Source organism: Lynx canadensis, chromosome E1, assembly GCF_007474595.2.
Source record: "Lynx canadensis isolate LIC74 chromosome E1, mLynCan4.pri.v2, whole genome shotgun sequence".
Classification (NCBI taxonomy): domain Eukaryota; kingdom Metazoa; phylum Chordata; class Mammalia; order Carnivora; family Felidae; genus Lynx; species Lynx canadensis.
Genome location: NC_044316.2, coordinates 41,739,395 through 41,971,582, shown reverse-complemented (window position 1 = coordinate 41,971,582; position 232,188 = coordinate 41,739,395). Strand labels below are relative to the sequence as shown.

Here is a 232,188-nt window from a genome sequence, read left to right as displayed (position 1 = left end):
GACTACTTTATCAACTTAGGGTAGTGTACAAGCAGGGTGGAAGGAACACACTACCTGAATTTTGGGGTATGCAGTGTCTATATATTCTGTATCTCTCTGTGCTGCATCAGGCTTCTCTGTTGAAATTATAAGGACCAGAGTCCTTATAATTCAAGCTAGGGGACCCACAGAATGAAAGTGCACTGGGGGCCAATGGCAAACATATGAACAAGCATGCGGGGCCATAGCTGTAACTTGCTATTTAGCCTCCTGAGCAGCCATGAGTGTATTTGTATATCTCGGCAGAGTAGACAGGGAACATACCAGAGTAGATGTCACCAAAGTGTCATATTAAAACCTCATGTGGGGCGCCTGGGGGGCTCAGTCAGTTAAGCATCCGACTCAATCTCAGCTCAGGTCTTGATCTCAGGGCCATGAGTTCAAGCCCCATGTTGGGCTCCATGCTGGGCATGAAGCCTTCTTAAAAACAAAAACAAAAAAACACCTTATGAACATCGAGTCCTCATGTACATATAGTCTATCCTGAATATTATTGCCTTTGGTATATTTAGTGCCTTATGTATCTTATGCATGTTTAGGATGTCATAACTATTTAGTAACTTTTATGCATTTAGTGTCCCATGACTATTTAATACGCAGGCATCTTGTGAATATTAGTCATCTCTTAGTCCTACCACACATGCTCTACTTGACCTCGGCCTAGGTCTAACAAACATGTTGCTTACTAGCTACTCACCTATACTTAAAACATCTTAAAATGTTTCGCTCATGTTTTAATTTTTTTTTTTTCAACGTTTATTTATTTTTGGGACAGAGAGAGACAGAGCATGAACGGGGGAGGGGCAGAGAGAGAGGGAGACACAGAATCGGAAACAGGCTCCAGGCTCTGAGCCATCAGCCCAGAGCCTGACGCGGGGCTCGAACTCACGGACCGCGAGATCGTGACCTGGCTGAAGTCGGACGCTTAACCGACTGCGCCACCCAGGCGCCCCATCGCTCATGTTTTAAAAACTACCTACTTATTTCTCTTCTATAACAGGATTGAATAACCTCAAATCGTATCCCCACCTCCCCTTTGCCCACAGTGCTGTAAACTCCTGGTTCACCCCCGCTGCCCCAAATCTGCTCCTCCTTCAGACTTTCCCATCTCCAAAATGGCACTTCCAGACCTCAGGGGGAACCTTGACAAACACTCTCCTTACCCTCTTCATAAGCAGTTTGTCCTCAACACCTCACCTCTCCACTCCTGAGACACACTTCCACCCCCATCCAAGCTGTCGCCAGCCTTCTTCTGAGGCAACTGCAGTTCGCTGCTGCTGCTTCCACTCTTAGCCACTTCAGTCCTGTCCCACACAGCGTCGCAGACTGATCTTTCTCAGAAGTCAGTTGGATCATGTCACTCTCCTGCTTAAAACCAGTCACCGATTCCTCATTGCCCTGAGGGTCAAGTCCGAAGTTCTTAATGTGGTGTCTGTGGACCTGTGAGATGTGGCTTGTGCCACTCCCCAGCCTCACCTCGGCACCCTCTTCCTTCCCAAGGCTCCTCCACATGATCTCTAGTTTCTTCCTTTGGGCCTTCATATTTTCTATTACTTTTACCGGGAACGCCCCTCTTGCTCGGGATTCTGTCTCCCTCACACACACACAAACCAGTGCTACTCATTTTTCAGGCTTCAGCTTAAACGTGACTTACTTAGAGAGGCTGACCTCCCAGCCTATTGAGGGCCTTCATTGTTCTGTCTCATAACACCCTCTCGTTTTGTTTCCTTCATAGCACTTATTCGGCTGTGGATTTATTTAAAAGCTGCCTGGCTTCCAAGCCATAAAGTCTCATTAGGGCAGGGATCTGTTCCGTTCACAGTAGCCCAGCCAGCGCTTAGCATAATACCTCACACATAGTAAACACTCACTAAATAGTAGTTGAATGAGTGAAGGAATGTGAGTAAAATGTGGATTTCCTTAGCCTCATGTCGCCAACTTTAGTCCCTTTCCGTGGATTTTGTGGCCAGAGTTCTGGGTTTGAATTTTGACTTTCCATTTATGAAGCATGACTGTTAGTGAGTTACTTAACCTCCTTGATTCTCAACATTTCTCATGTATAGAATAGGGAGAGAGATGCGCACCTCACAAGCTGCAGTGAGGACCCAGTAAGATGAGGTCGGGGAGAGCCTTGGCGTGGCGACTGACCCCAGTGCGGGCGCTCAGTCAGCACTTGTGCCGTCACTCCTTTCTCGTCCTGCACCCCTGCACCGTTACTCTGCTCTCCATCAGGCCGCATTTCCTTCTTCTCAACTTTATTAGGTCCCAGAAGGTCTCACTCACATGTCTTCGGGGAGCCTCCTTCAGCAGTTCAGCCCTTGGTGGGTGCTCATTCTTCAAACCGTTCACCTGCTCATTTCCAGTCCTTGGAACGTATAATGGTGACCTTTGTTGGTTTTGTTTTTAAATCTTCCATGTGTCCTGTTTCTCCAACTAGACTCCAAGCCCTTTGGCCACAGGATTCCCATCTCAGGCTTCTTGTCTCCCTCACAGTACCTGACTCAGTGCCTTACAAAGAGATGCTCAATTCCATGTTTGTGAGTGCCCTCAGGGTATCAGGCACTGTGGTAGTTTTCACATTCATTGTCGCCTAACTTCATCTTCCGTGAGAACCCACCAGGTATGCATTACTATGTCTGTTGGGAAAACAGAGGCTCAAAGTATAGTAATCTGCCTTAGGTCACCCAGTGAGCAGAGAGCAGTCTGTTAACTCTGTGTGTTTGCTTGATAGCCTGGCACATCACAGACGATCGATAAATAGTTGTTAGTGCACTTCCCACCAGACCATATTGCCTGTCTCGGGAAGTATTTATTCATGCTGAGGATGGTCATTATCATGTTCTCACTTCCTCCCTACCAAGAACTTGGCTGAAAATCCCCTGTCCTTGAGCCTCTCCACTAAAGCCCTCCCAGTGTCCTGTACCCCAAGTTCACACTCAGTTTCCTATTTGTGCTACATCTCATTGCTAAATTCTCATAGACCCTGACCCGGCCCGCCTCTTGTCTCCCCACAAGCCCTGTTCTCCATATCTTTCCCCCAAGAAAGCTTTTCTTCCTCATGGCCCTCCCTTCTCCCATCCCCCTTCCAGTCCAATTTTACTTCCGGTTGCAGGGATTAAGAAACACACCCCCACCTGGAAATGCCCTCTGAACTAGAGCACTTATGTCCAGGAGATGTCTAAGGTTCTTTAGAGGGAGAATTATTACTACTCATTAGTTGGATAGCTTGAACGAGGCACATCTCTTCTCATAGCCTCAATTTCCTCACATATAAAATGGTAAGACTCGCTCACATTTATCAAGCACCTACAAAAGGGACATAAGCATTGGATATATTAGAAGTCAATAATAGCAGATGCTTACTCAGCACTTTTTGTGTGCAAATGCTTCACATGTATTTACTCACTTAATCCTCACAACAACCCTACAAGAATGTTGTTTTTTTTTTAACGTTTATTTATTTTTGAGAGAGAGAGCGGGGGAGGAACACAGAGAGAGGGAAACAGAAGATCCGAAGTGGGTGCCATGTTGACAGCAGAGAGCCCAAAGCAGGGATCAAACTCACTGTGAGATCACTGCCTGAGTCCGAGTTAGATGCTTAACCGGCTGAGCCACCCAGGCACCCTGAGAATGTTATTATTAACACTATTTGACAGACAAAAAATGGAAGTCTCCAATTTAAGTAATTTTCCCTAGATCACCCAAGCCAGTGGGTGGTAAAACGGGGCTTCCAAGTGCAGCAGTTCTGTCTGCGGAGTCCTTGTCTTAACCACTGCCCTATACTACCTCTTATTTCCTCATAAAACGAGAGGGGCTAGTTAAAAAATAATCCCCTAGATTTTTATAGCTCTTTTCCAATCCTAAAGCACTGTTCATACTCCATACCCTATTTGATCTTCAAAACAACCCTAGAGGTAGATATTATCAGAGCAGTTTATGGGGTAAGAGCTGAGACTTACTAAGAGGGTCATGTGTCCAAGGGCACACAGGGGGTGAGGGCAGAGTCAGGACTCGAACCCAGGACCGCTCATTCCCAGCGCCTCTCCCGCTACATCTCTGATGCCACTGTCCTTTCTGAGTCTCCTCCGGCTCCAATATTGTACACTATCCTTTCCTCTCTCTTTTTTTTTTAAAAGAAACCCCAGTGTTCCTCAAAGAATCCCCTGCCCTGTCACCCCCACACCTTCTCTGCGCAGTGCGTGCTCACAGACAGCACCAGGGGGTGCTATAGACTAGCACACAGGGACGTGCTGCCCTGGGAGCCCCTGCTGGAGGAAACAACCAGAAGCTTCCCTGACTGTTCCTTTCTTTTTAATTTGTTTATATTAAAAAAAAAAAAAGTTTTTTTGTAAGCACTACTTGTACATAGTACAAAATTTTAAAGGTAAAAATGAGTATACAAGGTACCTGCTCCCCAGTTACCCAGCTCATCATCCTGGGGGGCAAACCCAAGAAGTTTTCTAGTGTTTCTTTCTAGAGATATTCTGTGCTTATGTAAGCAAATATGTATTCTTCTTCCCACACAAATGATAGCATACAAACATGCACGCGTTGTTTTTTACTGCTCATGCAAATGGTACCATACTATGCACACTATTTTTCCTGTAGCTTCTGGGGGTAATTTATGTAGCAGATCAGTCCTCGTCATAATTCATAATACCTGTATTGAATTGAATGGATAAACCATAATCAATTTAACCAGATCCCTATTATTTTCTATCTTGTACCATTACAAGCAAAGCTGCAGATAAATACACTGTACGCAGGTCACTTTGCACATGTGCGTATCTGCAGGATAAGTTCGCAGAAATGAGATTGCTTGCCTCAATACAAATTACACACATTTGTAATGCTGATCAATACTGCTAAATTGCCTTGCACAGAAGCTGCCTGTTTATGGCTGCATCAGCAGGGCATTGGAGGGTATGTTTCCTACACCCTCACTAACACAGAATCTTATCAAGACTTCTGATCTTTGTCTTTCCCATAGGTGAAAGATGGTTTCTCACCATGGTTATAATTACATTTCTCTTGAAATGAGGATCCCCTGACCTCTGGGATTCATTCATGCAATCTGTAATTAATTAGCAGGTGTCTCCCATGTGCCAGGCACCATGTTGGGGCATCTTCTCCTCCCGCTGTCCCTGGTCTGACTTTCACAGTCTTTTCTGCCTGTCCCATGCTGGCCTGCCTTATCATGTCTCCCAAGCAGCCATTTTCCTTGCTTGGCCATCCTCACCAGGTCAAGCAGGGGCGACCTCACTTGACCTCTTCTTTAGAGGCTTAAGAGTGAGGAGAATGTGGTTTCTTGCCTTTTCTCTGTTCTCAAGACTAATTCCTGTAACCCAATTAAGCAAAGCTGAGAGGTGGGGACGTGTCTTAAGGTCAGAATTAGCCCTGAGACCTGGGGCTTCACAAACCATCCAGTCCAATGGGTCAGTCACTGCTTCAGTTTTCCCATCCTTCCCCTCTAGGTGTGAGGAAGATGAACAAAGAGCAGGTACCTGGACACTTGTCTGCGTTCAGGGGTGTTATTTGCTCAACAAGTGGCCGGTTGAAACTTCCTCAGATTAGATGTCAGCTAAACATAAATGCATCTATGAGCAGTACTATTTAGATGAAAGTGGGGAAGAAAAAGATGTTAGGATCGGTGTTCTTTTCTACATGGGAAACCTCTGAACCGTTTCTCAACTCCCCCTTTTTTTGCAGTCCCAGAGCACTTGACCCTGTGATGCACTTAACCCTGTTACAGTTTAGCTGCTCCTTTACTTGCTTTCTCCATAAGGCTATATATGAATCAGCTTAGGGCTGGCGTCTTTGTTCATCTTTGTATCTATCCTCTGAATAAAGATGGAATCAAGACATGGGAATTTTGAATGAATGTCTTCCTGCCCTCCAATACCCAAGCATGGCGTCTGTATGAAGGCCCGCATCATTCTCTCTTTTTTTTTTTTTTTTAACGTTTATTTATTTTTGAGACCGAGAGAGACAGAGCATGAACGAGGGAGGGGCAGAGAGAGAGGGAGACATAGAATCGGAAGCAGGCTCCAGGCTCCGAGTCATCAGCCCAGAGCCTGATGCGGGGCTCGAACTCACGGACCGCGAGATCGTGACCTGAGCTGAAGTCAGACGCTTAACCGACTGAGCCACCTAGGCGCCCCCCCGCATCATTCTCTAGTAGCTGAGCTAACAGGACCTCTACCTCTAGTTCATCCCACGCACGACTGCTGGAGTTTCTCTCCTAAAGCACACTGGTAATCCAGTCACTTGTGGAGGTTCCCTGTGGCCTACTAAATGAAGTGCAAATTCCTTAGCTTGGAATTTAGGGGCCCCCGTGGTGATATGGCTCTGGTCTACCTTTCCAGTCCTTTCCACTACCTCATGCTCCAATCAAACTGAATTACTCAATGCTTCTCAAGTGCGCCTACATTCCATCCCTGTGCTTCTGCCCCTGCAGGGCCTCCTGTGCCTAGAACACCTTCCTCTTTGCTCCCCTTCCATCACTTATGCCTGCTTCAATCTCTCTCTCTCTCTCTCTCTCTCTCTCTCTCTCTCTCTCTCCCCACCCCACCCCACCCTTTGTTTAAAAAGTAAGGGTAATAAGTTTCTAGAAAGAAGATAAATTTACATATCCTTCTGGGTCCTTTCCAAATGTAATTGGCCCCAAAGACTCCTGTTCAGATCCCCCAGATTTCCAGCTCAGCTCCTCAGTCGGGCTTTGTCGTTTATATTTCTCTCATAACTCATGTCTGCTGACATCCTCATTCCTGCCGCACCTCAAACTGAAGACTGGAAAGCAGAGACTGTGTGACCCATCTTTGGGTCACCTACAGTTGGTCAATGTTTGTTAGAGAGCAGGCTTTCCTTGACGTGTGGCCTGTTTTCTTTCCTACTTTGAGTTTGAGAAATGAGAAGAGTTTGGGACCCATTTCCACAACCGCTGCAGCCATCCCTGTAGACCCTCTTCTGAAAGGGATCTTAAAGCAGAGCCACCCCAGTAAAGTGAGGAAATCCTATCAGCCCTACAGAGAACAGCAGGACCCTGTGCCTAGGGCTTGGGAGAATAGTGTCCTGTTTGCCCTTTTTCGGAGTGAAGGGAGCGTGGTGAATATGTCTGATGGAAGGAGGAGCATTTGTTCACTTTGAGTTCTTGGAAGGAGAAATGGAAAGCCATCTCTCTCCTTCCCCTGAGGCAGACAGGCACAGATGCTTCTCTGTTAAAAGGCCTGTCAGCAATGTTGGGTGGTGATGTGTGCACTGGCAAGGCCACAAGAAGTCAACCTGGTCCTTCTCCAGGGCTTTCTTATGATGCCTTCTTCAGGGGACAGAGTGGTACCTCAGAGTTTGAACACGAGTTTTGGTTTGTGCTCCACCATTCAATGGCTTGACCAGGTCCCTCAGTCTCTCTCGGCCTAAAAATAGCAATAGCTTTACCTTTACCTTCCACATGGACTGTTCTGAGCACCAAAAGAAAAAATGTACATGAGAGCGTTTTGCAAATTATACGTATTTTTTTTAATTTTTTTTTCAACGTTTTTTATTTATTTTGGGACAGAGAGAGACAGAGCATGAATAGGGAGGGGCAGAGAGAAGGGGAGACACAGAATAGGAAACAGGCTCCAGGCTCCGAGCCATCAGCCCAGAGCCTGACGCGGGGCTCGAACTCACGGACCGCGAGATCGCGACCTGGCTGAAGTTGGACGCTCAACCAACTGCGCCACCCAGGCGCCCCTATACGTATTTTTAAGTTTATTTATTTTTGAGAGAGAGCATGCATGTGCACAAGTGGGGGAGGGGCAGAGAGGGAAGGGGACAGAGGATCCAAAGTAGGCTGATAGCAGAGAGCCCGATGCGGGGCGCAAACTCCCGAACTGCGAGAGCATGACCTGAGCCAAAGTTGGACGCTTAACCAACTGAGTCACCCAGGTGCTCCTGTAAATTTTATTTTCAAAATGTTATTTATATCCTGCCTTGCTGTGCGATGGGTTTACAGAGGCTTACAAGATACAGAAGATGCAAAGTAGCATAAATTAAAGATGAGAGTTAAAAGCAGAAGAAAAAAAAGAGTGAAGATGTAATAATAAGCCCTAAATGAGGTTAAATGCATACCTAGTTTGCTCTGGGTGGGTCTCAACATTGTTGGGAAACTGTACGGTGTTCTCTGAATCAGTGGAAGGGGTCACTTGGATGGTGGTGTTCCAGGGAGTCCAATATGGAGGTTGAAGGCTCGTAGTAGGGCTGACAAATTCTGGACGGGCCTTGGGTCTCCATGAGTGGGGACTTGTCCCAACCTCACCCTCTGCATAGGTTCCACCGCTTTAGTCCCAGATCCACTCAAACCTGGAGGCAGCCAGGTCCTTCTAAACATCTTATCCTAATCCCTATTCACCCCACACGGCCAGCATTACCTCCCTGTGGGGACAGAGTTACCTACTGCCGACTCAGACACTCATTTAAAAAAAACCCACAGGGGCGCCTGGGTGGCGCAGTCGGTTAAGCGTCCGACTTCAGCCAGGTCACGATCTCGCGGTCCGTGAGTTCGAGCCCCGCGTCAGGCTCTGGGCTGATGGCTCGGAGCCTGGAGCCTGTTTCCGATTCTGTGTCTCCCTCTCTCTCTCTGCCCCTCCCCCGTTCATGCTCTGTCTCTCTCTGTCCCAAAAATAAATAAACATTGAAAAAAAAATAAAAAAACCCCACAAACCAGTTTTATTGATATATATAATATACATATCACAAAGTTCACACTTTAAGTGTACGTTTAGGGCACCTGGGTAGCTCAGTTGGTTGTTTGTTTGACTCTTGATTTCAGCTCAGGTCATGATCTCACGGTTCATGAGTTCAAGCCCTGCGTTAGGCTCCCAGGCTGATGGTGCGCAATCTGCTTGGGGTTCGTCTCCCCCTCTCTCTGCCCCTCCTCTGCTCGCTCTCTATCTCTCCTTCTCATAATAAGGAAATAAACATTAAAAAAAAATAAAGTATACCGTTCAATGGTTTTTACTATACAGACACTCTTAACCTCTTGTAGTAAATGCCATGCCCGTCTGGTCTACTTTGCCACACTAGACCTCAGTTTCTTTTCCTGCTCTCCCTCTGCCCTAATTCTTAACTCTCTGAGTCAGGACTCAAATTCTGGAAAAGGTGCCGCATAATTCCAGCATTTCCCACCTCGGGCCCATCTCTTTGGCTGGGTGCCCTTATTAGGTCTGCTGTACCAAAAGTAAACTGGCTCTGGGGATGGTGGGGAGTACACAGAAAAGCCGCCAGCATGATCTCCACGTTTTGCAAGATTGAGGAACGCCCAGGAAGAATCCAGGCGGCAAGAGGTTGTGGGCAAGACCAGCCCAGGGAGCTGCAGCACTTGACAGATCACATTGTTAGACCGTGACTCACTCCCGCCGCAGTCTGGAAAACTGAACCTCTCAGCCTGGCCTTCAAAGGAGGGCCGCTCGGACTGAGGGCCGCTCTGAGCAATCCTCTGAGGGCCAGGTTGGACAAGCAGAGTTGGGACCTGTTAATTCCAGAACTGGACTGTTTCACACTCCTTGCCCCCACATTGGGAATACCATGTTAAAAATCCTATGTTAGAAAATCAAATGTTGAGGGGCGCCTGGGTGGCTCAGTCAGTTAAGCATCCAACTCTTGATTTTGGCTCAGGTCATGATCTCACCGTTCCTGAGTTCGAGCCCCACATTGGGCTCTGTTCTGACAGCGCTGAGCCTGCTTGGGATTCTCTCTCCACCCCTCACCCCCTCTTGTGTGTGTGTGTGTGTGTGTGTGTGTGTGTGTGGTCTCTCTCTCTCAAAATAAAAAAATAAGAACTTAAAAAGAAAAAGAGTAAACTTGTTCCTTTCCACAGGCTGAGGAGGGGGTACCCAATGAAGACCCTCTGCCCTTCTAGCACAGCACACAGTCCCGCTTTCCTCACATGCCACGGCTGGGACCTGACTGGAATGTTGAGAGCATGACCCGGAACTCCCTGTCCGATGGGGGAGACAAAGTTTGGTCTCTAGGAACCCACGTTCCATAGAGGAACTTTTGACTAAAACAGTTAAACATTATTTCATGGAGAGTGTGTTCCCAACTGCAAATCCTACAGAGTGCTGAAGCCACAGAGAGGGGACTGGGGTCATGTCAAGTGTCTTTCTGAAGCTCCTTCCTTAAAGCCCTTGTGGGAACCATCACATATATGTGGGCATGATTTCTTTCTTTGTTTTTTTTTTTAAGGTTTTATTTTTAAGTAATCTCTACACCCAACATGGGGCCCGAACCCACCACCCCAAGATCAAGAGTCTCAGGCTCTTCCCACTGAGCCAGCCAGGTGCCCCTGTGGTCACAATTTCTAACACTCCTCCATACAAAGCTATGTGGAGAGAGTGTCCATTGCCCAAGGAAGTTAAGGCTGGGCTGAATTAGGGGAAACTGCCTTTGGGTTAGGAAACAGGAAAGACAACCAATTCAGTGGCCTTTCCACCGCTCCAAGCCACTGTCTTTGACACAGGGACTGGACGTGTTGGAGTGTGGGCTATGCAGTCAAGTGGGACAGCTACAAGATGGTGAGAGACGCTCCATCTAATCAGGGAATGGGATGAAGGAGTAGAACCAATTCAGTGGCCTTTCCACCGCTCCAAGCCACTGTCTTTGAACACAGGGACTGGACGTGTTGGAGTGTGGGCTATGCAGTCAAGTGGGACAGCTACAAGATGGTGAGAGACGCTCCATCTAATCAGGGAATGGGATGAAGGAGTAGAACCAGGTTTCTCAAAACAGTATTTTCTCTTCTATGGGAATAGCCAGTGCATCTGGAGAAGACAAGGAGAGCTTCCTATTTTAGGGGGAGGTCGGATGGTTGGGAGACCATCCCATAGCCAGTAAGAACACCTGCGTGGTCACTTTCCCCAGCTACACAAGTTCTTGGCCCCACTCACATTCTATAAGGTGGTCACTGGTACTACCTCCATTTTCTAAGTGAGGCTCTGAGAAGTGAGATCACTGGCAGCCGGCTCACTGCAGATTTGGGACTGGAGCCCAGGTCTGATCACAAGTCTGGTGGTTGTTCCACTATGCTGCGTTGTCCACCTTATGAGGCTGGTGTCTAGGGTCATTATTGATTCCAAGGTTGCCACTGTAGGCCCCTATTCTTGACCCAAGCCAGTGCCCTATTCATTATTTTGGGCAAAGTTGGAAAGCTCATACTCAGGGCGTATAAACCCCTGGCCCCTTTCCCAGGCTCGCCAAGCTGTTCTTAGTCAAGATGTTCTTAGGCTTAGTTTTGCACCCCCTCCAGCCCCCACCCACACCCTTCTAGCCCCAGCTGACTTGGAAGCAGGGAGAAAGACACAAGGCCAGAAGTCTTTTGTTATCCAACGATGGAGAAATGGCTGAAATCCCGGCATCTCCCCCAGAAGACAGAGGCAGCTCTGGATTTCCTGTTGCTCCCAACACGGGCCAGATAATTGGAGACAGATTTTTGGGCTTGGGTTGGGAGGTGAAGCTTAAAGTATAGTCATCGGGCCTCCTGTGAGTCCATGTGCGCGAGCTACTTTGTTGGGGTTTCTTTGTTGGTACTGTGTGTGTGTGTGTGTGTGTGTGCGCGCTTGTGTTTGAGACAGTATGTGTGTATATCTAAATGTGTACATATGTGTTTGTGTGATCTGCCTGTTTCCCTTGTACTTCTTTGTTAGTGTACTGGACCTTGCACATGTGTATCTGTGTAAGAAAGTGTGTAAGTGTGTGTCTGGGTCTCTGTGAGTGGCTGCCTTGTTTTATTTTCCTTTGTGAGAGTCAGCCTAGCCTGGGGAGACCTCAGTAGTTCTTTTTGGATCTTATTACTCAAGACTTAGCGATTAAATGTAAAACAGTAATTAAGATTAAAAAAAAAAAAAGGCAGGAAGGCAGATGGCCTTCAGCAAGAGGCTATGAGGGATAGAAACAGCCGGAGGACAGTCAGAGGAAAGAGCAAAGGGGAATCTTCTTACAGGGCAGAGGGTCTCTTTTCAGGGGTACAGATAAGCCCCAGTTCCCCCCATCTGTCTAATGGAGAAAGGCATCACATACCAGAACAGCTCTGCTTTCTCTGCACTTGCAAGGTTGGGCAAGGGAGGGAGCTGCTATTACCTTCCTGCCTGAATCAAGCCCCTTTCGTCTAAGCCTCTCTATGCACATTCACAAATGTAGGTTCTTTTTGCTACAAATGAGATACAGACCAGTTGGGACGCAGCCTAAATCATAACAGCAGTTATGGCCGGTCATGATATACCTGCTGCAGGCTCCACCCCTGGGCTGGGCACTTCACACACATTTGGTATCAACAGTTTAATGTATGTATGTATGTATGTATGTATATAACACCACTTATGAGCTGAGAATTGTTTTTTGCAGAGGAAATGACCTTATGATAGAGCAAGGACTTTAACCCCCCCCCCATGAATCCCCCAAGTGGTAATTTATTTGCTCACTCACCAAACGTACTTCCTAGCTACCTTCATTAGACACTATGCCAGATATCAGAGGGGACGCAGAGATGGACAAGTCATAGTTCCTGCCCTCACAGAGGCCACCCTCTAAGGAGGAAATCAATGATGCTCCGAGCAGTGCCAATGTCAGTGCCAGAGCAAGGTGGCTGTTGCAGGGCTGAGGACTTTTCAGATGGGGGCAGGATTCATTCCCAGAATGAGCTGTTCCTTATAGAGACATTGGAAATAAGGACTAGCTGGGGAGAAGACATGCCGGAAATGAAGGGCAGTGGATGTGTGCTCTGGGGGCTTGTGTGGGAAGAGATGAGGAGGACAAGGCCTGACTGTGCTCTTCATAGCCCCGCATTCGCTGGGTGGACTTGGTGTCCTTAGATGGTCCAGCCCCTCTGGCGGGAGGAAGGAGGGAACTGGGGAAGATGCACACAGCTATGCCTCTCGGGACTGGTTTCTGAGGTTCCCAGGTGGCTGGTTGGGGGGGCGGGGAGGGAGCACACAGGGAGGGTAGAGTCCCCTACTAGCTCCTGGTGGCCTGATCAATTCCCTAGTGTAGCCGCCTCAGCAGGCCGCCAGCTTCCCGGCCTAAATCGCTTCCAGTTTGTTTAGTCAAAACCCTTGGCCCGGACATCAAAGTCATTTGGAGTTTCTGGGGGTTGTTGTTCTTAGAGGGAGGGGCTGCTAGGGCCTTTGGGTCTCAGAGACATCAGGTTGCCTGGGGGAGAGTGACAGGACAGTTTCCATAGCAGTTGCCCCCAGGACACTATCTCTCCTATGCCTGCCTCTACCTGGTGCAGAAAGAGAGGCTGCTTCTTCCCTGTCCAGGGCCCCACAGAGGAGCCTCCATTCCCGTCAAATTTGTGCCAGACATTTTAGTCTGGGCTTCCAGGGGTCAAGTCTAGGCCACATCCCCCCTCTGCCCATACCAGCCCCCATCTTAGAACCCATGGGCTCACTCCAAGCACACAACTCTCCACTGTCCACCTCACCATCCTCTCCTCAGAAGAGCCTTCCCGCCTTGCTTTTCTTTCTTTCTTTTTTAAGTTTATTTATTTATTTATTTAGAGAGAGACAAAGACAGCATGAGCGGGGGAGGGGCAGAGAGAGAGACAGAGGGACAATCCCAAGCAGGCTTTGCACTGTCAGCACAGAGCCCAACGTGGGGCTCGAACCCACAAAACCATGAGATTGTGACCTGAGCTGAAACTAAGAGTTGGATGCTTAACCAACTGAGCCACCCAGGTGCCCCTGCTTTTGTTTTTTAAGGTTTTGTTTTTGTTTTTGTTTTGTTTTGTTTTGTTTTGAGATGGGGAGGGGAGCAGCATGAGCAGGGGAGAGGCAGAGAGAGAGAGGGAGAAAGAAAATTCCAAGCAGGTTTGCTCTGTCAGCACACAGAGCCTGGAGGCCGACACAGGACTCGATCTCACAAACCAAGAGATCATGCCCTGAGCCAAAATCAAGAGTCACTCAACCAACTGAGCCACCCAGGCACCTCACCCCCTTTTCTTTTAATCTGATTGGCTGAATGTGCACCCAGCTATTTGAACTTATACTGGGCTCCATTTGGCTCTGGAATCTGCACCTTTCTTACTTCTGAATTCCTGCAGGTTCTAGTTGGTCCCCTTTTTCTGTGACTTGTTCCTCAGTGCCTAGCACAGGTGTGCACCCAGAGAAGAGGAGATACTCTCTATCCAGGCGAGCTTGCTCCATAGGGGCTCTTAGCAAGCGTGCAGAGCCCATGGCCTGGGTGGGGGCAGAGCTCCCAGGAGTCTCCCAAGGAAAAAAAAATCTGCACCAGGTGAAGTGGAAACCAACTCCAGGGCTTAGCCATTCGCTAGGGCGGGAACAAAGGAAGCAAAGAAACACAGGGAAGGGAGAGAGAGAGCTGGGGAGAGAGGCGTGAGAACAGGTAACAGGCCCAAGTCTTCAGTAACCAGTTGTTAAACACAAAAGTTTCCAAGCATGATCTATAAGGACAAGTCTACTCTGAGTTGACTACCTTCTTTCCTAGGGGGTTCCTAGGGGCCAGAGGGGTCTCTAGACTCTCTCCAGTTTCTGTTCTCCCTCCACCACCTCAGCTGCCTCTGTTTTCTCCTCCTATCATTTTCTTGGGCTGTGCCCTTCCTGCTTTCTTAACTTCCCATCTGCTCTCTCAATGCTCCCAGACAAAGGGAACCTGAGTGCGCCAGTGGCCAGTTTTCTCCCATTGGCTAATAATTTACAGTTGCTTGCTAAAAAACAGAACAGTAGCCTGGCTGGAGAGAGGAGGTAAACTAGGAGTGGACTTAGCAATCACCTCTGCTGTGGGATGATGGGAAGGCTGAGTCTGAATCTCCTGCACTTTTGCACACACTGGTGAGCCAAGAGCAAGGTCTTTACAGGGACCCCCGTCTAGAAACTTGGCCAAGCATAGATAGGCGAGCTCCCTGCTCCGTGACATTCCCACAGGGAGCCTAATTGAGGGTAATCCAGAATGCCTGGACACAGGCTCCCTATCCTCAAACCAATGTCTTCAGTCCCCTAAGGAGCTTGTCTCCTAATTATGGGGGGGGGGGGTGCATTTTGAACCACTCCCCAAGGTGGCCCCTTGGCTCAGTCATACAGCAGGTGCCTCCCTTTTCACCCCAACCCCTCACTCTGTACCCACCCCCAATTTAGCAGGCTGTTCATTAGTTAATAATGTTAATGTGGCTGCAGCTAGTGATTAAAACCATTGGTTTGACTGAGACTTAGCGATCAACATCCCTGGCATAGTTGCTAATCCCTCGGAAATATGTGTTTAATAATCATAGGGGAGGAGGTCAGGGTGGGTGGTCCTGGGAGCTGGGATCCAGTGTCTCCTATTCCCCCAGCCCTCCGTTCCCATGGTTTCTCACAGGCAGGCACTCCGGGATGTGTCCTAGCAGGGGAGCCACTTGGGAAGACTGGCCAACCTGCAGCAGATGGAGGCGGTGCCTGGTGCGCAGCTGCCTCTGTGAGCGGGGCAGAGATGGGCTTGTGCCAAGGGTGTGGCTGGCATGGCATGAATGCCCGGGTCAAGAGGCTTTAGCCACGTGGAAGGATTAAATCTGAGCCCTGTACTGCTCACTCCTCCATGCCAAATGCCCAGGGAGGAACCACGGGTTCCAGGAATCACCTCCCCAAAGCAGCTCAGGCGGAGGCTTCCTCGGTCTCTCCCAGTCAGAAAGCCTCGATCAGGATTCCATGTCCATTGCCTTAGGCTTCTCAGGCCTCCTGATCATCCCATTCAATTGTTTAATTTATGTAAGGCCTTTAATAATCATAATTATAATTGTTATATTAACAATTAGGCACATAAAAATGTAATCTATTAATAATATATTATGTGCAAGAATATAATTATTATGGTTAACATTTTTTGACTGCCTACTTTGTCAGGCCCTTTATATTACCTCTTATGTTCATACACCCTGCCAAGCAGCCTTATTCCTGTTTTATATATGAGAAATCTGAGACTCAGAGTGGTTAACTTGCTCAGGTCATATAGCTAATAAGGGCAGGGCCAGCATCAACCCTAAGTCTTTGGCTAACTTCACACCCATTCTTTCCCAAGCCTAACACTATAAGGAACTGGAAAATAAATAATACACTGACAGTGCTATTGAAACACTTACAGGGGAACCTGGATGGCTCAGCCAGTTAAGTGTCCGACTCCTTATTTTGGCTCACGTCTGATCTCACGGTTCATGAGATCAAGCCCTGCTTCTGGTTCTTCACTAAGCATGGAGCCTGCCTGGGATTCTCTCTCCTCTCTCCACCCCTCTCCCCTGCTCTGCACGGTCTCTCTCACGCGTGTGAAATTAATAAATAAACAACAAAAAAGGAAACACTGATGGCGCACCTGGGTGGCTCAGTCAGTTAAGCGTCTGACTTCAGCTCAGGTCATGATCTCACTGTCTGTGAGTTGGAGCCCCATGTCGGGCTCTGTGCTGACAGCTCAGAGCCTGGAGCCTGCTTCGGATTCTGTGTCTTCTTCTCTTTCTGCCCCTCCCCTGCTCACACTCGGTGTGTGTGTGTGTGTGTGTGTGTGTGTGTGTGTCTCAAAAACAAATAAATATTTTTTAAAAGAAAAGAAGAAAAAACACTGATAACACAGCTCCCAGGACATGGTACTGAGCGCGTGTGCACACACACTAAAAGTTAGATTATGGCACAAAATAGCTTTTGGAGGGCTGATGCAGGCAGTGTGGGTGAGTGCCCACAGACTGGTACTGGCAGTAAAAGTCACAGTTTGGAGGAGGGAGAGGCCACCAAGGGCAGTAGGGATCACTGAAGACTATGGAGAGAGGAGAGCATTTAATGGATGGGCAGGTGTCCATGGTGGAGGAGCAGGAGAAAGGTACACAGGGTGGAAATTCAATGGCAGCAAATAGATCAGACTGGTCTACACCGTGCTGGTAACTTCTATTCTTCCATTCACCATCCTGTAAGCAGCCTGCCCCTAACATTTGTGGGGCATGGGACAAGAGTACAAAAAAACCCACAACAAAATTTCTAAATATTTAAGAGGTACAATCAAGTGAACAAATGTAAATAATAGATCCTATCCTCTTACCTTGACAAATCCACTTTCATAATGACTTGGAGTTTTGCACTGGAACAGGGTAGGGCCGCCCCACCTCTCACCTACCCACCTTGTTTCCACCAGCAATTCCTTTCTGCTCTGCTCGGCAGGGACACCTCCGTGGCCCATGTGTGCAAACCCTACTCACACCCACAAACAGCCAACCCTTGACAACCCCAGGTCTGAGGTACGCACACTTGAGCTCCGCCTGCCCAAGGTTGAGGGGGCAGGGAGTCTAGGGTCACTTAGATGGGGAATTTGGGGGGCGCCTGGGTGGCTCAGTCGGTTGAGTGGCCGACTTCCGCTCAGGTCACGATCTCTCGGTCTGTGAGTTCCAGCCCCGCGTCGGGCTCTGTGCTGACAGCTCGGAGCCTGGAGCCTGTTTCGGATTCTGTGTCTCCCTCTCTCTGACCCTCCCCCGTTCATGCTCTGTCTCTCTCTGTCTCAAAAAAAGTAAATAAACGTTAAAAAAAAAAAAAAGATGGGGAATTTGGGAAATCAGTGAAGCCCTCAGTTCAGGTACAAAATTTAAGGAACACCAAAAAATTCAGTTAAATAATATTTAACACAATATTTTAAAATCAAATTAAATGCAAAATATTCATAGTAAAATATCAAAATTTTAAATAAAGACAGGGTCAGTATACTGTTTTTGTTGTTACTACTGTTTGCTTTTGGTTTTTGTCTTTCCCTTCCTGCCTGCCTGCCTTCCTTCCTTCCTCCCTTCCTCACTTCCCCCTTCCCTCCTTCCTTTCATTCTTTCTCTTTCTCTCTCTCTCTCTCCCTTTCCTCCTTCTTTGCCTCCTTCCTCCCTTCCTCCTCCTGCCCGCCTTCTTTCTTTCTTTCTTTCTTTTCTTTCTTTCTTTCTCTTTTCTTTCTTTCTTTTTTTTTTTTTTTTTTTTTTTTTTTTTTTTTTTGTTTTTTTTTTTTTTTTTTTTTTTTTTTTTTATTTTTTTTTTTTTTTTTTTTTTTTTTTTTTTTTTTTTTTTTTTTTTTTTTTTTTTTTTTTTTTTTTTTTTTTTTTTTTTTTTTTTTTTCTTCTTTCTTTCTTTCTTCTTCTGCCTCAGATATCAGTATGGTTTCACACAGCACTGGGCCAGGAACCCAGAGCATGGTCTAGGAGGAGTGTGGAGGGGACCATGCAGGTTCAGAGGAGACGCATCCCATGGACTTTGTGCTGTGGAGTCTCAGCACTGGGTACCCTCTTGCCTAGAGCCTAAGGGTGATAAGTACTGTGAGTTCCTGACCAGCAGCTAGCAGAGGATCTGACATTTAGTAGGCCCTCAGTAAATGCTTCTTGAATAAGCTTGAATAACTTCTTAAATAACTTTTCTGAATTGTCACAGTTATATTCATTACAAGGTTACTGAGTGAGCTGGGTTTATAGTCACTCTCAATACAGTATCCCTGTTATCTGGCATGTTGGCTGGGTCAGGGACACGAGTGAGGGAACAGAGGCAAGGAACCTGTCAAGACTTAGAGAAGACTGACCTAGGATCCTAGAACAGTTTTGGGCAGCAGGAGGCAAGGCTGTGGTTGAAGAGAGTGAGCTCCAAAAAGAGGAGATCCAGGGGAGACGGTGGCCAGGAGTCTCAGAGGCTCGGCCGGAGCAGAGTTCTGAAGATGGCGAGGTGGGGTGGTGGTGGAATAGAGACTTCGGTGGGGGAAGTGGGGTGAGGGAAGAGTGGACTCCGGGAGAACCAAGGAGCAGGCCAGGGAGTGAGCAGGAGTGGGATGCAGGGAAGGTAACTATGGAGCCTGGCAGGAAGAACACAGGGTCTGGAAGGAGTGGCCGGTGTTGTGTGTTTCTGCACAGTGAATAGGGGCCTGAGAAGGGGGAGTAGAAGCCCCAGAGTGGGGATCCCAGAAGCCAAGAACAGGTCAGTTCCTCAAGAAAGGTTCTGGGCAGCCCCCTCCTCCCTTCCCGGACTCGGGTTACACACTGGTGTTTCCTATTTCAGGCCCTAAGCCCTCCACCACGTCCTCCCTCCCCCTTGCCACTCCCCCCTCCCATTCCCCAGGGAGGGACAACACTTGATATATGAAGTGTTTCCACCTCGACTCTTGGGAATCCCACAAAGGCTTCAGTGTGTGGCGGCCCTCCTCCCTTTCCACTCCCAGCCCCTCCCCTCCCTCTGTCTGGGAGTCTGGGAATGCCTCTTTTTGGGGTGGGGGAGGCGGCAGAGAGCAGGAGGACAAGCAATGGGTGTGGAGGATTCTCCCTCTCCAGCCATGCCCCCCATAGCAGCGGGCGTGGGTGAGTGTTGGGGGTGCCCGCTGATGATCCCTGGTTTTTCGGCTTCTCACCAGGCCAGGCTCCAGAGGTGGAAAAGGTGGGGGTGGGTAAGGGTGGGGGGCTTGGGTTACATTTGCCTCTTTGCCCACCTTGCCCGCCTCACTCACTTGCTGCCGAAGCCCCCTCTCCAATGGTCAGGGGAGTGTTGCAACCCCGCTCTCCTCCCACAGGAACCCAAAGGAGAAAGAAGGCACATTCAAATGCACTCCAGGGCCAGGCATTGTGCCAGGCCATTGTACCATAGTCATCTCAGCTCCTTCCGGGCAGCTTCTGAGGTAAGACAAGTGACGTTGGAGGCAGTATGTCACGGTGTTCAAGACCTGGGACTTGGGCGGCAGGCAGACCTGGGACCAAATCCCAACTCTTGGCCTCATGAGCGGGGGCACGTTTCTATACCCCCAAAGTTTCAAGTTCCCCATCCCTAAAGGAAGAGTAGAAGCCTTTCACAGCTAGTTACCAAGCGTTAATAGCAGGGGCCTCCTGGCTGGCTCGGTCAGTGGAGCATGCAACTCTTGATCTCGGGGTCGGGAGTTCACGCCCCACACTGGGGGTGAAGTTACTTGAAAAAAAAAAAGAAATATTAACTAAGATATTGTGCGTGAAGTACCTGGCGAGTGGAATGTAGGATGCTGACTGGTAGGGGGCGGAGCAGCCCCTGAGCTTTCACTCCCCAAGCAGTCTCCTCTTGGAGGGCAGGAGCCCTGGGCCCTATGGAGTGGGCTTAGACCCCGCAAAACGAGGCCAGGCAGGGGATATGGTGTGCAGGAGAGAACTCCCTTCCAATTCCTAGGAGCCAACTTTGGAAGTACAGATGGCACTCTTGACTCCAAAAGAGCCTGAAGTTGGGGCGCCTGGGTGGCTTCAGTCAGTTGAGTGTTGGACTTCGGCTCAGTCACGATCTCTCGGTCTGTGAGTTCGAGCCCCACGTCGGCTCTGTGCTGACAGCTCGGAGCCTGGAGCCTGCTTGGATTCTGTGTCTCCTTCTCTCTCTGCCCCTCCTCTGCTCACGCTCTGTCTCTCTCTCTGAAAATGAATAAACATTAAAAAGAAAAAAAAAAAAGAGCCTGAGTCAGGGACCTGAGGACACAGACGTCCCACCTCCCATCCCCAGGCAGTGTGGGGGGGGGGGGAACCCCCCAACACAGTGGGTGGTCTCTCTGGCACTCCTCTCTGACTCCCAGAGAAGCTGCCGCTGGCCCTGGGCCATACCGCCACTCACAAGGGCCAGTCACACCACATGTGTCCAACACTCGCGTCTTCCCACACAGCGTCACAACAAAGAGTGGAAATGGCACACGTGGGGGGTTTGGAATAATGTTTCACACGTGAATGAGTGAGCTTATGTGCCGAGCACAGGTACGAGACACCCATGTGGGGCGGGGGCGGGGGGGGCGGTAAGCTTTGGGTACCTGTACATTGCATCTTATCTACATGTGAGGGGGTGCCTGTGTACATACACATTTGTGCTCACACAACTCCTAGACTCACCCTGGGGTCCCCGGGGGCATGTGTGCGCCATGTGCCAGGTTGTGTGTGTGTGTGTGTGTGTGTGTGTGTGTGTGTCCACGTGTGTGACTGCATGTCAGACAAACTCCCTGGAGCTGGGGCTCTGCGGGAAGGGTCAGACGGCAGTCTGAGACACTTTTCATGTGTCAGGCAAATCAGCTCCCTTTCAGGAAGCCTTCCAAGGAAAATAAACTAGCCCAGCTCCTGGGGCAGACGGGGAGGGAGCTGGGGATCGGGAAAGAGAGAAGGGATGACTGCGCGTGGAGGAGGAGGTCACAAAGCAAGGCAGTCAAATGACACCCCTCTGGCTCCACCCTTGACCCTATTCTGATCTCTGGAAATTGTCTTCTTTTCACTTTGTCCTGGGAGAGGTTTGTCCTCTTTCTCCTCTTCACATCCTTTTTTTCTCTTCTCTGTCTCTCCTGCCCTCCTTTCTTTTCTCTATAAGTTTATTTATTTACTTTGAGAGAGCGAGCAAGTGAGCACGTGAGTGTGCATGCACACGCATGCACAGCGAGGAAGGGGCAGAGAGAGAGAGAGAGACAGAGAGACAGAGAGACAGAGAGACAGAGAGGGAGAGAGAATCCCAAGCAGGCTCCATGCTGCCAGTGCAGAGCCCTTCGAGGGACTCCATCCCAGGAACCAAACCCCAAACCGTGAGATCATGACCCGAGCCAAAATCAAGTCTGAGGCTTAGCTGGTTGAGCACCCAGGTGCCCCTCCCCCTGTTTTCTTCTCTCCCTTCTCTTTCATCTGCTCTTCTCCAATTTCTCCCTCTCCCTCCCATCTCCTACTACTCTGGCTGCCAGCCAGTCACCTCTGCTTCTCTCTCACCTCTACAGAAGGGGCCAAAACTATGGTGTACCAATGAGAACAAGTGGTCAGAAAATCCCCATCAGGAGCAGTACAGGTGTAGCAGTCGTTGGAGGGTTTTTTGTTGTTTTGTTTTCTTTTGTTTATATGGACTGTTTTCAACTTTTGTCTTTGGGTGCCAGATTGGCTGCAAAGTTCTCTGGCTGTTGCCTTCGGCTATGGAGGGGATCTTTTATTTGTCAACTGACTAATTGACTACATCATTAACCACATGTTTATTAAGTACGCTGTTAGTGCCAGGCACTGTTGTCGGCTCTAGAGCTACAACAGTGGGCAATAAGCAGAAGAAGCAAAGGGACTCTGCCTCACAGAAATTTCACACTGATAGGGAAGTCAGAAATTAAAGTGACACACATAACGTAAAATTAAAACAACCTTGAGGGTTACAGACAGAGGAATACGCATATATATACGTGTTGTGACAACCTCTAAAGGGGGAAATGACATGATCAGAAAGATGGGAAGGATTTGCTAAGGAAGTGATTAGCCTAGATTTGCAGAAAAAGTAAAAGTTAACCAGGCTAAGGAGTGGAAGGGATTGTGAAGTGAGACAGATTATTGGATTGTAGTAGGCAAAGGGAACTGCATGTGCAAAGGCCCTGAGGCCAGAGGGAGGAGAGGGAGTTAGGTCAATTTGTGCAATTGAACTAAGGCCTGTGTGGTGAGGAGGGGGAACTTGAATGGAGCTGGGGCAATAGCCTGTACAAATCATGCACGCTCTCTTAGGCTATGTTGAGGATCATTCATCTTGACAAAATGCCAAAATGCTTTGTAAGTATCATGTATTTTGTAACTTTTTTAAGTTGAGAAAGTATAAATTCATTAAGACTTTTAAATGAGTATATATTTTTTCATACAACAGCATCCATACATATTTGAAAAACATTAACACACAGACCTGGTGGGAAAATTCTACTCTACAGGTCCACATATGGAATCCTCCGGGACCCCCAGGTTGAAGGTCACTGTGCTGGGGAAGAGAAGCAAGGAAGGGATAGAGACTCACCCCAGTACGTTGCCAGGCCTAGGTTCAAGAGAAGAAGGCAGGCTGAGCCCAGCTCTACTCCTGGAGAGTCTGACCTTGGCCTCTGCCACCCCCACCATGTGCTTCGCCACTAACAGCTGAGCTGGCTTGTGCTTGATGGGTGGAGGGGCAGGCAGGCGGGCAGGGGATGGGAGAAGGATGAGACAGCTGAGGAAGAAAGAGAGAAAAAAGGAGTAGTATCCTACTCGAAGCGTGGCCTTGGACCCGGAGCGTCAGCACTACCTGGGAACTTGCAGGAACTTCAAATTCTCAGCCCCCACTCTAGATCTACTGAATCAAAATCTCTGAAGTGAGGTGGACTTCATGGCATTATGTTTTAACAAGGAACTCCTAGACACTGTTAAAGTTTAAGAACCAGTGATACAGAGGGCATCACTGGTGGGGGGTACTCGGCTGAATCAGTGAAAACAGGACTTGAGTCTTCCATTCAGCCATCTAGCCACCGTCTATTGCTGGGTACTCCATGTGACCCAGGCGCTTTTCCTGTAAGTCTTTCTGATGGAAAGGTGCTGAGACGGAAATAACACAGCTCCCTCAGGCCTAGTCCCGGCTCTCAGCTCTCCCGGGTCACTGTCTGACCTCTTGTTCTGGGGTGGAGAGTACCGCCCCCCCCCCATCATGGCCCACATGTGTAGGGTGAGGGAGGGGAAGTGTCTCAGGAGGGATGTCAGGCCAGGCTTCCTGGCAGACCCAGCTGTCCTTTCCAATCCACACTGCCCCCCACCTCCCAGCTCCTTCCCAAGGAGCACGCCCAGCAGCTGCAGGAACCACCCAGCCTGGCCCAACTCTAGCCCCAGTGTCCCCCAGCTCAGGGGAAGTAGAGTTCAACCTGTTCTTCCCTGATGGGCCCTCCCAGACCTCCGCAAAGGGACCCAGACCCACCACAGCTGGAATCTAGGACATCCCTGGAACCCTTCTCTCCTTCCCCACAAATCTCCCCTACTTGAGGGTATTGGGAAAAGCTGCCACAAGCCATGTCCTCACCCCTGTGCCCCTGCCTGAGCCCCAAACCCAGCTGTCAGCTCCTCAGGTCACAGCCCACCCCCACTGAACGCCATCCCACACTGTGGGTGGGATCTCATCTCCACACAGGCCAAGCAGCTGGCTGGACCACCTGCCTCAGGAGAGACCAAATGGAAGGCCGAGAGGAAGGGCAGGGGTGGGGGAGGCTCTGAGGGAGAGGAAGCAGGGGTGAGAGGGCTGGGGCCAGGAAGTCTAGTATGTTAAAGCTGAAAGGGATATTAGGGATCAGCTAGTGCAGCCTGGACATTTCACACCCCTCCCCAAGACAGGAGAGATAGTTGGGGCATCCCTACAGAGAAACGTGCTCTCCCCCAACTGACTGTAGTCTACTTTATTGTTTACCCTCTTCCTCCAGGAGCTTCCTATAGTGAACTCCATATTTCTTCTCCCCTATCATTCATTCTACTACTCCTGACTGCCCATAACTGGTACTTGGTTCATTAGCTTGTCTCATAGTCACCCCATGTCCATAATTTTTTGTATCTTAGATGAAGATCCATCAGCAGACTGGAGGTTTCCTAAGGACAAAGGCTATATCTCTCGTCTAGATGTTCCTGGAGAACAAATGATGTCTCCCTTTCACTAGAACACAAGTTTCCTGAGAGCAGAGGCTGTATCCCGTCTTAGACTAGGGTTCCCCAAAGGCAGGAACTGAGCCTCCAGAATTTTGTGGGCCTCCTACTCACCTCTCTGATTCTGTTCCACAGAGATAGCCCTTGTTTAGTTCCTTAGACATGTGGCCTGGAACCTAAAAGCAGTGAGCCCCTTGGACAGGAGTACTCACTTCAGAGGCTATCTATGCCTGAAATGGCCGGTGCCATTTGGAGCCATTGGGGCCAACGCTTTGCAGGCATGACCTGGGAATTCTCAGACAACTGTTCCCATTCCTTGCCCATCCCAAGATCCTAAATTTTTGTCAGAGTAATTACAAGGCTTGGGGTTCTATGGTTCCTGTCCCAGCAGCCCTCCTGGGAAGTTCTCTGACGTTTTGAAGGGAGCTCTACCTGAGCTGGAGACCCTGTGAACTCAGGGACTGTTGTGGGGTTGGGGGTGAGAGGAGAGGCCTTCCTTCCTCCTGTTTGCAGAGGCTTCTGGGGATGGCTGAGGCAGATGACCCCTCTCCAAAGCTCCCAAGGCCCCAGCCCTTTATTGACTTTCCCTCTCCCATTTGCTCCATTCCCTCCTCACCATCTCCCAGGATGAAATTCAGCAAAGGCACCAAGCTAACCCTCTCTCTCAAAAAAAAAAAAAGGGGGGGGGGGGGCTTCCCTGAGTAGCTCAGCCTGTTAAGTGTCAGACTTTGGCTCAGATCATGATCTCATGATTTGAGCCCCGCATCGGGCTCTCTGCTATCGGCATGAGCCTGCTTGGGATCCTCTGTCTCTCTCTCTCTCTCTCTCTCTCTCTCTCTCTCTCTCTCTCTCTCTCAAATGAATAAACGTTAAAAAAATAAAACAAAATAAAAGCTTCCCCCAAAATAAAGCTAACCTTCTCTATCGAATTGGTCATAGAGCCTTCCTCCCTGGCCCTCAAAGGGGTTTCTGGGATTTCTGTCACAGCTCCCAACCTACCAAAGTCCTAGTTCATTCTGGAACTTTCTGTATTATCACCCTGAGCATCCAGCAGGCCCAGCCCCAGCTGGAGATGTGCCAGTAAGTACAATGAGACCTCAGTTCTGTCTCAGAGGATCCTGCCACGGCCTCTTTCCACACTGTGCTGGGCCATATAGTGTACAGGGCACCTTCATACATGTTATCCTAAGAACACACCTGTGATGGGCTGGCTAGCACTGCTTCCTCTTCCAGTCTCCATGACACAGGGTTAGAGCTTGCCACATTACACTCTATCCGTGTATGTGATAACCCCACACCACCCCATACTATTAAGGATGAGCTTCTAACGGTCAATGTCCTTATTCACTTTTAACGCCCTGGTCACTAGCAGAATATGTGGCATATAGTAGCCATTAAGTTTGTGGGATGGATGGATGGATACAGAGACAAAGGAACATGATCTGTACAACAACCCTATAAGACACATAGGACAGACCCTATCCCAATAAAGGAAGCAAGGCTCCGAGGAGCTAAGAAATGTATCCCAGGCCCCACAGTTAGTCCGTAGAACTGGGACCCCAGGCCAGGCCCTTTGTTTCAGTTTCAGTGCACCACCCTATCCGCAGTGCTAGCTTGGAACTAAACCCAGGCCCCCAGACTCCCTACACCCGGAGCACTGTGTGTGGCTGCACAGGTCACACACTGCACCACTCCCGGAGGTGCTCTTCACGTTACTAAATGGCCACTCCTGGAGCTGCTGCAGGATGTGGCCCCCGTGGCTGCCTCCCCACTCACTGCTCAGCCCTCTTTGTGCACACACTCAGATACTTAAGCCAACAGGAATTCATGACCTCCTTCTCTTCTCCTGCTGTAAGAGTGCCTGCCAGCAAGGAGCTTCTGGGGGGCAGGTGAGGATCCCTGAGGAGTACACAGCACCCCCTCCCAGCACCACCGTGTGCCTCCCGCCTCCCCAGGTAGGAGCACTTCTGTGGAACCTCACCGAGTCCCCCACCCCCCACAGGCCCCTTACCTGTGCCCACACCCACCCCTCCACACTCGCCTCCCCACACACATGTGCACCATGCAAGCCAGGCACAGGGCCCCAGATCTCCAAGCTCCTGATGGAGTCTCAACCAAGCAGGGGGCTGAGGGCTGGGGGCCGCCTCCTGCAGCAGAGCCCCGTCCCCCTCCACTCGTGTGCAGGGCCCTGGCCCCTCCCGGGGAACAAGGCTGGGATTAATAAGCGGCGCGGCTCCCTCCCCTAATGGGCTCCAGCTGCACAAACATTCCCAGAATTCAGAGCCTGCTCTGTCTGGGGCGGCCCAGGCCTCAGCTCCAGCATTCCTGGCCCCCTCCCCCTCCCAAGCCTGGGACAGCTGCTCCGGAACTCCGGCAACTGGCTGGGGATCGAATCCCAATCTGGCTTTTCCAGAGGTGGGGGGTATTGGAATGACTGGGGGTGGGGTGGAGTGGGGAGCAGAGGAGGAGGGAAGAGGTGAACGAACTCTGAAGGGACGTCTCAGTTCCGGCCCTACCCGCCCCTCCCCCAGCACTGCTTACCCTCTTAGCAGTAGGTACCAGGGGCCCAGCTCAGACTTACCTAATTTGTCTCACCAGGCGGTGCCCTTGGCTGGCAATGCCCAGGAGGAGGTGACAGGACAGAGCTGGAAGGAAAGATAAACATCTCCCCTTGTGTTTTAAGAGATCCAGCTGTGTCTCAGATGGAATCTATGGCCTGGCAGGAGCTTCATTCAAACAGATTCTTATCAAGACGGGAAGAGGGGGGTAGCAAAGGGAGCAGAAAGAAGAAGGAAAGTGGGGTCCTCACCCTCCCGTTATCCTCTCAGGGAGGGACATTTAGGGACCCAGAGGCAGGAGTTCTAAGTACATAAAGATGTGCCACGTTGATGACAGCTCTGAACCTGTCTTCTCTTTCCCATCTCTGGATCAAGGGCCAGAACGGGTCATTCAGCTGTCCTTACCCAGGTGCCACCAGTTTAGCTAGTTTGTGGGACACCAAGGGCTGAGGCCAGGTGAGGAGTCTTGTGACTTGACTTTGTGCCAAGGTCCATCTGACTGGGGGGACTGGTGGAAAGCATAGGTGACCCTAAAGGAGGCGTGTGACTGTCCATGTGTGCATGTGTATCGATGCCCAAGCCTGAGCAGCTGTGTTAAGTGGTGCCGCTTGACATGTTCGGAGTGCACACACCTCATCTGCCTTCTGTATGTCCCACATCCATTAGGACAGGCTGCCTGCTAGCCACCCCCTCCCCTGTTGGAAGTGTCCCTACGTGGGGCATGTGCTGGAGAGAGGCTGAGAAAAGAAGGAATAGTAAAAAGGAAAGGGAGGTCAGAGAGGGGAGAGCCCTGCGGGAGGCTGTGTAAGCAACAGAGGGCACCAATTTGGGAGTTGAGAAATGTGGGTGCTGGCCTCACCTCTGCCATGAACCAGTTGGGGCGTTTGGACAAGTCACTTCCCTGACCTGGGCCTTAGTTTCCTTATCTTGAATATGGGAAAGTTAGACTAGAGTGTCTTCTGAGTTCCTTCTTAGATTCCACTGTCACTAGAACTGGGTTTGGGGCTACAGGGAAGATGCCCATCTCCTCAGACCTGTGGAGAAATGGGCTCTGGGCAGGCCACCAAGAGCAGTCAACAGGGACTGCATGGAGGGTACCCAAGTCTCCCTGGAGAGGCAATCCAGAGGAGGGGAGTGATGGCAGGCTCTCCCAACTGGAAGTTCTTGGCGGTGGTCCTGTGTGAGGGCAGAGAAGGGCCACTGAGACAGGGAGCATGGGGTCAGTCACCCTCTCGCCCTCATGCAGCAAATATACACGTCCCCTCTCCTGCTGAGGAACATAGACCTCTCTGGGTCTTTGTCCCCACACCCGCTTGTGTCACATCACCTGCTTCCTCCTGGGCCCAGCCATTTCTCCATGGAGGCACAGACAAATGGCTCTCTGACAACGTTGAAGCCCCTTAACTCATTACTGTACATGAGTCGGAAGGAGTGCGGTGAGACCTTCTTGCATAAATGGAGAAACTGAAGGCCTCTGGTTAGAACGGGAGGTTAGGAATTGAACCCCATTTAGGATTCTCTCCAAGTGAGCCTCATTAGTCATTCGTCTGGCATTTAGTGAACAACTATACTTTACAGTTAGCCCTGCATTAGAAAATGAGGAATACAAAGAAATAACATTTCTCCCTGGGGTATGATGTTAGAAAAAACAAATTCCTCCTCCCTCCCCACCCCCCACCGCCGAAACAAAGATAGAATTGGAATCAACCCTAGGTTGACCCAAGGAAACAGTAATCAACATGCAGTTGGGTTTCAGAGCTGTTGATGTGGGCACTGGAGAAACAGTAGACCAAGACACCTGAACCTTCTAGGTGGAAGATTATAAAGCTGAATTGTAAAGCTGCAGGTGTTTCGCAGGGACACTGAGGATTTTAAGAATGAAAAGAAGGAAAGACCATGGATGCAGAACTTATACCCTCTCTCCCCCATCCCTCCCTACTTCTTTCAGTTATCTATTGGGTGACAATCCACCCCAAACCGAGTGGCTTAAAACAACAGCAATCTTATGTGCTCACGATTCTGCAGTTTGGGCAGGGTTTGGTGTGGACGGCTTGCCTCCGCTCCCTGCAGTGCTGGCCGGGGGAAGTTCATCTGGGCCTGGAGCATCTGAGGTGGCCTTACTAATGTGTCTGGCGCCTCTGCTAACGTGGCAGGGAGAGATGGGGGTGCTTCTCTTTCCTGCCTAGTCTCTCATCCTCCAGAGTGTCTCTCTCCCTCTCCGAGTAGCCTCTTTCTGTCCTGCAGCGTGCTTACGCTTCACATGGTGGCTGGCTTCCGAGACGCCAAAGTGGAAGCTGTGGCGGGCCTCCTAAAACCTACACCTGAACTGTCAGGACATCAGTTTTACTGCATCCTATTGATCAAGGCAAGTCAAAGGCCACCCAGATTCAAGGAGAGTGAAAACTAGATGAAAGGCTCCGAATGGAGAAGGCATTTCTTTGCAGACCGTCCACCACATTCCCCTCCCTGTGCTCCCCTTTGTTCCCCCTGGCTCACTGAAAGGCACTGTCCTCCTCCCTGGGCTGTCATCCTTCACCCCTGCTTCTAATCTGTGCCCGAGTGCTGTTGTTTCTGCTTCCTAAGCACCTTTCAAATCATTCCCACCACCGCTACTGTCCTCTCTTACCTAGAATATGCAATAGCTTCCTAGAAGTTCTCCGTTTTCCACTCTTGCTTCATTACCATGTTGCTTTCCACACTGCAGATAGAGAGATCACCTATGGGGGGCTGGTAAAGTGGGGGACGGACAAGCCAGGGAGACCTGTGCTTCATGATACACCTTTTGGTACCATGTGCGTACCTTTCCAGAAACTAAAATGCCTTTAAAAAGAAAAATTTTGGGGTGCCTGGGTGGTGCAGTCGGTTAAGCGTCCGACTTCAGCCAGGTCACGATCTCGCGGTCTGGGAGTTCGAGCCCCGCGTCGGGCTCTGGGCTGATGGCTCAGAGCCTGGAGCCTGTTTCCGATTCTGTGTCTCCCTCTCTCTGTGCCCCTCCCCCGTTCATGCTCTGTCTCTCTCTGTCCCAAAAATAAATAAACGTTAAAAAAAATATATATAAAATAAAAATAAACCTTTAAAAAAAAAAAGAAAAATTTTTTAAACGTTTGTTTATTTTGAGAGAGAGAGAGAGAGAGAGAGAGAGAGAGGGAGAGAAAGCATGAGCTGGGGATGGGCAGAGAGACAGGGAGACACAGAATCTCAAGTAGGCTCCAGGCTCTGAGCTGTTAACACAGACCCCAATGCGGGGCTTGAACTCACGAACCATAAGATCTTGACCTGAGCCAAAGCTGGACTCTCAACCCACTGAGCCACCCAGGTGCCCCTAAAATGCCTTTTAAAAACCGATTCAGGGGGCGCCTGGGTGGCGCAGTCGGTTAAGCGTCCGACTTCAGCCAGGTCACGATCTCGCGGTCCGCGAGTTCGAGCCCCGCGTCGGGCTCTGGGCTGATGGCTCAGAGCCTGGAGCCTGTTTCCGATTCTGTGTCTCCCTCTCTCTCTGCCCCTCCCCTGTTCATGCTCTGTCTCTCTCTGTCCCGAAAATAAATAAACGTTGAAAAAAAAAATTAAAAAAAAAAAAAAAACCGATTCAGGGGGCGCCTGGCTGGCTCAGCCAACAGAGTGTGGAATTCTTAATCTCAAGGTCATGGGTTCGAGCCCCACATGGGTATAGAGATTACTTAAATAAATAAAACTGAAAAACAAACAAACTTCAAAAAAAAAGAACCGGATGAGGGGTGCATGCGTGGCTCAGTCGGTTAAGCGTCCAACTTCAGCTCAGGTCATGATCTCACAGTTTATGAGTTTGAGCCCCTCATGAGGTTCCACACTGACAGTGTGGAGCCTGCTTGCGATTCTCTCTCTCCTTCTCTCTCTGCCCCTCCCCTGCTGGTGCACTCTCTCCCTCTCTCTCAAATAAATAAACTTAAAAAAAAATTTTAATAAATAAAAATTAAAAGAACTGAAAGACTTTAAAAAAATCGGTTCAAAGTCAAATTTATTAAGAGACAAAAGAAACCAAATCCTCACTGTGTCATTTTTCTCCTGAAAACCCCTCAGTGACGGCCCACAACACCTTCAAGTTTAGATTCCTTAGCAGAGCTCACAAAGCCCTTCAGCATCTGCCCCACCTAGCCCCCACAGCCTCACCCCTTCCCACTTTGCACTCTGCGCTCCAGCTGAGCGGAACATCTCTGACCTTCCTGCAGTTCCTTGAAAGCACCATTTCCTCTTTTGCCTTGCAGGTTTTACACAGGCGGCTGCTCACAACACTCTATTCATCATTCAGGTCTCCGCTTAGATGTTGTTTCCTCCAGGAAGTCTTCCGTGGTCCATAAAGTTGGGGTTTGACGCCTCTTCTGTGAATTCCCATAGCACCCTAGACTTGACTAGCACTGTGCTCATCACGCTGTGTTGTAATTACCTGGGGTTTCACCTCGCCCTCCCACTAGAACATACCTTTCCAAAGGAACAGGAACTAAATCTGCATTGCTCACTGCTGCTTCCCTAGCACCTTTGCAAAGGTACTTTCTACATACTGATGGAAGAAAGGAAGGGAAGAAGGGAAGAAGAAAGAAGAGGAGAGGGAAAGAGAAGGATAGGAAGTTGGTTTAAAAGCTGGAAGAGCTCAGGATAAGACCAGGATTCAACTATGCGGATGGACCTCATAGCCATTAGATACAAACAAGGGAATATTATATTATTTCATTGCTAGAAGTTCTTGAACAGACACAAGTAATTGATTGTGATAGAAGTCAGAAGAGTGGTTGCCTCTAGAGCAGAACTCACTGGAAGAAAGTGTCCTATATCTTAAATAGTGTTTATGTGAGTGTTGACACACGTAAAAATTCATTAATCTATACTTAACATGCACTTTGTGCATTTCACTCTAGGTTATATCTCAGTAAGAAAATAGAAAGGGAAGGAAGGGAGGGAGGGAGGAAAAAAGGGAGGAAGGAATAATGTGGGCAGATAGTCACATAAATTGCCTAGTTGGTAACAGTGATAAAGGAGTTATCATCTAGGATTATGATACAGAAGTGGGATCTGGGATCTGGGCAGAAAAAGGTGTGTGTGTGTGTGTGTGTGTGTGTGTGTGTGTGTGTACACATTATGTGCTTGCAAGTGAGGAGCCTGGTTTCCACTGAAGGGAGGAAAGTAATCCAAAAAATGTTCCCATCTCTTCTTCACACATCTATCTGTCCCCTCTCTCTCCAAAGCCTCCAGTGGTTTTTTATAACTACAGCATAAAGTCCGGGCTCCTTGACCTGGCACTAAAACATTCCACTATCTGCCCCCTGCCTACCTCCGCTTCTAGACTTCTCTCTTTTGCCTGGTGCCTCTCTCCCCAAATCTACCATACTTTGCTGCTGTCATGCACTCCTTACCTGTATCGGTTCACCAATCCATTGAGAGGTCGGCTATCATTGCCCTTTGCTTGTGACACTCCTACTCACCGTCATGGGATTCACTGCTCCTCCATCTTTCCTTTCATGGCACTTTGCTTGTAGCCAAATAGCATGTAACTTGACCTCTTGCAGATCACAGCTATTTATATATATGTTTCTCTTCTTGTCCAGAATGTCTCACATGGGTGTAGGCAGGCCGCCATCCCTCAGATTGATTGACTGATAAACCCTCCAGAAGGCAGGGACAAGATCAGTGCTCAGACCTACAGCTCAAGCTCTCAACTCCTATCTGAATGTCAGAACCACATCTCCAAATGCTTACCGGATATCTTCTGCTTGAAGTAAATGCGTTCAAAACTGAGTTTATTACCTTCTTGTAATAAACAGAGAAAATCATGCTCACCAAGTATTCTATGTGCTCCCCTCTACTTTCCAAACTTCTGTAGTTAGGAGAGGCCATAAGACTGGTTCTGGCCAATGAAATGTGCGTGGAAGCAACGTACATCATGTCTGGGCTGGGGTAATAAAAAGCCCTGTACAAAATTCTCTAGTATCTCTCTCTCCTCCTTTTATGTAACTGAGGACGTGACTAAAGGAGCCATGTGTTGTAGGTGATGTGGCTACAAGATGGTGGAGCTTGGATCCCTGAGTGACTGTATGGAGTAGAGACCCCTGTGGACCAAATAGGACCTATAGTATGAGTGAGAAAACAAAACAAATCTTTGTTTTGTTAAGCCAATGAGATTTCGAAGTTATTAATTACTGCAGCATAATCTACATGATCCTAACGGATTCTCTACTCTCAAATCTGCATGTTATCTTTATTCCTTCCATTGGTGAGTGATGGCTCACCCATCCAATTATCCCAGCTGGTAACCTCAAGCTGCTTCCTCCTTCACTTTCCTTTCGATTTGACAGACAGTGCTTGGGCTAGGCCTCATCTGACCCCTCTCTTGGATCAGAATCAGCATCCTGCCTGATTTCTCTGACTTTAGACTCCTCTTTCCAGCCATCCTCCTTATTGCCTCCAGAGTTCTCTTTCTAAAACACAAATCTGATCACAGTACTCACTGAGCTTAAACACCTCTACCTGTTATTTCCTGTAGGATAAAAACCAAAAATCTGAGGCTGGCACCAAGTACCTTGATTAGTCAACCTACCTTGCCAGTCTCCCCTGCCACCTAGTACTCTTAAGATCTAGCCACATTGGGAGCGTCTGGGTGGCTAAGTCAGTTGAGTGTCCGACTTTGGCTCAGGTCATGATCTCATGGTTCATGAGTTTGAGCCTCACATAGGGCTCACTGGTGTTAGTACAGAGCCCACTTCAGATCTTCTGTCCCCCTCTCTCTGCTTGTCTCTCAAAAAGAAAAAAAAATCCAGCCACATGGGATGACCAGTGAGTCCCCAAACATACTAGGCTTTCTTGGCCTCTCAGTACAGGTATATGTAGATCCTACTACCTGGAAAGCTCTTCCTTCCCTTGTCTTCCTGGAAAATTCCCACCCCTTTTTCAAAAACCCAAATTAAATGTACTCTCAATGAAACTTTATTCATAAAGCCAGGCAGAATTATTTTTATCCCTCTTTTGTGTTGCTCAGAAACTCTGGACCTTCCTCTATTTGCATTTATCACTAAATTTTAAGAATCCATTTACAAGTTCGCCTCTCCCACTAGGCTGGAAGCTCTTCCGTGGCAGAAATGGTATCATTCATCTTTGTATTCCTCAGGGCAAAGCAGGTAGAAGAGTATTAAAAGAATGAGTGAATAAGTAGATGGATCAAGGAAAGAATTCTTTTATATCTGTCTCTTACTGTTTACATCATTTGTACCCTAGAATTTCCTCAATGTGCAGTACATTGGTTATCTACTGCTGTGTAAAAAAAAAAATTACCCAAAACTAAGTATTTTTATTTTAAAAATTTTTTAAAAATGATTTTAATGTTTATTTTTGAGAGACAGAGACAGAGTGTGAGTGGGGAAGGGTCAGAGAGAGAGGGAGACACAGAACCTGAAGCAAGCTTCAGGCTCTGAGCTATCAGCACAGAGTCTGACGTGGGGCTCAAACTCACGGACTGCAAGATCATGACCTGAGCCAAAGTCGGACACTTAACCGACTGAGCCACCCAGGTGCCCCAATTTTTAAAAATTTTTTTAATGTTTATTTATTTCGAGAGAGAGAGAGAGAGCACACACACATGCTCATGTGCAAGTGGAGGAGGGGCAGAGAGAGAGTGAGAGAATCCCAAGCTGGCTCCACACTGTCAGATGGAGCCTGACACAGGGCTCAATCCCACAAACGGTGAGATCAAGACCTGAGCCAAAATGAAGAGGGGGACGCTTAACCGACTGAGCCACGCAGGCGCCTCTAAAACTAAGTATTTTTTTTTTAAAGATTCTTGGGGGTGCCTGGGTGGCTCAGTCTTAATTAAGCATCTGACTTCCACTCAGGTCATGATCTCGTTGTTGGTGGGTTCAAGCCCTGCATCGGGCTCTGTGCTGGCAGCTCAGAGCCTGGAGCCTGCTTCAGATTCTGTGTCTCCCTCTCTCTCTACCCCTCCCTCGCTCATGCTCCGTCTCTCTTTCTCTCTCAAAAATAACATTAAAAAAAAATAAAGGTTTTTACAAAATGTTTATTTATATTGAGAGAGAGAGGGAGGGGCACAGAGAGAGGGAAGGAGAGAGAATATCCCAAGCAGGCTCCATACTGTCAGCCCAGAGCCCGACGCAGGCGGGGCTTGATCTCTTCTACCGTGAGATCATGATCTGAGCTGAAATCAAAAGTCAGATGCTTAACCGACTAAGCCACCCAGGGGCCCCTAGAACTAAGTATTTTTAAACAACAGGCATTTATTAGCTTGCAGTTTCTGTGGGTCATAACGGCGAGCACAGCTTAGGTGGGTGCTTTTGGCTCAACAAATCTCGCGAGGCTGCAGTCAACTGCCAGCTGGGGTTGGGGTCTCATCCAAAGACTTGACTAGAACAGAGTGGGGGGAAGGGAATCCGCTTCCAAGCTCACTGACATGGGTGTTGGCAGGCCTCAATCCCTTACCACGCAGGGAGGAGATTACATAAAGACGTGAACACCAGGAAGCAGGGATCACTGGGGGCCAACCCAGAAGCTGCCTACCACATGCAGTCATGCAGTTTTTCCACTTTAAACGACATGAGGAAAAGAGAAGGACCAGAGAAATTCCTAGTGCAGGATCTTGAGCCAGCCTAATACCTTTGAAAGCAAAAATCCTAACCCCTGAGAGGGAGTCAACAAAAATTTTACCTAGCTCTGACGAAAACGGATGTATATGTGTGTATGCACACACCCAGGCATTTGTGTACCCAGAAGTCCTGAGAGAAAGCTAGTCATTTTTACACATGTACAGTAAATGGCAGAGATTGAAATCAAGGACTTTGTATGGTGACCCTGAGACAGAAGGCAGGTATGGTGGTCCAGAAGGAAGGGCATGTTGAAATAGAAGAATGTCCCATTCTGCTTTTCCCCCTAGACTGAGAGTCAGCAAACGTAGGATCTGGACTTGACGTGGTGCAAAGAGACTGTGGGATCCCAGGGCTATTTGTTTAACCCTCCTGTTGCTCCACTTCTTTATCTGTAAAATAAAGGGGTTCGGTCATATGATTTTTTTAAAGATTCTTTTGTATTTTTTTTTTAGTGATCTCTAACACCCAACATGGGGCTTGAACTTACAACCCCAAGATCAAGAGTCACATACTCCTCCAACTGAGCCAGGTGCCCCTAAATATTTTTATTTTATTTATTTATTTTTAAGATTTTATTTTTAAGTCATCTCTACACCCAGTGTAGGGCTCAAACTTACAACAGTGACATCAAGAGTTGCGTGCTCCACTGACTGAGCCAGCAAGGCACCCCCGGTCATGTGATCTTGAAGAGCCTTTTAATCTCTATTATTCTACAGTATAAGGAAGAGGTTAATAGCATGAGCTCTAGTGTCAGACTACCGGAGTTCAGGTCTAAGTGATCACACTTACAAGCTGTTACCTTGAAAAAATTACTTAACTGCTCTGGTTTCCAGCCCATTCTTAGGAATAAATGAATTAATGCCTGTCAAATACTTAGAACAATGCCAGATACATAGCAAGTACTTAATTAACTGAATTATTACTATCCATTTGTTTCAGTTCTCTAGTGCTGCATAACAAAGTACCCCAAAACTGAGTAGCTTAAAAGAACACCCATTTTATTATATCCCATAATTTTATGGGTCAAGAATTTGGATAAGGCTTGGCTGGGTGATTCTCCTGTTCCACAGGCATCGCTGAGGATATTTAGTGATATTCAGCTGCTAGGTGGGCTGGTCTGGAGGATTTAAGACGGTTTCACTCACCTGTCTAGTGTGTCAGTAGGGATGGCTGAAAGGCTGGGCTCAGCTAGAAATATTAACCAGAGCACCTCCATGTGGCCTCTCTAGCATGGTGGTCTCTGGAAAGCCTGACTTCTTAGATGGCAGCTCAGGAATCCTGAGGGTGAGGGTTCCCATGTACAGGCTGAAGCTACATGGGTCTTCGTGACCCAGCCTGGGATGTCATGTAGCATCACTTCCACCATACTCAACTGGTCAAAGCAGCCCATATTCAAGGTGAGGAGACACAGACTCCACCTCTCAATAGGAGAGTCAAATAATCTGAAGTTATGTATTATAGCCACCTCACTTTCTGACCCCCAAGGAAGTTTCTCATACGAATCCTACAGGGATGTCAATGGACCAACCTATCCCTCTTTCTCTGTCAAGGAATTCGGATTATCTCTCCCTTCAAGGCAACAATTCACACTCCTCCCTAGAGATATGCACGTATACACTCACACATGTATAGCCATACACACACGCGCGCGCGCACACACACACACACACAGTCACACAGGTCTGGTACATACATGTAGCCAAGGCCGCCTCCATTTGTAGCCATGTCTTAGGTCAGGGAGACCCCAAGTCCTGCCCTACAGTTCTTTACCAGGAAGTTCACTGATTATTCCTACTCTTATTGGTGTGAAAGAGGGCATTCGTAGGGATGGAGTCCAGTCATTGATTAGAAAGAGACCATGTGTGTGTATCTGTGAGTGTGTGTGTGTGTGTGTGTGTGTGTGTGTACATGGCTCTTGCTTCTGATTGGCTCAAGTCAGTAAAGAAATGAGATCTGCTGTTGAGAACAGGCAGGGGTGGCTCAGATGTGTGTGTCAGGGCCAAGCTAGCGTGAGATTGAAATTTTGCTGGGGCTCAACCCAAATCCTCACTTAGATCAGCCCTGCCACTCTCCTCTACACTCATCCTATGTTCCAGGCATGCTTTACTTCTCACTGTTCCCTGACTACGCCATGTTCTTCCATGGCTTTGCCCATGGGGTTCCTTTTGCACAGAAAGCCCTGGTCTTTTTCCCAACAGCCACAGTGTCTGTCTTTTGTATCACATGGTATTGTGATCATCTGCTTATATGGCCACTTTCTTCAAGAGCAGAGCCCATGCTCTATTCTTCACTGTACCCCCATGCCTGGCAAAGAATAGTTTTCAACACTGGTGGAACCAATGGCTGAATACCCAGCTATTGCTCCCAGATTCAGCAACTATTCCTCCTCCACATCTGTGTGCTGCCTGATTCCACCCCAACTCCCTGAGCCCCTATGAGAAGGGGCAAAGGTCTCAAAAGCTAGGGTGGAAAGTTGGGGCTGGATTCTTGAGGCCCTAGAGAGACTCTGCAAAGTCTCAGAAAACAGGAAAGGACATGGCGCTGAGCTGTAGAGGTGTGGCCAGCAGACCCAGAGGCACTCACATTCCTAGTGGGAAAAGCCAGAGAATCCTGCAAGGTTTTTCCAGTGTGGAAGAGGATGTCTTAAAGTTTTCAAGCCTCAGTTGAAATAGTCCGTAAACACACCTGGTTCTGCTGGGTTAAGTGTTAGGGTCTGTAGGGAATACTCAGACCTGGACCTGAGCCAGCACCTTCCTGGAAGATGATTCTGGCTGCTGAGGTGGGGGCAGGTGCAGCTGAGAAAAGAGGTCCCCTGGACCAGTGCTCCTTACACTTGAATGTGCAAACAAATCCCCAGGGAATCTTGTTAAAATGCAGCTTCTGATTCGGTAAGTATGAGGTCAGATCCAAGACTCCGCTTTTCTAACAAGCTCCCAGGTGTTGGCACTGCTAGGGGGCAGGGGGGTGGGTAGAAAGCAGATGGAATCACACTTTGAGTAACAAAGACCTAGAAAACTGGCATTAAGATCCAGACATTGAGGGCTCAGGGCTCGGGCCTTAGAAGGAGAGGCCACCATCAGCAATGTTACAAAAATGTTCAGGAGATGATGCAGGAGATGATATAGTATAAAGTCAGCCTGACCTTTATCTGGTATAGGTGCCAACCTTTACATTCTTTGAGTCTCTGACCATGACAGACATCACTAGTGGATTCCAGCACTATCTCCCATTAAACCAAGAGGAAGCCTCAGAATCCATCTTAACACAGTGCTCCTGGGTAGCCACTACCAACGCATTACAGCTGGCATGAGAAATGACCCCATTTGCTATTTCTGGTATTGTGGTTAAAAGTCTGACTGCCTGCGCTCTTCTTGGGCTGGCTAGATGCCCTCTGAACAGCTGTTTCCACGAAATTCAGTTGCTTTAATATGCTGTAATTTGAGGTAAAGACAGCACTCATTTCGTAGTTCTTTTGAACATCAGATGCTATTATGAATGTATAGTGCTTAGCACAGTGTCTAGCACATAGAATGTCCCCTGTAAATGATGGCTACCACAAGGAGGCTGAAAGGATTGGCTGCATAATTGGGGGAGATGCGAGTGGTGAGGCGGGAGAGGAAAGCAAGGGAGAGAAGCCAGAGAGCTAAGAATGGCAAAGGTTAGGTGGACAAAGGCTGTGCCAACCCTGGGAGGGCTGGGAGATTCCTAGCTCTCTCTGGATGGAAATGGGCCCCCTCCTGGCACAAAAGCTGTTTGATCAGAAGGGTTGCATGGCTCAGGTCATCTTGAGGTATCTGAGTTCAGAACTTCTTGTCAAGGAAAATCGTGAAAGGCTTTGAAATGGTTAAAAAGATTACTCAGGTGGGGGGGGGGGGCGGCGAAGACTACTGCGTGTCCTTGCAGGTTATCTTTGAGTTATATTGTCTTTCAGTTATTTTACAACTCCGGCAACTGTAATCATGGACACTATTTTTGTCCATAAAATGTAAACCGTGTCTGGTGAAGATGTAACTGATATTACCCAGTGAATATTGCCCAGTTTTACATTAAGCAAATTTATTCCAACATTCTTTTTAAGTTTGCTTGTTGTTTGTTTAGAGCGGGCACAAACAGGGGAGGGGCAGAGAGGAGAGACAGAACCCCAAGCAGGCTTTGCGCCATCAACACAGAGCCTGATGCAGGGCTCGAACTCAGGAACGGTGAGATCATGTGAGATCATGACCTGAGCCAGATGCTTAACCAACTGAGCCCCCCCCCCAGGTGCCCCAACACTGTCTTTTTTAACACTTTTATTTTTAAGTACTCTCTACACCCACCGTGGGGCTTGAACTCATGTCCCCGAGATCAAGAGTCACACACTCTTCTGACTGAGCCAGCCAGGCGCCCCTGTTTCAATGTTCTTGATGGCCTAGATATCTTTCGGTTCTTTGGATTCTCCTGAACATCTTGCTGATTACTTCATTAATTGATGAGTCAAATGGAAATTTTGATGTATTTATTGTATCTTTGTATAAGAGTAATGATTCTGTCTGGTAGAAAAAAAATTTTTTTTAGCATTCTCATTAGCAGTGAAGATTGAGCAAGAGGCTTCCAGGACCCTCTGTCCTAGACAAATTTTCTCATGTGCTTCAAACAACACATTACACATGTTAAGTTTATAAGGGATTATGTCCAATTTCATTACTTGTTTTATACTATCCAAATAGATACATCATGATTTGATATTTGAACACGGACACATTCTCAAACACTTATTTAGAGAGCTTGTTTAACAAAACATTAAAAACTCAGAAGCACCACAAAAGTACCATCTATCCATTCATTCGCTTAAACTAGATGGTTGTCTCCATGTGGGCAGGGACTGAATTTGTGCCTCTCTAGAGCTTAGCAAGTTCCTGACTTGTGGTAAGCACTGAACACACGAAATACTAACTACTGAGCCAACGCAATGAACGAATAAGCTTAACTAGCATTTATTAAGCACTTGCTATGTGCCAGGCACTGCTTTAAACATTGTACTTGAATTAGTTTATTTAATTCTCCAACCAGTCTTGCAATGTAAGTATTATTACTATTCCCATTTACAGATAATGTACAGAGAGGTCAACACCTAGCAAGGGGCTAAGCCAGATTCAGGCCCAAGGAGACTGGCTCCGGAGCCTGATGTTGGACACCCCTATGTGCCAGGCATATTGCTAGGCTCAGTGAGAGAGAGAAAAGACTAAACACAGGCTCTCCTTCAAAGAGGTCATAGTCAAGAAAGGAATGACAAACAATACTGTGATGTGCTGTGACCATTGAGAACACAGTGTGGGGACAGGATTGGCCAGGGGTATGGCTGTCTGCAGAGGGGCCACCTGACCTCAGGGACATTCTGAGTCAACAGTAGTTAATATGTAAAGCTAGGAAAAGGGAAAGGCATTCAGGCCACAGGAACAGTACATGCAAAATCACGGGGCATGGTTGGTCTGAAAACACAAGAGTTCCAGAGGATGGCACATAGGAGTGTAGGGGAGGACAGTGGGAAGTGAGACTGGAGAGCTAAGAGCCAGATCCAGACCTTGGAAAGCCTTCTGAGCTGAGTTGCTGAGGGAGAGAGGGAGTTGGGACACTCTTTGGAGGCCTTGTAGGATTTTAACCAAAAGACATTAAACCCAGTACACAGAATTCCCTTCAAGCCACATCCCACCCCAGAGAGTTCCCTAGGAGACCTAGACCAGTTGGGAAATGCAACAGGACTGTGGGTCACACCCAGTGCCACCTGGGAGCAGTGGCTGGGAGTACTCCCTCCCTCACACCCACAACTCCTGCTGCTGTGCTCACCCCCACACACAGCATGGCCACTTCAGGCCCACTCCCTGTCACATTCCCCCTAGAGGGTGAGGCCAGAGAGATGAGAATTAAGCACCCTCCCTTCTTACATCCCTTCCTTGCCCACCCTCTGACTCCACTATCGTAAGCAGCTGCAGAGCCTGGCACACCGTAGGCCCCAGTCAGAGGAAGAACGGGAGACTGGCGCTTCCTGGGGGGGCCAGGGCTCTGGGCTGTACCCTCCCCTCCCAGCGGGCTGAGGCTGGTGATTAGCTGGGTTAATTATATCCAAGCCATTTCCGATTGGCACAAGCCCACCCACCCACAGAGCCTGCCCAGAAGGCGTGCAGGCCGGGCTGAGGGTCGCAATGCCAGGGCGCCAGCGACCCTGGGAGGGGGTCCTGACCCTTGCAATGGCCAAAAGGAGGGTGGTTGTCCTCCCAGCTCCAGGACCTCCTGCCCTCCCCTCACCCCAGGCCTCCTTCTCAACACTTCCTACCCCATCCTCCCTTTTGCATGTCCCCGCACAAATCCCTTTCCTGCCCCTCCTCCTCCAGGTTTGGAATGAAATCATGGGGCTCTGAGTTCCGCACGAGGCCCCTACATAAACACTCTGATTGGGGCTAATTATAAGGGCCAGGTTGGGAGGCTGGAGCCTTCAGAAAGCTTGGCTCTCAAACAAAGGGCCCAGGGCTCAGCCCTCAGCCCAGACCGGCCCCTCCCCAGGCTTCATTAGGAATAAGGAGGGTCCTGGGCCACAGGCAGTCCTCTCTGAACTCAATCAATAGTTTCTGGGCTTGTTCCATGTCCCAAGTCCCATCTTGTCCTTTCTCCAGGCATCAAATCCGGGCCCTGCCCAGATGGTTTGGAAAGGCTGCAAGCCTGCAGTGGAAGGCAAGGCAGCTGGGGAGGGGCTCTCAGGCAGTGAGGCTGGGGATGGGGCAGAGCGGGGGGGGGGGGGGGGGGGGGGGGGGGGGGGGAGGCGCAGGGGAAGCCAGCTGTGACAGCCCTAGCCCTAATTAGCCGGCTTCAAAGCTGGCTGGAGAGAGAGCCCGCCTGCGTGTGTGCCCTGCTCACTCAGGCGGGTAAGACATTTCTGTCCTAATCAGAGGAGAGGCTGGGAGAAAAACACTGCCCACCACCCCCAGGAGCCTCTAGACTGTGAGCTCGAACCCAGAGTCAGGTGCAAAACCTGGGAGCACAGGAAATCATTCTGTTTTGTTAAAATTATCAGCAACAATAGAGTAAAAAGCCCTGAAGAAATGCACATCCTTTGATCTAACGATTCTTTTAGGAATTAGCCTAAGTATCAGGGAGATGCTACAACTTATTGAACTTTTATGTGTTGGCTTTGTGTATACCATCTGATATAATCTTCATGGCAAGTTGCCAGACAGGTACAGCCACCTTTTTACAGATGAGGACAGGGGCTCAGAGGTTAGGAGACGTCCACAGGGCTCATAGCTGGCAATGTCTCGTGCCAGAGCCTGTACTCTCTATCATGATCTGCCTGTGTCTCTTTTTTGCCTGCTTTTCTCCCTCTACAACAAAGGTATTTACACACTCATTCCACTCTGCTGTACTTGATAATTTGTTACCTTCCAGAGAGGCAGGAATGAGGGAATAATCTGGTTTGGGGGTGTTTCTGGTTTTGTAGACCTGATGGTTTTCCCTCCTGAACTCCCCCCCCCCAACCCCGCCGCCGCCTTTCCATAACATAAGTGATTAGACACTTGAGGGAATACCAGAGTTCCCCCAAGAAGGTGAAGGATGCCCACTGGAGAAGTGGAGATACCCAGTCATCAGGACTAGAAAATGTCTAAACCAGGAATTGGAAAACTAGCTTGGGGATGGGGCGATGGAGGGGGGGCACAGAGAGTTCACCAGCCACCTAAAGTTACATGCAAAATTGTTTGTTCACCAGAGTCTGCCCATTTTCTCCCAGGAAAATCTCCAAAGATTTTTAAGGTTCTCAGATGGGTCAGTGGCCCCAGTTTAAAATTCATTTTGAGGAAAGGAAGGGGAGTCCAGAGAAAGAAGGGACCATCTACAGTGAGCAGGTAGATGATCAAAGGCACAATGCCTCTGATATAGCAGAATCTGGGCTCAGCTTCCCCAGACATGGGCCCCATGGCACCCTGGGACGGCATCTCCCCACTTCTGGAATCCAGCCCAGATCTAGGGCCCCAACACCCTATAATACAGAAGTCATCAGCCCCAGATCCTAGTGATCTTCATTCTCTGGGGATGTTCAGAAGAATTTTGTCTTGGAAAACTTTACTGTCCTCTTCTGCGGCTAGTTCTTAAATGACAATGAGTTTGTAACTAATAGAACCATCTTTAGGAGGGGAGGCTGGGAGCAGGTGTGGAAAAGCCAAAGTCTGATCCACGATCGAGGAGTCTGGAGGAGAAATGCCCTGAACCTAGAGAGCCTGTTGCTCCTTTGTGGGATGGAGTGAGGGTGGGAGAGCAGGTAGAAAGCAGCTGCGTCTGTGATGTGACTGGCCTCAGGTGAAAGGTCTTCCTTTGGGCCCTTGACCCTCCACCAGACAAAGCCTTTCTCTTCCAGAGGGAGGCCTCAACCCACTTACAACTACTCATAGGGTGGCCCAGAACTCTGCAAAAGCAGACCTCCGAGCCCATGTGTTTAACCGTGTTTTCCAATCAAGGCAGTGGAGACCCCTCTCCAGATATGGCAGTGAGCTCAGGTAATCTGCCTTTGGGTCTCTGCTCCAGGCACGGTCTCTCCTAAATTCCCTGCACTTTGGGGTAACACTTCCCTTCCTCTGAGAGCTGATTCGTTAAAGCAAGGAGAGCAGACTACTTTCCATAAGGTAATTAGCCCTTGCCCCCCTCCCCGGCCTTTGGGGAAGGGGAGGGTATCTAGAACTGTCCTGTCCAAAGGAGGCCATTATCATCTACCCTGTGCCCCGTCCCCCCCCCCCATAAAACCTATTTTTTCCACTTTCTTGGGCCCTCTTCTGCGTTGGCAGGAGACTTTCAGGGAAGGGGGTTAAGAACAGTCTTTACCAAAATTCCCTCTCTTTCACCCCCACTCAGGGAAGGAAAAGAGGTCATTGCTGTTAGGCCACCAAGTGTTCCTGCTATCAGCGTGAGGGTCCACTGACAAATGTACCCAAAGCACTAAGAGCTGGGCTCCTGGGCCTTGGGGGGTGGGGGGGGGGGGGGGATGCAGGATGGGCTCTTACCCAAATCTTCAAGAGACCAGTTCTCCTCTTTCCACTGGGTTCCATCTCAGCCACTGCAACCCCCCTCCCTTTCACCATTCTTTCCAGGAGAGGCACTCACAATTTGTAATTTAACTCTTTCCTGCAGCCCTTGCGGGGTTCCTTTAGAATTTTGCAGCAAACGGAGCTCCAGCTCCGGGAGTGACTCCCTTGCCTGCTTCTTTGATAGTTGAGAGAATCTCATGTTGGGCCTTCACACACATCATCATTTGAGAAAGAGTTAGTTTTAACATATAAGGTTGACCACCCGCACAAACCATTTGGGGGAAGGTTATATATTTTGGGAAGGGGGCTCTGCTGAAATCCCCAGGCTTCATACAATTCCAAACAAAGCCCAACATACGACTTCAATTACCACCAAACATTTCCAGATCCCCTCCCCCAACATAAACTAACACACACAAACACATCGAAGTAGGGGTTCTAACTTACTTTCTCCCTTGTCCCAAAGACTGCCAACAAAGGGTGGTAAGGCACCATTTCCCCATCATCATTTAGCTAAAAAAACAAGGTCTGGGGGCAGGGAACCTCTTCTCCACCCCACCCCCAACCAAGTAGGCCAAGGGGAGAGGGAAAGAGGGGGTGTGGTTTGGTTAAACTAATAAAATGTTACAACCCTGTTAAATACAATTAAAGGGCTAGATCTCTAGAAGATAATTAAATGCGCTTTATTATGATTATTAGCTTTTAATTTGCACTATTATCAAGAAACAGGCGATGGTGAAAAACTGAGTTATGTGGCATAGTTGTTCCACCCTACCCTTTGGTCTTCAATCCTTTGGAATTAAAATTCTAAAATATTCCAAATAGTTGAGGGAAATGATGTGTATTGGATACGGCAATTCTCTTACCAGCGTCAAAAATACTTTAAGAAAAGTGTTGCCTTTTATTTTGGGGGGTTTAGGGGGAAGATAAGAAACATCTGTTATAAACATTCTATCAATCTTGTGATATAGAATGTCATGTAAACACTCAACCCCACCCCCACAGCACAAAGAGCCTGCCCAGAGCCTCCTTCCAAAGCAAAGATACCCACCTTTCCCTACCCGGCCTTTCTGGACAAGTTTGAAAAGAAACGTCTTTTGTTAAAGGAAAACTAAAAATCCCACCAGTCCATCAGTCCCCTCCCTCCAACCCAACCCATTTTTATTGCTTTCGGGGAGGAAAATTGAGGCAAAACAAAAAAAACAAAAAAACCCCCCAAACCCCACACAGAACACACAAACCAACCCGCAAACTTCTAATCTCAGTGCGAGAGAAGATATTCGGTTGGGGGAGTTGGGGGGGGTGCCGCGGAAGGAGCCGACTACAGGGGAGACGGGGGAGAGACGCAAGGGCATCTCCAAACGGTTGACTTTTGCGAACTAATGCTCCCCCTGAAAATGGAGGCAGTCAGGATTGATACTCAAGGTAGCAGCGGGGTGGGGTGGGGTGGGGTGGGGTGGGGGTGAGGGGTCGGGAGTGGTTTTGTTTCAAAACACTTTTCACAAAGCACTACAAAGCACTTTCTGCCCACTCCAAGCGCCTGGGGGCAGCCAGCTGAAAAGAAGTAAAGTCAAAGAGGAGAAAGATCTTCCGGCTTGCAGGGGAGCAGGCCACAGGGGTGAGGGTCATTCCACACCCCATCTCGCCCTATCCATCCCCACCGTCCCACTGGCGGGTTTGGGTTCCCCCCACCCCCACGTCTTCATCTCTTTTAGGAGTGCTCCAAAGATGGAGTGAAGGGGACAGGGCACGTGGGGAGAGAAAGGGAAAGGGAATAAAACAAGAAGAATCCGAGTCTTGTTCAAAAATACCCAACAGCTTCCACAGGCCCAGCGTCAGCGAGAAGGCTCACGTATTTGGCTTTGGGAGTTGAATGTAACCTACTTCCAACTCCTCGCGGCAAACACCTCTTCCAGCAGGCCCAGCCCAGCCAAAACACCACAACACTAACCCAAGTAGGAGATGGTGTTTGCAAGGGCACTGAAGAAAGGCGAGGGCCCCCTTAAGCGCCTCCCTCCCCTCATTCCTCAGCCCTGGCGCCCCTTGCTGCTCCTTCTCCGCGCCCCCCCCCCCCGTTTTTCTTTTAAATAGAAAATATATAATTAAATGTACAGACTATTTACAGTTTTAATTACAAACCTGATGGGGGTGTTGAACAGAGAATTCTCTTTAAAAAGCAACCTAAAAAAGAAATGGTTTCGATTGTTCTTTATTTAAAAAAATAAAATAAGGAGTCTGTAGGAGGCCCCCCCCCCCCCCGGGCAGAAGCAAGCGCGGCGCGGGTGGCCTGGGGACGCGCGGCGGCGTAGGGACACCCCCTCACACGGTGGTCTCGCCGTGCCGGCTGTTGGTGAGACGGGTGTAGAACTTCCTCCACGAGTGCAGCGTCTTGCCGGACCAGATCCAGAAGCCCGACGTGATGCCCACGATGAGCGTCATGAGGTATTTGATCATGTAGACGGTGAAGTCGGGTGACATGCGCGGCGTGTAGTGCGCCGGGCACGGGATGGCCAGGCTCTTGCAGTGCTGGCTCACCCACGAGCGCTCCCAGTGCTCTCGAAAGGCCTGCTCGTAGAAGTAGCAGGCGATGACGATGGTAGCAGGCACGGTGTAGAGCACCGAGAAGACGCCGATGCGCACCATGAGCCGCTCCAGCTTCTCCGTCTTGGTGCCGTCGTGCTTCATGATGGTACGGATGCGGAAGAGTGACACGAAGCCAGCCAGGAGAAAGGACGTGCCTATGAACAGGTACACGAAGAGCGGCGCCAGCACGAAGCCCCGCAGCGGGTCCAGGCTGTTGAGGCCCACGAAACACACGCCGCTCAGCAGGTCGCCGTCAATCTGGCCCATGGCCAGGATAGTGATGGTCTTGACCGCCGGCACGGCCCACGCGGCCAGGTGGAAGTACTGGGAGTTGGCCTCGATGGCCTCGTGGCCCCACTTCATGCCCGCCGCCAGGAACCAGGTGAGAGACAGGATGACCCACCAGATGGAACTGGCCATACTGAAGAAGTACAGCATCATAAAGAGGATGGTGCAGCCCTCCTTCTTGGTGCCCTGCACCACTGTGCGGTAGCCGTCCTCGGAAAAGCGCTCGTTACACACGACGCGCTCCTGGAGCACGAAGCCCGCGATGTAGGCCACCGAAACCATAGTGTAGCAGCCGGACAGAAAGATGATGGGTCGCTCCGGGTAGCGGAAGCGCTGCATGTCTACCAGGTAGGTAGTGACGGTGAAGAAGGTGGAGGCGCAGCACAGCACCGACCAGGTGAGGATCCAGAGGCGCGCGAAGCGCGTCTCCTCCTGAGAGAAGAACATGGAGCCGTCGGGCCGCGCCGGCTCACAGGGCGCCGCGCAGTCGCGCTCGCCCAGAAACTTGTAGCTGAGATAGGATGGCACCTTGAGGACGCGCGGGCAGTGGAAAGGGTGCTCCAGCGTGGCGTAGCGCGGGGGCGAGCCGCCGCCGCCCGGGCCGCCCGGGGTGCCCCCGGCACCCGGCTGCAGGCCGGGCGGAGGCGCGGTAGTGAGCAGCGCGGGCGTGCCGTCTTCGGAGTGGTTTTGGCCCACGCAGATCTGCTCCGCGCCGTGGCGCGGAAAGTGCTCGCAGCGCAGGCGCTCGGGCCACTGGAAACCGAACTTGTTCATGAGCGCCTCGCAGCCCTGGCGCGCGCGCTCGCAGATGGAGCGGCACGGCGGGATGGCCTGCTCCAGCACGGTGCACACGGGTGCGTACATGGAGCACAAGAAGAAGCGCAGTTCGGGGGAGCACTGCACCTTCACCAACGGGTAGAACTGGTGCACCTCCAGGCCCGCGTCCTCCTGGTTCGTATGGCCCAGAAGGTTGGGCATGATGGTCTGGTTGTAGGCGATGTCCGTGCACAGCGGGATGGAGATGGGCTGGCAGAAGCCGTGGTCTGGGATGGAGATGCCCTTCTCCCCGTGGAACTGGGCCGGCCCGGCGGCGGGCAGCAGCAGCAGCGGCAGCAGCAGGCGGGGCAGGGCGCTGCGGGGCCGCATGCTGGCCGCCGCCCCCCACTCGGCTCCCGGGCGCCCCCCCCGCCCCCGCCCCCAGGCCCGAGACCGCGCGCCTTCCCAGCCGCCGCCGCCGCCTCGCTGCCGCCTCCCGCGCCTCTTTGCAAAGTTTGCTGGCGGCTGCAGAGTTGGGGAGGCCGGGCGGGGGAGGGGGGCGGCGCGCCTGCCGGCTCGCTCGCCGCGGTCCGACTGAGCCGCCGGAGACACCGCGCGCTGCTTGCCCTCTCTCCTCTTCTTCCTCCTCCTCTCGCCTCTCCCCTCCCTTCTCCGCCCAGCGACTCCTTTGTGCCTTCCTCCAGCCCTCACCTCGGCCTCTCCGATCCCAATTAGTCGGTTTCAAGGGGGCCCCCGCCAGCGGCCCCGCCCTCCTCTCAGCCCCCCAAAAAAGGGATCCTTGAAACCGCCCCGTCGAGCGCTAAGCACCATCCCAAAATGTGCTCTCGGCCAATCAGATTTAAACTCCAGGACCAGCCCCGAGGGCTGGATTGGTCGACCACAACATAATGAGATCAGAAACCAGATGCCAACAAAACTTTCCCCCCCCTTTTTGCTTTTTAAAGAGACAAGCTATTATTATATTAAGGGCTGTTTGCCCAGCACGGGATTTCTCCGGAGTCGCGGCGGCGAGATCCGGAGACACACATTCTCCAGAACTGCGGCAGACTCAAGCCACTCAGCCCTGGATCATTCTTCTTCTGGGGGGCCAAGGCGGTCTGCGGCGTAGGGCCACTTTAAATCCTTACCTCCGCCCCTGCTCCTAGAACCCCACCTATTCCAGTCCAATTTTTCAAATCAACTGAAAAATCTCAAGTTTAAAGTGTTTAAAAAGAGAGAGAAAAACTTAAGAAACTAGCAGTTCACAAAGACTTTTCTCTCCACCCCGTCTCAAGGAATCCAGACAAAAGTTTCACTTCACGCCTTACGTAGACCCCAAGGAGTTTGCCTTGCCCCTCCCCCCCTTAAACACACCCTTCAATAACCCTCTGAAAAATGAGAGCCTGTCTCTTTAAGAGGCTCTTAAAGGGGCCTGGACTCCGGGGCGTAATTGCCCCGTAGCGAGCACAAAGGAGCCCATTATGGTTCTTTGTGTTCGGTGGCACCTCAAAGTGAGAAAACTCAGGAACTTAGAGGCCCAGAGCTGGAGGATTGGGGCGGGGGTTGAAGGGGGCGACGTGAAGGAGAATGGCCCAGAGCTCCGGCTTCTCCCTCCTCCTTCTTCCGAGGCAAATCTTAATTATGCAAAGTAAAGTTTAGTTGCCATAACGAGGAGGTCTTAATCGAAAGTTAATGGTGGGGGGTGGGGGGTGACGGGCAGTTTTGAGTGAGGAGATGACTCTCTTAGACCGTTTGGGGGGAATTTTCCTCCTTTCTCCCTACCTCTGCCTCCGCCCCCTAAAAGCTTCCAGATACAGTCTCCTGGGAGAGAGGGAGCTTTACCCAAACCTTAAGTGATTCCACACTAGAAAGAGGTGGCGTGTGTGGCGAGAGAGAGGCTGGGGGCGGAGGGGGGGTGGCGTTGTGGCGGATTACCCACCCCTCCCCCCATCTCTCACCTGGTCGGGGATGTGTAGTAGGCTAGAAGGGTTCCTACTAGTTTAGCAAGGTCTTTTTTTTTCTCCTTCTAGGATGTTAAATTTGGGAAGAGGTTTGGGGGAGGATGGGGGGATTTGCATGTAAATCTCCAGGGCCTGATGCTGGATGATGGATCAATTATTTCTGTTGTCTCTCCGGAGGGAAAGGCGGGGCGGGGGGGGGGGGGTTGGCATTTAAAAAGAAGAAAGAAAATTGAGTTTTGGAAACCCTTTTGCTTCTCGGTACAAACCAAATCCTCCCAGCCTGGCGAGCTGTTTCCTGCTCCGTTCTAGAAAAGGATTGCTTTAAAAACAACAACAGAAGAAATTTGAGAGACGGAAAGAAGAAAGGAATAGGTGGGCAGAAGAAAAAAAAATTCTAAGTAGATACATACGACACATCCAGGTCTGACAGGATTCTTTTTTTTTTTTTTTTTTTTTCTGGATTGAATGATAAACCGATTTTCAAGTTATTTACAACATAAAAGTGTTCCTTATCGGACCCTGGAGAAGTTGCCTTTTCGCTACTTTAGGAAGAATATTTTCCTTCAGAATCAGAGGCATGCACCTTCACTCTCCATTCCATTTCCAGTCCCCCCCCACCCCCACCCCAAGACCACTTGGTCGCAGAGCTGGCTGGGGATGGGACAGTTGTACTCTAGGAGGCCGGAACCACGCCAGAGGCGCTGCTCCTTCGGATCTCCCCTCCTAGTATACATCCCAGCACATCTCCAGAGCTGGGACCAAGCCTGTGAGCAGAGCAGTGAAAACAAAAATGAGTTAAGACAGGTTCCTACTCTCCACTCAGGAAGCTCACCGTCTGATAGGAAATTGAGAGTAAATCTCCAATAGAAACGCGGCATCTTCAATTTCCTTCCACGACAAACTTGTTTTCCTGCCCTAGGGCCAGTTTTGAGTGACAGTTATCCTTTCGCCAGCCGCCCCCACAAAGGGGGAGCTGGAGGTGGAAAAAAGAAATAATAGACATTCTTTCATTTACCCAGAAAACCAGTCATCCCTTCAACACACTTTTATCGAATCTTCTAATTTCAAACCACTGTGGGAGGTGTTGTAGGCAACACAGGAGGAAATGGCAGCAGCCCTTTGCCCTTCAAGAGTTTATGGCGCCTCGAAGGAAGAGTGATTCTACTAAGACCTTACATGTAGCTAGCATTTTTCCATGAAATAAGAAATCGCGACAATTCATGATTACTCTTGCCTTTCACGTGAAGGTCTGGAGTGTGAACAGGACCAGAACCTGTATCTTCAGATTTCGGGTGTATCCACAGCACTCTCCCGTCTACCCACGGGTCTATCCGTACAGCACTTACTGTATACAAACGTTTACACAAAGCCACCTTTCAACTACAGATTTGTAACTAAAAGAAATTAATAGATTCTCTCAGTTTATAAACACTATATGATGTAATTTGACAGATACAGCACTTAGTTCTGATTGCTTTTTAATTAGCTTGAGCGTTGACCTGGACCTGATCCCTAACTTAGATAGTCATTTTACTTTTTTGAACCTTAGTTTCCCCATCTGCAAAGTGGGAATGAGTCAACAGATTTTTAAAACATGAGACTACACATCCAAAGCAATTTCAGAATGACAAGAATACGTTTTGTAATCATTAAGAACCTTTCCGGGCGCCTGGGTGGCGCAGTCGGTTAAGCGTCCGACTTCAGCCAGGTCACGATCTCGCGGTCCGTGAGTTCGAGCCCCGCGTCGGGCTCTGGGCTGATGGCTCAGAGCCTGGAGCCTGTTTCCGATTCTGTGTCTCCTTCTCTCTCTGCCCCTCCCCCGTTCATGCTCTGTCTCTCTCTGTCCCAAAAATAAATAAACGTTGAAAAAAAAATAAAAAAAAAAAGAACCTTTCAAAACAAGAAGTTACACGAATTAAATGTTTATTCAGCAAACATCCTTGGAGACACAGGGTAACTGCTACCATTTATTGAGCTCCTACTGAGCACTGCACATACATTATGTGTATCCCTACAAAGTAGGTATTGCATTCTTTTTATGGATGAAGAATCTACAATTAAAAATAAAATAATTGGGGCACCTGGGTGGCTCAGTCGGTTAAGGGTCAGACTTCAGTTTAGGTCATGATTTCATGGTTGATGGGGTCAAGCCCTGCTTTGGGGTCTGTGCTGACAGCTCAGAGCCTGGAGCCTGCTTTGGATTCTGTCTGTCTGTCTGTCTCTCTCTCTGCCCCTCCCCGGCTTGTGCTTTGTCCCTCTCTCAAAAATAAGTATTAAAAATTTTTTTAATTATTAAAAAATAAAATAAAATAATTAATTAATTAAAGATGAAGAATCTGACCTTAGGTGAGATTTGACAACTTTCTCAAGGTCCCACACTAAGTGTCAGAGCTGAGACTTAGATCCAGGCCTTCTTGGCTCTTAAAGCTGGCTACTGTCTCCTACACCACACAGCCCCTAATGTGTATAAGAATTGTGTGCTTTTATGCACTTAACAACTATGTATGAAAAACAACAACTCTGTATTGGTCACCAGGCCCTGTTGTCCCTGTTCCTGTGGAGCTTCCATTCTAGTGGTCAGCACTCACATTTATCACATAGTCTCTTACATGGATGCAAACTTGCCACAGGATTCACTGCTATGGAGGGAAAGTCTATGCTGGGATAGCACAATGGAGGAGGGAATCTGAGTTGGGGAGGGCAGTGGAGGACTGTGTGATTGTGGGGAGGATTAAATAGGATGAGGTAAAGACAGCCCAGACCTGCAGGGCCTTGCAGACCATACGTAAGGTGCCAGGTGTAGAAATGTGAACCCACCATCTCCAGGCAGGGATAGGCATTGCAAACAGAGGGAATGGCGTGTCCAAGAGCGTGGTGGAGGACACGGCAGGAGCACAGGTATGCACATATTTTGGCCCTGTTAGAGCCCTGTGTACATCTGTGTGCATCACATCTGGGAGAGTGATGGCAAAGGAGATAAGCAGGGACCTTAGATATTGTGCACCCAATCTGGACTCCTGCCGATGGAGATGCTCTGAAGTGTGGGGAAGGGAGACAGTCACGCTTAAGCTTTAGATAGTGCGTTTGGGCAGCCCTGGGCAACATGACTTGGCTGAGTCAGGGATACCAGTTAGGAATAGATTGCAAAGTCCAGGCAAGACATGGTGAGGGCATCATTTGGACCGAAGCGGTGTCGTTGGAGAGAAGTAAGGGAGGAGGCCCACCAAGGTTTCTGACCTGGATGCCCTGATGTCGTTAAGGAGGCTAGGAAATGCAGGGACCGGGTGGATAATGAACATAGTCGAGCCAGTCCAAGCCGATGGTCCAAGGGAAGGTGTCCAGAACGCAGGTGGATATTCTAAGTCAGGGCCCAGGAGGGAGCTCTGGGCTAGATTTAGATCTGGTGGCTGTAGCCTATGATTGTGGCTGTGAGAGTAGTTGAGATCACCTAGGGGAGGCAGATTGGATGGGAAGACCGAAATTTCGGAGATGCCAACGTTGAGGACCATGGGCTGAGGAGGAGGGAGACTGAGAAGGAGTGGTGGGGCCAGAAGAGAGATTCCAGCCAACATGTGAATGTCACAGATTTGTTTCTTCTGAGCCTGAGAGCCTCAAGTCAGAATTTTTGTTTACCTTGTTTCAGTTGTGACAATGAAATGAGGTAGAGCATGGCACTAACTTGACCTGATGCTAGGCTACAAGCTTGAAAAATAATAGCGATTGTTTTTAATTCAACAAATTATTGAGCACCTACTATATGTAAAGCAGCCGACGTCTGTAGAGACCTATGCTCCAGCTTCAGGAAACTTCGAGTCTAGGGGGCAACAGTCTGCCACCTGCTGCTGAGCGGGACTGCTGTTCAGCCCTGAGGAACATTCTGGTTGGTCTTGGGCTCCTCCTGTAGGCCGGGAGCCTAAGTGTCCCCAGTGCACAGTGCCAGTGCCACTTCTCCAAATCTTGAGGCACTGCTGTGCCTCAATCGTCTCTCCACCTACAAATCTGATATCTGGAATGATTGTTGAGTGCCCCCGCTGCAATGACACCGTGCACCCCGTTTCGCGGGATGGTCTGCTAGAGCAGAAATCTCAGCCTGATGGGAGAATAGAGCACATAGCCAGTGGGAAGGAAAGAAACCTGGTCTGGGGCTCAGAATGTCTGGGCTGCAGCCCACATCTGCTGAGTGACCTTGGGTAGGTCACCTTTCCTTCCTTAGCTTCAGCTCCCTCATCTGTATAAAGGGATCATAAAAACGTTTCTTGATTGTACCTTTGGGCCAGATATGGGGAGCTGTGGGAATAGTATGTTCGGATCATGGAAACTGCCCTCGCTCGAAAGGCTTGTGTGTTACAGATAAGTGAAAGACAGCCAGTCGGCAATATCCAACACACCGCAGGCCTGCTCAGAGCACAGGGATCTTCTCTCAGCTAAGGAAACCTTAGCTCATCGGCCCTGGTAAGGTTAGGCATCTTTTCCTTGTTTCCTTAATCCTGTTTTGGAGGGAAGGGCTGAGGAAGAGAACACAATTTTCGATACTTTGAATCCTCAACGGTTTTATTCTCTAAGCAAAAATACTCCCGATGGGGAAAACAGGTTTGAGCGATCAGAGTCTACTTGGCCACCCCTCCCCCAACCCACAAAGTATTTGTCTCTGCTGTGCAAGAATCTTCCTTTTCTTCCTTTCTCCCAGAGTCTGGCCACCAAGACCTGGAATCCACCTTCAGGTGAGACGCCAAATTTCCTCTTCCAGAACTTTGTTCTCCATTGAGCTCTCAGGGAACCAGCCCTTAGAAATGGGCCTCAGAAAAAATCAGGCCTAGGACTCCCAGAGCCCCCATTCCCTGCCCACTTGGAGGTCCCCTTTTGGGGTACTTCACCCCACCCCCTGCCAATTTCCAAGGCTGCCCCGGGCTCTGGGGACAGAGGAGGAGGGCGACGTGGCAGAGTATAGCTGTTATGCCCTTTATCTCTCTAGCACCCTTCCCCAAGGTGTCTGGATGGCAAAATGGGCCATAAAGGATTAAACAGATGTAACAGATGATCTATTAATTAAGGACTTTAATTCGCCCAGGCCTAGGCCAAGCAAGAGTAAGGTGCCGGCGGCTGCTCAGAGCAGACTGGGGAAAATGAAGCTGAAAAATCAGTGCTGAGTTTGGTTAGTGCGGTTCTTGGGGGAGACTCTGCCTTCTCGGTCCAGGAAATAAGTGTCTCTGGGAATGAATGAGTCAGATATTTTGTCTCCTGGAACCTTCTAGAACCTAATGCCAAAAGGAGAGGAATGGGAGTGCCTGAATCATAGACTTGTGGATGTGGAGGAGTCAGTCATCAGGGGTGATGGGGGTGGGGGATGCTCACGTGGGGAAGGATGACCAAGATAGGTTTGCTTCCCAGGTGGGGTTCCCTCTTGTTCCCATAGGGCACACGTTTCTGTTACTGGCTGCACCCCATCTCCTAACTTCCTCTATCTTTTCCCTCTCATTCTTCCTTTCTTTTCACTCTCCCTTGCCCCCTTCACTTCTCCCAGAATTTCTCTCATTTTCCTCCAGGCTGGGCCACCTCACCCCCTCCCCCTTCTCTTTCCTGTAACTTAAGCTGTAGTTGGGAGTTGGAGGAGCTGGGCTGGTTTGAAAGGAGGCCCCACTGCTTTTCAGGGAGGAATTGAAACCGTGGAGCTGGGGGTGAGGGGGTGAGGGGAGGCAGAGGGGGAGGGGGCGGCTTGAGAAATCAAAGCGGCTGCAGCTCCATCTGGGAAACCAACTTTGATTTACTAGCAAGGACCTGGCTCTCTAACACCCCCCCCCTTCCCTGGACTTTGCTTTGTGGTGATAACTGGGGGCTGGGAAGTCTGACTCCCTCCCCCAGCCTGAAAGCCTGTTCTTCTCCTGGGAGAACCAGCCCAAGGAGGAAGGCCCAGGGGACCCTGGCTAAATAGGGCTGCTGAAGCTTCTAAAGGGGGCCCTGTGTGTCAGGAGCTGGGTGTGGAAGGGTACCCCTGGGGAGGAAGGAGGAAATGTCCTCAGTGCAGGCTGTGAGCCCCACAGACTTGGCCCCGCTCTGGCTCGAAGTGACACTCTCCCCAGAGATGGGGCGCTGGGCTGGGGGCGCTGCCAGGAGAAGGCCAGGTCTTCTTCATGTCTGTGGCCTTGCCCTCTGAACTGGCTGGGGGTGGGGGTGGGGGGGAGGCTGGGGCCTGGGAGTGGCAAGTAAGAACCAGGAAAAGAAAATGAGAAAGAAAAGGAAAATCTATTTTAATAGATTGTTTTATGTTGAAATTCAGTGTGGGTTATGGACAACACTGGCTTCGAGTGGGGACTCCAGGCCACTCTGGATGGCAGGGCCAGCCAGCTCTCTCCTCCCTCTCCTGTCCCCTGTTTCTGTTTCAGCTTGCTCCTTTTCTGTCAAATCCTTGAACCCCCCAGGGTTTAAGGCACTGTCTGACCTCTGCTATCAAAATAGGGTCCCAAAGGTCCTGAACACCAGTGCCGGGGGCTGCAGGGAGAACACAGTGAGCCACAGCTCCAAGAGATGCTTGTGTTTGTCACTGACTGACCACCTAGTTCTTCCTGGGTGGTTTTTTTTTCGGGGGTGGGGGATGCGTTAAATCCCTAGACTCCTGGGTTCCAGCAGAGCCCCCTGCCCCTGCACTCCCACTATCACTGGTATTTTTCAGGGTTCAAGCATCCAGTCTTTAGAACTAGCTCTCAGGAAAGAGAAGAAGGCACTAACTGGGCTAACTGTGCCCCAGACAAATGGAACCTTTTCAGAGCTCACTGTACTATGTGGAATTGCCCATCAGAGCTCCTGTCCCAGGATAATGTTCCTGAAAGCCTAGGGTCCACATGCATCAGAATCACAGAAGAAGGGGCACTGGGGCAGGATTTGCCTATTAGAAATACAGATTCCTGGGTCCTGCCGATGATCAGAATTGATAATCCCCAAGTGATTCTTATGCACACCCCAGAGCTTTCTGCTTTCCAGAGCCCTCAATTAGCTTTCAGAGCCTTGCTTCATCTTGGCAGCTGCCCAGTCTTGCCCCGTCCCCCACTCCAAACTCATTCAACAACCTTTCAAACTCTAACCCCAACGTAGCTTTCCAGCATTAACTTCTACCCCCACTGCCCCAGTGTGTGGACAAGATGGACCGGCCCCCAGCATCCATTCCCACCTCCTTCTAGTACCTTCCAGCACTTGCAGAGGTTGGAAAGCCAAGAAACTCATCTCCTAGCTTTCCTCGCAGCTAAAGGTCTGGATGCAAAGTGCATTGTTCGGGACTTGAAAGTTGGGAGGGTGATGAGACCGCGTTCTTGTTGCTCTGCTATTTCTGCTGGCAGGCCAGCCCCTGGAGATGGGGTCTTCCTGCGGCAGCACCCACAGTGTTCAGTGTCTGGGACGGTGGTGGAAGCCTGGCACCGATTCCTGTGGAGCTTTGGGGTTGCATCCATGATATTAGTTCCAGCCGTAGCCTCTTCATTCTCCCTCCCCCCCCGACTGCGGCAGAGGTAGGGGCTCCTACTGGACCATCGTTTCTGGGGCTTCATTATAAAGTCCCGCTTTTCCAGTCCATCTAACAATTTGGCAGGCACCTATTTCCCCGTGGTCTTCGTCTGCTTGGACGCCAAAACCAAATGCCATAGACCAAATGGCTTAAACAACAGAAATTTATTGTCTTTGTTCTGAAGGTCCCAGATCAGGTTGCCACATGGTTGCGTTCTAATGAGGTCTCTCCTCTGGCTTGCAGGTGGCTGTTTTCTCCCTGTGTTCACAAGGCCTTTCTCTGTCAAGAGAGAAAATTTAAAGTTAATTACCTCCTGAAAGCTCTGTCTCTAAATATATTCACACTGAGGGTTAGGGCATCAACATACGAATGAGGGGACACAGGTCGGTTCATAGCACCTTCTACATAAAGCACCTAGGGGCGCCAGGGTTGCTCAGTAGGTTGAGCATCTTTTCTTTTTAATTTTTTTTAATGTTTATTTACTTTTGACAGAGAGAGAGAGAGACAAGAGCATGAGCAGGGGAGGGGCAGAGAGAGGGAGACACAGAATCCAAAGCAGGCTCCAGGCTCTGAGCTGTCAGCACGGAGCCCGACGCGGGGCTCGAGCTCACAGATCGCGAGATCATGACCTGAACCGAAGTTGGACGTTCAACCGACTGAGCCACCCAGGCGCCCCTAGGTTGAGCATCTTGATGAGGTTTTGGGGTGATGACGGGGGGCGTCCAGAGCCGAAGGCCAAGAAACAATTCTTGAAGACGTCTTTGGTGCAAAAAGGTGATTTTATTAAAGCTCGGGGACAGGACCCATGGGCAGAAAGAGCTGTGCTGGTGTTGTGAGGGGTAACTTGTTGTATACCCTCAGGTTGTTAGGTTGGGTCCCTCAAGGTTAAGTCTCTAAGGAATTTTGGAAGCAAGGTTTCTAGGACCTTGAGGGTCTAGCTGTTGTAAGGAAGATGCCATTTATTACCGTTCAGTAAAACCTCAGTCATGAGACCCTCCAGACGTATATCAGAGCGCCATAAGCTTGGAGTATGGGGGAATTGAGATAAAGGAAGTTTCCAGAGGAATTTTTATATGTTGATGTAGACCTACAGGATCCTGGGGGAGGGGGTTCAGGATAATGTTAAGCCAAAATTCCCTTTTGCCCTTGCCCGTAGCGAAGTGTCATCATTGAGGCAGCTGAACTCCTAGAGGGAAGTCTCTCTGCCTGTTTCAAGGACTCGTCAGGGGCTGTAGGCAGTAAGGGAATTTAATTTTTCCATTACCTTTGTTTCCCACGTCACCATGGCAAGCACTCCAACCCCCTTCCATCTTGATGAGGGTGATATTGGGGCTCTAGAAAACAGAGTCTATAGGTTTCTGGAGATTAGGCTATGGATAAGGTTGCCTTTTTCTTACCGTTTACTAAGTGATCTGTAAACTGAAGGAGACTCCTGTCCTGCACGACCGTGATCTCTATCAGTCAACCATTTGCTATCTTTCCTTGCTCCTGTTCTTGGGCAGCCAGGGGTGTCCCACATATGACACACATCCCACGGGGCAGGGGTGGGGGTGGAGGTGCCGTTAGCCTGTGCTTTGCCCTCAGCTTGCTCCAGGCTCCCTCATCAGTCTGACTCTTGATTTCGCTCAGGTCATGATCTCATGGTTCACGAGTTCCAGCCCCACCTTGGGCTTTGCACTGACTGGGCAGAGCCTGCTTCGGATTCTCGGTCCCTCTCTTTCCCTGCCCTTCCCCCACTCATTCTCACTCTCCCTCTCTCTCAAAAATAAATAAACATTAAAAAAAAAAACCCTCCTAAAATGGTCTTTGTTTCTTGCACCAAATCCTGCCTTCACCTATGAACTAGACAGAACAGCTGGTACTTTCATACTCTAAGTACTTGCTCCACTGGTTCCACCCTTGTAAATCCTTTAAGATCCCTTCCTGTAGCACTTCTCTGGGTGACTGTTTATCTTGTGGCATTTAGCACTTGGTATGTCTGACTACCCCCAACTCACAATAAGACAGTCTCTTGAGGGCAGAGACTGTACCTTAGTTTTTGTGCATACCCTAGTGCTTATAAGAGGTGGCATATAATAGGTGCTCAGTAAACATCTGTTAAGTGAATCGATGCCCTCTATAAATAGGACAGGGACTGAAGAATTCCCCAAGGTGGGCAGTTGAGAGATCCAAGCATCCTGCCTGGACACCAGTCCAATGCCCATAACCCTGACTGCTTTGCCCATCTCTGGAACCCACATTTAGGGAGGCAAGAAGCTAAGCTCTGAGGAGAAGTAAGCAAGCCAGGTTTCTAGGTCCAGGTTTCCATCCTCCAGTTTTGGCAAGATTATCCAATTTCTTGAAGCCATACTGAATTGTAAATATGTTCTGGTCCCCGATCTGAGAAGTGAAGGTAAAAAACAAATTTGATATAATGGTGGGAACCCATGAAGCGGCCCCGGGGAGACCAAAGTGCTCAGGTCCTGGCCTTGGTACTTACTACCTCTCTGGCCTTCAGTGAATCATTTTGCTTCTCTGAGTGTCAGTTTCTCTATCTGCAGAACGGGTACAATAAATCTGCATTGTTCCCTTGAGGCGAGGATTGAACAAGAAAATGGATCTGTATTGACAGCTGCTTTGGGAAAGGAAGTTTAGGGTGGTACGTGCTATTTTGTAACCTGGAAGCAAATGTCAAACATAGATCACCCAGAGAGGCCTGAACACAGGCACATGAGACAGACTTACTCATGGGGCAGCATGCTTGGGGCCGAGCACTGGACTCCACAGGCGGAGAGAGGAGGTTTGAATCTCAGCTCTCTACTTCATTACTACCTTCCCTGGACAGGCCACTTGAGCTTTCTGGAGCTCAGACTCTTCATCGGAAAGAGAGGGGTGTGAATCTGCTCTCTCAAAGGGTTGGGAGGACGAGTCATAAGTGAGCAGTAACTTCACTCAATGGACACTCAATACAAGTCTTTAGTATTTGTTTTCCTCCTCTCCCTAGATGAGGTAGAGGCGGCCAGGAGGAGAAAAATTGGGGCAGGTGTCAGACTCCTAAGACCTGAGGGGTTTGGGAGGCTTCCTCCATGGCTGGGTCACCTCTGAGTAACCCGTGAGGAATTCTGTGGCCTAAGATCTGGCAGTAGGGACACATACTGGAGGGACACATACACTGATGCTGGATTCGGCAAAAAACCTACAGCAGATTTCAGTTTGGGGGACCAAGTAACAAGTCTTCTTTGAGGCTGGTTCTGACTCAGTCACTCTCCAGGCATCCCTCCTTTGATACTCTCCCCAGCTCTTCCGGAGGGTGAGCACCCCAAAAGGCAAGAAACTCATTAGGAAGCAAAGAAAGAGATCAGACCTCAGCTGAGCTCTCCTCTGAATGTCTCCTTTTGTTGGGAGGGGCACTAATGTGGAGGCAGCTTGAGGGAGGGGGGACCCCAAGGATGGAATTGGGAGGGGCAGGTCCTACCTTGTGGATGGGGGTCATTGGGAGGAGAAACAAACACTTCCCTCCTCTCTCCAGGAAGCTTCCCTTCCCCGCAGCTGGTGCCCCAAGGATTCCCCCCGCTCCACCCCAGGCCCTTCCCTTAGAGAGAGCCTGCTGAGCCTGGAATGAGAAGAATCTGAACTACAAACAGACCTCCCAGAGGCACCCCCAACTCTCCCCTAACCACTTCAAGCCAGCGAAAGCCTGGCTTCCTTGAGTGGGAGGCTGACTGAGAAGCAGGGCTGGGGTTTGGGCTACAGGGAGGGGCTGAGGTGGTGGTGGTGGGGGGGGGCAGGGGGACTCTTCCTGGAGAGGGAGAGGAGAGAAGGGTTGAGGGCAGGGGAGGGACTAGGCTATATAAGGACTATATTTTCCAAACCAAAAATCAGAATTGGTAAGAGTATACTTGCAAGGGCCATGGGATTGGGGGGGGGGGGTAGGGATTGAAGTCAAGCCTGTCCCAGAATAATGCAAATTCTGAGGCCCCCACTCCAGTCATCCAAATATAACCCTGGAGGAGAGAAAAAAAAACCCAGTCTGTCCCCTCCCCCCAATGCTCTCTTCCCCTCGCTTGGCCTCTGTCTCTGCTTAACTGATACAGTAGGTTATGGTGAGCCAGGGAGGGTCTTTAGGCTCTCCAGGGGCGAGGTGCTCCCAATCCTTAGTCTGGGCTGCAAACTGAGTCCGCAGAGGCTGTAAATGAACTTGGAGAAGTGGATGGCAGAGGCTAGAATCAGAGGAAAGATGGAGGGACCAGCCAAAAGGACCAAAGGCAGAGGGGCCTCTCCTGTCTGCCACACTTCCCCAGACCCTGGCCTCCTGCCCACTGTCCCCCTAGCATTCCTACCCTCACCTGGACCCAGCCTGGGGCTTTGACGTGAGTTAGCAGGGGCTGTCCGTGTCCATGGATGCCCAGCCAGTGTATCAGACGGGGCGAAACCCCTAGGAGGTGACCAGGGAGGAGAGGCTGCTGGAGCTGGAAGCTGCCTTAGGCACGATGACCTCTTTGCAGGGGCGCTCTCTCCAGCTTGTATAACACAGCTCCTGCCAAGGTTGGTATAGAAAGGCACAGAGCCCACAGCGGGCTGGGGAAGGCCGCTGAAAAGGCAGCTTAAGGGCTTCCTGCTGGGTGAGAGGGATTAGGGGCCTGTGGGGAGGGAGCCAGGCAGCAAGAAAGGCACTGGCCCAAAGCCAGAACCCCTTGGCTGTAGGCCCTCTGGGATGAGGATCCCCAGGGTGTCTAGTGGGCTGGGGTCAGCGCTCTCCACCTGGATGAGGTGCTGGGAGAATAGGGATTCAGCCAGGGCAACATACCGGGATGAGGAGATTCCATGGAGCCCCCAAAAGGAAGGGAGGAAGGAAGGTTAGCCAACACTCCTGGATGAACTAGCACACTTTTAGTCAGAAGGGGGAAGGAGGGACCGAATGGACTACCCAGCTATTTTGTCCCTTGTCCCCTCCTGGGCTGCCTCCCACATGCAAGGTTTCATCTCAGAGGCTCCCAAGCTAGGAGGGGACAGCTCTCTGCTTCTCAGGACCTCCAATGTGGAAGAGAATGAAGGGGCCCCACATGGTCCGAAGTTCCCACAGGAGCATGGATTTAGGGGAAGAGCCCAGGAGGGGCTCTTGTCACCTAGAGACCCTGGGCAGAGGCCTGGATGGGGACAGCCAGGGCTGGTCTCACCCTGGCCCTGGGCTCCACTGTCTAATGTGTGAGTTGGGATCTTGGAGGCCACGCTGTGTGGGGGAAAAGACCTGTTCCACTCGTGCTTCTTGTCCGAGAGCTGACACATGCATTCTGGAAACTGTAAAGTGCTATATAAATGTGAAGTACCCAGACCCCATCATCCCTGGAGTGTGTGTGTGTGTAAAAGGATGGATGTTCCCAGGAAGGGGTGGGAACACATCGAGAACTGGGGACTGCCAAGCCAGGTGCTTTGCATGTCTATAACCTCAAAAGAACTTCAAGAACATTGTATTATTGTTGCCCCCATTTTATAGATGAGAATACTGAGGCTTATAAGGTAATGCAATTTCACATCCAAGTTTATAGAAGTTTATAAAATGGTGCATCCAAATTAGAAGGCAAGATTCTCTGGTCTTTAAAAGGTTACCTGGCCCCAGGGTTCCTACGTTTAGAGGATTTCTTCAGAGGTTTGGATCCTTCTCCTCCCTGGTTGGGCTCAGGCTTAGATCCCCAAGACCTTTCCCACTCCCACTCCAGAACAAGACCTTGAGAAGGCTGGAAAAGGGGATGAAGTCTGAAACAGGGCCCAGCTGACCAGATAAGGTACACGTGGCTACCAGGGCTATTTTCTGGGAAGGGGCTCCAGCAATGGGTACTTCAAGCTCAGGGCATCCCTGGATCAGAGCTGCCCTGTCTCCCAACTCAGCTGGGCCAGCCCCCTTCTTTGTGCTCGGTTTTTTCCCACAGCCCCGCAAGGGGGGTGCTGGGATCCCAGGCCCACCCCCTCCTGCTGGGCAGCACCCCATCAAGCCCCACCATAAAAAGCTCGGCCGTGGAGGAGGAGGGGGTGTCCTTACTCGGAGAAGCCATCGGTGCCCTTCTCCCTTTCTGGGGAACAAGAAGCTTGCTAATGGCTTGGGCCCCTTCCCCAGCCCCTGGCCCCAGCCCTGGCTCCCCCAGACAAAAAGCTGCTTTACATGAGAAGAGCAGGCTGGCCTGGCCTTCCCCGGGCACTCAAAGAGGCGGTAGCCCCTGACAGCCGAGAGACTGCCCCTTCCCCCACTCCGAGGCCTCGTTTAGTTGCAATTAGCAATTCTTTGCAACCCACGGGGCTGAGGGGGGACGAGCCCCTCACCTCCCAAACCCGGCCTCCACGCCTGGGCTCCCTTCCCCTCCTCCCTCCCCACCAGTCTCCTCCTCGCTGCCCCACCCCCAGCTCACGGCTAGTCTGTCGGCTTCCTTAGAGTTCTCCAAGGAACCCAGCAACCAGAGGGGCGCCTCGGGGCGGGACAGGGTTTGAGAGGGCTGGAGGACCCCTTCCTCAACCCACACGGCCCCTTGCCTCCTCTCTTCCCACTTGCCACCCCTCTCCGAGTCAGGGTTAACTCTTGGATCAGTAGGAGGGGTGAGAGATGGAAGGAAGAGATTTTAGGACCGGGAGAGTGTGAGCTGGTGGCGTAGGGCACAGGGTGCTGAGGGAGGGGAGGAGGCCCTGGCTCCAGGAAAGTCTTCCCTGGTTGACCTGACCCTTGACACTGCAGTGGGCTCCCCCTTTCACTCAGGGCACCGCCGTGTAGGGCTGGGAGCCCAGAGCCTGGACTCACCTCCAGCCAGGCAGTGGGAAGATGGTGCCATCTGGAAAATGAAAGGGGAGAAAAAGAATTTCAGGGCCCTTTGCTAGGCTCACACAAATCCACTGCTTGGTGTCCGGTCCCTGTGAAGGGTGGGGTTGGGGTACGAGTGAGGGAATGGGGGGAGAGAGGTCTCCAAGCCTTTTAGCCCCATTAGTAGTTTCTTCCAGGGTAACTGCTTTCTGCCCAAGTCTCTGGTAGTCTCTTCCTGACGCCACCAGGGGGAGCCCTAGGCACAGTGGGCGCTCCAGACTGGGGAGAGGTGGTGATGTTGTCCTGCTGGGTCTGCACTATAAGGCCTGTCCTTCCCTGAACCTACAGGACCTTTCCTCCTCCTTGGATGGAGAGTGAGAATCCCTGGAAGAGAAGACTGATCCTCTACGGGAATTCTGCTTCCGGCTTTAAAGAGTATGTGGAGGGTGGGACAAGATACCAATGTTGTGGTTCAGGTGGTGATCAAGGGACAAGGCCAGGTAAAGGGACTGAGGCTCCCCTGGGGTTCTCAGCTCTCAGTGCAGCTGCTTTGGAGGAGTCCAGGATTTCTGGCTGGTGTGGTCTTTTAGAGGTCTCCAGGATTTAAGAAAGCAATAGGACAGGGGTGACTTAGACGCAGAGCCCAAGGTTTGCAGCAGAGATGAGCTGGGTTGTTTTGGGGCTCCTCCATTTTAAGTACTGATATTACACCACCCACACAAATGTGTGGGGAGGGCATGGTTTAGGCTTGGGAAATAAGAAAGAAAAATCTGGCCCCTTTTACCAACCTTCAGTGGACTCTCAAAACTCCTATCCTTGGAGCCTGGTCTCGCATCACAACCAGGGAGGAAACTGTAGACAGAGGCTCCAGGTGGTTCTAGGGAAGGAATCACTTAGGATTATTTCCTGTGGAATTTGCACGTAGGCCCCTTTCCCATTCGAATCCCCCAACTTCTGTTTGCGGCAGGGGGTGGGGGGGTGGGGGAGAGTGCCCCATAAATGAAGAAGAGATGTGAGTTCCCACTCAGAGCTGAAGGGCCCAAAGGAGTAAACAGACCAAAAGGTAGGAAAGCTGGGTCCTTGCCCCCAGGGGAGGAAGGCAGGGTCAGCCCCTCCAGAATCTGTCCAGGAGATTCACTGGGAGGCCTGAAATCCAGATTCCTCAGAAGGGCTGGGGGAGGTGAAACGTCGGGACACCTGGGATCTTGCCTCTTCTTTCTGCTGAGGTGCTTGGGTCTCTGGACCTGAGAAGCCTGTGAGGTCCTCCTGGCCACCCACTGCCCCTGGGAGGAGGAAAACATTTAAGGGAGGTCAAGTGTTGGGATCTCTGGGCAGGAAGCCTTTGCGAGCCAAGCCGGAGGCAGGAAATGCTCCCCAAGAGTTAGCCTCCCACAGCGACCTCCTCTGAGGAGTCGGGTCACTGCACTCCCCTCGAGGAGCAGCAAGGCGGAGGGTGGCAGACCTGCCATTCGCTGCCCCGCCCCCTTCCTCCCCCCACCCTGCCAGAGCCTCCCTGCTGGCCATTTCCCCAGTCCCCACAGCCCCTCCTCAGCTTTCAGTTTTTGGAGCTCCGTGCTGCCAAGAATCTTGGCCCCACGAAGCCCCTCCCCACCCCCACCCCCAAGTCGGAGGTCCACTGGCCTTGGCTCCCCCAGGAGCACTAGATGTCCCAGCCTCCCTGGTGGACTTGGGGTTCCCTCTGCTTTGCTGCTTTGGCACTTGCTGTCCCCGCTGCTTCTCTCTGCGGGGTGGAATCCTGCACACCTCTGGAATTGTAGGAAGCCTCCCTGGGCTCCTACACCACCTTAATCTCACTTCTCAGAACACACACCGCGTTTTCGCTTGGTTTTGAATTGTTTGAGATCTTGTCTGTCTGTCTGTCTTTCCACTGGGCTGAGAGATCTTATAACTCTGCCCTACAGAAACAGAAAGTGAGCTGGCTATACCATTTGAAGTGTTCTTGTAACTGTTAAAAAGTAAAAGAAGGACGCCTGGGTGGCTCAGTCAGTTAAGTCTCCGACTGACCCAAGTTATGATCTCACAGTTCGTGGGTTCGAGCCCCAAGTTGGGCTCTGTGTGGACAGCTCAGAGCCTGGAGCCTGCTTCAGATTCTGTGTCTCCTGTTCTCTCAGTCCCTCCCTGGTTCTTGCTCTCTCTTTCTCTCTCAAAAATAAATAAACATTAAAAAAAAAAGTAAAAGAAACAGGTGATGTTAATTTTGATATATTTTATTTAGCTCAATATATAAAAAAAAATCACTTCTATATGTAATCCATATAATAATTTTTTAAAAATATTTATTTATTGGGGCGCCTGGGTGGCACAGTCGGTTAAGCGTCCGACATCAGCCAGGTCATGATCTCGCGGTCCGTGAGTTCGAGCCCCGCGTCAGGCTCTGGGCTGATGGCTCGGAACCTGGAGCCTGTTTCCGATTCTGTGTCTCCCTCTCTCTCTCTGCCCCTCCCCCATTCATGCTCTGTCTCTCTCTGTCCCAAAAAAAAAAAAAAAAAAAAAAACAAAAAACGTTGAAAAATATTTATTTATTTATTTAGAGACAGAGACAGAGACAGAGACAGAGAGCACATGAGCAGGGAAAGCACAGAGAGAGAGAGGAAGAGAGAGAGAATCCCAAGCAGGCTTCATACTGTCAGCTCAGAGCCCAACACGGGACTCAAACTCATGAACCGTGAGATCATGATCTGAGCCCAAATCAAGAGTCGGATGCTTAACTGACCGAGCCACCCAAGCACCCCTCGATATAATTATTAATGCTATATTGTATATACGTATTTTTTTTCAAAGTCAGTCTTTGGAATTCAGTGTGTATTTTACACTTATAGCACATCTCAATTTAGATGAGTCGTGTTCTCAGTAGTCATGCGGTTAGTGTTACCATATTGGACAGTGAAGCTCTAATCAGAGATGGAGCCCCATGTCCGTACTAAAAGTAGAGATAGCATGTTGTTTAAGAAGCCCAGTTGTTTGAACCAGACTTCTTGGTTGAATATTGGCTCAGCCACTAGCTGTGTGACCTTAGACCAGTCCCTTAACCCTTCTGTGCCTTAACTGTCTCATCTGTAAAATGGGCCTAACAAGCCTTATAGGTTATTGTGAAGAGTATGTAAGTGCTTAGGACAACATGTGGCACATAGTAGTATTTGCTCAATCAAGGCTGGCTGTCTGGATCTCCGCATGATGAGAACCTTGGCCCCAAACAATTGTTAGCTGAGAGACTGAATGAAAGAAATAGTCCTTTGCCCTGCAGCAGAACGAAGCAGAAGAAGCTGGTTGGGGTGAGTGAGTTTTGTCTGGAGAAATTGGAACAGGACTGGAGAAGAGAAGGCTGTGGGTGGCTGGCAGAAGGCCCTTCAGAGGGCCAGACGGAGGTTTACAGCTGTGCTGCCATGGAATTTGGAAACAGTAACAGAGCAGCATAAGGCCGATATGATTCATTGCTGAAATGAAGCTTCTGGGGTTCTAAGAAGGGAGGTCTAGAGCTCTGAAGCCTTCAAAGAGCAGGGTGAGGTTTAGAAAACCAGCCAGCAGTGGGTGATGGGGAGTTTGCTGAGTGCTTGGCGAAAGGGACTAGTTAGGGCAACTAGTCAGGCCCACCCCTCCCGCAGGTACCCTCCCTCCCTGGCGTCTGGCCTCTAGAAGGCAGCAGTTAACGGCTGCGGGCTGCATTTTGAGGCCGCAGCGCCCTCTGCTGGATTTGGGGGACCTGGGGCAGCAGCAAGAGTAAATGGTACTGGAATTTAGGGGAAGGGGTGACAAAACGCTGTGCGCGCCAAGTTCTGTACCAGATAGAGTCCTTCCTGATCCCCAGATACCCCCCAGGAGATCACACAATCGGAATCCCTTGACGAGGACGGAGGAAGTTGATGGAAAATGATCAACTTCTGGGACACCTGAGGGGGCTCAGTCGGTTGAGCGTCCCACTTTGGCTCAGGTCATAATCTCGAGGTTTGTGAGTTCAAGCCCCACATCCGGCTGCTGTCAGCCTGTAGCCCGGAGCCCGCTTCCCATCCTCTGTCCCCCTCTCTCTGCCCCTCCCCGCTTGCGCTCTTTCAAAAATAAATAAACATTAAAAGAGAGAGAGCGAGCAACTTCTGAACCTCTGAATTGTAAGTGTCCGTCCTTTATTTGCTCAGTTGGTATAAATGTGTACTATATTAATTTCTAGGGCTGGGAGTTAGAGGCAAGTAATAGTAATAGTAATAATAGAATAATAATAATAATAATAGAGGCAAATAATAGTAATCATCATAATAAAATTAATAATAATAATAATAATAATAATAATATTGCTTTTGCAGCTAATGCTTATATAGCCCTACTATGCGCCAGGTGCTATTCTTTGACACAGCTGACAGACAGCGGAGCCAGACGGAACTGAGCAGCATAAGGCTCACCATAAGTCTGACACCAGTGTGTTTACTGAAACTCCATGAGATCTACTGCTTCTCAGAAATAATCAAGACTAGTTTTTTCCTTTACGTGAGATATAGTGAGGCCAAGCGCTTCAGGTATCTGGACGTTTCTCTTTTGGTTTCTGATTCTTTGACGACTGCTAAATAATTTTGGAGAAATTTGAGTTAACATTGATTGATTTGTTGTGCACTAAATGTATGCCAACCACTGTGCTAAGCCCACTGTTGGATTATCTCACTGAAGCCCCACAATAGCCCTATGAGGTGACTACTGTTATTTCCCCCCTTTTACAGATGGGGAAGCGTATTCGTTTTCTATTGCTATAAAACAAATCGCGTCAGGGGTGCCTGGCTGGCTTAGTCAGTAGAGCATCTGACTCTTGATCTCGGGGTTGTGAGTTCAAGCCCCACATTGGGTGTGGAGATTTCTTAAAAATAAAATCTTACCATTTTAACAACAAAAAAAAAATCCCTGCAAACCTCATGGCTTAAAACAACACACATTTAGGGGCGCCTGTGTGGCTCAGTTGGTTGAGCATCTGACTTCAGCTCAAGTCATGATCTCGCAGTTGACGAGTTTGAGCCCCGCACCAGGCTCTGTGCTGACAGCTCAGAGCCTGGAGCCTGCTTTGGATTCTGTGTCTCCCTCTCTCTCTGCCCCTTCCCCGCTCATGCTCTGTCTCTTGCTGTCTCAAAAATAAACATTAAACAACAACAACAACAACACACATTTATTATCTTACAGTTCCTATGGGTTACAAGTCCAGACATGGTTTGTTGGGCCAAGGTCTCACAAGACAGCAGTCAAGATGTCTGCTGAATTGTTTTCTCATCTGGAGGTTTCACTGAAGAAGAGCCTGCTTCCAAATTCGATCAGATTGTTGGCAAAATTCATTTCCTCCAGGGTACAGTATCGAGGGGCCCGCTTCTTGCTGGCTGCTGGCTGCAAGCCACACGGGCTTTCCCAATGTATCAGTCAGTGTCTTCCAGAGAAATAGCACCAGTAGGATGTGTGTGTGTATGTATGTGCGTGTGTGTGTATAAAGACATTTATTCCAAGAAATTGGCTTACGTAATTGTGGGGGCTGGCAAGTCTGAAATCCATAGGACAGACTGGCAAACTAGAAACTCTCAGACGGGAGCTGATGCTGTAGTCTTGATGCAGAATTTCTTCTTTATTCCTCAGGAAAACTGGTTTCATTTTTAAGGATTTTCAACTGATTGGATGAAGCCCACCCAAATTACCGAGCTTAATCTTTACTTAAAGTCAAGTGCTTGTTGGTATTAACCGCACCTACAATTTACCTCCATAGCAACACCTAGATATGCATGTGATTGAGTAACTGGGGACTACGGAGCCTAACCAAGCTGACACATAACACCCACCATCACACCTAACGTGACTGCTTGCTTCACCAAGCCAGCAAAGAGCGTGGGTTGGCTAACAAGAAGTCATTTTGTATGATGTAATCAACCACGGGAGTGACATCTCATCCCCTTTGCCATATTCTCTAAAGTAAGAAGCAAGTCTTGGGTTCTGTCCACGATTAAGGGAAGAGGATCACACAAGGGTGTGAACACAAGGAGGTGATCTTAGAATCTGTCCACCATGGAAGCTAAGGCTCACCGTGGTTAGGGGAAAGGCCCAGCATAAGGCAGTGGTAAAGCTGGTGGCCTGTAAACCAGAAGCTACCCTGCTCTGCTCTTTGCTGGTTCCGTTTCCGTGTGCTAGCCCAGACGTTGTGCCCAGGTTCCTAGCTTTGCCACATACTCTTTCCACAAAGAACTTGGCCTCTCGTATGTTTAACCATCACATACAGGCTGAGGATGCCAAATCTGGGCCTCCCGGCTCCAGACTGTCTGATTCTCATCTGCCTGTATTTCCACTTGGGTGTCGGCATGTCTCAAACAGTGTGGTGGAAAGACCCTGGTCTGGTCTCAGCCTTGGCTCAGCCGCCAGCTCTTTGAGGACGCTGGCAAATCCCTGGACCTCTGCCTCTCAGTTTCCTGGACTCCTCCCACTCACACCCCCAATTACTCTCTCTCCATTTACTGTCTCTCTCACATCTGGCCACCATGCTCCAGCCTCACTGCCTTTCAGTGAAAACCCTGGAGAGGCTCTCTGCTTCCACCATCTCCTTCCAATCCATTATGCTCAGCAGCTGGCATGATCACGTCCCGTCCTGAAAACTTTTCAATGACTTTCCCCCGCTCTTGGCATCGACAGTGAGCTCCTCAGTCTGACCTGCCAGTCCCTGGGTGGTAGGGTCTGGTTCGTATCTCCACCCCCTTTCCTGGCCACGCAGTTCCACGAAAGCAGAGACTATGCAGCCCTGTGGCCCCAGCACCTAGCTAATCACATCCCTGATAAATTACAGAAATTATGTATGAAAGAGTAGGGTGAATCAGGCAACCCTTAAGGTTCTGTTTGTGATTCTTTTCTTCTTCTTCTTCTTTTTTTTTAAGTTTATTTATTTTGAGAGAGACAGAGAATGAGAGAGAGAGAGAGAGAAAGCGAGGGAGGGGCAGAGAAAGAGGGGGACAGAGGATTCAAAGCGGGCTCTGTGCTTACAGTAGAGAGGCTGATGCGGGGCTCGAACTCATGAATCGAACCATAAGATCATGACCTGAGCTGAAACCGAGAGTCGGACACTTAACTGACTGAGCCACCCAAGGGCCCCTGTTTGTGATTCTTCTAATCTGTCTGCTTCATCGAATAACACTAATCTCAAGTAGCCAGGTGTTACTGTAAATAGATTTTACTGGATCCCCAAAGGGGTCACACTAGGCCTTATTGCCATTTCTGTGACTTTGTTTCTATTCTTTTAGTGATGACGCTACAAATTACATCTTATATTTACATATAGGGCATGTTGTTTGGGCCCGTCTCCTGAAAGTTTCAGTGTGCATCAAAGTCTGAAGTTAATCAATACCTTTAAAAAAAAAAATTTTTTTTTTAATGTTTATTCATTTTTGAGGGACAGAGAGAGACAGAGCATGAGCGGGGAAGGGGCAGAGAGAGGGAGACACAGAATCCGAAGCAGGCTCCAGGCTCCGAGCTGTCAGCACAGAGCTCGATGCGGGGCTCGAACTCACGAACTGTGAGATCATGACCTGAGCTGAAGTCGGATGCTCAACAGACTGAGCCACCCAGGCATCCCTAATCAATACCGTTACTTACCTTTCTCCTGGACCGTGGAATACTTTAATTTCATTTATCATTTATGTTGCACATATATATATTTTTAAATTTACATCCAAGTTAGTTAGCATACAGTGCAACAACGATTTCAGGAGTAGATTCCTTAAGCTCCTTACCCATTTAGCCCATCCCCCCTCCCACAACCTCTCCAGTAACCCTCTGTTTGTTCTCTATATTTCAGAGTCTCTTCTGTTTTGTCCCCCTCCCGGTTTTTATATTATTTTTGCTTCCCTTCCCTTATGTTCATCTGTTTTGTATCTTAAATTCCTCATAGGAGTGAAGTCATATGATATTTGTCTTTCTCTGACTAATTTCACTTAGCATGATACCCTCCAGTTCCATCCATGTAGCTGCAAAGGGCAAGATTTCATTCTTTTTGATTGCCGAGTAATACTCCATTGTATATATATACCACATCTTCTTTATCCATTCACCCGTCGATGGACATTTGGTCTCTTTCCATACTTTGGCTATTGTCGACAGTGCTGCTATAAACATTGGGGTGCATGTGCCCCTTCGAAACAGCACACCTGTGTCCCTTGGGTAAATACCTAGGAGTGCAACGGCTGGGTCGTAGGATAGTTCTATTTTTAATTTTTTGAGGACCCTCCATACTCTTTTTTCCAGAGTGGCTGCACCAGTTTGCATTCCCACCAGCAGCACAAAAGGGATCCTCTTTCTCCACATCCTTGCCAACATCTGTTGTTGCCTGAGTTGTTAATTTTAGCCATTCTGACTGGTGGAAGGTGGTATCTCATTTGTACTTCCCTGTATTTAATTTGTATTTCCCTGATGATTTATTTTTTTATTTTTTAAAAGATTTTATTTTTTAAGTAATCTCTACACCCAACGTGGCGCTCAAACTTATAACCCCAAGATCAAGAGTGGCATGCTCTACCGACTGAGCCAGCCAGGCCCCCTATGTTGTACATTTTAAATTCTCCTTTTTAACCTCACTGGGCATTAGTATTATTGTTTACCCCGTCAATGCTTTTTTCGATTATGTACATATCTTTTCACTTTTTTAAGATTTTTATTTTTTTATTGAGATATCATTCACCCCTTAATTAATTAATTAATTAATTAATTTTTTGAGAGACCGCACACAAGTGGGGGAGGGGCAGAGAGAGGGGGAGACACAGAATCCGAAGCAGGCTCCAGGTTGCAAGCTGTCAGCACAGAGCCCAACGCGGGGCTTGGACCCAAGAACCTTGAGATCATGACCTGAGCTGAAGTCAGACGCTTAACCGACTGACACACTGAGAAGCCCCTCATTCACCATTTTAAATGTGCAACTCAGTGGTTTTTAGCATATTCACACAATTGTACAACCGTCACTGCTATCTAATTCCATAATATTTTTGTCTCCCCAAAATGAAATCCTGTACTCCTTAGCAGTCATTCCCCACTCTTTTCTTCCTGTAGAACCTGGCAACCACTAACCTACCTTCTGTCTGTCTCTGTGGATTTGCCGGAATCACATAATATGTGGCCTTTTGTGTTTGGCTTCTTTCATTGAATATAATGTTGTCAAGATTCATCCACGTCATAACATGTATCAATACTTAATTCTTTTTGTGACCGATTCCATTGTATGGACAGACCACAATTTGGTTACGAATTCATCAGCTTATGGACATTTGGGTTTTCACTTTTTGGTTATTATGAAAAATGCCGCGATGAACGTTCACGTGCAAGTCTTCACTCCTTGCGTCTCGGACGTTCCATGTTTGATCACTTCTGTCTGAATTGCATCCTTTAGAATTTCCTTCTGTGAAGCTCTGCTAATGGCAAATTTTCTTAGTTTTTGCTTGTTTGAAAATTTACTCTTGATCTCTCGGTCAGAAGTTACTTATTATTTTTTTTTAAGTAATCTCTATGCCCAATGTGGGGCTCGAACTCAGGACCCCAAGATCAAAAGTCGTGCGCTCCAACTGAGCCGGCCAGGTGCCCTAGAAATTCTTTTCTTTCAGCATGTTCAAGATATCATTCCACTGTCTTTTAGTTTCCATTACTGCTGGTGAGAAGGCTGCTCTTAAGATTTTCTTTCTTTCTTTGTCATTCTAAAGTTTCACTGTGATATATCTACATGTGCATTCTATTTTATTTGCTCTGCTTGGGATTCTCTGGGCTTTCAGGACTTGTGGATTGATGCCTCATCAGTATTGGAAAATTCTTTGGCATTATCTTTCAAATCTCGCCCTTGCCACATTCTCTTGTCATTTCCTTCTAGAACTCAGATCAAGTTTTGTTAAACATTTTCAATGTATCCTCCAAGTCTCTCAACATCTTTTCTCATTTCGCCCCTCTTTTCTGCATTCTGGGTCACTTCTGCTCCATATTCTAATGCCTTTCTGGGATCCCACTCTCTCTTAGGCTTTGCCATGGAAATTTATAACTCTCTTGTCATATATTTGTGCTATTGTTAAGGAGATTTAAAAAATATTTTATAAAGCATTTGCAGTTGCTTTCAGTGGGAAGGTTGGTCTGAATAACTTAGCCCATCATTACTAGAAATGGAAGTCCCACTGGCCTCTTTATTCCCTCCACTTGGTGTAGTTCTCCCTTCCCTGCTGACTCAAACTGGAGCCATTCCCCAAAGACGGCCTCCAGTTCCATGTCTTCCAGCAGCCCCGTTCTTTCCTGCCCCCTTAGAGCCTTCTTACCCCACAGCCAGAAGTGATTGTCTCCCATTCAGTGGCAGCACCTTGGGGCTTCTCCTGAATTGTTTACTTATCAGATAAATTTATGGATTGATTTATGTCTAGATGACTGGCTCAGGAAATGCAGGAATTGCCCCACCACCGGCTCCAGATCCTGGCAAATCAGGGTGTGTGGTGGGGATGGGAGAAATTCAGGTTCAGAAGGTTTGAGGTAGTTTCTGATTCTGACCAGGCATCTGGGGGTGCATTCTAAGACTCCTCCTCCATGGAGCACGTGGGTGGCTCACTTGGTTAAGCCTCCAACTCTTGGTTTCAGATCAAGTCACCATCTCACAGTTCCTGAGTTCGAGCCGCTTGCTTCGGGTTCCGCGCTGCCTGTGGAGAGTCTGCTTGGGTCTCTCTCTCTCTCTCTCCAAATAAATAAATAAACTTAAAAAAAAAAAAAGGACTCCTCCTACTAACTGCTTCATTAAACCCCTGTTGGCCCTTACACATCTCCTCCTCAGAGTTGGAGATTGATTGGAGAGGGAGCCTGGGGTCTGGAAACCAGGATCTGAGATCAACTTGGGGCGGGCCAGGAAACTCGAAGGTGACTGCATTCTCTCAGCACGTCAGTAGGTGGCAGCACACACATACCCATTTGCAGCCCTAGTAGCTGCTTGTACACTTCCGGGTCCACCGGGACCTAACTGGGCACTAGGAGTGTGACTGCCCTAAGTTGGACATAACTTAAGTGCCAAAACAGGATACGGTAAAGAACCTCCCCTCCAACCCTCTCCCTGTTCCCTCTCCCCTTGGGTCCCCAGCTACAGCGATACCCACCACACTCCAGTCCAGTGTTTCCTGCCTGCTTAGTCTTTGCCCTTGCTGTACCTTCTGAAAGGCTCTCCCTTTCAATCAGCTCTTCTAACCATTCCCAGCTCAAAAAAAGTTTTTTGAATTGGTTACAATGATCTTAAACTTTATATATGATAAGGAGAGCCAAGGAATGTATGAGAAAGAACAGAGTGAGGAAGGACTTGTGTGTGACTACCACAGTAGTGGTAGTCTTGGTAGGAAGGACTACCAAATGTGAGAAGAGACCATGAAGGCTCTGTAATTAAATCGATACTGCATTGATATGGGAGTAGACAAATCGATCAGAAGATCAGAACGGAATAAGGAATCCAAAAATAAGTCCCACAATATATGAAATTCTAATATATAACATAGGGGGTGGTTTAGTTGATTGGGAAACATATAAAAATGATTTCCCAAGAGCATGCTTTCCAAATGGAAGAAAATAAAATAAGAGTTTCATCTTATATACAACAATGAGGCTTAGGTGGATTAAAATTTTAAATGTAAACAATAAATTCATCTCACAGCTAGTAGATAAGTTCTGGAGATCTAATGCACAATATAGTTATTATAGTAAGTGGTACTGTATTATAAACTTCAAAGTTGCTAAAAGAATAAATCTTAACTGTTCTCAACTCAAAGAAATGATAAGTATGTGATACGATAAGGTGTTAGCTAACATTGCTGTAGTAATCATATTGCATACATAAATGTATCAAACCAACACATTGAATGCCTTAAATGGCATGTCTGTTATATCTCAGAAACATCATAAAATCTTGTATGAAAATCTAGGAGTCTGCATGCATGATGTAGAGTGAGAAAATATTGGGGCCCCTGGGTGGCTCAGTCAGTTAAGCATCTGACTTCATCTCAGGTCACAATCTCACAGTTCATGGGTTCGAGCTTCACATCAAGCTCTGTGCTGACAGCTCAGAGCTTGGAGCCTGCTTCAGATTCTTGTCTCCCTCTCTCTCTGCCCCTTCCCAGCCCACTTGCACTCTCTCTCTCTCTCTCTCTCTCTCAAATAAATAAATATTTAAAAAATTTTTTAAAAAAGAGTGAGAAAATATTAACCAAGGTTGAAAAACCTGGAAGCTGTAATAGAAAAAAACAAATAAGGGTGCCTGGGTGGCTCAGTCGGTTAAGCGCCAACTCTTGATATCAGCTCAGGTCATGATCTCACAGTCTGTGGGTTCAAGTCCCACATCATTGGGCTCTGCACTGATGGCACAGAGCCTGCTTGGGATTCTGTCTCTGCTCCTATCCCACTTGTGCACATGTGTGCATGCTCTCTCTCTCTCTCAAAATAAATAAATAAACTTAACAAAGAAAAAAGAAAAAAAATAAATTGACTATGTAAAAGTTAAAAAGGAATCGTTTTGTAATTATATGTATAGCAAATCACCATGTCATATACCTTAAAATTATACAATGTTATATGTCAATGATATCTCAATAAAGCTGGAAAAAGTTAAAATGGTTTGGGGATGGGAAAATAGAACATAAGCACAGTTGTTAGGTAAACGGTAGATTTACTTATTTTTTTCTTTTTTAATAAATATTTTTATTTGTCATTACTTTTGAGAGAGAGAGCGCGCGCGTGCAAGTGGGGGAGGAGCAGAGAGAGACACACACAGAATCCGAAGCAGACTCTAGGCTCTGAGCTGTCAGCACAGAGCCTGATGCAGGACTTGAACTCGATAACTATGAGATCATGACCTGAGCCGAAGTCGGATGCTTAACCAACTGAGCCACCCAGGCACCCCGGTAAATGGTAGATTTAGAAAAGAAATTGTAACACAAATGGCAAATCATGGGTTAATAGTTCCGCTATGCAAAAAGATTTTACAAATCGACAAGAAAAAGACAAACAACCCCATAGAAAAATGGCAAGGCCAAGAATAGGTAATTCATGGAAAAACAGTAATTTTTAAAAGACTCAGATTCACAAGTACACAGGGAAATGAAACACTAAGTAACAATAAGTTGTCACTTTGTACCCACCACACCGACCAAAATTAAAGGGAGCAAAGACACTTCCTGGCAGGAATATGGAGAAAGGTGCACTCTTGGGTATTATTGGACACTATTGAATGGAGAAGGTGGTGCAGCCTCCCTGGAAAATAACCCAGCAACATTTATTAAAAAAAAAAAAAAAAAAACCCTCCTTTAACTGAGCAATCCCAGACCTGGGAATTTGCCCCATGGAAACAGGACCACCCATACATAGGAAGGAGAATACAAAGATGATCAATGTAGCATTAGTTGCAAAGACACTGGAAACAATGAATGCCCATCAGTGAATGGTTGAATAAATGTCCATCAGCAAATGGTTGAGCAAATGGTGACATGGCCATACAATGGCATATTATGCAGTCTTTAAAACAAAAAAAATGAGAGCCGTTCCAATAGTCTTGGAGAGCTTTTCACAAGGTATTGTTGAGTAAGATAAGCAAGGTGCAGGTGTGAATAATAAGACACTGTTTCTTTAAAACTAACAACAACAAGGGGTGCCTGGGTGGCTGAATCAGGGTTGAGCATCTGACTCTTGATTTCAGCTCAGGTCATGATCCCAAGGTTGTGAGACTGACCCTCATGTCGAGCCCCATATCGGCCCCACTTCCGGCTCCATGCTTAGCATGGAGCCTGCTTACGATTCTCTTTCCCAGTTCCTGAGTGGCTCAGTCGGTTAAGTGTTCGACTTCAGCTCATGTCAGGATCTCACATTTCCTGAGTTTCAGCCCCGAATTGGGCTCTCTGCTGTTAGTGTGGAGCACACTTCAGATCTTCTGTCCCCCTCTCTCCCTGCCCCTCCACTCTCTCTCTCTCTCTCTCAAAACTAAATAAATATTTTAAAAAATGATTCTTCTCCCTCTCCCCCACTTGTGCACGTGCTTTCACTCTAAAATACAATTTTTAGATTTTGGAGACTGTGGGGGTGTTATCGCCATGTTCCTGTCTGTGGTCACCTAATCTTAGCGGATCCCTACCAGTAGTTACTTGAGTGACAACCCATGGCATACTTCATGACTTACGTATTTATTACAGAGATTTATATGAACTTTGCATAAGAAAGATAATAAATTGATACTTTCTTTTCTCTTTCAACCTTTCCTCTCTGAGAAAAAGTTGCCAAGAGCAAGTCACGAACCATTCTGGTGGAAATGCTGAGCCAAGCTGGGACGGGTTACTCCCTCAACACTAAGAGAAGCCGACTCCGGGAGAAACTGACTCTCCTACGTTATGATCTGATTGTGAAAACAAAAGTCCTCTTTGTGGAACAGAAAAACATACACTCCCTCTAAACAATGGATTGAAAATGAATTTGATTTATAAATGAGAAGACTGAGGGCGGGATACTGATTCAGAAATTCTGCAGCGTGTAATAGAAGAAATGGCAGGGAACCACTGCCTCCTGTGATTTGAAGGCCACTGTGAAGGAAAACAATGTATTGAAAGTTTTTCATATTAGGACATATATCATTGCATCACATTCATTTATCTTTCTGGATATTTTCATAGCCCTTAATAAAAAATATTAAAATAAAAAAAAGGAAATAAAACACAATTTTTAAAAATTGCTTTAAGGGACCCCGGGTGGCTCAGTCGGTTAAGCCTCCGACTCTTGGTTTCGCTCGGGTCATGATCTTGGGGTATTGTGCGTTCGAGGCCTGCATGGGGCTCTGTGCTGACAGCTCAGAGCCTGCTTGGGATTCTCTTTCCCTCTCTCTCTGCCTCTTTCCTGCTCCGGGGCCTGCAGGCTCTCTCTGTGTCTATCTCTCAAAATAAATAAGTAAACTTAAAAAAATAAAACCACACCAAACTTGTGTGCATTAAAAAATTGTTTATGCTGATATGTGGAAAAAATAAGCAAAAATAAAGAGAAAAAAGAGGAAAAAATCTAGTTCAGATCTTCCATGTTCTTTCACATCATCCCCTGTAAAGGAGAGTTGGCCTCTTCAGAGTTGCACCCTGAACCCACACTGTGCCCCTTACAGGCTCCTTCCTATCCCTATACCTGACTGGTGGACATTGACAATTACATCTACTATCTGTCTCCTTCAATGTCTGGTTGGTCCTGGGGGTCACAGATCATTCTTAGTAAATGTCCTAGCATGGTAATCCCCAGGTTAAATATTCAAGAAGTCTCACTAAGTGATTGTTTCGTCACTCAGCCTGAAGAATCTGCAGAAGGAAAGAGGATGCCTTGGCCCCTTTCCTTGAAGAAATTCTTAGAACAGTTGGCCTCAAATATTCATGAGCATCAGAATCATGTTTTGGCAGGTGGGTGTGGTATTTTGATTTGGCAGAACTGGGGTGGGGCACTGTAATCTGCATTTTTAGCAAGCACTCCCGTGTTATTCTGACCCCATTTTGAGAATCTCCTCTAAAGTCAAGATCTGCATAGACAATTGATTTCATTTCCATTTAAATTCTCAGAGACATCTCAGACTTAGCAGGTCTAAAGTGCAACTCTTGGCCTGCTTAGTTGGTGGAGTGTGTGACTCTTGATCTTGAGGTTGTGGGTTTGAGCCCCACATGGGTGTAGAGATTACTTAAAAATAAAGTCTTAAAAAAAAAAAAAGTAAAGTGCAACTCTTGATACCCTCCCAAATTTTTCCACCACCCACACAACCTTCCCAATCTCAGCAAATGATTCCACGTTCCACCTAGTTACTCACACCAGGAATCTTGAAGTCATTTGTTTTTTTATTTTATTTTATTTTATTTTATTTTATTTTATTTTAGGGAGAGAAAGAGCATGCAAGCAAGGGAAGGAGCAAAGGGAGAGAGAGACAATCTTTTTTTAAAAATACTTGTTTCATTTTGAGAGAGAGAGAGAGCCCGTGCACATGAGCACAGGGAAGGAGCAGAAAGAGATGGAGAGAGAAAATCCCAAACAGTCTTTGCACTGACACAGCGTGGAACCTGACCCAGGGCTCAAACTCAGGACCATGAGATCATGACCTGAGCTGAAGTCCAGAATAAGACGCTTAACTGACTGATTCACCCAGGCATCCCATCACTCTCTTTTTAATTTTTTTTTTTTAACGTTTATTTATTTTTGAGACAGAGAGAGACAGAGCATGAACGGGGGAGGGTCAGAGAGAGAGGGAGACACAGAATCTGAAACAGGCTCCAGGCTCTGAGCTGTCAGCACAGAGCCCGATGCGGGGCTCGAACTCATAGACCGTGAGATCATGACCTGAGCCGAAGTCGGACGCTTAACCGACCAAGCCACCCAGGCGCCCCACTCTCTCTTTTTAAAAGTTTATTTATTTATTTTGAGAGAGAGAGAGAGAGCACACTCTCATGCATGCTCGAATGAGTGGGGGAGGGGCAGAGAGAGAAGGAGAGAGAGAGTATCCTAAGCAGGTTCCGCACCATCAGCACAGAGCCTGATTTGGGGCTCAAACTCACCAACTGTGAGATCATGATCTGAGCGAACTTAAGAGCTGGACGCTTAACTGACTGATTCACCCAGGTGCCCCCCCACCCTGCCCCGCCACCCTCTCCCTTTTAAAGTAAGCTCGATATCCAGTGTGGGGCTTGAACTCATGACCCCTGAGATCAGAGTCAAATGAGTCACATGCCCTACCAACTGAGCCAGCCAGGCACCCCTGAGGGATCTCTTGGAAATGTAAACAGGGTCACGTTGCTCCTCTTCTTCAAATCTATCAAAGCTTTCCCTCTGTGCAGAGTCCAGCTCCTCGCTGTGACTTCACGGCCCTCCTTGGTGAGTGGTTCCTGCCTCTCTTTCCACTTCACTTCTAAATCCTTTTCCCTACCCCTTGTGGTCCCTCTGACCTGGACTGGCTACAGAACATGCAGGGCCCAGTGGAAAGTGAAAATGCAGAGCACTTGCTCAAAAGTTATTAAGAATTTCAAGATGTAACAGTTACACCAAGAATGGAGCATCAACCCGAGGGTGGAGCCTTTCCGAGTACAGAGCTTTGTGCTACAGGCCCTGCCTCTGCCTGGAACTGTCTGCCCCAGTTTATAATACCCAGCTCTCAGCTCAAATGTCACCTCTTCAGAATTGTCCGCTGAATTTAAAGTAACCTCACCCAGTTCCTCTCAATCATATCACATCACTGGGTATTATGATCTTCTCTGCACGTGGCCCTATCTGAAATGATCTCATTTGTTTACTTGTATATTTTCTGTGTCTCCCTGCTTCCCTCCGCCCCCCCCCCCCCACCAAAAAAAAAGAAACTCAATGAAGGACTTTCCCGCCATGTCACTTCTGTATCTCCAACACCCAGAGCAGGGCTGCTTCAAGACTAGGCACATGATAAATGTTCGGTGAATAAAACAAATGACTATGCTGAAGAATGCACTCCAGGAAGCTGGTGAAGCATACTGGCCATCTACCACAGGGGCATCCTACAGCCAGCAGCGTTTTTGCTTTTGTTTTTTATTATTTTTTTAAAGATTAAAAAAAATGTTCATTAAGTAAACTTTACTCCCACCGTGGGGCTTGAACTCACAATCCCAAGACCAAGAGTCGCATGCTTCACTGACTGAGCCAGCCAAGTGCCCCTATTTTTTTTTTTTTTATTTGAGTCGCATTTGAATTCCTTCAGGCATCCTTCCCACTGTCTTTTTTTTTTTTTTAATGTTTATTTTTTGAGACAGAGAGAGAAAGAGCACAAGCGAGGGAGGGGCAGAGAGAGAGGGAGACACAGAATCTGAAGAGGCTCCAGGCTCTGAGCTGTCAGCATGGAGCCTGAAGCTGGGCTTGAATTCACGAACCATCAGTTCATGACCTGAGCTCAAGTGGGATGCTTAACCGACTGAGCCACCCAGGTGCCCCTTTCCACTGTCCTAAATTCTATCCCAATTTACACACTTCAGTTCCTGTCTTTTCTGTGGTTGAGCAGGGATGAACACATCACTTTCGAATCTTTTTAGTTATGTGACCAAGAACAAATTACTTGATGTCTCTGAACCTTTCCTCTTCATCTGCCCAATGAGGACAATTGTGCTGTCAGCTATTTGAATTGAGATTAAAGGAAATAACACCTATACATTGCATGTAAACACTAAAATGTGTATAAGTGCTGCTGTTACGAGTTTAAGAGAGGCAGTGGTGAAATGGGAAGGACACGGCATTCTGGTTCTAGCTCTTCACCTACTACGTGTATGACCTTGGCCATGTGACACTACCTGCCTTAGCCTCCGTGTCGTCTCCCACAAAATGGTTGTGTTAGCAGTGACAGCTATGTTACAGTATTGTTGGGATTATCAGAGAAGGTTCGAGAAGAAAGTAGGAGTTACTCTTACCTTTCCCTGAAAGAGCAGTGGGAAGGAGCCATTGGAAGAGCCCCGGGACAGTCCCTCGTGTAGCCAGCAGGGGTCTGCTCTCCCTCACATTGTACCCAGGACTCCTTGGGAGACACAGCTGGGTCCACAGGGCCCAAACAGAGGCAGCTCTTGGTTTCACCATCCCAAATGCCTGTCTCCATAATGAAAAAGGAACAGAAATCTGATTTCACAGATAAGCAAGGCACCTTCCCCAACCATGCAAAAACAAACAGATAAATAAATAAAATAGCCACCCTTTGTGCCTTCCAAAATGTGCGGGTTCCAGCTGATGGAGTTCAGGACATGCTACCCCCAAATATGGCACTGTGTGTGTGAATGTTTCAAGCTGAAGAAATTTAAGGAATCATAGATGCAGAAAGGGCTTTCTAACTCCCTGAAGCATGTCAGAAAACTGTCATGTGAGAAGTGCTCTCTCTATATCTGGAGAGAAGAAGCACCCTTATCTCTGAAGACTGAGGGATACAGGGAGGAATCTGAATGAACAGGCCTTGCTACATTTCTCCCAGTTTACTATATTGTTCTATCCTATCTTTCTACAGTTGGGTCCTCATTTCCTTATGAAGGCTCCCATGTCACTTAAAACTTATACTAAATAAATCTGTATGCTTTTCTCTTATTAGTCTGTCTTTGGTTACAGGAGTTCCAGTGGAGAACCTAAAAAGGTAGAGAAAAAGGTATTCTCCCTCTCCTACACAGCCTCTATCATTACTTACTGACCCTACACTCTTGCAGGCTGGGGCTTCATAGATCAGTCCCACTTTTGCTGCTTGGCTACCAGGAGTCTGACCTTGGGTGAGGGTGGGATTGGGGAGGTCTGGAGGAAAGGAGGGCCTTCTAAGACTGTCCCAGCTCCTTCCTCCTTTGCCTTCAGTGCCCCGCCCTTTTCCTGTTCCCATCAGCTTCAGCCTTCACAGTGCCAGCCTTTCCCTATGCTGGTTCCCACTGGACAAATGTCTAGTTTGGCATCTGGGAGTAGAGGTTTAGAGGTGGGGCTCTTGACCCAGGCAGACCCAATTTGAGTCCAGACTCCACCTCTTACTAGGAGTTTGACCTTGGGTAAATTCACAGAAGCCTCAGTTTCCTTACTTGGGAAATAGGAAAAAACCTAATCATAGTACCTACTTCATAGGGTGGCTGTGAGCACCAAATGAGATAATGCATGTGGAGTTATTAGCTTGCTGCAAGCACGGCACATAGTAAGCCCCACCCCAAAGGCTGCTAAATAGGGATAAACTTTCAAAATATCTAACAACTGTTCTCCTTGGCCAAGTATAGAAAAATCCGAGGGGCTCCTGGGTGGCTCAGTCGGTTAAGTGTCTGACTCTTGATTTCGGCTCAGGTCATGATCTCACAGTTCATGGGATTGAGCCCCGAGTAGCGCTCTGTGCTGACAGCATGGAGCCTGCTTGGGATTCTCTCTCTCCCTCTCTAACCCCTCCCCTGCCCACACACATCCTCTCTCTCTCTCAAAATAAATAAATAAACATTAAAAAAAATCTGAGTATGTGATACTCTTTTCTATGTTGTCTTATCCCTGCAAGAAGTGAAAGAATAGAGAATTGGCTGGTATGGACCTTTTTTTCAATCACTAAATTGAATTTTTGGTTTTAATTGAAGTAATAGTATTTCCATAGGCTAAAAAGTCAAACTATTCTGCATGACTTTTTATGAAAAAAGTCATCTCACCACTAATTATTATTTGGAGGCAGCTGCTTTCAACTCTTTTAGCTCTTTCTTCCTTATTTTTAATCATGCCTCTGTCCAATATTTCTTCATTCTAAATAATATGCTCATACTAATATTTCTTGATTTTTTTTCAAATGTAGACATTACCTATTGAGTTCCCATTATGGAAGAAGACTTATATCTCCCAAACTAGCCCCCTTTCCTATACCCTCACTATATACTTTTGTTAAACATTTTTATTAGATCAATATTCAGGGTTTTTTTGTTTTTTTGTTTTTTTTTTAGAGAAAGAGAGGGTGCAAGTGAGCAAGGGGCAGAAAGAGAGAGAAAAGTGGGGCTCAAGCTCACTTGAAGTGGGGCTCCTGCTCACCAGAAGCAGGGTGCAAGCTCACCCAAGCAGGGCTCGAGCTCATCAGATGTGGAACTTGAACTCATGAACTGGGAGATCATGACCTGAGCTGAAGTCAGATGCTTAACAACTGAGCCAGCAGGCGCCCAATATTCAGTTTTTATATTACTGTGATTGTAGGTATTTTTCACAGTTAAGCCATGTTACAGAGTAGAATTACTATCTTTAAATTTTTTCCTTATAGGGGGTGCCTGACTGGCTCAGTCGGTGGAGTGTGTGAGTCTTGATCTTGGGGTTGTGAGTTCAAGCCTCATGTTGGTGTGAAGATTGCTTAAAAAAATAAAACCTTAAAAAATTCTTTTTCCTTATAATATTTTCCCTTAAAGTTTTTTTGTTTCTTCCTTTTTCTTTCTTTCTTTCTCTTTCTTTCTTTCTTTCTTTTCTTTCTTTTCTTTTCTTTTTTTTTCCATGGTTTTCTATATTCTTGTCACTGACTTCCCCTGTATACACTTTGGAGAAATGAAAATGTCCCTTTCAGATCCACTAGTATCCCAGCAATATTCTTTCTGGCTTGCCCCTTCTTGGGGCCTCTGTCCTCCTGTGTCCTCTTATTTTCATCTGGATTGTGTGTTTTTAGGCCTGCTGCACACTAGTCATCCTGGAGTGTCTCCACACGGTTACCCTGGGAATCCTTTCGCTTCTTCCTCAGGCTGGATTTGATTTCTGGACCTCAAGTCTCCCTCTTTATTGTTTTACTCCTTTGTTTTGCTGTAGAACTTCCCTTAGTGTCTTCCAGAGAAAGAGTCCGTGGAAAATAGATTTTTTTTTTTTTGAGAGCTTGCAGGTTGAAAAATGTCATTTTCCCCTTTTACAGTTGAGTAATGATTTGGGTGGATAAAGATTTTTTTCTTTCCTTCTTTTTTGGGGGTAGGTGGGTGGGTGGATATAGATCTCTAGGTTCAAACTCTCCTCTCAGAATTTCTAGGGAATTACTCCTTAGTCTGGTGTTTTGGAGAGATCCAAGATCATTCCAATTCCCAATCCTTCATTTGTGACCTATTTTTCTTCTTTGGAAAGCTGTAAGACCTTCTCTTTATCCCATGTGTCCTGAAATTTCACAACGCTGTACCAGGCAGCAAGCTATTTTTCCATCCATTGTGCTGGCCCTCTCAACTTGGACATTCAGGCTCTTAGAACCAGAAAATGTTATTTCTTCAATATGTTCTTCCTTCCTTTTTTCCCCCATTCTTTCTGGAAATTCTGCTATTCAGATGCTGGACTGACACTTACATTTTCTTCCCTGTTCTTTCCTATTTTTCTTCTCACCTATTCAAAAAATCTTTCTTTAGTGCCTATTATGTGTCATTCATTATTCTAGGTGCTAGGGATATAGAAGGGAATAGAAGTGGAAAAAAAAACACCTCTGCTCTAATGGAGTTTACATTAAATATTAGAAAGTGTAACTACTATGGAGAAAAATAAAATTAGGGAAAGAGACCAGGATGTTCAGAATACTAAGCTCTGTGATTTTTTTTTTTAATTTTTTTTTTCAACATTTATTTATTTTTGGGACAGAGAGAGACAGAGCGTGAACGGGGAAGGGGCAGAGAGAGAGGGAGACACAGAATCGGAAACAGGCTCCAGGCTCTGAGCCATCAGCCCAGAGCCTGACGCGGGGCTCGAACTCACGGACTGCGAGATCATGACCTGGCTGAAGTCGGACGCTTAACCGACTGCGCCACCCAGGCGACCCCTAAGCTCCGTGATTTTAAATAGGGTTATCAGGGAAGATCTTACTGAGAAACTAACATTTGAATAAAGCCCAGAGGATGAGGAGACAAACCACATGGATAAGTTATCTTGGGAAGAATGAGGCAAAAGGAACAACATATACATTAGCCCCTAAGTAGGGCAGACTGAGGCAGGAACAGGTCTGGAGGATCAAGGTATAGCCAAGAAGCCAGTGTGCCCAGAGAGGAGGGGCAGAGTGGAATGACGTCTGAGAGGTGAGGTGATAGTGGTCAATGACAGGGAAAGCCACTGAATGGTTTCAGCAGAGGACTAATGTGCTCCAATTGACCTCGTAACCTTATCACCATGCTCCTTGGAAGACGGTAGGGGGTCAGGGTGGAGGCAGACACTTAGTTGCTATTGCAATGATGAGGGAGAAAGTAAAGATGGCTTGGACCAGGGTGTCTTTTTATTGTTTTCTGGGAGATTTCTGCAATTATTTCCTAACTCTTCTATTGAATCTTTCATTTCTGCTTAAAACATTTTAACTTTCAAAAGTTATTTCTTAATCTCTGAATATTCTTTTTTTCTCTTTTTGGCATCTGATGCTTCCTGATGTGGTCCCTTATTTCCTGGGGTAATATTATATTTCTGTGGCTATTGATTGGCATTCTTTTGATGGTTTCTTTTATTATTTCCATTATCTCTGGTCCCTCTGAATTCCCCTTCCTGTTTTTTGTTTTGCTTTGGGGTGGGGGTGTCTCTGTCTTACAGGTTCCCTTCAATGTCTGGTTATCTTTGGCTATCCATTCATACATAAGAGCTAAGTGGAAGCTCTGTGTGGATGGGGCTTCTGGAATGATGGACTTCTCTGCAGGATATCTGGGCTGGAACATGACCTTTGTATGTTGGGGAGACCCCACCCCTACTCCCATTTTTTCCACCAAGTCTGACCACAATGTTAGCTTCTACCAACTCTTCTCACTTTCGGCATGGTACTTCTTTCCTTATCTGTGCCAGATATGTTAAAGTCTCTTTGTTCAGTCTTTCCGGAGGACAAAGGAATTTATAGAGTCCATTTCCTAAACTGCCTTGTAACCAGTCCTGTTTTCAACTCTCTCATCTTGGTACCTGGTGATTCCAATTCCTGAACCTTTCTGGTACACCCTAGTGTTAGTCAACTAGTTTCCTTGGCTTCTCCACTTCAGTAATTTGTTTCTTCTATTCTACTAAAGCCATTTCCATTTAAATTTGTTTCTTCTATTCTACTAAAGCTATTTCCATTTAGCTATGCTTTCCGGCTTCCAAAATCTTTTCTTTTTTTTAAATCTTTTCTTTTTTAAAAGATTTTATTTTTAAGTAACCTCTACACCCAATGGGGGCTCAAACTTACAACCCCGTGATCAAGAGTTGCATACTCTACATACTGAGCCTGTCAGGAACCCCTCCAGCTTCCAAACTGTTGTTTACATCTCTTGCCTGCTGTTGTTCCTTCTTCAGGTCTCCTTGTCCATGTGAGTTTACTGCCCTTCTCATCCTCTTATTGTCATTTTAGTGGGGTTGGGAGAGAGAGAAGGGGTGTATCTGATTCAACCTGCAACATTTTAACCCTCTAGTCTCTCTACAATATTTACATTCTGTGTTCTGCCTCTCCTTAGATAGAGAGTTCTTTTCACAGCTTAAGATTGTAATTTGCTCGAACTGGGGTTGGGTGAGGCACAGGGTAACAAAGGAATGGAAGATACACATCCTTCTTCCAAAAACTTATATTCCACTTGACTCTCTCAGGGTCGGGAAGGGCTATTTTCCATTTTATGATTTCTGTCAACTACTCTTTTCAAAAGCAGGGAAGTTTTCATGTCTCTCCTACATTTTGTGTATTTTGGCTAAGGGAGCTGGAGGCTGGGTGGGGTCCTCAGGAAAGCCATAGGATGGAAAAACCTGATTCATATAACCCACACAAAGTCATTGCCGGTCATGGGCAGTAGAGATTACCAAATTTAATTTCCTTATTTTATAAAAAGGAAACTGAAACCCAGAGAGCTTTACTTGATTTTGATCAACTTTGGTCTCCTTAAAAAATATTTAATCTCTTAAAAATGCCAACTCTTGGGGCACCTGGGTGGCTCACTTGGTTGAGAATCCAACTCTTGGTTTCAGCTCAGGTCATGATCTCACAGTGTCATGATCTCACAGTTCATGGGATTGAGCCTCAAATCTGGCTCCAAGATAACCGCACAGAGCCTGCTTGGGGTTCTCTCTCTGTCCCTCCCCTGCTAGCCTGCACTTTCTTTCTCTCGTTCTCTCAATATAAACAAATAAACATTAAGAAAAACAAGTAAACTCTTAACAGTTAACGGGCCTTTAGGTCTAACTTTCCCTTCCCTTTGCTCCAAACCTGCGGTCGCCTTGCTGTTCCTAAAGGTCAAAGGTCATTTTCGAGGTCTCTGAAATGCACTGTACCTTGTTTTATTTTTTGTAGCACTCGTTAATATTTAAAATTATGTAAATATTTTACTATTTATCTGATTTTCTCCACTGGAACTTAAGTCCTATGAGAGAAGGGCTCATTCCTGTCTCGTTAGCCGCTTAATCCTCAGAGCAAACCAGGATTTGAAAGGAGCTAGTCTGGTTCCAGATCTGCGCTTTCAACCACGATATTACGTTGCTATTCAGTGAATAAAGCTGAGGATGAGCTTCTACACACACATGGAAACAAGAGGGTAAGAAAATATATCTCACTCGTAGAAGCGAGCAGGTGGAAAATATCCGGACCCAAGCGCATTGTGCCCCCGTGACCTTTCTCTCCGGAAGCGCTTGCTGCTCTCGGGCGCGAACGCGCACGCGCGGCCGCCGGGGTCGCTCTGGGCCGCGAGAGTGGAGGGGACTTAAGGGAAGGTTCCGCCTCCAGGGCCGAAAGGCGCCTGCGCTGGAGGGGCTCCCTTCTGGACGCGACTTCTCGTTTCCTCCCTCCCTCCCTGCCTGCGCGCGCCGGGTGGGCGTGGGAGGAGGCGGGGAACTGGGGAGGCGAGCGAGGGGGCGGGTGTCGCGGGAGGGAAGGAGCGAACCCGAGAGCTTCGTCCTGAGAGGAGCGAAGGCGGCAAAATGGCGGACCGCTTCTCCCGCTTCAACGAGGACCGAGACTTTCAGGTAAACACGGGCGTCGCCGAGCATCCGGGAAGGCGCTGGCCGAGCCGGGACCTCCTCACCCCCCGTTCCCAGCTCTTTTCCTTCAGGCTCCGCTCCGGATTACGAACCGGTTCGCTCTGCTCCCGCCTCCCAATTCTTCAGGGGGCCTCCCAAGCTTGAGGCGAGGCCGCGTCTGCTCTCACTTCTTATTCTCTTACCTGTTAAACTTAGGCCGCGGGTTTGCGGCTTCGGCCTGCTTGGGCGGGTTTCGGAAGCCCGACCGCACACTGGGGTCTGTGCTCCCCTCGGGTCCGCCCGGCCTGCGGAGGCGACGGGCGGGCTCCCGGGGGGAAAAGAGGGGTGGGTTGGGAGGGCTTCGGGCGGGTGTTGCTGAGACTACCGCTTCCGAACCCCTGGGTTTTGCTCGCTCGGCTCTTCTTGGGGTCGTCCTTCGTCCATCCTCACTAGGGTGAATCCCTTTCATTGTCTGTCTTTTCATTTCTTCCCATGGAAAAGGGTACTTTAGTTACCAGACGCCTTCTTGGTTGGTCAAACATTGAGATTTCTCCGGGCGTGAACGTTGTTGTTGTTGTTATTAGGCCGTTAGTTTTGCTTGGCAAACCGTAAGTTGTAGGACTGTGGTCGACGTAAGGTTGGCCCCCACCTACCTCGAAAGATTTTTAAGAAGCGTAATGATCATGGACTTCCTAAGCGTTTGATAACTAGCGCCACAAGCTGCCTTTTTCTTTCTTTAGTTGCAAGTGTTGTAAGGAAAAATGTCCTCGTGATAGCAGGCATTATTGAGCAAAAAATAAAGGCCAAATTGGAAGAACTCGTCTTTCGGGTGTTTAAAATACCTTCCAGTTGAGCATTGTTACCGCAGAAATCTCGGCCACTAAAAGGGATTTACTAGAGATTGCCTATTTCTAGGGTAAAGTACATCCTTGGAGTCTCAAAGAAACCACTGCATTACTACCGCATATCCTGGCAACAGCAATTTGGGTCAGGGGATGAACATCAGAACTCAAGTTTTTATCCCGCTGCAGATCTTTCTCTGAATATCAACATGGGATACTCTAGATACGTTTCAGAAGGCGATTTGAAGGGTTTGAATTCCCCGAAATGATTGGGTTGGTTAATAAACAGGTAAAGCAGTTAAACCAACACTGTTAACAGACTAGTGCATAGAACGCTTGTGAGAAGTTTTGCAGCAGTAAGGGATCTGGGGGCTGTTAAAAAGCCTTGTAATCATGCGCCTGCTGTGTAGCTGCAGCACAGGACTGGATCTCAAGGTGTTTAAGAATATAATGCAGGGCCAGGGAAGTTGAAGCAGTTCCTGTATAACCATTTGATTCCTGAGAAAGATTGTTTTTTAGTGAGAACTATAAAACGCGTGTAGGCTGAAAGATGCGTGGGCTTTATTGGTAATTTTTAAAGAGACATGTCGTTAAACTAAAATCCTCAAGTGCTTTTTCAGAGGAGAGAATTTCAAGGTGACCTAATAAAATTGAAAATAGATAATATGGACAATTAAGTTTTGAGGGAAAATGGCTGTCAACCCCAGAAGTTCAGCAGGCTTAAACAAACAGCATTTGCAGAGCCCTGAAAGAAGAATTTGAAAACTGGATAGCAGATTATGAGTGCTGTCACTTGAAAAAAATGAGAAAGCCTCTACCTTTCAAGTAAGAGTTCTTTCTCTTAGGCTTTGGTTGGGTTTATGTAAAACCTGGTTGCTAGTCCTTGGAGGATAGTACGTTTATTTGAAGTTTGTTTCCTGCTTGTATGTTGGAATAACCAACTCCTGCAGTATTGGGTCAGCCAGGAAAATGTTGGTTTTTAAAAATTCAGATGTCCTAATATTAAGGGTAAAATAGGGTATTGGGAATGAAAACCTTTTAGACAATTATAAGATGTTACAACTTCTGTAAATTATTGTACTACATTTCTAAAAAGCATCCATTTAAAAATACTTAAATGTGGCACCTGGGTGGCTCAGTCTGTTGTGTCTGACTGCTGATTTCTACTCAGGTCATGGTCCCAAAGTAATGGGTTCAAGCCCAGCGTCAGGCTCCATGCTGAGCGTGGAGTCTGCTTAAGGTTCTTTCTCTCCCTCTGCGCCTCTTTGCTGCTCTCTTCTTTCTCTAAAATAGAAAAAAATACATAATAAAAATACTTAAAGTAGTAATTTTCTGGATATTATGGTAAAAGGAAAAATAAAAATTGATTTTCATTAATATGGTCTTTCAATTAAAGTTACTGAGAGGAGGTGTAATAGCATGCTTCTGAATATAGTATATCTGAAACAAATTTCAGGGTTGGGTTATTCAAAATTAAATGTGGCCTCCTTTTAAGGTTTTAAGTGATAAATGAGGTGAAGGCATGGAATACAGTTGAAAACAAATCCCAAGTAGGTTTCCAAACAAAGTGCATAGATCCTGTTGCTTTAAACAGATCTTCTTACAGCACGAGAAAATTTTCTGTGCTGTCTTCTCTGGTAAGTTCTAGATGAGTATCATTTTCTTTGCCTTTAATTTGGCAAGATAATTTAGAAGTATAAAATTACACTCTTTGCCAATTTATCATCAAGTGCAAATTTTGAAGAGTTTGTGGTATCTTGAACTTAGTATTGAGTCAGAAGTGGGTTCACTTATTTGTAAACACCTGAAGTTTAAAGGTGTTTTGTATAATACGGTGAGGAGCTTAATTAACTGTGGTATGCCACCTGGAGCACTTATGACTAGAAGGGGTAATCATTATCAGGGACATTTAAACATTTTCAGTAAGTTCATTTTATTTATTTATTTTTGTTTTTTTAAAAGCTTATTTATTTTGAGAGAGTCAGAGAGAGTGTGCACGAGTAAGCAGGTGAGGGGCAGAGAGAGAGAATCCCAGGCAGGCTCTACGCTGATGGGGGCAGGGGGAGGCTTGAACCCACAAAATGTGAGATCATGACCTGAGCTAAAATCCAGAGTCTGGTGCTTAACTGACTGAGCCACCCAGGTGCCCCTCGATAACTTCATTTTAATAATAAACAGGTATTACTTTATAGGCTTTATGTGTATTATTAGCTAATAATCTTCACAATAACCCTATGAGGTAGGTACTATTAACGCCCATTTTCAAATGAAGCAGTTAAGGCACAGAGAATTAAATAGCTGGCCAACCACATACAGTAGATAAATGGCAGAGCCTAGATTCACACTCTGGCTCTTAGACTCTTGAACCTGTGCTCATAATCATTGTGTCTACTGGTAATTACATATTTTCTGTATCTGTAATTGAGTCATCAAATATGGAGGATAAACTTCTAGGTCACAAAGAGTAAGTGAGCTTTTAGAGAGATTACACAAGTACTTTACTGTGTTCTCTTTTGTCCAGATCTGTTTCTTGGTCTCTCAAGGACTTCTAAGGAGACTTCTGACAGTGATGAGTTATACTCTCATAGAGGATATATTAACTTAGTTTAGGCATTCTTTTGTGTAGTCTTTTTAAGTGATATTTTTTAATCTTTGGAAATCTTTGTGATTTAGGCTGATGTATTTATTTTTTTTAATGTTAAGTTTTGACTACGGCTTTAAGAATCTGACCTCAATTTCTGAATGAGACATGACTTCTGCCTACACTTACCAGGTTAAGGCATATTTGTTCACAGTTTGAAATGTTAACACAAACTAATGGAAAATATATAGTATAATTTAAGATATAGATGTATTCAGTACTTTGGATTACAGGTTCTCTAAAGAAAGTTTTGTTTGTACAGTGATGTGCAACCATAAGGTGTTAAGATCTGCTCAACATTTAGTGGTTGTGCAGCTATTAATGGTGACACTGCTGAATGCTATGAGGAAATACGTTCTTTAGTTTGTGTTCTTGCAGAGGACTGGTGATTTAAAGTAGCCTCTCGTTACTTTTTGTTCTAAATATATTCTGCATTAGATTTCTTTTTTTAAAAAAAATTCATTTAATGTTTATTATTGAGAGACAGAGACAGAGCGTGAGCAAGGGAGGGGCAGAGAGAGAGAGAGACAGACAGACAGAAAGAATCTGAAGCAGGCTCCAGGCTCTGAGCTGTCAGCACAGAGCCCGACACGGGGCTCGAACTCACAAACTGCGAGATCATGACCTGAGCCGAAGTTGGACACTTAACCGACTGCGCCACCCAGGTGTCCCTCTGTATTAGCTTTCTAGTGAAAAGGAGCTATGATAATAGATAGTTGAGTAATAAAAGAATGAGAGAAGTATCTTAAAGTTCATAATAGAAATAAAATTACCCAAAGATTTTCTATAATCTATGTAAGTAATCATAGTGGTAAATAGCAATAAATCATGTATTACTTTTATGTAGCATGTTTGTAGGATTCTTCTAGGTGTTTCACATGATACCAGGATGTGGCCTTCACTTAATTCTGAAGTTGACCATTAAGTGAGGAGGTTAAAGTTTTAAAGTACTTAGGGCACAGAAGCATGTAAGTATATTTTCTGTGGTGGTGTCTTGTAAAAAAGTTTGCATTCTAATGCAGATATGGCAGAGACATGGGCAAGTGTTCTAATCTCTGTTTTCTAGGTCTCCCATCATCTGGAAGAGATGCCACTAGCTATGAGAATGAATGTCTGCTTTGCTTGGGATACTGAAACTTACGCAAAATTATTACTGTTCCCTTTCTCAACATATTATGTGATAGGTGGAAAGGATTGGAACCAAGGCTGTACCAGTTTCAAAATACTGATGATAAATTGGCATGGTTATTAGCAAATGCAAAATTATTGGTTAGTATATTCTCAGGGGATCAAGAATTACCATGTCAGGTCAGCTTAAGGGAAAGCTCTCTGGTGGTGATTTGAAGGATACAGGGTCTATATTCAAGATAAAAGGTATTTGAAAAGGGATATTTTAAGGAAAAAAAATCACAGAGAAAGACATTTATGAGTTTCATTGAAGGGAGAGTGGGTTTGACAAGAATTGTGATCACAGGGTTTTGTGTGATGGTATGCTTATTTGTTTTAAAAGTAGGCATGGGAGACGAAGAAGAAACAGATCTAGAGGAATATAGTATCAGGCTGATGATTTACAGGGCTGTTCTAGTACCATGAACATAGAAAAACAGGTGTGTTGTGTTCTTTTATCCTATACGTATCACACAGTTCTCATTAGTGTACTACAGAGGGATTCTTTTATCATGTTTTATCAAGTCTTTATGATAAATTATATAACCAGGGTGCTTGGTGGCTCAGTCAGTTAAGCATCTGACTCTTGATTTCAGCTCAGGTCATGATCTCAAGGTTCCTAGGTTCCAGCCCACTGACGGTGCAGAGCCTGTTTGGAATTCTCTCTCTGCTCCTCTGCTCTCTGCTCTCTCTGCTCCTCTCTCTCTGCTTGTGTGTGCATGCTCACTCTCTCCCAAAATAAATAAACTTAAAAAAATACTATAAATTACATAACCAGAACTAAAAACTGTGACTTAAAAATTTTTAAAGATCTATATCATTAATTATCCTTATTCTGCTGCTTTGTAGCTGAGACACATTTCCATGTCCTTTCCATCTGTTTGGGTACATGATAAAATGAAAAAAAGGACAGTGTTTTCTTGGCAAGATTTCCATTTTCTGGGGCACCTGGCTGACTCATTTGGTGGAGCGTGCAATTCTTGATCTCAGTGGTGACTTCAAGCCCCACGTTGAGCGTGGAGTCTGGTTAAAAAAAGAAAAGGAATAGAAGTTCATGAGATCTTGAATTATGTATTTGAAACCCATGTAGAGATTTCATCTTTTTTCTTATGACTTGATAAATTTCTAATATTTTATTAGTGAAAATGGGTTCCAACTTGAGGTTAACATCCTGTTCTTGAATTCTATTAAAATTCCTTCCCTGAAAACTGCTTGGTACTTTTGCTTGTGTGTCTGGCATTATATCTCTTTTTCATATTAGCATTGCCATTTAGCATTAAGTGAAAGCTGACTCATGTTTAATTACCAGAGGAATTACAAATGAGCACCACAAATACTGAAAGAAGTCATTGATTTGATATTGCAGCAAATACCAGAAGATGTTGTAATGATTTTCCAGTTATAAAAAGTGAATTGTCTGTTTAACTGTAGAAGTCTAACCGAATGTGCTTAATGCATTGTATTAGTCAATGCAAAAGTTTAAATATATCCAGCTGAAAGAACGTATTGTATTGTCATGCTTATACTAAATGATTTCTTTGGGATTTAACAAATGCATTTGGTATCTTATACTTAATATAGGAATTTATGGAAGGAAAAGCAGCTAAAGTTGCTTTGGCATTGTACATAGGTTATAGCATGTATTATTTTATTTATTTTTTTATTAAAAAATTTTTTTCAGTTATGTATTTTGAGAGAGCACAAGAGCTTGATCCGGGGAGAGGCAGGGAGAGGGGGAGAAGAACCCCAAGCAGTCACCACAGAGCCTCATGCGGGGCTTGAACTCATGAACTGTGAGATTATGACTTGAGCCAGTCAAGAGTCTTGACGCTTAATTGAGTGAGCCACCCAGGTGCCCCTAGCACCTAATATTTTAGTAAGTGCCATAGCTAGTAAGAATTTAAAACTAGGGCCAAAATAGTAGTTTTCTGTTACTTGCCTTAATTTTTTTAAATATTTATTTATTTTGAGAGAGAGAGAGGTAGAGAGAGGAAGAGAATCTCAAGCAGGCGCGACAGTCAGTGCAGGGCTGATGCAGGGCTGGATCTCATGAGCCAGGAGATCATGACTTTAGCCGAAATTAAGCAGCCATCCAGGCATCCCTGCTTAATTTTTATTTTTACCAACAGTGTTAAGGTAAGACATAGGAGGTAAGACATATCTTGAGTTGTGTGTCTTCGTAATATTAATTTGGTCTCATCTCAGGGTGCCTGGGTGGCTCAGTTGGTTGAGAGTCCCACTTTGGCTCATGTCATGATCTCGCGGTCTGTGAGTTCGAGCCCCGCGTCGGGCTCTGTGCTGACAGCTCAGGGCCTGGAACCTGCTTCGGATTCTGTGTCTCCCTCTCTCTCTGCCCCTCCCCCACTCATGCTCTGTCTCTCTCTGTCTCAAAAATAAACGTTAAAAAAATTAAAAAAAATAATTTGGTCTCATCTCACGAAATTCCAATTATTTATCATCCTTCTCTGACAATTACATTGATTTCAAAGAGGAATTTGAATTTTCTGTCTGTTTTATGGAATTGAAATACAAAATAGCTCTTCAGATTTAAAGTTGTAATAGAAAACATCATTGATCATGTTTTGTGACTTTTATTTTTTTTAATGTTTATGTACTCTTGAGAGAGAGAGACAGCATGAGGGGTGGGCAGAGGCGCGCGCGCGCGCACACACACACACACACACACACACACACACACACAGAATCTGAAGCAGGTTCTAGACTCTGAACTGTCAGCACAGAGCCTGAAGGCACTTCAACTCTGGAACAGCAAGATCATGACCTGGGCAGAAGTCGGACGATTAACTGACTGAGCCACCCAGGCGCCCCTTGTGACTGCTGTTTTAAATAATGATCATTGGAGAAATCAGTACTCCTGTGTTTTGTTTTGGGTAACCTTTTTCCAGTGTTGATTAGGGAGGAGAGGCTTACTTTTTCACCCATTTTGTAGGTAGTACTGATCAAAAATCAAGAAATTAATTTGATGTTTTAGATCTGGACTATACAAGAAGCTAAAGTTGATGCTTACGGGGGCAACTGGATGGTTCAGTTGGTTAAGTGACTGACTTCGGTTCAGGTCATGATCTCACGGTTCGTGGGTTCGAGCCCCATATCAGTCTCTGTGCTGACAGCTCAGAGCCTGGAGCCTGCTTCGGATTCTGTGTTTCCCTCTCTCTCTCAAAAATAAACATTAAAAAAATTTAAAGCTGATGCTTGTGGATTATATGCTGTAGTGTCCGTAATTTCCCTTGTTATGAGTAAACCTAGAAGTAAAATTATATCTTAAAAGGAGCAAGAGTGGTTGAAAATTTAATTGGTTTAATAACTACTTTAGGGTATCATCTACACAAGAGATACCGAGGGGTATTTTACCTTCAGAATATTTTCTAGTATATACTTATTTTTAAGAAGGTTGTTAATAAAATATTTGAATAGTGGCTGTGCTAAAGAGTATGTGTATATTTGTGGAAGAAGCTTTGTTAATAAGTGGTGGTTTTCAAGGAACTTTTGTTCCAGATTGAGAGATAATGAAGAAAATAATATTTATTACTCATAAGACCAGCATGATTATCAGATGAATAGTATACTAAATAAATACAAAACTCAAAGTAAATGACAGAACCCTTAAAGTGGGATAGTTGGGCATGCCTTTATGAAGAAATTAGCATTTAAGCTATATCTTGAAAGATAGGATTGCATCTTTGCAACGAAAAGAATGGGAGGGATTCAGTTGGAGAAAACAGCCAGGGCAAAAGTTTGGAAGTGGAATAAGCAGAATTCTTGGGGTGTGTGTGTGTGTTTGTGTGTGTGTGTGTGTGTGTGTGTGTGTGTGTGTGTGTGGTTTTTTGTTTTTGTTTTTGTTTTCACAATGATTAAACTATTGAGCATAGGGAAAAAAGTAAAAGCTAAGGCTACAACAGCAAGTTTTATTTTAATGTTCTATGCTGGAATATTCTGCCTATTTAAGATGTTTAAATGGGGGATAGACATCGAAACAGTTTTTCTTATTTGAAGATTAATTCAGTTACAATGGTGTTAGATGTGCTATACATACAGTTAAAGCTGTGATAACCAGTCTCCATTAACCAGAGTTAATGTGGGGGGGGGGCAAGAGAGGGGTTATAATGACTGATTTTAAGCTTAGTAGGGGGATAAGTAAGGACTTTTGGGGTGGAGGGAAAAGTTGGATCAATGGATTATAAACTGATGGGATTTAGAAATTGTTGGAGAGATGGGAGGTGGGTGGAGGATGGGGAAAATATAAAAAGCATTAAGAATATACTTACCCTGATGAGCACTGAGTAATGTATAGACTTGTTGAATCCTTGTACACCTGAAACGAATATAATATATGTTAATTACACTTTAACAAAACAAAAAAGAATTTTTGGAGTAGAGGTACTGGAGTGAATGAGTGGGAAAGACAGAACGTTGTGGTTGGGAGAGCACAGTGTTTGAAATAGAGATTATGGAAGGGTTGAGATTATTGGTAATGACCGTGAGAATGAAATGGCTAAAGTAGTTTGGAGGACAAGATCGTAGGAAACGAAGTTAGGGAAGTAAGACACCAGAGTTTTGTAAAATCATCTAACCTGGATGTTAGAATGGTAATATTGTGTAGTTATATACTGCATGGTTTAATAAGTGCCCTCATACACACTCTTATGTAATTCTTTTGGCAACTCAGGTAGATGAGGTAGAAATTCTGTTTTGGAGATGATGAAACAGAGGCCCAGATATTTTAAGTATTTTGCCTAATACAGAGCTGGATTTTGAACTTTAATCTTCTGATTCTTTTGGTAGTATTCTTTCTGCTGTGTTATATGGATTGGCCACTTTTTGAGACGAGGGTTGGTATTGTCTACAGTACACAAAGCATTGTTTTGTTTTGTTTTTAAATATCTTTTTAGTGTTTATTTTTGAGAGAGACAGAGACAGAATGCAAGTGGGTTAGGGGCAGAGAGAAAGGGAGATACAGAATCAGAAGCAGGCTCCAGGCTCCTAGCTGTCGGCACAGAGCCCGACGTGGGGCTCAAACTCACGAGGTGTGAGATCATGACCTGAGCCAAAGTTGGATGCTCAACTGACAGAGCCACCCAGGTGCACCAGCATTGTTTCTTTTTAATACAAGGTAGCATTTTCTACCAGTTAACTGGTAGGAAATAGTTGGTAAGTTTATCATTAAATATTATATATTTTTTTCTGGAAACATCTTGGTGTTATAAACTTAATTTGGTTATTTATGACTTCTTGCTGGCCTATTCACTGTGTATATAGGTCTACCAGACAATTCTATTTCCCAAACATTTATTGAGTGACCATGTGTTAGCATCATAAAGAATAAGAAACGAGATAAGAAGAATAGATGGGGAAAGAGAATGGTACTTTTACTGGATACTGTCAAATTAGGGTACTATAAACTTATCCTTGACCACTACACCATCAAAAGTTGACTGCTGTGATATCTAGTGATGGTACTATCAGCTGCTATTTGTTGGGTACTTATTACATTCCAGGCCCTGGGCCAAGGCATTTTAGAGATATTTATGTAATCTTAAGTAACCTTTTAAACTAGGTGGTGGTATCTCTATCTTTTTACAGGTGAGAGAACTGAGGATCAGAGAAATTGAGACCATATAGTTAGAAAACTCAAATTTGAACCTTGAATGCTCCTAAGATACAGTTTTTTTCCCTTGTTTCTGATTTCTCAAGTATCTGATTCAAACTCACTAACTTATGTTTTAAGACTCTTTTTTTTTTAAATTTTAACATTTAAAAAAAGTTTTTGTTTATTTTGAGAGAGAGAGAGGGAGAGAGAGAATCCCAGACAGTGTAGAGCCAGATGTGGGGCTTGAATTTAGAAACCTTGAGATTATGACCTGAGCCAAAATCAAGAGTTGGACACTTGGGGCATCTGGGTGACAAGGTTGGTTAAGTGTCCGACTCTTGATATCAGTTCAGGTCATGATCTCACGGTACTGAGGATTTAGCCCCATGTCGGGCTCTGTGCTGACAGTACAGAGCCTGGAGCCACCCAGGTGCCCCAGGTGTATATCTTCTTTTCCCTTCTTTGTTCTGCCATCCTACAGTTTCTGTTGTTATCTGGACATGCTAGGCTCTTTTATTATTCTTGTTTTTGCATATACTCTAACCTGCCTGGAATTCCTACTGCTGTACTCAATTTTGTACTCAATTTTGGTGTCACCTCTGACATATTCCTTAGGCAGAGTTAGTTACTCCATTTTCTGTGCTCCCACAACACTTTCGTAATATTTCAGTATTACATTTATTTGTAATAGTAGCAGCTAACAGTATACAGTGCTTCCTCTGTTGTGTGCACCATTATCTCATGTAATCTCCCACTAATGCAGGTCCTATTACCCCCATTTTATAATGAAAAACTTAGCCAGATCTCATGGCTGGCAAGTTGAAGAGGTAGCTTTCAGGTAGTTTTTGAACCAGTCGCAGCTTTTAATCACTGTGCTTTTATCTCTCCTGCTGTATACTTCTTACAATTTATCTTATCACACCGGACTTAGAATTCCTTGGGGCGCCTGGGTGGCTCAGTCGGTTGGGCATCGGACTTGGGCTCAGGTCATGATCTCGTGGTCCGTGAGTTCGAGCCCCAGGTCAGGTTCTGTGCTGACAGCTCAGAGCCTGGAGCCTGCTTCAGATTCTGTGTCTCTCCCTCTCTCTCGGCCCCTCCCCCGCTCATGCTCTATCTCTCTCTGTCTCTCAAAAATAAACGTTAAAAAAGAATTTCTTGAATGCAAAGTCTTTGTTTTATTCATTTTTCTAGCATTGAGCCAGGGTATGGCACCTAAAAGTTGCTCAGATATTTGAATTAATGGTTAAGTAAAGTCAGGTATGTTAAGGAGAGGCTTAGTCTGAGAAGAATGTAGACTTGGGGACTTAGCTTCCTGCTGTGCTGTGGATTATCTAGGTTGAACTGTTATTTTCTGTGATATCTTATAGAGCCAGTTGAGGGATATTTCAGGTATGGAGGCTGTATTATGGTCATTTATAGTTTCACTTTATTACATATTGTATATAACCACACCAATCATCTTTTAATTGTGAGTTTCCTTTTCTGTGACACATTGTACGTATACTTGTTTTTCTGTGGACTAGGGCAGAAATTCTTTCAAACTTCTAAAAAGAGATCTATCATACCAGCCAGTGGTAAAAGAAATAATATATGTTACTGTGGGTCCCAGATGAATTGTTTAACTATTGTCTCCCTATCTTTTTGAATGCCTCAAGAATTGTTTGTTGTATTTTCATGCATTTCTGAAAAACCCCTATGGGTTTTTTTTTTTTTAAGTTGGTAATTTTTCTGTGTTGTGCTTTTTTTTTTTTTGGAAACCATTTCTTTCTTGTTCTAGTTGAATTATCCAGAAAATTTGATATGTCAAACAGGTGTGCATGTATTTTTAGACTAGTATGTGATATGCTCATACCCTTGACCCAGTGTAATATGTTTTCAAGTTCTTAGTTGTTTGCTGAGATTGCTAGCCAATTAGCTTTCCTACCAATTTATGTAGAATTAAGTTTAATAAATGAATTTTTCTCTGGGTATTGACTGGTCTCAACAGTGCTTTAAAATAATTATAATTTTGTTCCTCTTTAAACCTCACAATCTATGTAGTAATGCTATAGTGTAATAATGTGGATTTTACAGCTGAGGAAACCAGCCTAGGCCTGGACAGAGGCTTAGTAATATGTCCAAGGTGATACAGCTAGCAGATGGTTGTGATTTGATTTCTGGTGTCTCTGATATCAGACAGATCTTTGGTTTTATAATTGCATACTGGAAGCCATTGTACATTAGACTGTATGATTATGAAAACAATACTAAAGAATTGGGGGTTTTGAGGAGTTGACCACAATGATGTTTCTGTTAACTAAGTGGAAATAAACTTTAAGTATACTAATAAAATGATACAGTAATTCCTGAGAATGTTCATTTCCTTTTGGATAGGGTTTTTCCTCCTAAGACATTTTTATTCTGAATTGTTTAGGATAATATTAGAATTAGTTTTTTTGGAATGAATAGAGAGGGGGACGGGGATGATGTCTCTTATTTATTTGGTGACAGAGGAGGACTGGTTGTGTTCATAGATGGAATATGAAGCTATTCTGTATGGCTCTGTCTGCTAAACATACCATTTTTTTGTCCATGGTAGGTAAAATCAGCATCATTATGTGTTTTGAAATTAGAAGGTCCAAATTATGAACAAGTATGTTGCTTGAGTTATAAGGTCGGGCTATGATTAATATTTCCTCTTAGTGACATTAGATTATCTCTAAGAGAATAATAAGTACAGTACAACAGATAAGTTTTGCTTGGGGACATTTGAAGCAGAGAGAGACAGGAATGTCTATAATATGCAGCCTAATAACCAGAGCCAGGTGCTAAAAGATAGGGCTAGCATTGAGTGGTAGAATATACTGCCAAAGATAAAACTACTTTAAACTTGGCTCATACCTAGTTTACATGGGAAAAGTCAGACAGGATTTAAAACTTTAGTTTGCATAATCCTTGTGTTAAATAATTGATTCATCAGAGATCTTGGATCCAGTGACTTTGACTATGAGTAATATTTTTTCATTAGTTTTTTGGGGGAAATTGTGTTAAATTTTAATAGTCATTGTCAGATGGAAGAGAATATCACCTCTTTATGCCTGAAATATTGTGTTTTGTTATTTGAGATTGTGATGTTTATTGTGATGTAAACAATTTTTTTAATGTTTATTTTTTGAGAGAGACGGCAAGAGTGAGCACGCATGAGTGGGGGAAGGGCAGGGAGAGGGAGAGAGAGGGTCCAAAGCGGACTCCATGCTGACAGCAGAGAGCCTGATGTGGAGCTCGAACCCATAGAACCATGGGATCATGACCTGAGCCGGAGTTGGATACTTAATCAACTGAGCCACCCAGGTGCCCCTGTTTGTTGTGATTTTTAAAGAATTGTCCTGATAATTTCCTCTTCTCTAGTTTTAATTTTCCCTATGGGATTGTATAAATTCCAAAATAGCACTGGTTAGCAAATAACAAGTTTCCACTTATATGGATAAATTTAGGGCAGTCCCTGTCTCTATTTATATTTAAATGATCATCACAGCTAAATTTGTAATAGAGAAGTTTCCACATTTGTCCTGTGCTTGGAAGCAGAATCCTTGACCTATAAGGAACTAGAGCTACTGTGTATTTTAATGACCTGCAAGTCAGCCAGGTTCTATTCATTTATTATTAGATCTACCACAAGTTGAAGCTTTTTTTTTTTTTAATTTTTTTTTTTTTAACATTTATTTATTTTTGGGACAGAGAGAGACAGAGCATGAACGGGGGAGGGGCAGAGACAGAGGGAGACACAGAATCGGAAGCAGGCTCCAAGCTCCCAGCCATCAGCCCAGAGCCCGACGCGGGGCTGGAACTCACGAACCGCGAGATCGTGACCTGAGCTGAAGTCGGACGCTTAACCGACTGAGCCACCCAGGTGCCCCTGAAGCTTTTTTTTGAGAGAGAGGCAGTTGAAGGAAAGTCTGTTGGGTATATGTATACATCTGTGTACATTTTAACATCTTTTTTTTCTTTAAAGTGAAATTGCTTCTGAGGTGCCGGGGTGGCCTCTGTCTCCCTCTCTTTCTCTGCACCTATCCCTCTTGCACTGTCTCTCTGAAAAATATATAAACATTAAATTTTTTTTAATTTTTTAAATTTATTTTTTTAAATGTTTATTTTTGAGACAGGGAGAGACAGAACATGAGTGGTGGAGGGTCAGAGAGAGAGGGAGACACAGAATCTGAAGCAGGCTCCAGGCTCTGAGCTGTCAGCACAGAGCCCAACGCGGGGCTCGAACTCACAAACTGTGAGATCATGACCTGAGCCGAAGTCCAGCACTCAACTGACTGAGCCACCCAGGCGCCCCTAAAAATTTTTTTAAAAAGTGAAATTGCTTCTAGTCCAATCCTTTTGAACTTAAATTTCTTTTATTTATTTAAGATTTTATTTTTAAGTAATCTCTACACTCACGTGGGGCTTGAACTCAAAACCCTGAGACCAAGAGTCGCATGCTCTACTGACTGAGCCAGCCAGGCACCCCTGAACTTAAATTTCTGATCACCATAAATGAAAAACTATATTTCAACTACGAAAGCACATAATACGTAGAAAGGAAGAGTTGATTTAGGCATTGGAATAAGTGTTTCAAGCAGTCATTAAAAGTAAATTTTAGGGGGCGCCTGGGTGGCTCAGTTGGTTGAGCATCCGACTTTGGCTCAGGTCACGCTCTCATGGTTTATGAGTTCGAGCCCCCACATGAGGCTGTCTGTTGTCAGCACAGAGCCCACTTTGGATCCTCTGTCCCCCTCTCTCTGTACCTCCCCTGCTCATGCTCTCTCTTGAAAAAGCAAACATTAAAAAAAAAAAAGAAAGTAAATTTTAGGAATACTGTAACATAGTGATCTGTGATTTTTCACTAGGATAACTATGTTGTGGTTTATGTCTTTTGTCCTGGCATATTTAGTCTCAACACTCCTTTTTACTCTCAGAGTGCCCTGGTTTGCCTGATAACATTTTGTGATCATCTTAATTCTGATGGGGTTTGAGAAGTCTAAAGGAGATTTTGAAAGTAGGGTAAAGCAGAAGAAATACTTCTCTTAAAATCCCTGTTGAGGCCTTCACATAATCAAAGGCCATATTGACTATTTTTGGAAAGAATGATTTTTTTTTTAAGTTTATTTTTGAGAGAGAGAGCATGAGCACAAGTGGGGGAAGGGCAGAAGGAGAGGGAGGAGGAGAGAGAATCCCAAGCAGGCTCTGCACTGTCCGCACAGAGCCCATTGCGAGCCTCAAATTCACAAACTGTGAGATCATGACCTGAGCTGATGTCAGAGTTGGGTGCCTGGGTGGCTCAGTTGGTCAAGCCCCAACTTCAGGTCATGATCTTGGGGTTCATGAGTTTGAGCCACATGTTGGGCTCTCTGCTGACAGCTTAGAGCCTGGAGCCTACATCAGAATTTGTGTGTGTGTGTGTGTGTCTGTCTGTCTGTCTCTCTCTCTGCCCTTCTCCTGCTTGAACCCTCTCTCTCTCTCTCAAAAATAAATAAAAACATTAAAACGTTAAAAAGTCGGATGGTTAACCAACTGAGCCACCCAGGTGCCCCTCTTTTTCTTTTTCTTTTTCTTTTTCTTTTTCTTTTTCTTTTTCTTTTTCTTTTTCTTTTTCTTTTTCTTTTTCTTTTTCTTTTTCGCTTTTGCTTTTGCTTTTCTTTCTTTTTTTTTTTAAACGTAAACTCTACCCCTAACATGGGGCTTGAACTCAAGACCCTGAGAACAAGAGTTGCATGCTGATGGGGTGCCTGGGTGGCTCAGTTGATTAAGCCTCTGACTTTTTTTTTTTTAATATTTATTTATTTTGAGAGAAAGAGATAGAGTACAAGCTGGGGGAGGGGCAGACAGAGAGGAAGAGAATATCCCAGCAGGCTCTGCACTGCCAGCCCAGAGCCCGGTGTGGGGCTCATGAACCATGAGATATGTGACCTGAGCCGAAATCAAGAGTCATACTCTTAACTGACTGAGCCACCCAGGTGCCCCAAGCCTCCATCAACTCTTGATCTCATCTCTGGTCTTAATCTCAAGGTTGTGAATTAAAGCTCTGCCTTGGGCTCCGTGCTGGAGTGAAACCTACTTAAAAAAAAAGCCTAAGTCTTAAGTTCATCAAGACTTGAAAAAAAATTGAGGGGGTGGGGGGTGGGACGGAGGGGAGGGTGGGTGATGGGTATTGAGGAGGGCACCTTTTGGGATGAACACTGGGTGTTGTATGGAAACCAATTTGACAATAAGCTTCATATATTGAAAAAAAAAAGAAAAAAGTTGGGCACGAACAGGGAAAGAAGCAGGAAATAAAATATTTATTACTGTTATCATAATCATCACCACCACCACCACCGTTACTATTATTACTATATATTTAAACCCTTGGGGGTTTAAAGTCAATTTTATATTCCTTCCTCTCCCCCCCTCCCTTTTTTTGCTTTTCTAGTACAACATTTAAAAGGGACAAATGGATTCAAAGTGAAAAGTAAACCACTTAATTTTCTCAAAGACAACCACTATTTCCAATTACATGTGGGTTCTTTTAGACATACATAATACATATACATACAGGCATTCTCCACTCTTCTCCTTCCCCAAAGGGTAGCATGTAAACACATCTTTCGGCACTTTGACGTTTTTTTCTCTTAATGCTAATATGCTGAGATTATTGCATAACTAAAAAAGGTTTTTGTTTTTTATTTTTAAGCAAGGTTTTTTTTTATGTTTATTTTTGAGAGAAAGTGAGAGCAAGGGGGAGGGGCAGAGAGAGAGGGAGACAGAATCCAAAGTGGACTCTGTGCCAACAGCAGAGAGCCTGATGTGGGGCTAGAACTTACGAACCGCGAGATCATAAAATCTGAGCCGAAGTTGGATGCTTAACCGAGTGAGCCACCCAGGTGCCCCTATTTTGAGCATTAAGTTTTATTTATTTTTAAAAAAAATGTTTATTTTTGAGAACGAGAGGGAGAAAGAGCGCATGCGTGAGTGAGGGGCATAGAGTGGTACAAAGGATCCTAAGCAGGCTCTGTGCTGACAGTAGTGAGCCTGATATGGGGCTGGAACTCACAAACCAGCGATCATGATCTGAGCTGAAGTTCGATGCTTAACCTGACTGAGCCATCCAGGCATCCCAAGCATTAAGTTTTAAATTTATGGAATAGTTGTAAATATAGAGTTTTGGATTACTACTCACTCAGCTTTCCCTACTACAATAGTTGTAACAGTAACCATAATATAATTATCAAAACTAGAAAATTAACATTGGTACAGTAATATTAACTAAACCACAGTCCTTATTTGAATTTTACCACTTTTATCCACTAATGTTCTTTTTCTGTTGCAGGATCCCACCCAGGAATTTGAATTGATTGCATTTAGTTTTTCTTCATCTCCTCTAATCTGTAACATTTCCTCAGTCTTTTCCATGTCTTTTGTGATAGGAAGCAGGTTTTGACTAACTGTTCTCTTTATGGAATATTGTTTCAGAATTATGGAGTCAAGGTTGTTTATTTTTAATCTTTTGAGTTTTGTATAGTATAATACATTGGCAGAAACATGGGACTAAGAAGATAAATATCACTAGGTTGCACACCTGAAACTAATGTAACATTGTGTTTCAACTATACTCAAATAAAAATAAAACAAAATTACATTTATGCCTACCATCTACTCCCCCACCCCCAAAGAATCAGAAGCCTTTAAGAATTAAGGACAATCTGTGTGTCGGTTTTCTTATTTGTGAGATAGGGATGATTAAAAAAAAAAAATCACCTAGGGTTGCCTGGGTGGCTCAGTCCATAGAGCTTACAACTGTCTTCTTTGTTTTTGTTTTTTTATTTTTTATTTCTTTAGTAGGCTTCATGGCTAAGCGTCTGACTCTTGATTTTTGGCTCAGGTCATGATTTCATGGTTCACGAGATGAAGCCTCTCCCCCACTTGTGCACATGCTCGCATGCTCTTTATCTGTCTCTCTGTCAAAATAAATAAACATTTTTTTTAATCCCCTAAATTCAACTGATTGCCAGATCCTGTGCTATCTAATAAGTTTGTTGCGATAAAGTTTCTGAAGATATTTTATAAAACTAAAAGAACCTACACATGTCTATGTATATGGGGTGGTATTAACCATTCTCAAAACTTTGTTTTAAATAAACCTTTTAGGACAGTTTTAGCTTAAAGAAAGATCACTAAGATAGTACAGAATTCCCATAGATATGCACCCAGTTTCCCCTGTTATTAACATCTTACATTAGTGTGGCACATTTGTCACCATACTAATGGACTCATTGATACCTTATTATTAACTCAAGTCCATAACCTATATCCTTAGTACTCCCCTCATGTCCTTTTCTGTTCCAGGGTCCTATGTAGGATACCACATTACATTTAGTTGTCATGTCTCTTTAGACTCTTCTTGGCCGTGACAATTTCTAAAAACTTTTAAAGGGTAAAACTTTAATGTTGTAATTGCTATTAATTTGGGGTCTAATTTACTATTTCAGTTTATTGTAAGAACTTATATATGTTCTATAGCACAGAAGGACCCTATGTCTAATTTTTATTATATATTTGTTTGATTTTTAAAAATTTATTTGAGAGAGCGTGTGAACATGAGCTAGGGAGGAGCAAAGAGAGATACCTAACCAGACTCCCATGCTGTCAGCGCAGTCGTGCTTGATCCCACGAACTGTGGGACTATGACCTGAGATGAAATCAAGAGTCGGATGCTCAATGGACCGAGCCACCCAGGCACCCCAACTCTTCTTTCTTTAAGGAAGGAGCTATTTAGTCTTTAAGGCAATTTCCTCCAAATGTCTATTATCTTTGATCTTTTCCAATAGTTCTCCCTTTGTTTTCTGTATATTTGCCCCCCTTTATATCCTAATATTTATTATTTTTATTATTTTTTAAATTTACTTTTGAGATTGAGAGAGGGAGCACGTGTGGGGGCGGTGGGGGGGGGATAGGGGAAGAGAGAGAGGGAGACACAGAATCTGAAGCAGGCTCCAGACTCTGAGCTGTCAGTGCAGAGCCAGACACGGGGCAAACTCGTGAACTGAGATCATGACCTGAACCAAAGTCAGACACTTAACCAACTGAGCCATCCAGGTGCCCCTATAAGCAGTTTTTATACTTTTCACATGTTGCTACTAATTGATTTGTTTATTGTGGCAAATCAAGCAGACACTCATAAATGTTAAGAAGTAATCTCTGTTCTGGATGCCTGGGTGGCCTAGTCGGTTAAGTGTCTGACTTCGGCTTGGGTCATGATCTCACGGTTTATGAATTCGAGCACAGAGCCTGCTTGGGATCTTCTGTCCCCTTCTTTCTTTGCCCTTTCCCCAATGGCACGCATGCTCGCTCTCTCGCTTTCTCTCTCGCTCTCTCTCACGCTGTCTCTCGCTCTCTCTCTCTCTCTCTCTCTCTCACACACACACACACACACACTAAATAAATAAATAAATAGAAAAAGTAATCTCAGTTCACTAATTTAGTTATGGTTGTGGAATATTTCTAGGCTGTTTAAAGTCAACTTCTATCACTAAAATAATATTTAAATTAAAACAGTTAACTTTAGATGTTTGTTAGATGTTTCTTCAGATGTTTATCAGTTCCTATCACATTTTCAGAACACCACTCAGTTCTTGTCCACATAGTCTTACACAGTTGTAATTAGTGAACTACCTTTTTGATTTCTTCCTCCTTCCATTTAAACGTAACCTGTTTCTGCATAGTTTTAAAACTTTTATTGTAACTCCCTAATTGTTGTGTTAATAAAATAGAATTAAATTAAACTCTTCCTCTATTGGACATTTGCTTCTAATTTTTTAAAAATATATTAGAGAAGTGCTACAGTGAATATTATCTGCATTTAAAATTCACAGAAGCTATGGAAAATGTGGTATCTGGAACCCTGTCTCCCAGTGTTCTTCCACCTGCCTCTTCCTCCTGGAAAAAAAAAAAATCACAAAGTAGCATACCAGAAAGAACATGGACTTTGAAGTTAATAATGACTTTGGGTTTAGAATTTGGGCTTCTTTACTTACTATTTAAGTGAGTAGATTTTGTACTTACACCCCTGAATTCTTCATCTGAAAATGGAAATAATGATACCTACCTTGTTGGATCATTCAGAGGATTGAGAGCATGCCTGTGAAGCACACAGTTCCTGATACTTATTAATAGGTACTCAAAAGATAGCTGGTTCAAATGTACTGTTTAGCAAGACCATGGGAGTAAACTGTTAAAAATGAGTTCCTGAGTTCTTCTAAACAGTATCTAATTTAGACGGTGAATTAGTTATACCAGCAGAGTATTTGTATTTTTTAATGTACATATTTGTTGGTTTCATTGAAAAGATCATTTGGTTATCATTTTTAAATTTCTGAGTTCAAGATGGGAGCAAGGGAAGAGTGGGTGATGGGCATTGAGGAGGACACTTATTGGGATGAGCACAGGGTGTTGTATGGAAACCAATTTGTGAATAAATTATATTAAAAATTTCTGAGTTCACATAGTTTGGTGTCTTTCATGATTATTAATTTTTTCTATTTAAACTAATTAGTTTTTTAAAATTGAAATGTATTACAGTTGGGATTACATTGTGGATGATTAGTCGATGTCTTTTTTTTTTTTTTTTTTTTTTTTTTTTAAATAGTCAACCTCTCAGCAGCAGAAGAGCAACTCTGGTGTCAATAACTGAGAAGACTGGCAAAAAAAAAAAAAAAAGGAGCTGAGCTTATAGCCTGTTATCTCTGATGTATAAGCTCTTTTTTTTTTCTTTTTCAAGCTTATTTATTTATTTGGGGGGAGGGAGGGAGAGAGGGGCAGAGAGAGAGAGAATCCCAGGCTCTGTCAGTGCAGAGCCTGACTTGGGGCTCAAACCCACGAACTGTGAGATTATGACCTGAGCTGAGACCAAGAGTCAGATGCTTAACTGACTTGAGTCACCCAAGTGCCCCTGATGTATAAGCTTTTTAAAAAAAGTTTCAAATATTCAGTTGGAAATCATGATTTCATTTTATGTTTATGCTTAAACATTTAAAATTAAAGTTAATATTTTTGAATCAACACCACTTTAAAATGTGTTAAATATTTTAAAATAAATTCATCAGAAATTTATTTTGAATGGCATTGATTAAGCATTCAAAGATAAATACAAAATGGTTGTGATTTCTATTAAATACAAAATATTTATGATTTCTATTAGAGTATTAGGGAATTTAAGTATAAAATTCAAAAGGAAAAAACACGCAGTTAAAAACAGAGCCTCCCAGGGGCACTTGGGTGGCTCAGTGGTCGAGTGTCTGACTTCAGCTCAGGTCATGATCTCATGGTTCCTGAGTTCGAGCCCCACACATGGGGCTCTCTGCTGACAGCTCAGAGCCTGGAGCCTGCTTCAGATTCCGTGTCTCCCTCTCTCTCTGCCCCTCTTTATTTGTGCTCTTTCTCTCTCTCTCTCTGATAAACATTTAAAACAACAAAAGAGCCTCCTTCTCATCTCTTGTCTCTTAAGCACCCGGTTTTCTCAGAGTTCACCGCTAGTGTCAGCTTCTTATGTATTCTAGAGCTGTCTATGCATATTTTTTAGTTTATTTTTATTTAATAAGTCGTACAGTAATATTGACTTCTATTTTGGTGTTTAGTTCTATAAATTTTATTTTATTTTATTTTATTTTATTTTATTTTATTTTTTATATTTTTTCAACGTTTATTTATTTTTGGGACAGCGAGAGACAGAGCATGAACGGGGGAGGGGCAGAGAGAGAGGGAGACACAGAATCGGAAACAGGCTCCAGGCTCCGAGCCATCAGCACAGAGCCTGACGCGGGGCTCGAACTCACGGACCGCGAGATCGTGACCTGGCTGAAGTCGGACGCTTAACCGACTGCGCCACCCAGGCGCCCCTAGTTCTATAAATTTTAAAACATGTATAGATTCCTGTAAGCATCACCATGTGTTTACACAATAGGATTTAAACTTTCTTAATGCTTAAAAAAGTATTTTTAAGGGGGGAGATGTAGAAATATTGGCTTTTTCCTTTTTTATTAAAAAAAAGTATGATTAAGATACAGAGTAATTCATTTTAGTGTACAGTTCTTCGAATTTTAACAAAATATAGCATAGTCACCAGTGCAATCAGTATATAGCTCCTGGCAACCGCTGATCAGTTTTCTTTTCTCTGGTTTTGCCTATTCCAGAATGCCATATAAATGGAATTATACAATGACTTTTGAGTATGGCTTCTTTCACTTAGCGTAACGCGTTCGAAATGTTACTGCTTATATGAGTAGATTCTTTTTATTGGTGAAGAATGGTTCATTGAATGGGTGTATCATAGTATTTTAATCTATTTCTCAGTTGAGGGACATTTGATTGGTTTCCATACATTCACAAGACAGGATTTTCTGTGAACACAGGTTTTCCTTCTATGTGGACAAATACCCGGGGACGGAATTGATGGATTGTTTGTTCAATGTGTGTTTAATTTTATAAGAACCTGCCAAATTGTTTTCTGAAGTGTCTGTACCATTTTACACCCCACCAACAACCTATGAGAGTTTCCATGCAATTTCTGCAGCACTTGTTAGTTGTTTTGTTTTTTTTTGTTGTTGTTGTTTTAAGCTGTTTTAATAGAGGGGCAACTGCATGGTGCAGTTGCTTAAGTGTCTTACTCTTGATCTCAGCTCAGGTCATGATCTCACAGTTTGTGAGTCTGAGCCCCATGTCGGGCTCTGCACTGATGGCGCGGAGCCTGCTTGGGATTCTGTCTCTCCTCTCTGTCCCTCCCCAGCTTGTGTTCTCTCTTTCTCTCAAAACAAATAAATAAACTTAAAAAAAAAAAAAAGCTATTTTAATAGATGTATAGTGGTATTATCTTGTGGTTTTAGTTTGTATTTCCCTAGTAATGATGTTGAGTGTTTACTTGCCATCTATGTGTCATCTTTGGTGAAGTCTGTTAAATCTTTGCCCACTTGAAAAATTGGGTTTTCTTATTACTGTGTTTAGAAAGTTTATTGTATATTTTAGAAATACAAATCCTTTATGAGATATGAGAGTTGTGAATACTTTCTCCCAGCCCAGGTTTTTTTGTTTGTTTGTTTGTTTGTTTGTTTGTTTGTTTTAATAAGTGTAGGCTGTGTGCCCAGTGTGGAGCCCACTTGGGGGGCTTGAACTCACAACCTTGAGGTCAGGACCTGAGCTGAGATCAAAAGTTGGACACTTAACTGACTGAACCACCCAGGCGCCTTGCAGCCCAGTTCTTCAATTTTTTTTCTTTTATAGATTGTGCTTTTGGCAGTGTAGCTTAAGAAAGCTTTGTCTAGCCCAAGGTTACAAAGATTTTCTTCTATGTATTTCCTTCTAGAAAAGCTTGTAATTTTAGGTTTTATATTTAGGTCTGCGATACATTTTTAAAAAATTTTTATTGTGTGCAGTATGGATTGAGGCTCTTTTCTTTTCTTTTTTTTTTTTTTTTCTGCATATGGATACCGAATTCTATGCCATTTATTGAAAATGCTATTATTTCTCTATTGAATTGTCTTTGCATCTTTGTTGAATATCAGTTATTCATAAATATATGGGTCTTTTTCTGGACTCAAACTATATTATTAATCCTGTTTTGTATTGTGTGTGATGGATCCAGAATGATTTGACAACTTAAGCGGCTAGTTTTAGCAGTTTGTAAAGCATGGGCACCTGGGTGGCTTAGTCACTTGAGCGTCTGACTCTTGATCTTGGCTCAGGTCTTGATTTCAGAGTTGTGAGTTTGAGCCCCGTGTCGGGTTCTGCAATGACAGCGTAGAGCCTGCTTGGGATCCTCTCTTTTTCTCTCTCTGCCCCTTCGTGCCCTCTCAAAAATAAGTAAATCAAGCAAACAAACAAACATGGTTGTCCTAAGTTTAATACTCTAAAGATTTACTTTCAAAATAGTATCCAGTTATTGTTGGTATTAACACCAATAGTGGTAGTGGTAGAAACAATTAAGTAATTGTTTCTAAACTTTTAAATGTTGCTTTAGAAGTTAAAATAAGAGGCAAGTGTTAAAGAGATTGTTGGACAAAATATTGGAGATTAAGAGAGACTTTTAGAGATTGTACCTATTTTTCATTTTTAGTATTTGTTGATGATTGCTTTTCCTCATTTTTTTAAAAAAGTTTTATTTATTTTTTGACAGAGATAGAGACAGTGCCAATGTGGGAGGGGCAGAGAGGTGGGGGAGAGAGAGAATCCCAAGGAGGTTCTGTGCTATTAGCGCAGGGCCCAATGTGGGGCTTGAACCCACAAAACTGTGAGGTCATGACCTGAGCCAAAACCAAGTCAGATGCTTAACTGACTGAGCCACCCTGGCACCTCTGCTTTTCCTCATTCTTGGAATGCCTGCCTCTCCATTTTTAAGATTTGCTTTTTGTCTTTGGAAAACCTATTCCTGTCCTGTTACTCCTTTCTTCTTTTGGATATACTCTACTACACAATTTTATTTTTATCATTTTTATTGTGCTAAGATACATACAACGTACAAGTTACCATTTTAATTATTTTAAAGTATACAATTCAATGGCATTAAGTATATTAACAATGTTGTACAACCATTATCACCACCACTGTCTAATTCCAGAACTTTTTCATCACTACCACACAATTTTAGCACCTAATTGTTCTCTAATGTTTAGCCACCGAGTTAAGTTTTAGGGTTGTAAGAGGTAAACAATATTTAGTTCTTGTTCTTAAGGACTTTACAGTCTGATGAAGGAAATAAGTAACCTAGTAGTTTTGATACAGTGTGGCAAATTATATGTTTAGGATCTCTATGGTTAAGATTTATTCAAGTAAAATTTTACCTTGAAAAAGTAAAATAACTTTTTGTTAACATTCAAGTTGTCCTACCACTCCACACATTGGATTAACATAGGCTAGACTGAAGTCTTTCCTCTTTTGATTTAGGTCAATTCAGGACTTACAAATCATCACGCTCTCTATTTTGTAACATAAAGGGAACCAGAAAGTTGGTATTCTGTTTTAAAGCCAAATTATGAGCTATTATTTGCTAATAGAGTAGGGAGATCAGAGAAAACCATGATTAGAGAGAACTTCCTAGTTGTCTCCTCCTATCCTCAGTTGAACTGTTTTGACTTACTCTAGTTGCAGTGACTGCTTGCTTATGGTCAAATATGGCATTATACAGACATGTTTATCTCTCTTGGCAGATCATTTGAGGAATAGCTGTATTTAGAATACTGTGTCAAGAGATTGTGTTTTTAGATTCTTTGAAACTTGGGAGTTAGCAACTTGATTTAAAGTCCAATGTTTTAGGGGCGCCTGGGTGGCGCAGTCGGTTAAGCGTCTGACTTCAGCCAGGTCACGATCTCGCGGTCTGTTGAGTTCGAGCCCCGCGTCGGACTCTGGGCTGATGGCTCAGAGCCTGGAGCCTGTTTCCGATTCTGTGTCTCCCTCTCTCTCTGCCCCTCCCCTGTTCATGCTCTGTCTCTCTCTGTCCCAAAAATAAATAAACGTTGAAAAAAAAATTAAAAAAAAAAAAAAAGTCCAATGTTTTAGCAGTTTTAATTTAAAAGCAATGTTACCACCATTGAACAGTATTATAACAGATTTTTATTTGCATTCTTCTATTATGATTTATCTTCTTTAGTGCAAGATTGTTTATGAAAAGCTAAAAAACATGGCTTTTTTTTGTTTGTTTATATATTTATTTTGAGAGAGAGAACATGCACAGGAGGGGCAGAGACAGAGAATCCCAAGCAGGCTCCACAGTGTCAGTACAGAGCCCGATGTGGGGCTCAGCTCACGAACAGTGAGATCATAACCTGAGCCAAAACCAAGAGTGACACTCAACCCACTGAGCCACCCAGGCATTTTTAAGATTCTGGAGTCTCCATGATATCATCAGTCAGATAAGGAGTTGATAATCCCAAATGGTTGATAGTGTTTTAGTTAGCAATTTCAATGTTTATCAAAGGGAGAATTCCTATTACTAGGCCTAGACTTCTAATAAATTGTTTTTTTTATAGATTTAAAAAAGTCTGAAATTGTGGCACAGTTTTGATTGTCTACTGAAAAAGAATGAAAAGTTAAAAATATCCCCTAGCTGGATTAGATTATTCATATTTTGGCATTTATTACTTTTGAAAAATAACTGTAGTCTTGTTTTTTCAGGGTAATCACTTTGATCAGTATGAAGAAGGACATTTGGAAATTGAACAAGCATCACTTGACAAGCCTATAGAATCGGTAAGCCTATAGATCAGTGCTTAATTTTGGGTCATAGTTAGTTAGGTAGTGTTCGTGTGACACTTGATGTGAATGAATTTAAACTTATTAATAAGTTATAGTACAGTTTAGAGCTGTTTTCTTGCATGCCCTACAGTAATCAAATAGAATTTGGGATATTATCTAATATTTAATATTTTGGGAAATCAGTCTGAAAGATCTAGAAACCACTTAGAATTTGATGGAAAATATCATTTTGGCCCATACTGATATTCTGTTAAAGATAGCAAGTTAAAGTTTAGTGTTTTTGTAAATTGAATAAAGGAGTAAAATGTATTTTGATCCTTTAAAAGCTACACCTTTCCTTGGCAGCACAATTACGTGTGAAATGTTCCATTAGGAATAGTTAAGGACTAATATATTTACCAGACACTTATGAAACATGATAAATTTGATAGCTTAAGAGATGTCTGGTTTTTGTGAAAAGCTGATTCTTTCTATCCCTTTACATGACTTAGTTTTGGATATTGATATAAAGCAATAGAACAAGGAGATTTATTTTCCTGGCTCTTAATTTTTAAAAAAAAACCTTAATTTTTGAACGTCAGTTTCATTTTGAAAAGCTCTTTATTTTTAAATTACACAGTGCATTGTTAAAATGTCTAAACTTGTCAGTATTGTCAGTATTTAATATGTGTGCTTAAGTATACATATTTAATTAGGGTCTCAGTGAGTTATTGGTAAACTTGAGTGAAAATGATCGAAGAGGAAGTCTTAATCTTAATAGCAGTGAAGACATCTCCCTTCTTCTTTAAGAAACACTAGCTTCTTCTCCTCCCTCAGGAAAATAAGACAGTTTAGAGAGCACAGACATTTTAACTTTAGCTTTTATTTTCAAAACTATAACATAGTAAAGGATCAACATATATTTATGTTCCTAATTAGGTTGGTGTTGTGTGTGTGTTTGTGTGTGTGTTTAGATGTTTACAGAAATTTACACAACTTGGGGTGTTCGACATTTTTCTTCCACAGCAGTTGGCCCATATTAGCTAAGCAGCCATGATCTGGTTTGTATTGCACGGTCTGCCTTTTTTTAATTTCTTCTCTAGGGTTTCTTTCTCCCCCACCTCCCCTTCTTATTTCTGTTCTTCTGGTCCAGTGAACACTGCATATAGTACCTTCTGTCTTAATGTGCTGGCATGATGCTAGACTTAGGCATGGCAGTAATTGATGACGCATGTGATAATGCTGCAGAGGGAGAATTCACACCTGATCTTGAGCTGAAAGCCCAATCTTGTATTTTGACTTGAGGATAAAATGCCAAGCCCACATTGCTAAGTTAAAAATCACTGAAGTTTGTGCCTTGTTCTATGTCATCTTGGGAATTACCACAAGGCAGAATTTTATAATGAAGTCTGTAGGCTGGCTAAGCTAGCATTTTGTACTTGAAAAATGATTTAATTTTTTCATTTTATTTAAATGTCTCTTTGGGTCATAGTTTAAGAACAGATAGTTGTCAGAAGCAAGACCCAAGTACCATATCTACAAGGTACATGATTAATATTCTTAAATAAGCTATAAATCTGTGGGTACTCTGATTCAACAGTAGTAGGGAATTTAATTAGACTAAATTTGCAGCTTAGTATTCATTATTACTATACTCAAAAGATTTTTAAAAAGCTCTAAAGTAAATAATATTTAACATTTTTAAAGCATTTTAGGGCTGTATTTTAAGGTTTTTGGAAAATTCATTCCTTCGGCATGTGAGACTAATGCTATTTTTCCTCTCACACTGTCCAGGATTTTTTCTAGCATATGTCATAGAAAGAATGCTATCAGAAGACCGTCTGAGTGATCATTGTTGAGGAATCTCAAAGAGTAGGAGTGGAATTGATAATATGCCTTATTTATTGAATCGTATTATCTTCTCCACTTAAAATAGTGAATGACATAGTGCTCAGACTGAATATTTAATTTTTTTAATAAGTGTATGTTCAGAGATGTATATTAATAAATTATATCTCTAATGAAAATTTACTCCTGAAACATAAATAAATATTATTTGCGTTGTGGTAGTTTAGGTAATAGGAGGAGGAGCTTCATAGCCTACATTGCTTTAGGTAGAAGTGGGACACACAAGACAGGAAGGATTTTATTTCTCTTATGAATCACTTGGGAACAAATTGGAAGTTTTTAAAGGTTTTAAGGAAACTTTTACTAAAACAATTGGCGTGAAAGTTGGTAGTGCGGTATCAATCTCCCCCTCCCCTCCAAAGGGAAGAACCCTATCATCTAAGGAATTCCCACCAAATAAATATATATTATATCACTGGCTGGCTATATTGAGCTCTCTTGTTCTTAGGGGGAAATGGCATTGCTTTTCACACATAGAAAGAGTCTCTGCTGAATTAAAATCTTTCTCTGCAGCAATATCTATTGAGAGGTGCTGACTGTTTTGCTACAGCATGCAACTCAAAAGTGGCTGGAAATATGCAGCTTTGGGAGTCTACAGATCACTGCAGGAGCTAAAGGTCTAGTCATTTTTTTTTTTTAAACAAAGGTAATCTGCAGCAGCTGGTAACCGTGGAAATCTCTGCACAGGTTTGTGCCAAGAAATATGCCTGTGTGAAGGGTTATTGTGAGTATAGGATTAAGGTCTTTTCCTTTGGTAATAGGGTAAATTTGTTGTGAACTGGCAAGATGGGGAATGAAATACAAAGACTCAAGTACAAAGATTCAATAATGCATTATGCTTTAGTAAACTTCTGAAGCCTGGACTTGTTGGTGAGATAGATGATCCACATTTCAGTTTCAGTCAGGAAGTGTTGAAAACACCTCAAAATCCAGCATTTGTAAAGTATTTCATAATCTTTGTTGCAAAGTTTTATTTCCCCTGCTTTATTTCAGTCAACCAAATATCTTTCAATGAAATTTTTGGTCAAAAATAAAACTGTTCTAAGAAAATTATGAAAGAATTGCCAGACAACTTGATTATCTGAATTACAGAGAAGATGGAAAGTATTAATGTTTTCCCTTATTACAAAAAGAAAAACAACTTTATAGAACGTGAATTTTAAGTTACTGTTTCATGATTTTTTTAGGTCGCAGCCATTATACCCTCTACATTTTTTAACGACAAAGTATTTAGAAAGCAAACCTTAAGTCTAAAGCCAAAGCTCACTTTAGAATTCCACCATAGTTCGAAGAACTGTTTGGTGTGATTTATGATATATGGTTTTTTATGACCTTTGTCATACAATATGAGAGGTGAGATGGGGGCATGATTACAGCTATACAGAAGGCAAAACACCTACATCATAATAAAATATGTTGTCACTGTTGCAGTTGGAAGTAAAACTACCCATCAGCCATTAGTTGGTCTTTGTTCTACCTGAATAAAATCCTGTCTTTATAGTTGTTAGGTTGACTGAGAGGTTTTTAAAAATTAATGTAAGTTTTCAAACTCCAGTTGCTGATGTTTACTTTGCTTCTCTTGGGATTTAGAAGTATATGTATAATTGAGTTCATGTTGCATATCTGTTTAGATCTGTGGACTCCACTAGTTCCAAACTGTAACTATAAGACTGCTGATTTGACATTTAGCAGTGACCATATGTGGACTGCACTATAAATAATGTGCTTCTTGGAGCTGAATGGTGTAGCATTACTATATGGCTTTTCTCTCTAGTCTTCATTGTGTCATCTGTAGTGAGCTATAGATTTTTTGTTTCGGGAATTTTTACAACTTGTTGTTTGCATGGGTTCACCTAGTAGCATTTGGTTTTTGCTTATAGAGTCTTTAATACACAATCAGCAAAGCTTACAATCCACTCAAGAGACCTACCATTTTTGTCACTGTTGAAAATGGGCAAATGGTGTAAATTGAATGTGGCTGTCAACTAAAACAAAATTCATTGTGGAGTTAATATTCATCCAGTCACTGACATAAGTGTAATACAGTTTTCTCTGGAGACAGAATATTCTCTTTCCTGCTATAAAAACTGGAATCAGCCTCATACAATAAAGTAAATTTTAATCTATGTTTTGGCAGGCTCCCATTGTACAGATTGGTGGTGCTGTTGCCAAAATGATCATTGTTACTATGACAGAATACAGCTTTATAGAGCAGAGAAAACTTCTTGGGAAAATTTCTAGTTGATAATAAGTAAAAATGTTGAGGAATGGCTGAAACAATAATGAGGCTTTTTTTGTTGTTTTTGTTTTTTTCTGGTATTGTGTTTTAGCATGTTGATAGTTTATAATACTTACATTTCTTGCTTTCAAAGATTTTCCCATTTAAAAATTATATTTTCCTTTCTTACACATGTAAAAGAAGGGAACAGAGGGTAAAAATGTAGCATTTTAATTATATATTTAAGTTTAGAAATAGGAAAAAAAAAAAGGCCAATTGAGGTAATCTAGGTGTAAAAAAGCTCGAGTTTTCAGCTCAGCTTTGTGGTTTGACCAGAATTAAAGAACTTCATGCCTAACCAAAGAAAATGCCACGCTGCCACCATTTTGGTCTTAAGAACATAGAGTAACAAATAGCTTGTGGGAACTCTGTGAATCAAGTGGAAAACTAGTTTGTTTGCCTGTTTCCCTTGGGCAAAGTTTAGTTGCTTTATCAATTAATTTAAAATTAGTATTTGTCTTGGGGCACCTGGCTTGTTCATGCTCTGTTGGTAGAGCGTGAGAATCTTGATCTTGGGGTCATGAGTTCAAGCCCCACATTGGGAGTAGAGTTTACTTAAATAGGTAGGTAGGTAGGTAAGATGGGTAGAATTTCCCTGCAGTTCTTCCATGTGCATTTAATTTATAAACAGCCTGTCATTGTCATGCCCATTTATTAGTTATAAACCAGACAGTGTTAAAAAGTTTTTTTCAATTACTTACTTTTGGTTCTACGAAATTAAAATATAAAGTTTGAGGTTGAATTATATTTTAAAATAAAAAACAAAGGTTTTTTAGTTATGACTATAGTGACTGAAATAGTAAATTGTTAAATAGTAAATTTACTTCAGAGGTAAATTTAGTTCTTGTTACCCTCATAATGTCTAGATTACCTGTTTGGGCTTTAAATTAGTCCAATTTACTGTTATAAATAACATCCATGGAAATAATTTGCAAAATCACAACTCCAAACAGAGTAGATTATTATTTTCATATGCTTATGAGTGACTCCCTTGTTCTTTCACAGTGACTGTTCAGTGAACATTTTGATCATTTCAGGGATAGGCAAGGCTACTTTGTTGTACTTTGTTGTGAGGTATTTTGGTGTGCCTTCCCTTGTGTTACCCATCATCCCTAAGCCTATTGAATTTTTGACAAGTGTTTATAAAACTTTTTTTCTTTTTTTGGTAGGAAAAGGGACCATACTGAATACTAGCCCTTTCTGCAGAGTCACAGAGCTGCCTTTTTTCCTACAAAAGCAGGTAGTCTGGAATGATAGGAAAGGTCTAGATTTTCTGTTATTAGTCATTCACTTAATCTCTGAGGTTGGTGAGGGGAAGAGGTTCTGGGAGGTATGTCTGTTGTTTCTGTTGCCTTTGTTATAATCATAAGGACATAAAGTGGCATATTAATTTTAACACAGACCCTGACATTTCATTCCTTATCCATACTTAGGAAAGTAGAGTTAATTAAAGGACAGCTTTCATCTAAAGTTTGAAAAATGCCACTACCATTTTGTATCAGCTTGCTTTTTTTTTTTTTTTTTTTTTTTTTTGAGAAGGTGACAGCTATCTTGAGTGGTTTTGTAAAAGTGGTGCTAATGTGTATAATCCTAAAGTTTTCTTTTTTCTTCCTCTCCCTTTAACATTTGCTTTTCCTTTCACTGTTGTCAGTCACAACACGCTGCTCTTGAATCTCTCAGCTGGTCTTGACTCGTGAATTTACTTATGCTTTCACTCTTCTTTAATAAATACATTAATTGCAAGCAGTGAATTGAAAACAAGACAAAAAAAAAAAAAACGACCATTAGTGATTGGACAGTTTCTTACTTTGTGTTACATTTAACTGTTCTTTTGACAGCCCAGTTTTTAAAGCCAGGTTCGTATGGAAATGCTTTCACTCCACTTGCACTGCTTTTGGAAATAGCATACTGCTTCATCTGTCTGTTTATTTTAGTGCATTCATAATATAACACAGTCAGCATAATGTCTCATCTCCACTTAGCCAAAGATTGAATTTTCTTGAATAAAAAAAGGGAGCAACAATTTTTGTCAGCATGGTTTAATATCCTAAATCTTTGTGCCAAGTAGAGTTATAACATTAGCCTATTAAAAGATTAAATGATAATTTAGTCAACTATAAACCTTAGAGTCATTCTGCTATCCGTGTCCTATAGTTCTTCAGATGTAAGAGTTATGATATAAAGTAAGGATTTTATGTACAGGTAAGTTTATATTCATAATAGTATAATAAAGTCCTCTTTTTCATTTTCTGCTAACATTGCTTATTGTAAGACTTTATCATTTGTTTTTAAGTTTTAAGTTTTTTAAGTTTTTTGTGATGTCTAGTAATATGGAAGTTACCACCTCAGATTATACATAACCATGGCATTTTCTAATTCAGTTCCTGGGAAAAAGTAATTTCTAGTGACCTTTTGTTTCATTTATTTATTTTAGAGAGAGAGAGCACACAAGTGGGGGAGAGGGGCAGAGGGAAGAGAGGGAGAGAAAACCCCAAGCATGGAGCCCAATTCAGGGCTCTATCCCACGACCCTGGGATCATGATGACCTGAGCCAAAATCAAGAGTCACTCAACGGACTTTGCCACCTGGGCGCCCCTATATATGTTTAAAACAGTAGTATCTTTTGTTTTAGGAACAGATTATTCTCCTCCTCCTCCTCCTCTTCTTCTTCTTCCTCTTCTTTTTTAGAAACAAATTTTCCATTATTGTTTGCCTCATTTTTGTTTTTAAAAAGGTATCCTGATCTTTATTCTGCCCTGATCAGTGAATAATCAGTTGCTCAGCTGAGTTTTCCAGTTTGCTGTCATAAACTTGTGGAAGGAAATTGTCCCCCCACCACCTCAAAACAGAACGTTGGAAGGCTTAACCTTCCTCTTATAACTTATTGTCAGAAAAGATAACAGTAAAATTGTTTTCTTCTATAATTCTAAAGAACATTTTATCATTGAATATGGAACTAGAAGATAAAAAGCAGTTTAATAGGAGATGTTTGGTTTTAAATAAGATTTATGGCTTTAGCTTTATAGATTGATTTCAGGAAATAATGAGATTATTTTCAAATGGTGATAACTAGGTTGCTACTGTAAATTACATTTTAATGCATATAGAACACTTTGTGTTTATAATTTTAAAATGTTTCTCTTTGGAGGAGTATAGCAGCATTTTATCTGATGTAGTTAATGGTTATTTTAGTTTTGTCTTCATATTTCACAACGTTTGTAAAAAGCTAATGGGACAAAGATATGCAGAGACTTCTAAGACCTTGAACCCTTAAAAGCTGACATTAATTGTTGTTTCTGGTGTCTTTATGTACAGTTTTCATTGAAATGCCTTTTCTGGTGTGCTCCTAGGAAGATGAGACATTATGTATATTGGTTTTTCCCCCTACATGCACTAATGGTTCTTTACTGTTAACTTACTGCTAGGCCTGTTTCATTCTAACATTTTAGCATTTTTGTTAGATTACATGTTGAAATGCATCACTCAGTCTGTGCTTGAGCTCATTTTATTTTTCTGTTTAATCAATTTAATTTCTTGTTTTACTAACCTCACTGTTTTTTCAGTTTAATATTGGCTGCATGCTAGTTAAATATTTATATTTTATATATATATACATATATATTAAAAAAACCAATCAAGTCTAGCCTGGATTTTGCTCTGATTGTGTTTTCATTTCTAGTGGTGGGGCAGTCTTACACTTACAACTTACTTTGTATCATGAAAGCCTGACACATAAGCAAAATAACTAAACACAATGTAGATTTTCTTTAAAACAAAAAAACAAAAAAACTTCAAGTGGTGCTGTCTAGGTGGTGGATATGATTGTATAAGTACCTTGATTTTATGCTTTTTAATGTTAGTTTTAAATTTCATAAATGTATTCTTCCCCCTTTTCCCCCTTCCCCTTTTTCTCCTTTTTAAAGTGTTATGTACAAAAGTTGCCCAGCACACCATCAGAAAGGACCCTCACCCCTATGTTCTTCCCATATAAAATACTGGCCAGCATTTCTTTTTACATTAATGCCCCTTTTATTGGGCACATTTACCCTATTATTAGCACTTTTTTGCATGCATATATGTAGAAGTATCTCTTGCTCATCACCTGTTTAAATGTCACTAGGAAGGGAAGAATATATTATTGGAATATTTTTGGTTTGTCTCTCTGTTCTGTCTGTCAGGATAATATTGGACATCGCTTACTCCAGAAACATGGGTGGAAGCTGGGCCAGGGATTGGGAAAATCTCTTCAGGGTAAGTTTTTTAAATGTACAAAAAGAAAGAAAGAAAGAAAACAATGTTTCTGATTTGATCTTATACCTGAATATATTTATTATCTTTTTAAGAAAAAAGTGTTTGGGCTTTCCCCCCTGCCTTTTCTCCCCTAGAATAGTCTATATTTTTCCTGTAACTGTATTTTAAGTCACTATTAAGATCATAAGTTGCAAGAGTAAGCTGCTGTGTCATGAATACTTTCAGGTCAAACATATTGTGTGTGTATGGCTCAATTGGTTTTAATTTTTTTGATGGGGGTGTGTCATTTAGCAATATTGTATTGTGGCTTCAGTATTATAAAGGGAACCATTCAGTGGCAGAATTTAATTTTTGCCCTTCTGAATTCTCCCTGAAGCTGGTAATTGCCCTGGCTCTTTTTCTCTATGGTCAGAACCCATGTAGTAGTAGAGAGAAGAATTAACCCATATGAAATGTAAGATGAAAGCAGAGGATTGTTTCCTAGGGCTCTCTGAGCAGAGAGGTCATTTCTCAGGTTCATATTAGGCTCTGGAAAATATATGGCTTGAAGTTTCCATTGCATTCATTTTTCTTTTAACTATAGTAATCATTTGGGTAAAAACAAAATACTAATATTTCTGCTTTTGAGGCTCTGGAAAATATATGGTTTTGTTTCCATTGCGTTCATTTTTCTTTAATCATTCCAGTAAAAAAAATACTAATATTTCTGCTTTTGAGTTCTTGCTAGTTGGAAACCCAGCTTCATTTACCTTTTAGGTCCCTCATGTTCGAGAGCTACTTACTATTCTCGGTAGTGTTCTGTGAACACTGCCTCAGAAATGATGGAAATCATTGCACTTCTACTTCTGGTCACGGAGGGTCTCATATAAGGGGATCTTTGGGGGAGAGGTGTGCTTCTGTTGACTAATTCTTTGATTTTTGGAAATAGATTTCCACAATGGGAATGGGAATCTAGCCAATTCCAGTGTGTGTGTTAAAGGGGTTAGGTCAGGGCGTTAAGCAGAATGTTCTAGTCTTTAAAAACGTTTGCTTTTTAAATGATAATTCTACAAGTTCTATTTAGTGGTGACACAAAGGAGATGCTTAATAAATATATTTCAAATTAGTATTTATTAATAAGCACTAACCTATTTTGGGGGGTAGGAAAAAGATTTGATTATCTTTAAACTTGTTTTCTGGTGGCACAGGAACTCATTGCAGTTGATACAAAGAGCTGTCTATAATTAAGAGCCACTTATTTGTATGGTGTAGCCCATGGATTTGTAAGAGTCCAGAAGAAGGGTACGGGTAATCAGGACTGAAAGGATAAAATTTGCCCCAGTAGGTTATGTAGTTGTGAGTGTGGGGTTGAATTGAATACAGGTGATTGCTCAGAGGATGGTCTCAAGACTGCATTTGATCTTTCTCTATTATATTTACCCTCCTATTCAGAGATTCCCAGGAGCATTGTTGATTCTTTTTTTTTGTTCAGGCACACAAGGGAGTAGAATTTGGGGGCATTCCATAGGAGCTAGCAAATCTGTTTGAATCCCAGAATTTTTCATTTGTAAGCATCAGAGTTTTAAAGTACACCTAGCAAAGGAAGAGTGAGAAAGAGTGGCTTTAAGAAAGGAGAAGTAATTGGATACTCACTTGTTTTAGGGTGATGGAAAAATTTAATTTTATTTTAAGAATATTTAGTATATGTGCTGCCGAAGCGAGCACTTAAGAATATTTAGAATTTTGGTTCTGTTTTTATCTTTGAGCTCTTTGAAAAGAGGAATTAGGTTTTATCCATATTTTAACTCCATCTCCATGGTTGCAGACATATAATAAGCATTCAATAACTCATAAGTCCTTTATTCATCTAAAATATAAGGGGAATTTGAAGCCCATCCCTTTTTTTCTTTTCAATGGTGATAGAAAACACATAACATAAAATTACCATCTTAACCATTTTTAAGTGAACAGTTTAGTAGTGTTAACTAAATCCACATTGTTGTGTAAGACCCATCTGTTTTGAATGGCTGGTACAGTATCTTTACTCTTGAAAAGAATGGAACCTTATTCTGTTGCCAACGTTAAAGGCCAAGTTTAATTGTCTTGTCAATGGCTCTTTATTTTTTTAGTGTTAGATTCATCAGTGTGCATGTTTCTCTTGCATAGTTCTTTCTGTAATACCCACATGATCTGACTAGAATGTAGCTACATTTATGGCATGTTGAGGTCATTCATGACAGATTGTTTTCATTGTACCAAACCTTTGCTATAGATAACCACTGAAGAAAGTCCTCGTGATCTGATGAAAATGAAAATGCCTTTTTAGTATTTTATAGACTAGTCACTGCATGTAATTTCTGGGCTCATAGCTTTGTAAATCCTTTCAGTTCTCCTTTTTATTTGCTTTTAGGGCTCTAACATCTTTAACATGCAACCATCCACTAAAATTTAAGCCTCATCTCTTTAGATTTTTTTAATGTTTATAAATGATTTCAACCCATCCAAGGTTTTTACAAAGAATGTCAGTCCTTGGAGGCTACAGTGCAACTATCTTGTTACTATATAGATTGGGGAATAGGGTATGCTGACTCTAGAATGAGATTATCTGTGGCAGGATAGAAAATTGTACTTTGTAAATTGGGTTTATTTTTGTACTTGAATTTTATTTATTATTACCATTCTCCCTTAGTATTAAAATATTTCAAAAGTTAGAAAAGAACTTTAAAAAGGACTTTTATTGTGTATGGCAGATAAGTGATTGCTAGTGGTTTAGAAAAAAAAAAAAAAGACTTAGGGTTGCCTGAGTGGCTCAGTCAGTTGAGCGTCCGACTTCGGGTCAGGTCATGGTCTCGTGGTTTGTGGATTCGAGCGCCACGTCAGGCTCTGCGTGGATGGCTCAGAGCATGGAGCCTCCTTTGGATTCTGTGTCTACCTCTCTTTTTCTCTCTGCCCCTCTCTCTCCCAAAAATAAATTTAAGAAAACATTAAAAAAATTGTTAAAAACAAAAAAAAGACTTGTAGTGGAAAAGATATGTTGATAAGGTGTCTGAAGGGAACAATACAAAGACCTGTTGATGAGAGATATTATGGAGCATTGCTTATTATAGAGGCAGAGGATGTATTTAAATTGGAATAAAGCAACAATGAATGATAGTTGTATTTTGTGGAAGTTGGATTAGATTTGGTTCTTGAAATTGTTTTATAACCTTCTAGCAGCTTTTTTTTTTTTTTTTTTAGGTTTTATTTTATTTTGAGAGAGAGAGTAAGCACAAGTGGAGGAGGGGCAGAGAAAGAGGAAGAGAGAATCCCAAGCAGGCTCTGCTCTGTCAGTGTGGACCCTGACTCGGGCTTGATCCCGTGAACTGTGAGATCACGATCCCAGCCGAGATCAAGAGTTGGATGTTTAACCAACTGAGCCACCCAGGTTCCCTGTGGCAGCTTTGAAATGAAATGTAGTTCAAAATCTTTATTTTGCCGTGAAATGTTTAGTCAGTAGGTGTAGCCTAGAAGTGGAGTACCTAAACTTTGTTACATTGTCTAGGTGCTTTTTGATGGTTTGGCTGCCTTTTTTTTTTTTTTTTTTTTTTTTTTTTTTTTTTTTAATCATAAACAAAAGTTCAGCCTGTGGGAAAAATGGATGGGGTCTGATACTCTTTCATATCTCACCCTGTCTAGAAGATTCAATCAATAACAGACATCCAACAAATATTTACTGAGCTATTCAGGCTGCAAATAAGCATAGCAAACCATGGACAAAGTAGGTAAGACATTGTCCTGTTCCCCAAGACTTGCAGGCTCCACACTGTCAGCATGGAGCCCAAGGTGGGGCTTGAACTCCCTAACCGTGAGATCATGACCTGAGCCAAAATCAAAAGTTGGGTGCTTAACTGACTGAGCTATCCAGGTATCCCAAGTCTTGCTTTTTTAAACTGCTGTAGACCTTTGAAGATTTCTTGAAGCTAGGGTCTACGTTTTATACTTTTATGTATTCTTTCCATACTTAGAATTAAGTATGTGATCATTCTGAATATATAATTGACAAATCACTCCAAGTTCCTCGAAGGTAGGGATTTTTGTCTAGTTTTTTGTAAAAGTACTTGGTGGAGGATGTGAAGGAGGTGTGAGCAGCATTTAGAAATATAAGATACAGGGGCGCCTGGGTGGCTCAGTCGGTTAAGCGTCCGACTTCAGCTCAGGTCACGATCTCGCGGTCCGTGGGTTCGGGTCCCGCGTCGGGCTCTGGGCTGATGGCTCAGAGCCTGGAGCCTGCTTTTGATTCTGTGTCTCCCTCTCTCTCTGCCCCTCCCCTGTTCATGCTCTGTCTCCCTCTGTCTCAAAAAATAAATAAACGTTAAAAAAAATAAAAAAAAAATATAAGATACAGATAAGAGTTTGGCTCTGCCACTAACTTTAAGTAAAGGGACAAGTTACCATCACTGAATTTTTTTTGGTCCAATAAATGGGAATTAAAATCTCTGCTCATTTTCTCACAGTTAATGGGGATGAAGTAAATTAAGTGAAGTCACTTTATAAAAACTATAAAATGCTGTATAAATGCTTATTGCTATTAATATCTCTTGAGTATATTTAGATATTTTAACTAAATTGGAGATAATCCATCTTTAGGTCTTTTTCCTTTTTTTTAAAGTTTATTATTATTTTTACTTTTTAACGTTTATTCATTTTTGAGAGACAGAGCATCAGTGGGGGAGAGGCAGAGAGAGAGAGGCAGACACAGAATCTGAAGCAGGCTCTGGGCTCTGAGCTGTCAGCACAGAGCCTGGCGTGGGGCTCGAACTCACAGACCAGAGCTGAAGTTGGACACTTAACCAACTGAGCCACCCAGGTGCCCCTGTTAATTTTTGTAAAGATGATTTTTTTAAGTTTATTTATTTTGGGGGGAGAGAGCACAGTGGAGGAGGGGCAAAGAGAGAAGGAGACAGAGAGAATCTCAAGCAGACTCTGAACTGCCAGCACAGAGCCCGCTGCAGAGCTTGAACCCATGAACTGTGAGATCATGACCTGAGCCGAGTCAGACACGTAACCCGTCCAGCAGACTTTATTTTTAAGTAATCTGTCTACCCAATGTGGGGCTCAAACTCACAACCCTGAGATCAAGAGTCACAAGCTCCATCGACTGAGTCAACCAGGCACCCACCTTTAGGTCTTAATAAACCTAAATTTATGGTCATAAAAACCATAAATTCAGAAGCCCTGTCTTGTTGCTATTTCCCAGAATTTACAATATGGTTCTTATATGTGCTCACTCTGTGCTAGATAACTGACTCCTGGATCTGTGTTTTTAATGCTGTGTGCATTTTAGGGTCCCTAAACCCCTAATTTTCGTGTATTTTTCAATGATTCTGAGGTCTTTAGTTTTTGCCACTTCTGAGCCTAATTTGCAATACCTAACAGTCCCAATCACTAAACTGTGGCATTGGGAAAACTGGATAGCAACTCAGAAACAAGAGGTTGGATCCACACTGTCATTTCTTACCCCAACATATATTCCAGATGAATAAAATATTTAAATGTTAAAAAAATCTTAAGATCACTAGGGTGAGCAATGAGATAATTATTATTTTAAAATTTTTTTTTCAACGTTTTTTATTTATTTTTGGGACAGAGAGAGACAGAGCAGAGAGAGAGGGAGACACAGAATCGGAAACAGGCTCCAGGCTCCGAGCCATCAGCCCAGAGCCTGACGCGGGGCTCGAACTCACGGACCACGAGATCGTGACCTGGCTGAAGTCGGACGCTTAACCGACTGCGCCACCCAGGCGCCCCGATAGTTATTATTTTAAAAATAATGTTGATGGGGCGCCTGGGTGGCTCACTCGGTTAAACGTCTGATTCTTGATCTCAGCTCACGTCTTGATCTCAGGGTCATGAGTTCAAGCTATGTGTTGGGCTCTGTGCTGGGCATGAAGCCTACTTAAAAATAATAATAATAATAGGGGTGCCTGGGTGGCTTAGTTGGTTAAGTGTTCAATTTTTGGTTTCGGCTCAGGTCATGATCTCATGGCTTTGTGGGTTCGAGCCCCACGTTGAGCTCTGTGCTGGCAGCAAAGAGCCTGCTTGGGATTCCCTCTCTCCCTCTCTAGCTGCCCTTCCTCCACTCATGCTGTCTCTGCCCCTCTCAAAATAAATAAATAAACTTAAAAAATAAAAAAAAAGAAATAATGTTGGAATGAGAACATCTTTTCTAGATTTAACTGCAAGCCCAGAAGTCTTTAAAAAAGGATACATTTTACTATCTCATTGCAAATAAAAAAGAAAAAACAAGTAACAAACTGGGGGAAATATTTGCAATATCTCCTTATAGACAAAGGAAAAATTTCCTTCATGTGTTTATTACCTAAAAGAACTTACTACCTAAAGAGAAAAGGGGACATGATATGAACACTGTTTATAGAAAAATAATGCAAATGACCTTTAAGTGTATGAAAATATTTTCAGTCCTTCTTATAATAGAAATATTCTTTATCTAATTATTCATCTATGTATTTTTAGAAATATGCATTTGTAACCACAAATACAGTTTTTCACTTTTGCTTTGGAAAGGTTAAAAAAAATTAGCCTGGTCATATTTTGGGAAAACAGGTATTTGCATCATAGCCAATGACAATATAAATTGGTAAACCACTGCAGAGAACAATTTGAATTACTTTAAGATTAAAATGCACGGTTCCTTGGGGTCAGCAATTCTAATTTTCTGCTCTTCGTTACTCTTTGAAATGCACAAAATAATGTATGATTGAGATTATTATATTATTTCACGATAATTTAAGATTGGAAACAGTTGGCCATATTTTATTGATTCCAAGACATTTTTTGCATATTTTAATAAAGATAAAATCAGATGCATCTTCTTAATGGCATTATAGTTATAATTGGAAGCTTTTAAATTTTTTTGTGGCACATAAAATGTGTTTTATGGTTAATGACCATTTTGGATTTGAAGAAATAGACCACTGAAATTGTATAAAGGGAAACCATGCAGCTTTAAAATGATTGAAGTACAGTAGTATGTATTCAGTATGTGTAGAACAATTTCCATGGTACCTTAAGTAGAAAAGGTACAGAACAGTGTGTGCTATATGTTAAAACTATCATTGGTGTTATATACATAGATATATATAGATTGTGTTATATACATACTTATACATATATACATATGTGTGTATATGTGTGTGCATATATAGACCGATAGATACACGCCTCCTGCTTAAAATCAGTATTTTGTTTCCCAGATCAGATGATCTGTTTGAAAGCTTTACTTGAGCACCTATTTACATTATTTAAAATGAGTTACACGTCAACCCCTAACCAATTTTCAAAAACACAGCTGCCTATCTGTGAATTAAAAGAAAGTTGTTGGGATATAAAATACTTACACATTTCTTTTTTATTACAAAATAATTAATATGGTTGTTAACAAACAGTTGCTTTCTGTGTAGGAACATGTCTGTCCCTTTTGTTGATATGTAAGAAGCTTCTCCAAAGTTCTAGTGTATATGGAATGTATTTCTAGATTTCTCATGTGTCTTTTTCTTAAAAATATTGAATTAGATTTTTGAGAATGAAATATAAACATATTACTGTGCAAAACCTTTGATTGAAAAATATTGTGTCAAGAGCCATGAACTAAGGTATTCCACTGTGAAACTTTAAATGGGCACACTCTGGGGTATGACTATATATTTGTTCGTATTTGCTTGACTATGCAGAAAAAAATCCTTGTAAAGGTAGATTCTGAAGGGAAACTGAGTTACTTTTCACTGTATTCTCTCTTTTTTTTCAATGTTTATTTTTGAGAGAGAGAGAGAGAGCAAGTGGGAGAGGGGCAGAGAAAGAGGGAGACACAGAATCCAGAGCAGAAGCAGGCTCCAGGCTCTGAGCTGTCAGCACAGAGCCTGACACGGGGCTCAAACTCACGAACCGTGAGATCACGACCTGAGCTGAAGTCAGATGCTTAGCTGACTGAGCCACTCAGGTGCTTGGCTTTTTACTATATTCTTTTAAAATTTGATACAGTATACTTACATTGCTATTTAAAAATACAGAAAATTATTTTGAAAAAGAGTAGGCGGAATTAAAGCAGAGTAGAGCAGGGTGTGTTTCTTTGGTTTTATATATATGTGCCATCCATCCCCTTTGGCTTGCAGTTTCGGTTAGCAAATAAATGATGAATATAGTTGGGTAGGGCCTATATTACCTAGTAATAACAGGGTTATTACTACTTTTATGACTGAAGGAAAACTAGACTTGGATTGAATACAACAGAAATATGTAGTGTTATAATTTAGACTTTATTGTTAAATTAGAACGTTGATCTTTATTTATTTTTTTAGTGTTTATTTATTTATTGTGGGGGCAGAGAGAGCGAATTCCGAACAGGCTCTGCACAATTTGCAAGGAGCTTGACGTGAGGCTTGATCCCATTAACAGTGAGATCATGATCTGAGCCAAAACCAGGAGTCAGATGCTTAACTGACGGAGCCACCGGGGTGCCCCAGAATGTTGACCTTTTAAAACTTCACTAACTTCCTAAGAAAAATCATTCTTTGAGAAAAACGAGCTTTCCTTTATTTTATATTTTAAGTAAACTGTACCCCCAATGTGGGGCTCGAACTCATGACCCTGAGATCAAGAGTCATGTGCTCTTCTGACTGAGCCAGCCAGGCGCCTCCATAAATTTTCCTTTAATATTGTAATGATATAGGTAAATTTTATGGATAGAGTCTTTGTAAAATCTAAGTTGCTATCTTTCTACGTTAGTTTACTCAATTTATTTTCCTTTAGGAAAAGGAAATTACATTGAGTACACATTATATGCAAAACACTGATATAGAATCTAAATGTTTTGTATGTTGCACTTGATATAGGTATTAGTGTACTCATTTCATAAATGAAGAAACAGTTTTAGAAAGGGCATACAGCTAGAGTTTCTGCCATTCAAGTATAAGCACAACTTTGAAATCAGTGGTTTTTTATGTATACCTTTGCCTTTCTCAGAAAAAGCTGATAACTGAAAATAAGAGTAGTTGGGGGAGGACAGACATGTAGCTCCCCCAAATCACAAAGGTATGGATTGTCATACTTGAAATGGGTCTAGCTGAAGGAGCCTGTAGCTGAATTACCTCTTTTTCCTGCTAATGAAATGATCTTCTGAATCTTTACACAGTTTCCAAAAGCAAGCATAATTTTTAGTAGTTCATGTATCACATTTAGTAAGATACAGATTCTATAGAACCTATGACCTTCTGAATGAAATTTCATTAATATAAACAAAAGAGGAAGCCCATTCAGTAAATAAAATTAGAATTGGCAGTCTGCAATAAGAGGTCTGGGTTTTAAGGCTAGACTAAAAAGGAAGAGGGATTAGGGAGAGAAGAGGAGATCATAAGCTCAGTTGCTGTATAGACTATTTGTCTCAGTATAGAGATTGTCACATTTAAAAGGTACATCATAAGACATTAAATATATGTTAAGTTTGTGGCAAAATAACAGGAGAAAAGTGGCAAGTTTTTCAAATGAATATTTGGAACAGATAAGTTACAGAAGTCTATTTTATCATTCGCGTCCCTTTTTTTTTTTAAACTATGAAAAGATAGAGTGAACCAGTTACAGAAGCAGATTGGACATTATCAAGAAAGATTACTTTACTTTTTTTTTAATGTAAAAAAAAATTCATTTTTGAGAGAGAGAGCATGAGTGGGAGAGGGGCAGAGAGAGGGAGACACACAAAATCCAAAGCAGGCTCCAGACTCTGAGCTGTCAGCACAGAGCCCAACACAGGGCTTGAACTTGGGTACTGCAAGATCATGACCTGAGCCAAACCTGAAGCTTAACCAAGTGAGCTATCCAGCACCCCAAGGAAGATTACTTTTTTTTTTTTAAAGGAAGATTAAAAGAGGAACTGGTGAAGAATTACATGGAATTATTTGCACATTATTGAATACTTTGTTCAAGAAACCATATAATGAATATATATAATATTATAAAGACACTACCCTTACTCCTAGAGTTTGCTGTTTATTTTCGGAGTTAAATGCGGGAAATCTTAAAGAGTAAATGCTGTAAGTCCTCAGAAGAAGGAATGACTAGGGAAGACTTCACTGTGAAGTCTTGAGGAAGGAGGAATGGATATTACTAAAGATAGGAAATACTTGTGTACACAAGGTGATTACAGTTGGCCAAGAGTAGGCATGACTGGTTGGAGTAGAGAATGCCCATAGAGCAGTGGATTTTTTACTTTTTTTTTTTTCTTTTAAAGAAGAACCTCTCCACGTATTTTTTTGATGTTGAACCTTAATATATAAAGGCAGGGGTCACCTGGGTGGCTCAGTCAGTTAAGGGTCAGACTTCAGCTCAGGTCCTGATCTCACGGTTTGTGAGTTCTAAGCCCCACATCAGGCTCTTCACTGACAGTGTGGAGTCTGCTTGGGATTCTCTCTTTCCCCTCTGTCTCTGCCCCTTCCCCCCACCCCACCCCTATATAAATAAACTTTGAAAGGATAAAAAGGGGGGGGGTGGATGACACAGTTGTTTTGGTTGAAGCAGAGTCCTGGGTCTCCAGAAGCAGTTTGGAAACCATAAGTAGAAGGCAGTGATAGGAAAGTGGTTTGAATAGGCACAAATCAAATACTTATTGAGTGTTTACCATGTGCCAAGCACTTAAATAGTTAATTCTTACAAGTCCGTGAAATAATTATTGTTATTTTCAGTGTGCAGGAGGAGAAACTGAGGCTTAGAGAAACTTAGTAAGTTACCCAAGAATAAGCAACCGTAAACAACAGTATCAGAATTCAAACCTTGGTTTTTCACACTCTAAAACCATGCTCTTAACTACCCACACTGAATGCGAGGCTTTAATACTATACCAATCTAGAACTTTATTTTGTAAACCAAAGGCAGTTTTTGATCAGAGGAGAGACTTTCATAGCAAAAAGAGATATTAAAGATAATTTTATCTAAAATTCATTTTACAGATGGAGGAATTTAGGCTTAGGGTTCTAAAATGTCTTTGTAATAGTGCTGAAACCCAGCCCGAATTCTCTGATTTATGATCTAATTTTCTTCCCAGTATACCAGCCAGGATATTTGTGGTGGAATTTAAGTACTAGAATGTTCATGATATGTCTGAAGATGAATGGAAGACCATTTAGAAAGTTGTCACGGCATAAGATGATGAGGACTTAGAGTGATAGCAATGAAGAAGATGTAGGTATGAAGGATGATAAAACATCAACCAAAAAGCACAGTGTACAGTTAGTTCATGCATGCATCTGACTAGCAAGCCCTTGTTCGCTGGGTTTAGTGATACTCCTTTATAATAGCTACTAGCATTTTATTAAGTGTTCAATGAGTGCTTGCATATGGATTCTCTAATTTAAATGCTCTTTGAGGTAGATATTGTTCCTGTGTTTCAGATGAGAAAATTCACATTCTGAGCCATGCTTTACCCAAGACCTGGTAGTAAATAAGTGGTAGAATAATGGTGCCAAAAGTATGCTTTTAATCAGTATACTATAATGTACTTAAAGTCTATGTGGTGGCTCACTTCTCTGTTCTGGAGAGATACAATGGTGGTGAGAAATGCAAGTATTACAGAATTGAAACATGTAGTGGTTATTCTGGCCAAAAAAATTCACAGGTAGCTGTGAATGTGGTATTTTTTCCTTAGGGCACTTTAAGGGATGGTTGTTTATTGGTTTTTATAACTTCTGTCTTATTACTCTAATTTTCTCCCGTATTATTCATATTTCTCTCCTGTAGCACTTTTAATATTCTTATATAAATAGTGTTTTTGTGTCTCTTAGCCCTCGTTAGACTATAAACTTTTGAATGATAATAATTGTTCATTTACATGTTCTCTGTTTTCTTTTTTAATTCTGCATAAATTTATTGAATCCTTAGAATATGCCAGATTTGTACTAAGTCTTAAGAGTTCAAAGATGGGGTGCCTGGGTGGCTTATTCAGTTAATCATCCAACTCTTGATTTTGGCTCAGGTCATGATCTCATGGTTGTGAGGTGGAGCCCCACATCAGGCTCTGTGCTAACAGCACAGAACCTGCTTGGGATTCTCTTCCTCTCTCTCTCTCTCTCTCTCTCTCTCTCTCTCTGCCTCTGCCTCTGCCTCTGCCTCTGCCTCTGCCTCTGCCTCTGCCTCTACCTCTTCCCCACTCGTGTGTGTTCTCTCTCTCAAAAAAAAAAAACTTAAAAAGTGTATTAGTGATTTGGGGTCTGAATTCATATAATACTGTTTATTTTCCTTTGTAGTCTTTTTTTTCTTTTGAGAGAGTGCACATGAGTGGGGGAGGGGCAGAGAAAGGGGGAGACAGGATCCAAAGCAGTTTCCTCGCTGCCAGCAGTGGGCCTGATGCGGGGCTTGAACTCCTGAACTGCGAGATCTTGACCTGAGCAGAAGCTGGACACTCAACTGACTGAACCACCCAGGTGCCCCTATTTTTTCTTTATAGTCTTATTCTTAGCCTGATTTTATATTGTTTCCTACTGCATTACTTATGAACTTCTTTGACTAGGTTAATTTGAATGACTAAAATGAAACTGGTTTATGTAGAAATTGGGTTACTTATTTAGGCAAGAAAGTGGAGTGTCCAAGAAACTTTTTAAATGAGCAATATAGAGCATACAGTGATTATGCTGTTTTTGTAAATAGACTAGTCCAACCAGGTAGAAATACTTGAAATTATAAACATTCACTAGTGAACCAGTATTTGATAGATAGGAACTAAGAGGAAACAAAATTGCTTTCAATGCTATATGGATTCATAGAGTTTAGGACTGTAAAAAAAATTTTTTTTTCTAGGGATGCCCTAACATCTCTGGACTCTTCGCAGAGAGTCCAAAGGAAATAAGGGAGATTTTTGAGTAATTTCAATCTACTTGACATTCTGAATTCTTATATTCCATGCAGAGTTCATCTATTATAAATGGGACATACCATGGATTAATATCTTGCTATTCAGTACACATACATAGCCACTATTGTCTTCCTCCACATGGCAATAAATAGTAAAACATTTTGACAGTGTTTATTCAATTTTTCATAAGCTGAATAATTTATTAGATGATTTGAACTATATGTTTAATTTGGAGAAGTTCTTGCTAAAATTATGCTTCTTTAAATTATACTTTTGGCTTGGATTTAATATTTGTGTAACATTGCTTTTCAAACTCAGTCTTATTTTGTTAACAGAATTATATGTGGGAAAGATTTTTGGGTAATACTTGGGTTATTGGTCCTGGATAATCACTTTGTCCCATCTGTAAATAGGATTGTTTCATTATCACCAATTTGTATGTAAAACATTACATTTTTGTCACAGCTTCTATTTTAGAGCATCATTCATTTTATTTTGGAAGTGAAAGGAAAACAAATGATTTTAATTTTCTGAAGCCTTAAGGAGGTAAATGGTTTAGAGTCCAACAACATCCTACATGGTGATTTATGGTTTCCAAAGCTTCTTCTGTTTGTTATATCTTGATCTGCATACCGATCCTGAGACCTTAGGGGAGGCTGTGGAGACTCAGGCTCTGGTTGTCAAAGGTGACACAAATGCTTAGAAATGATCTCTTATTAGAGAACTGAGATTTTGTAGCCCAGCTTTTTTTGGGACTACCTAGAAAAATATAGAAAGAAAAAAATTAAAGATGAACTGGGGAGAAGGTAATGTGGAAAGTAAAGGAGGAGAAGTTTAAATGAAGGTGGAAAGTCTTTTTTGGGTTATTGAGTGATCCTGGAATAGTAAAAAATTCTCAGTGTAGTTATGGAAAAATAACCAATAGTAAGAGAATATAACTCCAATAGGGTGTTGGATTGTTGGATTATTAGAGTGCCATAGGACTCACTACTATCCACATAACTCTCCAAAATATTTTCTACTCAGATATTTTCCACTCCTTATAGCTTAAGAATTGAAGTGAGCCGTGGTGCCTGGTGGGCTCCATCAGAAGAGCATGTGACTCTTGATCTTGGGGTCATGAGTTTGAGCCCCACATTGGGTGTAGAGATTAAGTACTTAAATAAATAAACTTGAAGTGAGCCTTAGAGAATATTAAGTCTAACTCCTTAAACATGTAATGCCTGTTTCTCCCTGACTGCTAACGAGCGACAGTAGATAAAACAAATTGAACAAGCCTCTCATGAACAGTAATGCAAAATTCAAATATTTCTTTATAATAGCTTACATATCTTTTGAGATATGGAAACCTGTATAATATGGCCGTGTGTTCTATTTGATAAAAATATTACATGATTACAAGACAGTAAATTATCAGTATTTTGTGCATTAAGCAGAAAGCACCATGATGACTAAATATATAGACCTGAACAAGTCCTAGACCCACTATGAACATGTTCATTCTTTTGAGTCAACAAATGCTTTTTAATTGAACACTGCTCTATCCCAGATCCTGTGTCAGTTATTCAGGATACAAACAGAAGTAAAACTCAGGGCACAGAAGTGTTACCTAATTTTTTTTTTTTAATGTTTGTTTATTTTTGAGAGCGAGAATGAGAGAGAGTGAGCGCGAGCAGGGGAGGAGCAGAGAGAGAGAGGGAGACACAGAATCTGAAACAGGCTCCAGGCTCTGAGCTGTCAGCACAGAGCCTATCCCGGGGCTCAAAAACTCACAAGCTGTGAGATCATGACCTGAGCCGAAGTTGGGCACTCAACCAACTGAGCCAATCAGGCACCCTTAACCTTTTTTTTTCTTTTTTTAAAACTAAGGACCTAATATTCTTTCTCCCTCTTCCCCCTGAGCCCCATGTTTTGGGTTATTTTAACCTGAAATTGTATTTATTAAATTGATTTTCCCATTAAAAAAATTTGAATTGATCATAATGGTTAGCATGAAACAACCTTCAATGAGTCAAGAGATTTTTAGCCCAAACAGGGGTGCCTGGGTGGCTCAGTCTGTTGAGTGTCCAACTCTTGACTTTGGCTCAGGGCATGATCTCACAGTTCGTGAGTTTGAGCCCTGAGTCCAGCTCTGTGCTGACAGTGTAGAGCCTGTTTGGGATTCTCTTTTCTCCACCCTCTCTCTGCCCCTTCCCCACTCACACTCACAGGTGCGTGCGCATGCTCTCTCTCCCTCCCCCTCCCTCCCTCCCTCCTTCTCCCTCTCTCTCCCTCCCTCTGTCTCTCTCTCTCTCTCTCTCTCAAAATAAGTAAACTTTAAAAAAAAAAATTAGCCGAAGCAATCTTACCTGGAGTAAAAGTTTGATTTTCTTTAGGTGACTTTTTTTTTAATTGAAAGCATCTCACAGTTCCATTTATTAATCTTTTCTAAGGGCTTGTGTATCTCATGTCATCTGTGGATGACATGTCCTTTTCAGGTTTAACATTCTGATTCCATAAAATGTTTACTGAACCCTTTTTTTTTCTTATTTCTTTGTATTGTTTTTTATTTATTTTTGAGAGATCAAGCACTAGCAGAGGAAGGGCAGAGAAAGAGGGAGACACAGAATCCGAAGCAGGCTCCAGGCTCTAGGCTCTGAGCTGTCAGCACAGAGCCCTATGCAGGGCTCAGACTCACAAATTGTGAGATCATGACCTGAGCTGAAGTTGGATGCTTAACCCACTGAGCCACCCAAGCACCCCACTAAAGCCTTTTGCCCTTTGTCCTCATTTACATTTTTTTTAATTATTAAAAAATAATAAATTTTTTACAATTTATTTTTGAGAGGTAGAGAGCAAGCAGGGGAGGGGCAGAGAGAGAGGGAAACACAGAATCCAAAGTAGGCTCCAGGCTCTGAGCTGTCAGCACAGAGCCCAATGCGGAGCTTGAACTTATGAATTGCGAGGTCATGACCTGAGCTGAAGTCAGTCATTCAACCGAGACACCCAGGCGCCCTATGTCCTTGTTTAGTAACATTTAATAGTAATAGTAATTTTTATATTAATATATATTTATAATATATTTTAATTATTAATACTAAATTATTAATCACAGGCTATGTGATTAAAATTTAACTACTTTATCTTGTAAAGCTAGCCCTGATACTTTGGTAAGATGGAAGGATGGGAATTCTTTTAGGTCACAGTTAAATTTCTTTGCTCTTAGAAAACATCTGTATTTGAAAATCAAAATAATCTGGTTGTTGTATAGATCACTAAACAGGCTATGGCAAGAATATAGTTAGTTTGGTAGTATTGGAGAATTTGAATTCTGTTGAGTAGGAAATCTTTTTTCCTTTTCTTTTTTTTAACGTTAAAGTCTATAGGAATAATATGCTTGATGTTTCCAGTTAATGTTTGCAGGGAGATGGCATATATCATATTAGAGTTTAAATGATGCTGAAAGTAATCATTCTTTTTATGATACCAAAGACTATTCTTTTCAGAAGAAATTTGCAAAAATGAAACTTTGGCTTGGAAATAGATATACCATTTTTTCTCTGTTTCTGAAAGCTGTATGTATCAGTGTTTTAATAATGAAATTATATTTAAATACATTAACATAGCTTAGTATATAGAGTCCTTTTTTTTTTTTAAGTTTATTTATTTTGAGAGAGAGAGAGAGAGAGAGAGAGAGAGAGAGAGAGAGAGAAAGCAAGCATGGGAGGGGCAGAAAGAGAGAATCCCAAGCAGGCTCCTCAGTGTCAGCTGTCAGCGCAGAGCCTGAGAACTAGGAGATCATGACCTGGTTGAAACCAAGAGTCATACACTTAACTGACTGAGCCAATCAGGCACTCCTAGAGTCCTCTATTTTGAATGGTTTCGCAAATCAGAAAATATTTCATACATGTGTTTGAGTTGCTTAAAGTAAGAAAGATGTCAGGTTAGGTTCTTGGTCTTAATCAGTTTAATGGCCTTTTGGAAGTGAATATTGTGACTTTTGATGGCTTTTACTTATTTCTGCTTTATTAGGGTCAGTCTTTAAAAACAATTGCAGACATCTTTTTTTTTTTTTTTTTAATTTTTTTAACGTTTATTTATTTTTGAGACAGAGAGAGACAGAGCATGAACGGGGGAGGGGCAGAGAGAGAGGGAGACACAGAACCAGAAGCAGGCTCCAGGCTCTGGGCCATCAGCCCAGAGCCCGACGCGGGGCTTGAACTCACGGACCGTGAGATCGTGACCTGAGCTGAAGTCGGACACCTAACCGACTGAGCCACCCAGGCACCCCAACAATTGTAGACATCTTAAGATAACTTAAGATATTTTTAAGCTTTTTCAGATATATACATTTAAACTTTTTCAGATATATATATAAATGTTCTGTTCCCCGCCCCCATGCCAGAAGTTGAAGTTGGTAAGATAATTTTGTTTCATTATAGGTAATTACTGGGGTTTAGGACTCTGTTGATCATTGCCATTTGCCCAGTGCCTTCCAACAGTGTAGTAGCAATTCAACAAATATTTGTAATGAATATTTGTTGTTGAATGAATCTTAGTAAGGGGAAAGACAGCAGAGAGAAATTGAGGTGTTCTTGTATCTGTTGACTATCCAGCCAGTTTTTTAATCACTTTGGAAGCTTCTTCATTTCTAATTTGTTTCTGTAGGGAAATCCTATATGTCTTCTGATTCTGAAGTGTGACTGATTACCAAATTATGGTTGTCCTTTAATATTTTCTTCTCAATTGTTCTATTCCTTGAGTTTTTCTCTTTAAAAATAGTGTTTCTCAAAAAAGTATTTCTCTTCAGTCCAGTTCTTTGGGCCAGTTTTGTAGATTAATATATCTTTAACTATATTAAAATCAAAAGTGATTCATGAGGGATTATTCTCAGAAACAAGGTGGCTATAGTTAATCAGTGAATTTTTGTATTTGGCCTTATTCTCTTCTCTCTCTTTAGTTATGAGAAGTCATAATAGCTTCACGTTTTTTAAACGTTTATTTGTTAGAGCATGAGTAAGGGAGGGGCAGAGAGAGAGGGGGGGATAGAGAATCTGAAGCAAGCTTTATGCTCAGCACAGAGTCTGACACAGGGCTCGATCCCAGGACCCTGAGATCATGATCTGTGCCGAAATCAAGAGTCCGATGCTTAACCCAGGTGCACATTTTAGCAAGAGATGCTTATATGCACATTTTAAAGTTTGATTTAGAAAATATGAATATCAATTTTTCCCCATCATATGAATACATTAGTATTGGCATATTCTAGATCTGGTGGGGGCCCCCCCCCCCCCCCCCGCTGCCCCACTTCTCCATTTGGCCGGATCACAGAGTATTTATTGATCTTTGGCTGAGGAGGACAATTTCTTTTATAGAAAATATTTAGTGTTTTGATTGAAGTTGCCTCCTTTGGAGTGAAATAAGTAACAAAATGTTAATTTAATGAATCTTAAGAGAGATTTTTTCCTTTAAAAGAAACAAAGAGTAGGGAACCTGGATTTAGTTCAGTTTTTTAAATTTTATTTTTATTTTTTAAACATTTTATTTTTAAGTAACCTCTACACCCAACATGGGGCAGGGACTTAAAACCCTGAGATCAAGAGTCACATGCTGTACTGACTCAACCAGCCAGTAGAACCCCTAGTTCAATTATTTTAAAAAAGAAGTTGAGTTTTCTAGAGAATATCCTATCAGCAAACATTTGGTTGCTACCTACCTTTTGAAAAGTCATCACTATAAGTTGTTATTCAGGTGTTCCACAGTAGTGTCTTTATGATGGGATTTGTCATTAATCACGAATGAATGGAGAGGATTTTTTCCTTGGTTTGGACCCTCTTTAATAATGGAAAGAAATTGCTGCTTGGCCCAGGCAATAAAGTCATCTTCAGACTGTTTTTTGTTTTGGGTGTTGTTGTTGTTGTTGTCACATATACGTATAGATATCTTTTATAAGTAAGCTCTACGCCCAATGTGGAGCTTGAACTCATGACCCCAAGATCGAGTTGCATGCTCCACCGACTGAACCAGCCAGGCACCCCTGTATTTTTTTTAATTGAAGTGTAATGAACACACAGTGTTATATTACTTTCAGGTGTGCAGGATGATTCAGCAGTTAAGTGTAGTTCCCTGCTGTCACCAAACAATGTTCTAACAATACCTTCAGATTATTTTTGAAGCCAGACTGTTTGTTTTCTGTGATGAGTTACCTCTGAGGGGATTAATTGTAAATGTGACAGCCATCTTGATGCCACTTTCTGGAGTCCTGGTCTCCTTCAAAGCTGGGCTTTGTTGTATGCAAAAAGATGTTGGCAAGCCTGGGAACACTTCATTAAAAGGAAGCAAATTTCTGAGGAAATTTACTTGAAGAGTTTTATTCATTCATATCAGAACTCTAATGCACATAAGTTTTCTAAGCATAGTGTACAAGGTTATTTTCCAGACCTCTTATTTATTATATTTTTTTTAACAAGGTCTTGATGATTCCCCTCCCAACCCACAGATCCTCTTAGAGTTCTTTTACTGAAGGAAATGACTTGATCACTCTCCAGTTGATCTGTCTTTGATGTTATTTCTTCAAGAAGTCTGAAGTTGGGCCCTGAATACTGATTTACCAGAATGAATAGTTAAGTGAGAGATTGGAAGCTAGAGCGAGTTCTCACTGTAACATGCCCCCCTCCCCCCACCGCTCCCTGCATTATTAAAGAGGAGGTTGGACATATTCCCGAGTAACAGCGCAAAAATCTCACACCCTGGTCAGACCAATGTGAAAACAACTGCTGGAGCTGGAAGTGTCCTTCCTCTGTCTGCAGCTGAAATTGGGGGAGGGACAAACCAATAAGTATTTTACCCCTCCTTATCTGCCTGCTAGAAGGCCTGTTTCCTGCCCTCATGGTTTCTGCCTAACAGATGGTGTTTCTTTTTTACAGCATTATGATCCTGGACTTGTTGTGGTGATGGTAAACTTAGCAGTGGTAATTTTTTATTTTCAGACTGAATTACTCCTTTTGTCATCAGTGCACCAATATGTTAGGCTTACTTTCTCTGTTGTAGCCTTCATCCTTCTGCTTGGTCTTTTTCATTTTCCTTTCCTTTCCTTATGCAACTTGTCTGATCCTTGTTCATTAAAGGGTAATGTTAAGAAGGGATGTATCTGTTTGTGTTAGAACTGCCAAAAAAATCAGTTAAAACATTAAATTCTAATACTGTCAAAAACTTGATTTCCCCACAATGTAATGGGCACTAGCACTTGCTACTGCAATTTATAAATAAATTAAAACAAAACTTTGACTGCCTTAGGAGGCAAAAGTACTAATGCAGAGTTTATAAACAGGGGTTTACAGAGGTAATGAATTTGTACCAAAACTTTCTTGATTCTTGCAAAACAAATTCTGACAGACTGAAAAAACCAAAACAAAACAAAAAAAAGGAAATTTCTTTGACATTTCTTTTCAATTCTTTCATTGGACCATTTGTGTATTTTACCAGTAAATCCCTGATTGAGACGTTATGAAAGTGATATTGCACCTAGGAAGTCATTTTTATAACCTGTCTTCAATTTGGTCCTTTTGCTAAAGATTGCAGTCACTGCTTATTTATTATACCATTGGGCATAAGGTAGTAATGCATTTTCATTTTGTTTAACTGGCAGTCTTTAACAGTATCTAAAAGAAGTCTGTATTTTAGAACTTTTTTCTCTTTTTTTTTCTGGCATGAAATGGTCTTAACTTCAACTTTCACTGTTAATTATTCTTAATTATCTCCTTATTTATTGTTTGAAAACAATAATGAGATATTGGTGATAAGTAAACTTCTGAATTTGTTTTTCATTATGTTTTAAAGACAAAAATTACACACAAGTATGGAGCAACTGGATATGAGTGGTTGCCAGTCACTTAGAGAATAGTTTCTTCTTTTTTCTCCAGGACTCCAGTCATGAATATAGCATTTATTTATTTATTTATTTATTTATTTATTTATTTATTTATTTATTTATTTATTTTTAATTGGTTTTGGTAATACCTCAGATTTAGCCTGACAAAACTCATCTTTTAGCCCAAAGGTATAATACATATGTGTGTATAACAACAACAAAAACACAAAAAAACAAACAAAAAAACAATTGTTTACACCAGCCTGAGTGAAATGATGAGGGAAGTAAACATTGTGTTTTTTCACTAAAGGTGTGCAACGGATAAGGTAAGTAAGTCCTCTTTTCAGTGGGCTTACATCACAATAAAAAGCGCAAGTTGTGATGTAAAACAGCTGTGGTAGTAAAGTGCTTGTCTGCCCCATTTTGCTTTGTTTGGCTGGTTATGAGTGGATTAAATATACATTAAAAAAAATCTCCAGCATAGATTGATTAGTTAAAAGTCAATTTTCTTCGCAACTAGTCCTTTTCACAGCTTACCAATTGCTATAGCCAGTGTTAAATCCACTCTGGAAAATGGGATCTCAGAGCACCAGTTTAAAAGTAAAACTTGTCCCTAAGGGCAACTAACTGTTGCTTTTTGTTTAAAAATTTTTCACAGCCCCAGTTAATTGTAAAACATCTTTTGAAAACAAAAAAATATTAAACATGCTGAGTTGCAGTTACCTAGTTGCAGGTTTCCTGTATCATGTTTGAAACAGTGCCCTTTTATTTAAGCATGTAATTTGAAGCATTTATTACTGGTTTTAAAAGTGTATGTGGGGGGATGTCAGTAGATAGTAAGAGTGAAATGATTCTTAATGGAAAGTTATTTGGGGGTCTTTTTAAAAAGCAATTTCTAAAGTTTTTGATTTTAAATCTCCTGGTGCCATTGCTTAGAAGTGCTTTGCATTATTTATTTGATTTTGCCATAGTAATCTGGAATTATTTCCAACTGGAACGTCAACCAAGGTGGTTAGTTGGGCTTAAACTGGGAGAGGTAGGTTTGGTCGTAAGCTGTGAGAATGGCTTGTGTTTGGTTCACTGTAGCTTTCTGGTCTCTGCACTCCAAGGCAAGATCTCTAACCACCCAAACCCAATGTATGAAGTGAACTGTTGGCTTAGCTTTGCCTCTTACCTTGATTATGTGTTCCTGTTACAGGGAGAACAGATCCCATTCCGATTGTCGTCAAATATGATGTCATGGGCATGGGTCGCATGGAAATGGAGGTAAATTGATCTCGTTAGTTTATTTTTTTTAATGTTGTATTTGTTAATATTCCAAATTCAGATGCTAATGCAAGAATACATTTATCACAGTACCCCAATGTTTATAGCAGCACTCTCTCAACAATAGCCAAATTATGGAAAGAGCCTAAATGTCCATCAACTGATGAATGGATAAAGAAATTGTGGTTTATATACACCACGGAGTACTACGTGGCAATGAGAAAGAATGAAATATGGCCCTTTGTAGCAACGTGGATGGAACTGGAGAGTGTGATGCTAAGTGAAATAAGCCATACAGAGAAAGACAGATACCATATGGTTTTACTCTTACGTGGATCCTGAGAAACTTAACAGAAACCCATGGGGGAGGAGAAGGAGAAAAAAAAAAAAAAAAAAAAGAGGTTAGAGTGGGAGAGAGCCAAAGCATAAGAGGCTCTTAAAAACTGAGACCAAACTGAGGGTTGATGGGGGGTGGGAGGGAGGGGAGGGTGGGTGATGGGTACTGAGGAGGGCACCTGTTGGGATGAGTACTAGGTGTTGTATGGAAACCAATTTGACAATGTATTTCATATATTTAAAAAAAAAAGAATACATTTATTAGAATGTAGTTTTAATATTTTTGTTTGGTCATTTAAAAATATATTGTACATTCTGGGGTGCCTGGGTGGCTCAGTTGGTCGAATGTCTGACTCTTGATTTCAGCTCAGATCATGATCCCAGAGTCACGGACTCAGCACTGAGCATGGAGCCTGCTTAAAATTCTCAGGGCACCTGGGTGGCTCAGTCTGTTAAACATCTGACTCTTGATTTCAGCTCAGGTCATGATCTCACAGTTACTGAGTTCAAGCCCCGCATCAGGCTCCTTGCTGACGGTGTGGAGCCTGCTTGGGATTCTCTCTCTGCCCCTCCCCACTCACATGTGTGCTTTCTCTCTCAAACTAAGTAAATAAACTTAAAATTTCTCGTGGTACCTGGGTGGCTCAGTTGGTTAAGCGTCCGACTTCAGCTCAGGTCATGGTCTCACAGTTTGTGAGTTTGAACCTACATCAGGCTCCCTGCTGTCAATTCAGAGCCTGCTTTGGATCCTCTGTCTCCCTCTCTCTCTGCCCCTCTCCCGCTTGCACTCTTTCTCTCAAACATAAAAATAAACCTTTAAAAAATAAATAGAAATTCTCTCTCCCTCTTCCCCTCTCCCGCACTCATGTGTTCTCTCCTAAAATAAAAAGTTAAAATATATATTTTTTTAAATTTTTTAAAAATTGATTTATTTTGAGGGGCGCCTGGGTGGCACAGTCGGTTAAGCGTCCGACTTCAGGCAGGTCACGATCTCGCAGTCCGTGAGTTCGAGCCCCGCGTCAGGCTCTGGGCTGATGGCTCAGAGCCTGGAGCCTGTTTCCGATTCTGTGTCTCCCTCTCTCTCTGCCCCTCCCCCGTTCATGCTCTGTCTCTCTCTGTCCCAAAAATAAATAAACATTGAAAAAAAAATTAAAAAAAAAATTGATTTATTTTGAGAGAGAGACAGTGCAGGTGGGGAAGGGACAGAGAGAGAGAGAGAGAGAGAGAGAGAGAGAGAGAGAGGAAACCCCAAGCAGGCTCTGGACTGGCAGTGCAGAGCCCGACGTGGGATTCGAACCCATGAAACTGCGAGGTCGTGGCCTGAGCTAAAACCAAGATTCGGATGCTTACCCGACTGAACCACCCAGATGCCCCCCAAAATATATATATTTTTTACATTCTCACCTGCTGCTTTTGAGGCAGGTAGATGACAGATAATTCCCCTATTTTAACAGAGGCATAAAGAAGTTGGATGTTGCGGTTTTGTTTTGTTTGTTTTTTGTTTTTTTAGAAGAAAGCGCTTGCAAGCAAGGGAGAGGCAGAGGGAGAGGGAGGGAGAGAACCCCAAGCAAGCTCCATGCTCAGCACTGAGCCCTACGCAGGGCTCAATCTCATGTCCCAAGCTGAAATCATGCATTGGATGCCTAACTGACTGAGCCACCCGGGCGCTCCATGAAGCTGAATGTTTTGCCCAGGGTTGTACCACAAGGCAAGATCAGACTTCAAATCCAGACCCTGGTGCTCATTTCATTAGCCGTTGTTGTTCAACTCTAAAAATGTTTGTTGTGGTAGAAGCTTTGCCCATGTGTACAGCTGTCATCTGTGATACCTTCTTTTCATTGCCTAAAATCTTTTCTCCATTCATTCCTAATTCTTTGGCATTAAACGTTGAAGTAAAGTCTGTTATTATCAAAAATGTGCCTGTTGGGAACCACCAGCACAAAAGGATTAATTAGCTATTTTGCACACATATTTCTTGTGAGGTGACAATAAAGCAAGAGGTGGCTGAGTATAATATGAAGTTTTTAATTTTCATGCAATACTGTAGTTGTACAAATGACTTTTTAATAGTTAATTGGGGGGTTCTTTAGGAATGAAGACTAATTATATCTATTTTTGTGAAGCTTGATTATGCTGAAGATGCTACCGAACGGCGCCGTGTCCTAGAAGTAGAAAAAGAAGACACAGAAGAATTGAGACAGAAGTATAAGGTACTTAAATGAAGCCAGTCTTGCATGTTGGGTGCTCACACTGAAAGAGGTACTTGTTTTGGTGAAGAGGATCTCTTTTGATTACAGCATTTATTTGGCATTTGGTGATGATTAGTAGTAGGCCTCAGGTTTCTGTTGCTTGCCTATTTGTTGCCTTTGTAAAAACTATAGAGCTAATACTCTGTTGGGATGATTGCATTTGTATTTGAAAACACAGTGCCTGGTACACAGGAGGTGGTAGTAGCAGTAAAAATTGTTATTTAAGATTCCTTTGGGAACTTGAAAGTATTGCTAAGCCTTTTATTTTTCAGCGGATTAGGTATTTTAAGAATAATAAATTGAGAACTTTAGTATTTTCCTTTTTAAAGGATTAGTTATAGAAAACTGCAGTTTAAACCATATTGTAAGTTAGCTTTCAAATAGACTGGCCAGGGAACATGCCTTTCAAGATGTACTATCCCCAATCTCTACCAAAAAAATAGGTAAATTTGAAGATAAGAAACAAGTTAAGATTATTGGTCATGATCCTTAAAGTGGGAAGAGGGAAAAAGGATTTATTTTTAAAAATCTGTTCTACCATACAAATATATACAACACAAAAACTGACAAGTGTAAGGAGAAATTTTATATTTACCACAATAGTGGGAGATTTTAATGTATCTCCTTCAGTAACTGATTTAAAAAGTAGGAGAAAAAAAATCAACAAAAGACATTTGAAAGATTTGAATAGTACATTAACAAATTTCACCTAATGGTTGGTATAGAACTATGAATCCACAATCACTGAAAATCAAAAATTTTGAACATATATGGAACATTTATTTAATCAACATTTTCTACCATAATCTGTGTCATAAATAAAGTATCAACAATTTTGAAGAATTGAAATCAAGCAAGCCACAAAGCAACCAAGTTTTAAAATAAAAGGTATGATTTAAAAAAAACAAAACCAAACCCTGTTATATTTTGAGAAAATTATTAGTTTCCAGTCAGTGGAAGAAAAATTCAGAGTGGTAACTGGAAAATATTTTGAACTGAAAGATACAAATACTGTGTTTCACAATTTAAGTAACATATTTTAATTTTTTTTAATTTTTTATGCATTTATTTACATATTGTTATAAATATGTGCTTCATTCACTAATTTACACACTCTTTTTTAATTTTATTTTTTTAGTTTATATCCAAATTAGTTAGCATATAGTGCAACAATGATTTCAGGAGTAGATTCCTTAGTGCCCCTTACCCATTTAGCCCATCCCCCCTCCTGTACCCCTTCCAGTAACCCTCTGTTTGTTCTCCATATTTATGAGTCTCTTATGTTTTGTCCCCCTCCCTGTTTTTATATTATTTTTGCTTCCCATCCCTTATGTTCATCTGTTTTGTCTCTTTAAAGTCCTCATATGAGTGAAGTCATATATTTGTCTTTCTGTGACTAATTTCATTTAGCATAATACCCTCCAGTTGCATCCACGTAGTTGCAAATGGCAAGATTTCATTCTTTTTGATTGCCGAGTAATACTCCATTGTGTGTGTGTGTGTGTGTATGTGTATCTTCTTTATCCACATACCACATCTTCTTGATCCATTCATCCATCGATGGACATTTGGGCTCTTTCCATACTTTGGCTGTTGTTGATAGTGCTGCTTATAAACATTGGGGTGGGTGCATGTGTCCCTTCGAAACAGCACACCTGTATCCCTTGGATAAATACCTAGTAGTGCAATTGGTAGGTCATAGGGTAGTTCTCTTTTTAGTTTTTTGAGGAACCTCCATACTCTTTTCCAGAGTGGCTGCAACAGCTTACATTCCCATTTAATTTTTTTTTAATGTTTATTTTTGAGAGAGAGGGAGTATGTATTTTGAGAGAGAGGGAGGGGCAGAGAGAGAGGGAGACACACAGAATCTGAAGCAGATTCCAGGCTCTGAGCTGCAGCACAGAGCCCGATGCGGGGCTTGAACTCATGAACCATGAGATCATGACCTGAGCTGAAGTCGGTCACTTAATCAACTGAGCCACCCAGGTGCCCCCCTCAAGTAATATTTTTTTTTTTTTAATTTTTTTTTGACGTTTATTTATTTTTGAGACAGAGAGAGACAGAGCATGAACGGGGGAGGGGCAGAGAGAGAGGGAGACACAGAATTGGAAACAGGCTCCAGGCTCTGAGCCATCAGCCCAGAGCCTGACGCGGGGCTCGAACTCACGGACTGCGAGATCGTGACCTGAGCTGAAGTCGGAACTCACGGACTGCAAGATCGTGACCTGAGCTGAAGTCGGACGCTCAACCGACTGAGCCACCCAGGCGCCCCTCAAGTAATATATTTGATAGCAAATATATATCCTTAAATGCTGTGTTAGAGAAAGCAAGAAATGAAGTAAATGTTTCTCTCAGGAAGTTAGAGAAAGAATAGCAAAGTAAACACAAAGAAATAATAAAAGATTAAGAAAACAAAAATGAAGCATAAAACAAAGCCAGAAGTTAGCTGTTTGATGTACTTGTGATATTAAGAAAGAAAAGAGCTTAGAAAACCAGTATCCATAATGAAAAAAGACATTATTGCAGATGTAGTAGGCAGCACTAAAAGATAAAAATATTATGAATAACTTTATTCCATTGAATGCAAAAATAAGATTTAAATGGACAAATTCCTAAGAAATAGAACTTGCTAAAGTATACTAAAAAAAAAGAAAAGAAAGAAAACTTCAGTAGTTCTGTACCTATTATATAAATTGAATCTGTAGTAAAAAAGTCTTTCCAGAAAGCCCAATTAACTTCACTTAGTGAATTCTGTCAAAATTCATATAGGAAGTCACTTCAGTCTTAACCAATAATTTCTAATCTTCCAGAGAATTGAAAATGAAGAAAAAACTCCCCGCTCATTTAGTGAGAGTCTAGTACCACCTTGATGCTAAATCCTGACAAGGATACTTACATGATATTCTCATTTATAATACAGATGCAAATCTTAAAACACGAGCAATTACCGAACCAATTTAGGATGTATCAGTTACGCCAGGAATGCAAAATTGATTTAATGTTAGAAATACAGTCAACCACATTAAGAGGTAAAAGGAAAAAAACTATATGATCATCTCAATAAATGTAAAAAAAAAAAAAACACAAAAAACAGTATATAACATTCTTCATTCATGCATGATGAAAAGTCTTGTCCAAATTGATAAGAAAGAACCTTCCTTAACCAGATAGAATGCTTACAAAAACCATATAGGAAACATCATACAGTCTTTAATTGGTCTCAAAATATTAATACCTGACCTAGGTGTTCGTGCTGTGAATAGAAAGTGTAAATCCTTTAGGTCCACCAGTGAACTGGTCTGAAATTCCAATCTCTTATTTGTTTATATCCTGATAGATGGCGAGTTTCTTGATGCGTTTAAGAGACAGCAGGTAATGATAATAGTGAAATTTTTTTAGTTCCTGTTTCAAGGATGAAGACAGCTTTCTTTTTTTTTAAATTCTTACTTATTACTATTTTTTTTCTTAATGTTTATTTTTTGAAGGAGAGTTCACACGAGGGAGGGGCACAGAGAGAGGGGAGACACAGCATCTGAAGAGGCTCTAGGCTCTGAGCTGTCAGCACAGAGCCCGATGCAGGGCTTGAACTCATGAAACATGAGATCATGACCTGAGCCGAAGTCGGACACTTAACCAACTAAGCCACCCAGGCGCCCATATTTAATTATTTTTTTAAGTAATCTTTACACTCAACATGGGGCTTGAACTCCCAACCCCAAGATCAAGAGTTGCATGCTCTATGTTGGGTTCATGGGACAGTGCATACACTGGTGCTATTACTAATATGTTCTCTGCTTTTCTATATGTTTGAAGCATCTTATAATTGAAAACTAAAAATAAATAGATAAAAAGAATCAACATACATGGAATAAAAAAAAAAATTGCATGTTCTATCAGCTGAGCCAGCCAGGTGCCCCATGCAGAGAACTCTTCCTATTTCTGAACTTTTCACAGGGAGAGCTTAATTAGCCTCTTACCATCAAGGTCCTGAGGCCTAATCTTCAAGCATCTAGGGATTTCTCTGTCTTGTTGAGCTCAGCTCTATGTTAAATTTTTTGTGTTTTGGGGTGTCTGGCTGGCTCAGTCGGTTAAGCGTCCTACTTTTGGATCTTGACTCAGTTCTTGATCTCAGGGTCAGAAGTTCATGCCACGCATTGGGCTTGAAACTGGGCATAAAGCCTACTAACAACGGGGGCGCCTGGGTGGCTCAGTCGGTTAAGCGTCCGACTTCAGCTCAGGTCATGATCTCGTGGTCCGTGAGTTTGAGCCCCGCGTCGGGCTCTGTGCTGACCGCTCGGAGCCTGGAGCCTGTTTCGGATTCTGTGTCTCCCTCTCTCTCTGACCCTCCTCCATTCATTCTCTGTCTCTCTCTGTCTCAAAAATAAATAAACGTTAAAAAAAAATTTTTTTAAAGCCTACTTAAAATGAATGAATGAATGAATGAATAATTTTTTAATGTTTTATTTTATCCAGAATTATAACATGGTGAAATCATCTTCATTCCCTTCCTTTTTTCCTTTCTTAGTCTCTTATCCCTACCTTTTTCTTTATGCACTAGTCAACCCTTTTGGACTGGCTTTAGCACTTTTCACTGAACCACTTTATTCAAGGCCACAAAACACCTGTTTTTGCTAAGTCCAGTAGACTTTTTCAAACTTGTATTACATATTTTTTAAAAAAAAATTTTAATATTTATTTTTGAGAGAGAGGGGTGCAGAGTGGAAGCAGGGGAGGAGCAGAGAGAGAGGGAGACAGAGAATCTGAAACAGCCTCCAGGTTCCAAGCTGTCAGCACAGAGCCTGATGCAGGGCTCAAACCCATGAACCATGAGATCATGACCTGAACCAAAGTCGGACACTTAACCAACTGAGCCACCCAGATGGCCCCAAACTTGTATTCCATTTTGTTTCTTGGCAGCATTCAATACAATTGACCATTTTTTCCTCTTTAAAGCCTTTTCTTTTCTCTTGTTTTTGAAGATTTTATACTTTCCTAGATTCCTCCTTCCTATCTCCCTTACTGCTTCTATATAGATTCCTTTTTGGTCCCTTCTTTTCTGCCTGAACTTTAGATGTTAGAGTTCTTCATATTCAGACCTGGGCACTCTTTTTTCTTTCTAACACTGTCCTTAGGCACTGAATGGTTATTACATTATGTTTCCTTATCTTTCATTTGGTTCTTTTTTCATCCTTTAGGTTCTTTTTTTTTTTTTTTTTTTTTAATGTTTATTTATTTTTGAGACAGAGAGAGACAGAGCATGAACGGGGGAGGGTCAGAGAGAGAGGGAGACACAGAATCGGAAACAGGCTCCAGGCTCTGAGCAGGCAGCACAGAGCCCAACGCGGGGCTCGAACTCACGGACCGCGAGATCGTGACCTGGCTGAAGTCGGACGCTTAACCGACTGCGCCACCCAGGCGCCCTTTAGGTTCTTTTTTATCTTTAGGTGTTAGCTTAGAAATCTTCCCTCATCACCCAATTTAAATAAATCCTCCACTCTACCTCATTCTCTTGTAACACTCTCTTTTATCATTTATAATTATAAAATTTTGTTTGTTCACTTTCTTATAGTCTGTCTACAGTACTGGGCAGAAGGGGCCTTGAGGAGAGAGACTGTGTCTATTTGCCCGTTTATATACTGTATTCAACATAATGCCTGACACATAAGTAGTCAGTAAATACGAGTTGAATAAATAATTTCTTTGAAATAAGGGGAAAAGCCAGATTTATTTGGTATACTGTCTGAAATAGAAATATTCTAGGGGTGCCTGGGTGGTCAGTACATTAAGTGTCTGACTCTTGGTTTTGGCTCAGGTCATGATCTCACAGTTTCATGAGTTCAAGCCCCACATCAGGCTGTGCTGGCAGCACAGAGCCTCCTTGGGATTCTCCTTTCTCCCTCTCTCTCTGCCCCGCCCCAACTTGCACTGTCTCTGTCTCAAAATAAAGAAACTTAAAAAGAAGAAATAGTCTAAAGACTACATTTTATGTATTGTTTTCAAGTAGAAGTCTTAGGCAGATGTATCTGATGGGAAGATCATATGTCTGAACCCTGGGATTTTGTCTTTTGGTTTTTTTTTTAAGTTTATTTATTTATTTTGAGAGAGGGAGAGCGTGTGTTCGTGCACACGGGGAACGGGCAGAGAGAGAGGAAGAGAATCTGAAGCAGGCTCCTCACTGTGAGTGCAGAGCCTGACATGGGGACATGGGGCTCGAATTTACAAACCCTGAGATCATGACCTGAGCCAAAGTCAGATGCTTAACCAACTGAGCCACCCAGGTGTCCCTGAACCCTGGTTTTAAGGGAGGTTGAGAAAGTGAGTTTTCTGATTTCTATCTTGGGAAAACCAGCACTGATAAAGAAGGCTATCCACAAGTTGCTTAACAGCCAGACAACATGAAACTACCCAGGCTGCTTAGCAGAAATGATGCTGAATGATTGAATATGGCAAAAATTACAGTGTGCTATATGTTCACTTTGTAGTTTGAATAAATTTATCCAAACTAGTTCAATACTGACATTCCACAAAATACAGCAACCTTTTCTTGTTTACTGATTAAGTAGCTTATGTGAGAAATGGTATATGATAGAACTGCCTTAAAAATGTATCCAGAAGATACGAAACTGAATAGAAGGCCAATGTCAGAAGGCTTTGAAATGAGACTTATCTTTAGATCTGTTAACTAGAGGAGCTACTAATTGTGAGACTAATATATCTACCCTTGCTGTAAAAGGCTAACAAGTAATCATTTGTCTTTTTTTTTTTATTTATTTTAAAGAGAGAGTGAGCGGGAGAGAGGGGCAGAGGGAGAGACAGTATCCCAACCAGGCTCCACTTTCAGTGCGGAGCCTGATAGAGGGTTCAATCCCATGACCATGGGATTATGACCTGAGATGAAATAGAATCAGATGCTCAACTGAGTGAGCCCCCCAGATGCACCAGTAGTCATTTATCATTCCTTATCTATTATATATTCTTAAAGTAAGCTAGAGAAAAGAAAATATTAAAATCATAAGAAAGAGAACACAGGTGGCTCAGCCAGTTAAGTGTCCAACTTGGGCTCAGGTCGTGATCTCATGGCTTGTGAGTTTGAGCCCCACGTCGGGCTCTGTGCTGACAGCTCAGAACTTGGAGCCTGCTTCGGATTCTGTGTCTCCCTCTCTCTCTGTCCCTCCCCTGCTCACTCTGTGTGTGTGTCTCTCTCTCTCTCTCAAAAATAAATAAAAATTAAAAAAAATTTTTTTAAAGAAAGAGAAGATACATTTACTGTACTGTACTGTATCGGTACTATGAGTTGATGTTATCTGTTTACAAGATGAATAATCTGTCAGTACCTACCTTAATATTGTCTTATATGACACACAATGTTGTAGCTGTTGTACTTATTATTAATACTGTAATCAAAAATAAAAAAGGTAGAGGAGCCTCGGTGGCTCAGTTGGTTAAGCATCTGACTCTTGATTTTCGCTCAGGTCATGATCTCATGGTTCATTAGTTCAAGCCCCACATTGGGCTCCGTGTTGACAGCACGGAGCCTGCTTTAGATTCTCTTTCTCCTCTTCCTGTCTCTGCCCTGCTCTGCTCACACTCTTGCTGTCTCTCAAAAATAAGCAAACATTTAAAAAATGAAAAACTAACATGAAAAAGAAATTATAAGGATTCATGTATTGATAATGAAGAAGCAGTAGTATGATTGCTTTATGGTGGCCTAATCAGTGCAGTTACTTCACAGTAGCCTAGACTATACACTAATGAATGCTTATAAAATTTTTACGGCATACCACATGTTCATAATACATTACTGAAACATTGTTACATTAAAAAAAAATATATATATATATATATATATATATTTCCCTGAGTTGATAGGTTGATACTCAGCTTCTCCAGTTATAAGAGAGCCATACAGTACATAATATAATTCTTTGAAAGCAAAGTTATAAAATAGTTAAGAAAACCAACACATTATTACTTTCCATCAAGTGTTACTTACCTTATTCCTAAGTAAGGATAGGCTATCCACTTCCATATAGTCTTGCACAGGATGTCCTACATTATGAGTACTTGGGAAATGATGATGACATAAAAACGTCTCTCAGAATTCTTGTCATATAGTTACTAGATTTTCACACAAAGACAGTAACACACATACACAGCAGATAAGTTTATTAACTATATGGCATGATGATTATATTACTGTTCATTAAGTGGAAGTGGATTATGATAAAGGTTTTCTTCATCTTCACATTGAGAAGGCTGAGGAGGAAGAAGAGGGGTTGGTCTTGTATCAAGGGTAGAAGGAGGTAGAAGGGGAGGTAGGAGAAGCTGGCACACTTAGTATAACTTTATGGAAATACGTCATTATTTCTTATTTATTCATTCATTCATTCATTTATTTATTTATTTTGCTTTTTCATTTTCAAAAAAATGTTTCTATTCATTGTCTTCCGCCATTTGCTTTAATTTCAGTGCCTGTGTCCTAGATGGGTCCATGTGGTAAAAGAAGTCAAAAGCAGTCTTGAATAATCAAAACCCTTCTTCCAGATAGATTACTGCCAACTTGTTCTCTGGCACTGCTGCTTCTACATTTTCTTCCTTATTGTCTGGCTCTGGTGTGGAAGCAGTTGTCTCCATTGAGTTGTCTTCTGTTAATCCCTCTGTTAGCTCTTGATTTTTTCAAGATCCATATATTGCACCCTTCCCCACCACCATCACTTCCCCTCCCGCCCATTTACTATTTCTTCTGTGATTTCTGTGATTGGCTCTATTATAAATTCTGTGAAATCATGCACAACATCTGGACACAGTTTTCTCCGGCAGGAATTTATTATTTGGAAATGTTATGGCTTTCACGGCTTTTTCTGTAACAACAATGGCATCTTCAGTGGTGTAATCCTCCCAAACTTTCATATTCTCTCTTTTGGGGTTCTCTTTCATAGTGTTCACAATCCTTTCTGTAGTGTACTGTGTATAATAACCCCGTGATCTAGAGGCTGAATTAAAGACCTTGTGTTTGGGGGCAGAAAGACTACTTCAGTGCCTTTGCTGAATTCACCAGGTTCTGGGTGGCTGAGGGATTGTCCAGTATCAGAAGAACTTTAAAAGGCAGTCTGTACTGGCAAGGTACTTCCTGAGTTCAGGGACAAAGCACTGATGGAAGCAATCCAGAAAAAGCATTCTACTTGTCCAAGCCTTCTTGTACAACCAAAAGACTGATAGCGGTGTTTATTTTTTCCCTTTAAGGCTAGGGGTTGGGGTAGGGGTGGAGGTGGAAGTTAGCTTTATAGGTAAGGGCAGTCCTGATCATAAACCCAACTGTATTTGCATAAAACAGTAGGGTTAGCCTCTCCCTTCCTGCCTTAAATCCTGGTGTTTGCTTCTCTTTCTTGCTAATAAATGTCATGTGTGGCATCCCATCCCCAGAGTAGGACACTTTTATCTGCATTAAAAACTTGTTCAGACAGATAACCTTTTTCCTCAGGGATTTTCTTAATGGCACCTGGGAACTTGTCTGCTGCATCCTGGTTGGAAGAAGCCGCTTTTCCTGTTATCCTGATAGGTTTTGGCCAGACCTCTTTATAAAATTATCCAACCATCTTTTGCCTGCATTAAATTCTCTAGCTTTAGATCCTTCACCTTTTGCTTTAAGTTGTCATATAATCACTTCACTGTTTTTTAACCGTATCAGAGTCCGTATGTATTCCTTTCTTATAGCAATCCTAAACACACAAAAGCTTCCTTTTCAATACGAGATTGAAAGGTTATGCACAAAAAGTGCAAGGTTTTTGCACCGGCTAATTCAGCTGCAGTGGCAGCTTCACAGGTTTCCTTTTTCTTTCTTTCTTTTTTTTTTTTAATGGTCCTTACATTGGATTCATTTATCTTCAAATGTCAGGCAACCACTGTTGCTGATGTAAATCTATGGTATTTATCTAGCAGTTCACCTTTTTCTTGTAATGTCATGACTTTTTTCTGCTTGTGAGCATTTACAGCATCACTAGTGGCACTTTGTGTGGGTCTTGTGGTGTTATTCAAGGTTTACAGTATTGCACTAAACATGATGAAAAATACACAAGAACTAGGAGAGATCACTTTTTACTGCAGTACCCAATTTGCTAGAGAGATGAACTGCTCATGCAGAGATGATTAACATCACACAGCATTTTAAGTGGATATTCTCAACACTTGAGCTCACCCCAGCAGCAATAGGAGATAGCTGTGAAATTATTACAGTAGTACAGCATGTACTACAGTTCTTTATGCAGTTATGATTTAATACATCATCTTTACATTTGTTCACATTTCTCTCTGCCAGTGGTACCATTTAAGGTCTGTAAGTGTGTACATAAGTTTTGATAAATTTTAACTTTTTGTAATAGGTTTGCATGTGTTTTATGGTAATAAATGATAAACTAGTATCTATAAGTGTTTTATGCATTAATGACACACTGTTTTTTTCTTTGTTCTTTTTTTTTTCTTTTTGGTATTTTTTAGACTATGTGATTTATCTGCAAATTTTTTCAAATTGTTGCAGATCTCCAAAAACTTTCCAATGTATTTATTGGAAAAAATCCTCATGTACGTGGACCCATGCAGTTCAAATTCATTCAAAGATCAACTGTACTCAGCTTGTTTTGAGATGTCTTTTGATGTCTAGCTTTTAAATGGAACTGCTGAGGCAAATTGGACCACCTTTTTGGGTCAGTCCCACAGTTGTGAGCCAAAACCTCATTAAGACCAGTGGATAACCAACATGTCTGTGTTGGCTTTTCAGATTAGCAGTGCAGCTCATTTGGAGAATAGCCTCTTAATATTTAATTCCATAACTGGCCACAGTCTCAAGTAATGCTTTTGCCTTAAAGTCTAAAAAAAAAGATGGGGCGCCTGGCTGGCTCAGTGAGTAGAGCATGTGACTCTTGATCTTGGGGTCAGGAGTTCAAGCCCCACATTGCTTGTAGAGATTACTTAGAAGAAAAAAAGTTAATTGAGTATTGATATAGTTGCTCCAGCTTTATTTTGGCTAGTATTTGCCCGACATATATCTTTTTCTGTCCTTTAACTTCCAACTTTCTGAGTTGTTTCTTGAGTTTGGGGATATCTCTTGTGATCAACATGTAGTTGGATTTTGTTTTTCTGGTGATTTTTTTTTAGTACATCTACATTTCTTTTTTCTTTTTCTTTTATTTCTTTCTTTTTCTTTCTTTTTTTTTTTTTTTTTAATGTTTATGTATTTATTTTGAGAGAGGGAGAGAGAGAATCCCAAGCAGGCTCGATGCTGTCAGTATGGAACCTGAAATGGGGCTTGAACTCAACAAAACCATGAGATCATGACCTGAGCCAAGATGAAGAGTTGGACGCCTAACCAACTGAGCCACCCAGGAGTCCCAGTACCTTTACTGGGTGATTCTTGTGATTTCTTATCTACCTTTTTACTTTATATTTTGCTGATTTTTCTGTCCTGTCTTACCTTTATAAAATTGAAGTTTTCTTATTTTTTTCCCTTCACTATTTCTGTTCTTCTAATAATTACCCTTGGGAGTTTAAATTATGCTTAATTTAACAAAGTCTAAAGTTAACTCCATCTCATTAGAAGGACTCGAGAACATTTAAACTTTGAATGCCCTCTTCTGTTACATTTGGCTATATCAGCTAGCATTTTGCTTTTTATCCTTTTTCAGTCCTGCAAACTAGGTATTGTTTTTGTTATTATGTGTATATATGTGTGTGCATATATATGTATATATATGTATATATTTATATAATTTTTGTTATTATAATATATTTTTTTGTTTTTGTTATATATTGTGTGTGTGTGTGTGTGTATATATATCATATATTTTTATTGCTTACCATTTACTTTCAGTATTTCAGACCTTTTTACTGGCATTTTCCTTTTTCCCTAAAGTATATTCTTAAGGAAACCGTGACATTCAGGTCCACAGTTAGAAACATGTTTAATACAGGGCTGCCTGGGTGGCTTGATTGGTTGAGTGTCTGACTCTTGATTTTGGCTCAGGTCATGATCACAGGGTCATGGAATCGAACCCCGCTTCGGGCTCTACACTCAGGGTGGAGCCTGCTTAAGATATTCTCTCTCACCCCACTAAAAAGGACAACTATAGACCAATTTCCCTGATGAACATGCATGCAAAAATCCTCAACAAGATACTAGCCAACCGGATCCAAGAATACATTAAAAAAATTATTCACCACAACCAAGTGGGATTTATACCTAGGATGCAGGGCTGGTTCAATATCCGCACAACAATCAATGTGATTCATCACATCCAATAAAAGAAAGGACAAAAACCATATGATCCTCTCAATAGATGCAGAGAAAGCATTTGACAAAATACAGCACCCTTTCTTGATAAAAACCCTCAAGAAAGTAGGGATAGAAGGATCATACCTCGAGATCATAAAAGCCGTATATGAACAACCCAACGCTAATATCATCCTCAACGGGGAAAACTGACAGCTTTCCCCCTATGGTCAGGAACAAGACAGGGATGTCCACTCTTGCCACTGTTATTCAACATAGTATTGGAAATCTTAGCCTCTGCAACCAGACAACACAAAGAAATGAAAGGCATCCAAATCGGCCAGAAGAAGGTCAAACTTCCACTCTTTGCAGATGACATGATACTCTATATGGAAAACCCAAAAGATTCCACCAAAAAACTGCTAGAACTGATTCATGAATTCAGCAAAGTTGCAGGATATACAATCAATGCACAGAAATGAGTTGCATTCCTATTCACCAACAATGAAGCAACAGAAGGAGAAATCAAGGAATCGATCCCATTTACAGTTGCACCCAAAACCATAAAATACCTAGGAATAAATCTAACCAAAGAGGTAGAAAGTCTATACACTGAAAACTATAGAAAGCTTCTGAAAGAAATTGAAGAAGACACAAAAAAATGGGAAAAGATTCCATGCTCCTGGATAGGAAGAACAAATATTGTTAAAATGTCGATAGTACCCAAAGCAATCTACATATTCAATGCAATCCCTACCTATCAAAATAACACCAGCAGTCTTCACAGAGCTAGAACAATCCTAAAATTTGTGTGGAACCAGAAAAGACCCTAAATAGCCAAAGCAATCTTGAAAAAGAAAACCAAAGCAGGAGGCATCACAATCCCAGACTTCAAGCTATACTACAAAGCTGGAATCATCAAGACAGTATGGTACTGGCATAAGAACAGACACTCAGATCAATGAACAGAGTAGAGAACCCAGAAATGGACCCACAAACGTATGGCCAACTAATCTTTGATAAGGCAGGAAAGAATATCCAATGAAATAAAGACAGTCTCTTCAGCAAGTGGTGCTGGGAAAACTGGACAGCGACACGAAGAAGAATGAACCTGGACCACTTTCTTACACCATACACAAAAATAAACTCAAAATGGATGAAAGACCTAAATGTAAGACAGGAAGCCATCAGGATCCTCGAGGAGAAAGCGGGCAAAACCCTCTTTGATCTTGGCCGCAGCAACTTCTTACTCGACATGTCTCTGGAGGCAAGGGAAACAAAAGCAAAAATGAACTACTAGGACGTCATCAGAATAAAAAGTTTCTGCACAGCGAAGGAAACAATCAGCAAAACTAAAAGGCAACTGACAGAATGGGAGAAGATATTTGTAAACGACATATCAGATAAAGGGTTAGTACCCAAAATCTACAAAGAACTTACCAAACTCAACCCCCAAAAAACAAATAATCCAGTGAAGAAATGGGCAAAAGACATGAATAGACACTTCTCCAAAGAAGACATCCAGATGGCCAACCGACACATGAAACAATGCTTAACATCACTCATCACGGAAATGCGTATCAAAACCCCAATGAGATACCACCTTACACCTGTCAGAATGGCTAACATTAACAACTCAGGCCACAACAGATGTTGGCGAGGATGCGGAGAAAGAGGATCTCTTTTTGCATTGTTGGTGCGAATGCAAGCTGGTGCAGCCACTCTGGAAAACAGTATGGAGGTTCCTCAAAAAACTAAAAATAGAACTACCCTACGACCCAGCAATTGCACTACTAGGTATTTATCCAAGGGATACAGGTGTGCTGTTTCAAAGGGACACACGCACCCCCATGTTTATAGCAGCACTATTAACAATAGCCAAAGTATGGAAAGAGCCCAAGTGTCCATCAGTGGATGAATGGATAAAGATGTGGTATACATATACAATGGAGTATTACTCAGCAATCAGAATGAAATCTTGCCATTTGCAACTACGTGGATGGAACTGGAGATAGTATTCTAAGCGAAATTAGTCAGAGAAAGACAAATATATGACTTCACTCATATGAGGACTTGAAGAGGCAAAACAGATGAATATAAGGGAAGGGAAACAAAAATAGTATAAAAACACGGAGGGGGACAAAACAGAAGAGACTCCTAAATATGGAGAACAAACAGAGAGTTACTGGAGGGGATGTGGGGGGGGGGGGTGAACTAAATAGGTAAGGGGCATTAAGGAATCAACTACTGAAATCATTGTTGCACTATATGCTAACTAATTTGGATGTAAATTTTAAAAAATAAAGTTAAAAAAAAATTCACTCCCTGTCCCCCCACTGTGACTCTTCCCTGCTCATGCTGTCTCCCTCTCTCAATAATTAAATATGTTTAATATTGCAACCACTTACAACTGAAACAAAAGTTTTACAAGACAGAATTTACCCTTATGTGAACTATATTCTGTATTTTTCTGGTTTTGGGGGTTTTTTTTCCTTTGCCTGCTATAATTTACTAAACTAATGTCATGACTTACTGGTGAATTACAATCTATGATTTCAGAAATACTGCTTTATTAGGAAGGGGTTTTTTTTTATTTAAAAAAAATCTTTTTATTCATTTTTGAGAGAGAGAGACAGGCGTGTGAGTAGGGGAGGAACAGAGAGAGAGGGAGACACAGAATCCGAAGCAGGTTCCAGGCTCTGAGCTGTCAGCACAGAGCCTGATGCAGGGCTCGAACTTGTGAACCGCGAGATCATGAGGTGAAGTCGGATGCCCAACTGACTGAGCCACCCAGGTGCCCCTAGGAAGGTTCTTTTGAATGAATCTCTTGGTGGTAAAACTTTTTTATCTGGAGATGCCTTAATTTAATCACTTCTGAAAAATAGGTCATTTGGTATACATGTGACATGTATTTTCTCTAATAAGCACACGGTCTTCTACTTTACATTGCTTTTGAGTCTGCTGTCAGTCTGATTGTGGGTAATCTTTAAGTTTTTTCTGGGTATCTTGGGATTTGGTGGTCTTTAGTCCTTTTGTAGTTTCATTGCAGTGTATCTAGGTGCACATTTTTATTTAGCCTGTGTGGTATACTTTGTGCTTCCTGTATCTGTGGAGTTATGTCTTTAACTAGTTTGGAAAAATTCTCAGCCTTTATATCTTCAAATATTTTTCTCTCATCTATGCTATCCTGTTTTTCTGGGATTCCACTTGTACATGTGTAAATACTATATACTCTGTGGCTTCTAAACCTCTCTTGCATATTATCTGTCTCTGTACCTCATTCTAAGTAATTTCAAACTGACTTCTACCTCTTTTAGTTTACTACATCTTTTTTTTTTTTAATTTTTTTTTTTTAACGTTTATTTATTTTTGAGACAGAGAGAGACAGAGCATGAACGGGGGGAGGGGCAGAGACAGAGGGAGACACAGAATCGGAAACAGGCTCCAGGCTCTGAGCCATCAGCCCAGAGCCTGACTCGGGGCTCGAACTCACGGACCGAGAGATCGTGACCTGAGCTGAAGTCGGACGCTTAACCGACTGAGCCACCCAGGCGCCCCTACTACATCTTTTTTAAATTGACATATAAATTGAATACTATAAAATTCATCTTTTTAAAGTGGCTTTTAGTATATTCCATAAGCTTGTACAACCATTGCTACAGTCTAATTCCAGAACATTTTCACTTCCCTACTGCATCTTTTTTGAGGTGTGTCTGGCCTGTTTTTTTCATCCATCCTCTAGGTAGCTGATTAATTTTTTGGTTTATTTTTTATGGTTCTTATTTGGTTCTTTCTGCAGTCTGCCTAGGTTTTTTTGTTTTGTTTATGTTTTGTTGTTTTATTTTGTTTTAAGTAGGCTTCATGCCCAACATGGGGCATGAACTCACTACCCTGAGATCAAGTCACATGCTCTACCGACTGAACTTGCAAAACCGCGAGATCAGGACCTGAGCAGAAACCAAGAGTCAGATGTTTAACCTACTGAGCCACCTAGGTGCCCCACTGAGAGGATTTTTTTTTTTTCCCTCTGCCAAGATGCAGAGGTCTTCAGTACTCTCCAGCCCACTCACAGGTTCTTTCATTTATTAATGAGGCTTCTGTGATCTATTCCCCCATCTTGCTCAAACCCCAAGTTCCTGTGTCACTACCCACATGTCCTAAGGAGAGCCTTTGCCCATCACAGCCTGATACCAATTTCAGTTATTTGATTTGTTTTATTTTCTATTGCCTCTTTTTTTTAACTTTTTTTTTTTTTAACATTTATTTATTTTTGAGAGAGAGAGCATGACCAGGGGAGGGGCAGAGAGAGAGGGAAACACAGAATCCGAAGCAGGCTCCAGGCTCCAAGCTGTCAGCACAGAACCTGATGCGGGGCTTGAACTCACAAACTGCGAGATCATGACCTGAGCCGAAGTTGGACGCTTAACTGACTAAGCCACCCAGCCGCCCCTCTGTTGCCTCTTTTGAGGATATTTCTATGGTTCCTTACACTGCAGTACAAATTGTGTTTTTTATTTCTGGTTGTTTGGGGGGTTTTTTAGCCAGGGGTAGGAGTAGGGGATGCCACCATATGCTAAAAGGCAAAGTAAAAGTAAACTCTTTTTGGGGGTGTCTGGGTGGTTCAGTTGGTTAAGCATCCCACTTCATCTTAGGTCATGATCTTGAAGTTCATGGGTTCGAGCCCCGTGTTGACTCTGCTGACAGCTCAGAGCCTGGAGCCTGCTTCAGATTCTGTGTCTCCCTCTCTCTCTGCTCCTGCCCTGCTGTGCTCTCTCTCTCTCTCAAAAAATAAACATTCAAAAAATTTTGTTTGGGGGCGCCTGGGTGGCTCAGTCGGTTAAGCGTCCGACTTCGGCTCAGGTCATGATCTTACAGTTCGTGAGTTCGAGCCCTGCGTCGGGCTCTGTGCTGACAGCTCAGAGCCTGGAGCCTGCTTCGGATTCTGTGTTTCCCTCTCTCTCTGCCCCTCCCCTGTTCATGCTCTGTCTCTCTCTGTCTCAAAAATAAATAAATAAAAAAAAGAAGGTTCTTCTTATGTTAAAAAAAAAAAAATTTTGTTTGTTTCTCATTTCTGGTTGCTTGGGTTTTTTTGTTTTTTTTTTTTTTTAGCCAGAGGTAGGAGTAGGGGATGCCACCATAATGCCAAAAGGCAAAGTAAAATTAAACTCTTTCGGGGGGGCGGGGGAGGGCACTGGGGTGGTTCAGTCAGTTACTCATCTGGTTTCGGGTCAAGTCATGATCTCATGGTTCCTGAGTTTGAGCCCCGCATCGGGCTCTGTGCTGACAGAGCTCAGAGCCTGGAACCGGCTTTGGATCCTCTTTCGTCTCCCTTTCTCTGCCCCTCTCCTGCTCACGCTCTGTCTCTCTCTCTTTCTCAAAAATAAATAAACATGGAACTCTTTTTGAATGTTTATTTATTTGAAGACAACTATTAGTACACACAAATTACCCACCTAATTGCCACTTGTGTTCCATCTAGTTTTTGCTAGTACCGCTAAATAACCGTCTTTATACCATTCACTTAAAATTCTAAGTTCATTTTTTGTTTGTATTTTGTGGTTCTTACAGGATTATGTTGACAAAGAGAAGGCCATTGCCAAAGCACTGGAAGACCTCAGAGCCAACTTTTACTGTGAACTCTGTGATAAGCAATATCAGAAACATCAGGAATTTGACAACCACATCAACTCCTATGATCATGCACACAAGCAGGTGAGGAATAGTTGCTTGCTAGCAAAACAATACTTTATTTGTTAGAATTATTGAATTTTATAAATGTACCCCAAAAATCTTGGTGACTATGGTTTCTTATATCTGCCAGTCTTTATCTGAGGTCTATCTGACTTACTTTTTTTTTCAGTGACAAGTCCTGACATAGACCTCCCTCTTCCAAGAATTTATGTAGAGAATTGTGAGCTTCATAAATCTTGCATAAAGTTTTTGGCTTTGATTATTTTCTGAATTTGTATTTAATTTGGTAGTTCAACTGAGGATCACTAGGAGTTTTATTTCCCTTTCTCTCTCTTTGTGAACATGTTAAACTTTGAATAGTTATCCCAGACTGTGGGTGCTTCATCTTCTGTATACAGGAGTTCATGCTTTATTGGCTACTATTTCCTATCAGTAAGTTATTTTGTTATTTGGTATACCTTGGAAACTAGATAAATCTTGAGAAGGAAAAAGAATTAAATGCTGTCCTAACTTTAACAAAAACCTCTGGTGCTGCATGTTGAAGAGCTTGCTAAAAAGTGAATTATACTTTCTTTGCAGTCTTTTTTGCTTTCACTGACTTAGAAAATAAAATTGTACCTAACTAGATACTGGCATAAAGAAGGTGGCCCAGGGGGGATTTTAGAAGAAAGAAATGGATCTTTAAATTTCTGGCTTATTGAATAATTTTGAGCCATTTGATGTTGGGTGATTTTAGCAGAATTTACTAGGTCTTTGAAGGCATAATAGTTGTATTTGTTAAACTTGTAAGATTTATGAGCATTGCTGGAATGCTGTCTTAAGTGGATCTGTTGAACCAACTTTTTTTTTTTAATACCTTTGCTTCATCTTTCAACCAGCCATAAGATTTCAGTGCACAAGTAAAGAGCAAGCTTTAAGCTTTACTAGCACAAGGATAGTTTGTAAACTGTTATACTTTTTGCAACAATCTCTCTCATGTTTAACCACACCTAACCAATTTAAGATGCTTCCACTGATAGAATTGTATTCAAGACAGCTTTTGAACTTTTGATACACCTTTGGACATTGTGTATTATCAAGGTCTGCTTAATTTGAAGAAGAGAAATATAGAGAGGATATATATGGACAAGATATATACTGGAGTTACTTTACTTTTTCAAAGAAACATCTGTCAAGAAAGAGTTACAACAGCAAATATTGCTTATCCAGTCATTTTTCTGCCTTCTCAGTGTATACATAATTCAAATTTGGGGGTTATTTTTTATGGAATTGAGAAAGACTTGTAGCATCTAAACACACAACCACCTTTTTGGGCTCTAAAAATTTCTTCAATTAAGAATTGTCTACGGGGGACAAAATTGTCTGTGATGGGGCGCCTGGCTGGCTCAGTCGGTGGAACATGTGACTCTTGATCTCAGGGTCGTGAGTTCAGGCCCCACGTTGGGCTTAAAGCGTACTTTAAAAAAAAAAAGAGTTGTCTGATAAATTAGGACTCCAGAAGAAACTTTAGGCACCAAAAGGACATTTAGAAAGGTTACATTTTTAGTTGATGAGAAGTCTCTTGAGTAAAGTTTCTATTAGAAAAAAAATAAACCAGGAAAAGTATAATTCAGACTTGAGCAATGTTTAGATTGCTTTTTAAGGGAAAATATTCTATCCAAGCAACAGAATTACAAATGAAATCTGAGCAGAAATGCAGAACTAGTGAAATTCACATCGACAGCATTGATGTGAGGGATGATAATGTTTCAGTGATGCTGCTTTCAACTTAAGAGTAGTAGTAATTGTTACAGCTCTGGTTCATTTGAATTTGACATGTCTGTTCTGTGCACCTTGGGATGACTTCATTCTCTCTCCATGTCTCTCTCCACATGGGGAGTTTTGTCCTCTAGGGAACACTTGACATTGTTGATTGCCACAATTAGGAAGATGGTGCTACTGGCATGTAGTGGGTAGAGGTGCTTCTAAATATCCTACAATGCACAGGAAAGCTCCTTGCAACACAGAATACCTGGCCCAAAATGTCAATAGTGCTGAGGTTGAGAAACCCTATTCTATTAAGACTACTGAAAAACTTTCAAAGACATATGATATTGCAAAATCATTTGGCCTTTCCTTGGTACAAACAAATCACTGTCATTTTAAGTCCCTAGTTATGTTATAAACATTTGTAAAGTGCTCATCTAGATGATCCCAAATACTCATATTTTTTAGATTATCATTTCATTTAAAAATGAAAATACAAAATTAAGGGTTTCTTATAAGGAACTTATGGACTACCTTTCTCCATTAACATAGAAAAATGTCTGCAGTCCTTGGTCTGGGAAGAAATCTTTAGCTGGTATGGTTAATGAATGCATGTGAGCCTGTTTCTTCACCGTGCTCAAAAGTCCATCTTAGGTATTAAAAAAAGAATGAATGTAGTGTGAGTTTGTTGTTTTCTTTGGTTTTGGCGGAGTTTTCTGTATTTGGTTGAAACATAGGCTTTTTCATCTTTCTTTATACTGCCCTCTTAGTGCAGATAGAGTAGAATCTTGAAACAATGCTATAAATATATAAACAAAAATTCACAGTACTAAATTTTTTTATAGTTCTCTTCCCTTTACTTAGAATTTCTAAAGAGCCTTTAATTGCCCTTGGTACAACACAGCTAAATAACCCCTAAGAGGAGCTATGTCCTGTTTTTCATTCCTCTTTGATGGACATGAACTTACCATACAAATGGAGCTACCATTTTCCAAATTCATGCTCTAAAATCATAAAGACACCCTGTCTTGTCTTCCAGGAAGGCACACAGGATTATTATGAATCTGAGATAATAGGTAAGTACATTCAACCCCTATATCAGTAATCCCTAGTTTGCATCTTCCATCAAATTTTTACTATTAAAATTTCCAGAGAAATAATCTATCCTGTTAGTGGTAAAACTAGTAGTATAGACAGGATTCTGAACACGCCCTTTTCTTTATTAAGCACAAATAATCTCTCAAAAAAGGGCTGTGTGGTCACCCACATTTTGTGGTGATTTTGGGGGGTTGTTATCATGTGCCTCTCCCTATTCACTAGTTTTTCTCAAAATTTCCAAGATTTTTGTGAAGAAAGTCACTAACCTGCAAATATGAAGACCCAGCTTTTTTAAAGATGAAAAAGCTAATTAGACATTTTGGCTCTTTTCAGCAGTTTAACTCTCATTTTAAAGTGATAATTTCAATACATTTTGAAGGGTAATCCTCTCCATTCTTCAAAAGCTAGCCCAATCTGTGATTCCTTTTTATGTAAGTTAGTCCTAATATGCCTCAGAGCTTAATAAACATTAGTATCCATCTTCTATCCCTCTTGGCTTAATTACAGTACAGTTAAGGTTACTTTGAAACTAAACATTTTTCATCTCTACCTCCTTGCATCTTTGATTATTTTGCATAGCTAAAAACATGTCTACTAGTGGATATGATCATGGAAACCATTTTCTTGAGCTTTTCAGAGGGCCTAAATTTCAAACTACAAAGAACATTGTTTCCCAGAAGTCAATTTGTAGCAACACAGTAATAATAGTACCTTATTTTAACACTGGTTTTTTTGTTATTGTTTTGCTTTCTTTGGTGCCTTGCTACCTAGTCAGGATTCTCCCAATCTTACTCTCTTTTATTTGTGCCACTAAGGGTCCTCTTCACCAGCCTCCAATACATAAATCAGAGGTCACAAATTGTCCCACAGATGTATTTTGTCTGGTCTTTGTAGTGTTAGATTTTTCCCATTTAATTTTGATTGGTTCTCTGTCTTTTAAAAATGAGATTTTATATAATTCAGGCTTTGTCTTATCTTGAAAAATTGAAATACCTGAGAACATTGGGCCTGCATTTCAACATAACAGTTGGCTAAAGCTGAATAGTTGCTATCTCTTTAGAAAGTCACATGCTCACTCTTCAATTAGATGTCTCTTACATCAACCTGTGCGATTCACTATATTAACTGCCAAATCCTTCTAAACATTTGAGTTTGTGACCCAGGCCCAGACCTTCCTTTTCTCTCCACACACACGGTTCTAATTGTCAGTGGAGAAGCAGCACATTGAAAAGCTGCCTCCTGGGGCGCCTGGGTGGCGCAGTCGGTTAAGCGTCCGACTTCAGCCAGGTCACGATCTCGCGGTCCGTGAGTTCGAGCCCCGCGTCAGGCTCTGGGCTGATGGCTCGGAGCCTGGAGCCTGTTTCCGATTCTGTGTCTCCCTCTCTCTCTGCCCCTCCCCCGTACATGCTCTGTCTCTCTCTGTCCCAAAAATAAATAAACGTTGAAAAAAAATTTAAAAAAAAAAAAAAAAAAAAAAAAAGCTGCCTCCTTATTCATCTTTAAGTGTTGGGTCCAACTTCTTTGCAATTTCAAAACCATCTGCAGTAGTCGCATCCAGTTTATCAAAATCTGGTACATATAAATTAGCAGCTTTGAGAAATTCTTTTTAGAAAGAATCAGTGTCTTGGTCAGAGGAAAGAATGCTTTTAACCTGCTAAAATAGCTTCTGTGTGAAAACCCCTTTTACGTTTCTTGAAAAGACTGAAGTTTCATTTAATACCAAGGTCTGTTTCAACAGTAAAAATAGTGGTTTTATGAGCTTTAAATAGCTGAACTAAAACAGATGAAGCCTATAGTAAGTACCCCTCGATGACTGCTCTGTTCTGAATTGTACACGATGGGATCTGTGACTGCGTGATTTAGTTAACTCTGTCTAAACTGTTACAATTATTTTGGGGCAGTATTGCTTACTTTTCGTTGACTGTTGTGTATATCTGGTATTACCAAGGAATAGAAGGCTTAGTTTTTCCTCATGACTCAGAAATGAAATAGGTTCTGTGTTGAAGTATTTTCTGAGAAATTCCTTGGTGATGGAAGGAATGATCATCTTTGGACTTCACATGGCCTTCATTCAGATTTGGACTGGCCACTCTCCACTTGGAGTTGCACTGCTTACTGTTGCAGTTTTGCCCCTCAAGATATTCTACTGTATTTGCTTCTCTGTGTGCTTGGCACACGGGGCATCAGGACAATAAGCACATCAAAACCAATTGGACCTCTGGCAAGCCACTACAGGTTTGAGGAGCTTCAGACTGGGTTCCCTTTCTTCAGTGCTACTTTGATACTCATTGCAAGGGAAACACAAATGGAAATGTTTAAAAGGCAATAAAAAGTAAATAAAATAAGAGAGAAATAATTTTAGGGCTAAAATACAAAAGAAACTGAACTCTTCTAAAAGAAGTGTAACCACAGGGGTGCCTGGCCAGGTCAGCCAGTGGAGCATGCACCTCTTGATCTCAGTGTTGTGAGTTCAAGCCCCACATTGGGGCATAGAACTTACTTTGAAAATAATAATAATAATAATAATAATAATAATAATAATAGAAGCGAAACCACTTAGATACTACTGAAGATAATCTACACATATAATCTATATTTCATGTGTTTCTGGAGTGTTTATCCTTAGAAAACCGTAAATTGATTGTTATAAACAGGTGAAATAGATTAGGAAAGCCATAAAGTATTTATGAATCCCAGAGCTTTGTAGATGTTGACTTAAACAGCATAATTAGCTTCTGAAGAGATTATGCCTGGAGAAGCAAAGCAGATATGAAGAGGAATGCATCCTAAGAACTTGAGACATTGTAGTTTTATTTTAGTAACCTGTAGCAGAAAGATCAAAGTTTGTTACTGCTATGTGTGTTATTTTCTTTGGAACTGTTTTGCTTAATAAAAGGATGACATTATTTGGCTAGTCCTCCAAAAACTGAGCATGTTTTGAGTCTGTACACTTGTTGAATCTTATGTACTCACCGTCTCTGCTCTTGTTGGGAATAGACTTCTTAAATCCAGCTATCACAATCTAGTTAACCTTAGGAAATTCTTGTTTCTGTTTAGGGAAACCATCTGCTTTTGTGAGCAGGCAGGGGTAACCCTAAACAGTCCCTTTGGAACTTCATTTGCTGGTAAACTCTGTATTCTCTTCCTGGGAATTTCTAACTCTGTTCTTCATTTTGATACACATTCCCAATATGAATTAAAATGATTCTACCTTATATTCTGCAGTTTTCAACCTGTTTTCTGGCCCTGCACATTTACATTTATTACAGTGATACATTGTGGTGGAGATTAATATATGAGGCTGTATGTTCTGTTGGAGTCTGAAAAGATAAAGCAACCTAAGAAATAATGATAGTCTGTGAGTGACAGTCCTGAAAAGAGAGCTCTGAACTGAGATGCTGCTATTGCATTTGCTTTAGGCCTAAGCAGTTCTTATGAATTATGCTCCTTTAAATTTTACGAAGAGGTCAAACCTTTGCCTCCAGATATGATTTTGAGGGCTATATAGTTGTATCTATTTTTTTTAAGTTTTGATTCATTTATGTTGAGAGGAAGAGCAAATGCGAGCAGGGGAGGGACAGAGAAAGAGGGAGAGAGAGAATCCCAAGCAGGCTCCACACTGTCAGAGCAGAACCCAGTGTAGAGCTTGAACTCATGAACTGTGAGAACATGACTGGAGCCGAAATCAAGAGGTGGATGTTTAACCAACTGAGCCACCCAGGCACCCCTATATAGTTATATTTAAAACTCTTTATCCACAAAACCACAGTAGTTTACCACTTCACACATATTAGGATGGCCAAAGTTAAAAAGACATCGTAACATATGTTGGAGAGGAGATGGAAAAACTGGATTACTCCTACATTGCTAGTGGAATTGTAAAATGGTGTAGCCCCTCTGGGAAACAGTTTGGCAGTTCCTCAAAATGTTAAATATAGAGTTACCATATGACCAGTGTATACCCTTGAAAAATGAAAATATGTGTCCACACAAAAATTTGCATAAGATTGTTCATAGCAGCGTTATTAATAGTACCCCAGAAGTGGAAACAGTGCGTATATCCAACAACTGATGAATGGACAAACAAAATGTGGTATATCCATACCATGGAATGTTATTTAGCAATAAAAAGGAATGACTTAGTGATAAACACAACATGCACAAGTCTTGAAAATATTACGCGAAGTGAAAGAAATCAGTCGCAAAGACCCCCATATTGTGTGATTTTATTTACATGGAAAGTCTAGAATAATCATATCTATAGAGAACATATATTAGGTTTCCAGGGACTGTGTAGAAAGGAGTAATAGGGAGTGACTGCTCATGAGCATGGAGTTTCTTTAGAGGGTAATGGAAATGTTCTAACTAAAATTAGTAGTGATGATTGCATAGCTCTGATAAACCCACCAAATTTTACACTTTAAATGGGTGAATTTTATGCTATGTGAATTGTATCTCAATAAAATTATTTTTTTAATCTCATCCAGCTTAAATTTTGGTGATGGTGACTGTATGTACATATACATACGTGTATGTGAAAAAAACATGTTACAGCAGGCACAGCTTGGTACTGTAAAAATATACCACACTTTGAAGGCTTTTTGCTGACTTCTGAAAATACCAAAGCAAGTATTTAACAATAATTTTATGACGTATTAATTTGATATTCACCAAATGATAAGTATTGTCATAAATGACTAATTAGGACTACTCTTAGCAAAAAGAATGACTACTTCTGTATTTCCCTCTGATTTTTTCAGTATCTATAGTCGGCATTAATGTTTAGTTTTCTCTGTTACTGAATAAAATTTATTTTCATCACTTACTGATAAACATGTGCTAAAAAGAAAGACTTTACATCCAATGTCCAGTAACTTGGTTTCCTTAACCATTCAACTGTAATCTTCCTTCCCTGAGTAGTTGAATGCTGAGGCTTTCTGTGTTCTTTCCTGGTACTTTTCCTTCTTCACCACATGGTGATGTTCTGGATGGTCTCATTCAGAAGCATCAAACACCAAGACTTGCACCCAGGTAACCTGGCCACGTAATAGCTAGAGCGTGATTACTCCAGTTTGGGAAGGGAGAGGAGATTAATGTTGTGTTGTGAAAGAGAGGCAGGAAATGGTGGGGAGAAGAGGCTATGGATTTGGGGTATGCAGGATTGTTGACATAGGGGAAAGAAAGTGGTTGAGGTTCAGAGAAAGCCGAATTAGGGACACCTGGCTGGCTCACTTGGTGGAGCGTGCAACTCTTGATCTTGGGGTTGTGAGTTTGAGCCCCATATGGGTGTGGAGATTTACTTTAAAAAAAAAAAAAGGTCGATTATACTTAGAAAAAGAGATTGCAGTACAAACAGTTTCTTTACTATTCCCCGTCACTGTTCATTATCAACAGATAATACATGAAGTATTTAGATGTGTTCCTTCTCCCGATTTATTTTAAAACTGAAATAAGTTATTGAGCATCTCTTGTGCCATAGACAACTCTATGTGCATTGCAGGGTTAGTTACAAAGACTAAGCTTTAGTCTCTGTTCTGGGAGAGGAGCGTTGTTGTTGGTGAGAAGAAACTGTGGACAGTCTTTTGACCCTACAGAGACAAAATCAGGTTTTCTCTTGAGAGTTCAGTAAATATTAGAACATAGGATTGTTAGTGGCAGTAGGAAATACTCTGCCTGTTTTTTGATGTCTGAAATTCCCTTCATCTGGAAATAATAGCATGTTCCTTTAAATTGAGATAAAAGATTTAAAATACTTGAGAAAAAGAATAATCAGATTTATTCCTAGTAGAATATACCCAAATATAAACTTCTAGCATCAGTTTTTGTTAGAAAAGAGTAGTACCAAAAGATAACAAATATTTTATTAATTCAAAAGCTTATTTTGTTATTAGGGAAAATTATGTGCAGATGTATCTTTGTCTCATTCATTCCCAGGTCAAACGCCATGCCACTCCTTGCTAGTCACACTCCACATTATTGGTAGTGTGGGCAAATTTATCACTCACATTAAAAATCTGGTAAGATTTACCAGATTCTCAATTCTCTGGTTTAATTTGTTCAGAGTTGGATAGTGGTGCAGGAGTTTGCAGAGTTGGGTAATCATGGAGTAGATATTTTGCTGCCAACACAGTGCTGTTTAAGCTGCGTTTTAAGAACTGGAATGTCCGGGGGCGCCTGGGGTGGCTCACTCGGTTTCGTGTCCGACTTCGGCTCAGGTCATGATCTCGCGGTTCGTGAGTTCAAGCCCCGAGTCAGGCTCTGTGCTGATGGCTCAGAGCCTGGAGCCTGTTTCAGATTCTGTGTCTCCCTCTCTCTCTGCCCCTCCCCCGTTCATGCTCTGTCTTTCTCTGTCTCAAAAATAAATAAACGTTAAAAAAAAAAAAAAAAAAAAAAAAGAACTGGAATGTCCTTTACATTGAAGTGGTCTTTAGCACAAAGAACATGGTTATGTGGGTGGGTATTTCAAGCGCTGGATTATTTCTTAAGGTCTCTCCCTATATTGGTCTTTGGGAAATTTAATGGAAACTACAGCTACCATGTGATTGAGAATCAGTGAGAAAGAAATGGCCACTGTGTTCTATGCCACGAATGTATATGCTTTTTTGGAAACATGCCATTGGTTTTTCAGAACAGGATCTTCAAACCCTTTGATTTTGAATGGGGTTCAGTCTCCTTTACCTTGAATGAAGTTCTGCCCAGCTGAAAAATGTATTATATGATTTAAATTGTTACTAATAAGCTTAAATAGTTCAGTGAAGAAACAAATTTACTAGCAATACTTCAGAAGGCATAATTTATAATTTTCAGAGACAAGGACATAGTACCTTTGGAGTTACCTTAAATGATTAATTATATCCACTCAGATCAGACTGTATCCCAGTTTGGAATAGTCTAACTTGAATTTTTACGTATGGAATGGAATTTGCTTGGCCTTTGAAAAGTTTTTGGATTGATGACACGTCAATAAATATTTTTCCTTGCATAAGCTCTGTCTCTTCATTTAAAAAAAATTGGGGGAGGGGGCACCTAGGTGGCTAAGTCGGTTGAGTGTCCGACTTCAGCTCAGGTCATGATCTCACAGTCTGTGAGTTCGAGTCCCGCATTGGGGCTCTGTGATGACAGCTCAGAGCCTGGAGCCTGCTTCGGACTCTGTGTCTCCCCTGTCTCTCTGCCCCTTCCCTGCTCATGCTCTGTCTCGCTCGCTCTCTAAAAAAAAATAATAATAAACATGAAAAGAAAACTTTTTTTTTTTTAACATTTATTTATTTTTGAGAGACAGAGACACAGAGAATGAGTCAGGGAGGGGCAGGGAGAGAGGGAGACACAATCCGAAGCAGGCTCCAGGCTCTGAGCTGTCAGCACAGAGCCCGATGTGGGGCCAGAACCCACGAACCATGCAATCATGACCTGAGGTGAAGTCGGACATTAAACCGACTGAGCCAGCCAGGCACCCCGAGCTCTGTCTCTTCTTTGACAGGCAGGTATGTTGCTCCTCTGTTCTCACCTTGAAGAAGTTACCTGAAGTTGTGTTCCTCTTTAGAATTTAAGAGGAAAGTAAAAGTACAGGACACAGAATTTCATATGAGCATTTAGTTGCAAATGAGCCAGGTTTTTCCATGGACTAAAATAACCAACTCTGGAAAACCTGACTCTGAATTAGGGACTTTTGCCTTTATAAAAATTACTTTTTAGGAGCACCTGGGTGGCTCAGTCTGTTAAGTGTCCAGCTCTTGGTTTCAGCCCAGGTCATGATCTCACGACTTCCTGGGTTCGAGCGCCGCATCAGGCTCTATGCTGGCAGCATGGAGCCTGCTTGGGATTCCCTCCCTCCCTCCCTCTCTCTCTCTTTCTCTCTCTCCCTCCCTCCCTTCCTCCCCCCCCTTCCCCTGCTTGTGCTGTCCCTGTTTCTCTCAAAATAAATAAACTTAAATTTTTTAAGTTACTTTTTACGTAGGAAATTGAGAACTTTCTGATATCCTTTTTGCCATTTGACCTAATTCTTTTTTTTTTTTTTTTTTTTAATTTTATTTTAAGTAATCTCCACACCTAACATAGGGCTCAAACTCATGACCCTGACATCAAGAGTGGTATGCTGTACCAACTGAGCCATCCAGGCACCCATGGCCTAATTCTGTCCAGAAGTAAGGAGCTTAACATTTTAGGCTTTTTGATTCTCTAAAGAATGAGACTTCTTGCTGGATGAGAGTAATAGCTAGGAAAACCATATATCTCATATAACTTGACTATGTCCCTAATAGAGATAGGAAAATATTTATCAAACTTTTCTACAAGTGGTAAAGAATTTATTTGGGGAAAAATCAAGGATCCAGTGTTTTCAGCCAAATTACTCACCAAGCATTTACCAGATGCTTTCTGTAGACTTAACTACTGTTCTGTGCACTACGGTGTTGACTACAAAGATCAGCTACGTGAGCCCCACATTGAGTGTAGAGATTGTTTTTAAAATAAAAATTTTTAAAGGGAGGGGCTCAGCTGATAAAGAATGTGACTCTTCATCTCGAGGTTGTGAATTCAAGCCCCACATTGGGTGTGGAGATTACTTAAAAAATAAATAAAAGTGAAGTTTAAAAAAAGAGCAGCTACAGTCTCTGCCCCAAATAAAAGAACAGAGACAATATTGAACTTTTTTTATTTATGTTTGAGAGAGAGGGAGAGAGTGTGAGCAGGGTGGGGTGGGCAGAGAGAGAGAGGAAGACACAGAATCAAAAGAGGTTCCAGGCTCTGAGCTATCAGCCCAGAGCCCAATATGGGGCTCAAACTCACAAACTGCGAGATCATGACCTGAGCTGAAGTCGGATGCTTAACCAACTGAGCCACCCAGTTGCCCCAGTATTGAACAATTTTGATACATAAAGTGCTTTATTATTTATTTTGACACTTAACCTCATAAACCTGCTAGAATGGCCCTATTTTTCTCATGGGGGAAACTGGAGCTCATAGAGATGAAATCATCACTTGCTTGGTAATTAATGGATTTGAACACAAGTCTTTCTGACTCAAACTTTACACATACTGCTTTTCTGAAAGGCAAGAATAAGCATAGATAGAGCAAAGTATGATGGTTGCTAGATGAGTACTTAACAAAATACTAAGTTCAGAAAGAAAAAAATTTTATGAGGTATCAGTAAAGACTTTGGAGGGGGATTTAGTCTGACCTTGGGTAGAATCTGTTTTTATCATCAAAATACCCTCACCTGAAAGACCTCAAACATACATTTTGGGTTTGGGAGAGTTGCCAAGCCCTATCTCTAAGGTTTGGGTTAGAACTCTGGGGTTCCCAATTTTACATTTGAGACTTTAAAGTTTGTAAAGGTGATTTAGGAATGTTTGCTACACCCTGTTTTGGTGTATAGCTTCACCTAGAATGGGGCTGCACTCAGATTTGTTTTACTGACCTCATCCCATTTTCATCCCTCCCTACCTCCAATTATGTTATGGTAAGAATTTGAGGTACAGCGTCTTCAGGATGATGTGGACATAGTCTTATCCCTTCAACTTCAAGGTTGCACCAAGTGGTTGCTGAATGATTGGAAAGCCTAACCTCTGTCTGATTTAGCTTGGAAACTCCAGGCTTTGATAAAATGCTCATTCTTCTAGAAAGGATCCTGTAGTTTGGGAAATAACTCCTAAAAGTAATCAAATATTTGTAGGAAGGAAGGAAATGACCAGGCACTGGGAAATTTTGCAGGCCTATGGGGTGGCTAGAGTGAAGATGGCAGATATGAGAAAAACATGTTCTATTTAAATTTTGGCTAGAGCGCCTGGTAAATGTTTGGGGCAGAAAAAAACTAAGTTTGTAGCCTGAAATAATGATACCATAATCCTGACAGGCTCTTTCTGTCTCATTCTCCTTGAAAGGAAGAAACTGGAATTCATATTTATTCAAGATAGTTGATCCACCGTCTTGAAGTGGTTTTTATAAAATTCTTAATTCTGGATAGCCAGCTTTAGGAAAACATTTTGCCAGCTGTTGGTTACTTGAACATTCCCAAAATAAAGGTAAATGAAAATAAGATAGACGGTTTCTAGGTAGCAGTGGTCTTTCCTGAAGTTCTGTTAACTATTTTTCCTGAATGTAGACAGGTCCATGTATCCGGAGAGATTATTACTGTGTCAGTCTCTGTGTATGTACACATATATGTGTTGTACAGGTGCTTCCCTCTCCCCCACCCTTTTAGAGTTGATGGCTTTGTCCCTGATTGTTCAGTATAATAGTTTGCAGATTCACTAAGAGAGCCTGTGTAGTAATGCTTGCTTTATTTTTTTTTTCTCTTCCACTCTTGTTTTATTTTTACTTTTTTTTCTTTGTGATGTGACATTTTCAGCTGATGTATTGAAAGCAAATCCTTCTAATTTGGGAGCCCAGATCACAAGAGTGAGTTTTTCTACTAGTGTCTTTAGCTGTATATCTTTTTTTGTGTGTGTCTTTCCACCCTTTTCCCTTCCCAATTCAAAAATATTCAAAACACATTTCATAAATATTAGATATGAAAATTCCTCTGTCTGTTGAACATCATGCCCTTCCACAAAGCAATGTCCACTTTATATCGGGTCAAATTCCTTTTCCTAATGCTATTGTAAAAGCATAGGCTAATGTATGTGTTTTGTTTTGGTTTGTTTTTTATATTATCTAGTGTGTTGGAAATAATTTTAGTTCTGTCTTCATTGCAGATATGTCTGGACTTTGTCACCAGTGTGTCATCAGCACTGTTCTTTTTTGGTTGTTGTTGTTTTGTTTTGTTTTAAGGAAAATTATATACTAGTTTCTGAGAATAAAAGATTCATTCTTTTATCAGGATTTTAAGTAATAAATCCTTTGACTTATCTCTGTTCTCTCCTCATCCCCTGGATGTTCCTCTCAGGGCCATGAAGGAATGGAAAAGCTATACATATTACTCTCTAATTTCAGCAGACTGACCAGACGCAAGTGGTCAGACTGGTGAGCTCTGAACATGCTAGCATTGGAAGATGGTTTGTGTGATAGTCACAGGAAAACTTCATGCTGAAAAGAAATAGCACCTTTTTATGGTGAAATAAAAGTATGCTTTCTATTTGTTTTGATTCACATAACCTCCCCATGTAAGCTGTACATTGCTTTTTAAGATCTTACTCCTGGGTAATTTTCTGTACTAGCCTAACCCCTTTCTGTTCTCTTTGGCTTGTGTTATTACAATTTATCTCATGTTCTGTTTGTTTAGTTTTGCATCCTGGAGGAGCAGGTGATTAAATAGTCCCTTTTTTTCCTCCTAATGTTCTAAAATGTGCTTGTTGTATCTGAAAACATTTAATTTTGCCCAGTAAAGTAAATGGTATGCTGTCCTAATTAGAAAATGCAGGTACTCCAAGTGTTTTATCCAAAGTAATCTGCCATTGTGGTTTCAGTTACTGAGAGTATTAAACAGTGTGTTCTACGCTAGCACTATAACCATTGATTGAGGGTAAATATTCTAAAGGCCTTGTTTTCAGGATCCCCAAATTATTCTAAATCACCCACCCTCTGTTCCCTTTGTTTTTGTTTGTTGTTGTTGTTGTTGTTACACCAGAGGTTGAAAGATCTCAAGCAGAGAGAGTTTGCTCGAAATGTCTCTTCAAGATCCCGCAAAGATGAGAAGAAACAGGAAAAAGCCCTTCGGCGGCTCCATGAATTGGCTGAGCAAAGGAAACAAGCTGAATGGTGAGGATATGTTCCTTTATTTTCTTTTTTTTTTTCCTCTCGAGTTTTTATTTTTATTTATTTTTTTGAGAGAGCATGACAGGGAGGGACAGAGAGAGAGGGAGACAGAATCCCAAGCAGGCTCTGCACTGTCAGCACAGACCCCTGTGTGGGGCTCAAACTCACGAACTGTGAGATCATAACCTGAGCTAAAAGTCACGAGTCAGATACTTAGCCACTCAGGCACCCTGAGGATATTTTCTCCCAGAAGGTTCTACAGATAGTTATAATCCTTAAGATTTCATATTATCATTTAAGATTTAAGATTTAAGAATTATAACCCTTGGGGCACCTGGGTGGCTCAGTTGGTTAAGCATCTGACTCTTGATTTCAACTCAGGTCATGATCTCACAGTTGTGAGATCAAGCCCCTTGTGGGGCTCTGCTAGGCATGGAGCCTGCTTAAGATTCTCTCTCTCCTTCTCCCTCTGCCCCTCCCTCCTGCTCACTCTTCCTGTCAAAAAAATAAAAAAGGAATTACAATACTAATTAGTGTATCTTTCTTTCAAACTGAAAGCATATCTGTAATTAGAGTGTAATATACTGATGAGGAATATGCACTTCTGAGGCCCTATCCTACCTTCTGTCCGACCTTAGTTATCTAAGCTCTATGCCTCAGTTTCCTTATCTGTAAAATGGAGATGATAATAGTAACAATTTACCTCTTACAGTTGTGAGGAGTGATTATCTTTTCATCAAAAGTGCATTATAGGGGAGCCTGGGTGGCTCCGTCAGTTAAGTGTCCAACTCTTGATTTCAGCTCAGGTCATGATCTCATAGTTGTGAAATCAAGCCTCACATTAGGCTCCACACTGGGCATGGAGCCTGCTTAAAATTCTTTTTCTCCCTCTGCCCCTCTCCCCTGTTCATGTTCATTCTCTTTCTCTCTCTCTCAAAAAAAAAAAAAAAAAAGGCCTTAGAGTGCCATGCCATAGAAGATGCTCAGTAAATCGATAAATTCTACAAATATTTTTCCCATTTTTCAGCATTCTTCTGTAGAAAAGTACATATATTACAGTATTCTGTTTTATAGCTAAAAAGTACTGGCGCAAAGATTCAAGTGTTATAACTTCCTTTTAAGTACTATACAGTTAGTAATAACCACTAAAACCTAAGTATTCTATCCATTTATTTCTCTGCAGGTTCCTACCTTCTTGAGTGTTCTTTTTAATCTTCCTTCATGGTTCTTGATGATTATCAACTTGGGAGCTGGTATTTAGCCTTAGGTGGAATTTACCCCACCTGGGGTGGAATTTCCAAGCAACTAGACTTTGGGGACCCAAAGCATCTGAGGATTCATGCAGTATGTGCCCTGATCAGAAAGACTTAGGCCCCCATGTTTTGTTTGTTTGTTTGTTTATTTTTTTCCAAGTTTATTTATTTTGAGAGCACAAGCAGGGGAGGAGCAGAGAGAAGGCAGACAGAATCCAAGCAGGCTTCGCACTGTCAGCGCAGAGCGCGATGTGGGGCTGAACTCATGAACCATGATATCATGACCTGAGCCAAGATCAAGAGTCAGACGCTTAACCGACTGCCACCTAGGTGCCCCCCATGTTTGTTTTTAATGGCTGTCCAGGATCAAAGGAAGTAACTGGTTACAGTAGAAAGAAACTATGACTGTGGGTTTTTTTTGTTTTTTTTTTTTTTAACGTTTATTTATTTTTGAGACAGAGAGAGACACAGCATGAATGGGGGAGGGGCAGAGAGAGAGGGAGACACAGAATCGGAAGCAGGCTCCAGGCTCTGAGCCATCAGCCCAGAGCCCAACACGGGGCTCGAACCCGCGGACCGCGAGATCGTGACCTGAGCTGAAGTCGGACACTCAACCGACTGAGCCACCCAGGCGCCCCTGACTATGGTTTTTAAAAGTTTACAGCCAAGTTGGGGCCACAGATACCAAGTTCCTGGACTTACTAGGTTCATTTTGTCTCCGGATCCTTTTTTTACTTACTTCTCTGAGTGTTTTGGAAAAAGAAGGAAGGGAGAGAACACATAGTATAAGTTGTGAAGCAGAATTAACTGCTGAGCTCTAATGTTGAGTTAAACTGCCTATAAACTGGTTCTGATTCCTTCTTTGGGCAGCTTTTTATATAGTAACATGTTACTCTTGGGCATATCACAAAGCTATCTTCTCAAAAAGTATATACCAGGTCATTTTCTAATTTAGGACATATTTTAATACATGTTTTTCTTCAGAAGTGTCTTGGTAGTTGTCAGTTTCATAAGCAAACAGTTAAAAGATGACCAAGTAATCTCTTGGGAGAATAAAAGAAGGTTTGACCAATCATCAGGTATTTCATTGTCCCAGAATTAATAATGCATGACCCCATCATATGTATTATTGAATTAACATGGTAAAGAGTAAGCAAAAGAACAAAATAAGATCCCTTCTTATTCACCTAGAGGGTCTCTTTGCCATGAGGTAGGTTTCGTGGCACAGCGTGTCTCTTGCTATCTAAATCTTTTGGGTTCCTGTCTTTCATTAGCAAGAGTTTTTAGAAAACAAGGGATAACATATCATCCAAATATATGTAGTCCCTGAATTTAGGATAGCTTGTAGCTAGGGATCAGATAACAAGACTTCATCTAAATAGATACCTGATAAGTTTACCTTAAGTTTGGCTTGAAAGGTACCTTAAGTGTATAGTCCACACACTAAAAATTTCAGACATGACATGAGTTTAAAACACTGGCTTTGAGGCTTCTCCGTGTTCCTTTTTTTCAGAGCTGAGAAAGTGTTTGGTAGCATCATGATCATTGTACAGAATGTCCAGAAATCAAAAAACCAAAGCAAATGCCAGACATACTAACCAGAGACTACCATAGAGTAACACAGTGGAAGTTTCTGACTGTGATAAACTCAGAAAATATCCACATTTTAAAAAGTAAAATTTGAGGAGCAACTGAGTGGCTCAGTCGGTTAAGTGTCCAGTCTTGATCTTGGCTCAGGTCATGTGGGTCCTAGCCTCGAATCAGGCTCTGTGCTGACAGTGTGGAGCCTTCTTGGAATTCTCTCTCCTCTCTCTGCCCCTGCCCCACTCAATGCTCACTCTTTCTCTCAAAATAAATGAATATACTTAAAAAAAAAAAAAGTATAATTTGAAAACACAGAGGAAATTAGAGGGGTTTTTGAGCTGAATGAAATACAATCTTTGTGAATAGATGTTCAGCCACCCATTTGATGGCATACTGATGGGTGGGATGATTCAGTAAGAAATGAGAACAGGAGTGCCTGGCTGGCTCAGTCAGAAGAGCACACAACGCTTGATCTTTAAGCCCCACATTGGGTGTAGAGATTACCTAACAAAATAAATAAACTTAAAAAAGAAATGAGAACAAATACAGGATGGGTCAGCTGTACCAGGTGGTAATGACAGACTATTTGAATTGTGTAATAAAGCTTTACTTTTTAAATTCTAGACAGCTTAGGAAGAGATAGTATTAACTGGCTGGCCCTGGGAGTACAGCTAATTAGTATGTTAACAGTATGAGACTTTGCCTAAACCCACTGAGCAAGTATCTCTTTTTGGCACAGGGCTAGGAAATGACCACCACTCAGTGTCTTCGGGTCCAACCTGCAGTGAATGGTGGACCATGAGAGAGAAGTGTTATATAAGAAGTATGAAGTGTATACCTCTAACCTTTTTTGTTATTTTTCTAAACCCTTGTGCAGTGCACCTGGAAGCGGTCCCATGTTCAGACCAACCACAGTGGCTGTAGATGAAGAAGGTGGAGATGATGATAAAGATGAATCAGCTACAAACAGTGGCACAAGTGCCACAGCCACTTGTGGCCTGGGATCTGAATTCTCCACAGATAAAGGAGGCCCTTTCACTGCAATACAAAGCACTAATACCTCTGGACTGGCACAGGCTCCTGGGTTAGCCTCCCAAGGCATCAGCTTTGGCATTAAGAATAATCCAGGAACTCCACTGCAGAAATTGGGAGTGTCATTTTCCTTTGCCAAGAAGGCTCCTGTCAAACTCGAATCAATAGCGTCAGTGTTCAAGGACCACGCAGAGGAAGGACCCTCTGAAGATGGAGCCAAAGCTGATGAGAAAGGTTCTGACCAAGGATTGCAGAAGATGGGAGAATCTGATGGTAGCAGTAATCTTGATGGTAAAAAAGAGGATGAAGACCCTCAGGATGGAGGGTCCCTAGCCTCAACATTATCTAAGTTAAAAAGAATGAAGCGAGAAGAAGGAGCTGGGGCTGCAGAGCCAGAGTATTACCACTACATTCCCCCAGCACACTGCAAAGTAAAACCAAATTTCCCCTTCCTACTCTTTATGAGAGCCAGTGAACAGATGGAAGGTGATAATAGTATGCACCCAAAGAATGCCCTAGAGAGCAAAAAAAGCAGTTCTCCCAAGCCTAAAGGCTGTATCAAGGTGATAGCAAGCCAAGGAGCAGAAAAGACAGTTGATGAAGTCTCTGAGCAACAGACAGAAACCAGTGCCGCAGAGGCCTCAGAGCCTGGAAGCAAAGCTGAGACAAAGAAGACCTCAGGAGGGGATGTAAGTGAGCAGAGTGTAGAGAGTCCATGTCAGAAGGCTTCAGAGAATCAAATATGTGAGTCTAACCCCTCTAAAGAAACCTCTCAGATCACCCCAGCAGGGAAAGAAAGCCAGGAGGGACCCAAACATCCTACTGGTCCCTTCTTTCCAGTTTTGAGCAAAGATGAAAGCACTGCCCTCCAGTGGCCATCGGAACTCTTAATTTTTACCAAGGCAGAACCCTCCATTTCATACAGTTGTAACCCTTTATACTTTGACTTTAAACTTTCAAGGAACAAAGATGCCAGAGCTAAAGGGACCGAAAAACCAAAGGACATAGGAGGCTCCTCAAAGGACCATCTCCAGGGCCTTGATGCTGGTGAGCCAAATAAAAGCAAAGAGGGTGGAGAGAATGTAGAACATTCCTCAGGAGGCAGAATGGATGCACCTGCTTCTGGGTCTGCCTGTAGCAGTCTGAACAAGCAAGAACCTGGAGGCAGCCATGGGTCAGAGACAGAGGACACAGGGAGAAGCCTTCCTAGCAAGAAAGAACGATCTGGGAAGTCCCACCGACACAAAAAGAAAAAGAAGCACAAAAAGTCCAGCAAACACAAACGGAAACATAAGGCTGACCCAGAAGAGAAAAGCTCTAAGACAGAGTCTGGGGAGAAGTCTAAGAAGCGCAAGAAAAGAAAACGAAAGAAGAACAAGTCATCAGCCCCCGCGGATTCTGAACGGGGACCCAAACCAGAACCCCCTGGGAGTGGTAGCCCTGCACCACCAAGACGACGGCGGCGAGCTCAAGATGACTCCCAGCGGAGATCCCTCCCAGCTGAAGAAGGGAGCAGCGGCAAGAAGGACGAAGGTGGAGGTGGTGGCAGCTCCCAGGATCATGGTGGGAAGAAACACAAAGGTGAGCCTCTAACTTCATCCTGCCAGCGAAGAGCTGGCACCAAACGGAGCAGCCGGTCCAGCCATCGAAGTCGACCCAGTAGTGGAGATGAAGACAGTGACGATGCTTCGTCACACCGGCTACACCAGAAGTCTCCGTCCCAGTACAGTGAGGAGGAGGAAGAGGAGGAAGACTCAGGCAGTGAGCATTCCCGGAGCCGTTCCCGGTCGGGTCGGCGCCATTCCTCACACCGTTCCTCCCGGCGTTCTTACTCAAGTAGCTCCGATGCTTCTTCAGACCAGAGCTGCTACAGCAGACAGCGCAGTTACTCTGATGACAGCTACAGTGACTATAGTGACCGATCTCGAAGGCACTCCAAGCGCTCCCATGACTCTGACGACTCAGACTATGCCAGCTCCAAACACCGGTCCAAACGGCACAAGTACTCCTCTTCTGATGACGACTATAGCCTCAGTTGCAGCCAGTCCCGAAGCCGGTCTCGGAGTCATACCAGGGAGCGCTCAAGGTCCCGGGGCCGCAGCCGCAGCAGCAGCTGTAGTCGCAGCCGGAGCAAACGGAGAAGCCGCAGCACCACGGCCCACAGCTGGCAGCGGAGCCGAAGCTATAGCCGTGACCGCAGCCGCAGCACCAGGAGCCCTTCCCAGCGATCAGGTTCCAGGAAGGGGTCATGGGGTCACGAAAGCCCTGAGGAGAGGCGTTCTGGCCGTCGAGACTTCATCCGCTCTAAAATCTACCGCTCCCAGTCTCCCCACTATTTCCGATCAGGCCGGGGAGAAGGTCCTGGGAAGAAAGATGACAGCAGAGGAGACGATGGTAAAGGGACAGGCCCGCCCTCCCAGAACAGCAACATTGGTGCCGGAAGGGGGTCAGAAGGTGACTGCAGCCCCGAAGACAAGAACTCCGTTACTGCCAAACTGCTCCTGGAGAAGATTCAGTCAAGGAAAGTGGAGAAGAAACCCAGTGTGAGTGAGGAGGTGCTGGCCACCCCTGCTAAAGCTGGGCTCAAGCTCAAGGACCCCCCACAAGGTTATTTTGGGCCCAAGCTCCCCCCATCTCTTGGCAATAAGCCTGTTCTTCCATTGATAGGGAAGCTCCCAGCTACCCGAAAGCCGAACAGCAAGAAATGTGAAGAGTCTGGCTTAGAAAGGGGGGAAGAGCAAGAACAGTCAGAGACAGAAGAAGGGCCTCCAGGGAGTAGTGATGCCCCATTTGGACATCAGTTCCCCTCAGAGGAAACAGCTGGCCCCTTATCAGACCCACTCCCAGAAGAGCCAAAGTCTGAAGAAGTTACTGCTGATCACCCTGTTGCTCCACTAGGCACCCCAGTGCACTCTGACTGCTATCCTGGGGACCCCACCATCTCCCATAACTACCTCCCTGACCCCAGCGATGGGGACACCCTAGAGTCCTTGGATAGTGGCAGTCAGCCAGGCCCTGTGGAATCCAGCTTGCTGCCTATAGCGCCAGACCTTGAGCACTTCCCCAGTTATGCACCTCCCAGTGGGGATCCTAGTATTGAGTCAGCTGATGGGGCTGAGGATGCTTCCCTGGCCCCCCTAGAGAGCCAGCCCATCACCTTCACCCCTGAGGAGATGGAGAAGTACAGCAAGCTCCAGCAGGCCGCACAACAGCACATCCAGCAGCAGCTTCTAGCCAAGCAAGTAAAGGCCTTTCCAGCCTCGGCTGCCCTGGCCCCAGCCACTCCAGCCCTGCAGCCTATCCACATTCAGCAGCCAGCCACAGCCTCTGCCACCTCAATCACAACTGTTCAGCATGCCATCCTGCAACATCATGCAGCGGCAGCTGCCGCCGCCATCGGAATTCACCCCCACCCTCATCCCCAGCCACTCGCCCAAGTGCATCATATTCCCCAGCCCCACCTGACCCCCATTTCCTTGTCCCACCTCACTCACTCAATCATCCCTGGCCACCCGGCCACCTTTCTCGCTAGCCATCCCATCCACATCATTCCCGCCTCAGCCATTCATCCTGGGCCCTTCACCTTCCATCCTGTCCCACATGCTGCCCTCTACCCTACCCTGCTTGCTCCGCGGCCTGCTGCAGCAGCTGCCACCGCCCTCCACCTTCACCCGCTACTTCACCCCATCTTCTCAGGTCAGGACCTGCAGCACCCGCCTAGCCATGGCACATGAGTTGGGGGATGGGAGCCTAGGTAGGGCCAGGGAAGGTGACCCATATATCTTCCCTCGGGGGTGTTGAGCCATTAATACCAGCAAGTAGAAGCTGGGATGGGCAGTGTCTGACAGCCAAAGAATCGAGTTTTGGCTTGCAGGGGTGGTTTTAGATTTGAGGTTTGCTTTGGGTTTACTATCAGGGATTTTTTTTTCCCTCCCCCCCTTTCTGTTTGTCCCTCCCTCTCCTGTGTTTCTAAGCTAGGGAACACCAGTAAGTGCTACCCACCCCTCTGCGGCAACATCTCCAAACTGTCAAGTTTGGATATTCCTCTCTTCCCTCTACTTTTTTCCTCCACTCTTCCCTTCTGTAAATTTTAAAACATTTTTTCCTCTCTGGCCGGAGGTTTGTCTATCTGGTCCTGCCCTCTCAGTGTCTTTGACCATCCCTTGGTGACCTTATGCTATCCCGGGTGAGGTGGAAAGGGAGTCTGACCTGGAACCAGATGCTACTCAGGCTGTTATTCAATCAGTCCACTTCCCACACAAACAGAAAGCCACACATTTGGCACTGTTGTCCTCATATCCCTCATCCCAGAAGAGGTATCTGCATATCCCAGAAAAGAAGATCCTATCATGAATAGAAGCTATGCGGAACATAGAGTCGCCCGTGTGCTTCCCCAGAGAGGAGCTCATGTGTCTGAAGGGTGTATTTTCTTCTGTCATGTTGATGTTTCCTTCTTAATTTATAGGATTTTTTTTAATGTAAAAAATTGCACTGAACTCTATAAACGTAAATGCTGCTTTTTGTAGCTCATATTAAAAAAAAAAAAGGTTCCATATTTGTAGTATACTGCAATAATATTTTTTACATCCAGCTCTTTAAGTGATCCTTGTTCTGGTGGCTTTGTGTAAATATGTTTGCCCTAGTTGAACTAAGAAACTTTAAAGGTTATAAAATGAAAACAAAAAATAAAGTATCTGTTTTCTGCTAGATGCAAAAATGACTAAGCATGTATATTTTATCAAGCTCATGTATTTTTTGAAGTTATGAACTATAAAAATGTTAAAACAAAAAAAACAATTGTTTAACATTTTTTGCTGGGACAGAACGTTTAGTTAATTTGCAGTAAGTGGTGCCCCCAGCACTGGGATTTGGTTGTTTTTTGTTTTTTGTTTTTTTCAACTAATGGGCAGCAGTCAGCTGGGGGTGTCAGAGGGGTCTTCAGTTACGACATCTCCCTCATGTGCTTTGCAGTTTTATACAGAGAAACAGGTGAGCCCACAGAGGAGGAGAGAGAAATTTGAGAGCTTTGTTCTCTGGAAGCAGGGAGATTCAGAGTGATTGTCTGGGGGATTTCCTGGGTTTTCTGGGGACCTTGTTCCGGGCAGTCCATTTGCCTTCCTAGTACTTAGCCCCCCTCTGACAGTTTTTGTTGTTGTTTTTGTTGTTGTTTTTTGTTTTGTTTTGTTTTTAATGTGCCTTCTGGGTTGGCTAGAAACAGAAGTAGAAGTAGACTTGAGGATGATAAGAGTTGGGACAGTTTCTTCCCCTCTTGTTGGGAGGTGAGCATATTTATAGATACTGCAGATTATTTTGCTTCCTAGTTTCCATGCCTTCTGCCCAGCTTAGTTTAAGCAGTGAAGATTTTTTTTTTCCTTATCTCCCATGACACCTACCAGAGGAAGTACCACCTTCATTCCTCTTCTTCCTCTTGCCTTTCACCAGGGCTCTCAGACCTAATTCACGTACTGGCCCAAAGGTGTTTATATTGCAGGTCTCATCTTTGGTGTAGTTAGCAGTTCTCTATCTGGCATTTCCCTACCCATTCCTGTGGCTGGAATTGGTTGGGTGGTTACCGGACAGGAAAAATCAAACCCTACTCACTTGGGCCAAGGCTCTGGGTTCTGCCTTTCTTCTCAGATTCCCAAAAGAAAAAGGTTTTGAGTTTATGAGAAGCAAGTGCTGGGCAAACAAGGCTCCTGCCTGAGCCTCCTACCTGTTCAGTGCTCCTCCTCTGATTCAGAAGCATCACTTTGGATAACTAGCACTGGAAAAATGAAATCATCTGTTTGAAGTGAAGGGACTCATTTTTCTTTGCTTTCAGCCCATGTAAATATTTAAATAATACAGTATTAACATTTTTGTGCTGCTTCCCATTAGCTTGTAGATTGAGCCATACTCTGGCTGCCTCTCTACCTTCCTGGGGGCAGTTTTCTTTAACTTTCAGAATAGTGATTTTAAAACTTAAAAAACAAAATAACCTATCCTTACTTACAAACATTACAGATTGTATTTAACTTTATCACATATGATAGAGATATATATGCTGTAAAATTAGGGAAAGGAACTTTCTAATAAACCAATGATTTGTGGAAACTTAGCAGAGTCTGTCGTGATTGTTGCCCCATCCACTCAAGTTGGGAAGGGATGGAGTTGTGGGTTACAAATAATACCTTGTTTGAAGTGATCAAGGAATAGAGTCTTGTGAACGAGTTACTTATGATGTTTGGAATTGAGCTTCTCAAGACAGGCTGCCCACGTAGCAGCAGATTGTGCTGTAGGAGGAAATTATAGTGGTTAATTTTCTTTTAGTCTTAGGTGGATGTCTTGGAATATGCACCTCGTTTCCACACTTTCCCATGAGAAAGTCTACTTTTTTGCTTAGTTGAAATACAATCTCTGTGTAGTAGAATGTGTGGCATGTAGGTGCTCACTAAACGGCATTGGAATTTCTGGCTTCAATTTTCAGGATTTGGAATGCACTTCAGGGGCAGTGGGATTACAAGTCATCTGCCTGGACTTTGCCTTCCTGATGGAGTTTTGTGTACCCGAACCAGTCTTGAGTTATTCTTCTTAACCTCATAATAATAACAATGCTTCAGAGCTGCGTAGTAAAAGGAAATGTGCCCTAATTGTTACAGCAGATAAAAACCTCTATCTACTCTTCTGTATCAAAAAAATGACAAAAGGCAGAGGAAGTTTAGTTTCAAAAGCTAACCATAGATTTGTAATGATAAATTGAGATTCCTCTCTCTTCCTCAGACTTTCAGGAAGGAGGAGTACAAAGTCTGTTTCTTTCCTAATCTCTCATGCAGCTGTGTTCTCCCTAGACAAAAGAGAAGCTATTCAATTTGAACCTTGGGTTGGATGCTCAGATCTTCCTACCTTCCTAACTGAGCAAAATCCCTGCCCAGAAAGAAGGAATGTTACAAAGTGAAAGTGAAGGACTCCTGGGTGGCTCAGTCAGTTGAGTGTCTGGACAACTCTTGATTTCGGCTCAGGTCATGATCCTGGTTAGAGTTCGAGCCCCACATTGGGCTTGTTTGCGCTGAGGGCACAGAACCTGCTTGGGATTCTTTCCCTCTCTCTCTCTCTCTCTGCCCCTCCCCCCTACTCATCCTCATGCGTGTGCTCTTTCAAAATCAATTTAAAATTTTTTAATTGAAAAAAGTGACTTTCTGAGCAGGCAAGGTGTGCCTACTGGCCTGTAGAGAGTGCTATGTGAGGGCATGTGCAGCCGATTCCAATAAGGGTTCTTTCAACCACCTGCCTCAGCCACCTATACTTGCAACCTGGAAGTACTCCCCTTTCTACACCCTGATGACTAAATCAGGCCTTGTTGACCTTCCCATTCTTATTTGTCAGAAATACCTTCACATCCCCCCACCCCCTTATCAGCTCATGTCTGAATTATTGCAGCATATTTCTGGCTGGGCTCAGAGTCCTATGCAAGCTTACTGGCTTTTCAGAATCTGTGTTGGGTTCATTTTATGTACTGCTTCCCAGTAAAATGCTAAGCTTGGAGAGGACACAGACTGATTTCTATACCTCCTTTTTTTTTTTAATCCCTTAGAATGTTTTACATAGAGTTGAACGCATAGTAAACATTTTTACTATGTGTTGAAAAATAGGAACAAAAAATAGGATTATGCAAGGATTAAACAAGGAAGCATCAAAGATAATGAAGGATTTTTCTCTATATATCCTCCATGTCACCTACCTCAGTGCCAGGCACATAGAAGTTCAGTCATTGTTGACTGAAGCCTTAACAGAACTCTGGATTCATTGAGCAATTCTAGGACTCAGGGTTGGTGAGATGGGAAAATGGGAGCAGTGTGTCAGCACTCTGCCTATTATCTCAGAAGGGAGATCAACCCAGCTCTGGCCCCAAAGGAACACCTGTGAGAAACAATTCTTGAATACCAAACTCTTTCGTTCCCAAATCTGATCCTTCACCTATTTCTAGTTGTAGCTGATGGTACAACTGTCCTGACAGCCATGCACCAAAGCTGTGAATTACTTTTGACACCTCCCTACCCCAGTGTTACTGATTGTGTAACCTCTGCTCTCTCTTTTGTTCCTATCATCAGTATCCTGGTTCAGACCTCACCACCTTTAACCAAAAGGATTGCAGTGGCCACCCATCTATCTGACCTTCCCGCTAAGTCCTGCGTTTCTCAGTTCCTTCTATCCACAGCCAGTGTAATCATCCAAAAGGGAGCACAATTGGTCAATGTATCTCTTATTCCCTGACTTTAAAAATCTTTGGTTCTCCATCTCCTACAGATTAAAAATTCAAATTCTTTGAGGCATTCAAGGACCTTCAGTGATTTGATCCTAGCCTTCCATTTCATTCTCGTGCCTCAGTCCTCCCCTTTGAACACCATACATTGAATCAACTATTTGCCTTTCCCTATAATTGACCTCTATGGTCTGCAGCTCTCTTTTCTCATGTTATTTCCTGTGCCTAAAAAACCCTCATTCTCAGACAAAAGGCACCACGGTGTACTGGTTAAGAACATGCAATAAAAAAAGGTGGGGCAGGGGGGGCACCTGGGTGACCCAGTCGGGTAGGTGTCCGACCTCGGCTCAGGTCATGATCTCACGGTTAGTGGGTTCGAGCCCTGCATCAGGCTCTGTGCTGACAGCTCAGAGCCTGGAGCTGCTTCAGATTCTGTCTCCCTCTTTCTCTGTCCCTCCCCCACTCGTGCTCTCTCTCAAAAGTGAATTAGGTGTTAAAAAAAAAAAAAAAAAAGATTTTAAGACTGATGGATTCAAGCCAAACATGTTTGAATCCTTGTTTTGCCACCCTTTGGCCATATAAATTTGGGCAATTTACCTAAAACTCTACCACAGTTTTTGCATCTATAAAATGTGCATAACAGGGGCGCCTGGGTGGCTCAGTCGGTTAAGCATCCGACTTCGGCTCAGGTCATGATCTCGCGGTCTGTGGGTTCGAGCCCCGCGTCGGGCTCTGTGCTGGCAGCTCAGAGCCTGGAGCCTGTGTCAGATTCTGTGTCTCCCTCTTTCTCTGACCCTTCCCTGTTCATGCTCTCTCTGTCTCAAAAATAAATGTTAAAAAAATTTTTTTTTTAATGTGCATAACAGTACTTATTTCATAGGGTTGTTATGAGCAGCAAAGATATAAACGACTTCACTTAGGCATAATGTTAGTCTACCCTTTCAAGGCATTCTTTACTGTCCCTCTGCTGCAGTTATGTGTGTTCGTGTCCTAATTCTGGGCTAACTTCTTTAACGATCCCTGACAGTTATATTTGTATCCCTCATCACTCAGTGCCTTGAGCAGAATAAATACCCATTAAATACTTCAGTGGGATGTGACAATATTGAGCTATGCAGTCAGTATACCACAGTAATGTAATACCATTTGGTTGAAGACCAGAAGAGGGTAGAAGGTAAGTATAGGACAGGGTTAAGTATTCATTCTAGCAAATGTATGCCTATCGTGAGCTTAGCACTGGGGATTCAGCAGTGAAGAAGATCCAGATTAAAGTTCAAGGAGGTTCCTCAGGGCGCCTGGGTGGCTCAGTCGGTTAAGCGTCCGACTTCAGCTCCGGTCATGATCTCATGGTTCGTGGGTTCGAGCCCTGCGTCGGGCTCTGTGCTGACAGCTCAGAGCCTGGAGCCTTTTTCGGATTCTGTGTCTCCCTCTCTCTCTGACCCTCCCCTGTTCATGCTCTGTCTCTCTCTGTCTCAAAAATAAATAAACGTTAAAAAAATTTTTTTTAAGTTCAAGGAGCTTCTAATCTAGTAAGGGAGAGGACTTTGAGTTGTGGGCCAATGTGGTGAATTACAAGGGGAAGGGAGGAGCTGGAAGGATGGCACAGGATAGTTGGGCAGGATAAGATAGGTGGTGGTTAAGTTTGATTAGAAAATATAGAGCAAAAGGAGGACGTGGCAGTCTTCCTTTACCCCTAGCAGATCTTTTGAATTTCCTTCCTGAGAGCCTGCTTTTTTGGGGGAAGACCTACAGTGCCAATAAGACTTGGCACTACTCTTCCTGTCATCCAGAGAAAATTGCCTTGCCTTTCTGCTCAAAATATTCCTTCTCTCCACTGTGTGACTCCATGTTTGCATCTTTCCTCCTCAGTGCATGCTTCCATTCAGTCTGTCTGTCAACGACACATACTACACGTTAGGCTCTCGGCTAGGCCCTGGGGCTGCAAAAAGGAACCTTGTTCTCAAGGGAGTCATGGACACAATCCAGTGAATGGACCATGACTAAACAGTGTGATCAGTGCTGTTCCCATGTGTGCCAACTCCAGGGTGCCAGCCTGAGGAGCTGAGGGAGGTGTCCCCTAGGCAGGGAGCCCACTAGAATCAAGTCTTGATTGGACAAGAGCTCTGTCACCCAAGAAAGAGGGAGGGTCTGCCTTCAAATGAATAGCTGGCATATAGTCCCAGAGCCTGTGAGCCAGAATATCCTGGACTCCACTCTTTCCCCATCTCCTTTCCCCTTTGGCCAAGATCCACTGGCCACACATTTCGCCAGCACCAGCTGCACTGCTGTGGCCACATTAAGATGTGGCCTGAGATGGAGGGAGAGTGAAGAAGCTTGCTACACCAATATGGCTGACCAAAGCTCTGGAAGCAGGAAGTGGGTAAGTGCCTTATCCAAAAGGATATAAAAACCTCAGTTCTTATCAGGAGACAGCAGCTTCCTTCCTCCTTCCTCCACCTCTGACCAAGTCACACTGGGCGATTACAATGTAGACAGTTGTGGGGGATGGGGGAGGAAGGGCTGTAAAACAGAATGGAGGCGTATGGATCAGTTAGTTCATGATTACCCCAAGCAGATAGGAATGGTGGCTCAGACTAGAATGGTGGTAGTGCAAATGTGAAGACTCAAGAGACATAGTTGAGAGGCAGAACCAACAGGACTTGGTGATAAACTACTCTCAGGAAAAGGGAGGAGTCATGGCTTTCAGCCATTAGCATCCACCCCCAGGGTGGCTTCACCCCCTTTCTGGCAATCCAAGAAACCATATGTATCCAGGGCTTATAGCCCTTTCCTCTGCCCACTGCTCAGCAAGTGAGTTCCAGTTTGATAAGAAAAGCTTTCCGGTGGTAGAGACTGAAAGGAAGAGGAAGAAGCTAGCCCATTCCTGCCTAGGAGGTGGTGGGAGAAGGAAGATGGCCAGAGCTGTGTGTCCACTTCATGCCCTCTGGCTTCTGGAGTGGGTGCAGCTGCTCTTGGGACCCGATGCTGTCCCTCCAGCCTGGGCCTTGAACCTGGACCCAGTGCAGCTCACCTTCTACACAGGCCCCAATGGCAGCCACTTTGGGTTTTCGCTGGACTTCTACAAGGACAGCCGTGGGAGGTGAGCCCGGGAGAAGTTTGGGTGTTGGGAGAGAGAAGGATTCTGTGCCCCCCTCACTGCTTCTGTGAACCTCAAGCTCCCCATTTGTGATAGAGGTTGAGCAAAGCGATTTCTAGGCTCTATTCAGACTGAGTTCTTTTTAGGAATACTGGCAGAACTGGCTCAGGTAAGGGTGTCAGGGAGGGGCACCAAAGGGGAGGTGGGCACCAAAACTACAGCAAGAACAAAGGCAAAATTTGATGCCTTAATTTTCCCGCCAAGGGTCAGTTGTATGACCTACTCCACGCTCACCCCTTAAAATACATTTATTAAATTGACTTGCAAAACCGTGAAATTGTCTACCCACTCCACCTTGCTTTTCTACTCTATCCACCCCCATCCCCATCAAAAGTATAGATATTTTGAAAAGAAACAATAGAGCATTAATGGTTGGAATTAATCAGCTGCAAAATCAGACTTCCAAGATTAGAGTCCTGGTTCCTTGTCTTTATAGTCACTACCCTGCACTAGTTACTTATTGTGTGTAGTAGATGCTGTGATGCTCACCTTCGGGGAGTGGGGATGGCAGATGGCCTTCAAGTATCTGCCTCTTGGGGAATTTTCTCTGCTGAAGAGTCACCTCCCCCAAAGTCAAGTCCCCTTTCCAATGTGGCCTATAACCAGTGACTGATCATGAGGAGTGTGGAGGGAGGAGAGAGGTGTAAGGAAGGGTCCGATGTTCTCACCTCAACTTGGGATGGTTCTGAAGGGTTCTTGTAGCTCCAGAGCTCCCAGGGTGCTGGCCCGTGACTGTCACTGGGCCTGAATCTGCATTTGACTCCTTTCTCTTCCCATTCTTGCTTCTTTCCCTTTGTTTCTACAGATATTGGCTTCATAGGTATTACTTAATAAACATCCTACGAGATGAAAGAAACAAATTAATACTTTTTTTTTTTTAGTACTTGTTATGTGTTATTTGGCTGGCACCATGCAGAAATGTCCCTCATACATTTATTTCATTTACTTCTCCTGACATTGATTGGTAGGTATTGTCCCCAGTTTATACATGATAGAGCTATTATTTGAACCTAGATCTACTAAGGTCCTCAGCAATATCAGTACCTCACTTTAGAGGTGCCCAGTAGCCTCCCTAATTCTTCACCATTGAAACTACTTCTCAGGTAAAGGTCTTAAGCTCTAGGGGGCATGGAAATCCCTGGCTTTCGGTGTGGGGCGTAGAGGTGGGGTATATGGAGTTCGGATGATGTGCAAAGCTTAGGAGGTGTTTTTCAGAAAGGATAACAAACTCCTCATATTCAAATCAAACCAAACGGTTATAGTACCAGATTTACCTTTAACTCACTAGGTTACTTTAGGCACGTGATTTCTCCCACTGGGAGGCAGTTTGGCCATAAAAGGTTGGGCTCCACGGTCTGTGATATCTCGTTGAGGAAAGATGACCCAGTGCCCTCCAAGGCACACAGCCCTTCCAGGTAGTGCTCTCAGCGCAGGTGCCGGGGCGTGTGGTGCCCGGGAATCCGCGCCACACTCACCCAGCTTTCCATCGCAGCGTGGCCATCGTGGTGGGCGCCCCGAGGACCCGGGGCCGCAGCCAGGAGGAGACGGGCGGCGTGTTCCTGTGCCCCTGGAGGACCGAGGGCGGCCAGTGCACCTCGCTGCCCTTCGACCTCAGTGAGTCCTGCTCAAGGAGGCAGAGGGAGGGGTTACAGGGAGCGTGGACAGCCGAGCTTCAGCGCCCCATCCTTCTTGCGCCCTCCAGATGATGAGACCCGACACGTAGGCTTCCAAACCTTTCAAACTTTCAAGGCCGGGCAAGGACTGGGGGCGTCGGTCGTCAGCTGGAACAACAACATTGTGGTGGGCGCCGCGGAACGGGGCACAGAGAGCAGTCGTGGGCAGGGACACGTGGTGGGGGGCGGGGGGGAATCCGAATCCCGCCCGTTCCCCACTCTCCTGTGGTCCTGCTCCAGGCCTGCGCCCCCTGGCAGCACTGGAACGCCCTAGAAAAGACAGAGGAGGCTGAGAAGACGCCCGTAGGTGGCTGCTTCGTGGCTCAGCTCCAAACCGGCTACCGCGCGGAGTACTCGCCCTGTCGGGCTAACACCATGAGCCGGGGTTACGTGACAAATCCCTTTAGTGAGTTCAGCTCTCCGTTTTGTCTCCGTTCCCTGACGGCCACCTAGCTCCCTCCTTCACCTGATACCTCCCAAGCGCCCTCCAAGCCCGGCTTTCAGTCCGGCATCCCCGTGGGCCCAACTCCTGGGCCTAGCTTCTAGCCCCGCCCCGCCTGGCTCAGACTCAAGGCCACGCCTCCAGATTAACCCCGTGGCCCCGCCCCTACCCCGCCCCAAGCGCCCACGCACAATTCTTGACCCGCCCCCTCGCTGACCCCTCCTCTTTGCCTTCTCTAGCCGAAGACAAGCGCTACTGCGAAGCGGGCTTCAGCTCCGCGGTCACTCAGGCGAGTAGGGAGCATAAGCGGCGTGGGGGCAGTTCCCAAACAGAGCCCCTCTCACCTCCAGGGTTTCCCTTTCAGGCTGGAGAGCTGGTGCTTGGGGCCCCTGGCGGCTATTTTTTCTTAGGTACGTGCCCATCCGTACACCTCCCTCCCTCCTCTTGGCCTGGGGAGACCCCAGTCGTCGCAGCCCCCACACCCGCTGTCCCTCGCGCCCTAGGTCTCCTGGCGCGAGCTCCTATTGCCGATATCGTCTCGAGTTACCGCCCAGGCACCCTCTTGTGGAACGTGCCCGCCCAGCGCTTCTCCGCAGACTACAACAACCCAGTGTACTTCGACGGCTACCGGGGTAACCCTGGCCCCTCCCTTCTAGACTTCTCATCCCTCTAAGTATCACCGCCCCCTCCGCCGGTCAGGTCCTGCCCCTGCGGGAGCGCCCTCAGTCCAACCCCCCTGGCCAACTCCAACCCCAGAGGCATCGAAGGCGCCTCCACTCTCTGCTCCCACAGTCTCCCCGCCGACCGCCCAACTCCCATATGCCCCACCTCGCCTTCCCCGCCCTGGATTCGCTGGGCCGCCTAGGGCAGGTCTTGGCCTCTCGATGGCCTCAGTTTTCCCATCTACGCGATGCAGGGTTTGGGTCTCTGGGTCCCCTTCTTCCTCGCCCTTGGCCCCTCTCCCTGCTTCACCCTCCCAGAAAGAATAATTCGTGCCGTGTCTTCAGGGTACTCGGTGGCCGTGGGCGAGTTCGACGGGGATATCAACACTACAGGCAAGAAATCCATTTAGGGGCAAAAGTTGGGGAGCCCAGCCCGGGGAGGAGCACCTCCACTCCCCGCCACGAAATCTCCCCTGGGTGGCAGAATGGCGGGCGGGAGGTGGGTAGGTTGGAAGGACCTCATTAACTGGGGTCCGGCTCTCCCTAGAGTATGTCTTAGGCGCCCCCACCTGGAGCTGGACCCTGGGAGCGGTGAGTGCCCCTTGTCCCGCCACCGGCATCCCAAAGCTCTCGGCCCCATTCCTCAGCCTCACAAGCCCCCTACGCTCCCCCCCCCTCCCTTTCTGCCCTGGAGCGGGAGCAAGAATGATGAGCGCCTGGGCGTTGTCCGTGCAGGTGGAAATTTTGAACTCGTACCACCAGACGCTGCACCGGCTGCACGGAGAGCAGGTGGAAACCGGTCCCGGTGGGGGGTGGCGGACGCTGGGGAACTAGAACCCTAGAATATTCCGCGGAGCGTGGAGGGCAGTGTTAAGAGAAGGTGCCGGCCTGGGGCAGGAATTAAGTAAGCCTCGTCTTCCTGCAGATGGCTTCGTATTTCGGGCACTCGGTGGCCGTCACTGATGTCAACGGGGACGGGTGAGGGGCGCCCCATCCCTACAGACTTCAGTCCCCTATTACCAGAGAGGTTGACTGCTCTCGGTCCCCTCCTTTCCTCGCCCGTTCCCATGTGACCACCGAGGGGCGCGGAAGGGCGAGAATGAGCGAGATTTGGCCCAGGCCCGCAGCATCCCTCTCACCCACCCCCACGGAACCGCCCGTCTGGCCTGCAGGAGGCACGACCTGCTGGTGGGCGCGCCACTGTACATGGAGAGCCGCGCTGACCACAAACTGGCCGAGGTGGGGCGTGTGTACTTGTTCCTGCAGCCTCGCGGTCACCACCCACTGGGCGCCCCCAGCGTTCTGCTGACGGGCACACAGCTCTACGGGAGATTCGGCTCCGCCATCGCGCCTCTGGGCGACCTCGACCGGGATGGCTACAACGGTAAGGGAAGAAAGGTGCCCCACTTGCTGCAGAGGGGTTAACAGCCGCAACAAAGACTGTGGGTTTAAGAGTTGAAAGAGATCAGTTAGGATTTGTTTGCATTGGTCTAGGCAAGAGATGGTGAGCACTTGGGTGTGGATTTCGGCAGTAGAGTTAGAGACGGGTGACTTCACAGATATCCAGAACCTGGACTTTTGGGACTTGATGGGTGACTGGATGTGGAGCTAAGAGAGAGGGAGTCATTGGTGGAGAGGGGTATTGGTGCCTTCACCACCTGGAACTCAGACCAAGCAGCAGGTCTGGGAAGGTGAAGTGGGGGGCAGAGATCAGCAGCTCAGCGCTGGGCCTTTTTGACCTTGAAGGGCTTGGGAGCAGTAGGCAGACTTCCAGAGAACAGTTGGGTTCCCCATTCCCACCAGAGCGGTCTGAGTGAGAGACAGAGGCCTGGGGAGGCTGGATGAGGTCCTGGGCACCTGTGAAGTGAGAAGAGGCAGAGGACAAAGCCCTGGGGAGCAAGAGCATTTAGGGGACTCCCAGATGAAGTGAGTCTGGAAAGGAGACAAAGGAGTGTCCAGAGAAGTAGTAGATCCAGGAGGTCTGATGGCCCAGAACTCAAAGGAAGAGAGCCCTTTGAGCAGGAGGAAGGGGATCGGTGATTTCAGATGCTGCTGAAAGGCATACTTAGATGGAGCTGGAGAAGTATCCATGGACTTTAGCAAGAAGGTCATTGGTGACAGCGGTAAGAACTGATTCAGGGCCAGGTAGAGACAAAAGTCAGAATGCCAGGGGGCTAGGTATGAATGGAAGTGAAGAATTGGAGGCAGCCAGTGTAGACAGCCCTTTCAGTTTGTGAAAGGAAAAGAAAGAAAGAGAAAGAAAGAAAGAAAGAAAGAAAGAAAGAAAGAAAGAAAGAAGAGAAGAAAAGAAAAAAGAAAAAAGAAAAGAAAAGACAAGAACAAGGAGAGTCCTGAAAGGAGATGAGGGTCAAGGGAAGGCTATTTTAATTTCAAAGCATATGGAGTAGGTTGAATGTGGAGGGAATGATCTTGTGGGGACACAGGGTGGGGAGGGAAGTGAGCCGGAGGAGGGTCCCTATGATGGGCCACAGAGAAGACCGGGCTGAGATGTTTAGCCTGGTGGCAGGGTAAAGGAAGGCAGAAAAGCGGGTTTGGACTGATAGCACAACAGTTGGGCTGCTTCTCTTTGTGAAGGAAGTGGGGGGCTGGGAACTTGACAGAATGAAGAAGGTTTGAAATAGGCGCTGAGCAAAGTGGGGGAGGGGGCTGAGCAGTGCCCCCTCGGAACAGTTGGGCAGTACCTCCATCTCCACCTTCCTGGTGGTCAGGAATCCCTGGGGCCCAATCTGGTGAGGTCTGGCCAGGTTTGCTGAGGACTGGCAGTGGGTGGGGCAAGATGACTGAGGATATGACAAGGGTGATCGAATGGTCGGAAAGAAGTAAAGAAAGGAAGGTGCTAAAGATCAAGAGAGAATGGAGGCCCAGAGTCTGGGCATGAGACTGTGGTCAGAGTGGTCTTATATGGATGAATTCTGTGTAACTCAATCAGAAAAATCAATTGGAAAAAAAAAAGAAAGAAAGAAAAATCAATAGGTTTTTTAAAGTTTATTTATTGTGAGACAGAAAAAGCATGGGAGGAAAAGAGAGGGAGAGCGTGAGGGAGGAGGGGCAGAGAGAGAGAGAGGGTGTGTGAGAGAGAGAGAGAGAGAGAGAGAGAGAGAAAATCCCAAGCAGGCTCTGCACTCTCAGCGCAAAGCCTGATGCCAGGCTCGAACTCACAAATCATGAGATCATGACCTGAGCCCAAGTAGGACCCACTGAGCCACGTGGGCACCCCAATCAATAGATTTTTAAAAGAAAAAAAAAAGCTGCATAGAAAACAAAGTCAGAAGACAAAGGAAAGACAGTTAAACATATATATAAAAGATCTTAATTCTTGTCACATGTAAAGAACTCCTACAAATTAATAAGATTATGATGATTAACAAATACATCTTCAAGAGTGATCTTACAAGTTCTTAGTGATGACAAGCCCATAGTGTGGCTCTGAGTTTGCATGGTGGAATTGAAATGGGGTGAAGGTCCCTAGGGGAAGAGGGAGCCATTTCTTCATTGGTCTTGATTATTTACTCTTCTGGGACTCAGTTTTTCCATCTAAAATTAGAATAATAATGCCTGGGGTGCCTGGATGGCTTGGTTAGTTAAGCATCCAACTCTTGATTTTGGCTCAGGTCATGATCCCATGATTCGTGGGTTCAAGCCCCCCATCAGGCTGTGTGCTGACAGCTCGGAGCCTGCTTGGGATTCTCTCTCTCCCTCTCTTTCTGCCCCTCCCCTGCTTGTTTGTGCTCTTTCTCTCCCTCTCAAAATAAATAAATAAACCTAAAAAAAAAAAAGTAATTTCTCATAGTCTTTAAAAAATAATGGGAATAATAATGCCTAATTCAGGATTAAATGAAATCGTGTCAATAAATTTTCTCAATAGCTATCAAAGGCTGCTACTGTGTTTATAATAATCCTAGTTGATGGGTCTCTTTTGTACTCACTCATAAACTCCTGGAGGGGCAGGACAACTGCTTCCTTGCACCAGACTTTTGTATCCCTCTCAAGGTCTCCTGCCGTCTGCCCAGAGAAGGAGCTCAGGGCTGCCTGGATAAGAAACAAAAATTGGAGAAAATTGTAACAAACAGCCCCTCCCTTTCTTCCAGATGTTGCAGTGGCCGCCCCCTATGGGGGTCCCAGTGGTCGGGGCCAAGTGCTGGTGTTCCTGGGTCAGAGTGAGGGGCTTAGCTCACGCCCCTCCCAGATCCTGGACAGCCCCTTCCCCACAGGCTCTGGCTTCGGCTTCTCCCTGCGAGGTGGCACAGACATCGATGACAACGGATACCCAGGTGCCCCTGGAATGCCTCCGGCTAGCCAGGAAGGGCCCTTGGGCACTAGCTGGACATGCTGAAAAATACAGTCAGGGGCCTATGCCCCACTGAGCGTCTGACCCCTCTGTGGGGCTGGGAGGCCAGGGGAGGCCAGGCGAGGCCAGGCCAAAACTCAGTGGCGGCAGTGGTGTGGGAAGCTCTGGGAAAGAGGTGATGAGCACCCTTGCCCCCTCTAACTGCTGATTCTGACCCCTCCAATATCTATAGACCTACTGGTAGGAGCTTATGGGGCTAACCAGGTGGCTGTGTACAGGTGAGTGCTGGCTCTAGGGGCGTGGTGGCGGAGGGCCCACACCATCAGAGGATACCAATTCAGGAGGGGATAATGGCAAGCATGCCCCCATCCCACCAGAGCTCAGCCAGTGGTGATGGCCAATGTGCAGCTGCTGGTGCAAGATTCACTGAATCCTGCTGTGAAGAACTGTGTCCTGCCCCAGACCCAGACACCAGTGAGCTGGTGAGGAGACGGAGGGCAGGGCCCAGGCAAGGTCTGGGACCTTGAGGGATCCTAGCCCCTGAGCCCAACTCATATCTTTGCAGCTTTAACATCCAGATGTGTGTAGGAGTCACTGGGCACAGCATTCCTCAGAAGCTGCGTGAGTGTCGTGGTGGGGACAGGAGGGAGGTGGTCCTGGGCTCCCCTGGAGGCTGGCCAGGGAGACTCTGACCCTCCCCGCTCGCCCTGCCAGCCCTACACGCTGAGCTGCAGCTGGACCGGCAGAAGCCTCGCCAGGGCCGGCGGGTGCTACTGCTGAATTCTCAACAGGCGAGCACCACCCTGCATCTGGACCTGGGCGGGAGGCACAGCCCCATCTGCCACTCCACCATGGCCTTCCTCCGGGTACGCCAGGCTGGGGATGGGCCGGGCTGGGTGCGCCAGCCTGTTCGTCCAGCCCCGGGGCACGGGCTGAGCGCTGTGGGTACGGGGGTGGTCAGTGGGACACGTATAGCAGGGTGCACAGTCTGACTCTTGTCCCCTCCCTAGGATGAGGCTGACTTCCGGGACAAGCTGAGCCCCATCGTGCTCAGCTTCAATGTGTCCCTGCAGCCCGAGAAGGACGGAATACCCCCCGAGCTCGTGCTTCACGGGGACACCCATGTCCAGCAGCAGGTGGGGGTGGGCGGGAGCAGGCAAGGGAGGTGCAGGACCCCTGCTCAGGGTTAGGGTTAGTGTCGAAGTCATAATGTGAACCCCACAATCTTGACGTCACCTCCCATCTGTGCTGTCACGCCAAACCCTAATGAAAAACCTCCAAATCTCAAAATTCCCTAAACCCCAACACAGGTCCCAAGTGTTGTTGATATTACCTCTAAACACTGACAAACACATGAACCTTGATGTCACCATCCTGACATCGTCCCAAACCCTGATGCAAATCCCCAAGCCCTGACGTCAGCTCCAAACTCCTTTTCATTCTTGGACCTAATTCCCTAAGTTCCGATGTGACCCTCAAACTTCCCACACCCCCAGCTCACCCACACATCTTGACATGCCTCTTTTAGACCCGCATCATCCTGGACTGCGGAGAGGATGATCTGTGTGTGCCCCAGCTCCAGCTCACCGCCAACGTGTGAGGAGGCCGTCTGCCCTGTGACACCCCTTCGCCCCCCCCCCCCGGGGGGGGCCTGATACTCTGTCCTCACCCCTTCCCGGATCCTGGGCCTGGACCTAGCCTCCTCTGCTTTTTTTTTTTTTTGTAACTCCTTTGTCCTCACAGGATGGGCTCCCCACTCCTCATTGGAGCTGACAATGTGCTGAAGCTACAGATGGATGCAGTCAATGAGGGAGAGGGGGCCTACGAGGCCGAGCTGGTTGTGCGCCTGCCCCCAGGTGCCCACTACATGAGGGCCATCGGCAACATTGAGGTGAGGCCCCACCCAGGGGCATTGCTGGGGACCTGGGAGGTGCAAGAGCCTTGACTCTCATTTTCCACCTGAGACCCCCCCCCCCACTTCTCTTATGCATTGCTGTAAAACTGATTTTTTTTTTTTTTTTTTTTTTTTTTGCTAATGGCATAAAATCCAAGAGCTCTATTATAAAACGCAAACCCCAAATGGCTCAGGTACGAAATGTTAGCAGAAACTTCTGTTAACATTTGGTGGATTTCCTTTCAGTCTTTTTTCTTAGCATCCACAGACACTTAACATGGGCATGTATTTATTTTTTATTTTGTTGATGTAGTTTCTAACAATGGAAGCATCCTGTATGTAATGTTTTTGTATTTTTATTTCCCAAAATTTCATTAAAAATAATAAGTTGCCCAGGGTGCCTGGCTCATTCAGTTAAGCAACCAACTCTTGATTTGCGCTCAGGTCATGATCTCATGGTTCATGAGTTTGAGCCCTGCATCAGGCTCTATGCTGACTGTGCAGAGCTTGCTTGTGATTCTCTTTCTGCCTCTCCCTCTCTCTCTCTCAAAAATAAAATAAGTAAACTTAAAAAAAAAAATGATCAGGCACGGGGCGCCTGGGTGGCTCAGTCGGATAGGTGTCTGACTTCGGCTCGGGTCACGATGTCATGGTTCGTGAGTTCGAGCCCCTCATCAGGCTCTGTGCTGACAGCTTAGAGCCTGAAGCCAGCTTCAGATTCTGTGTCTCACTCTCTCTGTCCTTCCCTCACTTGTGCTCTCTCTTTCTCTCTCTCAAAAGTAAATAAACATTAATAAAATTAAAAAAAAATGATCAGGTGCTACTGTGAGACACAAGGAAGAACGTGACAGTCCCTCAGACTCCCACCCCAAGGCACCCCTCTCTGCACCCTTGCACACAAGTCTCTTCCAGACTTTCCAAGGGAGCTTAAATATATATGGGATGCTCTGCAACCATCTTCTTTCTTTTTTTAAATTTTTTTCAATGTTTATTTATTTTTGGGACAGAGAGAGACAGAGCATGAACGGGGGAGGGTCAGAGAGAGAGGGAGACACAGAATCCGAAACAGGCTCCAGGCTCCGAGCCATCAGCCCAGAGCCCGACGCGGGGCTCGAACACACGGACCGCGAGATCGTGACCTGGCTGAAGTCGGACGCTTAACCGACTGCGCCACCCAGGCGCCCCAACCATCTTCTTTCTTAAAACTACCTTCCTGAAGGGCTTTGAGAGACTCATCTGTAACCAGAAGAAAGAGAATGAGACCAAGGTGGTGCTGTGTGAGCTGGGCAACCCGATGAAGAAAAATGCCAGGGTGAGGCACAAGTCGTGGGTGCTTGGTCTGCTCCACCAGAGGCTCATACACAGCCGAGCTTTAGGGGCTGGGTTTGGAGTCATATAGCCCCGGGCTGGAATCCTGGGCCTCACACTCCCTGCGTTCTTGGGTGAGTGACTTTCCCTCTCTGAGTGGGCTTCTGAGATAACAATGGTGACTTGGAGGATGGAAACTGGAGGCCACATTCAGGACAAGGCTGCCCAGAGTGGGCATTTGGGCCGTGACTTTGGCCCTCCCTCTCTCTCAGATAGGAATCACGATGTTGGTGAGCGTGGGGGACCTGGAAGAGGCTGGGGAGCATGTGTCCTTCTGGCTGCAGATCAGAAGGTATGGGCAGGGGAGCATTCCTACCCACCACCCTTCCCCTATCTGATCCCGATGCAGAGACCCTGACATGCTCTCCTTCCAGAAGGGTCTTTTGGGATGCCCGCTCTTCAGACGTCCTTGTTCCCTTTCTTCCCCCAGAGACTTGTTTCTGAGTCTTGGAGCCCTAGAGGAAGTTCTTACCCAGGTCTAACTTCAGTGTGGCATGCTGCCTGTGGAGTTAGCGCTTCCTGAAGCTTCTGAAATTCTGGCCCCATCCAGAGAGTTCTGATGTTCACTGGGCTGGTGTCCCTGACATGCTTCTCCTGTCCCCTCCCCTCCAGCAAGAATAGCCAGAATCCAAACAGCGAGGCTGTGCTGCTGGATGTACCAGTCCGGGCAAAGGCCCACATGGAACTGCGAGGGTGAGACCAGGGGTAGATCAGGGAGATGGCGGGCAGCACCCGAAGGTTCAGAGGGCCTGGGGGGGGAAGCCCTACAAGCAAGTCAGGTGCTCAAGCTCACCCTGGGGGCTTGGGCCCCTGCAGGAACTCCTTTCCAGCCTCCTTGCTGATGGTGGCGGAAGAAGGCAACGGGGAGAACAACTCGGACAGCTGGGGCCCCAAAGTTGAGCACACCTATGAGGTACCAAGGACCACCTGGGACCCAGGCTGGGGTGGGGGGTACCCAGGAGCTACGCACTCACTAGGTGCTGAGCTACCTAACATCTGCCATCACCACCCACCAGCTCCATAACAATGGCCCCAGCACTGTAAGTGGCCTCCACCTCAGCCTTAGCTTTCCCAGCCAGTCCCAGCCCTCTGACCTGCTCTACATCTTGGATATACAGCCTCAGGGGGGGCTTCAATGCTCCCCACAGCCGGCTCCTAACCCCCTCAAGGTGAGAGCCTGGGTGGAAGAAACAGCTATGGGTGAGGCCCCAGCCCAGCAACCAGGGCCCCTCTGGGAGGGTGGGGAGATGATCGGTGCTCAGGACCGACTGACTGCTCTTTGCCTCCCCAGCTGGACTGGGGGCTGCCTACCCCCAGCCCTTCCCCCATTTACACGGGGCATCACAAGCGGGAACGCAGACAGGCCCTCCTGCCAGGGTCCAACCAGCCCTCCAGGCTTCAGGATCCAGTTCACCTGGTGAGCAAGCTCTGTGGTCTGCAGCTGGGGCTTCTTCCCTGGGGCCCAGGGGACAGAGGCTCTGGGAAGCAGGGAGAGCGGCTGGCAGTGTGATGTGGGCTTTGGGTGTGCCACCTTGGTCCCACGGAACACTCCAAATGAATATGAAGGGTTGAGCTGGTCTTGTGTCTGGGCCGGGTGGGAATATTTGAATTTTCAAAGGTTCCTGGTACATTAAAGAAAATGGAGAAATGCCAAAGCAGAGTTACAAAAATTCTGGGTATTGAACACTATATGATGACCCACTTCTTCTCGGCCCTTCCTCGCATTTCTGGAACGATGTGAGCAACCCCATTTAGAGACAACGTCAGACGCTTGAATCTGAGGCCCTTCCTGAGAGGGAGCCCGGAGCTCCCTGCCCCCCTGCCCCTTCCTGTTGTTGGGTCCTTGGGGTGAGGGGTCAGAGGGGCTGGGAACTAATGACTCATCCCCTTAGAGCTGCGACTCAGTGCCCTGTACAGTGGTGCAGTGTGAGCTACAGGAGATGGCACGAGGGCAGCGGGCCATGGTCACGGTGCTGGCCTTCCTGTGGCTGCCCAGCCTCCAGCAGGTGGGGGCAGATGCTGGAGGGCGGGGCTTTCTGGCGGTGGGGACCAAGTTTGTTCTGGGGAGAGATAGGGCATGGGGGGGGGTGTGGTGAAGAGAGAGGGAAGGCAAGGCTTATTTTCGAGGAGCCAGGCTTAGGCTCCAAGGTAGCGGGGAGGCTGGGGCCAGGACTCCTACAACCAATAGACTCATGTAAATGGCTTTCACCCCCACCCCATTCAGAGGCCACTGGATCAGTTCGTGCTAAAGTCAAAAGCTTGGTTCAACGTCTCCTCCCTTCCTTACTCTGTGCCCGCCCTCAGCCTGCCCAGTGGAGAAGTTGCGGTGAGTATAGACCCATGGTGGCAGGGGACAGGAGCCCTGCAGGACCCACTGTCTTCCCAAGTGTCTGCACCCTGCAGGATGGGGGCGGAACACCCCTGGGTCCGAGGGGCGGCACAGGTAGGTGGCTGGCTCAGAGATGCGCATCCCACAAGTTTGAGTCTTTGGGAAAGACAGGTGTCAGGGTGACTGAGAAGACACGTGGGTTTGCCCTCAGGTCGAGACGCAGCTGCTTCGTGTCTTGGAGGAGAGAGACATTCCAATCTGGTGGGTGCTGTTAGGCGTATTGGGTGGCCTGCTGTTGCTCACGGTCCTGGTCCTGGCCATGTGGAAGGTAAGTCCTGAAGGGAGAGTGGGGTCCCCAGGAGGGCACACAGTTGGCCCTGCCCTACCTCACAGGGAGGCAGAGAGAGATGGTGACTTAGGGTCCATTCACATCTCTACCATTAGAGTCTCATTCTCCAGAGGACCTCTTCCAGGGCACAGACCTCTGAGAGAGGTGGCCCCTGAAATCCTAAGGCCTTTTCAGTCTGTTCCCCACTGACAGGAAGAGTCACAGGGAGTGAGTCTTGCCTTCAGGAATTCCCTGGCTGCTGAGGAAGACAGGGCTCACCTCCTCCTGACTCTGTCCTTCCCCCTGACTGAGGTGGGAGACCCGGGAGGCCCTGGTGGGTCACTTCCTCCTCTGTGCCAGGAGGGCTGTTCTCAAACTCGCTCAAGTGTTCAAGCTCTGGGAAGCCATGGTACTTTTAGGGAAAATCATGCGTTAAGACTTAAAATCATCAAATACATATTGTGTGCTAGAGTCACAGAGAGATACACAATTGCCAATATTTAAGAAAAAGTCAAGAGTGGGGGTGCCTGGGTGGCTCAGTCAGTTGAGTGTCTGACTCTTGATTTCGGCTCAGGTCATGAGGTCACAGTTTGTGGGAATGAGCCCCATGTCAGGCTCTGAGCTAACAGCGCAGAGCCTTCTTGAGATTCTCTCTCTCTCTCTCTCTCTGCCTGCCCCCCTCAAAATAAATAAATAAACGTTAAAAGAAAGGATAAAAAGTCAAGGGAAAAAAACAAAAAAGCAACTCGTTACATGTATTCTCTCTGAGTGGGGACGGCGGCCACCTGTGTTGGCAGTGGGATCCGATTCTGTGCTGGTCCAGGGACAGGACCTCGTGCCTGGCTGCTTTCTAGAATTCTTCCTCAACTGCTGCTCTGGGGCCCACCCATCATCTTTACACCCTGTCCCCGGCCCTTGTGCGCCCCCAGGCTGGCTTCTTCAAGCGTGTTCGGCCACCACTAGAAGAAGATGAAGAGGAGGAGTGAAGGGGCAGCGTCGCTGTGTCCTGGGAGCGTCCTGGGAGGAAGGCGGCAGGCGTGCCCGCCCCTCCCCTTCTTCAGGGTGCACCCCCAGCTCTATGGGTTGGAGCTGTCCCCTAGACACCCGATGTTCTCCCCTCCAGTGAGAGCTGGCCACTCCCTTCCCTGCTGGCAAATAAAGAGGCTGAGCCCCAACCCCCAGCACGCTGTCTCCTCTTGGCTCAGTGAAGAGAAGGGCACCGGGCATGAGGTGATGTTTGGAGTGAGGGGCTGGGGCTGGCAGAAGGGTGAGTGGAGAGTGTCTCTGCCAGGCAAAGGTGGCATATTATCATCTTTGGGGAGTGCCTGGAAGTGGAGAGTGGGGTGGAACAGGGGAGAAAGGGTGACAGAGCTTCCAGGTGATACTGGAGAAAGATGGGATGTCTGGGTGGCGTGGAAATTGGGGGCATCGGAGAAGGCAGGCTGGTCTCTGGTGGACAGCTTTAAACAGTTTTTGTTTTTTTTTGTTTTTTTTTTTTTGAGGGATAAGCCTCAAGGTGACCTGAGATTGGGAACATAACATGCTCTTCCCACTCCTGTTAAAAGAAAAGAAAAAAGAAAAGAAAAGAAAAGAAAAGAAAAGAAAAGAAAAGAAAAGAAAAGAAAAGAAAGCTTTTAAAGCCATGTTCAGATTGAGGAGGGGCAGGGGAGGCTGACTAAACCCTCAGCCTGAGGAAGGCAGCATCACACCAGGGAGAGGAGATTAGGCATTGCTGTCCAGCTACCCTTCCTCCCCATCAAGGAGAAGTCTCTTCAGTTAGGAAAGAGGCCCCGGGCAAGGAGTTCACGGGCCTAGGAATGGAAGATAGCTCTCCCTCCGCCCGCTGAGACTGGAATCCAGGGATAGCCGTCAGGGTCCACCAGGAGTCCTGAGAAACGTGTTGATTTATGGGTTCAATAAATATTTATTGAGCGGCTACCATGTGCCCAGTGCTCTCCCAGTGCTGAGACGGGGGAATGAACAAAACAAAGTACCTGCCCTTTTGGAACTTACATTCAACCCGGGGTAAAGAGGAAACAAGTAAATAAATGTGTGGTCAGTGGTGGTCAGTGCTGGGAGTAAAAATAAAGGTAAAGAGATTGTGATAGAATTCTGTGGGGAGGGCTGCCATTTTAGGTAGAGTGGTCAGGGAAGGCCTCTCCGATGAGGTGAGGAGAGAGATGGATGAAAGAGACAATGGCTGCACAGGAATAACATGTTTTGGACAGAAAGAGCAGCCAGTGAAAAGGCCCTGAGGTGGGAGCAGGCTTGATGTGTTTAAGTAAAAGCAAGGAGGCCCATGGATTGGAGGCAGGCATGGGTGCAGTTGAGGTCAGGGCTGGGGAGCAGGCAGGCAGCATCTTTCAGCCATTGGTAGGACTTTGGACTAGCTGCTAAGTGTTGGGGGAAGCCATTGACGAACAGGCTTACTTCACAGGAACTTCTGGTATTTGATTTTACCCAAATAGGTAAAGGTAAATTTTGAAAAGAAAACAATTTGACATCCATGCCTGGCAAGTTCCAGAACAGGTTTTGAGTTGGGTGACTGTGACTGCTTAGGAAAAGATTAAGCTGCTGTGATCCTTCAACACCAGCCAGACTCCCTCTCCACTCCACCACTGCAACTGGATGGGCCCAGACAGTTTATCTTGATCCAGCAAAGCGTTTGGCAAGACAGAAATGTGAGCTGGATTTAAAACTGAAGAATTTTGATAAAGCTGAAGAAGATCTCTAGAAGGTTGTTCCTTCTACAAGCTCCATCCTGGTTCTGAGCTGCCTGGTATTGTCATGGAGACCCCTGAAAGGAGGCAGGGAAGCTGCTCTCCACCCCGCAGGTGGCTGCTGGCTGTGAGGGAGCCCCAGCACAATGGGTGACTGAAGCCCATTCAAGGCAGCCTTGACAGATTGTAAAGTTGGGTGGAAACCAACAAGATGAAACTCACCAGGGACGAATGCTAAATCCTGTGTTGAGGTTGTGAAAAATTGGTTACATAAGAAGACTGGGAAATCTGGTTAGATGGAAATTTCTGAGAAAGAGGGAGGAAGGGGGAGAGGGAGAGACAAAAGGAGGGAAACAAGAAAAGAAAAAGAAAAAGAGAAGGAAAGAAGAGAAGGGAGAGAAGGTAGGGAGGAAGGAAGGAAGGAAGGAAGGAAGGAAGGAAGGAAGGAAGGAACAAGGAAGGGAGGGAGGGAGGGAGGAGGGAGGAAAAAAGAATCTGGTATCACAAACTCACAACAAGGTTCTTTAAGTCAGAGGATCAACTAGGAGACCCAATGAGGAGAGAATCCCGTTGTCCTCTGGGGGACAATGTCCTTGCTCTAAGTATCCAATCCCTTTTGGGACACCACACTGTGAGAAGGAGAAGGTGAAAATCAGAGAAAACCAAGAGAGGGATACCAGATTAGTGAGGATTTGGCCACCCAGAAGCTACATAATGATGACAACCAGAAACTGGAAAAAAAGAGAGCTTGGCTGTGAGGCTAGGGAAGGCTTCAAATGTGAGGTTCAAATGTAGCTAAGGAAGAAGGAAAAGACTGCCATACATGAACCAGTGGGACCGATTGGTGATTCCCAGAGAGAAACTGCTTGCACCTCTAGAAGAAATTCCTAAGCATTATGACTGCCCAACGGTGGATCTTATCTGAGTGGAAGTGAGCTTCCACTTCACCCTGGGCCAACAATAGCACCATTATCGCGCCCTTCCTCGTCAAGTATATGCTAGATCCTTTATATCATTATCTCAATTAATCATAACAACAGCCACACGAGGTAGAGATTATTACAATTCTCACTTTAAAGGAAGGCTGAGGACCAGAGGCGAAGTAACTTGCTCATGGCTCAACAGGCAGAAGCTAGAGACCAGGACTGACTGATTCCCATTGCGTGGGTGTTTGTGCAGGTAGAACTGGGCAGTTTCTACACTTTTCGGAAACACTCGTGACGGTCTCACCTCTTTGAGTGTGTGGTGAGCCTTTCTCCCTCCCAAATTTTGCACCAAATTTCAAGGGCTCTGGACCTCCAAGAACCCGGGTGATTGGACCCTCTTCGTTGCACTCCCTTGCAGCTCTGGGTCTGGGAGCGCGGGGTCGGGGCTGCAGGGTGAGCGGAGGGCGGGCAGGGCGGGCGGGCGGCGTGCGGAGCTGGGCGGTGAGGGGGCGGCGCCCCAGGCCCGCGGGGTGGGGCGCCGCCTGCAGGGGGCGCTGGCGGCGGCTCCGGGCGGAGACAATCGCGCTGAGCGGCCGCCGCAGCCAGAGCGGGAGCCCGAGCGGCGCGGCGCGGCGCAGAGCTGGGGCTGAGCGGGGCCGGCCGAGCGGGGCCGGGCGGGAGCCATGGGCCGCTAGGGCCCCGCCGAGCCCCGCGATGCCGCCGCCGAGTGGCCCCAGCGTCCTCGCGCGGCTGCTGCCGCTGCTGGGGCTGCTGCTCGGCGGCGCCTCCCGGGCTCCCGGCAAGTCGCCGCCGGAGCCCCCCAGCCCGCAGGGTGAGTCTCGGCCAGGAGGGGCAGCGATCGCGGGCCTGCGCCCCCTCCATCGGGCCCCCGCCCGCCAGCCCCCTCTTCGCGGCGCTCGTGAATTGGGGGGGTACTCTGTTCCGTGGGTTTGGGTGGGGGGAGCCAGGCGACTTCGGGTCGGCGCTTACGGGGGAGAGGAGGAAGGGAGAGGGAGACTGCCAGGGCGGGGGTCTCGGGGAGACACAATGGGGAGAGCGGGGGTCCCCAGGCTCCGCGCCGCCTCCCCCTCTCGCCTTGTTTTTCTCTCTCCTGGTCCGCGAGGCGCTGCTGCCTGAGCCATTGTCTACCGAAGACACCCGCCCAGGGGCGGGCTGGGGCGGGCGCCCGCTCCGCAGCCCCCTGCGGGTTCCTCGCTCCCGACGCGGACTGGGTGGGGGCGCCAGCATCGGCTGCCACCTTGGACCCGGACGGGGGCTGGGCGCCTGGAGCTGGGTTGGAAGGGGGGAGGGGAGAAGGGGGAGTGGGTGAGGCGGTGGGTGGATTGACTGCTCGAATGGGGTTCTTCGCTCTGGAGCCTGACAGCCCCCGGCCGGCCCCCCAGGTTCAGAATTGGGGGTGTACCAAAGAAACGCTGTCAAACCTTGAGGGGGGAGGGCATGCAGTTTGGGGGGATCTGGAAAAAGGGGTACGCGGTGATTCCCAGCCAAAGCGCATGGCAGGGCTGTGGTGGCGGAGCCATGCTGAGCTGGCTAGCTGGCTGTGGGCTGTGCCGGCTAGGAGGGCAGGTGCCTGGGTTCCCGTCCAGCAGGCCTCCGGCCACTCCTATCCCCAGCCCTCCCCCAGGTCACCCCTCCTCATCTAACCTCTCCATCGCGGTGGAGGAGAGCCTCCCGGCGCCTCACAGGCCCAGGTGGGTGTGTGAGGTGGGGGGTGGGGTGGTCTCCTGCAGCGGGAGAGGGTGGGAGAGCTAGACCATGACTCCCTACCGACGCCTGGGTTCTCGGGGCCTCGCCCACTCCAGCCCTGCGCCCACCTTCCAGCCTCCTGCCCCACCACCCCAGCTACTGTTCCCTCTATCGCCTCTGGGCCCCGTCCCTGCCCGAAACGGTGCTCTCCATTCCTCATCTCCCCACCAAGGAGCTGACAGGAAAAACGGGGGGTGGGGGGGCGTCTGGATGAGGGAAGTGGGGTCCGGATGAAGGCAGGGGGTCGGATTTCCTCCTGGAATGAGGCAGGGCTGAAGCCTGGAGAGGCGGATACTGTATGGAATGCCAAGCTTGAGAAATGGGGAAGGCTCACCTCTGGCCTCAGTCTTCCCTGCTCTCTGCGGGAGGAGAGGAGGGTTTGATGGATAGGAAGGGGCCCTGGCTTCTCAAGAAGCCTCTCCTTCAAGTCCTGTACCCCAGGGGAGGGGGCCCAGGGCATTGGCTGGAATAGAGCCAAGATAGAGGGCTCTCCCAGGCCACTGGCTGAGAGCCCAGGTTGAGGGGAAGCGGGGAGAGAATCTGCTAGGCACCTGCCCACCCCTTCCCACCAATGTCTCCTTCAGGCCTACCCACCCACCCCTTCCCCTCATCTGAGGCTCTGGCCCTTAGAACCCAAAGCATTCCCTCAAATGACCATATTCCAGACTCCTGGGTCCCTTCTTCCCAGCTGCTCCATCCAGCTGCTCCTAGCCGGGGGTAGGGGTGGGGAGTAGCCAAGCCCCTCTGGCTTCTCAGAATTCCTCCTGAGTGGTAGTGGAGGAGGGGCAGGGAGACTGTCAGCTCCTGGGAAAAGCAGAATAGGAAAGAGTCAAGTGTGTGCACCCACCCTGCCAAGTTGGGCTTTGGCCTGGGAGGGGTGAGGGAGGTGGGTTCAGGAGAACAGCTGGATGGGATGCCAGGGCCAGGCGTGTCGCTGGCCTTGGGGTTGGAAGCCTGAGATAAGACACCTGTCACTGTTGAGTGTCAGGCTCCACCCATGAGTCCCCCTTACCTCCCCATGCCCTGCTGCCCTGAGCTTCCAGGGCACTTGGACTCTCCTAGGTTGGACTCTCCAGCACCTAACCCACTCCCCACCCATCTTCTGGGCCCTGCAGTGAGGCCTCTGTACCTTTCTAGGTATGGAAACCTCCTCCCATTATTAGCAGCTAGGTAGGGGTGAGGTATGTTCTTGAGGGAGGGACCTTGCTGAGTGGAGAGAGGTAGATGGTACTGCGGATCAGAGAGGCTGCCTGGGGAGTCCATGACAACTCCAGGCCTGGTCCCTACCGGTCACTCTGTCTGAGCTCAGGACACCTGCAGGCCCACCCTGGACAAGCTGTCCTGGGTCCAGGGGCAGAGGTGGCTGGAAAGCAAAAAACTTGGACTTCCCTTCTCAGCCCTCTCCACACCAGTTTCCCTTGGGCCTGGGTCAGCCCCCCCAGATCTCCTTCCCCTTGCCAGGGCCCCAGCTCTCTGCCCATCTCCTGGGAGGAATGAGGGCGTTGCCATGGTGACTGACTTGTAGCTGACCAGTTGGGAGGGGGCAGGCAGTACTTGGGAGGGGGAGGGGTTAGGGAGGTACTCGGTTGGGCTTAGGGCTTGGGGTGAGTCCCTAAATCTGAAAGGAAACAAGCTTGTGCAAAGGATTCTGGGAAGAGAATGAATGAGGGGAATGACCAGCTCCCTAGTGTCCCCTTTCTCAGCTTTCTCTTCAGAACCAAAACTCTGACCCAGCCTCCCTCCCTCCCCTTCTCATTGGCTGAATCTTGGTCTCTCTCCTCTCCATCTGCAGACCCTTGGTCTTCTGCTTAGTCCTCCTTTCTCAGCCCTCATCCCTCTCCCCTCCCTGACACGTGCCCCATAGGGTCCAGTGGTTAAGAATTTGGGTCTAGAGTCATACTTCCAGGTTTGGATCCCAGGTTTCCCGTTAACTGCAATGCAAGTGTCTAAACTTTGAGTCTCAGCCTCTTAATCTGTAAAATGGACTAAGAACATATTTGATGGAGTCTAATACATCATTGACTGTAAGATGCACCATTATTTCATGTGCCAGTAAGAAAAGAAAAAATGCTGCCAATTGTAATTATGACATCATCAATCATAGGCATAATCTGAGTTCAGAAATGTTAAAATGTGGAAAAAGTGCATGTGTTAGCACCCCCTACCTCACAGGCTGGTGTGAGGTTTAAATGAGGGCCCTACCAATGCCGACTCTTAGGAAACCTTGTCTCACCTGGACCCCAAAGCTGCTTCTAACCCACAGCCCCCTCCTCTGATCTTGGGGCTCCCTCCAGTTCTCTTTCCCCCCGTTCCTCCTCGCTCTCCTCACCCCACAGAGATCCTGATCAAGGTGCAGGTGTATGTGAGCGGGGAGCTGGTGCCCTTGGCCCGGGCCTCAGTGGATGTGTTTGGGAACCGGATGCTGCTTGCCGCTGGCACCACGGACTCAGAGGGCGTGGCCATACTGCCCCTCAGCTACCGTTTGGGCACCTGGGTGCTGGTCACTGCTGCTCGCCCTGGCTTTCTCACCAACTCTGTGCCCTGGCGTGTTGACAAGCTGCCCTGTGAGTGCAGGGGCAGGTGGAGGGGGGGTGGGCAGCAGCTGACCCCATCAGCCCCTTCCCAAAATAGTCCCCGGGGGTGGAGGGGGCAGACTTTCCAGCAGCTGCTGCCCGGGCAGGGGTACACAGAGGGGGCTGAAGGAAGATGAAGTCACTGGGATTCAGATGGAAGGAGTGCCCGGCCTTGGGGTTTGGGGGGAGCTTTCTCTGGTGCTGACAGGCCACCCCTCCCACAGTGTATGCATCAGTCAGCCTCTACCTGCTTCCCGAGCGGCCGGCCACCCTCATCCTCTATGAGGACCTGGTGCACATCCTCTTGGGCTCTCCTGGTAAGGCTCCTCTTTCCCCCCTACCTCATACCAGCTCCTCTTCCTCCCCCCCCTGACCTGGGTGTAGAGAGCTCCACTCTTCCACAGGTTAGCTGGATGCCCTTGAGCAAGTCCCTTAACCTCTCTGAGCCTTAGTTTGTTCCTCTGTAAGATGTGGATATCGATAGTATCTATGTGATCAGATTGAAGTAAGGATTAAATATCATCAAACATGCAAAAAAAAAAAAAACCAGCACAGAAGGTGGTCAATAAATGTTTATTATTATTGGGGCTTCTCGTGATTTCTATTCTCCCTCTACTCCTACCATTAGAATCCCCACTCCCTGCCACCTGTTTCACTGGTGGATCTACATGTACTTCTTGTGCACCTACTGGGTGCTTGGTTATGTTAGAAGGCTGCGAGGGGGTCATTCCATAGCTATTGGACAACTGTCAAGTGCAAGGCCTGGAGAAATCCCACAGTGGTATCTGTCTACTCACGGCTTCAGTCTCTGTGCTGCGCCAGGCATTGTGTCTGGTGCTGGGGAACAATGGGAAGAAAGAACCCGCTCCCTGCCTTGTGGAGTTCACAGACAAGTAGGAAGACAAACAGATCCCTGCAAACCCTGAACTAATTACAAAGCAGGTAGAGCCGTGGAGTAGAGGGCAGCCGCCCTTAGTATTGAGACAACTCTACCCTGTGAGTGTAGCAGGGCAAGAGAATTTGGGGACGGGAGCTATGGACCATGTGGGCTTGGGAGTTGAAGGGGGAGCAAGGAGGCGCCCTCACTGGAGAGGAATCCAGATGCAGGGGCAGAAGTGGACAGTGAGGGTGCAGGGAATGCTCTGGTCTGGCTCTGCAGGTGGCGTGCCTGGTGCAGACTGGTTGATCTGGCTCGTACCAGGGAGCCACAGTGGATTTTGGAGACAGAGGACACCCACCCCCCCCCCCTCCAATTTATATTCTTAGCTTGTGCCCTTGTTCCCAAGTTACTTGTTTGCTTACCTTCATTTCCCTGGTCCTGAACCAGAGGCTCCTGAAAACTGTCTTTGGAGGTTTGTAAAATGCACACAAGGGGCATCTGGCTGGCTCAGTCGGTAGAGCATGCAACTCTCGATCTCAAGGTTGTGAGTTCAAGCCCATGTTGGGTGTGGAGTCTACTTTAAAAAATAATTAAAAAATAACAAAATGCCAAATTATCTCTTTGTTGCCCCCTAGTTTACAGCCCTCCCATGGCTCCCACTGCTTTCAAAGTCAAGCCTCAAGTCCTTCACAAAGCTGACTGTGCCCTGTGGGGCCTACATGCCACTCAGTCACCTGGGGTCCCCAGCCAGCACACTGCCCCATGCCTCTGGGCCTTTCTCTTGTCCGTTTTCCTGGAGGCCCCTTTATATCCTATTTCCTGGTGGAGTCTTACTCACCACGCAAGACTCCACAGGACCTACCCCAGCTGGGTGGGCCGAGTGGCCTTTGTACCGTATTTTAATAGCAAGGTATGATGTTAAGGGGCTGAGAAGTTGGGCTGGCACCAGGCTTCCTGGGCTTCAGTTAGGCTCCAGGATTGTGACCTTGGGCAAGTCACTAAACTTCTCCTGCCTCCATTTCTGCATGTATACAACAGGGTTGATAATGAAAGCACCTACTTCAGGGGCTGTTGTACTAATCATAGGGGTTAACACTGATTAGAACAGTGTCCGGTATATCTTAAAGCTTAATAAATGTTAGCGACGACCACACTGTACTGGAATTCTGTTTATACGCCCCCTCCACCCCAAAACAGGCAGACAGACAGACAGACGCGCGCGTGTGCACACACAGACACACACACACACACACGACCTAAGCTGTGTAATGTAGTAGTCAGTAGCCACATGTGGCTCTTTAAATAGATTAAAAATTCATTAAATTAAAAAAAATGAAAAATGAATCCAGTTTCTCAGTCACACTAGCCACCTTTCAAGTGCTTAATAGCCATGTGTCTCTAATGGGGACTGTAATGGGCAGCACAGAGAACATTTCCATCCATCACAGCAGAAAGTTCTAATGGGTACCAAAATGGACAGTGCTGCACAAGACTGTGAACTTGAAGGCAGGGAATTGCGGATTGTGTTTTAGTCAACTTTGTATCTCTAGCACCTAGCACAGTGTTGCCACACAGTAGTCAATAGTAACTGTTTGAGGACCTGAACCTCAGCATTTTATGGGTTAATGAGGAAATAGTGTTTCAGAGAGAGCAAGTAACTCGCTCAGGGTCACACAGCCAGGACTAGATTTCAGGTCCGTGTCCTTTTTCCTTTCCAGGTTAACATTCTATGAATGCCCAGTTCTCTCCCCAAGTCACAACCCTCCCTGACCTTCCCAAGTGGCCTGACCCAATAGCTCCCTTCTCCTCGGATACTTGCTTTCTGCTCCTGGTCCCTGGGGAGCCTTGTCCCTGGCCAATCCACAGGAGGCCCCCCTCTCCATCCAGGTGCCCGCTCCCAGCCGTGGGTGCAGTTCCAGCGCCGGGCTGCCCGCCTGCCGGTCAGCTCTACCTACAGCCAGCTCTGGGCCTCGCTCACACCCGCCAGCACCCAGCAGGAAATGCGTGCTTTCCCTGCCTTCCTGGGCACCGAGGCCTCCAGCTCAGGTATGCTGGGTGTCAGCATGGAAGGGATGTCCTCCTCCCGTCAGGACTCACCTCTCAGCCCTTGTGTCTCCTTCCCCCACCCAGGCAATGGCTCCTGGCTGGAGCTGATGCCGCTGGCTGCTGTCAGCGTGCACCTACTAACAGGCAACGGAACAGAAGTGCCACTCTCAGGCCCCATTCACCTGTCCCTGCCCGTGCCCTCCGAGCCTCGTGCCCTTACTGCGGGCACCAGCATTCCAGCCTGGAGGTTCGACCCCAAGAGTGGTGAGTGCCTCAAGGGGTGCAGCTGCTGGAGTTTGGGGAAAGAAAGTGGGACTTAGCTGGGGCAGGGCGGGGGTGGGGAGTGGCATTGAGTTTCATGAAACTCCCGCCTCTCCAGGGCTGTGGGTACGCAACGGCACTGGTGTGATCCGGAAGGAAGGCCGGCAGCTCTACTGGACTTTCATTTCCCCCCAGCTGGGGTACTGGGCAGCTGCCATGGCTTCCCCCACCACTGGTGAGAGATGGGGGGGACAGTGGGGACAGGGGGCAGTGGGGGAAGGGGAGGTTGGGAGCATAGCCTCCTGAAAGGCAGGAAGGGCGTCCATGCCTGGAATGCTAAGCCCTTGCCTGGCACAGGACTGGTCACCATCACATCAGGCATCCAGGACATCGGCACCTACCACACCATCTTTCTGCTCACCATCCTGGCAGCGCTGGCCCTGCTGGTGCTCATTCTGCTGTGTCTGCTCATCTACTACTGCCGGTGAGTGCCTCCCAATCCCCCAACCTCCCCTCATCCCATGCGGACAGAAGCCTGCTCTGTGCCTGGTGTTGGGCTGGGCGCTTGGGCCCCAAAGATGCATAAAATACAATTCCAGTCTTCAAGGCACTGACAGGAAAGGACCGCCAGTGCACATGCACAGACCTGAGAGACTGGTGGCTGAAGAGACGTGGGGGGGGGGGGGGGGAGGGGGGAGGACCCACAGGCCAGGCCCCTCCAAAGGGACGGTCGGCAGCTGCTCCCGCCTCAGGCTAGACGTGGCCCTGGTTGGCTTACGTGCTCCCCCCAGGTTCCCACAGCGCCTCCTACAAGCGAAGGACACCCACAGACATCCAAGCTCTTTCCACAGACCTCTCCCCAGGCCCACCTGGGTTCCCCAGCATTTCTCCTGAGTCTCAGGCATTCTCCCCACCCCTCCAACTATATTCAACCCTCGCCTTGCAAATATGGGGTGAGGGAGCAGCTCAGGCCCCCAACGCTTTCCTGAGGTCCCGCCCCCCCCCAATACCTTCCAGGAGACGCTGCCTGAAGCCGAGGCAACAGCACCGCAAGCTGCAGCTGTCCGGGCCCTCTGATGGTAACAAACGAGACCAGGCCACCTCGATGTCCCAGCTCCACCTCATTTGTGGGGGACCCTTGGAGCCCGCCTCGTCGGGAGACCCTGAGGCTCCGCCCCCAGGCCCCCTGCACTCGGCCTTCTCCAGCTCTCGGGACTTGGCCGCCTCCCGGGACGACTTCTTCCGCGCCAAGCCTCGCTCCGCCAGCCGCCCGGCCGCCGAGCCTGGGGGCGCCCGCGGGGGCGAGGGCGCGGGGCTCAAGGGCGCCCGCTCCGTCGAGGGTCCCGGCGGGCTGGAGCCAGGCCTAGAGGAGTACCGGCGGGGGGGCTCGGCGACCCCCGCCTTCCTGCAGGAGCCGCCCTCTCCGCCGCCGCCCTTCGAGCACTACCTGGGCCACAAGGGAGCAGCCGAGAGCAAGCCCCCCGACTTCCTCCTGTCGCAGTCGGTGGACCAGCTGGCGCGGCCGCCGTCGCTCAGCCAGGCCGGGCAGCTCATCTTCTGCGGCTCCATCGACCACCTCAAGGACAGCGTCTACCGCAACGTCATGCCCACCCTGGTGATTCCCGCGCACTACGTACGCCTCGGCGGCGAGGCGGGCGCAGCGGGGGCGGGCGACGAGCCAGCCCCGCCCGAGGGCACGGGCCCCGGCCCCGCGCGCCCTTTCCCCCCGCCCGACCCCCAGCGCCCGCTGATGCAGGGCCACTCGAGCGCGGGCGGCGAGGGCGGCGGGGGCGGCGGCGGCGAGGGCTGGGGGGGCGGGCGCTCGGCGCCGGTCAGTGGCTCGGTCACCATCCCGGTGCTGTTCAACGAGTCCACCATGGCGCAGCTCAACGGGGAGCTGCAGGCGCTGACCGAGAAGAAGCTGCTCGAACTGGGCGTGAAGCCTCACCCGCGCGCCTGGTTTGTGTCCCTGGACGGGCGCTCCAACTCGCAAGTGCGCCACTCCTACATCGACCTGCAGGCGGGCGGGGGCGGCCGCAGCACCGACGCCAGCCTGGACTCGGGCGTCGACGTCCACGAGGCGCGGCCTGCGCGCCGGCGGCCCCTGCGCGAGGAGCGGGAGCGGGAGCGGACCCCGTCCGCCGCCCCGCCGCCACCCCCGCCGCCGCCGCCTCCCGCGCCCCCGCGCCTGGCGCTCAGCGAGGACACGGAGCCGAGCAGCAGCGAGAGCCGCACGGGCCTCTGCTCCCCCGAGGACAACTCGCTGACGCCGCTGCTGGACGAAGTGGCGGCGCCCGAGGGCCGGGCGGCCACGGTACCCCGGGGTCGGGGCCGCAGCCGCGGGGACAGTTCCCGCAGCAGCGCCAGCGAGCTGCGGCGCGACTCGCTCACCAGCCCGGAGGACGAGCTGGGGGCGGAGGTGGGCGACGAGGCGGGCGACAAGAAGAGCCCTTGGCAGCGCCGGGAGGAGCGGCCGCTTATGGTGTTCAACGTCAAGTAGCGGCTCCGCCCGGGCCGGCCCCGCCTCCGCCCCCGCCCCTTCCACCCGGGCCCGCCCCCAGGGTGCGTGCCCCCGGGGCCCGCGGGGGCCCTCGCTCTTAGTCTTCAGTCCCCCTCCTGGAGAGGTGCCCGGGGGCCTGCGGAGCTGTCCAGTGGTATGTACTGGGTAATGTTTCGGGAGGGACCCGTGTCGACCTCCGACCGGGAGGTGGGAGGGGTCCAGACTCCCATTGGGAGGTGCTGGGGAAGGAGGGCTGGGTGGGGGGAAGCAGTGCCTGTATAAACGTGGCTGTACATAGAAAGATCTATTGTGGGAAAGCAGGAGGGGCAACCGGCCTCAGCAGCTAGTGTGAGGGCTGGGAAGGGAGGGGGCCTTCTCTGTGGACCCCAGGGAGGGGAGGGGATGCTGCTTGCTGACTAGCCCACCTCTGGGCTACGAGGTCACAGGGCTGGTGGCGGGGGCGGCTCTGGGGACTAGGGGATAATGTGATGGGATTGCTGTGGGTAACGGCAAATATAAAACTGGTGAGATTAACTCCGTGTGGGTCTTTCTGTGGGGTTGGGGAATGTGGACAGGGGATGGGGGCCCTTGCTCATGGTGGGGCAGGCAGGGTGGCCAAAATCAGACACTATTAAGAAAGTGTACAAACTTTACTGCAGCGCGCGCACACGTACACACACACACACAGACACACACACACACACAAACACACACCTGTGGATAGGGAAGAGCACCTGGCCACAGGGTTCATGGAAACTGGGGGAGGGGATGGCAGCTTGTAACATGGCTTTCGCCACAGCCCTCCCAGAGACAGGGAAGGCCTTAGATTGAGGCCCCACCTCCCATGATGGGCGGGGGACTCAGAATCGGGGAATCGGGAGAATCTGGTGGGGGAGAGGTGCTGGGGAGGCCTGAGCAGTGGGTACTCTCTGAGCAGGGTCCCGAGGGCTGCAGAGTGTCTTCAGTCCTCAGTCTCTCCTCACAGCAGCTGTCTCGGGGCTGGGTCCTTCAAGGGCATGTCCCAGCTCAGGCTCTTCCTGCGCAGACACTTGATTCCCTTGGCCCCACATCGGAAGCCAGCAGGGCAGCAGTGACGCTGATCTGCACAACAGATTCCCTGGACGGCCAGAGGGGGGAGTCAGACTTGGACACAGCAGGACCCAGCTCCCGTGGATACCCAGCCCCGTGGGGGCAGGAGGGGGCTGGCACTGACCTGGCGATAGGGACAGCAAGCCCAGCCCCCTCGGCTATCTCGGCAGCAGGTCTGGTTATTGTGGCAAAAGTGCCGGGCCCCACATTCCACGTTCCCCACACCCACGTGAGGGCCACGGGCCAGGCGAGCAGCAAGGTGGGCAGAGTCTGCCTCCTTCTCACAGGATCGGGCCTTCACGTTGCAGGTGTACCCAGCCGGACAGCAGTGCTGGCGGTCCTCACAGCACACGGCCTGGGAGGGACAGAGTGGCGTTAAAGGCTCTCCCCCCTCTCCCCAGGAGGGCTCCGCTCCCCTGTCCGAGGCAGGCGGGAGGGCACTCACGTGAGGCAACTGGCAGCAGGCCCAGCCCCCACTCAAGCTTGGGCAGCAGGTCTGCCCCACTGGGCAGCTGGTGTGCTGGTCACAACCCATGTCTCTGCGGTGAGACAGGGAAGCCCGGCGGGCAGGCGTCTTCTCCAATCCAGTCACCACCTTGTTCCCCCTCTGACACTGCCCCCCAGCCAAGCACGTGTAGCCATGGGGGCAGCAGTGCTGGTGGTCTGAGCAGCAGACAGCCTGTAGGGGGGTAAGGGGAGTGGCAGATGAGGATGGTCTAGGAAGCTACTTTGTGGGACGGGAAGCCCCCTGCCTACCCGGACTCCCTCTCCTACTCCCAGCTCCTCCGGCTGGGACACAGTCTCACAGAGCTGGTGTGCCACCTGCGGGCCAGACAGGCGACAGAAGGACAAAGCCAACAGGAGTCTACCCGCCCAGGCCAAGACACTGTCCCCCCCCCCCCACCCCAAGCTATCCCCCTACCCACACACCTCTGGGGCAGGACAGCAGCCCCACTCCCCAGACGTGAGTCGACAGCAGGTATTGAAGGAGGGACAGCTAGTGATGTTATCACAAGGGACATCGTTCTCCACGGCTTGGGGTTTCGGCAGGCGGAGGCGGGCTAGGGCCTGCATCATCCAGGGCACCTGCTGGGCCCCCTGTTCACAGGTACCCTTTGCTGTGTCACATTTGAAGCCAGCCGGGCAGCAGTGTACGTGGTCCTCACAGCACACAGCCTAGGGCAGATGGACAGGGGACGGTGGGCACCGGGGCCTAGCTGGCTGCCCCCTTCTGCTCAGTCCAGCCCACCCACTACTCCTGGGTACCTGGGCAAAAGGGCAGCAGCCCCAGGCCCCCGACTGTAGGCGGCAGCAGGTGTAGCCGTCTGGGCAGCTCACCTCCATGTCACACTTCACCTCCTGCACTGTGACGAATGCAAGGAGAACAGGTCAGCAGTGGCACCGGGAACCCTTGGGGTACCCAACCCTTTGCTGGCTCCGTAGCTAGAACCAGATGCCGAGGATGGGGAGTACATTTAGGATGACAGCAGTGATCCTAAGGCAATAGCCAGTGTGGAGGAAGAGGCCTGTACCTGCCCTGTGGCCATCAGCCCCCCACCCCCGTATCTGTTCCTGGAACAATTTGGTGGAGAGCTCCTGCGCATGGTGCAGGCGGAATGGGGTCTGTGGCCAGACTCTGGTACCTGCGTGCGCCGGCAGCTTGGTGAGGAGGTCTGTAGCGTTCTCCTTGGAGAGGCACTTGCTCTGGACCAAGTCACACACAGTGTCCTGGGGACAACAGTGCAGGTGGTCCGAGCAGCAGACGGCCTGGGTGGGGGTGGGAGTAGGTCTTTGTGACGTGGAGTCTCCGTCAGCTCGGGGAGCAGCCAGGAGACAGCGGACGCTGCCTCAGTCTCCCACTAGGGGGTGGCATGCGTCCTGAGCCGCCAGGCTCCCAACGGCCGGCCGGCCGGCCCCACCCCCCGGAGTGCTTAGGTGTCCAGGCCAGGTGGCTGTGGGCACACAGCCCCTCACTCACATTAGGTATTGGGCAGCAGCCATACTTCCCACTAGGCAGCTCACAGCAGGTAGAACCATCAGGGCACTGGGACTGTGCATCGGGGCACAGGACCACTGGAAGGGGAGAGAGGCCTGTGGGCAGCCAAGGCGGTGGGGAACTTCTCCCCAGCTGGGAGCCAGATGAGGCCTTGCCCCACTTCCAACCCCCAACCCGATGCTCTCCCATCCCCTAACCTGCCCGGTTACTCCTCTGTGCAGGAATCTTCTTTGCCAGGGGGTGGGTCCCTGTGGCCGTGAGGCAGCGGGCATGAGCCAGGTCACAAGAGGTACCATGGGGACAGCAGTGCACCTTGTCTTCGCAGCAAGAAGCCTGACAAGAGATGGTTCTGATTCTGTCTTGGCTCCCTCCAGTCCCCTGCTCTGCCCCTACTGCTCCCCGCCGCCCCCCATCTTCCCAAGCCTGTACCTGGGGCATGGGGCAGCATCCCCAGGAGCCATCTAGCATAGTGCAGCACGTGGAGGAGTTGGGGCACTCGAACCGGCCATCAGGGCACTGGATGGCACCCAAGGGGTTGGTATCTGTGGACAGGATGACCCAGGATTCCGCCAACCCAGTCAGTGAGAGCCATTATCCCATCACTGAAGGAGTGGCTGGCACCAGGGCCTGCGGGCTTGGGGGTGGGGGGTGGGGACTAGGGGGCCGGCACTGGGGCTGGGTGTTCTCCCAGGCACTCCTAACCCACTCTCCTCACAAGCCACTCATTGCCTCAGCAACACGGCACAGGGCAGGGGCATCCACTGCCTGCGTTGGCCTTAAACCAGCCCAGCTTGGCGTCTCTCCACCCTCACAATGCCTGGCCCTGGGCCTGGAGGCTGGCATTGTCTCCTGCCCCTTCCTAGCCTAGTGTGCCCTTCTGTCCAGAGCAAAGGCGTTGCTTAGTACAGATGCCACAGGAATGAGGGCACAAGGTCAGGAATCAGGTCACCCAGATGGCTGGGTTCCTGGGCAGTCCAGCCTCCACAGACCACCCATCTGCCCACCCTCCACCTCCACCCCTGCCGCACCTGGTCTTCGGAAGCAGGACCGCCCGTCAGCGCTGCAGTGGTAGCCCCGTGGGCAGCAGTGGCGGCCGTCACCGCATGACACAGCCTGCGGGACAGAGATGCCTGCATTGGCGAGGACTTTTTACCTGGGGTGAGTGGAGGAAACGTCTGTATGCAGACTTGAGCCCCTCTTTTGGGCTCATAGCACCCTCACCTCTGGGAATGGGCAGCAGCTGGAGGTCCCCGAGATGGTGAGGAGGCAGGAGTAGCCAGGAGAGCAATGGGCATCTACCTGGCAGGGTCTGCCCAGATGCCTGCTCAGCGCTGTGGGCCCCTTGCCCTGGAAAGTGAAGAGGAGGCGATAAACTGAAGGACCCAAGCTCGGCCCCCTCCTCTAGCCAAGCTAAGATGACCCTTTGGGAAATCCCAGGCTGCCAGCTCTCACCTGGGCAGAAGGGCACTCACCAGAACAGGACTGCAGCAGCTATAGCTGACTCCTCCTGGGTCCAGGCAGCAGGCCACAGGGCAGAACTGACCATCTGGGCACTGTGTTCCAGCTACCAGCCCTGCCACTAAGGCCACCCAGCTCACCAAAGTCCACATGGTCTGCCTGCAAAATACCAAAAGGCATCTGGCAACTGGCTTGAGCCCAGGTGACCCTTGATTCTGGGGCCAGTCCAGCCCAGGCAGGATACTGTCTGAGCTTCTCCAACAATTCGTTATCCAGGAGGGAAAAAAGATGTGCGCCCTATATGTGTCCTGTGTATGTGTCACACGTGCACCAGCACACGTACAGCGATGAGCATGAATACTGATGCAGGTACATGTGTCAGCCTGTATCCCCTGGGGCACCCGGGTGGCTCAGTCAGTTGAGTGTCCGACTTTGGCTCAGGTCATGACATTGCGATTTGTGAGCTCGAGCCCTGCGTCGGGCTCCGTGCTGACAGCTCGGAGCCTGGAGCCTGCTTTGGATTCCGTGTCTCCCTCTCTCTCCGCCCCTCCCCCACTCACACTCTGTCTCTCTCAAAAATAAAAACATTAAAAAAACAAAACCTGTGTCCCCCAAACGTGGCCAGATGCCTCAGTCTCTGTGGGTAAGTGTGTAAAGATGTAGGTGTGTGGGGGCTTAGTCGGTAGGGCATACGTCTCTTGATCTCAGAGATGCAGGTTCGAGCCCCATGTTGGCTGTAGAGATTACATAAAAAAATAAATAAATAAAGTCTTAGGGAAAAAAAAGATGTAGGCATATGAAAGGAAAATTTGGGGATCTGATCTGTAGCGACATGGGTCACCTCCAGGGGATGAGGAGGTGTCAGTAGTCATGGGAAGACTGAGCTGGGGAGCAAAGAGGGAGTCCCCCCTTGAAGAAAAGCAAGGGTTCCACTTCCCCAGCCAGACCCTCCAGATGCCTCCTTGTCTGATGCTGTGGTCACACCTGCCAAGGCCTGTTGGGGGCAAGGGAGGGGTGTCACATGATGATATGGGAAACCAATGAGTTGAGAAAGTTGTGAAACGGGAAGTGTGGTAGCCAGTGTAATCTGAGCTGCCTTCCCCAGAGGCCACACCTGCCCACTGACTGTCTCCACCCTACCCAGGGAAGGGGATGCACAGACTGGGCCAGCCTTTGAGACACCTGTGTTCTAAGGGGCCACACAACACCACTGGACCCTTTCAGGCTCCTCAAACATACCACTTCCAACCCCTGCCTCTCCCCCTACCCCAAAGCCGAAACTCAGCAGTTTGTGGAGAGGACCCCATGTGCCCACCCAGCTGCAACAGTGGAAAAAAACGATCATCGATCTCTGTGGGGCCTTTCACTTCCTTAATGACTTTTCCCCAAGCTCAGCCAGCCCTGCTAGGTCAATGGGATGGGCCCAGGAGATGTTACCCTGCCTAGAGGAGCAAAAACAGTAATGTTTGTTGACCCTCTTGTGCACCAGTTACACTACATTATTTTCTTTCTTCTTTGAAACAACCATCCAAAGCAGTAATTATTTCCTTTACTTTTCAAAGGAGGAAACTGAGGCTCAGAAATGTTTAGTAACATGCTCATGTCATATATCAAGTCATGGAGATGACAGGCTTTGATGGCTCCAAAGCATACTGGACCTGGGTTTGTTTCACAAAGTGGCACCATGGACAGTGCCCAGGAATGGACCCCCCCACCCCACCCCCAATCCCAGGAGACTAGAGGCCTGGGGTCCAAGCAGAGGAGGGAGACAAGCATTTTCTGAGCAGGAGGACAAAACAAAACAGAAACGACAAGTGCAGGGGCTGCCTGGATACTGCACTTGAGTGCTAGTCCTAGAATTGCCACCACTGATTGTGAGAGCCTCAAAAGTAGCTTCCTGCCTTTGGGCCTCAGCTTCCCCATGAGTCTGTGAGTGGACATTGCACGCTATGGGTGGCGAGGACTTACACTCGCCCAGTCACTGGCACCCTCTCTCCCTCACCTGGCTTTCCTCGGTGCCCCATTCCCAGTTCAAAGACCATTTCCAGGAGGCCATTGTCTGGCTGATCCTGGACCTTGGCCCCTTTCACCCTCTCACCAACACCCACAGCTCCCAGGCAAGGCATCCATAGCTGGTCCCACCTGCTTCCTGGGAGTCCAACCTCAACCCCTCAAAGGCCGTCCCACTACCCTGGCTTAAGCCAAAAGGGGTGCTGTCTGCACAGATCTCAGACCATTGAACACCCTAGTGATTTATTTACACATACTTTCCGTCCTTGGTATCCTAAGGTTAGGGAATATAGCGAATGCTTCTAGTGAATACAAATGTACAGACGCGCGTACACACTCAGGATCAGGGATGGGGGAAGAAGGGGCCTAAACTCGTCTCAGTAGGGTTCTGAATGGCAGCCTCTCTCACCCCCAGCCCACAGTAGAGAGGGAGGACAGGAGCCTGCCTCTTCAAACCCCCAGCTCTGCCATCTTCCACTAGGTGGCAGCCCCCAACTCCGAGCGTCAGGAGAGAGATTCCCAAAAGGTGAGGGAACCCAACTGCGAGCGAGCAGGAAAAGTGGCCGAGAGAGGCGGAAGTTAGCTGGTTCCACCCCGCTCCAGAGGAAGTAAGGGAGAGTCAGACACAACCCAGGGGTTCAGTCACCATTCCCAAGTCCATGCTATCTTTGAAAGAACCAGGGTCTCCAGCCCACTCGCAGCTCTCTGAGCTCCCGGACCAGGGGCCGACGCCTCTCTCATTCCCAGGCGCCCAGGGGCCACCCACCAACACCACCACCAGCACCGGGACGCGGCCGGAGCCGGCTCAAGAATAGAGTGGCCCCAGCTTTGGGGGAAAGGGCTGCAGCTCCCGAGGATGCTGGAGAGGGAGAGAGCCCCATTCTCACGTGGGTCGCTGCAGTCACTGCTTACTCCCACCCCCTAAAACTGTCTCCAGTGCATCGGAAATCCCCAAAGGAGTTTCTCTAAGCCAGTCTTCTCTTGCCTCCCGGCTGAAACTCTGGAGGAATCCCAAGCCTCTCGTCCGCTTGGCCGAACCCCTGGGAAGAAGCAAGCGAGAGATCTGCGCGGCCGCCCGCCCTCCTTACCTGCGACTCGCTCCGCGCTCTCTGGGTAGCCGCGGCCGGGAAGCTCCCGGACTTGGGCCTGGCAGCGCGATGGCCCGCCCACCTCAATTTCCATTGGCCAGGTGTCCTGAATGTCGGGCTTCTACTGGCTATTGGTCGATGTAGAGGCGGGGCCAGCCTGAAAAGCTGTGCTGCTTTCTTACTCAATTCTCTTTCCCCCCTCCCTGCGTCTCTCTTCCCACCCTCCCCCACTTTTTTGCGGGATCATGTGATTGGACAATCATGTGACGTCCGGGCCCGGCTCGGCAGGGTTGCGGGCGCCTGGTAGAGTTTGCCCCAAGGTGGGACAGTGCCTGTCTGAAGACATTGACCAACAAGGGAGCTACCCCTTACACAGTGCGTTCAAGGACGTTTACGGGATGTCAGCTTCTGGATTAGGGACGTCCGTGCACCTGTTTCTATTCTGTTCAACAACCTCATTAAATGCTGGGCAGCCAAGCCCCAAAGGAGTTGAAAGAGAGTTGGGAGGGCAAGGATAAACAGCTCTCAGTCCCCTTCCTTAGGGCGCTGGCAGCGGGGTGTGAGTGGGTGGAGAAGGTGAGACAGGCTCACGTTAGATCTAACGTAAAATGCAAAGTCGTGTGCCAGGTGTTACAGATGTGTGTAGCGAAGAGGTGATAGGCTGGCTCTCGGCAGGGAGGAAAAGATTTAATTCCACCTTAAGGGCACCTTTTTGAGCTGAATCTGGGAGGATTTTAACTGGCAGGTGGGGAGGGGTTGGAGAAGTGCCTAGACAGGGGTGC

At 45.3% G+C, this 232,188-nt stretch overlaps 5 protein-coding genes across 10 annotated transcripts; 3 read left to right on the top strand and 2 right to left on the bottom strand.

Annotated features, from left to right (window-relative positions):
• Positions 1–46,911: 46,911 nt before the first annotated feature.
• On the bottom strand, positions 46,912–48,643 carry FZD2 (frizzled class receptor 2). Its single transcript, XM_030296012.1, has one exon. It carries the CDS (start codon positions 48,641–48,643, stop codon positions 46,946–46,948), a length of 1,698 nt encoding a protein of 565 aa, XP_030151872.1. The 3' UTR covers positions 46,912–46,945.
• Positions 48,644–89,717: 41,074 nt separating this feature from the next.
• GPATCH8 (G-patch domain containing 8) lies at positions 89,718–191,788 on the top strand. 5 transcript variants are annotated; one of them, XM_030296921.1, is made up of 9 exons: positions 116,260–116,340; positions 122,350–122,367; positions 124,690–124,762; positions 144,539–144,583; positions 146,681–146,748; positions 149,208–149,294; positions 167,164–167,307; positions 181,695–181,825; positions 185,537–191,788. In XM_030296921.1, exons 5-9 carry the CDS (start codon positions 146,722–146,724, stop codon positions 189,423–189,425), a joined length of 4,278 nt encoding a protein of 1,425 aa, XP_030152781.1. In that variant the 5' UTR covers positions 116,260–116,340; positions 122,350–122,367; positions 124,690–124,762; positions 144,539–144,583; positions 146,681–146,721; the 3' UTR covers positions 189,426–191,788. The 5 variants fall into 5 exon arrangements, with proteins under 5 accessions (XP_030152783.1, XP_030152781.1, XP_030152779.1 ...); XM_030296920.1 differs by lacking the exon at positions 144,539–144,583 and adding an exon at positions 117,352–117,386 and having other exon boundaries at positions 116,319–116,340; XM_030296923.2 differs by lacking the exons at positions 122,350–122,367; positions 144,539–144,583 and adding an exon at positions 89,718–89,852 and having other exon boundaries at positions 116,266–116,340.
• A 5,012-nt stretch (positions 191,789–196,800) lies between these two features.
• ITGA2B (integrin subunit alpha 2b) lies at positions 196,801–211,274 on the top strand. The gene is made up of 30 exons (XM_030295489.1): positions 196,801–197,030; positions 198,580–198,701; positions 198,790–198,887; positions 199,001–199,166; positions 199,442–199,491; positions 199,567–199,612; positions 199,706–199,834; positions 200,210–200,257; positions 200,412–200,455; positions 200,600–200,653; positions 200,790–200,842; positions 201,037–201,248; positions 203,974–204,156; positions 204,406–204,451; positions 204,551–204,655; positions 204,739–204,794; positions 204,888–205,039; positions 205,184–205,309; positions 205,702–205,769; positions 205,917–206,064; positions 207,287–207,379; positions 207,648–207,727; positions 208,048–208,128; positions 208,252–208,348; positions 208,452–208,604; positions 208,727–208,852; positions 209,328–209,441; positions 209,660–209,761; positions 209,976–210,092; positions 211,022–211,274. The coding sequence occupies exons 1-30, from the start codon at positions 196,843–196,845 to the stop codon at positions 211,076–211,078; spliced, it is 3,114 nt and encodes a 1,037-aa protein (XP_030151349.1). The 5' UTR covers positions 196,801–196,842; the 3' UTR covers positions 211,079–211,274.
• Positions 211,275–214,452: 3,178 nt separating this feature from the next.
• FAM171A2 (family with sequence similarity 171 member A2) lies at positions 214,453–224,082 on the top strand. The gene is made up of 8 exons (XM_030295890.1): positions 214,453–214,570; positions 217,842–218,069; positions 218,303–218,395; positions 220,846–221,004; positions 221,089–221,268; positions 221,384–221,500; positions 221,623–221,749; positions 222,283–224,082. Exons 1-8 carry the CDS (start codon positions 214,453–214,455, stop codon positions 223,763–223,765), a joined length of 2,505 nt encoding a protein of 834 aa, XP_030151750.1. The 3' UTR covers positions 223,766–224,082.
• Positions 224,083–224,396: 314 nt separating this feature from the next.
• GRN (granulin precursor) lies at positions 224,397–231,502 on the bottom strand. 2 transcript variants are annotated; one of them, XM_030295892.1, is made up of 13 exons: positions 231,407–231,502; positions 228,323–228,467; positions 228,072–228,197; positions 227,879–227,963; positions 227,280–227,392; positions 227,048–227,183; positions 226,833–226,945; positions 226,498–226,621; positions 226,121–226,218; positions 225,785–226,030; positions 225,300–225,533; positions 224,979–225,209; positions 224,397–224,882 (listed from the first exon to the last, which is right to left on the bottom strand). In XM_030295892.1, exons 2-13 carry the CDS (start codon positions 228,458–228,460, stop codon positions 224,745–224,747), a joined length of 1,782 nt encoding a protein of 593 aa, XP_030151752.1. In that variant the 5' UTR covers positions 228,461–228,467; positions 231,407–231,502; the 3' UTR covers positions 224,397–224,744. The 2 variants fall into 2 exon arrangements, with proteins under 2 accessions (XP_030151752.1, XP_030151751.1); XM_030295891.2 differs by having other exon boundaries at positions 226,833–226,927.
• Positions 231,503–232,188: the final 686 nt, after the last annotated feature.

Bases quoted from the DNA above. Each gene is read 5' to 3' on its own strand.
- FAM171A2 (XM_030295890.1), top strand. From the start codon at position 214,453: ATGCCGCCGCCGAGTGGCCCCAGCGTCCTCGCGCGGCTGCTGCCGCTG. The intron at 221,005-221,088 runs GTATGCTGGGTG...TCCCCCACCCAG, and splicing joins CACCGAGGCCTCCAGCTCAG to GCAATGGCTCCTGGCTGGAG. The intron at 221,750-222,282 runs GTGAGTGCCTCC...AATACCTTCCAG, and splicing joins CTGCTCATCTACTACTGCCG to GAGACGCTGCCTGAAGCCGA.
- GRN (XM_030295892.1), bottom strand. From the start codon at position 228,460: ATGTGGACTTTGGTGAGCTGGGTGGCCTTAGTGGCAGGGCTGGTAGCT. The intron at 226,946-227,047 runs GTTAGGGGATGG...GGCTGCCCACAG, and splicing joins ACAGAGGAGTAACCGGGCAG to GCCTCTCTCCCCTTCCAGTG. The intron at 225,534-225,784 runs GTGTGTGGGTAG...ACCCCCCTACAG, and splicing joins GCTGCTGTCCTGCCCCAGAG to GCTGTCTGCTGCTCAGACCA.
- ITGA2B (XM_030295489.1), top strand. From the start codon at position 196,843: ATGGCCAGAGCTGTGTGTCCACTTCATGCCCTCTGGCTTCTGGAGTGG. The intron at 208,605-208,726 runs GTGAGAGCCTGG...TTGCCTCCCCAG, and splicing joins CGGCTCCTAACCCCCTCAAG to CTGGACTGGGGGCTGCCTAC. The intron at 209,762-209,975 runs GTGAGTATAGAC...GTTTGCCCTCAG, and splicing joins TGCCCAGTGGAGAAGTTGCG to GTCGAGACGCAGCTGCTTCG.
- FZD2 (XM_030296012.1), bottom strand. From the start codon at position 48,643: ATGCGGCCCCGCAGCGCCCTGCCCCGCCTGCTGCTGCCGCTGCTGCTG.
- GPATCH8 (XM_030296923.2), top strand. From the start codon at position 89,808: ATGGCGGACCGCTTCTCCCGCTTCAACGAGGACCGAGACTTTCAG. The intron at 89,853-116,265 runs GTAAACACGGGC...TTGTTTTTTCAG, and splicing joins ACGAGGACCGAGACTTTCAG to GGTAATCACTTTGATCAGTA. The intron at 181,826-185,536 runs GTGAGGATATGT...ACCCTTGTGCAG, and splicing joins CAAAGGAAACAAGCTGAATG to TGCACCTGGAAGCGGTCCCA.